The sequence below is a fragment of the Gopherus flavomarginatus genome, chromosome 22, assembly GCF_025201925.1.
Source record: "Gopherus flavomarginatus isolate rGopFla2 chromosome 22, rGopFla2.mat.asm, whole genome shotgun sequence".
Lineage (NCBI taxonomy): Eukaryota > Metazoa > Chordata > Testudines > Testudinidae > Gopherus > Gopherus flavomarginatus.
Window position 1 is genome coordinate 3,272,886 of NC_066638.1, and position 244,546 is coordinate 3,517,431.

Below are 244,546 nucleotides of genomic sequence, written 5' to 3' on the forward strand. Positions count from 1 at the left end.
TGCCCTGACCATTTTGGCCATCTAAGGAAAAGGCAGGAGAAATGGAACATTCTCACCTGTGAGGTGGGGGCAAGGCACAGAATGCTGAAGGCCCAGATCCCATGGGAGTTAGGTGCCCAAATACCTATGAGGATCTGGGCCTTAGAGGAACATGCCCGGGGTGTCACAGGGAGCCTGCAGGAGCTGGGAAGTGAGCCCAGCTTTTCAGAGTTCCCTCCCAGTCCAGTGCTGAAACTGTAAAATCCTCCTTCACCCCATTCTTTGCTCCTCTCCGGGGGCTGGATCCCTCGCTCCCTACGGATTCTCCCCTCACTCGTTTGGGGGAATTTAGCCTGAGGAAAAGATTTTTAAAGCCTGAGTGAGTGGGGGCCTGTGGATGAGACCCCTGGGATTTGCTGGTGTTGCTAGAATTTCACCTTTTTGCAATTTCTTGGGAAACAAGTAGCAATAAAATGCTTTAGAAAACCTGAAAGCTACGTCCCTTTCAGCCTACCAAGGCAGATGCCTTGGGAAAACCAAATGGTCGGGCAGCTTCTCAGGCCAGTGACAGGCACTGTTCGAAGGCAGAGGGATGTAAGAATATCCTGGGCAGGAGGGATAGCTCAGTGGTTTGATCACTGGTCTGCTAAACCCAGGGTTGTGAGCTCAGTCCTTGAGGGGGCCACTTAGAGATCTGGGGCAAAATCAGTATTTGGTCCTGCTAGGGAAAGCAGGGGGCTGGACTTGATGACCTTTCAAGGTCCCTTTCAGTTGTAGGAGATAGGATATCTCCATTTATAAACATTTCAAAGGGCCAGATATTCTCATTTGTTTGTGGAAGATGTTTCCTCTCTGAGCTGGGTACCAGGCAGCCTTGGTTTGGGTCCAATGGCCACGTTCTCATTTGGTGTAAACTGGCATCACTCCACTGATGTTTCCAGGGGCTATGCAGATTTACACCAGCTGAGAGTCCAGCCCCGCAGGGCCTGTTGCTGTGGGATACAGAGAGGCATGTCGGAGGGGAGAATCTGCTGATGGAAGGGAGGAAGAGTGGCTGCGAGGAGAGGGCGCAATGGTTTTAACCTCCTGGCATGTCCCTGAGCGCATCATGCTGCTGTACTGAGCAGGAGATTAAACGAGCATTCACCTTGTTCAGCCCTCTGCCCCACTCAGGGAAGCTCCTTGGGGAGGCACTGTCTATGTGGCTCTAGGCACTTCTGCCATATAAATGGTTAAGAATCCAAGTAGACAAGGTGAGAGCACAGAAAGAGCGAGAAATGAACGGAGGGTGTGGACGGGGCAGATCAGTATTCGTGGGGGTGGGGCCGGGGAGACACCGGCAGAGGAGTATGCAAAGAGATTAGGATTTGGAAGAGGTCTATGCCTGGAGAAGCTGAGCGGGTTTGCGTGGAGATAGCTGGATGGAGGGTTACGCATGGGGAAGGAAGGATTAAGACAAGCTGAAGGCCACGTGTGGATAGCTGGATGAGTGCGTGGTGTATCTGGCAGGAGGAGAGCTCTGCGGCAACTCACCAGTGGGATATCTGGCACTGTCTTCCATTCAAATATGTTCAGCATATAGCTTCCCTGAGCTCGTTCATGGCACCGCTGCTTTGCTTGTCCTCAGGAGATGGTGTGCAGCAGCTCCATTCAACAGCAACAGGGCCCTGGATAGAGGGCTGAGACACACAGCCAGCAACACCTGTCAATAAGTTGTAACTAATTTGCCTCAAAAAAGGGATAAAAGAATGGCCAACAAAAACAAAGGACTGGGCAGCTTGGGGCGCTGAGCTGCTGAAGAGAAATGAGCCAAGCCCCAAGAAGGCAGTAGATAACTCTTCCCATAACACAAGAGCTAGGGATCACCAAATGAAATTAATAGGCAGCAGGTTTAAAACAAACAAAGGGAAGTATTTTTTCACACAACACACACCCAACCTGTGGAACTCCTTGCCAGAGGATGTCGTGAAGGCCAAGACTATAACAGGGTTCAAAAAAATACTAGATAAATTCATGAAGGATAAGTCCATCAATGGCTATTAGCCAGGATGGGCAGGGATGATGTCTCTGGCGTCTGTTTGCCAGAAGCTGGGAATGGGCTACAGGGGATGGGTCACTTGATGATTCCCTGTTCTGTTCATTCCCTCTGGGGCACCTGGCACTGGCCACTGTCGGAAGACAGGACTCTGGGCTAGATGGACCTTTGGTCTGACCCAGTCTGGCCATTCTTATGTTCTTATAATGGAGGCGATGACCTGCTCTGCCTGAGCAGAGCAGCCATCTCTGAGAAGACTGAACATCTGTTCTGGGCTGGGATCCAAACAATGCTCTCAGCCTGAGGAAAGCCAGCGCATGGCTGCGCAGCCTGCAGGTACCGACCTTTCCTCATGGCTCCAGCATGTTTGGAAAGCTCCTGAGCAAAGCAACACATGGAGTTGGCTTCTTCCCACCTGTTGCCTCTTTAGAGCCAGCACCATGGAGTCGGGAAGAGCCAGGGGCCTGTGCTTCAGTTTGTGAGAGGGGATCCTGCCATAGCTACAGAAAGAGGAAAAGTTGTTTCCCTTCCCCTGTCTCAGGGGCTCAGCCCCGCGGGGAGAACAGCACAGGGTGGTTGTGAGTTGCTCCCCCAGGCAGGCTCTGGGGTGACCCAGTTCAGTCCGCCTTGTTTGAGAGGCTAGTGCAGGGCCTGGGAGGAGGAAGAATTTTGGGTTTCACCAGAAATAATCTGTGTAGACCCAGCTGCCTGGAGCTTTCCTAGCATTATTGACATCCGGGACCATCTCCCAGTGCGCTTCGAGCTTTCTAGGCCAGAGAACACCCTGCCCCCAATGCCTTCCAAGAATGAGGAATCCACAGCCCCTGGCCTGTGGATCTAGGGCCAGAGGCTGAGGATTAAACCATTGGGGTTCTTTGGAAGATGACCGCTGCTACCTCATCCAGCAGGAAGCATGAAACCTGACCTGGGAGATCAGAGCTGAGCCAGCAGTGAGAAGACTGGCCTAATAAGAGGGACTGATCTCTGGATTGGACTGTTGCTTTCTTCCTCCTTCCTGTAGTTTAGGGCCCAGGTGTCACTAAGTGGAGAGAGTCCTTGATGTATTTAACGCTTTGCTCTGATAAATACCGAGGGCTGGGAAGGGGAGGGGTGTTATATCACAGGCTGCCTGGGATGCCCTCCCACGCCGAGCAGCCTTAGCAAAAATTGATGTTGACTTGTTTTAGGGTGAATATTTTTGAACCTAGGCCCTGATCCCACAAGCTGGTCTCTGCTGAGAGACTTTCACACCTACAGAGTCTCGCTGGAGTCAGTGGGGTGCAGCCTGTAGAACTGCAGCCTGGATCTGTTTGTCTCTAGTTCTGTCCCTGTGTTTGCATATAACCCTACCAGCGATCAGCTACAGAGACAGCGGCTGGCTAAGCTCCTTAACGATTTCAATATGTGGCGCAAGCAATACAAGTCAATCACATCTTACATCTCCATAGTGCCTGTCTGCCTGAACAATCCCACAGCTATAATTCGCTACATACAGCGCCACTGAAATTCAGCCACTTCTGGGGCAGAGAGCAGCAATCAAACATTGTGCAAAGTGACATATGCCATGTGGGCTGTCACAGTACGTGGAATCATAGCCCTAGGAGGTGTTTAAGGAAAACCGCTATTGTCACAAACAGCCTTTCACATAGCTTAAGTTCCAGCTTTCTCTTTTGTTTACCACCGACTATACCCTGAAGTATACAAGGCTATCTAGAGGATGAACAATAAATTGCAGTTCTCTTCTATTCTGTCAGGTTCTTATACCCACATCCATCACAGTGGAGTCTGTGCATCTTCCAGAAGTGCGTTAAATGATGTAATTTGCCTCTAATCATGTACCATTACAGATGGGAGGGAAATTTTGATCAAGGGTTCTGGGGTAAATGCCTCCACTCTTCCAAAACCAAATGGTGTGATAGCTTAAATCTCCATGCAGGGCAGTGACGTTTTAAAGGTCTTAATCTAAACAACTTCCATGCAGTCAAATGTGCGGAGCTCCCTTTACCCACCTTGGAAGGATGAAGGGCCAACCTGACTCTTTTACAAGTCACTGCAGGTTAAATCCTGACATCTCTACTCCAGTCAAACTCCTGTTGAGGTCCATGGAAGCATTTCTTGACTATAGAAGCATTGCTTTGAATGTGGCTTTATGTTAAGGGACAATGGCGGTCCTCCTTGGGAGGAATTGAAATATGATCAACCCAGGAAGCTGCTATCTCCCATGGGGCTGCTCTTGGGGAAGCTGAGTGAAATGTCTGTCCCTAGAGGGACTAATAGGGTGAGTTACTCTCTGATGTGTACCCTCCTATGGTGACCACAGATGCGATTCTCTAACTGAAGCTTTTCTTCAATCTAGGAGCCAGGCAGGGGAGCTACAGCAGATGAGAAGCAGAGGTGAGCCTAACCTGTGGGTCTGAAATTCCCCATTGCTTGGGGGTGTCTGGACATGTTCTTACAGTTTGGCCCATTATACAGTTAGGAGGCTGGGGAAAGTTCAGACCCAGAGCTCAGTTTGGGGGTGCTCAGTGGCTTTGGTTTGATGCTGGCTTTTTGTGGCACCTTAAGGAGGTTTTGTTTCCAGGTTCCTTGTCGTTTAGTATTCTTGGAATTGGGGGGGGCTATTCCCTGAGGAAGGAAGCCCTATATTTCCCAGCGACAACCCCCATCCCTGGACTTCAAGTGCTAGTACTCGGAGCCATCACCTCCCCGCCAAGCCAGGCTTGGAACTGGACTGAGCGAGGCAAAATATTTCCTGGAGTCCTGGGAACATCAGGCACCCCACCCCCTGCCCGCCATGGCCCTGAGTCCAGTTCTACCACCCTGGAATCCCACTTGAATTCCTACACCCCTCCCTAGCCAATCTGGCTTCTTGGTTACACTTTTGCCACTTTAGTGCTGAAAAGGGGTGCAGTTTGCTCAGCTGAATATGGGGATAATTGGTGCTGAAATTGTTTGTAGCTTTGAGGAGAGACTCTTCCCTGCACATCTAGGGTTGGTGTAGGGGGTGTGTGTGGTTTTTTGTTTTATAAAGATATTTCTTTCTCTGTCTGTGAAACGGAGAAACAATCCAGAGCTGGAACCCACTCAAAAAAAAAAAAAAAAAAAAAAAAGAGTAACCAGCCAACCCAGTCCTGAGCTGTGTTAGCCCATCAAAGAGTCTGTGAAAAACCTTTCCTCCCTCCCCTGTGCACTCAGTTGCAGTGCTGCCCACCACAGCCCTGTCCTCTCTCTCTCTCTCTCTCTCCCCCTCTGCGAAGGTACCATCAGCGACTGCTGCACTTCCCATGGACTAGACTATTCTAACAGCAATAAAAGTTAGTTTATTCAGAGAACCTCCCCCCAATAAACCCCCAAACCAAACTCCCCTCTGCAAGCCTGAGGAGACTGTTTCAGCTAACAAGGTAAGGACTTTATTTCTCTTTCTTGACATATTCTCCCATTCCCCCTTTTTCTTATCATTCACCTAGATACCTATCACATGTTGCATTAAGCTCAGCCTAGAGAAAATCTCTTTAATTTCTCAGTCACGAGACCCTCTAATTCTGATTAGTTTTTCCCCAAGCAAAGAGGAATATTCTCTCTTTCCAGGAGAACTTTAGTCTGTGTGCTTTTCTTTATTTCTTCGGTCCCTTTTATCATCCCTTTATTTTCCCCCGGACCCATTTTCAATTCTGTTCCTTTTAAATAAATTGTGTCAAAAGAGTATGTGATGTTCAAACAGTGTTAATGAGAAACCAGACCCAGGATGGGGCAGAGATGGCTCCAAGGTCCAAACCCTACTTTCCTGTCTCGAATGTTTGTAAGAAAAATGTATGAAGTTCTGTGGCCTGGGTACCCTGATCCCTAGCAAATGGACTTTTAGTTCAATTCCATGATCTGCCCGGGAGCCTGTTCTCTTCCAATTCTAGATATCTGTACTCCTACTTATCTTCAGTGCCGGTCAGAATTGGGGTATGTCACCTCAGCTAACGTCACATACGTCCTGAGCTGGGAAGTAGAAGGTTCTTATTTTATTGTTTTTAAGGACGTTTCTGCTCATTGAGCTCTCATCCGCCAGTTCCTAAACTTTGAACATTCTTAATAAGCCAAGAGAATCACCCCTGTATGTTTGCCCCAGGCTGACCTACTTGGAGATATTTCCTCATCTACGGGCAGCTTTGCCATAAGGAACACTTTTAATAAATCATAAGGCCAGCAAATTCCTGGGATTTTTATTGCATCTATAAAAATCCAATTCTGATCCATCAGCAAGGGACACTGGGAAACTATTCTTTTCCACTACCATGTCCCATGCATCCTGGGATGCTAAAATGAGAGCAATGTCTGCATTGGTACGTTTTACCTTCTCGGGCTGTGGTGTAACTCTGTGTAGTATAAGAGAATTCTCTCTCTCAGATGCTGCGTCTATCCTGCACATCAAATAATTTTGTTGTAGGGGCAATGATAGGCCAACATCTCCTTTAACTGAGGCTAACTAGCTATTGTGGAAGCTGAACATTAAAGACTATTTGGGAATCTAACTGTCCAGGGTTTCTGCCATTTTGCTACATTGTAGGACAAGTAACACCCCCCCTTTCCCCATTTTTGGCATGCCCAAAGCTAGAAGAGTAAAAACCTCCATGTAGTTAAGTCAGCGAGGACATAGCAATTTGGTTTAATTGTGGGCTAGGTTTTTCATCCAATTTCTCTCAATCTATTGCTGTCAGGCATAAGAAGAAAAAAAACTGCTAGAAAATTGGTTCAATTCTATAATAAAGAATCATCAGTTTTCATTTATTCAGCACAGCTTCCAAGATTAATTTCACTGAAACGTTTATCGTTGTTTTATTTTTCTTTCCTTGTCCACCTGGGTCAGAAAAACCCAGATCCCTATTTGTAGAACAGAACTCCATCAGCGAGTAGCTTCTTTTGATTCACCTGTTCCAATCTGCATCAATGTTTGCCCAAGAATCAGGGTTAGTGGGCTTAGCTGTAACTTTAGAAGCCACATTCATGTTTGAATCCGAGAGCTGTCAGGATCTCATCATGTTTTTGGAAAATGTGTGATGCTCTCACTGTGGAATTCACTTACAATTATTAGTAGGTGGAGGAAGGAACCCAGCTGTGGGTCATAATAGCCCTGACTGGAAATTAACGTCTGATCTCCTCCATGTAAGTGTAACAGCTGAGTTACCCTTTTAAAAAAAGAGAAAAATTGACTGTCTAGATGTATTTGTTTCCTGTTGCCTTTGTTTTAGGCTACAGAAAGCCAGATTGCAGTAAGCAGAGTGGAGAATTCAGCTTTTCTTTGTACTGAGTTGCACTGAAGTTCTTTGCAGTGATTCATATATTCCATTCATATGAAATACAGTATTGCTAAGGGTGAATGGGAACTGTGTGTTGTTTTGTTTAAAGCCATAAGCCCTAGAAGTGTCAAGTTATTCACACCTGGGTGAAATCTAGGATTTTTCTGTCTGTGGCTTTTGGCAGCGGCTCAGCATAGCTCTTCATGGCAGGTTTTTCTGTTTGCCCTTTTGATATCCTTTCATACTGTTGCAGGCAGACGGCCACAGCAGCTGTTTCTCTCTGACTTCCAAGTGTTTCTTGGTCTTTTGTCACTCTCTTGACCTGCCACCCTGAGGAACGTCATGCACAGCATTGTGTTGGGAGACCCCAGAACCACATGCAATCTGAATTCAGGGGCTTGGAGTGAGTGCCTGTTCTCTATTCCTATTGTGAATTTTACCTGTGGGTTTCCCCAAGTGCAGGACTGGCTGCCTTCTGTCTGCATTGTGCTCCATAAGATACTAGAGAGACAAGGTGGGGGAGGTAATATCTTTTATTGGACTAGCTCAGGGGTTGGCAACCTTTCAGAAGTGCTGTGCCGAGTCTGCATTTATTCACTCTAATTTAAGGCTTTGCGTGCCAGTCATACATTTTAACACTTTTAGAAGGTCTCTTTCTATAAATCTATAATATATAACTATATATACTATAATATATAACTTTACATATTGCTGTATGTAAAGTAAATAAGGTTTTTAAAATGTTTAAGAAGCTTCATTTAAAATTAAATTAAAATGCAGAGCCCCCCGGACCGATGGCCAAGACCCGGGCAGTGTGAGTGCCACTGAAAATCAGCTCACGTGCCGCCTTCAGCACATGTTCCATAGGTTGCCTACCCCTGGACTAGCTTCTGCTGGTGAGAGAGACAAGAGTCTCTGGGTAAGATGCAGCATTTGAAAAGCAGCCACTAGCAGCAGCAGTGTTTCAATAGTTTTGTGGCTTGGTTAAATGTTACCTCCAATGTTTCACTACTCATGAAAGAGTAACCAAGGCTACCAGCACTTCAACCAAATATACAACCAGACTTTTCTCATTGAGAACAGAGCATTGTCCTATTTGCACTTCACCATGTGGGGCATATGTGTGTGAGCCTACCCAGTGAAGAATGGACAATGGTTAGACTACAAAGAAAGTTTGTTGACTTACAGGAGTCAGAGGAACAACTTGGAGATCCAATCAAAGTGAGATGGGTCTCCAAGGCATCCTCCTAGTTAGATGCAGTCAAGATAGTTAAACAGGACTCTCATCCCTCTCACTCTACATGGAAAGGTTCACGCTTAGGACCCATGAATGAGGTTTCCTCCTGAGCCCACCCCGCATTACCTGGTGTAGGAACATACCTTAGAGTAAATTCTTTCTGCAGAAATACAGTGGCAATGAGCACAACACATGAGAACATAAACTCCAGTGGCATCAACTGAGTGACTCTGAAGATGACTTTGGTCCAGTGCATCTTTTTGGAAAGACCAATAGGTTACTTTAAAAGATTTGGGGCTAAATTCTGCCCTCAGTTATGCCTGTAAGTCCTACTGAAGTCAGTGGGTCCCATGGGCATAAACATAAACAGATGGTAGCCCTTATAGGATTGAATTATGCGTCGTTGTTCCTTTGGTGTGACTAGGGCACAGTAACGGGGTGGAAGAGCATCTCTCTAGTGGTGAGATGAAAATTGCCCATTGGTTCCATTTAATAATTAGATTTTGGAACAGAGTAATGGGTCAGAGGATCCTGGGGCTACTGGTCCTCCAGCTCATATCAAAGACACTAAAAGACCAAAGAAGGAATCTATAGGAATTTCTACCAGATCTTTCATGGTTGGGAACAGAAGGGCAGGGCACAACTTCCAGAGCTCCCCTAAAACACTAGGATTTGCCATGCTGAAGTAGCCCATACCCTACCTCTGGCAGTGGCCAATATCTGATGCTACAAAGGAGGCTGAAAATTATTTAACATGGGACTTCACCATTTAGACCATCTGTCTGCACACGATCAATGCATTGTGCTGACCCCTGGGGGAACCTGGACAATAATTGTGCTCTGAGCAGGGCGACAGCCAGTTTATAGCACTTGAAAGCCCTCACTTCTATGGTGCCCCTGTTGGGAGGCAGCGGGGGAGACCGCATGGTCACTAGAGTTGCAGCCAGGACTTCTGGGTTCTGCTAATGACTAGGCAAGTCACTTCCCCTCTCTGCCTCCATTTCCCTATCTGTAAAATGGGCCTAATAATACGATCCATTGTAACATGATTTGAGAAACGTAGTTATGCTCAAGAGTGTGAGGAACTTGGATATCACAACAATGGGGAAGGGGGCACTTAAGTATCTTAGCTGGAGTGCACTCTAAGTGTTAAGAAACTTTGTTGTAGCATGAGTCTAGTGTGGAGCATCATCTTAGGATGAAATAAAATTGAGGAGCTCTGACCTTCAGGATAAGAGGCCTCTCCCCACCTGGTTCTGCTGGACAGCAGATTTCTGCTCTTGGGACCCTTCTTTTGCTCTGAGTTTGCCAAGACCATTGCAGAGAGGCTGCTTGCGGGACCAAGCGTGTAGGAATGCACCGATACTCCACCACACTGCTCTGTAGAGGCTTTATGGGATTTCTGCTTTGTTATAAATCCATTCCAAAGGAACTTAGGAGACAGTTTTTAGAACTCCATAAGAAGAGCTATTAGTGGGGTGGCTGGGAGTTTAAGCTGATATATAAGGGGATCATTATATGATATAAGAGAATATTTGTAGGTGCTTTTCCAGCCTGGGTTTTTTTTTTGCAGTTTATTTTCATACAGAACGTTTTCTTTGACAGGAAGAAAAATGGTGGGAGGAAAAATGTTTGTTTCAAATGCTCTCGTTATAAAGGTCTGCGTTCAAAGGCTACTAATGGACCTGTTGCCACAAAGGTTCCAATACATTACCTCCCACCATCCCTCGCAATTACATGAAAAGTGACTCTATCCGCGGCCCTGTACTGAGGGAAAAGTATCAACAGTATGTCAGGAAACATCACCTGCAAAATACATTAGCCCTGGTCGAAAGGGCGCGAAGAGCTGTTCTGTCTCCCTTTCTCACACACACGGTCTGTCTTTCTCGCTCATATTTCAGCTTGTCTACAGCTAGGAAAGCAGCAGAGTTTCCATTCTCCCATGCTGCAGAAAGTGTCTGTAACAACACAACCTCATAGTTCTGCAGGGTGGAGCCATAAAACGATACTGAATTTCACTTGTCCTGAACGCCGGCTCCCTCCCACCCCCACCTCCTTTCCTTTCTTTCGACTGCTCCAAAAATATCTACCCTGGCAGAAAGGCATAGAACGTAGAGCCTCGTCTTTCTGTATAACCCTTCCCTGGCCTTTGCCAAACTTCACTTTTGATCCTGTGCTTTACAGGTGAAGAGGGCATCCATTAATGAGCACTTGCCAGCTGAAGGGATGGCAAATTGACTGATTGGAGAGGCAGAGGGGGTTCGGTTGGTGAACCGCTTCCTGGTCCCATTTAGAGGCACAGATCTGCATGTACACCCAACACTGCCTCAAGGGGCTGGGGAACTTTGGGCCTTTTTCCCTTCTCTGCCTGTGTTTTGCTTCACTGCATTCTGCGTGGGGATGTTAGTGAGGGAACGAAAGGGAGATTGCAGAAGAAACCAACTCTTCCCCGTGGAATGTCGGAGACTTTAAAGTATCCAGTCAAAAAGGGGCTGGGAGTGCGCGCGCACACAGGTGTGTGTGTGTTTTCCATGGAATCGATACATTTTAACAAACTAATTAAAAGCAAAGAATTTTCCCACGCATGTGAATTTCCTCAATTCAGTTTGTAGCCAGAGCTGGCTTGGCCTCTTCTCTCTCTGCTTCAGGAAAAGTGCCCCCCAAAATGATACAGCCTGTAATAGTTTCCCACGTCGTGCTGGCTTTATCTTCAAGTGATTGTCCCCCTCGGGAGCAGTAAGTGCAGGGTACAGAAATGCTCCTTCCTGCCCGTGGTGCAGCACGGGGGGCTGGTCTTCGGTAAGCCCCAGCTCCTGTGTAGACACAACACTTTCAGAAGAGTTTCTGTGTGTTGAGGTGCTGAATGCTCTGGGGAATCTGTCTGTTACTTTGGTGCCTAAGTGGAAGCTGAGCTCTTGTGAAAACCCAGCCCTGGTTGTGAATGTTGCATCCTGGAAAGTCTGGATCTGAGCTCCTGGGAGAATCTAACCAGTTCAGTGCAGTGAAGGGATGTACGGTCAAGTGTCTCCCCACTGAATAATCTTTTCACATTCAGTCATGCAGAACTATTGATTTGGAGGGGACTGCATGGATTTAAACAAAGGAGAATCTGCCCGCTGAATAACGACCTTCCTTGCTTTCTTTTTTCCCCTCTTAGGGTTGAGTCTCAAATTGTTTTCCCAATGGTACTTGGCAGGTCCCGAGTATATTACTTTCCTTTCCCTTCCCTCCAGCTGGTTTTTCATCATTTTCCCAGATGCATCGCTTCTCCCCAGGGATGTCAGGTTTCTCCAGGTGATCCAAAGCATACTCTTTGAACTTGGAAGTGAGAAGATCCAATCAGACTGAGAAAAGCCCTTTATATTTGCTGGATTTCAGTAAAAACAACGAGGAGTCCGGTGGCACCTTAAAGACTAACAGATTTATTTGGGCATAAGCTTTTGTGGATAAAAAACTCACTTCTTCAGATTCATGGAGTGAAAATTGCAGATGCAGGCATTGTTATACTGACACATGGAGAAGGGAGTTACCTCACAAGTGGAGAACCAGCGTTGGCAGGGCTAATTCAATCAGGGTAGATGTAGTTCACTCCCAATAATTGATGAGGAGGTGACAATTCCAGGAGAGGCAAAGTTGCTTTTGTAGTGAGCCAGCCACTCCCAGTCCCTAATGAAGCCCAAATTAATGGTGTTAAATTTGCGAATGAATGCAGTTTCTCTTTGAAGTCTGTCTTTGAAGTTGTTTTTTTGAAGGATGGCTACTTTTAAATCTGTTATTGAATGTCCAGGAGGATTGAAGCATTCTCCTCCTGGCTTTTGTATGTTCCCATTCCTGATGTCCGATTTGTGTTCATTTATTCTTTTATGTAGCGACTGTCCGGTTTGGCCAATGTACGTGGCAGAGGGGCATTGCTGGTATACGATGGCATATATCACATTAGTAGATGTACAGGTGAATGAGTCTCTGATGGTGTGGCTGATGTGGTTGGATCCTCTGATGGTGTCACTAAAGTAGATATGGGGACAGAGTAGGCAACGAGGTTTGTTACAGGGATTGGTTCCTGGGTTAGTGTTTCTGTGGTGTGGTGTGTAGTTGCTGGTAAGTATTTGCTTCAGGTTGGGGGGTTGTGTCTGTAAGCGAGGACCTGGCTTCCCTCCCAAGGTCTGTCAGAGTGAGGGATTGTTTTCCAGGATAGGCTGTAGATCGTTGATGTGCTGGACAGGTTTTAGCTGGGGGCTGTATGTGATGGTCAGTGGTGTTCTGTTATTTTCCTTGTTGGGCCTGTCCTGTAGTAGGTGACTTCTGGGTCCCTATCTTGCTCTGTCAATCTGTTTCCTCACTTCCCCAGGTGAGTATTGTGGTTTTAAGAATGCTTGATAAAGATCTTGTAGGCGTCTGTCTCTATCTGAGGGATTGAAGCAAATTCGGTTGTATCTTAGGGCTTGGCTATAGACAATGGATCATGTGATGTGTCCTGGATGGAAGCTGGAGGTAGGTAGATAAATATAGCAGTCAATAGGTTTCCGGTATAGGGTGGTGTTGACGTGACCATCACTTATTTGCACTGGATTGCACTGGATTTCAGTGTACCAGACAAACATCTGGTCTAGGCTGGAAGCAGAGAATAGATGCTAGTTCAGGTGGACCATTGGTGCATTCCAGTTTGGTAACTCTCCACATTTCCACACATCTCTTGTGGATGGAAGGTCAAAAATGTCATCTGTGCATCACGTGACAAAGTTCCTCCTCTCCCTTGGTGGGTCCTGCGATTATTGGCAGATTTGCTCACCTCAGTGATCTTCCCCTCTGGTAGAACCCACAGTCTGGGTCAACTCCTCCTGTGTCTGATCAGGAGTTGGGAGGTTTGGGGGGAACCCGGGCCCACCCTCTACCCCAGGTTCCAGCCCAGGGCCCTGTGGATCGCAGCTGTCTATAGTGCCTCCTGTAACAGCTGCATGACAGCTACAACTCCCTGGGCTACTTCCTCATGGCTTCTTCCAAACACCTTCTTTATCCTCACCACAGGACCTTCCTCCTGGTGTCTGATAATGCTTGTACTCCTCAATCCTCCAGCAGTACACTCTCTCTCTCTCAGCTCCTTGCACCTCTTGCTCCCAGCTCCTCACATGTGACTCTCACTGACTAACTGGGAGGCTTTTAACTAGTTCCAGCCAGCCCTTGATTGGCTTCAGGTGGCCCAATCAATGTAGCTATCTCCACTGCCTTCTAGAAAGATCTTAATTGACCCCAGGTGTCTTGATTAACCTGGAGCAACTGCCATTTGGTTACCATGGTACTAGGGATTTGGTTAGCCTGGGGCTAACATACCTGTTCCTTACTACTCTACTGTAGCCATCTGGCTTTGCGCCATCACAATCAATAACCTTCTCAATAAAGCAAATTCCCAAGAACAAACCTCTGGAGAATCTGCTGGCACACTTCTGACAGGTCTTCATTCATCTTCAGCTTCCAAGTCACAGCTCAAAGTTGCCTACTAGTGCTTTCCAGCCCCTGAGAAGCTCTTCAGTGAGGTTCTGAATCTTTTCCATACTGAGACTGCTTCTGTGGTGAATCTCTTCCCATCTAGCCAGAATCTAGCTGCCTCCTAGCCCCATTTAGCAATACAGGAAAGACAGGGTGGCCTTGAACTTCAGGTTGAGAACTGAGGGACCAAAAGAAGCCTTCAAAAACGGGATCTTGAAGGATTTCCTGGCAAGAATTACCCCGTCTTGATGGGAGGCACAGTGGTGACAGTGTAAGAACCTAGAGAGGGAGGGTAAAAATTTCAAAACTGCTTAAGAGACTTAGGAACCTAATTTCCTTGAAAGTCAATGGGATGCTAGCTCCTAAGTGACTTAAGCATGTTTGAAAATTTTCCCCAGTGTCTTTGCAGCTTCATTTTAAAATTCCCCTGGCAAACGTCAAAGAATGAGCTCTCCTTGCGTCTGCACATCTCATTCCGCTGTGCATCTTGTTCTCTAGATAATTGTTACCATCAAGGAGGCTTCATCCTCCCTTTTAGGTCCCTCCTTTTCAAAACACAGGACGACAGGATTCAGATCCATGCTTCCAAGCTACTCAGTAGACATTGAATGTCCACCACAGGTTGTCCTCTGCTTCTACCTACCCAATCTCTTGTATTGTTCATTGTCCATAGCACCACAAATCAACACACAGCCTCACAAACAGCGATGCCAAGTGACCTGCTCCTTGCCCCGGAGAGTGCACACAGCCGCTGAGCACAAGATCCAGAACAATACATCTGCTCCCTCCTCTGGAGTTATTGATGAGAAGTGCTGGGGGAAGCAGGGATCAGTGGGGCCCTTGGAGAGGAAAGGAGGAACGTTCAGTACAGATCCAGCAGCTTGATAAAGGCACAAAAGGGAGAAAGGGAGCAGGGAGGTGAGACCAGGAGGAAGAGTGAAGAGGGGAAGGAAGAGAAGAGTGATGGAGGATTTGATAGCCTTCAACTACCTGAAGGGGGGTCCAAAGAGGATGGAGCTCGGCTATTCTCAGTGGTGGCAGATGACAGAACAAGGAGTAATGGTCTCAGGTTGCAGTGGGAGGAGATCTAGGTTGGATATTAGGAAAAACTTTTTCACTCAGAGGGTGGTGAAGCACTGGAATGGGTTACCTAGGGAGATGGAGGAATCTCCTTCCTTAGAGGTTTTTAAGGTCAGCTTGACAAAGCCCTGGCTGGGATGTTTTAGTTGGTGTTGGTCCTGCTCTGAGCAGGGGGTTGGACTAGATACATCCTGAGGTCCCTTCCAACCCTGATATTCTATGATTCTGAGGTCAATAAAGCAGTAAATCACAGGGAAGAAGACTAAACCCAAAGCTTTCTCACCAGAAAGAGTCTTCTCCCTGGACTGAAACCTTAGCTTTGGTACTTCCTTTGAATGCCTCTCACTCTTCAGCCCACCTGGAAACCATCTCCCTTAGCTTAAAAGTACTGTGTCTGGATGTCTCTCCCCCTTGTGGTAAGAAGCCCGTGGTTGCTTTGGCATCCATGCACCTTCCAGCTCAAGTGTTTAATAACATGTAGCACTTTACAAAGTGCTGTGTGAGTAGGGTTGACAACCCTCCAGGATTGTCCTGGAGTCCCCAGGAATTACAGATTATCTATATAAAGAGGGTGCCATTTGGTGAACCTCCAGGAATATGTCCAACCAACACTGGCAACCCTATGTGTGAGCCTTCCCTAAGTGATCTTCCTGGCACCTGTGGGAGGGGAGGAAGGCTATCGTCTATCCCCATTTTTCACCCTGCCATCACCATGCTCTGTACAATGGAGATGCACAGAAGCAAAGGCCAGTGTTTTCAAACATGGGTGTGAAGCATGTAAAAACTGTTCATAGGTGCAGAGCACACCCAGTTCCTGTTGGCTTCACTGGAGTTACCTCAGTGTAAACCCTATGTAACTGACAGCAAAATTTGGCCTTGGGAATCTCTTAAAACCCACAGAATTCTGCCCATCTACTCAAAGGCTGGTTGACCTAGAAATCCCAGATCTACCTATGCTCTATCCTTTTTCCTTGCAGATCACACTGGAAACAGCTGTGACCTTTCTCTATTGTTCTTCCAGAGGGTTTTATTTCATTGCTGCTTTCCAATTTGAGAGGGATCTAAAGTCTAAAGAAGAGGGTCTTACACAGAACTTCATCCAGATGAATGAGATGATGATGCTGGCTGTTGAGCTTAGATCTAACCTCTGTCTTTATCTGCAGACAATATGCCAGTGGGAGCACACAGAAATACAGACTTTCTTCTGAGCTGCATTAGTCAGATAAAAGCTTTTTCTTTGTCTTGGACAGAAAACCAAGACTCTGTGGCCAGGCCACCTTGTGATGCTGCAAACTTCTTGTAGCTCCCTCGCTATTGCTGCAGGAAGTGGTGTTGACAATTGTTATAACATTTTTTCCCAGATCTGGACCTTAGCGTCCAAAATATGGGTGTTAGCACGAAAACCTTCAAGCCTAGTTACCAGCTTGGACCTGATAACGCTGCCACCAGCCAGGGATTTATACAGTGCCTAGCTCACTGTGGTCTCCCCAAAACCTTCCCTGGGGGACCCCCAGACTCAGATGCCTTGAGTCTACAACAAAGGGAAATAACCCCCTCCCCTTGTTTCCTGGTTACTTTTTTCCAGGCTCCCCTCCCTGGACGACCCTAGGAGATTCCCTGCTTCCAGTCCTGGAAACACAAGTACCAAGAGAGCTAATCTCTCTTCCCCCTTACCCAGAGGGTATGCAAAGTTAGGCTTAGTAAATCTAACACAAAGAGATTTTCCCCTGACTTTTTTTTCCCACCAATTTCCTGGTGAGCTGCAGACTCAATTCCCTGGAGTTTCCACTAAAGAAAAACTTCAACAGGTCTTAAAAAGAAAGCTTTATAAAAAAAAGAAAGAAAAAGACATAATATATAGTCTCTGTATCAAGGTGGCAATATACAGGGTCAATTGCTTAAGAAAAAAAAGTGAATAAACAGCCTTATCCAAAAAGAATACAATTCAAAACACTCCAGCAAGTACACACATGTAAATACAAAAAAACAATATAAACCTATTGTCTTACTATCTTTGTACTTACAACTTGGAAACAGAAGATTAGAAAGGCAGGAGATAGAAAAATCACTCTCAGAGCCGAGAGGGCACAGACCCAAGACCAAGAACAAAGAACTCACACCCAAAACTTCCCTCCACCCAGATTTGAAAAAGTTTTGTTTCCTGATTGGTCCTCTGGTCTGGTGTTTCAGGTTACTGGTGTTACCCCTTTACAGGTAAAAGAACATTAACCGTTAGCTATCTGTTTATGACAACAATCCAATAGGTGGTGCTCATCTATCTGTCAGGACCAGTGGTGCTCAGATTGTGGATTGCCAATATAAGAAGCTGGGTGGACAATGTTGTGCTAGGAGGGTACTGTGTTATTGAGAGGTGCCATCTTTTGCATGAAACATAAACCCAAGGTCTTGACCCTTGTGGACAGGTAACAATGCATAGCACTTTGCAGAATCTCTGGGGTCCTAGCCAAATTCCAGCATGGGGGCGGGGGAGTTGTATTCTCCCTACAGTAATTCCTGCACTTCTCACTTGGAGAATGTATGCTTCTCTGCTTCCTGTTTTAAACTGCCGTGTAATGTTCCTGTGTGCCTTTGAACAATTTGTGTTTCACTCCAGAAGTGGCTGCACTTCAGTGGTGTGGAAGGGTGACCCCTATGTATAGCTGAAATCTGTAAAGTCTGCTAGGGTCATTTTAGGAGAAAGGCCATGGTGTCGTCATCACAGATGTTTTTAGCTTTTTGTCCAGATTCCATTTTAAAGGCGCACTGGAGGTGTCATAATGCGACATAGCTCAGGATCAGGACCTTCCTGGAGCGCCTATGAATCTGTTCTCTGAAATAGCTGCAATATTTAAAGCTGAGGGCAAATGCACCTGCTTTCAGGTTTTGGTACAAGTGTGAAAGCTCAGCCTAGTTTTGTTTTTAAAAAGTTACCTGAGGTTGATCAAGACTGGGACAGATTTTATGGCTTCCTATCGAAATCCTGTGGTTTTGCTGTGAAACTTGGCAGCTCTCGCTGCTTTTGATTTGAGATGTTGGCTTTGCTCCATCCCCAAACTCAGAATAAAACTCCAGAAGGGGGCAGAGTGCGTGAATCCAATGTGCATCGGAGCTTGCAACCCCCTTTGCAAAGGGCAACCGAGGAGGTTTGCATGGCTGTAATGGGAATGCCCTAGTTCTGGGCTCAAGCGATCATCCCTTTAGGGACAAGATGTGCTAATGCAGGGCGAACCGCTGAGCAAACAATTCGGGGGAGAAATTCTGCAAAAATTCCTTGGAATTCAAAAGCAGATGTAAATTCTGAGGGGTTTGCAACACTTTTGTGTTCATCTCCTGCAAACATTCCAGCCATTGGGCGTTAACAGCACCGATATACCCAGAGCAAACTCCCGCCCCCCACACTCCATGCCAGCCAGGGACACAGGAGTGAATTTTTCCCAGAAAGTCCGTTTTTAGCAGAAAAATGTACAATGAGAATTTTGATGGTACATTCCACTGTGAAATCCGTGCACTCTAGGGGAGCAATGTAAATCATCCATTCAGAGGAAAGGGACCATGCTACATTTATGATTTTTTTTTAAAATTGGTATTGCCACCTCCCAGCATTCAAAGCTCATGAGTCAGGGCCCCAAAGATCATGAGATTTTTCTTTTGAGTTCTTTGTTGCCCAGTTCCTGAGCCTTCTGGTGCAGATCTTCTCTGCAACCATGAGGGCTTAGAAACTTCTTTTGTTGTTTGTAACGAAAGCTGAGCTATTTGGGCAACTTCTTGATTCAAGGAGCTGGGAGATTAAGAAAAACACAATATCGCAAGGGTTGTTAACGTTGTTGTAGCATTTGTGGGCCCCTACTGTGATCAGCGCCCCATTGTTCTAGGCACTTTACAGGCACAGAGTAAGAGACTGCTCTGCTTCGAAGAGCTCAGTCTCAAAAGACCAGATTTATGTAACCAACCCAACCTATTGTGACTGTCCAGCTGCAAACATACAAAGCATGAAGGTTCTAAAGACCAATAGGTCTTCATGGGAAAATTCCTGAACAGTTTTGAATAACTTGGCCACTGATTTGTTGACAATTCCTGAACACACACACATGAATGAAATCCACCCCATAAACAGAGCTGTGAATTATTTCCTCAGTTCTAGCCCTGAAGCGTGAGCCATTTTGTCCTAAAATACTAGAGCTTGCACCAGAGCAGAGGAAAACTGGACAACAGGAAGTTGCTGGAGGGTTTGGGAATTTTTTTAAATTTAGTTGCTTTTTAAAGTGAAGATTAAAAGAGGAAACCAGGCAGTTTTGCATCAGCTCCTCCTGCTCTGTGGTGAAAGGCAGATTTCTTTCCTTAATGTCTCTTGAACTGGAGATGAGGAGTGGGATGGAGGGAAGGGAAAGTGGCAGCATTAGCGCCATGATCTTGCTGCCTGCTTCCGTAATCTCTTCATTCCTTCCCACCCTGCTTCACAAAACCTGCCTATGTTCAGGCCAAAGTAAATCCTGAGCCAACTGGCTGGGAAACTGCAAGCTCACGTGGCACGGCCTTCCTCGAGGAATTGGAGCCCTCAACCTCTGCATGGCCAACCCGGCTCCTTTTGTTCTTACTAGACATTGTTGCTTGGCCCTCCCTTGAGTGCTTTCTCCACGAGGAGTTCTCTTATTTGCTCTTTGAAGATCACTGCCATGTTATTGCTGAGCATAAACTAAGTGCTAGGATGAAACCCCTTGAGACCCTGCACACTGTTATAAAATGTTCATTGTCCAGCTCATCTTACGCCACGGCCTTTGATTTCCCATCCCCTCGTGCAAGTCTTACACAGAGCACAGCAGCTGCCCCGTGCCAGACCATACCACGGTAGTGCTTTTTATGAAATGTTGGGTTCATAAGAATTAATTTCATTTAAAACATTCTTTTCATTTTTCATAAAGCCCAGCAAATCCGTGGTACTTATTGCAGGAATGCACCAAGAATGCTCTTGGGCAGACAGCGTATTAGCTGCGATATATGAAATAGGTTGGTGGGGGGAGGGGGATTGGTGGCTGGTAATCTAGTACTGCCCTGTTACCAGATTTAACTACCTTAGATTCTTCCAAGAAAAGTAGAAGTCTGGTAAGGCAGATTCCTGGAGCATCTTCTCAGGTTCCTTCATACTGACGATCACAAGGTATTTCCAAAAGAGTGAATGGCTTTAACAAAGACTGGGGAGTCTTATAGAATTGCATGTGATGACAGTTAAAAGGCAGGAAATTTCTCATCTAAGATTCGGGGATTGGCATCTCTGGAGAACCCTTCAATGGCTTCACAGGTTCTTACAATCCCATAGACCTCTAGTAATGGCCCAGTTCTGAAGCCACAAAGTCAATGGGAGTTGTACTTGCACCAGCCAGTTCGGTTCTTAGTCAAGCTGTGTTCCGCTGGGACTTCTGCTTGGAGTGAAAACTCGCATGTGCAGCTGATGTAGGTTTGTTGGCCACTCACTGAAAAAGGTCCAGATCCTAGGAGACACCAAGCTGGCCATAGACCTCAGGGTTCTCAGAGCAAAATGCCAGGCCCTCAGATTCTGACCTCGCTTTCCCATGAAAACAGATAAATAAAAAACTTCGAGGTATGCAAATTCCAGTCTGCGAGTGGCCTGCAGGATCTCCCTGGACTCTCACTGCATGCTGCTTTACGCACTCAGTGCTCTCGTTGTCTTGGGGAGGAGCAGAAAGAGTGTGCCAGGAGATAGCCACGCAGAGACGATGTTTAACTGACCAGCGTCGCTACAGCAGTGCCTGTGTTGCTCGGTGGTGAGGGAGCTGGCCTGGGAGGCAGGTGAGTTGCGTTCTATTCCTGGCTCTGCTGCTGAGCCAGGGGCGGCTCTAGGAATTTTGCCACCCCAAGCACGGGAGGCAGGTTGCTTTTCGCAGGACCAGCAGACCCTCCGCCGGCAAGCCGCCGAGAGCAGCCTGCCTGCCGCCCTCGCAGCGCCGGCAGAGCAACCCCCGCGGCTTGCTGCCCCAAGCACGCGCTTGGCGTGCTGGGGCCTGGAGCCGCCCCTGTGCTGAGCACAAGTCACTTTCCTCACTGTTTTGTCCACGTAAATCACAAGCTTCAGGGAGCCGAAAATGTTTCTTACTGTGTTTACACAGTACCGAGCAAACAGGGCGTAGATCTTGGTTTGGGCACCAGGTGATCCTATAACACTTAATGGTAACTGTACTTTTGGGGATGGCACAGGAATGTCGAGACTCCATGTGGCCCATGACATAGGGACTGTGAGCCATCGTGTCCCCTTTGAGGAAACAAGCTATAGGATTCCTTTCCAACACCCTTGATTTCATTAGTTACATCTCAGTGCTTAGGCAGCTGCCATCCTCCCTTCCCTGTCCCCATCCCATGTTCTGGCAGCCAGAGGACTCTTCCCCCCCCTCCTTCTCGCAGCACCCACCGAACAGCATATGGATTACAAGTTTAATGGTCTTCGCTTTTCTATTTTTATATGAACTTGACTTTTGAGGACATGGCTCCTTACCACGTACCTTTCTGATCATGTCACACTCCCTCCCCTAGCCCCCGTGGGGGTGGGCGGGGTACTTCCTTTTTGGTGAGCAAGCTTTGGGAGCTTGGAGGAATTGGCATGTTATGCTGAGTCTCACCAAACTCAAGACAAATGCCTTACCGTGCCAGTGAGTCTCTGACTGCTTCTGGTGTCAGTAGTTTTACTTCTGACTTCAGCAGGAGCAGGACACAGCCCTGGGTTTGCAGCGTCTGCAAGGCTCTGAATGCAGCATGAAGTAACCTGTCTCTCTGTTCTGCAGCGCTCCTCTGTGCTGCTAGTGAAACAGTCTTCTCAGCTGTTGGAAGATTCTCACTGGGCCCCATCCAAATCCCACTAAAGTCAACGCAAAAACTCCCACTGACCCCGGTGAGAGTTCGATCAGGCCCCAATGTGGCATGGATGGAGTAGCAGCCTTCAGCACGGAGAGTCCAAATTCTCTTTAGTACGTAGGAGGAAGTCCAGGCTGGCATGTTCCTTTAGCAGCTGTTAACAGCCTTATGACTGCCCTGCTGGGAGCGCATCAGCTCATAAGTTAAGCAGGTTTGTCCCTGGTCAGGACTTGGCTAGGAGATGCCAAGGGAAACCCCGGTGCTGTATTTCATTTTGATTTAGTATTGAACCAATGAGGCAAGCTGGCACTGGGGAGCGCTGTGTTCCTGCTGGCTCTGTCTGATGGAGGAAAAGTAAATCCAAGGTCTGGACCACCCATGGCCGTTAGGTGAACTCAGGGCACTGTTTCCCAGGAAACTCTACCAAGGCTCATTTCCCCAGCCAAAATCCCCACTGCAGCTGTAACGGGGATACAAGATTCCTTGTGCTTCTGTCCTAACCTGCTGTGCGCTCTGAAACAGCGACTCTGTAATACCCTGGAGGTGGCTGCATTTCAGTGACGGGCAAGATGATTTCTGTGGGGGGAGGGGGCTGGCCTGGAGACCCAGACCCAGACCTTCAGTGCTAGAGATGTCACTGAGGGCAAAATTTGGCCTATCATTTGCAGAAGGATAATGGGATGAAGGGCGTTGTAGGAACTATTACCACAGAAACAACAGAGCTAAACTAGAATCTATAGAAACTATATATTACAGCTGTGTAATGGCCCCTGCTTCTCCAGGTCCCTGCCCCATGTGCTGTCACTTACATCTGTGCCAAGTCCACTTAGAGTCTTAGAACATGGAAAGGAAAAAGATGGAGTGGATGAAACGCATCTCTGTGCAAACAGCCAGCATAAGGCCAGGCACCAAGTCCGTCCCATGTGAGCCCAGCGTTTCTCCAGCAAATGCTGCCATGCCAACCATAAAGCAGGCCCTGGAATCATCTTTACCGTAACTTGAAATCTTGCTGTCAGATCTTAACTTGCATGACCCTGATGTCCTTGGAAACAGCAAAACAAATAGAAAATCTTTATTTTCCCAGCCCACCCACAGCTCATCAGAGCAGCTCAGATGCTAATAATTAAGCTGTGAGCAATCAAAAAAAAAAGTTGATCCCTTTAAATATTGCTGGAGAGTGAAAAGTAAGTGTTCCTGGAGTGTCACTTGTTTTTCGCTGGAATCTCGGTCCAGGAGGATGCTAGCTTGGGTCCCTCTAGTGGCTGAATACCAGCCAAACATCTGCATTTCTTTTTTCCTGTCAGGTTTGTTTATCAACTAGCACTGATTTTTGTAGTTAAGCAGCATCTTGTCACCAATTGCATTACATGGCAGGAGGTTGGAATGTTGCTGGTTTCTCCTTATGCAGAGAAAGTAACGTGGTGAATTCCAGTGGTCACTTCTCCCAGCGTCTCCCTTCCCCCTTTGCAACTTGGGTATGGAAAATGTTGACTCAACCCAGGGGCTGCTAGAAACCTGAATGCTTAATTCTGCTGACCTCTGAAATTTGGAGCAATATCTGTGCCAGGTTTTGCACATTTTATGATGATTTAATCTCTCTATTTACAGCTGCTCTGCAACTGTCCCAAACAATCAGTCCAGACTCAGCGCTTCCAAGCTTGTTTTTGTGATCCTGGGGGCCAACCTTCTGTGCCATTTTGGAATGGGATGTGTGGCCTTGTTTGTTAGCAGCTGAGTGCAGGATTCTTAAGAGCTCCTCAGCTGCAATCTTTGCAGGCTGGAGAATGACTGGAGGGAAATGTCTGTGAAATCCTGGAGAGGATATTTCGAAGGCACGGCCATGATACAGGTCACAGCTAGTTGTTTATTGCCAACTGCACAGCAGGTTGCAGCATCCTGCAAAGCTGAGAAGAGATGTAATAAATACCAAGTTTGTTTGGTTTTGGCTGGAAATGGCCCAACTCATTGGAAAGTGAAAACTGGTTTGAAATAGGAGCTGACTTATTCAGGTGATCTGTGACATTTCCAAGAGCTCATCTGAATTAATGATTTAAAAAAAAACAGTTAAAATTGATTCACACCACAGAGCCGTGTGACTCACCAGCACAGGCTGGCTGGAGTGACTCTTCTGTGCCCTGCATATAGTGGCTGGGATCGTGGGTGCTCTACATCTGCTTTTATCTGCTCTCCACTGCTGCAAAATTTAGGGAAGGGGAAACTTGCCATCCGCAGCTCCCTATCACCTATCACAGACATCTAGGGCCAAAGTCAGTCCTAATGGTAGTGTGGGTTCACATTGCATTCAAGTATTTGGGCCAAATGTAAGTTCCTTGTTAGGTGAACATAGTCCCTGGGGCTGGCTGTCCTGAAACTGCTGCCTTTTACACCTTCCTCTGAAGCAGCTGGTGCTGGCTGAGATGAGACATTGGACTGCGACTCTGATCCAGTCTGGCAATTCCTGCCTTCCTAGGAGCAGATCAGAAAACGAGTCGGGGGGAGGGGGGGAAGGAAGCAGCAGTGATGGTCGGTGACGAGGACTGCTTCATTTTGCCATCTTCTATCCCTGCCCTGTCCTGCCCTAGCCATGTAAGATGTTCACCCACTGACTGCCAGCGGGTACAGATTACAATACATTGACCTTAAACCTCACCTCCAGCCCAGTAACCGCTAACAAGCTGCTTACGTCGCTGTGCTCATTGATGCTGCATTTGGCCCATAGTGTGGGGGATGTGACAGGGAAATTAATACCCACCATCCCTTTGACTCACCCTAAAGATCTGATTCTGTGAGATGTTCAACAACCCACAGCTCTCCAGGGCTTCCAGGAGGCTCAACACCTGGCAAAATTATTCCCAAGAAGACCCTCCGCCAGTCAAGAGAAATTTGGGGCCCTGTACATAGTGTTTTCTGGGACCCCGCCCTCTACCATTTCACCCCAGTTACAGATATTTGTGGGGTCGCTCTGGAGCTTGGGGCCCTGGTACAATTGTCCATCCTTCTTCCTCTCATCAACCCTGGCTGTCAGTAACAATTTGCCTGGCTGTGTTACTCAGACACATACTAACTCCTGGCAGGGCTTCCTGTTTGACTTCTTGTGTCTGCACCCTAGACCTCAAGCTCCACGTCCCCTAACCCCAGTGAATGTGCCAGGGATTTATTCTGGGTAAAAACTGCTGAGCTGCTGTGCAAGCCAGACCTAAAAAATTCAATCTTCTCCACAGTGTTTTAGTTCCGCACGTTCATTTTGTTACATGATAGTAACACGGGTGCATAATGAAATCACAGAAACCCAGAGACTTTTCATCGCTGGTTGGCAGGCAGGTTGGTGCATCTGCGCCTCAGGTACAGGTTGAAAAAATAGAATCTGCTCTTAAGCTGTAAATCAGTTGATTTACAGAGCAGAACGTGGAAGATTGCTCTTCTTGTTCTGTCCAAATGGTGGCTTCTCTACTGTTTGGAAACAAAGCAAAGTAGTTGACTCCAGATTCAAACTGAATTATAGCTACAAAGCTTTATTTATATAGTGAGAGGTTTGTATGTTGTTGCTCCTCATTAAAGGGCTTGTGTTCAGGTTCCAAAAGAGATTGCATCTCTTTAGGACACAAAAAGAACTTTATTTAACGTGTTGATTTTTAAAGAGCAGCTAGTGCTGTTCTTGGCTGCTGCCCAACCACTCTTTTATGAGTTTCATGAAAGTCCTTCCCCACTCCCACCTCCCCCCTTTTTTTTTTGCTGCCGTTCTCTTAATTGAAACCAGAAAATTGACCACTCTGCCTGGCAGAGGCAGGAGAAGTGATGCAGTCCTCCTGCTGCCTGGCAGCAACCTTAAGAGCAAAGCATCATCTGCACGATTCGTGTCCGTGGTCCGAGTCCTCCATAGTGGAACTGGCTGCTAGGCTGTGAACTGGAGAGAGATCAGGAAATAATGTTGACTGCAGGACATGAGAGGTCTGCTGATCTAGGGCTGTGCTACTCTGGGGTGGTGTTTGCTATGCAGCTGCCCCCCTTGACCATGGTTTGCCCCTCCAAAACATTTTATAAATGCTCCCCTTTTCTCTCCTCGCAACTTTGCAGGATGAGGTATAATCACAGATAATGTTCTATATGCTGACACAACTTTGCTCCTCTGCCCCTTGAATTTGTCTGAAATAACGCCCCTGGGTGGAGCCAATGTGCGGAGAGCCAGCCTTGCTCCTCACGCTGCTTTGTGGTGATACCGTCGTATATAAGGATGGCACCATGACACTGATAACCTACAAAACAAATGTGATGACATCTCTAATACGAGGTATCCACTTGTGCACATCAGCCTTGTGAATGCTGATGGCTACAAATGCAGGTGGTACTGTGCAACCCTTCATGCTGTCTTTTCAGTATTGTGCTGCATTGCACTATTTTTGCAACTGTCTTGTTGCATTGACTCACTTTTTTTCAAAGTTCTGTGCATGCATCTCATGGTTTTGTTGTCATGTGTTAGGGCAGGGAAGCACTGTGTGATGTCTGCTGTGTTGGGTTTCCTTCATGCACCATTTTACAAAATAACACCATTGGGGTGGTGTGCCATGATATTGTGTGTATAGTACTGTTAGTATTGCTTTGTATGCTGTTGACACATAATGCATGTGATGTAGTGGTCATTGTGCTGTACTGCATTATTTTAGTGCAACCTGGTACACACAGAGTTTGGTGCCACATATTGTTGCATTGCTCTTTTGGATCTGATGAAGTTAATATTGAGAGGGGTCATTATGCCATTTCAAGCACTGTTTTTTCTGTACTGCGTCATGTTGTGTTGCTGCCTAGCAGCACGTGTCATGCAGTTGTGTGGTTACAGTGCAAGATTGTATGAGGCGAGGGCAATATTGTGTTACAGCCAGATGTAGCTGCTCTAGACTCTTCTTGTACAACAGCCCTTCACACCCTGTCATGGTGGTCAAGTAATGGAAACATGCAATACCAAAATACCTTTGAGGATCTGGGGTTTACCTTCCCTATCCAACATCCTACCCCGCTTTCCAGCCCCTTCAGATCCAGTTTCACAACCCTCCTGTTTCTAGCTGAGTTGCTGAAGAAAAAGAACTGGAGGCAGATGTGAATTTGGTAATAAGGCCTGATCCTGGAGATGCTGAGCACCCTCTGCACCTGCTGACCTAACCTTGTGCGAGGCTTTGTGATAAGGCCTGTGACTGGTACCCAGGAGATCAGGGTTCACTTCTGTTGGCTGATTGATTGTGTATCAACTATATTATTTCTCAAGAATTCCCAATTAACACTCTGAAATTTGGTAGGTCCTTGTCCCAAGATCAGGCCCAGGATTCTCAGGATCACTGTTCATTTGGGAGCCCCAATGAGCAGAGCAGTGATGACAATGCTCATGCTCCAGGAAGACCTTTTATAATTACAAAACCTTTAGTATTACTATGGCTAGTCTCTAAACCAGTAGGGGGAAGTAAGACAGTCCTATAATAACGGCCCACACCATTCCATGTGTATACTTGCTCTATCCCTGGGGAGGATTTGAGGCACAGATCCTACTCGGACTCCGGCATGCCAGTGGAGAACTCAATGGCTCGACTCAAGGCCTTGATGTCCATCACACGTATGCATGAATGACTCGTCACTCCTTTACCGTATCTTAGATACCTCACCCTCATAATATTAGGGTGTCCTTATCCTATAGGTTAGTATATTGACTAGTTTAATCTTATTAGCATATATGTCAATTAGTCTTCACAGCTACCTGTGGTTAGGCATCTGCTGCTGTTTTCTTCCAGAAATACTCTAAACTGGTACAAACTGTCTTCTTAAGCAGTTATTTGTTAGCAGTTTTATTCTTAATTTCAGCACTTGTGATTATTACAAAACCAAGTCTTGGGTCAGTTTATGACTTCAGGTCACTGTTCCTTTACTCACCTATGTTAACTCTGTGACGTAACTTACTGCTACTCAGGCTGCTAGGCCTTGCATCTTAACATAAGCTTGGTGGCTGCACTGTCACTTGAACTCCCCGGTCCCCACCTGTCAAGTGGGGTTAAAAGTCCTTCCCTTCATGGGAAGAGTGTCACTAATTTATGTTCTCCGCTGCAGTATCTGCACACCTGCCCGTGAGGTATCGAGAGGGGGCAGTCTCTTAGAGGGCATTCAGCCCCAGCCGAGGATCAGGCCCAGAGAGCGGGTGCAGGGAGAAAGTGATGGGAGCGAGACACTGAGTTACAGGACTGGGGACAATGAGCCAGTCAGGTGACTTGTCCGGTGGAATATCATTAGCTCAGCTCTTACCCTAGCTCAGCTCCTTGCTGGATGTTCCCCTGGGTTCTGCAGCTTTCATGTCCCTCTTGATCCATCCTGCTTCTGCTGCAGTTTGCTGGCTTCCCAGTGCTGTAGCAGCTGAAGCTGGGATGGCCTCTGGGAGCATGTTACCCATGTCCTATCGCATCAGCAGCGAGTCGAGGGGCCTGTCCCCACTGTTCCAAACCCCTTTATCCTGCCTCTGATCCACCTCCAACCACTCCGAGTTGTTCTCTGTGGGCAGAAAGGAACTCCTCCTTCCCCCCAACTCTGCAGTTAGAGATGCCAGTTTCTGCTTACAAGGTCTTACAGGAGCCATGAGGATGGGCCTTTCCTTCTCACAGCATCTTACACTCCTATAAATACTTTTATTAGGTGTATGCGTGTGTGGAAAATTGACTGCAGAGGCCTCACGCCCCACTGTGCACAGTGTCCCGAGTAACTGAAAGAGATCCCAGCCTTGTAAACCCATCTCACCACCAGACTGGTGGAAAACAGGATGGAGGGAGGAGGTGGTGCAGGCTTTGCCAGGAGGTGGTGATGGATCTATTTCCATAGAAACAGGCTGTGACCATTTTCAACAGTTGCAAAGAAACCATTCTACGTTTGCATCCTGGTTGCATGTTAAGGTTCATAACGTGGCTTGTGGGGGTGACTCCACCTTTCCATTCCATTCAGTTTTTCTCCTTTCAGCTACTTCACCCCTCCCACCAGTTCACTCTGCTTGCCCAGATCTGCTGAGTGACTTGAGAAGCCAGGCCCGGTGAGAAGGTAGGCCTCTCTGAAAGTGTGAATCAAAGTTCTGCTCAACTGGGGAGCAGCCCAGCTGGGAAGCTTTTAATTCCTCTCTCTTAAGCCTTTTCTCCTTGTCCCAGCCTATGAGCAGACAGAAGTGAAGTATCTAAATTGGCAGCTTTAGGCTGTGCCTGATATTTTTGCCTCTTATAATTTCAATTCCACTTGATTACGTTTGGAAGACCCTGCCTCTGCTCAGGTGGCCAAAACCTGAGGGCCAGATCTTGAGCTGGAAGTCAGTAGGAATCAAAGTGGAATGAAGAACACAGGAACGAGCCTCTGGAAGTTAAAAACTGAAGACTCTGTAGGTCCCAGCCAATTAATTCCCCTGCCAGGCAGGATTACTCCCTACCTTACATTTACCAGGGGTTCCCAAAGAGAGACTCTCTGTCTCATAAATCTTTCCCTTACACCTGGCGTGTCTCCTCCAGGCCTGTTTGAAAGTGGTGATGACTCAGAGGAGGATTATAGGGTTTAAGACGTATCAAGAAAACATCTTTCATTCTGAGACGAGGATGCGCGTGTGGTGCTCTTGGCTGCACTTGCATAGATCCCACTTGGAAGTCAGGCCAGCAGCTGCTCTTCCACTAGCCACACAAGATTTGTTTTTGCTGTGGAGGTCCCATTCATTACAAAGTGAAAGGGACTGAAACTGGGTTTAAAGGAGCGTGGAGAAAATTGGCAAAAACAGGATGCCCATGAATACTGCCACGGCTGCTCCTGACAGGCCTGTGGTGTAGCTGACGTGCAAGGCACTAGGGCACAAGTAGAGAGAGGAGTGAACGTTGTCAGTATGTGTGCGTGTATCCAGATCTGTTTGTTTCCCAGTGGGTGGTGCTGCTCCATTAGGGTATTTCTACACAGACTTGTAAACCCAAGTTTACAATTGCTGGACTCGGGTCTCTCAGCCATGCTCACCCATCCATGCTTCACTATGCAAACTTTCTGACTTGGGTCTGCAGCTTGAGTTGCATCCACACTGACGGGGTTTGGACCCGAGTTGTAGAGGGACTCAGGCTCTGGAGTGGGACCCACTCCCCAAGAAGTGTCCTAGGATCCAGGTCTTGAGAGCTTGCTGACCTGAGTCAGACTGATTTGTGCGTGGAGAGAAGGTGGACTGGGGCTCAAACTGGAGTTGGAGACCAGGCTCCAGGCACAGTGTAGACATACCCCAAGTATCTGCCTTGAGCTCAGAGCCTCCTTTGCTTTCCTAGTGTCCATTCAGTCCCTGCTCATCGCCCCAGGCAGGCAGCCTGGGGGGGTCTTTCATTGACATGAACCACTCACTGCAAAGCATCAGGTTGAACCTGCTCGATGCATCCAAGGGTGTTCATCCTCCACGTGACGCTGCCTGTCAGGGCACTGGCAGAGCCAAAATGGGGGAGGGCTGCAGGCACTTAGTATGCTGGGAGAATGGGGGGGGGGCAGTGCCAAGGCGAGTAGGGGCCAGTGGGCAGTGCCGGGAATGGGAGGGATGAGACAGCAGGAAATGCTGGGGTGGGGAGGATGAGGATATTATTGTAGGGGGTGAAGAAGCAGAAATAAGATGCTTCTTTCTAACGCCTCTGCCATGTGCTGTGGTCCCAGTAGCTTCCTGGGGAAGGTACCTGCCCTGCTCTGAGTTCTGCCACCACATGCCCCAGCCAACATTTCAGAGCTGCTCTTCTGTTTGTCCCTGTCCTTGGCCGGAAGCTAAAGAGTAGCAAGGAACTCTGCTCTGGCACAGCAGTGGCTTTCGACTCTGTGATCCCCTTGTCGATGAACCTGTGTCGAAGGCCGGCTTGAGGGCCCTGCTGACTTCAGCCCGCAAAGCCCTGGAGAAGATCTGGCTGTCAAAGTACTTACATGGCCTCTGCCACCATCATCTGAGGGTCCATCTACACTTCAGACAAGGGATGGACTTCCCAGCTGAGGGAGACATTCCCATGCTAGCTTGAGCAAAAAATGGTGGCTTCTTACATCAGTGACTATACGTGACCGTCTATATGCAAGGTCAGACCAATGCAAGAACTGCAGACAGTTACACGCGGCTCAGACAGGATTGTCCGTGACCATTGTGAGCTGCTACATCCTTCCTTGCACTCTTCACGTTTTTTACATTTGGTGGCGTTATGCCTTGTTTCAAAGCGGTTAATGGCGACGTGAAATATCTGCTGCCACCTTGCTCTGGTGTGTCGTGGCTGCTGGGGCCAGCCTGAAATGCTTTCAGGCATGACTTCAGTGCGTCTTTATATCGTGTGTACTGGCCACTATGAAAAAGGTGCCTGGCTTTAGCAGACCATAAAATATGGCCTCAGCTGTTCTCAAGGACTCTTACAACCGAGATGCCCAGACCAACATAACTGAGCTTTTATGAGCATGCTTTGAATGCCAGGCATCAGACAGTGCTTAACATTTTTGACTTTGGGAATCTCATCCCACCATTTGACTCTGCAAAGGGAGCAATAACTGCCTGCGGAATTGATCAAGTTTCCTAACGTGGCGGTGATACTTTGTCTTGTCTCCTAGCCGGACAAAAGCACTGGGAGCACCCCAGCCATTTCACGTAGTGCTGCTTTTGACACCCCTTTCCTTCCCAAGGAAGTGTGCCGGCATTCCAAACAAAGAGCTGGCCTCGACTACGCTATCACTCGAGGCATTGTGTGGCAGCTGCTCCCTAGAAAGCAAAGTTTCTCCATGGATTTGAGTGGCGTGGTGTTGATCTTAACCGGGTAGACGTGCACATTCCCTGGCACAGATGGGTACACCCCTATCTGAGACACGGGGCCCATGCTCGGGGCAGCTCACTCCTCCCACCACTGAGACTACACGCTAGCTCAGGGAAAGCTTGTATGGGCACATCTCCTGGAGTTGGGATTCGCACTCCCAGCTCGAGGTTGGAGACGTGCCCGGAGTCTCACCATCCTCCGTTTATCCTCTCAGCCCCTGCATTGCAAGGAACTCAGGAACAGGTGGTGACTTGCCAAAGGTTTGTGGCAGAGCTGGTCATTGAGCCGACATCCTCGGGGTCAGTCCAGCACCTTGACCACAAAGCCACCATCCTCAGCCCCAAGCCCAGATACAGCGAACAGTGTGAGGCTACAGCTCAGCTAGCGAGGGCCCCATCCAAACATCAATTGGGAGAGGAAGGAAGCAATGATGCCTTACCCTGCTCAGGTCCCAGAAAGTTAAAAGGATTTGATTTGTTGTAAACTTTTTTCCCCACCCCTGCCCCCATCTCTTCCTTTACTTATCCAGGCATTTTCCAGACAATGAAATCGCCCTCTTGTCAGACTTTCTCCTGCTAATCTGAAACCAGCAGTAACTAGCACAGGGACAAAATGGATTTTAAAAAGTTTGAAGAAAATGACTATTTTAGACAGCTGCTGAAGTAGTAATAGCCAAAAACTTTTGGCTGCAGTGCTAAGTTCCAGGCATTTAGTGCTCACTTAGCCCCTGTACCTTCCAGCTCTCTGGAAGCTTTGGGTAATACATTTTACTGGGTAGATCAAGCATTTGAAAATGAAATAGCAGCAGCTTTTTGCAAAGCCCCAGTCGAAACACGGACAGCTGGTCTTGGCTGATGGTTGCAAAAGGCTTCGTTTAGGAAGGAGATAGTCGGGGTAGCCATAATCCTGTATCATTCCCTAATTGCAACTCCGGATGGAAAAGGGGCTTTCTGAAATACTTTTATAACTCCGTAATTTATTCCCAATTTAAAACCAGCCAAAGAGCTTGTTTTACGGAGAGAGACATGCAGAAGCACCACTTCTGAGTCCTGCTGCATTTTACTTGCATCCTGCTGCCATGTCCGCATGTCAGATTTTCTCAAATCGGCCAGCTCAGTGCTTTAGGAGCGTGGTAATGCCCAGAGAGTTGTGGGTTCTGGGTGTAGGTGCATTTCTTGGCCATTCTTTCCATGCTGCTGGAGTGTGGCTGCGCTGCAGTGGGGAGGCCTAGCTGCAGCGCAGGGAGATGTACCTGAGCTAGGGAGAGCAGAGCTACCTCACGTACCAATAACAGTGACGCTGTGGTCACTGGACAGGCTAACCCGACCTGCCCAGAACCCTGGGTACATACTCAAGCAACCTGGGAGGTGACCCCATTTATTCTGCTAGGAACTAGTTTCCAAATATCTGACTTGGTGTCTAGAAGGGGGCGAATCTGAAGCCAGTGGAAGCTTCCCATTGGCTGCAGGGGGCAGCTGGGGGGCAGGTCCTGTGTAACAAAGCTTCCAAACATGGGGGCCTCCAGCACGCTAAAGAAATGGGCTAACTCCCAGAAGCGCCCGATGTCCCATTGCTCCCACTGCCTGTCCACGGGAGCTGTCGGGTCCACAGCAGCAGCCTGGGCAAACAGGCCAGATCTTTGCCTGCCTCCACAGGGCTGGGCTGTGGCCAGATGAGTGCAGATATCACATAGGCTCCTTGGCGCCTTGCGTGCTCAAGCGTAGCTACCCTGTCTGACCGCGTTGGCCTTAGCACCCACGTGGGGAACCTCCGAGTGTAGTTAGTTGTTATCCATGAGCATCTAAGGCTCCTCCTCCCCAGCCATGTCCCCCTCCTGCCTGAACAGGCCATTGTTTGTGGGCTGGACCTGGCTCTGAGTCTCAGCAGACAGGAAGGTGTTTCTCAACCCAGGAGTATTTAGATTTCAAAAGACAAGATTTTGTTAGAGTCCATTGTGTGCCCTGGAAACAAAGAATGAGCTTTTGTCAGCATCCCGGCCCTTCCACCCCCCTGGGGCCTTTACTTGAGCTCTGAGGAGTTACCGATCTGAGCCTGATCCCGCGCCCAGTGATCTGTGGCAGCAGGATTCGTCCCATAACAAATGTTCATGTGTGACCACTAACACGGGGGCTATAGTCACGTATGTGCACTGGGGGGGTTCAGCTGCGTCCGTGAGAATGCCATGTCCAGATGCAATTTGCATTGGTGCTTTGCCCGTGCTGACTGTGCTGTGGTATGGCAAAGGGCTTTGCACTGGGAGTACAATCTCAGTACAGCATAGAAGCTCTTCTTGCCTCCACACTTTCCTGGCATCCCATCTCTGGGCCCATGTTTTAGAAATGTGGTTCCTCGCTTGAGCATGGGTGGAGGTTTTAGAACCCCCTTCCAGCTGCTGCTGGGCTGGGCACAGACCTGCTCCAAGCGGTGCCTCTGCCCTGCTGCCTGGAGGGCTCTGAGCAAATGGCCCTGGTGCTCTGCTGGGCAGCGATATGTTCTGAGCAGCTTGGGCTGCCCATTGGCTGCTCCACACAGGCCGCATATTCAGCCAGACTGATGCCAAAACATTTAATAGGCTAAGCAGCAAGATAGCTGGCAGCTGCGCTTGTTTGGTTTGGCTGGGTAACGGTGCTCTCGGAGGGGCAGGGCAGGGAGAACACGGGAGGCTGTCTGCACAGCGCTGACTCATAGCCAGGTGATTGCACTGCTGTCCTTTTCCTTTGCTACTCCTCTCACTGCACCGGGGGTGGCTTTCTCCAGGGCACGCTGGTTCTCTTGGCCTTTCTCAGGCTGGGCTGTGCACCAGGAAGTCAGCAGCAGGCCTGGCCCCCCTCCCAGGGAAGGTAGTCACTGTCTGCACTGCAAGGGGGAGATCCTAAACCATAAGCACTGTGGGCCTGGTGCAATGGGGCCCCCTATTCCTGCCTGGGCTCTCTAGTGCTTACCATGGCGTGAATAAATAACAATGCAGGGACCCTGTGACTAGTGAAACAAGGGGCTTCACACACACCTGTAGGGCCCTGAAGCAAAGCCAGCAGGGCCATGCTTTGCAGTGCTGCATGGCCGTGCTCGGGAATGTGTACGAAGGTAGCTCAGCACTAGCTGGCACCAGAACAGTGAGAAGCCTGTGTCATGAGGCCTATTTTGCACAGCCAGTGGTAAGGATGGGCAGCCTCACTTGGCAGAGCTGGGGAGGGAGGCCTGCTCACAGCCCCTGCCATGATCCTGGTTTGCTTTCAATTAGTGTGTGTGGTGAGGGGGAGGGGAACAGGCATGGGGGTGGAAGGGGACAGCAGCCTCTGTGTGTATCCCCACTTGCCTAACCTCATGGGAGGTTCTTGTGCCGGGGGTTGAGGAGAGTATTCTGCGGGGGCAGGGAGTATGGAAGGAGCAGTGTTGCCAACCTTGGTGATTTTTGGGGCTAATTTGTGCACAGAATTGGTGAAAACTGGAGGTTTGAGGTGGACCGCCCTGGGGAGCAGCCTGCTTTCTCTCTCTCTGGTTTTGGTCACCGTGTGTGATTGTTGTGGAGTCTAAGACTAGAAGTATTGTTATGCTGCACCCTTCCCGCAAGAGTATTTGCTGGGTTTGATCTAACTTCTCTGGGTGTATGCTGTGAACATAACAAGAAACTGTAATAGCAGGTAAATCAAGGGGTCTGACCCAGTGGATCAGCACAGCCCCATTGACTCTGGTCCAGCCATTTTATTTTAAACCAACAGGCTGTAAATAACTACCACATGGATCATCCTCTCCACTCAGCAATCTGCTGCTGTGCAAGTAGAGCCAGCTCCTGAACGTAACAGCATCCTTCAGTTTGTTCCAGACGTGGTGCTGACCCAGCAGCCACGTGTGCTTTGTCTAATAGGGATACCCTGGCTCACGCCACCATTTACCAGACCAAGGTATCATGTGAAGCCCTGGCCAGTCTTCGGTCTGCGGCGGGGTGAGAGAGCAGGGCTGAGTGTGCTGTTTGCTTGTTAAATTGAATTTACTGAGGGAGATCGGGGGGTGTTGGGGGCCTCCAGACAAGCAGACTTTGTGAGCAGGCGGCACAGCAGTTCCCTTTTGTGGTTTGGGGTTTTTTTTGGATGATACAATCTGTTATTCCAAGAACTACCCAGCAAACGGACCTGGTTAAATGAATCCCTGATGGTTACTGGGGCTGGAGCTCACTGTGCCTTTGAGCTCTTGTTGGAGCCCATCACCTCTATCCCCAGATGAACATTGTAATTGAACTCGGGGGGTAGGGGGGAGCAGCACTGGCTCCTCTCAACAACCCCTCCCACTGCAGGGGCAACTGGCTGGTGTCTGCACAGACGGGGCATCGTCTGGGTTTAGTCTGAGTTGGGAAAGGCCGTGTAATGGGGAGAAAGGGCAGGGTTTGGTTAGTTCTCAGGCACACCTCTGTCCTGGGCAAGATGCTGACAATAACCCAATGGTTGCAGCAAAAACTGGAACAAGGAGAATCCTCCCAGCGTATTTCGCCAGGAACAAGGAGAGGGAGAGCCCTTTCCTGCAGCTGCAGGTCCGCTCTGGAGATTGGCCCGGCCCTGGAACAACTCCCCTGAACTTTGCAGGCTCTGAGGCTGTGGTCACTATGAGCTGGACCCAAACCCCGGTCTGAACTGCAGGGCGTTGGGAGGCCTGGGTCTCAGCCCACTGCAGAGCTGAGCTCCAGTCAACATGCTGAAGAAGGAAGTGGCAGATTATGCTGTCCTCTCACTCTGCTCCCATAGTCCAGCCCGCAGTCTTCTGTGTATTTGTCCTCCCAACCCCCAGTGAAGCAGGGAAGTGCTGTTAATTACAATACTGCAGCTGATTCCTTTGTAAAGCGTTCTGAGATCTAATGGCAAGCGCGCTAGGCTTGCTGTCATCCCCCTTTATAGATGAGGAGGCACAAAGTCCGGGTGGCCCTAGGTAGAGAAGAACTAGGTGGAGGTATCACTCTTCATCCCTCTTTGCAAAGTAGGTCAGTATGATCATCTCTGCTTTACAGATGGGGAAACTGAGGCATGGAGAAGAGAAATGACTTGCCCAAGGTCACCCAGCAGGTCTGTGAATAGAAACCAGGTCTCCTGAATCCCTGTCCTGGACACTGGACCCTACTGCCTCATTAGTGGGTCAGTGGCTACATCTACACAACAGTCTAGAGGCATGATTCCCCTGCTCATGGACACCTGCTCGGTTTCCTAGAGCTAGCATGAGTATAAAATAGCCATGCAGCCACGGTAGCCTGGGTAGCAGCAGCTGAGATACAACTGAGCCAGGCTGAGTACACACCAGGTGTGTGTGTGAGAGAGTGAGAGACATATACTCTAAAGCAACTATAGCTTATTCTGTCTGTATCGTGTTTGTAATGTCCCTCTTCTCCCAGGCAGGGCGCTGCTGATATAACTTGGCTGCCTCGTGCCTGGTTGCCATATCTGAACATGTTGGCTTTGTTGCTGGAGCGCTATTGTGCTCTGGGTGGGACACTGCCAAAATCACGCTTCTGCCCCCAAAGAGCTTCCCATCCTAACAGAGTTCAGACAAGAAAAGTCCCCCCGACCTGCTTTGCAGCGGGCTCAGGGGCTGCGCTGCTTTCCCCGGGACTGCTGAAATCAGCCAAAAGACTCCCATCAACGACATGTGGGCTGGGGCAGGCATCCTTGGAGCGCTGCTGCTGGTCCTGCTCTGGGTGGATGCTTTTTGGGCGTTCTGTTCCTTCCTGAGCATTATGAGATAGTGGCCCTGTTTTTCCCACAATGCACCAGTAACAGCACCGCATGGGTGCACAAACAGCTGCTCTTTTTTATGCATGGACACAGCTTGGTCATGGTGCTTGCAGCTGGCTCACAGAACCTGTTTGCAAACTCATGGCTGTCTCTGTTGCATAGACAGGCCTTAGCTGGGTTTGAACCAGGGCTCTAGGGTTTACTGGCACCCCTTAGACCTGCTTGGCATTACCACCCACCTTGCAGGGATGCTGCCTACTCTGCTTTTATTCGCTCACTTGGGGTTTTTCCTGCCTGTCATCGCTGGGCAAGAGCCAGTGAGTTTAAAAATAAAAGCTAGCGGCTGTGCTGGGAGGTTGAGAGAAGCATCGGACATCTCTCTGGGTGGTGCTAAATGTTCCAGAAATAGCCTCGTCTCCCAGCCAAAGCTTATATCGCCAAAATGTTCATAGAAGCGGCCTCAGTGCTGGGTGTGGAAGGAGGGGTTGCCCTACTGTTTCAAATCCCTCCCCCATTGCTGCTACCCAGCATGTGCATCCAATGCTGGGGAGTACGGAGCAAAGGCATTGGTGTGTGCACCTGACGAGCCCTGGGGGCCTCCTCAGAAAGAGCTATGTGTATGGTGCTGCCACCAGGGAGGTGTAGGAGTAGAGACAAGGGGGCCTTGAAACTTCTTCTCCTTTTCCAAGAGCTGGAGAAGAGACTGAGAGTTGCTTGAGGCACTGGATGAGTTGGGGGTGTCTAAGGGTACCTGCTTCCAAGGAACAATAGCGGGACTTTGGGAGCAGTTCCACTGCCATGGAACCAGAAGACACTCATGCACCAGGAACCCATCCCAAGAGCTGGCCAGCCAGAAGACGGTTTATGCCAAGATCCCACCACATGCAGCAATAACCCATCCAGCTCGGACGATGGCTAGCTCTGGGAAGCCATCCTCTGTGTTGGCTCTGAAAAGGGACTAGCTACCTCGAGGACACATTCTCAACCGACGGGAGAAAGGAACGCTGTGGGGAATGACGCCTATAGGAGAAAGGAGAGGTAGACATTGGGGCCGGGGCCAAGATTTTTCAAAGGCACTTGTCGAAGTAGCTGCCCAGGTTCCTCTGAGTTTCAGTAAGAGCTCTGTGCTCTGCTCTTTGAAATCCTTCAGCCTCCCAGAGCAGAGTATCCCACCCCAGCTGCAATGCACGTTGAGGGGCCGAAAACAAAGCCAGCTCGGGCACTCCAGAAAAAAAATTAACATTGGATTCCTGCCTAGAGGGGGGCAGAGAGCGTCTAATCTCCTGTGTGTGTGAATGAAATCCAGTCCAACTCCTGGCACCGCTGCCAAGGCACTGTCTGCTGAAAGCAAAGGCCCTATCCAGAGAGCAGAGCTTGGAGGAAAGAATCCCATTTTATATCTTTATAAACCACCTCCCCATACTCCCAGAGCTCACTGGCAGGACATCTTATTTTCACCACAGCTCTGGCCCAGCTCATTAAAGGGAGATGGGCTAGTACCATTGCTCAATGTTCAGCTTCTTTTCAGCCAAGCAGCTGCCAGGAAGCTACGGGTTCAATCCCCAGTAGAGCCATTAGCTTTCCTCACCGGCTCACAATCTCCAGACTGAGGCCAAGAAACAAAAGTGGGGTGGAGTCAATGATTCATCCTGGTTGCTAAAGAAAGAGTCTGTACCAAGGGGGCTCGGGGATTGGGGGCTGAAGAGAAGTGACCTCAGAAGAATGTGTGAGAATTTTTAAAATATCCCCCTCCCTCCCCTTATGAAAAAAAGATGGTTCCAAACTAGTTTGTTACTGTAAGGAGCATCCAGGATCTAGGGGCTTTGCATCCAGATTGTGATGGTCAATGTTGTGTTGGGCTGACAGCAGTGGAGAGCGTGTCACAAAGGTACCATTGGGCTGGGGAACTCATTGCCACCAAATGTCACCAAGGGCGGGACTCCGAGCCAAGGTTAGGACCTTTTGGTGGTGAACACAGCTCCCGTTCATTATAGCAAAACGGTTAGTAAATAATAACTTCTAGAAGGCAGCTAAATCCTCAAGTTTCAGGGCACAAGCCATCGGCTACCGAACTGGGGTCAGGAAGAAACTTCCCCCAGGGGCAGGTTCTCCCAAAACTGCAGGTTTCTTGCACCTTGCTCTGAAGCATCTGGCACTGCCCTCTGTTGGAGACTGGGCTAGATGGATCCAGCTCTGATCCAATAGCGAATTCCTACGTAATCCTCTTTTTACACTGTTGGCTACAGCACAAGCAGTGGACATAGGCCTCTGAGCTCCTTGTGTGAGATGGCAGCCACTCTCCCACCAGACTTAGGTTCCTGGCTCAAATCCCACCTAGAGGTGAAGGAATCTCTAGCAAAAACCCCACATCTCTTCAATGTTCAATGGCCAAGCCCCTGCCTCCTTCAGCACCCTGCAACTGAGGGCTTGGAAAGAGCGAGGGGTACAGGGTTTGGAGGGGTTTGGCCTGAGCCATCTGGCCAAAGCCCAAGGATCCTGCAGTTCTGCTGCCTGGCTGGGAACAGGGTAGAGGCTTGCTTTGAGCTGCAGGCCTGGGCCCCTCTGCAGCTGACAGCCATGGGAGAGATGGCCTAAGGACAGCTAGGAAGGGCTAGAATGCATCAGAAATTGCTTCTGTGACGAAGCCAGCTCACTGGATGGGTGAGCACAATGATGGCTTCCCAGCGCGCTCTCCTGTAGGACCCCTCGCCCTGCGCCAAAGTCTTTTCTATGAAGCAGGGGAGAAATCACAACAGGCACTTGGCCCTGTCTCCTGCCATCATCTGCAGGGCAAAGAGCCTGGACATGGGTATAGATTGTCAATGAGCAGAGCCAGGCTGGGGGCATCCCCAGGGGACACTGGCCTTGAAAAACTGGCATTGGGAATGGAAAGGCTCAGACGGGGGAGGGGCCGGTTGAATGTCATACCAACAAGAGAAGCTCGATTATAAGAGAGACAGTGTCGGAGCCAAGAGCAGCGAGTGCAGGGGGATAAGTCATTCCACAGTCTCCCTGTATTCAGACCCTTCAGTTTAAGGGCTTGACAAATTTGCTCTAATAACCAGGCTCATAAATTATGGGAACGTGTGATGCTGCACTTCGTGCTATTTTGCAGAAAAGAGCTTCATGCTGAGAAACGGGCGCCTCTCGTGTTTCCTTAGCAGGAGGGGCGGCAAAGGGCAGAATGGGAGGAAAGAGATCAGTTCTAAGCATACACAGAGCCCAGTGCTATGTGCTGAGAGGCCTGGAAGGTCGGGGTTGGGGTGGTGGAGGTAGCAGCTTGGTCACGAGCTTGCAGGCCTGAGCCCCTGGTGTCGCACAAACTAGGTCTCTCCTCTAACCTGACCCCATCCTCCAGTCCCGCTCACACTGCAATGCTCGAACAGTTTGTTATGGACTTGGAAATCCAGGGGGAGCATCGTCCAAGCTGCTCAGTGAATGCCAGCAGTGATGAGTTAATGTGGCCTCGCACCTGCCAGCAGATGCCCTGGTTCTCAGGTGATTAGACCCCACCCATGAAATTCTCCTTAGACCTGAAATCCGACCTGCTCCATCTCCACCTGGGAGCATTTTGTGTCGGTGTGGGGGAGATTTGCAGGAGTCAGTTGTGTTCTTGCCATTTGCTGTGTTTTTTGTTCTTTGGAACAGATTCAAAACCAGTTATCAAAAGAGGAAAGGGAGTGAGACAGGTCAGAAATTTAAGCCTATTGCTGGATCTAAGGAAAGGCCTGAGTCTGGTTGGGGTTGAGGGGTATCACCAGAGCTGTGGCTGTGAGGAGCCCAGCGTTGGATTAGCCCAGGGGTAGGCAACCTATGGCACGTGTGCCAAAGGCGACACATGAACTGATTTTCAGTGGCGCTCACGCTGCCCAGGTCCTGGCCACCGGTTTGGGGGGCTCTGCATTTTAATTTAATTTTAAAGGAAGCTTCTTAAACATTTTAAAAACCTTATTTACTTTACATACAACAACAGTTTAGTTATATATTATAAACTTATCAAAAGAGACCTTCTAAAAAGGTTAAAATGTATTACCGGCACGCGAAACCTTGAATCAGAGTGAATAAATGAAGAGTTGGCGCAGCACTTCTGAAAGGTTGCTGATCCCTGGATTAGCCAGTGGGCTGCAGGTCAGGATTGAGGGGCGTTGACAGAACTGTATTCGGGGAGTATTAACGCCTGCTCTGCATGAACTTTCACATCAGTGAACTTGTTGACTATCTATGAATATTGTAGTGAACACCAAGGCCACAGGAGCAGTAGATGGGAATTCACTGTTTTAATGGAGCAGCTGTGGAGGGACACGGTTATGAGGAGGTATTCACCCAAATCTTGTAACACTCCCCTCTGCTCTGCTGTCCATGTCACTACTGGCTGATGGATATTCTTTTGCTATGGGACTGTGCAGTGCCGAGCATGACGGAGCCCTGATCTTGGCCTCAGAGGATCCATATTGCTGCATTCGAGCCAGGCGTCTTGCGGAGAGGATGGCGTGAGAGGCTGCAGGAGACTGAGGATGCCACCTCTGCTGACCAACTATAAATGTGGGAGTTGGATCCTGGACCTCTTCCCTCCTTCCCCGCCAATCTGCCAGACTTTTGTGCTGTCTCTAGCTTCCCAGCTTGGATGCCACTTGAAATATGTTAATAGGACACTTTTTTTTTTTGGCTCAATAACTGCCTGGGCTCATCTGACTTTGTTTTTAATCAGGCCAAAACAAACTCAGCCAAATTTCATTGAGGGTTGGTATTTTCCTGTGCCCTGGCCTTCCAGATCATAGCATTTCATCTGCTTGCTGTAAAGGAGGTGGGAAAAGCTTGTGGTCTGCAAAGAGATCCCTCCACAACAGTCTCGGGGGCTCAAAGGATGATGTGGTTAATGTGCTTGCCACACAAGGGCTTTTAATGCAGAGCAGTCTCCCTCCCTTGCTTTAATTGCTCATCCTTTCTGATCCACCAGAGGGGATGGTCCAATGGGTTAGTCTTCAGGTTTGGAAGGCCAAGACCTGCTGGATCTATTCTTGACATGCCAGGTCCAGCCCTCTTGGTGAGTTCCCTGAAATTTGCAGGACTCTATCATTCATTTGTGTTACAATACTGGGATCAGGGCTCTGCTGTGCAAAACCTTGTACACACACACAAGAGACAGTCCCTACCCCAGAGAGCTCAGTCTAAATCGGAACTATTATCCCCATCGTACAGAAGGGGAGATGGATGTCCACACAAGGAGGGCGAGCTGGGAATAGATCATTGATTTTTCTCCATTCCAGTTCAGTGCCTTAAACACAAGATCACTTGCTTCAAAGCAGGGTCCTGTCTGCCTTGTACACACACTACAGGTGACTTTGAAAATCTGGCCCTTTCTTTTATGCCAGTGCCTGCAATTAAGGGTGGGAACAATCGTTGAAATGTCTGACTCTCTGATCTGCAAGCATAAGAAACCTTTGTAGCTGCAAAGCAGATAGGCATTCAAATGTTTATTTGCTGACATAGAATCGAACTTGGACAATGAAAGGGCATTATGGAAAGTTTGGCTAAAGAGAACCTGTAAGAAGGGGGGGGGATTTTCCCCACTATTAATCATAGAATATCAGGGTTGGAAGGGACCTTGGGAGGTCATCTAGTCCAACCCGCTGCTCAAAGCAGGACAAATCCCCAGACAGATTTTTGCCGCAGATCCCTAAATGGACCCCTCAAGGATTGAACTCATAGCCTTGGGTTTACCAAGCCAATGCTCAAACCACTGAGCTTCGTTGGTCACAGTTTTCATTTTCCTCTGATGTCATGTGTACAAGTTGTCCGCTGTGTTCTACCTCAGAGGTGGCTGCACTTCAGTGATACCATATATATATATATATATATATATATATATATATATATATATATATAAAAGTTAGTTTATTGAGGATTAAAAGCAGTACATTAACAAACCATCCTTCCTTGTCACATTAATTCCTAAAACTGCACTCGACAATACTTCTTTTGTAGTATCTTTTTAATGTATAGTCCTCTAGAAAAATAAGATGAATTGATTGAATTTTTTCCCTCATCCCTCACTGCCACATATTAAGCCTCATAAATTTCAGTCAAAGACGACAATGCAGCCTCTGCAGCCATAGCAGTGTGGTTTCAACCAAGTGAGGCAAGAGCCAGTGGCTCCGAATATTTGCTATTTCCTAGAACACAGAAGAGTGAGATTGTGTCTGTCTGTCTCCCTGGCTGATTCTGCTTTCAATTACACTGGCGTAAATTAGGAATAACAGTGGGGTCCCCCTGGTGAAAAACTAGCATGAGTAGGATCCGGATACTTGTGTGTGTCTGCGGCTCCTTACATAAGTCCTGAAGTGCCTGTGGAGCAGCTTTCCCAATAACAAATAAATCATTTTCATACTTCCCAGTGAATTATTGCTTCCTCCCACCTGCGTGATTTTTCTCAAGTTTTAAAGATATTTTGGTTTTGCAACTTTGCCAGTTCCCATCAGCTCTTGAAATATATTTGTTTGTTGAGTTTTCTGGGCTGCTCAAAAGAGGTTATATCGTTCTGCCATTCTGCTCCCTGGCCAGCATTCCAGTAGGTTGCATAATTCCATACTCTATGATAGATGCACGAGCCTTTTGCTCCCTGGGCAGAGATTCCAAACAGCTCGAGCCTGTCATAAGTCAATGCAGGCGCCTTGTGCCTGACGACTTCTGAGCCCTGAGAAGAGACTGCTTTACAGCCAGTAGTGGATGAAAGCGCTGAACCCACTCTGGTCCTGGTCCTGGGTCAGGATCTGAGCCAGATGGGTGCGGAATGTCTCCACCAAGGCAATCCCTCTGAAGTCAGTGGGGATTGAGAGAGCAGAACGCCTGGCCACATCAGGCCCTGCAGCCCCTTGCAGTCAATGGAAAGGCTCCTCTTGCTGCATTTTGGCTCGGGCCACCAGGGTGTTGAGCGCTGGCTGATGCCGCAAAGGCCAGTGCAGAGGTTTGGTTCCAAGTTTGCAGTGAATTGCAGGCTCTGCTTGATGTGGGGCAAGGTGCAGCGTGGTTCATCTGCCCTCTGGTCCTGATCTAGCAGCCTCTTGCCCTGTTTATCCAGCCTGTGTCCTTTGCCCCTGAGCATTTGTTTCAGACAACTCTGTTTTAGAAATGATCTTGGCCTTTTGTTTCATTAACCCTGACTCCAAGGGCTTAAGAAATGGGCTTCGTTGTTTGCAAGTTGAATAAATTAAATAATTGACTGCTCTTCTCTGGCTGAAGTGGGGGATCCCACCCACACACCCTTCAAACGGAGGAAGCTATTTCCCCTTCACAAGCCCCACCCCTGGTGTATGACTGAGGAAAAGATTTTCTATAGCTCTTCAGCTTATGGCATCAGGCTGGGAGTCAGGAGATCTCCATTCAAATTTCAGCTCTGCCACTGACTCCCTGTGTGACCTTGGGCAACTCACCTCCCCTTGCTGTGCCTCCACCCCACAACCGCAATGCAAAGAGGGATTTGTGAGGGTGTGAGTGTGCCTGCGTAGACAGGATTGTGAACCCTGCAGTGCTGAACTTTGTATTACAGTCACGAGAGTCCCCTAGCTGAGATCAGGGCATCTCTGCTCCAAGGAGCTTACCAGCGTAACTAAACACAAGGAGATGAAATGACTTAGCCGGGTCATGCAGCTTTCTGGGGCAGAGTGAAGGGATAACCTGGGTCTCCTGGGTCCTAGCCACCAGCCCGCCTGGCCAGAGGGGGGAAGCATGATTGATTTCTGGACTATTTGTGAGTTCTCACAGAAGGGAGCGCTTCTCCCTCCTTGCACCTGGCCCAGCCTCTAGAAAAACGCTGTCTATCTGGAAAACGGGGGCGGAATAGTTTTCCAGCTTGAAGCCAAAACTAAAATGCTTTGTAATAAATGTAATAAAAATCTATTTGTCTTCAGCTCAGTAGTTCCCAGACAACAGCAGCTCAGACAGTCAAGGTGGCAGAATCTTCTGGCCCTTGCTAACAGGAGCTGCTTGAAGACTTCCTAGTCCCTCTGGGCATATTAACCCCGCGGCCTCCCCATCTGCATGCTTCAGGTTTCATACAGCAGGCAGGTTGTCATCACTGCAAATGGTTCTGGCTTCACTGCCCCAAGGACAGCTCACCTCTCCCCTAGCCCGGTACCGGGGAACCACTCCACGTTCTTCACGCTAATTTCATTTTGAGAAATCAATTTTGTTTGGTGAAAATGTCTGTTTCTGTTTGTTTTTTTTAAATTCTGGCTTGTAGGGTGGGTGGGTGCAGGTTTGCATCTCTGGTTTTGTGCATCTGTGTCTTTAAACTGAACCAGGAAAAAGCAGAGTGGGGAAAAGAGCCAAAGGGAAAACAAAAAGGGTCAACAGTGAAAATTTGGTAAAAGTTGTTTTTAAAATTACAAATAAACCAAAAAAAAGTTGCTTTTTGGAATGTGCAGGGAAAAAATGAAACATTTTACAAAACACATTCTCCAGGGGCTCAGCTCACTGCCTTGGAGAGCAGGAGATTGCCCCATGACCAGTGTGGTGTCCAAGCAGCCTTTTGTTTCCTAGATTAACTTTCCTATTACTTTATTATCAAAGAATGACTAGTGGAGATGCCCAGCTGGCCCTTCCCAGCCAATGCCAGATTGTTCGGCATCTTGATCTATCTTGTTTTTAAGATTCCTCTTTTGAAATGATCTAAGCCTCTGTCATTTGTCCAATGTTCCTTCGTTCTGGTAGGATATCAGGTGGGGGCGCCACTCGGAGAAGTGAGGAAAGACTCCCCCCCCGGTTCCGCACTAGTAGATAATGTTGCAAGCTGCAGTGATGGCTACGTTGTAACAAGCCATGGGTGCATGCTGGCCCGACATCCCACTGACCAGTTAACTTCCCATGTGGACTCGTCCCTAGAGGGAGACAAACTCCACAGTCTCTCCTAGTGGGCACAGCCTGTGATGATGCTGACCTACTTGTAACATGCTCAGCAGCGTGTGCTCCCCATCCCTTGTCTGGATGCAGCCTGTCTTGTAACAAATACACCCATCTGTACGCGTGTCCATCTGTCCTCCCCCAAAAGGTGCCCAACAGTGTGACCGTGTTCTTGTTCTGCACAAAATGGCAGAGCTCGAAATCCACTCCCTTGAGTGCCATTATTGCACTCTAGTGGCTGCAGCCTAAAGAGGCCATCAGATGCATCATACACCTTGTGGGCCAACTTGTAATCTGATGGCATCAGATAAAACTCAGAGCAGTCACAGAATTTCAGCCCCTTCTTTCAGGGCTTGCTCAAACCAAGATCCAATGTGAGTTAACCAGAGAAGCTAGGTCCTGCTGCCTGTCCCTTTCTCCCTGACCCACCTGCTCCCGGCAGGTCTTTCTCCCAGTGAGCTGCTTTTGGCCTATAAGGACCAGACAACCTGCAGGATCTCACCTGAGCCCTGGCCTCAAACCCAGCACCAGGAAGCAGCTAAATTAGTCACAGGTGGGACTCAGTCCAGCTCCCTTAAAGGACCCTCCTACCCTGACATAAACTCTTTTAAGTTCAGCCATAGGGCCTGTGGGTGTGGGTCAGAGAACACTGGGCTGTATTCCCGCTTCCTCCCATGCACTCCATATGGCCGCAGCATGTGACACGCAGACAAGCGGGGAACCCTGTGCAGCCGCTGTACTATAACCTTTGGCAATGACTGTGGTGTTGCCAGCAGATGGATGATCCTGGATAGGGGATGAGCAGTGGGAGGCGGGAGCCGACTGCAAATATCTGAGGGAGGCTTTGCAAACCTTTTCCAAGGGCCAACAGTGTCCCTGCAATGTCTCCCCTCCCCACCTTAGATGTTTGTTCCTCTTTTTGCAGATTCATGTACTACGCTAAGGCCTGCTGGGTGTCTCCACCCTCCCCCCCCCCCGCCTCTCTGCAATGGCTGCCCCACCAGCTCGCAACGGCAGGGTCAGCGAGGGGTGAATGAGGCACGCCGGGCTGGTGCCAAGCCAGGTGGCTTTTCAGCTCTGCCTTTAAAGCGCAGAAGCAAGTTTTGAGTTAAAGTTCATCCACATAAAACTATCCCCAAATGGGACCTCTGAAAACCCTTAATTCCTTTGGATTGTTACTAATTGTTGAGGGTGGGAGCAGGGAATGCAGTTGGCAAGGGAGCCAAGTGAGACTTTAATTGCCTCTCTTGTGCCTTGCCAGAGACTCAGTAGGAAAGAATGAGTTTGGGGGCTGAGTGAAACGCAGGCTCCCTGTGTTGGGGATAGCATGCAAAGATTGCCTCTTGTGACACATGCTGAGGACAAAAGAGATCTCTCTTGGTGGCTGAAATGGGTCAGGCAAGGCAGGTACCTAACTCAAAACATCTGGCTTTGAACAGGGCTCCTAGCTATCTGGTCCTTGCTGGGAGTTGGAGGGAGATTCTTCAGGCTGTGTCATTCCAGTAGATGCATCGGTGGGGATATTAGAAAAGACTAGGATGACCAGATGTCCGGATTTTACAGGGACAGTCCTGATTTTTCAGTCTTTTTCTTATATAGGCTTCTATTACCCCCCACCCTCTGTCCCGATTTTTCACACTTGCTGTCTGGTCACCCTAGAAAAGACAGTGCATGGGTATCATGTCAAAAAATCCTCGCAGGTAGATGCCTGGCTCTGTTCCTAGCTTTGGTCCATCTACACGTTCAGGTGCAACTCCCAGTCCCCCTGGCTTCTCTGGAGTTCCACTGGGGTTAAATTGACCTGAAGAATGCAAACAGGAAGATGACGTTAATGGCTGATGGAAAGAGCTGCAGAGAGGAAGCCATTTGTAGTGCACACGAGGTTGCATTGCTCCTATAAACTTTTAGGAACTCTGCAATGTATCTACCTCTAGCTTACACACAAGATGTCGCTCTTCACCGCTAGTCGGAGAGAGTGAGAGCACCCCTGTAATCCGCAGTGAGAGAATGGATCAAGGGACAAAGCACCTCATCCACCGCTGGCATTAGTAAGTGCAGGGAAGACTGATCCCTGGCTGGAGGCATCCCTGTGAACTTGGCAGGTGGATCAGATGGGCCAGGCTTTGACTTCCAGCTTATGGAGTGGAGCCATGCCTGAGCAGTGCATGGTAGTGACCTCCCTTTTCTTTCTCTCTCCTTGGACTGAAGGCAAAATGGCTGCATAAAACCAGATGCTCCCAAATCTATTCCCATTCCAGCCATTGCCGTCACTGGAGGAGTATCCTAGCTCTCCGACTCTCCGTGCACGTGCAAGACGCGGTTTCTAGTCTTTCACGAGAACTACACGGGTATGTCTACACTGCACAATAAAAATCCTGTGGCATGCAAGACTCGGAGCCTGGGTCAATTGACTGGGGATTCTGGGGCTCGGGCTGCAGGGCTAAAACTAGCAGTGTAGCTGCATGGGCGGGAACCCGGGTTTGGAGACCACCCCCTTTTGTGAAGTCTCAGAGTCCAGGCTCCAGCCGGAGCCCGAATGTCTACACTAGAATTGTATAGTCCCGCAAGCCCGAGCCACATGTTTTAGTGCAGTGTAGATGTACAACTCCTGTTTGGGGACAATGCTGGTTTTTAGTCTGGTTCTTTGATATGGTGAATAGAGTTGCAGAAAGAAGTCCAGGCCTAGGCCTGTGGTGGGGATGATGTTGTGCTGCTTCCAAGCTTTACTGCCGCTGGGTTATTTAGATTTCTGGGCTCGGTGCAGCAGGCAAGGAGCTGGGAGGCTTTGGGATCTGCTCTTTGTCTGAACTGAAGCCCAGTGCGTTGGCAACTCTGATCTGCCATTGGTTCCTGGGAAAAGCCTGGTTTGAGCCAGGCCTCATTTCCCCAGTGTGGCAGGCTGACTCTCTGCCTGTGGCATCATTCCCTGCAAAATCATCTGTCTCCGGCTAACTCAGTGCGATGGCTGGGAGCAGAGGCTGCACTCAGACTCTGAGCAGGAAGGGCCGGCGTCAGAGATGACAGAACTGCTGGCCTTGGCATAAAGACCCCGTTTCCATTTACCAAAAAACAATGTGTATCTATCCCTGGCAGGCGTCTCTTGCCATGTAGGTGGCTACTCCTGAAGTCTGTGGTCACGGCTACGCTGCTTGTGTTGGCTTAGCCCTGGCAGGGAGACAGTGTAATTTCAGACCCAGATAGGACAGATTTGAAAGGGTCCATGTGCCTTATAGGTAAGTCAAATGAGGGTGACCTAGCGAGTGTGGGCCGAAGTATCTTGCTAGCCGAAGGCACCCCAGGCTGGACTCATCTCTGGAATAATTGGTGACAGCAGTGGGGTTACACCAAGGGTGAACTTGGCCTACTCTGCTTGCTTTGCGCCAGTGCAGTGTCGATCCTGTACCAAAGAGCTACTGTACTGTAGAGACTTATGGTGGGCATCACCCAATGGGGCTGTTAGTCTTAACAGATCCTTCTCTTAACGTGCTGGGGAGGCAGTGGCTTTGAAGAAATGCCGGGGGGCTGTTAGTTTGGCGATGCATCTTCTGTTGGGGCAGAGCCACAGCAAGCGCCAGCTGGAGAGATTCTCTTTGCTGTGTCTTGCTAACTAGCCAAGCAGGGGAGCAGAGTTGCTTGCTGGGAGCCCAGCACAGGTTTTAGGCCTGACATTTCTGAACACTAGGATTGTCTGAGCGCCAGTTGTGACCACCTCCGTCCCAAGGCAGGTGTATGTGGCACAGACAAGCTCCACTAAGAAAATACCCTGGCTCCGCATCACTGATTCCTCCTCCAATGAGAAGCCAACACGTGAGGTTACAAATGCTGCTTAGCAGAGGGGAACAATAGTAAGGACAATCCAACAAAACAAGAAGAAACCAGTCTCAGCCTTGTCAATGAAGAGCTGGCCCTGGGCTCTGACATCCCCAGAAAACCATGCAGCTTCTGAAGATCTCTGGGCCTGTAAGGATCCAGCGCACTTCAAAAGCCACATTCCTTTCATCCCCACAAGCTACACAAGTTCCAGGTTTGTTTTTCCCCCTGGCATGGTTGGAGGCATATGAAACCATTTCTATTTTGCTGCTGTGCAGACTTCTCTGGCAGAAGCCCCAACAGGCAGCACATGAGCAGCCATGTAATGTGGTCTCTCAGGGCACAAAGCACCGATCCACTCAGTAAGGAATTCTTACCGTGCCTCTCATGGAGGCTAGGTTTCCGTGGGATAGGATCTCGACGGGGGGAAGAAAAGCAACCACGAGATGTTATGGTTTTGGTTCAGCTCTTGCATTTCAGTGCTGTGATCCAGCCAGTCAAGGGAAAAGCGAGGGCTTTGGGAAACTGGAACCCTTTAAGAAAGATTAAACTAGATATTTGATTGCAGGGGAAAATAGGAGCATGATAATAAGATTGCGGCTTTGAATAGCTGGAGATTAGCATTACTGGGAGGGGGGTTAAGCTGTTTGCTTATGACAAATGCCCAAGATACATGTGTTGTGGGAGGGGGAGTGTTTGCACTGTATGTGACATCAGCCATGCACAGAGCAACTCGTGTCATGGCAGAGCTGGGACTCACAGCTCACTGGGCAGACCAAGAGCCCAGGTCTGCAGCCCTTAACCACACCCAGAAATACTTAACTTGCACAAGTTCTGTGCAGAATCAGTCTCTAAGCTAGAGCATTGGCCAAGAGGAGGAGGAGCCTAGGGCTAAGGAGGAAGAGGGACCGTGTGCTTAAGACACTTGACTGGGACTCTGGAGACTGGTACCCAGCTCCTGGCTCGACCAGAGACTCCTTGTGTGACCCTGAGCAACTCATGTAATCTCCTTCTCCCTCACTTCCCCACCTGTAAGGGCTCTTGTCCTGTGCATAACGGGTCCATTTGTCCCCAGGGGCCCCACGCAGCCTGCAGGTCCCTGCATTGACCCAAACAGTCTGGCTGTGCTGGATGTCCATTGTCAGGCTGAGGCCAGCCTCAGGCCACGTTGTGTAGCTCCATGCGCTGCTCCACAGGATGCTCTTTTGGCTGGTTCCGCTGCTGCTGTTTCTTCCACCTTTCATTGGGCCCGATTCTGCTCCCGTTGACATCTCCCATTGAGCTTGCTGGAAGCGGGACCCAGATTGCCATAGCTGCGCTTTCCATGAGGAAGTTGGATGATACCTACAGCTACCACCTGAGCTCTTGATTCCCCCACCACCGGACAGCCCTTGTGGGCTGCGATGCTGGACAGGCTCCTCGCGGGAGCCTAGGAAATGAGCAGGGCATGCATCAGGGGTGAGTCATCAGCACAGGAAATGAATGCAGATGACATTCTGGTAAAAACAAACATGCCTCCTTTGGGTTTAGACAGAAAGTTTTGTTTTATCTGGGAAGGTGATGGCTTATAACTGAGGGTTTTTCTGTGAGCAGATTTATTAGCAGCTTTACTCCTACCACGTGGCATTGGGCAGGGATCGTGCATAGGGATAACCTGCATTCCCAGCTTTCATTGCTTGGCGAGGCTTTCTTTTCCTCTAGAAACAGAGAGAGAGAGAGGATGAGCCTGATTCTCCACTCTCTCACCCCAGCACAAATCAGGAGTCACTCCACTGAGGTCCATGGAACTATGCTGGTGGAAACAGGAGATTCAGGCCCAAATACTTGGCAATGTAGTAACTAATTATATACCATGTGTTGACCTGAGCCTGCTGTCTTACGGCAAAGCCTGGTGCTAACCTTGGCTGTATTTTGGGTAGCATTACAGGGAAACCATGATCTGCAGCATTAGGGGATTTTACTCTGCACTGAGTCAATTGGTGCCCTGCTGGCTCCAAATGAGTTATTGCAAGCAAAATACCATGCAGGTATACAACCTCCCTTTGCCTGCCTATCAAACAGGGTAACGACCACCACTGTCAATGGCTTTGAGCTCCATGGACAGAAATTAGAGCTAGGTGGTGTTAGTAATTACTATCCTATAAAGAATAATTGAGATTTCATTGATTGTATCTTGATAGATCTTTCTGCTCAGCTGGTCTTCACATGGTAATTTCAATCACACTTTGAATTCAGTGTTTCGTGTGGGTTAAGCATGTTTCCCCACTGCTCCTACCTTTATCATTGAGAAACCTGCCAGATATCAACCCAAATTCCTGCTCCCTGCATCCTGGCTTGGGGGAAAAGGTCTCCTGTGTGAAGCTAACATCAAAAACTGGTAAAGAGAGAGGAACATTTTTATGGAACCCAGTTGTTCCGCTTTCTGTTGAAAGCGTTTTCTTTGCTGCTGGTACTGCTATGCTCTTGTCCTGGGCACTAGGACAGCAGCAAGCCAAGGAGCTTTGATAGGGAATACTGTTTTTATTAATCGTTTAGTTTTATGGGCTCCTCTGAGCCTAAACTCAGAAATCCCATGGAGGATCCTGTGGGAAATAGGCTGGGAGACTGGAAATCTGTTGGAATTTAGGATCGCTGCTCTTTTAATAACTCACCTGTGAATGGGAATTGCCCCAGTGTCATCTCCTGTCTAAATAGTTTGAAGTTTCTCAGTGTCTCTATGCAAATAATACCAAGGCGACAAACAGGCTTGGCAGCTTTCTCTTGGTTCACTTTCTGTCTTAACGTGCTTAAAGAATTCTGTTACTACCAAAGGACAGTGTCCCACAAGGGCGTGGAAATGAATGGACAATTGCAGTGGGACCTGACCTGGTCCACAAGCTCTTGCTGATACATACATGCATTGGCTTAGCATGGTATTTGTTTTCCAAGCTGTACCGTTGATCCTTGTTCTCTTGCAATGACTGTAGGTCTGGTAGGCTGAGAAGCAGATCTAGAGTGAATCCTGTCTTTTGGCATACTCCTGGAATGGCCTTACCATTATGGACTGCTGCAGCTTGATTGGCTTGTAGACCTTTCAGCCTGTGGAGGCCCAAATATGGGGGGCACAAGGAGAGAGAGAGAGACCCTAGAAAAAGGGGGACACACATTATTCACACCAAAATTTTAAATGCTGTGGGATTCCTTCCTTTAATGTAAATAACTCTCTCTAACCTCAGCGTTATGATTCTTTATTACTGATCTAAATAGCTTTCAGCAGTGAAACCGTGAAAGGACACCAGATTTGAATGGACCATAGCTAATCTTGAGCCTAAAATGGATAATCTCACTTGAAATCAGGGACATTGAAGTGGTGGGGCAGTTCAGATGCTGGTGCTATAGGGCTTGGTGATCCAGTGGTGAGGGCTGCAAACTGGGAAGAAGGAGAGGTGGATTATAGTACCAGTTCTGCCACTGGTTCTCTGGGCAAATCACCCCACCCCTCGGTCCAGTTTTGTGGGACATTGGGGCCCGGTTTGCTAAAAAGGCTAATAAACCTTCAGTTACACCACACTGCAAATACTGTCTGATCTGGGTGACCTACAGTCTGTGCTGAAATGCTCATTGCTCAGTGCTGAGAGAGGTGACAGCTTTGTTAAAGGGCTTTTGGAATCTGTAATATAACCAAGGAAAGACTGACACTGCTGTGTTTGCTTTATCACAGCTAAAGGTCCGTCAGAGGTTCCATTGCAAACCCTGTCTTTGCAGAGGTCTAAACTCATCTGTAAAATAAACAAACTGATGTTTGGAACTTGACTAAATAGGTGTCTCCTCTGCCTTGCTAGAGAATGCAGATGCTTAATTAAAATCTGCACAAATTCTTCTGAGCTGCCCTAAAGCTGAGAGTGAAGGATGGGGAGGGAGAGGGAGCTTAAAAGTTGTTCATGTCAAGAAATGCCCTTTTTTTGGCCATCTTTAACATTCAAAGCCAACATCACTGTTGCTCCTTTGTAAAGTGGTTGTGTAACGTCAGAAGTTTTCCAAGCTGTGCAGCCCATCCAAGTGGTGGGTTATGATGGTTTCCAGTGAGTCATGCTAACCTGGCCAAGTTCCGACGTACTGCACTGTGCGAAGTGCCTAGCGTGCCCACTGTAAAACTGACACCAAGCTGCTGGGGTAAATCTGACTGGGGCTGAACCAAGCTATAGATGCAATACACAGATTCTTTCTATGCTCCTCTCGTCTGTGGCTAAGGTGTGCGTGCGAAACTGTGTGCAATGTACGCACTTTGATTTGGAGAGAAGTAAGAAAAAACATAATTAAAAGTGGCTTAAAAAAACATAACCTGAAAGCAGGCATGGGCCCAGCTTTCTAGTGGTAGCCACTACACCGAATACACTGGATCTATCCCCTTCCTCCTAGAGATGGGGTCTGTGCAGAAGTGCCATACTGAGAAGGAAGATCAAGTGGTGACCCTGACAGTCTAGGTAATCAACAAGGTATCTTGGTACTGGGCCTTTAAGAACTGTCAGCCAACTGTTAATCAAAACTTGGTGTTGGCTAGAGCCAGTTCTAGAGGCTCTCTAGCAGCCAAGCGCAGAGCGGATCAGCGACCCGTGCTGTGAAAGCGAAAGCTGAATGAGTGACATGGCGCAGCAAGCAGGGGCTATGGCAAACCAGCAAAGGAAAGCCTGCCTGGCAGGCGGAGGGTGAACGAAGTTTGGAGGCCTCAGGTGGGGCTGAGGATGGGATGTGGAAAATCAGCTGGGATCCCAGTCCCCACTGGAAGGGAAAATTCATCAAGAAAAGTGCAATACAGAGACCTTGCGATGCATTTTTTTTAAAGGGTTAATTGACAAAACCCACAAAAGTCACATGCTTTAAATCCCCAGGGAAAGGCTGGGCTGTCAGTCAGTCTTACAGGGCAAAGGGAGGGCAGGAGAAGGCGAGAGGCTCAGCTCCATGAAGGGGCCAAGCACCCGTCTCGGGTCAGGTTCCACTGCTGTCACTCACTGCTTGCACTTTCTTACCCCGGTGCCATCTTGCTGCCGTCAGCCCTGGCACCAGAAGCTGGGCATGTTTCCCTTTGTCACCTCCCCCTACTTCTCTCTTGAGCCTTCCTTCTGATCAGCGGTGTTTAAACTGAGCAGTGCTTTTTCTGGGGGATGGGGGAAGGGTTGTCTGGTGCAGCCCTTGATCTCTCTGTACCACACAGTCTCTGTAACACTGGTTAGGTGGACTCCGAGAGAACTGCTGGCGCTAGCTCCTTGGCTGGGCCAAGCTTTGGGAGCCTTGAACCTGTCTGAAATGGCTGGAAGCTGCTAAGATTGTGGGGTGGAAAAAGAGATGGGCGGGGGCATTTCTGGGCACATCTACTAGAAGCAACAGAGCGTATTGAGAAACAGGCTGTCTGGGTTTGTCCTGGATCCTTACTTGGGCCAGGCACCCGGTCCAGCCAGTGAGAGTTGGACTGAGTAAAGGCTTCACCATCGTGGCCCAGTTGCCACCCAATCATGACCCTTCCTTATAGAATCATAGAACTGGAAGTGACCTCGAGAGGTCTTCTAATCCCATCCCCTGCACTCAAGGCAGGACTAAGCATTATCTAGACCATCCCTGACAGGTGTTTGTCCAACCTGCTCTTAAAAATCTCCGGTGATGGAGATTCCACAACCTCCCTAGGCAATTTGTTCCAGTGCTTAACCACCCAGACAGTTAGGAAGTTTTTCCTAATGTCCCTAAACTGCCCTTGCTGCAATTTAAGCCCATTGCTTCTTGTCCTATCCTCAGAGGTTAAGAAGAACAATTTTCTCCCTCCTCCTTGTAACCACCTTTTATGTACTTGAAAACTGTTGTCGTGTCCCCTCTGAGTCTTCTCTTCTCCAGACTAAACAAATCCAGTTTTTTTCAGTCTTTCCTCACAGGTCATGTTTTCTAAACCTTTAATCATTTTTGTTGCTCTTCTCTGGACTTTCTCCAGTTTGTTCACATCATCCATTTTTCCATGCCTTACGGCTGGGTCCAAGGGTTGCAAGGCAGAATAGGGTTCTAGATCCATGGAGCCCTCTCCACTCGGTAGGTTCAGAGTTTGTAAACCATCAACAGTTGCTAATTAGCCCTTGTGCATTTCCAGTTAAAAACTGCACCTGTCTCTGCTTTCCTTCATCTGGGCTCTGGAGCTTTATCTACCAAGTCCACCCCCAAAGAGTGTCCCAGCATGATACTTCCCACTGGTAGTCAGTCTGTGCTGCCATATGGTGCCCCCACAGCTGCTGAGAGGTGCTGCATGCATAGCTGGATGAAATCACCTCTCTGCACCCTCAAGGTTTTACTGTGCTGTTCACATCCCCCTCTCAAGATGGCAGCAGATCTCTGGCATCCTCCAGCTCTTTCCATGTGGTTCTACAAGGCCACCTTCCAGGTGCATCCGGGAGCACATAAAGGTCCCAGCTCCACCTTGCTGCAAGCAGATTCTGTACTGAATTTGAAGGCACCTTCCCAATCTGCCACACTTACTTACTTTTCCATAAATCCGTGTGCAGTTCTAACGGGGGACAGGGGACCCTAGAAAAGATGCCATTGCAGTCCTCAGCACTGCAAAGGTTGGGTGCCCATTTGCAAGCAACTCGTCTTGGTCTCGCTGCTCTCTCAGATGCTGAGGTCAGCATAGTCAAATGTGGACGAGGAGTGCATGGGTCCCAACTTGAAATGCCTTCCCGGAGCCTGATTTTCAGAGAACAGTAAGCACCTGCAGCTCCCTCTGACTTCCCCTGGGATGGCTGGTGCTCAGCATGTCTGGGAAATCTGGCGCAGTGGATCTGTAGTTGAGCATCCAGATATTGAGGCATCTGGGATCTGTGGCCACTGGTGAAAACGTTGACTTGAATGTGCTGCCATTTTGAAACAAGATTAGCACTGTAGCCTCGGGGCCAACGTTCGTGTTTGGGAGTTAATATCTAGCTCATGAGAGCCGGTTATCTGGGGGATGAAGCGCACCTTCTGCACAAACAGAGGGCTATGAGCTCTCTGAATGTGTAAATCCACTGCAACTTGTCCATGAAATGAGAGCCTGTAATGTACACAGTAGGAAGACAAGAGGTTCTGCCTGCATGATGCACAGAGCAGATTACTGCACACGTGATTAGTAAATGTCACATAGGAGGGGAAGGATTATTGAATGTAGGACATGGGGAGAAAAGAATTATTGAACATATGACCTCCCCAAAAAGTTACACATTCACACATTGCAATTTTATAAAGTGAGCCTTTTACTGATTCTAGAACTGGCTTTCCATGTACTGCTTTCCTTTAACAAGGCATCTGAAGGGACTACAGCTCTGTGATAGTGTGTCAGAAGGATGCATTGGTGTTTCAAAGCCTTGGAGCTGCAAAGATTGCAGCAAACTCAACTGGAAATATTTATCCCATGTCTCCCAACCTTCACCATCTATACTGACCATTTTCAGGGAGCTATGAATCTGATATCCATCTGAACAGGAAGCTGGAAGCTGTTGGTCTGTCGAGAATTGAGGATAGAGTTCAAACTGAGTTGGTGGTATCTACGGTTATGTAGCAGCTATGGGTCTGATTCTGATCTCTCTGACAAAGGTGTAATTCAGAAGGAGCTTCATTGAAGTCACAGAGGTATGAACCTGATAAAGGAGAAAAGCATCAAATGTGGTGCCATAAATCTGTAGCAACTGCATTGAAATTAATCTGCATTTACACGGGTGTTGTGGAGAGCAGAATCTGGACCAAACTCAGTGCAACTCTTGTGATAAACATGAATTTCCCTTGGTGGGTGAACTTGACCATGTTGTTTGAGTACATGACAGCAGTAGAACAGAACCTGCTGGTTGCATTCATTCATTCTGCACCTTTTGTTGCAGAGACTTTAGCGATAGATCTGTTTTGTACTGAAGCTCTGGGGTACATTTTAATATACCTGGTAGCATGGTCGTTACCAGAGACCACATATCCTAGATGAACACCTTGCTGATCTATAGCCCTAGCAATCTCTCGGGGGGGCTCTGAGCCATGCCCGGTATGCTCAGGATGCCAAGATTTCTAACAGTCCCCCACCCCACCCACGATCACTGAGTATCTAGTTCTGTTCTTTGTGTGTGACTGGCCACTTGGCCTGGTATGAAATCAGGAGTCACTTCGTGGAACCGAATGGATTCAGACTGGGGTAAGGGAGAGAGACAGCTAAAATGCAGCTGTTAACTCAGGGCCTGACCCATGCTGAGTCATGTACTTGACTAGTCCTTCAGCACCCTCCTCCTTGGCAATGCCCCTCCTCACAGGTGTACGTTACCTGGCCCAGGTATTTAGCAAAAGGCCATGTGCTGCCGCAGCCCAGCAGCACAGTCCATGCTCTTGAGCTTCCACTGAACTGAGTGGGAGCTGAGGGAGCTCAGCACCAGTTCCTCGTGGGACTGGGCCCTGGCTGCTTTTGTATGGCGAGCCTTTCCCGCCGCTCTGCTGATGGCCAGTTCCACACCCAGCTAAACGAGTGGTCCTGGAGGCCATCAAAGCTGGACCCTATTGAACCGTGGAAGGTAGCGAGTTCCACCCATGTTGAACCTCCAGTTCTAGATGACGATGGGCCTGGAAAGGACTGTCCTGGGAAGTCATTGTCATTCATACGAACCCCAAAGAAGATGAGGAAGGCTCAGCTGCCACAGGTTCCCTGTATAACTTTTGACAGATCACTTAATCTCGCTGTGCTTCAGTTGCCCTTTGTAAAATAGTGGCTATAACACTTTGACCCTTCCCCGGGGTGTTGCAAAGACCAATTTTTTAATGGTTGCCAGGTGCTCATTGCTAGGGTGATCAGAGAGACGTAAGTAACTAGATAGATGTACACCAGACAGCACCATTGTCCGAATGGCTAATTTTTGTGCAAAGCCCCTTCCTCCAGGGCCTATCTCATCACATCTTGCCTGCCCAGGAACGCCACACCTAATTGGCAGGTAACTTTATCCTTTCTTGCCTTTCCCTTCCCTCCCCTCCCGCCCCCCACTCTCCTTTCTTCCTTCTGAGCAAGAAATTCAGTCAAGTCCTCAGTGCAGAAATTTATTTTAATGTAAACCTAGCTCTAAGGCAGCTTTTTCTCATTTTTAAACTATTTCATATCAATCCTTGGCCTGACATTTGTTTTCTTTGAATTTGGTTGGGAAAAAACGGTCTACATTTCTACGGCTATCGTCTCTGGAATCTTGGCAGGCGTTGCGCCATATCTTTGAAGACACTGCAAATGCAAAACAGAAGGCAAATCTTAGAGAAACATAACAAGATTTTTTCCCCCTTGCTAACCCCAGAAATGGGAGCAGCAGACTTTTGTCCTGGGAAGGGCAGAAAACCAAGGAACTGATTGGCGACAGTCAGTCAGGTTCAGAGGTCAGGAATGGAGTAACAGGAAGCCGCAGGAAAAGTTCTAACAGCCCGTTCCTGAAGGCCACAGTACTTTACAGAGTCTGCTCCTGAAACCTGATTACGTAGTACAGATTTAAAGTTTCCTCTGGGGGAACAGGCTGCAAGTTACTTCTCCCATTTCATGTATTCTGCTGACTTTCATCAGGTGCCTACTGATGAAGAGCCCTCTGGCTAGTGTTTGCGAGGTAGCCAGCTTCTCCTGCCAACAGCTGGAATGAGGCATCTGCTGGGCGGGGGGCGGGGAGGGGAATGTATGGGTTTCAGATGCCAAGCCCACTGTACCACAACAAATTTCATATGGAATTTATTTTCCTAACTATTGTATCTTTCCAGAGCATGAGACGGAGCTCATGCATATATTTATGTGCTTAGCACTGGCGATCTTTGAAAGAGAGAGTGATTTAGACTTAAAGAATAAGAATTTTAAAAAAAAGCTCCTCCAGCTTTGAAACATTTTCTTTGTTTGCATTAGGCACATTGTTATGGCACTGTGCACATAACTGTCAAATAAGATTACCTAGGCAAGGAATGCTTGTTTCCCCTATAACTTAGTCTGGGTGTCTGGGAGCAATTAGAATGTCTGAGATGTAAAGAATCTAAGTGGGGGGAAAATCCACTCAGGAGGCGGTGGTGGGTTTGTGTGTGCATGTAAGGAAATGCAGAGAGTTGCCATCCTAGAAGAGGCGTGTTGTATTGATTTGCAATTGAATTCTGATCAGGCCATAACTTTTTTTTATGTTGTGTGATTCCTTGTGACGTGTGGCTGGATGGAGGTGGAATGGGGATGATGCTGACCTTACTTGGGGAGATCCGTTAATCAGTGTGCAGAGCGTTTTTAAAGGCAGGGCCATCCCATTAACAGTGTCTCATGCCAAGTCCTATAACACACTTTGACAGGCTTGATCTCAGAGGATGGGTGCTCAGCACTGCCTGAAAACCAGGCCCTGTTATGTCTCAGGCTAGGCACCCAAATCACTGGAAACTAGCTCCCAGAAGGGCTTAAATCTCCTCTCAGAACCAGCTCCTTGGGACCCCACAGAAACACTGGAAAGGCACCTTCTCTCCTCTAGCCCAGCAGCCTGTTGAATAGATGGTCAGTCGTGCATATGTAACCGTCTTTCTGAAAGAATCAGATAAAATGTAGTGTGAATTCCACGAGGCATTCCCTTAACCAGAGGAGATTCCCTGGCCTGTGTGATGCAACAGGCCAAACGAGATCTTCACAATGGTGCCTTCTGGCTTTGACATCAGTGAAACATCTTCCCAAGGCTGGCAGCACTCTGAACCTCCTGAGCAACGTCCTTAGGGGAGAGTCGCCACCTCTGTGATGCAAAAAACCCAGAATATCTCAGATGTCCCTGAGCCATAAACTGGACCCTGGCAGTGTGTACTGAACACCTTTCCAGACTTCCTGGGACAGCTACTTCAAGAAAGGACAATCCTGGGAAAACCTGGCCAGGTGGCAACCCTACCTTGAGGCAACCAGTCATCAAAAGCTGGCTAATACATGGCAGGGGAAAGACATAGAGTTTTATGATCAGGGCACTGGTGATGGATAGAATATTTTACCTTAAAAACAATCATTCCAGCTTGTGTTTTGCTCCTGGATTCAATACAATCTCTCTTAGCCTAGTGTGACGGTAGGACACGATAGATTAGTGGCTCTTAACCTTTTCTATTCTGGGACACCCCCTATGAGCTTGTTAGGTCTATGGGAAGAGCAAGGGTGGTCGTGATGACCCTCCGACACCTGTGAGTGACCCCTTGGGGACGGAATAACCAGGTTGAGAACTTCTGAGAGAGAGATTTGCCCACAGGCTTTGTGTGTGTGAATTAGGCCACTCAACAAGCAAGTGGAAACAAGTGTGTTATTTACTTTGGATGCTGGGACTTCGTAACAAACTGGACCAAGTTTGATGGAGGACATTGATACCTATCCTGTAAATTCACTGTAAGTTAAACACACCCTGTACAATAAAGTGTTGTGGGTGTGGGTGTGTTTGCGTGCACATACCATATCTAATATATTAAACTATACAAACTGGCCCAAATCCTGCACTCAGTCATGCAAGTGTCACTCCAGAGTGACTCTCTTTGAAGCCAGTGATCTTACTCCAGGTCTGCATACAAGTAAATTAGAACAGGATTTGGCCCAGTTACTGCAAAATTATTTCTAACTGCAGTAAAAATATCACAGTAATCACATGGTTGTGTAGTCAGAGGAATAAACATGTGCAGTTCTAGGCCACTTCTGTTAGGGAGCAGCAGATAATCTCAAAGGGTTCTCTGCTAATAACCTGCATGACCAATGTCATGGCTCATTTGCCCCACCCAGGGCGCTGTCTTTTGTGTTTGAGACCCATGCTAGCTGCCGGGCAGCCTTGTATGGAGCCTGGCCAACATATAACAAATGCTGAGCCCCACAATACCTGCCTCATCTGTTACTTCAGCTATCCATCTATTTCCACCCTAGCCAGCAGAAATTCCTGGTTTCTGTATTGCTAAATTGAACGGGCCAAATTCTGCTCCACCTTACACCCTATGTAATCCCATTGAGGCAATGCCCAATGCCAGATTGCCCACATGAGGCCTAGACACTACTTAAGTCTTCTGTACCACTGAAGTCCTGCTTCACCCTTGTGCTGGCCATCACTGAGGTGAATTTCATACCATTGGAGTCTGCAGCAAGAGTTCCGTTGATTTCAGCAGGGCGTGGATTTCTCCCATAATCTCTCCTCCAAGGAATTAATAGTGTACAGGCTTGATTCTGTTACCTTTACTCACACTGAGTAATACTTGTGCATGTGAGTAGTCCGAGTGAGATGGACAATCCTGTATAGACCCATTAGCCCAGCTGTAAGACCAAGCTCAAAAATCATAACTTTTTTTTTTAAGTAAAGATCCGTTTCTTTAGTGGATTATTGTTGAAAGTCTTCATAGAAGAAATATATTTGAAAGGAGAGATTTAAATCAGAAGAGGGTGGTCGTTTGCACATGAGACAGTTCCAGGCCCATGCTGCTCAGCTTAAATTACTCGGGAGTTCAGTCTGAAACTCGTAACTTTATCCAAATAGCTGAAAAATGATTTATGGACTCCCTGGGAATTTACATATCTACAAGCAGATTAACAGCCAATGTGTCTGGAACGCCATGAGTGGAGTTATAAAGTGATTTGCACAGTGGAGGAGAGATCAGTCTGGAAGACCCAGCCAGGCTTGTTACAGACGTTTGACTTGAAGGCAGCGCCTAAAGAAAGCCCAAAAGAACAGGAAACTGTCAGTTAAAAGGAAGGACATGCCAGTAAGGCTCTCTTGACAGCTGTAAAATTAACTGTCCCAATTACTTTCAATCACCTGGCAGTGAAATTATTTAAACTGAGCAGGGGTGGGGCAATGGAATCAAAAGACACACCAAAAGCAGAAAGACAGGATTTTCAACCTATGACATTAAAATAAAATGACCAGCAGAATAAACACTGAAAAAAAGTTTCCCATCCCAGGCAGCCATCTTCACTGTCAAGGGATTGGGAAGCTAAGATTATGTACCTTTGCTTATTTCTACATGAGAATAAGTTCTTGCCGCAGTTCTCAAATTTGCCATCTCTTGTGTCCGGATGAGCAACAGAGAAACCCAAATGACAAGCAAGCCAGTATGGTACACAGCCTGGAAAAATAGCTAAACATAAGATACAGCGAATTTTAAATGTGGTACTCCAAAAATAATGCAAAGTCGTGGAGAAAAAGCTGCTGATAAATGTTGCTCCAAATTTCCTGGAGATGCAAGAGGCAGCTTCTGGTAACGTTCTGTGCTGGAAGCATCTGAAGGAGGAGTTTCCAAAGCTAACGACAACTGTAAAGATCTGGAAGAGCCTGGTTTTGAAACTGTGCACTAACAACTCCAATACTAATAAAGCAGGTGAAGGCTTTGTGGCACATAACTGACAACTCCCCACAATCACCTGAGGCTGTCGGTGTACAGAAAGTTTTCCATCCTTTGGATTAATGTGGAGAACACAGATGGGTTACAGATGGCATTACTGACTTTGCATTATTAATCAGAACCACCATGAAAAATCTTGCAAACATTGAAGGGAGAACTCTGTGGTTTGTGCCCAGATAATAAAATTACTTGATAGTGATGGATGTGTGTTAAATCTTGTGACAGACAAGATACTGGAGTAACTCATCTGCAGAGCTCTTGCTCAGCAACCACTGGCTATTTAAAATATATGATCCATCAAGAAATGAAAGTTACCCTTTGGATTTCACGGCCTTTTCCAATTCATTCGGTTTTGGCTTCATAGGACGCAAGCGCTCAGGAGCCATAACAAACCAGCTGATTGGTCAGTCTGAATCACTTGATAAAGGAAGTCTTGGAAATGTGGTGCTCACATCTGTTTTGCACTTGTATTGTTCAGTGGATCTACTTTACCATTTCCCCACCCCAGAGGTATGATTAGCAATCAAATTATTACATGCAATTGAATTGTTGCATCCCGTTTAAATCACTGGAATTGCTTTACTGACTATGGATGAATCTCAAAAGAATGAAAGAAATGCCAAAGCTGCAAAAGATGGTGAATATTCTCCTTTCTATAAGTCCCATCAGAGAGCCAATATTTATCCTTAACTTATGTCAGCCCCTTCTTCCAGATAAGTTGCTCAGATACTACAGTAATGAATGCGGTAGAAATATTAGTCCTGGGATTTGTTCCTCATAACATATGGCCATACTTGAAGACAACTAAAAGAATAACTAGTGAAGAAAATTACCAAAACAGTGACCATCCAGAGAATACCGCAGCAAGTTGCACATTAAAACTGACAATTATGGTTTTACTGATCTCGTCAATAGCATTTTTCACCATGACATTTATCCTCCCTCCAGCAATGTGTGTGTATCATGCAGCAGAATTTTAACTAAGGATTTTTTAATGTCTTAGACAAAAAATGGAACTGTTTGCAGAGTCGATAGTTATTGTTTTGGTTCATTTTAGTTGTGATAGGGAATGGGGGGGAGAGGGAATCTGTTTCTGGGGATCTGGTATACTAAAGACCAGAACCCCATGTGATCCAATGGACCATGAGTGGCAAGGCACTAAACTAGCAATTAGTAAACTGACCTGCTGTGTGACCTCCGCCTAGTCCCTTATCCTTACTCTGGCTCTGTTTCCCCTCCCACCATTTGATTAGATCATAAGTTTTCCAGGGTAGGGTACGTCGCTCCCTGGGGGTACCTAGCACCTGGTAAAACGGGGCTGTGCTCTTGGCTGGGGCTAGCTAGGTACTGCTGTAATACAGATAATACCAATGGGGGACGCTCAGGGATCCAAATGCATCCCTAGGGTAACTTGAGTGAAGTTATTGGAGTTTACACCAGGAGAGAGTTGCACTACAGGGCTTCTCAAGTATTGTGCTTGGTGGCCCATGCAGATTTGGAATTTATTGCAGGAGAGGAGCTGGGGTTCCTTCAGTTCTGTCATGTTGGGACCCCTAAGGTAAGCCCTCTGGAGAAGAGGTCCTTAGTCTGGAACTTGGAAAGTTTTCAAGTGGCTGGGTGTTCTGCAGAGTCTTTGCACCGAATGTTGTTCCAGATCAGCCTTCTTTAGGTGTTTCTATCTGGCAGCTTGTTGTCGTTGGCTTGGAGGTCTATGCAGCATTCCTGGTGTGATTTGAGAGAGTGAGCAAAGCCAATTCCAAGTGGTTTCGACTTCATGGCAGTTTTGCTCCAGCTAGCATGAGGTTGGAAATCAGCTACACATAAGTTTGAGGCCAACTTTCTGAGTTGGTTGTTTATTTTTAAGGCGAGGAATCGCAGTATTCACGGAATGGCTAAACCCCATTTCACGTAGTGCTGGGGTCATGGGCTGCTCACTGGGCTGATCCACGGAAGAGGGGGTGAGTCAGGCAGAGCTTGTGGCAGGGACCCCTGCAAGAGTGGGTTCTGCCTGCGTAGGAGCCCTGAGTGCAAGTTACAGATCGTTCTAATTCTGACACACATTTTCTCTTCCTGAGTGGTGCTGACTCTTCAGGCTATTTCTAGCTCCAAGTTAAGCAGCTTCCTTGTGGGCCAAGGTCCTGCCAAGCCCAGTCTGGGTTTGTTCCCTTTCTTAGAAGCCGCGAATGTCCTGACTGCACGGCCCAAGAATTATGTTTTAAAGAACGTATCCTTAACACCTGCTCCAAAAACATTGCCCTGTCCCAGAAACGCAGCCAGTGCACCCCAATGAGCCCAGCCAATGCAATTCTGTTTATAAAATATACTGTATCAAAGACCAGAGAAGCCTCTTCAGGGAAAAGGGAAGAATGCCAAGCCGTCTTGCCCAGCCGCTGTTGCTGGGACCTGTGGCTTTGGAATAGGCTCAGGAAAACACTACAGTTTACCTGCCCTTCACCTTGGTATTACAGCCCTGAATCCACCCACATTTCATATCTGACCACCACTGCTTACTGTAGAGCCCTGCCTTTCAGCTGGGCCTCCCTGCGTGTTCTGAGATGAACGGAGACCTCGAGCGGTTCCTAAACTGAGAGCAAACTACCACACTTGTGGCTCTCTCAGCCTTTTCGTGTCAAGGGGCTAGGCACAAGAGAAAGTCCTGCCTTTACCCAGAGAGCAGGACACATTTCCTTTATTCAGCCTGCTCCACTCTGAGTGAAGGGGATGTTAATTCTCCATGGACTGGTCACCCTTTCCTTGCTCTGCTCTGACAGTCTTTAAGGGTGGACCCATGTGTGTTCTTCTGGTAACATCTAGGAGCCCCTTTGTGCTAGTCACATAGACTGAAAGAGACAGCGCCTACCCTGGAGATATTGCAAAGACAAGAGGTGGGAGGAAGGAAATGTTACCACCTGCATTTTACAGATAGAACTGAGGCTGGAGCAATTCCCCACCATCACACGGGAAGTCAGTGGCAGAAGTAGAAGTTGTACCGGTGCCTTTAGCCAAAAGTTCATCCTTCCTGTGTCGTCCTAGTGGGTGTTGTGATGGGGACACCTCTCTTCGTGAGGAGCAGGTCTGTAGGTAGGTCTACCCTGCAGTCAGAGGTGTGACCTGAGCTAGCCTGGACCTCGTGCCAGTCAGAATAGCCACAAAGCTGTGGCAGCAGAGTAGCTGCTCACATACGTATCCGGGTTTGTCCAGCCCATGCTGCCAGGGCTTCGCTGCTACTGTTATTCGAACTAGCTAGATCCAAGCTAGCTCAGGTCTGCCTGGGCATGCTGCGGTATAGACATGTCACACCTGCCCATGTCACGCTGGCACTGTTGATGTGAGCTTCATTGGAGCCAATGACTCCAAGGTGAAATGTTTCATATCCTGATCCCTGTGCTGGGTACAACTTTTCCAGATGCCCCCTAGCACATTCTCCTTCCTTGTTTACCTTTGTGCTGCAGCAGGGTGGAGGGGATAACAGGAGTGCATGCCATGGGAAAGTGATCGCTGGAGCAGCTTTAATATTGTGGGGCTTGCTGAAGTGCAAAAAAGTTAAATCTTTCTCAGATTTATGTGCAGGTGCAATCTCATCTGATAACACCAGGTGAAAGGGATTTCATGAGGCAACAGCCTAAGTCCCAGCTCACGCTCTGGGAAAGAGAAGGCTTTTGTCTACATTCTTTTTATTTTATTCCAACTTCGCACTTTTCAGCACTCCCGGGGAGGGCCAGAGACTGGCCCTGAGAGTTTGTAGTCAGTTACGAATGCTTGCTGCAATGTCTCCAAAGTAATCTTTTTTTCTCCACTCGTCTGGTGAGTAGGATGTTGCTCTGGATGTCAGGAGATCCGCGCTTTAATCTCCACTCTGCTGTGAGAGTTTGGGCAAATCAAGACACCTCTGTTTCTCCTCCTTTCTGTTTAGATGGTAAGATCTTACGCTCTCATTTCAATCTTACTATCTGATTGCACCCATGGAGCACAACAGGGCTCAATTCTTGGCTGGTGCCCTCCAGGTCCTGGTCATGGAGCTGTGAGCCAGGAATTCCTGACTCTGCCACTGATTTGCTATATGCCCTTGGGCCAGTCACTTTGTCCTCAACCCCATCTGACTTTATACTGGTGGAGCTCAGTCACAGCACTGGTGCTGGTGAGATCAGAGCAAGGGGCATCACCTGTTCTTGGCTCCCTTTCCTCATCCATACAGTGGGAATCACAGCACTTGCCTTCTGTTATAATTTCTATGGAGCCATAGGTATGCACGGTGCATTATAGGCAAGTGAAAGAAATGCGTCCCTGTCCCAGGGAGCTTTACAGTCTAAGGCCCCCATCCCTTGGCTTTATGTTAAGTGCATGCATGAGTGTTTACAGGATCAGGTCCCAATTCACAGACAAAGCATGGAGGACAATGATCCAGCTAGCCCATGTGGAGGATACAGCGAAAGGGATAATACTTAGCTCTTATGGAAACCAGGAGGACATGATGAAAGATCTTGTGAAATCCGCCTGTGGAGAGTGGGCCAACACAAAGCCTAGGCACCGTGTAAGTCTCCAGAATAGGGTGTAGGTGGGGTTGGAGAGGCACCTTGACCTAAGGCTGTCCTGTCTGCACACAGGTGACTCTCACTCCTAGTGCATCCACTTCTTGTTAGTTCCTTTTCTCAGTTGGTTTTCTCATCACAGAGTGTTTCAGATCGGTATTGGAAGCCTGGCCAAAAGGAGTGTCTAGACAAAGGATTTGAAGGAGAGGGAGGCTGCAGGGCAGACTGGGTCAGCAAGGCACTGGCATAGGGGAGAACTGGAGAAAAGTCTACCTCATATGGGCTTTGTGAGAATGAATGAAATGTTTTGTTAAAGGGGTTGAATATGTAGGTCACTGTGTATGTGTATGTGTGTGTGCATCTACACATACACATTATGTATGTAGGAATGTCAGATGTAAACACTAAATATTATCAGAATTCCAGTCTGCAATCGTGTCCTTTCCAAAATATTAAAGTGGGGATGGTACATGTGCACACAGTGGCCAGAGAAAGTGTAACCAGTCCTCACCGGCCTCATGTCAGGAAGCACAGGTTGATGCAGTGACAGACACCCTTTGGAGAAAAGAGACCTTGACGTGGGTTTGCGTCCTGCATTCTGTCTCAGCCCAACAGCCAGGCTGTGTGTGTGCTTGTGGCTTCCCCCTGCAGCTCCCATGGAGCAGGTGAGGTTACTCCTCTCTGCGGTTCCCGCTAGAAGGAATGAAGCTGGTTATTTGAAATAACTCTTTTAAAACAATTGGTCCAAAGTGACAGGATCCAAATGGCAATGCAGTTTCCCGGCTCCAGCACATCAGTGACTGCCAGGCCCAGCTGCTGGCAGCCTCTGTCTCAGTCAAATGGTGAGACACGGAGCCGGCCAAGGCAGATGCATTGAATTGTTGTGGTTAGCAAATAGATTGACTCTCAGCAGGCCTCCTCTACACCACTATCAATAGCTGATTCTGCAGTACCGACTCCAGTGCACAGGGCGGGGGGGAACAGGCTGGCCTAGGGGAACTTTTAAGCAGTCAGGTGGTCACAGTAGAGGGAAAAGCTGATTGCAGGGAGCAACCCGAGTCCTTGCATCTCAGCCTTGCAGTGTGGTTGGGGTTTTGAACCAATGCAGACAACTCCTCTCTGCGCGTTGTGCATCACTGCTCCACTGTGTGTTTTGAGGTCACGCCACCCAGTGGAACCGCACAGCCGTGCGTCACTCTCGCCAATGGGATGTCGCACATCCGTGTGTCCTTGGACCCACAACTATGTGCACCATTACAGCTCATGCTCCGCCATGAATCTCCCTGAATCTCTCACTGGGGATTGCAACATATTCTTATGGTGATGTGTGTCACATGTGTCCTGTGTACTCTGGGCATTGTCACACACCCATGAAAGACTCTGCATTAGGGCTGGCTGAAAATTTTCCATCAAACCTGTTTTTTAATGGAAACTTGGGTTTTCAACAAAACATTTTTTGTAAAACGTGTCTGTTTTCTGTGGAAAATTTTGATATTTAGTCAAAAAAACCTAAACCCCAAAACTTGTTTTTTGTAACCTGAAAACAGAAATATTTCTATTCCCTATGGTACCGAGGTGCCTCATGGGAGTTGCAGGCAGAGGGGCTTATGCTCCCATTTTCCTCCATAGGTCAAGCTTTCTGACTGGACTACATCTCTCATGAGGCAACAGGCCAGTGACTCCTAATAGGCTTTCCCCTTTGGCCACTGAGAAGGGAGAAAGCGATGCTTCATGGGAGAAGTTGCTGGCCTGGGAGCCCAGCACTCCTGTTCTTTTTTTCTCTGTACCTCTGCTTAGGTCTAGCTCTTCCCGCTCTCTCCTCCACACCCCCCCAAGCTACATGCTAGCGTCTCATGTCTTTAGAGCCCCTGTTTTACTGAGGCAAACTTTTTGGTGCAGATTTTCACCAAGACTGTGGCATGTGCTTTGTGGGAATTTTGTTTTCCAGCCCTGTGTGTAAAGAAATTGACAAAAAAAAGGAACCAGTCTCTATTGCTTGCTCATGCCTGGCTGGGGGAAATCTTAACTTATGGTGACCAGATGTCCCGATTTTATAGGGATAGTCCCGATTTTTGAGTCTTATATAGGCTCCTGTTACCCCCACTCCACCCACCCCCTCTCCTGATTTTTCATATTTGTTGTCTCATCGCCCTATCTTAACTCCATGTCTGTGGCATCTCCAGACGTATTTGTTCTGTCGGAATTGGATGATTAGCTTTCACAGTCACTAAGTTATAAGGATGACACAGGCATTGTGTGTAATGGATTTTGCCAGCAGCACAGATAAATTTTAGGGTTAAAATCACTACTAGAATTTAAATGTTCTCCATCAAATTATACAAACCCTCCCTGCCAAAATCCCCCAGGACATGCCTATTACAGATTTCAGAATTCCTATGCAAGAATACATAGGAGCCAGATTTTCAAAGAACTTGGCATGTTGAATGTGGAGCTTCTTGGAATATCCACCCATCAGTGTTACAATGGGACGTGCTGGTCACTTCACTTCATTTAGGTGCCTACGGCTATGTCAACACTGCGAGCGAAGCAGTGATTGGAGCACTGGGAGGCATACTCCTTTAATCTAGCAAGCACGGGTAACAATAGAAGTGAAGATACAGAAGCATAAGCTTTGGGCAACAGCCAGAATACGTACCCAGCTAGATTAAAGCTAGCATAGGGACACTTGTCCGGGCTACAGTCGCACCTTCGCTTGCAGTGTTGAAATACCCTTAATGTTATGATGAAGTGGGTTCCATCCCACGAAAGCTTATGTCCAAATAAATGTGTTAGTCTCTAAAGTGCCACAAGGACTCCTCATTGTTTTTGCAAAAACCAATGCCTTGCAAGCTATGCAGGCAAGGTCCCTTCAGACTTTGCTGGGATACAGGGAAGATGCTGATCTCTTCCATGCCAGAGACTTGCCAAGTGCGGTGCAACTTACTGTCTAGCCTGGCTTGGGATCCCTACCTTGGCTCAGACAGATGGGTGCAAACTTAGGAGTGAGGCTGTGTCCTGAAGAGACAATTTGCATGGAGAGGGAGGTGGTAGCATGCTCGAGGATACCCCAAAATAAATAAAATGGATTAAATCCTGCCTTCTTGCCCTCCCCCAGGGAGGACTGCCTGTCTAACCCGGTTCACATTATAATTAACTAGTGATCTCAAACCCAGACTGTGCCCAAAGCTCATATCCACTTGTCTGCAGATTCTCCGACACGTGAGCACCTCTCTGTAGGTTTTGGGAGAGTTCTCTGCAAAATTTCCATTGCATTAAAAATATAAATTCTTTCCAGGCTCTGTGATGCAAAACCAGCTGTTTCAACCACACAACCTATATAAACACCATGAGCTTCAGCACTAATGCTCATATGTTCCTTGGACCAAACAGTTTTGTCTCACTAAGCATCTCTGGGTGAGAAGCGCCTGCTGGGAATGATTTGGCTGGTGGAGTTTGCACGCTTCACCTGAGTGTTTATAGCAATTCTAAGCACCATGAATCAGAATGACTATATCATTAGAGAGCGTATGTAGTCAGCAGAGGTCTGTTGGCTATTAGATAATGGCTCAGGAGACCTGGGTTCAGTCCTTGGCTCTGCCACAGGCTTCCTGAAATACCTTGGGTAAATCCCTTAATCTCTTTGTCTTTCGCTTGTAAAATGTACATAATGCTTCCTTTGTCTTTTTCTATTTCGATTGTAAATTCCTCAGGGCAGGGACGAGTAATGTGTTTATACAGCATACCTGGGCCTCTGGATCTGGGCCTCTGAACAGTGCTGTATCACAGATTAATGGTAAGCAGGGTCTTATCAATTCCGCAAGACCTGTCAAGGTGTTTATAACTCCACTGGGCTCAAAAGTCCAAACAGCGTCCAGACAAACATCCAGCTTGCTTTAGACAAAAAAAAAGAGAGAAATTTAAAACCAAAACCAAAAAAGTCACTCTCCAGCACTAGCCTCCTTGTGGATGGCTCGATGAGACCCAGACCCAGCAACTTTAGACACGTGATATTTCAGGATAAATGACTTTTTCCAAAAAGTGGAGGAAATTGTTCACATCCCAAACTCCCTTTTGTCTCTGTTAGCCTGTGGGATTACCTTGAAACCCAAACCATTCTTTGGAAAGGAGGTGTGTGCGTGGGGGAGGGAGGGGCACAGGGATCATCTAGTCTGACCCCCTGTATGGTACAGGCTAGAGACCTTCCCACAATAATTCCTAGCACAGAGCTTTTAGAAAAACAGCTAATGATCAGCGATGGAAAATCCACCGTGACCCTGGTGAGTTGTTCCAATGGGTAATTTCTCTCTCGCTGTTAAAGTGTGCCTTATTTCCAGTCTGTTTGTCTAGCAGGAAGGAATTTTAAAAAGAGTTGAGGAGGGAGGGTCTTGCCAGGGATCTAATGGAATTGCAACCTGAAGTGATCTGTGCCTGAACAGGCTTATTCTTGTTGTTTGTTTGTACTGCGGTAACACCGAGGAGCCCCAGTCATGGGCCAGGCCCCCATTGTGCCAGGCGCTGTACAAAGACAGAACAAAAGGACAGTCTCTGCCCCAAACGGCTTGCAATCCGAACCGTAATATGGCCCTGTGTGGGCACAGGAATCCAGCCATGCACAGCTCATTGCAGCGTTGGGGCGCTCGCCCTGACATCACAGCTGTGCCTCTGTCACTATCGTGGGTTCTGCTGGAGGCTTCCCCAGGGACACTGGGCAAAGCAGAGTGGTAGCAAGTGGTAGCAAAGCAAGGCAGCAAGTGGTAGTGGAACCGGCTGCGGTAGTGGAACCTGCTGTAGCCAACCACACCTCCCGCTGTTCCATTCAGCTAGAAAACGAGTCCAGGCTGAGACGCTGCTTCTTTCCTCCTCCTGACTGTTGGCACTCCAGCCCTCACTCTCCAGGGGCATCTCCCAGGAACTCACCTCTCAGCAGCTCCGACATCTCTGGCTCCTGGAGAAGTTCAGCTTTCCCAGTCACTCATAGCTTGCACTACTTTTGTTTCTGTCTTGGCACACTACACAAGCCAAGGTGCCCAGACATCATGGTGATGGGCACAGCTTAGGAGCCTGTCTAGATCAGGAGGTGCACGGGGCCCTTTCTAATGCAGGAGGCGCTGTCTGGGGATGTTCCCTTCCCCTCGCCTAGGGCAGGCATTTGAAACTATCAAAACCGCTCGTGTGACATCTGGAGCAGAGAATGAGGGGCTGTGAGGTCTGTCGGGGTGGCTGACCCAGGACCAGCAGTGACCAGGAACAGAAGGATGGGCTTGTGAGGACAGCACCGGAGAGAGAGGTTTTGGTCTGGATCCAGCTGCCTGAGCTAGGGCAAGTGAATTCCCCTCCTTGTGCCTCAGTGTCTCCGTAACAGTGACCTACCTAGGGATGGCGCGTTAGCGTGTGGAGACCCTTGATGGAGGGCACCATGGGATGGCGCAGGGTCACTGTGAGAAGCCTGTATGCCCCTTTTCACCCTAAAGCCCTTTACAAACAATTGGGGCAGTGGCACCAATGGGCATCGTCCTCAAGCAAAGCAGCCCGTTGGGAGTCACGCAGCAGTGAGCCAGAAGGGTGGGCCCAGGATGCTGGGGCAGCCCCTTGTGCAGGCGAAGGGAGCCGTGATGTAGAGTTTTAGCACCCAGGTGGGGCAGATTGGATCTCGGGGCCAGCTCCCCCACATAGCTCCATAGACCTCAATGGGGATCCGTCCCTTGGTCTTTAAAGGACTGCATTGCATGGTGCTTGGTTTGTCTGCCTTGGAGCTCGAAGGACCAGGGGGCTGAGGTGATTGCTGTGAGGATCCCATGAGTCTCAACCATTTCAAAACGAACGTTTAAGCCCCTCATCCATCCCTTTTGGCAAGATCCTCTTCTCCACCCATGATGGGGGTCTTGTCAATCGGGACCACATGGCTGTTGCTTTTTCCATCCTTTTGGGTTTTTAATTAAAGGCATCTCTCTGCTCTTCTCAAAGCAAAAGGCGGAGAGGGGGCCTGCTAATCCAAACATTGTATGGAGCAAACGTAGCCGTTGCTTTTCATGCCAGAGCTCGGCAAGAGCTGGAGATGCATAATCGCTGACAGAGAAGTGTCCATCCTGGTGGGGGGGCAGGGAGAAGGAGGGGAAAAAGAGGACTGGGAGGAGGAGGGGGAGGGGGCAAAGAGTCCCCACAAAAATTTCTTCATAACAGGAAACGTCTCATAAAATACCTGTGGTTTGGCACATATAATTCGCTTGGTCAAAATATGCACCTGGCAAGCTACCCTACTATTAATGCTGCGCTCAGTCTGGTATTTCAGTGGAGCTCGAGGCGGGGGCGAGGGAAGGAGAAAGGGTTGTGACGCTCCAAAGCAAAAACACTGGCAGCTCCAGGGGGGGTGGGGGGGAATAGAAGTTTGACAAACCGTGTCTCAGAATGTTTGAGATGTTTTCATCTCGTCAATCAGCAACAGGCAGTTTCTCGCCCTGCTGAAGGGGGGCGCTGTGCTCTGGATCGGGGACGAACTGAGTTATTTCTCTTTTGAACTTCTGAATGTTGTGGGGGGAGAGGAAGGATCTGCCGCTGTCCCAGAGTGTGTTAAAATTTGCAACCTCTTCCCTCATTGGCCCTGCTTTCCCTTGCATCACCGTGCTCAGACCCGGCTGCTGTTAACAGCCATGGCCAGGAAGCGGGGAAGACCACTCCCTTCCAGTTGTGGTAAGACCCATCTGAGGTGTCTCTAGGAGAGGCAGGGCTGAAATGGCCCAAGGAAAACCCTCCTTGACACGCTCGGCTAGGAACACAGGGACGGAATAGCCTAGGATCTTGCCTCCAGCTGTGGCAAATGTTGGATGTGCCAGAGGAAAAGCCCTGGGTACACAGCAGCCCTGTGGGGAGTGTCCTGGATTGGCATTTAAGCGGTATGGGGGGACGCTAGTTAACAGGCCATCACTAACTCCAGTTGAAATAAGGCAACAGACTCTGGGGGCTAGGACACGTGTGCTAAGAGTAACAAGAGCAGCCTGTCTCCATGCACAATTTGATCCCTGGCAGCGCCAAAGGGTTGATGTGCAAAAGTTGTGGTGGGTTTTTTTTGCAAAATGGGCACCCAGTGCAAAGGACCCCGCTGGGGAATCCCAAGCTCAGTCCAGCCAAGCCAGGAGATGGGAAGGGTTTAGCCGTCCTTAGACTGACTTGCACACAGCTATGCTCTGGATTTCGTTCACTTGGGGAAATGTAATTTATGCCTCCATCCATGCACCCCAGTGCATGTTACACCTGCTCCGCCTCACTTCTGAATGGGGCCTTCAGTTGTTATTAGCCTGGGCAGGATCTGAACCCATGATCTGAAGGTAAGAGGCTCCATCTCCCATGCCCAACATCCTCTGCCCCCAAGCCAGCCAGTCCCACTCCCAACTCCCCCAGGCAGCTCTTCATTTGGCCTTCCACAGACACCTCCTGCTCAAACCCTATGGAAATGCTGATCCGATGCCCTGTGGGAGAAAGCAGGAAACCGGTACCCTGGGCACTTGCCTGGTGCTTATCTGTATCGTAGCCAGCCCTAGGAATGTGCCACTGAAAATGGGAACTGGCACTGAGACTTATCTGCAGAACAGTAACTTGGTCAAGTAGGCCGGTTGCTCTAATGGCATATTCTTCAGGAGCGGGCGCTGTTATCGCTTTGTCAGCGCCTGGCCTCTCTCGGCTGCTCAAATGGAGCTGGCTTGTCTGAGCCACTGCTAATTATTGTAATTTGTCACCCACGTAAAGCAGGCCTCCCAAGGTCAGTGGGTAACGTACGGTGAGTGGTGGCCAGGAGCCAAGATTTGAGAACGAGAGAACTCCGAGGAGTGAGGGAAAACATGGCCTCTTGCGTCAGACTTAATGGGCTGTGACAGCCTGAGCTCCAGCTTCTCTCTCAGGAAGCCCAGGATCGCCTGTTTCCTGCCACAATGCCTCTTGTGCGGGTATTTGACAAGGGGTGTGATCTCAGAGCAGGCCAAGGCCTGCAGCTGAGGGATGAGGCCCTTCAACAGAGGAGAAGTTGGTGGGAGGGAAGTAGGGTGACCAAATGTCCCAATTTTATAGGGACAGACCCAATATTCTGGACTTTGTCATATATAGGCGACTATTACCTCCCACCTCCGTCCTGATTTTTCACACTTGCTATCTGGTTACCCTAGCAGGGAGGGGCCCTGCAGGCCAGGAGAACAGCACACTGATGGAGCAGGAGGGAATGGGGGTGCTGCAGCTAAGATCTATGGGGCATGGAACTGTGGGAACCCAGGAGCAGAGGGCGAGGCTAGGAGCGGGGGCTGTGCTGCAGGTCAGAAGTGAGGGGCATCTTCAAGTTCTTGAGCAGATTTCACAGCGCGTAGCCCTGTGTCTATCTCCCACATGAACCCTGAATTCATTTACAGAGCAAGAAAGGAAAAGGTGTCTTAAATGGCGCCCGAGGCACTGGGAGACACAGCATCCTTGCACGGCTGGTACGGTTCTCTACTCACCTGGGACTAGTTTACCCTGGTATCTGTTCTCTCATGAACCACTAAATGGAGCTTTTGAAGTCAGCTGAGTGAACTTGGCTGGGGGGTCCCCTATGCCAATGTGAAGGAAGGTTCTGGCTGCAGGGAGTTGTCCAGGTTTGAGGAGCTAAAGGTTTTTCTAAAGCCCAACATGCAGATACACTTACAAATCAATCTCCCTCATGCGCGGCAGTCTCCTGCTGGGGGAGTTGTGAGTACACGCCTACCCTCACAGCCCCATTGGGCAGGAGCAGCTGCAAAAGCGCCGACACCACTTCGCACAGCCACAGAGCATTGCAGAATTCAGCGACGTGCGGCTCGGTGGCTTTTCTTCAGAGTTCAGTTCTCTGCTGTTGTTTGAGGTGAGCGGAAGCCCTCTCCCTTGTGGACCCTGGGAGGCATCTTCAGACAGGGCTGGACAGGGGCAAAGGGTCTGAGGCTGCTGGGTGAGGGTCACACAAGCCCAGTGTGAGCTGCTGGAGTGGACAGGGTAGTTCAGCAAGTCTTAAAGCTCAAGGTGTGTGAGAAACCAGTGTGTGCATGTGTGATGGGGTGGTGGGGACAGACTTTACCTAGGTTACAACCCAAACAGGGGAAGCCTTCTCCAAGGCCTGCCTTATGTCAAGATCCTCTCTCAGGCTCCAGTCCAAGGCCCAGCCAGCTGTGTGCACTTACATCCAGGATTTTGCCAGCAAGAAAGCCAGGCCGGGGAAACTGTCTGCAAGGTCTCGTGCTGTTGGGTAGTGGCATCGTCTGCGTGGATGCAGAAGTCTCCCAAGATGAGTCTTGTGGACTTTCTCACTGTGTCAGTCAAGGACTTGCTCACCTCCTCTGCCACGGCCTGCCCACCTCAGTCAGCTGGATGCATGTGCTTTCACAGGATTTTGGACCATCACAATCATCTCCCCCACCATTGAGTACTATAATTTGTGGCTAAGAAAGCCAGCCTGCATCAGGGGAGATGGAGACCTCGGTGCGGTGCTGTAGGCCACTTGGCCATCCTGACTTACGACAGACTCTACTCCGTGCCCCCATGTCACCCCTCTCCTCCCCAGGGCAGCCTTCTCTCATGGTGCAGCTGGGACGGGAAAAGAATGACTGTTCTGCCTCCAGATTTGTCTTCTCTGGGGTCTGGCGTATAAAGTAGCCAGGGGGATAAGGAGAGCTGGCTCTGTGCTTCCATTAGTCATGTTTCCATGACGCACACCAGGTCAGGTGACACATGAATCATGGCAAAGGCTTTATTGACCCATGGTTTACATATGGTCCTGGTTGGTTTTAGCCTTATTTAGAGTGATTGTACTGGGACCCAGGTCGTCCTCTTCTCAGGGCTGGCTTTCCTCTCTCTTCCTTCCTGCTATAGCTTGCGTGGCAGTGGGCTGCGAGTGGGCGGTGGTCCTGAATGGTGGTGAGTTGTCTATAACCGCTCAATCTGTGCCCTGCCCTGCCTCACTACCTCAGCCTGCACCTCCCTGCAAGGTCTGAGTGAGAACTTAACTCCCAGTTGGCTGGAACCCCAGGCACGGCCCTTGTGCCCTGCCATGCTCACCACAAGCATGGGCCTGCAGCTGGTCAGTCACATCCTTAATCTGTCAGCGGGAGAGAAGGGCCAGTGAGCTGCGATACCCTGAGCCCGCGACAGGTCACTGGGAGTGCCTGCTGCTGCTAGGCCAGACAAAAGAATGTTGAAAAACACCGGCGATGGGCGCTTATGCTGCATCTATGCAAATAATTCCAAGTCACAGATCATGGACACGGGGATCACAGGTCTCACTGCAGCTTGTGTGGGTTGGAGAGTGGCAGGGTATGCACATGGGATACTTGCCAAGTCTAACTTCAAGATTACAAATCTCATTAGTTTATAGGATGGTGGCCAGAGTGTTAAAATCCCAGTGGGGGTGAGTGAGATGGAAGGAGGATTCATGGATGGAGTCTCTTCACATTGTATAGGGGAGAGCCTTTAGTCAATCAAGGGTTCCTGGTTTAACATGCGGTTTCAGCAAAATCTTATCATGCTGGTTTTAAGAGGTGCTCAATTAAAATGTTTCAGCAGGCTGGGATTTGCTGGAGCTAATAAAAGATCTGTACACCAAGTTACTTCCACCAGACAGTCACCGTACTCCGCATACAGGCTGATTGTCATTAAGGGAGCTTGTTTCATGAACTAACAGCATAGCTGTGGTGCTTGGAAGCCAGCCCATCACGGGTAATTGCAGAGATAAGCAAAGAAAGCAAGCTGCTGAATGGAGAGGCTGTTAAAAGGCAAGAAACAGGGTGGTCTAGATCGGAAACCCCTCGCTCTGTGGATACTGGCTGCCCTACCAAACACGCTATCAAGCCCCATGTTGCTGCTGTTCTCAGAAGGACCATGTCCAGAAATGACACTATGCTGAGAGCGGCGCAATATTCAGCAATTGAGTTTCATGTTCGTATTATCCCTGTTTGACAAACTGAGAATGTTCTTAATGTTTTCTCTGAATACTGTGTCAGTGCCTCAGTGTCCCCTATGCAGTTCTTAATATCTAGGTGGTGGGATAAGGGCATGTGATTTCTGCAGAGGAAGGAGCCAGTGCCCCTAAATGCCTGGCACTCTGTCTCCTAGCAACTGATGGCCTGGACCCCTTCTCTGCAAAGGTGCCAGCTGAAGGTGTTGGAGACAAAGAGATCAGGTGACCTCTTGGCCCGGGAAAGGGGCTGAGCGGAGGAGGAGGGGGTGGAGGGGGTTGTTAGTCTGGAGCTGCTGGGGATGAGGAGTGAAGTGCAGATGTGGGGGTCTGGCTCACTGCCCCCCCGAATGGACCCGGCTGAGGGGTCCGGTTCGCTGCATCTACGAGCTCTGTTTTAGACCCTGTTCCTGTCATCGAATAAATCTCTGTTTTACTGGCTGGCTGAGAGTCATATCTGACTGCAAAGTGGGGATGCAGGACCCTGTGGCTTCCCCAGGACCCCGCCGCGGCGGGCTCACTGTGGGAAGCGCACGGAGGGGCAGAGGATGCTGAATGCTCCAAGGAGAGACCCAGGAGGTGAAGCCGTGTGAGCTTCTTGCCCTGAACAAGTCTGCTCCAAGGGAGAGGAGGCTCCCCAAAGTCCTGACTGGCTCGGTGGGGAGCAGTTCCAGAGCATCGCCAGGGGACTCCGTGACACCCTGGAAGATGGGGGAGGGTGGAGGGGACAGATCCTCAGCTGCTGTAAATCAGCATCGCTCCTTAGGATCCAACTGGTATATCCAGCCCCCAGAGTGCCTTCCGTGATGCTGTAACTGAAGTTTCATTGACAGACAAGGGAGCCGAAGGGGAGTGGTGTGATTCCGTTCAGATTTCCAGTGCAGTACCAAGTTGCTACCTAATGATAAGGGGTCAGGAAGCCCTAAATCAACATTAACCTTCCCTTCCCCTGTGTTTTTCTTGTGTAGTCACTGGCAGGACACTGTGGTTAACCCCCTGGCTGGGAAAAGCACAAACACACACAGTCCCTGGAGAGTCCAGCTATACCAAAGAACCAGAGCTCCTGGGCGTAATTCGTACGCTGCAGACATGTGCTTCAGTGCACATGCTGGAGTACTAGTACGACAGCACCTGGAGGTGCCACAGAAGCACAATGCCCCTTGTGCTGGGTGGTGGAGAGGCGCTTCCTGCCCTGAAGGCTTTTCAGTCTAAAGAGACAGGACAGACAAAGGGGGGAGCGCTATCCCCACTTTCCAGCTGGGCAAACAGTGTTCCTGTGGCAGAATAAGGAAAGGAAAACTGATCTGCTGAGTCCTAGAACTGGGCCTTAACCAAACGCCCATCCCTTCTCCCCCCCTTCTCTCACACGGCTTCTTGCACCTGGGTCAACATCCCTCTTCTTAGCAAGCACGTTTCACCAGAGGACCTCAGACAAAGGAGTCAGTAAAATTAGCCCTATTCAGAGGGAGGAAACTGAGGTACAGAATGGGGAAGTGACTTTGCCCAGGTGGTACCTAGCAAGTCAGTCTGAGAGTTGAGACTAGAACTCAGGAGTCCTGACTCCATGTCCCCTGTGCTAATCAATCCCCGACACACCCTGCAGCTTTCTACACAGCACAATCTCAGTGATCTGAGCCCCAGTTAACTAACAGTGTTAGTTATCCACAACTGGGATGTTTTACCCTGAGGCTTTCCCAGGCAGAGTCTGTAAGTCCTGCAGGCGGAGAGCCTGTGGAGCTGTTTCTCACATAAAGGGCGTCTCAAACCAGCTGCACAGAGGTCAGACAGAAATTTAAACAGAGATTTTTCAGATCTTTGAAAATTAGTGGAGATTAGGGCTTGCCAGTGCTGGAGAGATCCTGCAGAGGAGCAGACAGGTGGCCAGCAGCAGGTGAACAGAGTGGGGAAAGGGGCAATTCAAGGAACAGGAGCTGTGAGTTCAGCAGGAGCAAAACCAGAATTCTGTAACTATACTCAAGTTATGAGCCACGGAGGCCCAGTGTGTCTTTATGCTTCATTCGCTTGAGCGAGTTTAGCTGGTGACCAGCTCTGACATTAGCTCCCCTGGGCCCATTTGATCAGTCGCTGTCGGTTACAGGGGCTTTCACGGTTCAGGCTACAGTTTGCATGCACACAGAGAAACAGGTGAATCAATTTGATGCTAATGCTGCCACCAATCAACAGGGGTGTTCCCTGAAGAGATGATGGGCGACAGCAGCCAAAACTGGGACATCCCAGTGTGGGGTCAATGGAGGGAGTAGGGGGACCAGGCCGAGTTTGGTATCCAGGTTGCTGCAGTGATCCCCGGGGTGACAAAGACTCTGATCCACCCTTTGGGTGTCTGGTGTAGCAAAGAGATTGGCTTGCTAGGCAGTAACCAGCTATGGTAGAGCAACTAACTGTAGCAGCAGGCAGATGTTCAAACATGCAGCATATGGGGGGCTGGGAGAGGCTGTGCTCAATATTCCCCAATCCTGCCTCCTCGTGCTGGCTGACTTGAGGAATTAAGGTGGAGAAACAGAGCAGGAAGGGCCAATAAAATATATTAGTTCCTCAGTCGAGTGAGCAATAAAGCCCAACTCCAGTGGCAGCCGTCCTCACATGCTCAAGGTGCAGGGGCTGGTTGAGGATCTGGCTGGACGTGGACAACCATGTGTCACAGCAGTTCTAGCAAACCTTCCAGCTTAAAGGAAAAGGCTGCTAGGCATGGGGCTTCGAAATGGTGCAGCTGAGGAGCAGGCCCCGCCCTGATCTGGAGATGTTTTCTCTGCGTGCACACAGGCTGGCTCTGCTGCTTGGCACATGGGGAGCTGTGTGCACTGCCAGAGTATGGGGCTGGGCATGGGCAGGTTATAAGTAAATGAAGAACTTCCAGAAGGGAAGCTGTCCTGGACAAACATGCCCGAGTGGCTCAGCACAGGACCCTCGGGGTGTCTGAGCTCTCTGCACCCCCTGGGATTCATAGGAAGGAAGGAAAGGTGGATTCAGACCCCTAGATCTGAACACACCCTTTAAGTTAAGCAATAGATTCTCCCACTGGTTGGGCAAGGAGGGCCTGGGGAATCTGGATGAGCTCCAGAGCAAAACGAGTTTGAGATACTTTGAAGTAGTCAAAAGCTGAATCTAAACCTCTGATAGCAAAATCCCAAGTGTGTGTGTGCGAGAGAGAGAGAGTGGTACTGCATAATAGAGATAGTCATCAGTAATTATTTTCTGTGAAAAACTTCAAATGAAAAGAAGTTTTTTAGTTTTTGAATATTTAATAGAAATATTCTGTTTTTCAATAGGAAAACCCATATCCAAACCCACAAAATGTTTGGTGTGAGGTAGGGGAAATCAGACCCTTCCCTCCCTCCCTTTATGCCCTTCCCTCATTCTCACCATCCACCCCTGCCAGTGGCAATATGGAAGAAGAGAGGAAAGGGACAAAGGAAGGGGACAGACAGACAAGTCTGCTTTCAAAAACAAAATAAAATGGTTTGTGGTTTCCGAGGTAAAACAGAAATTTTCTTGCAAAACCTTTCATTTAAGTGCTTCAAATACGATTTTTTTTCGCCTTGTTCCTGGTGCAGTTACGTGTCACTACTGCTCTCTGCTGGCTGGAGTGTGGAGCCTGCTGCAGTACGAGTTCTCAGCCTAGCGTTCCCCTCTTAGGACAGAAGCTCAGAGAGGTTATGAGCTCTAATACTACAGCGCGCACAGAGATTTTCCTCTGGCTCAGGTATTTGGAGGCCTGTGTTTTCAGAGCAGAACGTGCAGCGTTCTAACGCACTGTGCAGCTTAGCTGTTGACTGATGCTGTTTGTGTCATAGGTGAGTTGATGTCTGATACAATGCTTCATATTTGTTGCCATCACATCTTGGGGCTGGGTCCCCACCCCAAACCCTGTGTGTCTCCGGTACCAAGGTTTGCTGTAGTAACTAAAACATCAGTCTGTTTTGCTGATGCTTTAACTGACAGCTCACAATGAGTCTGCAGAGGGAATTAATTAGACTGTTCAAGATCCCAAATCGCTCACATAAATTATGTACCAGTGAAAGTGTACAAACAGACACTGCCAAAAATCAAGCCTGCCCAGGACCCAGGTTCTGTGTTTCTCCTACTACAGCTGAGGCCAACTGTTAGCTATGAAAGCCAGGAATGGAATCCAGCTGCCTTTTCTTTTTCATGTCCTTGATCGAACCTGGAGAATCTGAATTCCAGTCTTGGCTGGTAAGAGCCTCCAGTGATGTATTTTCAGGAATAGACTCTTAATTTTACACCTGTGATCAATTGTGGGCACTAGTGACCGAATTCACAGGCTATGGATTCTCATGCGATGGTGAAAATTGAGACTAACCCACTGAAGTTGCTAGAATTACATTTACTGCAAAACTGGTATCAGTGTGGGGAGAGTAAGGGTCCTTGGGCCAAATTTTCTGAAGAGCTCAACATGTCGGGTGTCAAGCACTCATTCAGATGTAGCCACAAATGCTAGGTGCTGAGTTACAAAGCCAGCCCTTATTTCTGTCCCTAAATGAGAGCTGAGCTCTGTTTAACTATCTGGCCCTGACTGTGGGTGCTGTGTGCCAGAAAATCGGGCCCTGAGTCCTTTGGAAATTTGGCCCTGCATGCTTAACTACTGGATTGTGGGTCAAAAAAATCTGTGGTGCAAGTGGTATAATGTGGATCTTTGCTGTCTGAATCACGGGGGCAGACAAGTATTTAATCAAAGGCCATGCTGAGGCCATTTGGATATAGACCCCTCTTTTGTTCACCTAATTTACACAGGAATTACTCAGGGACTACTTATTCTATGGCTTATAACAGAGCAGTAATTCCATGTTCCTACATGGTCTGATTCAGAATCAAACTTCGTCAGACTTTGACAATTAGAAGCCCCACTGTCATTAGGGTCACCCTTTTACCAGTCTCTGAGGAATTGCCGTGTCCTGGGTCTGAGTGGCCATACCTACATAATCCAGTAGGCGGAATGTTCTTCGAAGGAATACCAGAGGAAGTCCTAGTGGTAAGCCACATGTTGTAGTGTGCAGCCAATAATTGCCATGTAACCCGTGCTCTGGTTTAGATGGCAGGAATAACTACGTTTGCTTCCTAATCATGTGGTGCTTACCACGAAATTAGATAGTCAGCAGCTACCCCTAGAGCAGAGGGTTGAGATGATGGTTCTGAGTGGTGGTGTATGTTTTCTTTCTTGACAAGTGCCTGGCGTTGGCAGACACAGCCAGTGCTGCAGGGATGTGAGCAGCTTGGTCCTAGAGCAAAGAGAAACACCCAGGCTTGCAATGGCGTTTCTTCTCCAGCTGATCCCCCTGGCCCAGGGAGGCAGGCTGGGAGGTTGCTGTGCGGGAAAGCGCTGCACTTCCCAGACACCCAGAGCCCCAGGACAGGAGTGTGGTTTTCAACTGGTGCAACTTCCATGGTTTCCCTGGAGCCTGTCCTGATACTCTGCCTGGTGCAACCCTGGAAGTTGGCCTGTCTCTTGGAAGAGATGTGTTTCCCCTGCCCCCACCCATCCCCTCACTCCATCTTTTTCTATTTGCTGGAATTTCTCTAGGTATTTATATGGCTTACTCCCCATCCCTGTCGTGTCTGAGTCCCGGATGATCTGTGCCCTTGTGCCCCAGTTCACAACTTTTCCCCTTTGGTTAAACTTTCCTGGAGAAGGAATATTTTAGACTCGCGACCGATCCCCCCCAAAACAACCAGTCCCTGGGTTGTCACGGGATAGAACCAGAATCTCTGGAGTTAAGAGCGTGAGCCTTGACAGCTTGAGTAAGAGATTAAGCCTGGTAGCAGGGAGCTGCAAAAGTCTCTTGTCTGTGGACTTGTAACACACCCTGTACAGAAAGTCACTAATCCATCTGCACTGCTCTCCAGCCTGCCTCTAGACTCTCCTGAGCTGGATGAAGGAGCTTCATTTTCCTTGGTAACCAGAGCTGGCAGTGCAAGAGCAGTCAGTTTCCCACCGCTGCCTCTGCTGGAAGAGCAAAGGTTTCTCTGTCTAGCCGCTACGCTCTTGTTAACTAGCAGTGTGCAAGCTACAAAGACGTGCAAAGTTCCACGTGCAAAACTTCCTCCTATGTGTGCGGAAGCACTGGGAAGTTAAACTGGTGCCTGTGTTTGGGGTTATATCAGGACTGTTGTTTAACCACAAAACTTTGGCGGGTGCATGCTTCATAGAGCAGGCAGGAGGAGTCATTGCCTCTGAATCAGAAGCAGCAGGATCTTTACCAGTTGCTCGGAACACATTTGTATATGTGAGTCCTGCCCTTTGTGTCAGATGTCCTGCATCTCTGCTGCCATCCGGTTAACTGAGTCTATCTCCTGTAAGCGAATGCAGGGTACACGGCTCAGATACTGCAGTAGACAGGTTAAGAGGGCAAGAAACACAGATATTAATTGTAATAGAAATCTTAGCAACAATCTGTATTTTTTTCCAATGTGGCTTTAGCTCTTAGATCTCCTTGATTTGCCTGTTTGGTACCAGGGTCTGTAATAGGCAAATGATCTCATGCCAAGAAACGGAGCCCATAGGTACAGAGGCTCAGTTTCATGGGACTAACTTAACATTCCAAAGCTCCAGGGGTGGCAGGCAGCTGAGTGCATACAGGGTGGGGGGTTTTTCTTTCTTCAAGGGAAATGGTTTCTTGTTCCTTCTGATTAAGCGCAGGGAAGATTTTGGATCCCGTGCGGCACAGACAGCAGCTTTTGTCGGCATCGGGTGTTGTGCATTTAAAACTCTGCCAGTGCCAAAAATCTCCCAGAATATCACACTGCTATGAGAGGGGAGCTAACAATCAAGATCTCTGGCTACTTCAGTCTGACTTGTAAAAACGAACCGTTCTCTCTTTTTCTTTGCTTTCTCATGTGTAACACACACCAAAGCTGCAGTCTTTTATCTCCTCCTGGAGCGTATCCAGCTGAGCATTAGGCTTGGAATATCTCTGTTTTATCTTTAAAAATGACCAGGAGAATGGAGTGGTTTGATTGGACAAGGAAGTCTCCAAAAATCATGCCGGTTTCTAGCCCACACACATTGCTCAGGCCTTCTTTTTGGCCTGGTTACCTAGTCAAGTATCAATCCACCGCCTTAAACTGACACGCTCAAGCCGTCTTTGGAATGTGTGTGGGAACGTGCCGGGCCCATCTCTTTTACCTCCAGCTGCCTCTATCATTCCAGAGATGGGTCCAGCCAGCAGGGATGAGCCTGCAGCCAAGCTGCAGAGCTCAGGCTGAGTCCCGACTCCTCCTGAAAGTCCAAGGGTGTTCGGACTGGGGCGGAGAATAGTGAGGGAATTGGCTTGGGGGATGCACCCTTATGTGCTTCACTACAGTCCCGTGCTTGTGTCTCACCATATTGGAGATAAATGTGATGTCACACACTCCAGCCAGCAACCTCACTAAACAGATTAGGCAGGAGGCAATTTATTTACACCTAAATCTTGCTTTGAGTTTCAGGTCCAAATGGCCTCTTAAAAAATTCAAAGCAACATTTGGTTTGAATAGTTTGTTCCAGATTTACTCTCCCACGCAGCTCTGATGTATCCACCCAGGGCCGCTCAGTGGGAGAAACAGGTCAAGTCAGAGCCCTCCAGCCCTGAGTTTTCCCACTCTTTGGTAGTGGGGTTGGGTTCCGCTCTGCCGTTGAGCTGGGGGAAGCTAGGAAGTCCAGATCTGCAACTGAACTGCATCAAATGTCAGGGCAGGGGGTTTGGTCGCTGAACTTCCCTAATCGTAACCTGAGTCTGGATGAAGCTTCACTAAGAGTCTCAGTTTTGCAGGCTCCAGATTTGATCCAAGTGGCATTTTTTGGAAAGTTTTCTGGAGGGCAGCAGCTGACACAGAGAGAGAGAGAATCCAGGGGAGACTTTAAACAAGAAATCACAGAAAGCCATCCGAGCAAGGCAGTGCTCTGCTGTGAGCATGCACAGGTGCTGAGTGCTCCAAGGAGCACGTCTCCAACACCTCCAGGTCCTGACTACAGCCTGTGGTGAGAGTGATGGGTTACCTCACTTGCTACTCAGCTTCATTTCTTCTGCCCTCAATAAGTACAACCACTGCCGCCTCCCCCCTCCCCAACTTTTTAATATCCTGTTTGTGAGCTTGATCCTGCAAAGTACTGAATGCTCTGGCCTGGACCCAGCAAAGCACGTGCTTAAATGGTAAATGCTGACACACTGACTTCAAAGGCTGGTTAGCACGTGCCAGAGTGCTTTGCTGAATCAGGGCCAGAGGGCTTGGCACGGTGCAGGGTCGAGGCCAATGTCCCCCTCCATCTGGCTACAGGTGCCCCATATTCTCCTATCCTCACCCCAGCACATGCTGTCCGTGGCTGCAGCATCACTCCTCTTGGGGTGGGGGGTACACAGCTTTTGTTATGGTTGATTCTCATTCCTGGCAGCCGTTGTTCTCGAGAAACGACCATGTGAGTGCCCAGGCAGTTCAGTTACCATGTGTCATGCTGCAGCATCGCGGGAGGCTCAAACGTTCAATTCTCAAGCCACAATTCTTGCCCCAGATAATGCAGGAGGGAGGCCGGGGGTCAGAGGATGCAGCTGGTGCAGGACAGCGCCTGAGGTTTGCTACCCTTCACTCTCTTCTGATATTGTTTTTTCAATTATTGGTGTTAGTCGCTAATATTTTAACACTTCTGGATGGAATTTTCAAAAGCACCCAGGTGCAAAGTCCTGGGACCTGACTACAAGTGTTGGAGTCTGAAAACTAACTGCCTCTCTCGGGGTCTGGCTGAGCTGGGTCGGATCTGTTGCTCTTCTCCTGCCCTTGGGGGTCAAGGTGGTGGCAGCTCCAGACTGAGTGTTCTGATGAGTTGCAGAGCCGTTCTCTGCAGCTGTCGTAACCTTAGTCCCAGATTTGGACCTTAGCGTCCAAAATATGGGGGTTAGCATGAAACCCTCCAAGCTTAGTTACCAGCTTGGACCTGGTACCTGCTGCCACCACCCAAAAAATTAGAGTGTTTTGGGGCACTCTGGTCCCCCTGAAAAACCTTCCCTGGGGACCCCAAGACCCAAATCCCTTGAGTCTCACAACCAAGGGAAATAATCCTTTTTCCCTTCCCCCCTCCAGGTGCTCCTGGAGAGATACACAGACACAAGCTCTGTGAATCCAAACAGAGTGACTCCCCCTCTCCGTTCCCAGTCCTGGAAACCAAAAGCACTTTCCTATTCCCCCAGAGGGAATGCAAAATCAGGCTAGCAAATCCAACACACAGATCTCCCCGATTTCTTCCTCCCACCAATTCCCTGGTGAGTACAGACTCAATTTCCCTGAAATTTCCCAGTAAAGAAAACTTCAACAGGTCTTAAAAGAAAGCTTTATATAAAAAAGAAAGGAAAAATACATACAAATGGTCTCTCTGTATTAAGGTGATAAAATACAGGGTTGATTGCTTAAAAGAATATTGAATAAACAGCCTTATTCAAAAAGAATACAAATCAAAGCACTCCAGCACTTATATTCATGCAAATACCAAAGAAAAGAAACCATATAACTTACTATCTGATCTCTTTGTCCTTACACTTAGAAACAGAAGACTAGAAAGTAGAAACTACTTCTCCAAAGCTCAGAGAAAGCAGGCAGACAGACAAAGACTCAGACACAAAATTCCCTCCACCCAAAGTTGAAAAAATCCGGTTTCCTGATTGGTCCTCTGGTCAGGTGCTTCAGGTGAAAGAGACATTAACCCTTAGCTATCTGTTTATGACAGCAGCACATGCTCAATCCAGTGGGGGGACAGTGGCTGGCAAGAGTGGGTCGTGCCCACCCCATGGGCAGAATGCAGCTGTGGCGGCACTGATGAAGGGTCGGGGTCAGGTCAGATCAGGTCCGAAAAAAACTCAACCCTCTTGTGCTTGGGTCCAGGTTGGGCTTCAAAAATTACGCCCGAGCAGACTTCTACCTAGGGGACTTAGGAACACAAGCCCCATTGAAAGTCAATGGGGGACTGGGTACCTAAATTGCTTAGGTGCTTTTGCAAGCCCTACTGTTGGTAAGGCCAGAATGTGATCAGGGGAACTGATGCTGGAGTTAACAGCTGGATAACACAGAGCTGATGCACAGGCAGCTCCTGTAATTCTGTTGGGGTGTTGACTCTGCTCTGTTCTATAGAGATTATCGTACTGCTCTCAGCCATAGTACTGGGTAGCCCGTTTTGCAAAAGGGCCAGATACCACCCCTTTTGTTTGCACCGGGCCTGGGGCGGGGCATCCGAGTTCTCTGCTTTTGATAGGGTAGAGAGTTGCAAAGAAAGTTGGGTTGTGGGAGGAGGTTGATCCTTGGTTGGGGGATTGGTGCTTTGCCTCCTGTCATGGAATGAAGTTTCATTCATGACTCTAAATAATAGTCTGAAAAGGACATGGCTTATTGTCATCAAACAAAAGGTCTGTCTGCTCCCCTGTCCAAACCTGTTAGGGGAGGGCAGGGGAGCCAGCTGCAGCTGAAAGACGCACTTGCCCTTCCCACTCCCATCTTGGGCTCCTCTCCAGCCCTTTGCTGATCTCTGTTTCAGGGCTGGGGTAGCCTGGCTTCTCCTAAAACAACTGAGCACTGTTAACCCACTCACACCCGGTCGCTGGATGTGACTCCAGAGCTGCTCCCCTAGGAGATGTTGCAGCCAGTCCAAAAGCCCAGACAAGGATTCTGTTTGATTTTCAGTTAATTTTTATGCCTGATCCTGATTTGCTCGCTAAGCATCTGTTTAATCCTAGCCCAGCAGTGGGGTGCAGGGGGCATTATGGCTATGGGACCCCCCACCCTCACATTTTGCACACCTCTTGGCCAGGTTCTTCCTGGCATAAATCCCCAGCTCTGGATGGAATCTTACCTCCCTCCAGATTGGGCAGCCCATCTGCAGTCTGTATCCTGATCCAAGGGTCCTGGCTCTGTCCAGTGGTAAAGGCTATTTGGATCCTTTGGACTAGGAAACCCTTAACATGCTACCTCAAATGCTGGGGATGCTGCAGCCAGCTTGCCGAGTCCTACCTAAGCACAGGCAGATAGCTCCACGCCCCTCCTGGAATGAAGTTTTACTGATTTTGTTTAAACAAGTTTTGCATTTGACTGACCGTAAAGCACAAGCACAGAGCCCCCGTGGATCAAATGTATTGACTTAAAAAATAATTAGGATTGAAGTGAGTGGGAGCCCGGCCTGCCTGCCAGCCCTGCGATTGCTATTTAAATAACAGGGCTCCTGAATCAACAGCAGCTTTTTGAACAAGCCCAGGGTTGTGCCAAGGGAGAGGAAGGGGATGTGATTGTGTAGTTCCGAACTAGGGCCATGCCCGGGACTTTGACATGTCTCTGAAGCAAAAGGGAGAAGGAGCAGAGATGACAAGATTTCAGACTGAAAAAGCCCAAGCACCACATGCCGTGAGCTTTGTGGCTGAATGAGCCGAGACGCAGACTGTTACGAGAGAGAGATGGTAACAACTGACTGCAAATCCCCCGACTCTTGCTCCTCCTTGGAGAACAAGGTGAATTTCTTGCTTCTCTCTTTACGTGTGAGATTTATTAATTTATTCATTTTCACTTTTATTTGATGCCAGGAGTATCTAATGTGCCTGCTTATGGAGTGGCAGGGGAATAGGCACTTGCATATTTAATAACCTGGTCTGAATAGGTGCCAAGGGTCTCTAAATGTTACTGCCGCCATAGAACAAATTAATAGAAGGTCAGATTCTGTGCTCCTTAATGGAGCAAAACACTCACTGTTCTGCTCTATGGAGGACAGAAGGATGCAGCCCCTAGGACCAGAGCCTCAGCTGGCATAAATTGGTGTAGCTCCACCAAAGCCCCTTGGTATTACTCCCATTACCCTGGGGCTCCTAACACTGTGGCAGGGACTGTTAGAGGAGGGATATGTGGTGAGAACTATATAGAATAGCAGCACTGGCGGTGGAGTTTAGTATCTACTCTCCTACCCAACCAGGTCACGTGTCAGATGTGATGCACAGCGGCTTCCCTGGAGACATGCTCCCACCTCTGTTCCCTCCGGCACGGCTGGAATTTGGCACCTCATCCTTCTCTTCACTGCCTGCCTGGCCCGAGCCAGCACAGATACTTCCTTTTAGCAGAGTTTAAAGAGAAGTGGATGGAGCTGAAGGGAAAGGATAATGGTAGTGATACCAGGGCACCTAGTGGGATGGTGGGAGAATCTTCCAAGCGTCCTCTCTCATGGACGTAAACAATGATTTCTCCAGGAATTTCTCATGATCATGCCCCAAAATGCCTCTAAATGTGCTGACCCTGCAGGAACTGGAGGGATAGATGTCATGATGCCATAACTTTTATATTAGACCCAATGACCTATAGAGCGTTGTTCACTAGTTAATGTTAGCAAAGGGCTTTCAGAAATGAAAATGGTACATGATTGCTAATTAAGTTTAACTATTTTGTCAGGCAGGAGATTTCAGGCAACTCTTTAGATGTGCTTTGCTTGTTTTCTCCACCAACAGTATGTAAAATCCAGTTCCATTCCAGCTATTTCATTATTATGTGTATTAAAATAACATCTCAGGGGATACTGGCAAAGATCAGGGCCCTGCTGTGGTGGGAGCTGTACATATGCATAGTAAGAGACAGTCCCCGCCTCAAAGAATTCTTACTTCAAACAGCTGAGACAAAGGGTGGGAGAAAGGAAGTACTGTTTTACCGAGGGTAAACTGAGGCATATGGCTTATGTGACTTAACCAAGGTCACACACAGGATCTGTGGCAGAGTGAAGAATTTAAACCCCTATCTCTTGATTCCTAGTGCCTTAGCCACAAGACCATGCTTATGGATAGGGGCCTACCAAATTCACGGCCATAAAAAATGCATCACAGACTGTGGAATCTGGTTGTCTCATGAAATCTGGTCTTGTGTGCTTTTACCCTATCCTATACAGAATTCATGGGGCAGCTCTAAAGGCAGCACCCCACCAGCAGCAGCGCAGAAGTAAGGGTGGCAGTACCATACCATGAGCTGGGCGGCCAGGGTGTGGCAGCTGCTGACTGAGGACCCAGCTCTGCAGGGAGCAATGCAGAAAGGTGGCAATACCATATCATGCAGTACGTACTTCAGCGCTGCTGGTGTGGCAGCTCTGCCTTCAGAGCTGGGTTCCCGGCCAGCAGCCACCGATCTCCACCTGCCCAGCTCTGAAGGCAGCACCACCACCTGGGCAAAGACCTGGCTAATTACTCAGGTATGTAACAAGCATTCGTGACCTTCAGCCCATTCATCCTCTGCAAGAATTCTCTCCTTACCAGCTTTCTGGATTCTGTTTTCCATGCAATGTCAGGACTGTGCACTCTTTGTAATGTGCAGCTTTCAAAGGGACCCTGGGAAACAGGGAGTCCCCAAGATGCCACCCGATTGTACCAGCTGTTTGCACATGTGCAGCTGAGCTCATAAACTCGTCTCTTTCAACCCACTAATGTGTTACCCCCACTTCCTCTGCCTTCGTTTTGCTTATGCAGCAGCTGGGAGCATGCTTCCCCACACAGGTAGACAGACACGTGCTCACTCACACTAGCTTACTAAAAATAGCAGTGTGGCTGCAGCAGCGCGGGCGCTGGCTCAGGATAGCCACCCGCGTGCAGTCCCACCTGACCCCCTGGATCCGTGCTTGGCTGGTTGACCCCCACCCCCACCCCCACCGTGGCCACATGGCTATTTCCAGCACGCTAGATTAAGAAGAGCTTGCGTAGCCCTGACACCTTCCCATCTGCAGTGTGGACACCCCAGGAGGCAGAACTGGTCTTTTCACTTCTACAGGCCCCTGTGTCGACCCTGTTCTTCCCACCATTTCTCCATACAAACACCAAGTAGTTGGGAGACTTCCCTAGAAAGCAGCCTCACACTGGGATAGCCGGGGCAGTGGGGGAAGGGAAGGGAGACCCGGATTGTGGGTGGGGAGCCCCCACAGCTGGAATAGTGAGGGTACTGCGAGTCAGGACAGAGCTTCACTGGCAGAGCTGTGTGCAGGAAGCACCCCTCTCTCCCTGTTCCACCCCGCCCCCAATAATCCAGCCTAGAGTAGGTTGTGTGATGTTTAAACAATTGTTTAGATTCTCTCTGCTAGAAGAGAGTCAAATCACTTGAGAAATGTCTAGGGTGGAAGCTGGAAACTCAGCTCTACTTACAAGACACAGTGAGGTGAGTCACATTTAGAGATTGAAACCTCAGTGCCCTTGTCTGCTTTGAATTGGAGCCCTGGAGCCTGTGCACCAAAGGCTGGCAGGGGGATCTGTTTCTGTGACCGTGCCCAGTGCCAGGATCACAGCAGATATTGCCATGCAGCAAGAGGCCCGTTTTTGCAGGAGACGGATATTTCCCAACATGGAGGAGCTAGAAGTTCACAGACGTTCCTGAGAGCTATGGGCCCAGTTTGCACAGCTTGGAATGTCAGCTCTGTTTGGAGGGTGGGCAAATCCAGCCACTGGTGTCACCCTCCATGTGTGAAATGCACTCGCTGTTTGATACTTTGAGGCAGGTGGGAGCTGAGATGGTAGCTCCCTGTGACATTGATCCTGAGTTCCAGAAACGAGTGAGGTCTCAGAAGTCCTGCTGTTGGGGGGGGGGGGGGAAACCTGCCAGAAAGATTGAGGCAGGGTTAATTTGTGCCAGGGCTTGCCAGGGCTGAGCCCTCGCACTCTGTGCCTGGCAGTTCATAGCCCCAGCACTTCTGGGCTTGCTGCATCAGTGTTGAAAGTGAAAGAGGTGCTGGGACTCAAGTAAGAAACAAATTACAAGTTAAGCACTCGTCTCAGACCTTGTCTATATACCAGGGCTTCAGCCGTCCGTGACCAGCAAAGGGAGTGAACCCCAAACGCAGAAAAGGAAACTGCAGTTCACGTTGGTTTCAAGCAGGGGCAAGGTCCACTGATACAATCTGCAGCTTTCCTGGGGTTCTACACCATTGCAGTCACTCCTGCCTAAATATTGTCCATTCGTTGTTTGCATGGAAAGGCCATGACTGAGATCAGGGACTCATTGTGCTAGGGGCTGGACCGACACACAATGAGAGACAGGCCCTGCCGTGAAAAACTTACAAACTAAAAACAAGGCCGACAAAGAGTGGAAGGGGAACTGAGGCACAGGGAGGTAAAGTGACTTGCCCAAGCCCTCTCAGTAAGTCAGTGGAAGAATCAGGAACAAAACTCAGCTCTGAGCACTCCCAGTCCGGGGCCACGCTGTCATTAGTGATGCTGTCAAGCTCCCGTGTTGGAATTCATTTGCCAGCTAGACGACCTGCTGCCAAGTCGATCTACATGACAGCTTCGGGCAGCAAATGATACACTAGTGAATCTCCGGCGATGCCCTGTAACTCCTCGGGCAGATTAGCTGAGCCAGGGGCCTGCTGGCTGGTAGTTTTAATGCTGTGCTATGGTACTACTGTCCGGTCTCCTTTATCCATCATAAACTAGCAAAAAACCCAACAACTCCAGAAGCTCTTCCCGCTCGCCCCCTTTGCAGGTCACTTTTAAGTCTTTTTCTCTTCCTTTTCCATGTCTGGCCTTGCTGCTTCTCTTACCGTACATCACTAATATACTGAGTAACACTTGCTATTCTGTAGCCCCCCAGCACCCTCCCTTTGACGTAGGTGGGTGCCACAGATGAGATTGTCCCTAAGAATTAATTAAGTTAAAATGATTGAGATACACATCTATCTGGCTACCTTGAATTACAAACGGTCGAGGCCAGAGCTGGCCCTCCACATAACACAGGTTGATTTGCTCTAGCACCCAGAATACAGGGAAATCACAGCTGAGCCAAAACAGATTTTTTGACTCTTTTTTTTCTCCTCCCACCTCCCCTTCGCTCTGGGTTTAATAAATGGTCGCGTGCAGTTTTGCAAACCAAACCGGATGAAAATTGTGCCAATGGCTAACACACGGGCTTAGCTGCATTTCTGCAAACAAAGCAGGGGTGGCAGGAAGGCTCCCTCTCTCAAAGCGTTTGTGTCTTGCTGCATAGGAATGAAAGGGGAATAGATGCCAGGAGCTGTGAAAAGCTTGGGAAAGCTGGCACCTTCCACTCGGTCCCAACTGTCAGGTGCTGAGTCTACCCTCATTTCCATTGAACTCGAGGGGAACTGGTCCCAGAGCTCTGCTGACTGCCTTTCCCTGTAACACAGCTGCTCTGCTCCGTGAAATGGTGATTTAACATCAACCTCTGTTCTAGTTTCTGGTGTTTTCTTTCTTGGCAGTGGCTAGAGTCTGGTGGAAGGAGGGAGGGTCCACTTTGCAATGCCTCCTTGGGATGGAGAATGGAAATGGGTGGTGTGCGGCTGTTTCGCCCTATTACACCAGGCGCTGGGGGTGCTGAAGTAGCAAGTTGTGCCAGTCCCGTCACTGGGAGTTCTGTGGAACCGAATGAAGCTGAACTGAAACCATCTGAACAGGGTGTTCAATATCTCAGAGACAAGCAATATGGCCTAACCTGGAGGGGAGGGTCCTGGCATTGGACTCAGGAGACCTGGACTCTATTACCAGCTCTGACCTCCTCTGTTTTGTCTTGTTAGATGGGAAAATCTTTAGGGCAGGAACTCTCTCTCGGTTTGTGCAGCACCTAGCACTGTGGAGCTTCTGTCAGCATCCAGGCACCCAAACGAGCACAGCTGGCCTGCAGTCGGCTGCCTGATTGGTTGGAAGAGTCACAGACTGGCTCATAAGCCCAGCAGCAATCGCTGAGTCCTGGGCTTGCTTGTTCCCAGCCCAGCTCCTGCTTTAGACTTGGCCCTACCCCTGCCATGCCTCCAGGGCTGCCCAGATGATTCAGGGGGCCTGGGGCAAAGCAATTTTGGGGGCCCCTTCCATAAAAAAAAGTTGCAATACTATAGAATACTATATTCTCATGGGGGCCGCTGTGTGGTCCAGGGCCTGGGGCAAATTGCCCCACTCCCCCCCACTCCGGCAGCCCTGCATGCCTCAGCCTCACTCCAGGTAGCCCGGTCCTGATCCTGTGCTCTGAGTTCAGGACTGGTGCCTGGCCTCTGACTCCGGCTGAGTCCTGACTACCAGTCAAGACCACCTACATCTTGGTCACTGACAGCCTTGACCTTGGCTGGGCATCTCGGTTGCAATAACACAGTGCAATAACACAGTGGGGATTATAAAGCTGTATTCTTTACATCCTTGGTGCCTGCAGTCACACGCCCTCAGCAAGATGCAAACACACATGCGCACAGAAAGACAACTCTGGAGAACTCATAGGAGCCAGCGCTGACTCGCAAAAGTGGATCCAAAACTGATGCTTCCCAATAGATATCAAATCCTCCCCAGGGTCTGATTCTCCTTTTGCCTACATGGGTGCAAATCTGAAGCAAGTCCCATGGTGGTAAATGGGTGTGAAAGAAGCAGGAGCCCCACTCCACGATCAGTAAGATAACCCCCTCAGCATGCCTAGTTCTGGTTTTTATCCATAAACTGATTCAGGTGCTGCTCAAGAAAGGGACAGGGGGAAAGTAGAAGCAGCTTAACTTGCCCATGGTCACTTCTTGCCCCATGTGAGACCAGACTGAGATCTGCGACCAGATGTGCAGTCACTGGATCAGTGGCCATAGGGCTAACTAAGAGCCTCTAGAGATGGCCCCTTGCAAAGCCCACTCTAGCAGCATGAGCCCTGGGGGTAAAAGGCCCTGGGAAGAACAAAGGGGCATTTAAAATGCCTCCCTAGGATGGATAATAGAAATGTGCTGGGGCAGCCTTTATGCCCTATTACACAGGGTGGTGAGTCTTTTGAAGTAGCTGCCAGAACCTGGTGGTCACAAAGTTCTGACCTTCATCTCTCAGCAGGGAGGATGGGATGCTGAAGGGCAGCCACCTCTGGGGAGAAACACAGCAGCAAACAGTTTCACGGCACACGCTAACACTGCCATCGGCACCCTTCTATACTACAGGGAATCGCTGGATTGCGTGAAGGCCGATGTAGCAAACCTCAGGCACAGGATAGAGAATTAGAGAACGGATCCCATGTAGTTTACAATCTCTCCACCATCTGCTGAGCTGCCCATCAATTTCCCATCTTTGTTACTTAACTTTCAGTCCCAACAGGTTGCGACATGACCACTTGTGCTTTCAGCCTGACGCCAAAGGCAGGATTTCAAGGTCTAAGTGACTGGGAGGGAAGCCTCACATGTCTCCCAGTGTGGGTTAGCCACCTCTGGTTACAAAGGGAGAGCTTGTCTGCTCCCAGACTGACTAACAGTCTGGAACATCACTTTAGCAGGTCCCAAAGCCGCTTCCTTTGAAAGTGTAGAAAATGGCTTCAAACCAGCCATGGCCCCCAGGACTGATCAGAGCTTCCCGGTTGAAAGAGAGGAGGGAACCAGCACTGTTAAAAACTGTTTTATCATAACAGTAGCAAGGGAAAGGTAGCCATGGGGGGGGGGTTCTGTCTGTGTCATTCAAAGCCCCCCTGCTTGACTGACTCTGAATCGACCCCTCAGAAAGAGAAGGAATATGGCAGCTTATGCGGTTATCGCTTTAAAATGCAGCACACGCTGTTCGGGATAATGGTGCATAACATGCTGATTGTTTATTCATGGAGTTGTTACCATGAAAAGCTGTTGACCCACAGTCACCATTATGCGGGCACCGCGCTGGCCACTCATTCATCTGCATGGAAACCATGGCATACAAAGACGTGTATCTGTTCCGGCAAAGCAAGCCAGCACAATGGGTTGGAGGAGGGAAGCTGAAAGTCCGATGGGGCTGGGCAGTAGGGGGGGGGGGTGTCATTAAACGGCTTTACTTCTGGAATGCTCTGCTGAACAGGGTACTTAGCCCTGGCACCGCATTTCACAGCAACAGCGTCTTTCACTCTCCTGAAAGATTGTATTTGACTTGTTATGGGCCCATTAACAAACTCACTGCTAAATAGCCTTCGGGGTCCCGATGAGGTCACCTACATTCTCTTTCCGTACACACACACTCCGTTATGCCTGCTTCTACCTGCCCATGCGAAAGGCAAGTGCTCCAGTTTGTGAGGAGCAAGCTATGCACTCTGGGAGAAGAGCCCTGTGGGTTGCCCCAGGTCCTATAGAAATTTGGGGAGAGGCTGTAGAAAGCCACAAATATAAACCGAAGTTTTGTGTATTGTCTGGTTTTTAAAGCATCCTGGAGGCTCTATAGCAGGGGTGGAATTCTCTGAAATTCTGTAGAAGGGTCCCCAAAACACAAAAGCCCTATAGAAAAGTGTTCACCTATTAAACTCTATAGGGCTCTTGCATCAAGGGACATGGAGGGTTCAGACCTTGGAGCCTGCTTTGTGAAGAAGCCGTCTCCTCTTGGCACAGAACTCGGTACCCAGTGCCACCTGGCTGTTCCCTGGGCATCCTTGTACCAAAGCACTAATTAGCTTCCCAGGACAAGTCTCAGGTTCTTTCACTCTGAGGGCCTGGAAAGCTTAATGCAATTATTTATCTAGTTGATAAAGGAGGAGGAGTCAGGGAAGGGATGGACTGGATTATTTGTACGGAGGACACCAGAGCATTGAAAAGACCACTCTGGGCGAGCAGGCGCCAATTCTTTGTTGGCAGAGGGGACTTGAGTGAGGATGGGAAACCCTGCAGTGGTGGAGGGGCCTTTCTCCAGAGAGGAGTGCATGCTTTGATCCTTTCTAGTGTCTCCTTTGCAGTCCGGAGGGCAGGCGGGAGAAGAGAGACCTTTTCTATTCCACCTTGGCTAGCATAGGGTAAGTAATCCTGCCTGGCACTTGCAGAGCCAGCCCTGCTCTGCTCCATGCACAGTCATTCCCATGGCACGCACACCTCCCAGGCAAAGTCACCCGGGCTCGTCCTCCACTGCCTCCCCTGCTGTTGAACTCGGCTAGAAAAGCCACTCATGACTCCGGCAGCTGTTTCTGCTTTTGAGTCTAATGGGAACTTTATGGACTGGGATTTCTTGTGATTTATTTATTTATTCTCCCACCAATGGTAAACAGCAGCACAGATGAGATCCAGTACTTGCCATTCACACAGCACTACCCGAGCATTCGGCTGTGGGCGGTGTGCCAAGACCTGGAGTCTAACCAAAGAGATGCTGAGGTTCGCTGAATCATTGCACCCTGCTGGGGCCATGGCGTGGTCCTCGGGGGTCTGGAACAGAGAATGAGCATGATTAGGAAGGATTCCTGTTGGGTTTTTCCACCTCCTAGGTATGGTCACCTTGAGAGAGCATTAGAATCGAGAGGGATCACTGCAAGAAAGAGCAATGAGCTGGAAGAACCTGTAGTTTGTCTCAAGGCTGGTGAATCCCTTATTCACCCTGGTGAGCAGTTCTTTACGCTGGGCAAGGAGCTGCTCGGGAGGGTTTGCAATCCGGCCCTTTGATGTTTTATTTCGAGTTATAACCAAAAAGGGGATCCTGGCCAGAAGGCACCTTTGGAGTTGTTTTTTTCAACTATGACCTGTATCTAAAAAAAATGAACCAAACCCAGAGCGTGCACCCAAGTAGCAAATGTCCCACTAGACAGAACAATTGACTCAGCCAAGACAGTGTGTATACAGCAGCAGAAATGGGGAAATAATACTGAGCTGTCATCAGAAGAGCTCAAAGTGCTTCACGGAGATCAGCATCACTATCCCCATTTTACAGATGGGGAAATTGAGGCACAGAGTGGGGCAGTGACTTGCCCAGTGTTACCCAGCAGGCCAGTGGCAGAGCCAGGAACAGAATCCAGGTTTCTTGTGTCCCCATCCAATGTTCTAGCCACTGGGCTATACTGCCAGGCATGGCTTTCCAAGGAGGAGAAAATCCCCATGCATGAGCTGCACCTGCTTCTGTTCCCACTCCGGACAGATGTGAAGCTCAAGTTGGATTCAGCAGCAAAACCTTGCGTGAAGGCACCGCTTTGGGGTGAAAGGCTTTTTTAAGATGAAATCTAAGTTCAGGCAACCTCCCTCCCTTCCCCAGCCCCAACCAGAATCCTTCCAAACTGCTAAAACCAAGCACTTTGTCCCGGAGCAGAGCATGCCAGTGTTCAGAGAAAACATGCAAGTGGGTCGACGTCACTGCTTGGCAAAGGACAATAAAAGTATTCAGTGTGCGATGAAGTCCTGCTACAGCGAGTAGGGGGGAAAGGCTGGACTCAAGAGACAGCAGCTCCGGGATACCGTCGGTGAGTGAAAGACAAACTCAGCTTCTCAATATTTCTCATTCCAACACGGGGCAAGAGAGGAAAGTCTTGCACCTTCTTTTCCAACAAAAGCTCCATTCCAGGCAGGTTTTTCCCTCCGTCCCCCATCTAGTATTCTGGAAAATTGACTCAGCTATAAGCTTAGGCTCTTTTAAAGCTCAGTGAGTGAGCGTGTATTTAACCCCTATTATGGGTAGCAGGCTAAGGGCAGGATTGTGCAAAAACTTTGAATGGCTTGTATTGTGTCGTGATGCACTGTCCTTCTGGCTACATTGGTGGCTGAACCGGGGGGGAGGAATGTTTGCTTTTATTGGTAGGAAACCAGTGGCAAAAAAATATTGTCGAGCAATGGAATTTCAATGGAGCAGTTAAGGTGGCTCTGAGATCTCGAGCAACTTATGTGAGAGGCTTCCTAGAATAAATAACAGGACGTGCTGTCTAACCTTTCATTGAGTCTCCCAAATGTGCAGCAGGCTGAGAATTCAGGGGGTTGTCGAAAGTTAGACGGAGTATGATTTCTTAATTCACAGTCGGTAGTGGTTTTAATTTTGAAAGGAGGATAAAAATCAGCATATAAGAGGCACCTGGTAGCATCGAGAGGGAAAGAAGCTAGCTGCCTTTTTCCAAATAAAAGCTTTACTTTCCTGCACTGCCAGAGCTTTCATTGTCTGTCACTCCCTGCCTTAACTGTTACCTCTTCTGGGTTTCTTCTCCCATATAAATATGGGTTGGGTGTCCAGCTATTAATGAGAAATGTGGCTTGACCATGTATGATATTTTCCCCCTGTTGTGCCAAGGCCAGGTAGGATCGACAGTAAAACTTTGCTTCTCTTTACTGTCTTGTTTTTCATTGTGTGCGGATGAAATGCATTATCTCCATTTTAAACAAATCCATCAGCGCAGTCAAATTCGCCCCGCCTGAATAGGTTGTGGCAGAGACTCCTGACAAGTTCAGTTCCATTCGGCATCCTGTGTTATTTATCCCTGCCTGGGGATCTGTGTTGTTTTTCTTCAAGGTCTGGGCTGTGATACTTTACAACTCTTGGACAAGGAAGCTTGTGTTACAACCTTGTAAATTCATATTGGCTTCAATCTCCTGCTCTCTTAAATCTCCACTTACAGGATCATTGTCCCTGGCACTGGGGGCTACCTAGGAAGCCAGGAACTTTGACCTTCGTTATTTTTCTAAGTCTTAGTTCTCAGCAACCTTCCTCACTCATAGCTGGCATTTTAGCTCATTGCTTTGTTATACAGCTGGGAATCTGTGAAATTCTGACCAGCCAACAAGTTTCCAGTTTTATACTTTTCACAGACTATTTATTGGGACAGAGGCAATTTGGGATGGGGAGGGGAGGGAAGGGGCGGAAAAGAGATGGGAGCTAATTTATTTTAGCCAGAAATAATTAGCGAGTGAGAACTTGCTTGGCCTAATTCAAAACCAAAAAAAACAGCAGTTTCTGGATAGAACTCGGAACTGTTGGATTTCAGGTCGGAGGGGTGAAACGTCAGTGTTTTGGGTTTCTAGTCCCCTGGTGGTTCCAGAAAGCAGGGCCAGAACGACTTGCAAACAGGGATCTTTGTTTCCACTACCCTTTAGTTAGAAATACACACGGGTGCAAGTTGTGGTGAGGAGTGAATTTCCTTTGACATAGGGGGAAGGGGGCAGGATTGTTTTACAAAACTCAACCTTCTTTTGCAAAACCTGACACTCAATAAACAATTCTAGGGGTTTTGTCCCAAACATCAGGGGGCTCTCACAGGCCCAGATCAAATCTCTCTCCAGTGGGCAAAGGTTCAGAGGAGGCTGAGAGTTGTGCATCCAGCTAATACCAGTTAAATTTAGGCATAGAACTGCTTCAAAAATCCCAGACTCAGACAGCAATGCAACAAGGGGCTAGTGGCTATAATGCAAATACAGACTTGGGTCTGTAGGGTCCCACAGAAGGGACTGATGCCTATGCCTCGGCCCAGATTCTGTAGTGCTTACTCACATGAGTAAGGGTTGCAAGATAAGGCCCATAAAGAGTCTTATTTTCTCCTATCTGGACCTAATAAAAAGTTCCTACTCCCTGTGCCTTTCCTTGGGCAAAAAGAACGGGGAGAATGGGTCCAGGCAGGTGTCCACCAGGGCTCTATTTGGCCACATGAACTCGAAGGGGCTATAAAATGCAGCAGGGGCATTTGTCATGTGTGAGCAATGGCTTGTTTCTCACACCCCATTTAAGCAGATTTATTTTAGACCCAGGACGTGATCTGCAGTTGCCAAGGTTCATGGTCTGAGAAGCGGTTTGTGGCGCTTTCTCCCTCCCTGAGGTTTTATAAACATCAGTGGGTCTAAGTGTGGGTGTCTTAGGGGCTAGGCATTTAGCCAACCTGACATCCGATCGCGAGCCAGCTACATTTGTAAAAGTAGCTTTGATGCACATACTCTGCTGGCACTGCTTCCCCGGAAAGACATGGCCCAGAAAGCCGGCCCTTGCCCGGCACAGCCTGGTGCACGCAGAAGTGGAAACTGACCTGTAATGGTATTGCTCAGAGCCAACTTATAGTATGTTTCCTGCTGCGTTGTGCTGTGTCTGAAAGCGAAGGGGGAAAGGAAACCCACCCTTCCTCCTACTCAGGATTGCTGATTCCTAGCATGTGGGGGAATGTGGCCTATAGGTAGGAGACCGGAAGTCTGGTGCAGTGGTTTGGGGGCTAGCTGAAGACCTGAGTTCATGTCCCAGCTCTGCTACAGACTTTGAGTGACCTTGAACTATTCACTTAGACCAGGGGCAGGCAAACTCTTTGGCCTGAGGGCCGCATCAGGTTTTGGAAATTGTATGGAGGGCCGGTTAGGGCAGGGGGTCGTGGCCCAGCCCCTACCCCCTATCCACTTGCCACTCCCCTGAGACTCCTGCCCCATCCAACACCTCCCCCCCATTCCCTGACTGCCCCTGGAACCCCTGCCCCTAACTGCCCCCCGCTACCCCATACAACCCCCCCCAATTCCTGACTGCCCCCCTGGGACCTCTGCCCCCATTCAAACCCCCTGTTCCTTGCCCTCTGACGCCCTGACCCCCAGCCACACCCCCACCCCCTGACCACCATCTCAAACTCCCCTGCCCCCTTACCGCACTGCCTGGAGCACTGGTGGCTAGCAGCGCTACAGCTGCGCCGCCTGGCTGGAACCGGGCCACTCCGCCACCACCGTGCAGCACAGAGACCGGGTCAGGCCGGCTCTGCAGCTGCACTGCCCCAGGCGCTCGCAGCCCCGCTGCCCAGAGCACTAGGACAGGCCCGGCTGGAGCTGGGCCACTCCGCCACCACCGCGCAGCACAGAGACCGGGTCAGGCTGGCTCTGCAGCTGCACTGTCCCAGGCGCTCGCAGCCCCCCTGCCCAGAGCACTAGGACAGGCCTGGCTGGAGCTGGGCCACTCTGCCACCACCGCGCAGCACAGAGACCGGGTCAGGCTGGCTCTGCAGCTGCGCTGTCCCAGGCGCTCGCAGCCCCGCCGCCCAGAGCATTGCGCCGGTGGCGGAGCGAGCTGAGGCTGCGGGGGAAGGGGAACATCAGGGAAGGGGCTGAGGGTAACCTCCTGGGCCAGGAGCTCAGGGGCCGGGCAGGAGGCTCCCACAGGCCGGATGTGGCCGCGGGCCGTAGTTTGCCCATCTCTGACTTAGACTCTTACGCCTCAGTTCCTCATCTGCAATATGGGGCTGATAGCACTGCGCTTCCCCCAGGGGCATGTTGCGAGTGGGATCTTTGACATGCCCTCAGAGGAACATGGCTGTTTGTGTCCCAGATCCAACTAGTACGGTGTATGATATTGCTTCCATTCGCCAACCATTCCCAGGGGCTGTTGCCCGCTCCAGGGGGCAGAGTAAAGGTTGTGTTTGCGGGTGACTCGTAACATAATTTGTTTTCAGGGGGGTTGAGTGTAGCTGAACTCAACATTTGAGGCAGCACTAGCCAACCTTAGCTCTGCATTCACAACGTTTTGGGGCAGTTAAGAGGAGCTAGAATAGAAAGGTTGCACCATCACTGGTTTACATGTTACCAGAAATCCAAGGAGACGTCCCCTTCGCCAGAATAGATGCTGAGAAATGCTCTGTTTTTATTCCAAAAGGGGCCTCTATCTAAACTTAAGCTAGGGCTGTACATTACATCTCCTGGCCTGCTCGGCGTGTGTTTTCCATCCCTTGCACCCACTGCCGTGAATTAACGTAACTGCAAATCCAAACTGAGGGCCAAACAGGACCTGCCTGTACTAGGCTAGCGTCCGAATCGCCATGCATTGCACCCAGGCTGGGATGGACTCGCCCCTGGAGCCGGCAATGCGGTTCCTGTGTCTTACAGCCCATGCTGTCTTGCGAGTGCAGATTAGGTCACATCTTACAGAACGGTTTAAAGAGGCAGACCCTTCTTCCTGTTTGTTTAAACAAGCCTCTGTCATGGGCAGAGAAGGCCTTCTTGATTTGATTACTTCTCTGTCTTCGGGGTTTAGAAGAGGAACGCTTGTTTTTATGAAACATTATTTTACAGGAATTTGTTTAAAAGGGGGGAAAATCCCATTTTAAGGGATTGCAGCTGTAAAAATACAGTTTCTGCTCTATAAAAGAAAAAGAGAACAAAGCCCTGAGTCAGCTAATTATTTGTTATCCTTACCTGGCACAACCCATGCACCTCTGCCTCTAGCCTCGTCCATGTCTTTCCTCTTTCCCCTCCCTCTCCATTTGTCTTTTATTTTCACAGTCCGCTTTATTCACACGCATTTCTTTGGGGTTTTGTTTGTTGGAACACTCTTGAGTTTGTGACCAGCCGCTCTAAAATCTGGGGCCAGGGATTATTTTTCAGGCCTTGTAAATTGCAGGGAGACACAGGAGCCACATTTTCACTAAAGTCCAGGGCTACATTTAAGAGCTTAGCTCCTATTTAGGCACCAAGAAAGAGCCAGATTTTCCTATCGCCCCGTGTTCTGAGCTCTTCTGACAATCCAGCCACTTATTTTGATGCCTAAATAGAAGCTGGGCCCATCTGGAAATTCCAGACGTAGCTTAATTTTCTTCTTCCCTTGAGCATCGCTATCAATTGCAGGGCTTCCCTTTCCCTCCTCCGTCTCCAAGGCTATGTCCTCATTATAGCTTACAGCTGTGATTTTGTGACCAGTGAGAGGCACAGCCATTTGGTTCCTTATAAGTAACACCATTCAGTTTGCCTCCACACTGCAGCTTTTCTGCAGTCACAGCTGCATTTGTGCATCTGCCTGTGTAAATGCAACTGTGCTCAGAGCTCGCCGCTGCACCAATGAGCATTATGGACGTGAAACTTGGTTCCGCTGCACTGGAGCGAATCGGGGTTTATAGCAGTTCCCTCGGCCTGCACTAAGGTCAGTATCAGGGCAGCTACATCATGGCTGGGATCCCTGCTGTGGGTAAAGCCACCTGACCAGCGCACAGCGACCTTTTCCAAGCACCGTGGTTGTCGTTTTGTGTGATTGGGGATCATGGAGATGACGCATTAATAGCACCGGCTAGAACAAGGCATGTTGTGGACAAGTGCTGTGCAAACTTCTCCACCCACAGCTCTGCCCATGAACCTCAATGTTTGATCTGCAGTCCTAGCCCTGGCCAGCGCTGCCTTTGAGCCCAGCTTGCAGTCTGCCCATTATTCCAGTTGTGGGATCCCCACACCCAGCTCTACCAATGCCCTTCAAGCCTGACTTGCAGCCCGCTGCTGTAGTCCACCGTAGCGCTCTCCAAGCTGTCCGTAATGTGCATTGGTGCAGCGGTGAGTTCTGAGCACAGTTGCATTTACACAGGCAGATGTGCCCAGGCCACAGAACATAGATCTCAACCTGGACTCTCCTGTTCAGGCGGTTTGGGAGTTGGGATTTTAGTTTGTCCCATTTGAGTGACATGCTGGCTGCTAAATTTGGAACTTGGTTCAAATTCCAACCCTCCTGCCCTTCTGAATGGTTAGGGGACATTCACCTCAGGGACCTATTATTAATGTCAGCCCAGATCCCCAGAGCTGCAGTAACCCCCAGAAACCCCAATGCGCTTTGATTCATGTGCAATGCAGAGCATAGACGGGCAGAAGCAATCAGGCAAGGGCATGGTCCCTGAAGCTGCATACACACTGAATTAAAATTGCTCTGTAACCACTTTGGCTGTGTCCTTACAGCAGAGTAGCAGAGTGGCTAAGCGAGACAATTAGACCAAAGCCACCTGATCTCTGACTGCATGCAGAACTTCAAGGGTTAATTGCTACACTCTTCTGATTAGTTGTAAATTGAGCCTAGTGTACCTGGTGCAGTGGTTTATGAGCAGCCGCTGGAGCCTAATTAGTGGTGGCCTTGCTGACTGCTGGGAATAACAGCAGCTGGTTAGCTCACTGTTAAGTGGTGTTACCTGGCTGCTTTTCCTCTGGCATGTGTCCCCAGTCGGGATCCTTGTGAATGCAAGTGGAACCCACTGCACTGGGCCATAACACAGAGAAAGGGCTGCTGGACTTTGATAATGTGCATGTTAAACCTCACTTTTGGATAGTTTCACCTACACTGACACTGGTGAAATTGCACCAGTGCACGCCTCTCGTGCAGACACTTTGCCGCGTGATTTGTGCTGTTGCACCACTAGAGTGCACATGGCTGTAATCCTGCTGAGGACAAGGCCTGAGTTTCTAGGATGTACCAGGACATTTTCCAAAAGTAGTGGCTGACCCCTGGAGTCCATGTGGGAGCAGAGCTCACATCAGCGGGAGATGCCCATGTGACATGGGGTTAGTATTAATGGGCAGTAGCAACCTGGCGTTCTGATCCTATGAGGTGAAACAGGCATTTTTCCAGCAGCAGGAGCTGGATTCAATTCATTAGGCGAACAGCAGCATTTCCTAGCATTTCCGGGGAGAACCTGGTACAGTTACAGCATAACTCTACCCTGTCTGCAGCCCATACCGGGTGTCCTAAGGGCAGCAAACTAGCCCCTTCTGGCTGTTCTGTATCATGGCAGCACTTGTGTCTCACTCAGGGTCTTTACAGAGCCTAGGAGAACGAGACCCTGGGTGCCTCTGTGCGCTGCTATAACGCACACAGTCATGATGTTGCCCTTAATAACCCAGCTCCACTTAATACCTGCAGATGGAAGCCATCATCCATAAGAGCAGCCGGCTGGGTCAGACCAAAGGTCCTTCTAGCCCAATAACCTGTCTTCTGACAGGGGCCAGTTCCAGATGCTTCAGAAGGAATGACCAGAACAGGGCAATTTTGAGTGATCCATCCCCTGTCATCCACTCCCAGATTCCGGCCATCAGAGGATCAGGGACACCCAGAGCCTGAGGTTGCGTCCCTGACCATCCTGGCTAATAGCCATTGATGGACCCATCCTCCCGCTCCATGAATTAATCTAATTCTTTTTTTAACCCAGGTAGACTTCTGGCCTTCACAACATCCCCTGGCAATGAGTGCGTTTTGTGAAGTACTTGTTTGTTTTGGTTTTGTTTGCTTGAAACTTTCCTATTAATTGTATTGGGTGACCTCTGGTTCTGGGGTAAATAACACTTCACTCTCCCTCCCGCCCCACTCATGATTTTATAGACCTTTTTCACCCCCTTACTAGCCAGTTCTTGTTCAGTTGATTTGTGCAGGGTTAATGTGGCACTAGGTGTACAATCATTATCATTTGCACATAGCACTCCAAGGCCATCTCTGTTACTAGCTGAAGGCAATAAGGGCCAGTGAGTATTTCTGCATGTTCTTGACGTGTGCATCTCAAGGGCTGGGGTGACACGGGTGATGCATGTATAACATGATGCCCTATAAGGGTCAACAGTAGCAGGGATTGGATCTGGGACCTTTGCATCTAAAACCAGCTATTGCCTGAGCTAAAAGCCAGGAGCAGACTCATAAATCTCAATATAGCCCAGCCCCTTGAGGGAGACGGGAGAGCACCACACTATGTAAGTGTGGGTTACACAGGCACCTATATGAGCAGGCACACCTGGAGTGGCAGGTGTGCAATGGAGGATTCGCATGTATAAAAACGAATACATGCTCTGCACAATCTAGCTTGAAAAGCATCTCGTATGTACATCGCTGCAGGGGCAAGGGGTATGAATCATACAGGGTATTTAATGGTGACCCAGTTTCATTAAAGGAAACTAGAACGAATGCAGTATGTGAAACGCTGCAGCAGCTCATTGGTGCAGCACATTATGCAGCTCACTGATCAGCTTCCATCACGCAGAGGGAGCCAGGGGAAATGCCTCGTAACAGCGTTGCCATATAGAGAACAGCTCTCCCTGTCCCCCTTCCTGGGATGATCACTGGAACACTACCTGTGGCATCGGTATGTTGTGACCTTTGGTTGAGTGAGGCAGCTTCCAGCAGCGAGGAGCCTGGGACTGGAGGGGAACGTGTTATGGCCCAGGCAGTTGGTGACAGAATGCCATAAATAAAATAACCCGGCAGCTGCCACTACCTACTTCCCCCTCGTTGTCCTCCTGAGTCGAAACACATGTGGGTTATTTATCAGTTTCACAAATGAATGCCTGGGAGTAGAGGCTGATGTCAGGCCGTGGGGCGCGGGGAGAGGAAGCTCGTGGCTGCCCAGCAATGTGGGTTTGGATGACATCTGACTTATTCACTTTTCCAGTAGCAGGAACCAAGCCCTCTGTTCTGATGGAGGGTGGAGGTGTGGGGCGGGATGGAACTAAAAAATCAGGAGAGGGGGCTAATAGATCTTTGTATAAATCACTGCAATTAATGTAATGTTGCCCTTTGAAAAAACCGCTCTCCCTCCATTCCTTAAAACACCCCTACATTGACCCTGTCACGACGTTTAGCCATTAGGTCAGACCGGCGTTAAAATGCCTTTGTCTGACAGCAGGTGCCCTAGAAGCACTAACTACTGTGAGCAGAGCTCTCGGCTGGCGTAGACCGAGTTCAGCAATGCTGAGAAACTGGCCCTGTATCGTTGTCATCGTCACTCCGAGCCGTTAACTTTTATATTGCAGTCGCACCTAGAAGCCAGGCAGGACGGAGACCCCACTCCACTGGAAGCTGCTCAAATCTGTCTGAACGGAAGCTCCTGCCACCCAGAATCTCTCTCTGCTTCTTATTTGTCCACTAGTGCCGATAAGTTGTTAGTTTTTTGTAAGTAGTTGGCTGGAGGCTGTTCATGCTTGTTTTCTGCACAGCTGATTCAGGCCTTCAGCCAGCTGAGCCTGGGCAATTGACCAACCGACTGTATTGTGATGCACAAAGAACTGGGCAGCCAATGAGCAGCCATGTTGGCTCATGGTGCTTCATTTAGAAAACACACCAGCTTGACGGACAGTAACGGTGTGTCTGGACAGAGCTGTCAGGTTCACTAGTCTCTGAGGACAGGTTTATTCACACTGGAGAGCAAATGGCTGCCAGCATGCTAGCTTACCCATCCAGTGCACTCGGTGCCCTTGGCAATGGGTTAAAATACAGTGAAGGATGTCAAGTATCAGAGGGGTAGCCGTGTTAGTCTGGATCTGTAAAAGCAGCAAAGAATCCTGTGGCACCTTATAGACTAACAGACGTTTTGGAGCATGAGCTTTCGTGAGTGAATACCCTCTTCCTCAGATACCCACTTCCTCAGTGAAGGATGAACGAATTAAAAAGTTTTAAGGCATTGGACTCTACATCTCAGAGCTACACAGACAGTAACCTGCTGTGCAGTCATTCTTACGTAATGTTCACATTGCAGTTATGGCTAAAGTCCCCCTCCAAGATTGGGCCCCGATGTGCTAGGTGCTGCTCACACATACAGGAAGGGTTGGCCTACAGGCAGAGTTACACGGTTTGACTAATGGTGCAATTTGAATCCAATGTAGTGCAAAAGGCTGCGTGGACACTCTTATTTCAGTTTAAACCAGGTCCATTTGGTTTCCTGTTATTGAATTGGGAATCAGTTTAACCTCACCTGAAACAACCCACTCTTAAACTGAACTAACTGTGTCTATATGGGGGCTTGTACCTGTTTGACTAACTTGGTTTAAAACTGATTTAAGATTAAACAGGTGCAAATTTCTCATGCAGATGAAGACCAAGTCAGCAAGGTTTGTCGCAGAGCTGGGAATAGAACCCAGGAGTCCTGGTGCCCAGGGTCTTGCCCTAAATACTAGGCTCACTGCCTAATAACCTACAGCAACGTTTCAGTCAGCCGCTGCTAGAAAACATCCCCTTTCTCATCAGGATGAGCTCTGCAGCATTGTACACCAAACAGGGGTGAGATTATACCCAGTAAATGGCAGAAGCATCCCCATTTCAGCTACTGTCTTTCAGATCTCAGAACTAGTCAGTAATCTCAGCCCTGTCAATCATGCCTGTAATAGACTCATAACCACAACTTCAGGGTGTGTTTCGGCCCCACTGTGGCAGCCAGAGCTCTTAGGGTGGAAATTTTGCCCACAGGGAAGATGGGACAAGTCTGGAAGGCTCACGTCTTTCCCTTTCAAGCCCACTTACCCCTCCTACTTAAAAGAATAAAAACGTATGGCAGGAGGGTTTACAGGATCTATTTAAAATGCATCTGTTTCCAATACTCAGTGCAAAAACCAAACCAAACCAAAACGTCCCCAAGAAAGGAATCTCGGAGCAGCGAGCTTGTTTTCAGACACGGCTGTCATCGGAAACATGCAACGTCCTTCAAGCCTCTGAACTGACAGCCATTCACCACAATCCAACCAAAGAGATTTATTTTCAAGCAGCTGTTTTGTTTTGCTTTTGATGCAGGTTTGGCAGAGTCCACAGTCTGCTTTATCCTCCTGGCTTCTGCAAGGGGGTCTCCTGAAAGAGAGGAACTAAACTCCCTTCCCCCCTGAAGTGGCGCTAATGATGCTCTCTGCCTTGTGTTCAAGAGCTCTCACACTGCAGGAACGTGAAACACATGGTCCTGGCAAACTCACTTGTACCCATTTGCCTTTGGCACTGAACCTCTCCCCACGATGCCTCCCCAATGCAGCAGCAAGTGAAAGGCCAGGCAGCTATAAAGGTCTTTTTTGGAAAACATTTGAGTTGGAGCTTTCCCAGGGTGTTTTAATGTACAGAGGGGAACGGGGGTTAGCCCAGAGAGGAAATTGAGATTTAAAAGGTCCAGACACTGGCTTGCAGGCACCAGGCTGCCCCTTGGCATCAACCAATAGGTTAGATTCTGACTAAGCAAGATCATGAGGTGATAGTGAGCAGTTCATAGAGGTGTGTAAATCTGCACACTGGGAAAGGTGAATCCTAGGGAATGACAAGCTGCCATAGCATGGTGCACGCTGCCAGCAGGTTATGTTTGCACATGGCGCCTGTGTTAACTCTGGAGGAGCTCTGCAGTGATCATGGGAAGTACAGGAGGTGGAGCTGTGCATGTCTAAAAATGGACATCTGCCCCTTGCTCAGCAAAGGGCTGACTGTGCTGGTCAGCAATAAAGGAATTGGTGTAGCTGTGATGTCTGCGTGGCCAAGGGAGAGAACTGCAGAGAGCATGGACAATCCTCATCAGAAACCAGCCCTTGCTATGCAAATATCAAGCAGTTGCTATTAAGTGTGTTACGGTAGCATCTGCAACCCCCTGTCAAGATCAAGGCCCCATTGTGCTAGGTGCAGTACAGACGTATGGCGAGACAGTCCCTGCCCTGAAGTTCTTACAATCTTAAACTAACCAAGCAAAGGTAATGCCCATTTTACAGCTGGGGATCTGAAGCATAGAGAGCTTAAGTGACTTGTCCAGAGTCACCCAGAACGTCAGTGACGTAGCTGGGAATAGACTCCATGTTTTCATAGTCCCACTCCCGTGTGCTACCCCCAGGCCGTGCTGCCTCCTGTGGTCTCTTGTTGCATTGTTGCCATGAGATGGTGGCATCAAAGGGACACGGTTCCTGGTTCACCCCAGTGTGGGGATAACTGCCAGGGAGTCATCAGGCTGGGAAATAGCCTATGAACATGCTGCTCCTTCCTCTGTGAAACTCAGTGATGGCAGCTCCCTCTGTGTGCCATCCCACCCCGGATTGGATTTCACCCAGGCTGCAGAGCCTGTGCCAAGAAGAGAGGATCTCTGACTGGAGAGCGTGCTGGGAAAGGTTTACTTCCCCACGAAGCTGGGGGCTATTCACCCGCCCAACAGAGAACCCCTCCTGGGGATCGTCCTGAGCCCCTCATGGTTGAGAAGTGTGGGCGCGTTCCCCATTGTGACCCTGCCTGCCCAGCGAAGTGGGAGAGGATCGTGGCCAGGCTGAGCAGGGGGGTGATGTACAGTTTGTCGGCTTTGGATGCTTAGCAGCTTACGTGGGGCAGATTCCCAGCTCCAAAAGCCAGGCCGAGCCTGGGCGCTCCGGAAAAGAGCAGAGCATATGGGAGCGTTGGAGCCTGACCCAGAAAGCTCATTCTTCTTGCCTGTTTTGTACGTGCAATAACGAGAGCTGTCAGCTTCAGAGTGTGTCTCGACTGCTCGGTCTCTTAGCTTCCAGGCTGGGGGTGACGTGTGCACCCGCCCATTCCGCTAGCTGCTCTGTGCAGACCTGCATTGGGTGCCAGTCTAGGAAGCTGGTGGTAGAGATCTGTGTTTATCTTAAGATAAAGCTGCAGGTCTGAGCCTTCTGCATTTTTAATTCCCTGTTCTGTTTGGTACTGACCCACTGAAATGCAATAATCATCGTAGCAGCTTCAGGCAGAGCCTTGTGTTTGTCTCTGGCATGGGTGCTTTTACTTTGGGTTTGTGCCTGGGGTTCAGCTCAAGGACTGGGGGGAAAAATGCACACGACACCGGCCAAACTCCAGAACTCCTTGCAGCTGGGAGCTCATTACTGTGTCTATGTTCTGGTTTAAGCAAAAGATTTGGAGCTTTGGGAAGAATGTGTAGTCTAAAGCCAGCAAGGATGAGGTGCGTGGGGAGATGAGAAGCAGCCTCTGCTCCCCAAGGTGATACGCAGGGGTCCAGAAAGAGGCTGTGATGCTTGCCATCTAGCTTGCTTGTGCCCTGTGGGAGTGGGCAAAGGGCTGCAGGAGGCTGGAGAAGAGGCTCCGAGGCTCCAAGACTTGACTCACACCAGCTTCATGCTGATACAACTCCACTCAGCTTGGTGGAGTGACTCTTCAGTAGGGTTTGTTACATGTGTTACGGTAACCCCGCAAGGAGCATGGGGCTAGGCACTGTACAGGCGCACTGGGAGAGACCGTCCTGCCCTGGAGCATTCACCCTCTAAATAGACAGGCAGTGGGAGGGGGAATGGGCAGCAATGTCAATAGAGCCCAGGTTTCCTGTCTGCCTGGCCTGTGCCCCATCCGCCCAATCACACAGCCTCCCCTAAACTTAGTCCTGAATCCAGCCCCGGTGTCATGAACAGCAAAACCAAAGGGATTTCCAACCTCTTCCCAAAGCCCATAGGGAGCAGCTAGACTCAGCTGGCCCCAAGGAAACATGCCTGCTCTGTTCTCTAGCACCTAAGTCATCACCTGTATGGTCACTCCTAGAGAGTCATGAAGATAGAAATGGAATTAGAGCAGCTAGTGCGAGGTCCCATCCAAGCCACCTCCCAGAGGCCATAGCAGGAATCTTTCCTTCGACGTATTTTCTAGTGGCTGCTTCTGCCTAGTTTTAAACATCCCAACTACTGGACTTCAGCCCCTTCCCTTGAGAGATTCCTCCACTGTCTTGGAGATCATGCATGTAAGAAGTTCTCCAGATGTTTGACCTATTTTTGATTTCATCCTGTCACTCTTAGTGGCATCTCATTTGACTGGGTTAAATATTCCCTCTCCCTCCCACCCTGGTGTGTATGCCTGCTAATTATATGTAAATGAGTTACCATGGTTCCAGCCCACTTAGCTACACATGTGTAGCTCTTTCAGTCTCTCTTCTTGGATCCTCTTGCCATTTTTGTTGCCCTTCTCTGAGCTCTCTATAGTTTGTCAACATCTTTCTAGTAAGAAAGGTGCCCCAAACTGAATGCAAGGACCCAGATTCCCCTGCATAGCTACATTGGCCTGAATGGAATTATGCTAATTTACACCATGTGAGGATCTGGCCCCGTATTTCAGGTGTGGTCACTACAGTACTGTAGACAGAGAGTGGCCCCGTGATGTGACACTCACACCCGCAACCTAAGATCTCTTCTGCTGCTAAGTTGTTTTGCAAGCTCACGAACAATTTGCTGTCCACAATTATGCCTGGTTTTTGGTGCTTTTTCATTGACTGCACTGGGTCTGGAGTTCATCCAAGCAAGGGGGAATATTATTGTGGTGTTAACACTGGATTTGCAGGATGTTTTTTCTTTTGCAGCTATATCAGCTGGTTCTGGCAATAGTTATGACATCACGAAGTGACAATTATGAGATCACACGGGAAAAAAAAGCAGATAATCAAAATGCATCATCCTTGAATCACATCATTTCTAGCTCACAAGGGGCTTTGCATAGGAAAGGAAAGGTCGTTATTGGAGTTGGTCAATAATTGCACAAATTTCAGCCAAAAATTGTGAAAATTTCTTGCAAAAAAATTTAGCGTTTTTTGTTTTTGTTTGTTTGTTTTTTAACCATCTTCTAGAGTGTTTGTCCAGTTTCAATAGTTTTCCTGGTTTTACAGATGGGGAAACTGAGGCATGGAAAGAGGAAATGACTCACCTACAGTCTGTCAAAGAGATTCCCAGACCTTTTACCCTGGTCACTGTTCCTCACTTCTTCCCTTCATTGAACAACTCCGTGAGAGAGAACCTATTTTCACATCAGTCTCATTGGTAATAAAAAAGGAGGGGGTGAAAGATGCTGAAAATCTATGATCTGCAAGCAGAGGTTTTCCTCATAGAATGTTTCCCATGGGACACCAGCGGTGCTTTGAGGATCGGCCAGCTTCTGAGCTTTCCTTTGAAGCTTCTAACCTCAGGGTTAGAGGCCACAAAATAATTTTCTCCTTTTGAGCTCAGCCGTGGAGCTTTCCAGGAAATCTCTTTCCAGTGTTGTTTAATAGTTTCCTAGATTACAGCCTCGTGACATAGGTCACCTTGGTCATGCTGCCTCTGTTTGCACTTCGGCACTTCCATAGGAGCTCAAGAGACTGGAAATAACCCTGGAGATCTGCCTTTCTCCCTAGTTCTCCACTTAGCAGGGATCTAAATGTCCCTTCTAGTTTTCCCTTTCATGGCTCTTTCCATGGATGGGTTGAGGGTGGAGACGCCTATCTCACGTTCTCTGGAAACCTTCTGTTAAGCATGTAGGATGTTTGTTACTGGCCTGCAAATGGAAGTCTGATTTCCCAGATCTAGTCTCTGACATTCATGGCTTATCTTTGGCCTGGTCTACACTACAGAGTTAGGTTGATGCAGGGCAGCTTACATCGACCTAACCATGGAAGTGTCTACACTAAAATTTTGCTCCTGCCAACATAACTTGCCTGCTACGCTGACTTAATAACTCCACCTCCACGAGAGGCATAGAGGCAATGTCGAAGCAGTTACTTCGACCTGATGTCAGTTGCTTACATCGACTGTTGCTACCTTTCAGATGCCATCCCACAATGCCCCGCACTGACAGTACAGCCGACACAAGGAGCAAAGGGTAGACATGCACAAGCGATGTAATTACCGCAGCATCTGTATGCCGACGTAAGTTAGGTTGTCTTCATTTTGTAGCGTAGACCCGGCCTCCGTTTTTCATTTGCTTTCCCGGGAGGAAATCTTTGCTCACTTCCACAAAGCAAGTTCAGACAGTCCCAGTGCTCAAATGATGTGTGCATTCTGTCTGCCTCTCCGTTTCTCTTTTAACCAAGGACACTGATTGGGCCTTAAGGAAGAGACTCTGTGAAACTGCCTGGGTCTAAGTACACTGATGCTAGGGAGACGCCTCAGCAAGGGTGTGCCTGCCAGGCTCTGAGCTGCTCAGATCTACCCACAGTTCTGGGGGCCATAGTCCTGGGCCAGTCTTAAAAAACTGGAATTGCAAAGTTTGGGCACAGGTTCCCATGGGGACTTGGGTCCAGTGATGTTTTTCAGGTCCGATAAGTGGCCTAGCCTCTGAGCTTAGCTCTTTCTGCCACCTGGGAACAATACTGTCTGCATCGCTAGGATTTTTCATAGGAAGATCCCCAAGATTAAACCTCACAGCCCCCCAGTGAAGTAGGTCACCCTCACTGGCCCAGGGGAAACAGGCACAAAGAAGGGAAGTGACTTACCCCAAGTCACTCAGTAACTTAGTAGCAGGATCAAAAATAAAACCCAGGTCTCCTGCCTGCAAAGTTTGTCCATTAAGCACTAGACCCCGCTAGCTACTAACAAAGCAGTGCATCCGACAGAGGCATTAACCCCCTGAAGAATGAGCCAGGCCTCCAATTTTCACCTTGCTCATTGTCTGTGGTGCAAGGAAGAGCAAATCCTCTCCCTCGTGGTCCCCAGTAAGTTGAACCACCTGCTGCACTTGTGAGCTCCACAGCTCCAGAAAGTCTCACTCGGGTCTCGTCCTCGTTTTGCGAGGAGCCATTTCCTCCCCTTGGGACTGGAGAAGGCTGTGTGGAAACACGGAAGCCTGAAGATGGCAGCCAGAGCAAACCCTTTACCTCAGCACGTCGGCACGCCAGGCTCAGCTCACCACCTAGCTGCCAGCCATGTGGAATCGCAGGAGCACTGTTCTCCAGGTCGAGCTAATAAAACGAGACTTCACAAACACTCTTTGGGGCAGCAGAAAAGTGCTGCAAGGCTCAGGGTCTTCATTAAAGACCTTTGATGGCTTTGCCTAGAGTTTGCAGTATCAGAAACTGCCCCGTCCTGGGTTTCGTCCTTTTCTTTTCTCTTTTTTCTTTCTTTCACTTCTGTTGTATTTTGGTTTTGTTTTTCTGCTGCTGTTTCAGTGGCAATGATTCAGGAAATGCCGATCAAATCCAGCTGAGGAGCTGCTCTGCTGTTTTTTTCTTAGAAACAGAAAGGCCAAGCACTTAATTCTTATTAATAGCAACCACGGTTCAGTTATTACGAGGATCAGCTCTTTGGCGCTGTGTATTATTTAAGCTTCTGAAAATAAATGTTCGTTCGTGCAAATCAATCTGTTTGCAGCCTTCTGTTTTGGGCTGGCCTGGCACGGGAAGTGTTGCTAGAGGAAAGATGTATTCATGGAGGGTATTTATTTTATATAAACAGGCACTCAAGTTGGAGTCTGGTGGTCCAGAGCATCGTAACCCTTTTTACAATCCAAGGTTCTCATAAGTATTTGACCAAACAAACTCCTGTTGTTTAAAAAGCACTGCAGCGGAAAGCAACAAACACTAGCAGACCTCGGAGTGGGAATTTGTTTCTGACATTTAATTTTTCGGGCTGTTGGCCGCCAAAAGCTACAGGCATTTGTGAACCCACTGTCCAGCCTGAGAGCAAACAGAGCTCTGTGCCTCTAAGGTTTCAATCACAGGGTGAGGCCCGGACTTGGAACCTGAAATCTTTTCGAGAGCCAAATCCTAAGCACACACGTTTTTTGTTAGAGGAAATCCTGTTCAGTAGAGAGAGGTGACAACAACTCTCAGCTCAGAGGGATTTTTTTTTTTTAAACACGGATATAATTTACCTGAGATGAACATTCTGTTGGGTAACTTTTGAAACTATATCTTAGGTACCTTAGTAGTATTGTTTTAGTTACATTACCACAGCAGCCAGATGTCCCAGCCAAGCTCAAGGCCCCATTGTCCAAGGCGCTGAGCATTACAGGGTTTATCTACAGTGAGGAGTTATTCTGCAACCACAATAACTATCCCTGATTAACTCCATGTGTGGATGCTCGTGTTCCACTTTGGAAGTGGGTTACGCTAATTCAGAATATGGCACTTTTATTCTGGAAGAAGACCATCCACCCCTGGAGGTAACTAGGAATAGTTAGTCCATTTTAAATCCACACTTTATCTTAATCCAGATTAATTTTCATGTGTGCACATGCCCTAAGCAAAAGTCACAAAGGGTTTAGAATTAGTATACCCATTTGACGGGCTGCAGAACTGAGGCCCAGTATAACTGACGGATTTATTCAAGGTCACAAAGTGACTCTGTGCCAGACCCAGGAATTTAATCTAGATCATCTGAGACCCAGTCTGGTGTGTTCCCCACAAGAACAGCCTTTCTCTCTATACTCACTATCTTTCCCAGTTAAATCTGTATTACTGCATTTTTAACAGGCATTTTCCAGAATATCCCAGTCTTTTGCTAGATGGAGTCAATTGTTTTGTAACTTAACCCACAGATGGTAATGGCTCCTTCACCATCAGATGTGTAGTCAGCTATTGGTATTGTAGGATCTGATACACGGCGTCTCTGCTCTGGTACCCTGGCTCCAATCTGGCCCAGGTCCCTTCAGTTGTGACTCTCGAAGAGCAGTTTGAAGACCCGCATGTGAAATTACTTTGGCTCTCAGTCCAGTTCTGACTGGCACAAGGGAGATGCAATGGAGGGGAGAGGGTGCTGCAATGTGCTGTCACGTGACAACAGTCATTTTAAGGACCTGCTCAGCCTTAAAATCTTCCCATGGATACATAGATAAAGCTGCCTTAGCCTGCGTGGCATCACTTCAGCTTCCTGACGCAGCTTATCAGGAACGCTTGGGATGCTGCAAATGCCAAGCTCATGTCCTCTGAGCCTTCACTGCCCTGCACCTTGGGCCCTTATCTGCACCGGTGCAACGTGGGTGCACATTGCTAGCAGAGCAGAAGCCACCCATTCTGCACTGATGTAAGTCACTGCACACAGTGTAGGTCCATCCCCAAGTCTGCACAGGTGAGTAGTGTCTTCTGTTCAGACTCTTCTAGCACACCCATCCCCACAGACCATGAGGGCTGGAAGGGTTTCTATCCTGGCAAACTACGTATCCATGGGAAGATTTTAAGGCTGGGAACCTTCACACCTACCTACTCCAAACGGAGCACTTGCTACAACAGCCCGAGTCCCTTTTATTCACGGCCTTTAAGGGACTCTAGGCTTCCATGTCTCCCTAACCATGTTCCGTTTTCTCCACAGGAAGACTAGCCGTGAAGCCAGGATGCTCTCCGAAGCTGTCTCATTGCTGTTGCTTGTGGCTGGCATCCGCTCGGTGTCCGGAGGAGGCGCTGGAGGTGGAGGATATGCTCAAGTGAAATACATGCAGCCCATGGTGAAAGGGCCCCTGGGCCCCCCATTCCGGGAAGGCAAAGGGCAATATCTCGGTAAGGGGCACTTTTCTGCACAAGGTGCTCGGCCTTGTTTAAAGGGAGCCTGGGGTGGAAGGTTTGATTTGGGGATGTGACGAACGGCAGAAATGATAACACTGTCCTGGCAGCCTGTAAGATCTGGAGACCTGCAGCTGCTCAAATGGGGTAAAAATTCACCCCTTGTGTAATGCTCCCAGTTATTGCTCATAACATAAGTTTTTAAAGTTTTTTGTTGATCCATGAAGGCCTTCAGATGGAAGTGCAACATGTCAGTAATTTAGCATTTTATAGCATCTGTTACACCCATGGATGTGTCAGTGGGACTCTCACCATGCCCCTCTCTGCATAAACACATGCAGGCCAAAGGATGGGGCCCAGTTCAGCAAAGCACTTAAGCATGCACTTAAGTTCCAATTGAAGTCAATGAGACTTAAGCACGTGCTTAAAGTTAAGCATGTGCTTAGATGCTTTGCTGACTTGGGCCATAAACAGCCACGGTTCTGATAGCTGGACTAAGGCAGCTGCTGTCTAGTCGAAGCCAGGAGAGAGTTTCTCATGTGATTCATGCCTACCAGCATCTGATGGAACATACCTGGAAACGGAAACGGGTCTGACCCAGGCTGGGGGTCTCCCTGCAACGAGGCATTTTTGCTGGCAGGATGACAGCTAGTTTGACTCCCCAGCTGCCTTCTGACATAAATGGCTATTCGATACAGCATTGTTGTAGCCCTGAGCGTAACCCTGTTCCCAGGAGGCGACATGAGAGCATCAGCCAGTGCTGATGACGTCACTGCTGCCATGACATCACTCAAAGGAGGATCGGCTTTGTAGGGGGCTTTCTTCACAGAATGAATCAAAACCAGGGAGCCCCTCTGGAAGGCGGAGTGGGCAGCACCTCCTGGGGGGCTGAGTGGTGGGGGCCAGGAAGGACTTACTAGCTTTGTGCATTTCAGTTCAGTCTGTCTCGTGCGCAGGGCTGGAGTTGGTCAGGAGCAGGGACCAGACAAGACTCCTCGGGGACGATGGTTTGTTACTTTGTTGCATTACCAAAATAAGGCAAATGCCGCCCTCAGACCATCAGCCTCGTGCCTACTCATTTGTCATCTGTTCTATCTGGTCCGTGGGCTCAGGAGCCACGGCAGAGCCTTGCCCTCTGCTAATCTCTGGGCCTGGGCTCAAAATCTAGCCAAGCCACTCCACTGTCAGAGCAATTGCATTTGGAGATCACGGTTATGTGATTCTGCATGATCAGAGTTGTACTGACCTGGCAGAATGGAGCCTGGTGGTAGGAATGGGCTTAGTGGCCTTTTGGCATGAAAGGAGCATAGAGACTTCAGAGTAACATAGGTGACATGGGCACACCGCCAGCCTGGGGAAACCAAGGTGCCTGGCAAATAACATGGACTAAAGGGGTGCAAGGGGTGGATTAAGGTAACCTGTGGGACAAATCCATCTGTGGGGTCCCCATTAATATGGAGAACCCCTGCCTAGGTTTCAGCCTCCTCACTCAATATAAACCAGATCTCCACCCAACCAGACCAGTCCAGTCCACCCTGGACAAACTGGTGCTTCAGTCACAGTCTAATCAACCCCTGGCCCTGCCCATCTAAAATGTTAAGCCCAGATCCCTAGGATCTTCTGTTAATAGTCTTCTGATGCTTTGCTTCCTGAGTCATTACCCCTTACACAGCCATCACTTCCCCCTGAATAGTAGTATTTATTTATCTGACGGTAGTGCCTGAGACCAACCGGGATCAGGGCCCCCCTGTGCAAGGTGCTGTATGAACACAGAGTAATGGACAGTCCCTGCCCCGAACACCCTTCAGTCGTGCTGCACTCCCCATCCCCACCGAGCTAGCAGAGCCACCTGAAATGCCAGCTCCTGACTCGCTGTTTGCCTGCAGGGTGCCACTGCCTAGGGGGCTGCTGCAGGCATGGGCAGTCGCAGCATTGTTGGTGGGGCAGACAAGGGTACCAGGGTGGGGACAGGGTGCAAAGCTCTGCTAGGAGAGAAGCCTTTCATAGATGTTATGGCCAGGAGGGACTTTGCTGCTCATCCAGTCTGAGCTCCTGTATAACACAAGGCAGATGCCCTCTGCTGGGACTCCTGCCTCCAGTCCGGCCCATCTCTCAGGGTGGAGCCTGGGCAGCCTCTTTAGAGAGACAGCCTGTCTTGATTTAAAGACTCCAAGTGACGTCGACGTGGAGAGCTGCAGGTTCTTTTTGTGATGGGTTCCACAGCACTTGGCCTCCACTTTGCATCTAAGTACCGTGAAGCACTTTCCTGGGGCTCAGTCCATCGAAGACAATCCCAGCTAGTTCTGGGATCCCTCACCCCTTCCCTTTCTGTCCCTATTTCCACATCTACCCACATACTGACCTTCTGCCCCCATAACCAGCGTGCGTCCTCCAACAGCAAGTTCCGTGGCTTGCGGCCAGGCATCCCACTGGCTGCTGGAGCCTGGGGAATCTCCCCCAGGAGCAGGGCTGCATGGGACCCATTTTTCACCATGATTATCACATGTCAGAACAGAGCATTTCCACAGGAACAGAAGAGCTGCCAGAATGGACCAGGCTCCATGGTCTATCTAGCCCACTATCATGTCTCCAAGTGTGGTCAGCACCTGCTACTTCAGAGAGACGTGCAAGAAACCAGAACCCTGCAGATATGGGTTATCTTGCCCCCAGGGGATGTTTCCTCCTGGCCTCCATTGATTAGAATTTGGCTTATGCCCAAAGAAGGTGAGTTTAGCTCCTTTTCCCAGCTTTTTCCTGGCTTCTGGGCCATTTACACAGAGCTAGCAGTGCCTGCAGTGCAAACCACGTCCCCCAGTATGGAGTAGGTCCCCCAGACTTGTCATCCACCCACTCCATGTCCTAGTCCACCTTTCCATCATCCCCCTCTTTTCGCATATGGTCGTTTACGTGAAGATGTTCCTGTTCTTTGAAGCCTCTCGGTGCCCATAAAATGAATCCAAATCTCTAGCAGATGCTGCAGCCGATTCCCTGGAGAGGGGTTTGTGATGGATACAGAACATCTTCACACACAGCTCACACTCGCCTCTTGCTTCTCTCACCTGCTCTGCTCATGTGAGGCTGGGAAGTTGCAGATAGCTGAACTGGGGAAGGTTTCTCCAGCTAGGGAAGTTACCTGTTTCTGTGTGTGTGTCCCCCACCTGACCTTCACATGAACCTTTCTGAATTCCCTCTCCCCACAGCTTGTGGGTGCCTGTAGCTGTCTGCAGCCCCTTTCCCAGCTGTGCTCTCTTTCAAGTGTGGTTCTTGAGAAGGAAGAAGCCAGGAGACACGCCAAGATAAACAAAGATACACAGATGGCCTTTGGCGGAGCAGGGGCAGCTGGTATCCCAGCATGGGTTATGCAGTACCACAGCCCAGTGCATAAACCCTCTTCTGCCCGTATTCCTGTGGGAGTCAATTTGCATATGTGGAGGCTACATGGGGAAATAGTAAATGGGTTTGCTGGGAGGGGGAGGAGGGGCAGGAATGGGGAGAGGGAGCCATACCACAGCGTCCGAGAGGCAAGGTAGGACTGCGATTCAGACATGAGATCAAGGCCCAGCTCTGACACTGTCCTGCTGGGTGCCTGGGATAAGCTACTTTGCCTCTTTTCCCCCTTTCTTGCTTTCCCTAAAGGAACTTGTCCTTTAAATACCTAGAGGGTCACGTGACCACAGCTCTACTCTCAATTGGCCTGCCCGTGTTCGTTAGGACGAAGATGTGACCATCCCTAGCACACAGCAGTTTATATGTTTACTGAAGCAGTGCGCCACGTGGATGGTGCTGAGCTTTCCTTCTCCTTTGGATCCCTTCCCACGCTGGACGTCTCAGGGGCTTTGGAGATTGAATCTGACACCTGCCTGGGCCAGTGTGGCCGTGAGGCGGCCCAGCGACACCATGGCCAGGCTCTGATCTTGGGAGCTGGTTCAGACCCAGAGTAACCCTGAGACAATCTGGATTTATAGCAGAGAACCTGAGATCAGAATCCCTTCCCCCACCCCACCCCAAGCTATGCATCCCCGGGACGCAATCTTATGCTCCACGTTTCCAGCCAGGTTTCCAATCCTTCGCCTATTTTAGTTTCCCCAGCTGCGTTTCACACCAGCCAGGAGGGAAGAAGCCTGCGGGTGCTAGCCCTGACAGATCCAGCTAACCAACGGGAGAAAGCATTCTCCTCTCCTCAAAGAGCAGAAGGCTAGAAGCCCCACACACATTAAATCCATCTCTGTGAAGCGACATGTGCCGATCAGTGGGGCAGGGATGCCGACGGAGCTGAGCTCATTGCTTTGTGTGATCAGCCGTTGGGCAAACCACCCGCCAACCGGCCACGCATTCCCCTCCTCTTGCTCACCTCCATTTCTACCCACCTTCCCTTCTGCTAGATCCGAAACGCAGGTGCATGGAATTCTTAACCTGGAAGGACAAGGGGACAGAAGCCTGTCAGTGTGTTTTGTGTGTGTTAATTAAATGTCCTTAAAGGGATGGTTTTGCCCAGATGTTTGTGTCTATAAACAGTGATTGTTTTTAGTAAAAGGTGGTTTTTCTACACTCTGCCAAACAAGGGCCAATGCATTACTTGGCTTCCTGAGCCACTGATGTAGTAAACTTTGCTGCAAAGCTGTCTTCTACCACTTGAGCCAAAAGAGTAACTCCATTAGCTGGCAGCAGTAGTAGGGCTGTTGTCCTCTTGTGGACCAGCCAGCAAGAGGGATATGCCACAGTTTGCCAGTGTAAAAAAAAAATGAAGAGCCCTTGTGGCACCTTAGAGACTAACAAATTTATTTGGGCTTAAGCTTTCGTGGGCTAGAACCCACTTTATCAGATGTGTTTCCCTTACGCTGCGCATCAGGTCTCATGGGAAAAATCCCCACTTTTCACTACCTCTGCCATTTCTCAAAGCTGGACTAAGCTGTAATGTGTCAGCAGGGGGGAGCATGTGTGTAAACATTCACAAGCTTAATTACATCAAGCTGTCTGTCATCATATGACGGGAATAATGATACTGTCTCCATTGTAAAGTGCTGTGAGATTTACTGATGAAAAGTGCTAAGTATTATTATTATTATTACTGATTAAGAGCTCCAGATTTGGCCCATTGTGAGATCATTCAATGAAAGGTACTAGAGAAGTGGGAATTAATTGTTACTGATTATTATTTTCCCAGCCCAGTTGCTGCAGTAGGTTAAAATTACAGCCCTTGAAAAATGCAGCTGCTTGTTACAAACAGCCAGCCAGTGAGGGAAATTTCAGATGATTTAGTGACAGTGACATGGGTGACCAAGAATTGCTTCTACCACCCTGAATTCACTGCTGATGAAATTCCGCAGCAGCACCAATCCCAGGTAGAGTAGGGATTTCCAGGCTGCCTGTCCCAGTTAAACAGCTGACATTCTCCGGCAGCGCAGCAGCTGGAGACGAAGGGGCAAGGAAGCCTTGTTGAGCTCACATAATGACCTCCCTTGGCCAAGAGAGACTTCGCCGGTAGTGCTGTGTAACCCGACTGGCAGAGAGCACAGGGAGCCGAGGAGAATGCCCAACAGGCTGGCGGTGCACTCTGGGCTGGGTCTCCTTGGAATTAGGTTGTGGGAATGCGGCATGTGAATATTCTCCATCTTAATTACCTCAGTCTGTCTGTCATGTTAGGTTCTTCTCTGGCCTCCTTTTCCACAGAATCTGAGCACCTCGCCAGCTTTCCTGGGTTTATCCTCACCACCCCTCACCAGGAGGCAGGGCAGGGCTCTTATTGCCATGGTACAGATGGGGAACTGAGGCACAAAGAGATTAAGTGGCTTTCCCAAGGTCAGAGAGTCAGTCTGTGGCAGAGCTGGGCATTGGCCTCACCTCTCCCCAGTCCCAGACTAACCATCCTCTCTCTAAAGGGAGGAAGTTTCTGGTAAATCCCTCACCTGGGCACACCAGCCACTAGAGGAGATCACAGGTGACTAACCAGCACTTGAGTGGCAGGAATCCTTGGGCCAGATGCTCAGGTGGTGTATATTGTCTCCATTGACTTCAGTGCTGATTTACACCACCTGAGGATCTACCCCAGTTTGTATTACCGCATTGTGGCAACCCCGTGCCCTTCATTGCGAAGTTCCTGAGGAACGACGCTGGGATCTCTCCTTGCACAGGTGCCGTGGCCTGGAGGCTGCCGTTGTGCGTTTTAGCAATAACCTTGGTTTGGCTCAGACTCCTGGAGCATCATGGCTCCTCTGGGGGTAGGAGGGGACAGCCTGAGATGCTGCCTTATAATGCATGGATGATGGGGAAACACAGCGCTGCAGTAAGGAGCCGTGCCCTGTGGAGCATTGCAAATCCAGGCCCCAATCCTGCAGTGCACCCGCGGGAGATCTGATCCACAGTGTCTAGGTTAGGTCCAGGCAGCCTTCAAACCTTGCTCCTAACATTCCCACGCTAACCATAGACTCTTGCACCAGGGAGGTGTCAGTCGTCAGAGCACCTCCCGTGAAATGCCTTGTTGGGTCGGGAGGAACAGGCTCCGCACTGAGGCTCCAAGAGCAGCCAAATAATTGCTCCCCTGTTCTCTTCCTAACCCCAGACGCTGTGGTTTCAATCAGCCTGTTCCCAGGGCCCTGCCATGAGAGTGGAGCTGCTGGTTCTCTACACACAACGCTGCTGGGGCCATGCAGTGTGAGCTAGCGTGCTGCCCTGGAGCCAATCCTCGCTGTGCGCATTGGGATCCCCACCCAGCTCCTTGCCCAACCCTTCAGCGATGCATAGGACTGAGGAGCCATTGGGTGGCAAAACTGCAGCATCCAACACACATGGGAGAGGGGGTGGTTTCCTGCAAGCAGAGGCAAAGGCCATCGCCTTTGACGGTTGTTATTTGGATCCCCCGCTCCCGAAACAAACTGTCCCTCCCAGCTCCACTGGCTCCTCAATTCCAGTATAACCAGGGAGCCCCTCTGGAGGACAGTCGTGGGGGGCAGTTTATTGGAGGAACTGAGGTGCCAGTGGAGCAGTGGGGGCAGACTGTATAACAAGCCTTCCCAAGTCCAGGCAGCAGCAGGTCAGTCCAGAGTCATGTCGGGCAGCAACTGCTCAGGAAGAACCAGGACACCAAAAGCCTTTCCTTGCAGCTAATGGCAGCAGACTTTCCTTTCCCTTGCAGGGCTGCAGGCCAAACCAAGCTGTGGTCTGTTTGCTGGCACTGCCACGTGGCCCTGGGATCGAAGAGTCCAGCTGAGCCCTTTGCACCTCGTCCCTCCTGGTTGGGCAGCAAGTGGGCAGAGAGCTGGGCCTTCTCCTGAGGACAGGAGAGGCAAAGCTGCAACAGCTCCCCCGCCTGCCACTGCATGGCATTCAAACGGGTTTGATTCGTGCTCGTTAATTAGTATTGTGGTAGCAGCTGCATGGTGCTGGGCACTGTACAGACACGTAACAGAGACGGTCCCCGTCCCAAGAGCCTCTCGAATGAGACACAACAGCCGGAAGCAGCGAACAGATGGGGGAGCACAAGGAAAGAATGAGTCTATGCTGGTCCCTGCACCCCAGCCATGTTCGCTGACCCGACTGAGCCAAAGCCGCGCATGGAGCAGACAAAGTGACAAAGAAAGGGCCGTTTACACACAGTCATTTTTCTAACCTGATCTGGATTTGGAGCAGCTGCTCTTCATGGCAAGTTGTTGGGTTTTTCATGATAGTTGCCTTGACCTGGGGCTGGATTGGCTTCTCTAGAAGGCCCTGGCTGGAGCAGACTCTGCTGATCAGCGCACACCGGGGGACTGCCTCTGTTCTCATTTGCAGCCGTATAAATCTGCAGTGACATCAGTGAAGTGACTCCAGATCTGACACCCGTGTAACTGGTCGCGGAGTCCTGACCCATGTGCTGGAAATTAACATGCGGTGGAGAGTGCCCGGGAAACTGAAGCACGCCGCAGGCTTTGGCGGGGCCGGACTGCTGGACACTGCAGACATGCTTATGATCAGCTGGGCAGCCCTGAGTACAAATGATGATGCAATCCATCATTGGTGCAGGGCCCTTGCCAGGAGCTCTTTATCTGCACAGTCTCGGCAGCGGATCACAGAAGTACCTGAGCTCATAAATACGGCCGCAGACAACACAGTGCTGCGGCCCAGTGCTGAAACATTAGCTACCTGATGAAAACTGGATTGCAGGCTCATTCCAGCTAGGGAAAACCTCTGGAGCCTGCTCCACTCAGCTAGCTCAGGGCTGGACTCTCCAGCCTGCCGGGAGTGTTGGCTCCAGGAGGAATAACTTCTTGAGGGGTTTGCAGGCAGCTGCAGAAGGCCAGCTTGCTAGTGCCTGATTTACGAGGAATCTGAATGGCTAATCAAGAGCTAAGGTCAGCACATGCGGCAGGGGAAAAAACACACCAAAAGCTGGAGTTGAAGTGAGTTAAGCTCTCCGCCCCTCTAGCTGCTGGGAGTCTGTTCTCTGAATCCCAGCCAGAGACAGAAACTCTACAGGCAGCCCCACCAAAAAGGAACGTTTTAGCTGCCAATGGGACTGGAGTCAAATATCTCTTTGCTGGGTTTTTTTTCCTATGTACTCTAGCCACATACAAGACAGAGTTGTCATTGGTAGTAGTACCTACAGTGCTAAGTGCTGCATGAATGTGGGTGGGGAAACTGAGGCACAGAGGAACTGACTTGCCCAAGGTCACACATTAAGCCAGTGGCAGAGTAAGGGATAGACCCTACATCTCCTGCATCCCAGGCCAAGGTGCTATCCACTGAATGACACTGCTGCTCTGAGGGATCAAGTGACAGACAGTCCTCTGAGCTCACCTAACTGGCCATCCTAACGTGAGCTTTGTAAGAGCGAGAGAGCAGATTATGGCAAGCAAGAACTGCAGTGAAGGCCCAGAAGAGGCCAGAGGCTGCGTCAGTCCTCGTGGCTGTTGAGAGGTGTGACTCTGTCAAGGAGAGAGGTATTTGGCTTGCAGGGTCACTGTGATGAAGGCAGATGCCCCGGTGATGGGCACGTTCCCCTACATCTGTCTGTCTTACCCAACAGCGTAAGTAACACATACAGGATTTGCTGGTGCTTTGGTAAATCCTGCTTTATATAACACCCACAAAGAGAAAAAAATACTCCTTTAGCTCCTGGCTGAGGGTTATTTATAGACCCTACTGCCCCTAATCCCGCCAATACTCCACTTATTGAATAAAACCAAGATGACAATCTAGTGGTCAGAGCTTGGCACTGGGAGTCAGGATGCCTGGATCCTGTTCCCATTCCTGACACTGACCCTGCGTGTGGCTGAGGATGAGTCACTCGAGGGCACCATGCCTCGATTTCCCCAGTTGTTAAAAGGGGGGACAGTAACACCGTGGTACCTCACAGGGAGAGGGTTCTGGGCTTTCAGTAACCCAGTGCTTAGAGATCATAGCCTGCCTGGGCGGGGGGGACAGTACATGGGACATGTGAGAACAAGACAAGGGCGCAGTGTGCGAGGGACCAGAAAATGAGGCCGTGAGAGACTCCACAAACTGGCGAGCTCTTCAGGCAGGGACTGTCTTTCTGTTCTGTTTGCACAGCGACCTGGCTCAGCAGAGTCCCGGGTCAGGGCTGGGGCTGCCGGCTGCTAGGGAAACCCAAAGACCAAGTAATAAGGCGATGAAATACCTCCTAGCCCCGAAACATAACGACAGGAGGAGTGAAAGAAGGGACCGGGCTGCCATCACCATTAGTCTTTGGTGGACGCAGCGAAAGCTGCATCTGAGTTTGCCAGACTGCACAAGCCTGGCCTCTGCCTCGCCTTCTCTGATGTCACCGGACTCCAGGGTCCGAGGAGGCCATTTTGCTCTGCTTGGCATTGCAGACTGCATGGCCCTATTATCCGCAGAGTGTTGTAGTGGCAGCAGTAGCCTTGAGGTGAGGCTGGAGAGGGGGGTTGCTAGACCCAGAGGTCCCAGGCAAGCCAAGGAGCAGGAGATCTCATGACCCCTGCCTCCCTGGTACATGCACTCTTCCTGCCCTGCTGCCTGTAGCTTTACAAAACTCTCACTAAAGCTGTTTTCAAAGTGGCCCAAGCTTTGTATGTGGCTATTTCCACCCAGGAGGGGGCAGGAAATGGGCATAATGAAGCATCATTTTTTTCAGCCAGGCCACATTTGAGAATATTTATTAAAAACTCAGGGGTTGCTCTGATAAATCCCCAACACCAGAAATGGGAGCTGGCTATGGGGGGTAGGGGGAGTATTGGACAGCTGGGGGAAGAGCTCACACAGCTGAGAGAGGTCAGGAATTTGCATAGTTGGGAAGGGGCAGGGGAAAGTTACCTACCCCATCACACAACACAAGAACCAGGGGTCACCCAATGAAATTAACAGGCTGCAGGTTTAAAACAAACAAAAGGAAGTATTTCTTCACACAACGCACAGCCAACCTGTGGAACTCCTTGCCTGGGGATGTTGTGGAGGCAAAAAGTCTAACTGGGTTCAAAGAAGAATTAGCCATTGATGGACCTATCCTCTATGAATTTAGCTATTAGCCAAGGTGGTCAGGGATGTAACTGTATGCTGTGGGTGTCCCTAAATCTCTGACAGACAGATGCTGGGACTGGACAGCAGAGGCTGGATCACTTGGTAATTGCCCTGTTCTGTTCATTCCCTCTGAAGCATCTGGCATTGGCCACTGGCCGAGACAGGACACTGGGCTAGCTGGACCATTGGTCTGACCCAGTATGGCCGTTCTTATGAAAGGGGAGGAGTTTGCATTTCTGGGCAGGGTCAGGGTAGGACACAGCACAGCCCTGGACCAATGAAGTCCCTCTTTTTGTGACACCAGCGTACAAAGGAGAGGAGCCTCCGTCCTTTTCTGTCCTTGGGAAAGCTGCCGGGCACGGACCTTTCCCACTGGGATCTGATGGCCATGCTAACTGCTGGTGGAAGGAGCCGGAAGGGGGCGGCTAGTCCCCATCGTCTCCTCTCGCCCCCCCACCTTTTATCCCTGGTGGGTGCCGGCAGGATTTGAGGCTTACGCATGGCAGCGGCTTTCCTGCTGGAAACTGACTGTCAGAGCTGCAGCATCAAGCATGTGCCAGTGCAGCCTCCTGGTTCAAAGGCTGCCGAGTCAGCCAGGTGTGCTCCAACCCCACACGCTGAACTGGTAGCTTGTCCCTGGGTCTGCAGCGCCTGCCCACAGGGCTCGTGCTCGGCTTGAGGCTTTGGGACATGGCAAAATGCACCTGTGGTTTTACCCTGTCGTGCCTGGGGGATGCTGCCGCCGCTTTGCTTTGACGGAAGAGTTGTATTAGTAGGTGCATTACGGGCGTGCCCAGTTCAGCTGCGTCTCCACTCAGCAAGAAACAGTCCCTGCATTGAGGAGCTTCCAGTCACAGCAGGGAAGGGACCAGCCACAAGTGGGGCCAGAACCCAGGTTGCCTGATTCTTACTCCGGTGTCTGCTCCACTAGAGCACACGTGCCCAGCTGGAAGCTAGTCCCTGCCGGCAGGTTCAGACAGCAGGCTCCAAACCAGGGCTCAAAAGGGAGGCTGCTGCCCCTGCCCTCCCAGCTCCAGCACGAGCCGGCACCTACGCCGGGAGCCACACATGCTGACTGGCCTTGGCACTTCAAGCCTCCAATCAGTGGCTCAGAGCGGGCCTGAAATGACCCCACCTGTGGGTGCCACCTGCCCGCTGGTGATGCCTGCCAGGGGACCACCATTTCCTCTGCTTAGATCGTGAGCTCTCCAAGGCAGGCACTTCTCTGCCCACGAGTCCCTAAGGCACCCAGCCCAATGGGGCCGCGAGTGTGGGTAGAACGTGGTGACTCTTCCAGAATAATTAGTGATTGCCAGCTGGGATGTGGCTATGCGCTCGCTTGTCCTCTCCCCCCCCAGCTTTCTTCCCTGAACCCAGGGTTAGTCATGCTGCTAGACAGGCCCTCTGGCTCCTCAGTAGATCTGAGCGGCTGACGGAGGTTTGGGTTCTCTCGCAGCTCCAAACAAAAGGGGAAAAAATGGGGTTGGGTCAAACGAAAGGGTTTAGTTCATTTCCAGCATTTTACAATTTTTATTTTTTTTTAACCAAAAGCAAACTGACTTTTTTTCCAGTTTCACGCGTCACTTTTCCCTCGGGTATCAGAGGGGGAGCCGGGTTAGTCTGGAGCTGTAAAAAGCGACAGTCCTGGGGCACCTTATAGACTAACAGATGTATTGGAGCATGAGCTTTCGTGGGTGACGAAGTGAGTATTCACCCACATCCGACGAAGTGGGTATTCACCCACAAAAGCTTATGCGCCAATACGTCTGTTAGTCTATGAGGTGCCCCAGGACTCTTTGTCACTTTTCCCCTCGGGAGCCACCCAAAGGGTGTGGCAGGGGACCACGCCACTCAGAGCTCCATCTCTGGCACCAGTCAGTGAGAGCTGGCTGGGTCCGGCACCGCGCTGCTGGCCGCTTCGGACTGTCCGCGTCGCCTCGCCCTGCAGTTGCACTGCTGCCTGGGAGGCTGCGTGGGGCGGGGAGGATGGTTTGGGATAAAGAAGGAATCAGGATTCCTGAGTCCTGGCTCTGGCTGTGCCATGGGCGAGTCACTGCCCCACTCAGCGCCCAGTTCCCCCGGTCCGCAGCAAGGCGATGCTGTGGCAGGGCCTGGAAAGCTCTCCCCCCACCCCCCGGTTAAAGCGCCTGATGCGTAGCCAGGGGAGGATCCCGCTCAGCTCCAGACGGTCCCTGTATGCAATTGGCCCTGAAGAGCTTTCAGGAGAGAGGGGCTAACAATGCACCCCCCAGGATGGGTTTCAGGGCTAAGCAAAGGCCTGAGTGGCCTGGGCGACTGAGCTATTGCAGGCAGGATTCCTAGCTTGCTGGTGCCACCTAGTGAAAATGTCAGGAATTACCGTTCTAAAAAGCCAAGTTGCTTTTCTAAATTGCAAAGGGGGTAAAAACCAAACATTTTGCTCCCTGAATGTTAGTTAATACCCCGAGGGGAGGGGAGGCCTCTTTCCTGGGGTGATGGTGTAAGTGAAAGGCTGGATCCCCAAGGATGAGGCTCGACTGTAGACCCCCTGCCCCCCAAAATCTAGCTGAATGGATAATTTGAGTCTCCATGGTGATTCCAGCGCCTTCCCCCTGGCATAGGAAATTTGATTCTGTTCAGGTCATTCAGCTTCCTCCTAGTTTGAGTCGTCCCAAGGAGCACATTACGATGCAAGCCCAATGAGCCATAGCATCGGAGGAGGTAGTTCTCACAACTAGAGCCCAATCCTCAAAGGTATTTGGGCACCTAAATCCCTGTGAGGATCTGGGCCAGTCTGTCTAGCCCCAGATATAGCTCTAGCTCAGTTTTTATAACCTGCTTAGCACTGTGCCCTCCTGCATTGGTAGCAGATTTGCAAACACCACTCTCCAGAGATGCTGTGTTGTCTCCGAGACCGTATGTTGTTCTGAGCCGGGTGGGTGGCACTAAAAACTGCTAAAATGTTAACTATTGGTGCAATTTAAAAAAAAAATGTTTTAAACCAGCAAAGGGAACTTTAAAAACACAGCTATGCATAAGGACAGATTGCGGTGGTCTCTTTGTTGCTGTGCAGGGTTTACTAACGGAGCGCCAGCCTGGACTTTGCCTTCTGCTCCAAACCTTTCCCATTATTATAGGACAAAAGTGAGCAACAGCCATGGGTATTAAATACACACAAGGGCCCTGTATTAATGGCTTCAGAGCCCACTACAGCCTGCTAAGGCGGCTAGCTGTGCATTTGAAGGTTACCTAGAGTGCAGGAGAAAAGACAATTTCCCTTGGCTCTTGTATTGTAGCGGAACAGGGTAACACCTATTTAAATAGTTTGTGACCCTTCTCGCGGTGCTCCCTGGGGGCTGTGGTTTAGAAGCCATCAGCCAGAGCAGCAGGCTGTATTATTCACCTAGCGCTTGCATGTTTGTGTAGCGCTCAGAAGCAGGGTTATCTGGAACCCAACTATCCCCACGGGGTTTCTTCGTATCATTTCTGTTGTGCAAATGACAAAATACCAATCAGACCTATTGTTCTCATTTTGGTCTGGCTCTTCCCCCTTCAGTTCTCCAGCAGCTGCAGGGTCCCTAAATGCCCAGACTCTCTCTGGTGCTCTTGCACCAGTGGGATTTAATGGGAACTGAGCAGTTTTAAAACCAAACTGCTTAACCCCCAAAAGCCTCCTTATCCTTTCATGTCAGTAAAATGCTGACCCAAGCTTGACTAGCAGAGTATCAGCTTCCTTTTTATTTTCTTTGGGGCTCATGTTTACCGTAGAAATCTGTGCCTCAAGCCCGCTGGTGTCTGGAATTGCTGCTGAGCTCAGTGAGTCCTGCACCAAGCAACACACTGCGCTTGGGAAAGAGCCATCCTCCCAGGAGTGACTGGGGACCAGATTTACACGCTAGCTGCTGCCAGTGACTTCTCCACCTCTGCTGTGTCTGGGCCTCATGTTACAACAGACAAATGTTGCTCCCTGCCCCTCAGAGCCAAAAATACAAGGAGCCCTTGCCACCTGTTGGCAGTGGGTGACAAACCATGCGCAGGCCCAGTGGTTAGAGCAGGCAGCTGGCTGCCTTGGTTTCAGTCCAGGCTCTGACTCCAGCTCACCTTGTGATCCTGGGCACGTGTGCCTCTTTGGGCACTTCAATCACTTGAAGGGCTGCTTAGGCATCACTTTGTCCCAATTCGGCCCAGCTGTAACAGAGCCACGTGAGAGGAGCCTGTTCGTGTCCTAGGCCTGGATTTAAAGGCAGCTTTGCGTGAAAGAGCCAAAACTCTGACTGAACTTGGTCTCTATGCAGAGGTGGAAGCACAGGAGTGTAAGGGCTTTGGGGCAGGGCACTATTGCTTCACTTGGCGTGTGTGTGCATGTGCAGCGCCTCGCACTGAGGAGCAGAGATCCCTGACTGTACATGGAATAAAGCATTAGTTAAGCCAGAGCCTGTTGCTGGCTCACCATGGCTGATTACACACCGCAGCCTTCTGCCTTGCTTATGTGTGTATATATCAGACTAAGCCAGGAGCGCCTGTTTCCCATCCTGGTGGGGAAAGGGGATGTGTCCTTGATCCCCCATAGGTAGCACTGCCTTCTCAGAGCACCCCCACATCTTCCCTAGCTCCTCACTGAGTCAGAGAGCCAATGAGCCCCTTCGTTCAGCTACTGACCAGGGTCCTGCCTTTGTCTGCTGGGAGTGGTCAGTCCTCACCCCTCCCACACAGCGACCAAACAGTTGCTACCATCTGGCAATTGTTCAGTGGCCTTTCTATGAAATGAGTTTGTAGGTTCTCCGCCCAGGTCCAAGGGCAAGTGTCTAAACCACAGAAACAATCCCTATAATTTTTTCCCCATCTGAGGCTGGGTAAGGAGCCCAAGGTGTGGGAATGGGCCACAGAGACTGAGTTTCCCCATTTCCCTTAAAGGTGGCTCCTCCAGAGTCATATTAACAGCAGGACAGTTGGGGAGAACACACAGGCTCCTGCTGCATGGAGCAAGACCTACCCTGTGGTCTTCAGAAGCTGCTAATCCCAGAACTTTCACCTATTTTATGTTTACAGAAATGTTTACAGAAAATACAGTGCACACCTTGTAGAGTGGTTGCTCATATGAAGTCAAGAGGCCTCCAGTTAACATCTCAGCAGCTCCCTCATGTCCTGATAAATGTGAAACTTCCCTTGCCAAGACGATTATTTTTATAATATGTTCCCTTCCAACTTTAATCCCATTAAGCTCCATCCGTTCGTTCTTCCCCTCCTAAGTCTGTAAGGACCCTCATGGTGCTCTGTTGCTCCCTGTGATCTGCTGAGCTCCGGCCTCTGGAAGAAAATGAAAAGCCTGGAGAGAACTTCAAGGCCAGCAGAAATGAAAGGAAACCAGGCAGAAGTTTATCCAGCCATAGGCAAAAAAATCCTGGGCAAGTAAGGAAATCTCCACAATAAGCTGCCGAGAAGAGTCTCCACAGGCCACATGAGCAAGAGAAAGTCTTAGAACCACTACATGTTCAAGAACAAAGTCCTAATGTATGACACATGGGAGAGCTCATTAAGGATTTTGAAGACGAGGTTATCTGAACGTAAGAAACCTGTTTGATATGTTTTGGAATCTTCTCTGGATTGATCTGCATTTTCCAGGTCACTCAACACCGAACGTTTGGATGGGGGCTACTGATTTAGAATGTAATGCTGCCAACCTCTCTGGTAGCCACTGGGATTTGTTGCGTGGTGTCCTATGCCCTGTTCATATTCCCTGGCAACCCCAGCTGAAGCTGAAAGTGTCTTTGTTGTAAACTGCCCTAAGGTGGGGGCTGGTAGGCCAAGGGAAAGGCACTGCTTCCTAGGGTGAACTCTTTGGGCTGCCCCCACAGCATGAGGAAGGGTTGAGTAATTCCATGGCATGAAGACAGAGAAGAGTGAGTGCAGAGAGAACATAGGGATGGTGTGTTCAAGGTGGGAAGACTGTTGCTGCCTTGTACAAGGTCTCCAGAAATTACCACCATTGTTTGGCCATAGGAGTTAACTGTATTTCCACTGGAGAGGAAAGGCAGTGAGCATTAACGGTGGTTTTTTTTCCCACACCTTATCAGGTGCTGACCACAGCTAAAGATGGGATGGTGGACTAGATAACCATTAGCCCATGCTACCATGTACATAATTAGCCTGTGAAACTCACTGTCACGTGGCATTACTGAGGCCAACAGCTCAGCAACATTCAAAAAAAAAAAAAGGATTAGCCATTGTTATGAATATCAGATCCCCCCACAGGTATAGTAACTAGGATGACAATTCATCAGGGATGTGTCAGCTCTCCTAGTTCAGGGCATAGGCCAAACCCTGTCTGCTTGAGGTCAGGAAGAAACTCCTTTTCATTGGCACATTATTCCATCACAGGCCATTATTAAATTTCTTGCATCTTCCTCTGAAGCAGCTGACGCTGGCCACTGTCAGAGACCAAGCTAGATGGACCATTGAGCTGAAAATTCCTTTGTTCTGGAATTAGGTTGAAACCTTCCCTCTGGATCTGAGGCAAGACCTTCTGTACAGGCTCTGTCAATTGTTTTCCTTCTCAGACTCCCAGGTGGCTGTTTCCATTAGCATTCATGGTAGTTTTGCTCATATACAGAGGGGAGCATATAACCCCTTGCTATTTCTGTGAAATGCAGCCTCTCCGAGACATGCGTCTGTGGTAAGACACAGTCTCCTGAAATTGGATACCGTTGGGGCTCTAATGTCCCAATTTCTCTGTGCTAACGTCCCCGGTTTGGTTTTCCTGTCTGCTTTCTTGGCTGCCTACAAGCTGGCAACTCACATCTGGCTTTTTCTTTTGGTGAGGTTTTTTTTTTTCCTGTCCCCTCCTTCATGGGCTAAGCTGTATCTCCATGTTTTGATTCCATGCGAAATGACCTAGAAAACTAATTCTTACAAACCATAGCATCCAGCACAAGAAGAAAAGGAAAAAAACACATATTGAAATAATTTTCCCGGGAAGATATTTTCCAGAAATCTGCTTAAGCACACGGTTTAAATCTTTCTTTCTTTTTTCTCGGCTGCAGAAATCCAGTGGCGATGTCTTGATAGACAAGTATTTCCTTAATCAAGATAACCATGTGACCTCTATTAGAGCAGAGGATGTGGGCAAGTCTTTGATATGCAGATAAGCTCAGTAAAGCCTAAGCTCTGACTATGTTTCCATTAACGAAAGAAAAATAACCACATTGCCAGACTTGGTTGAAATGCCCAGTGCTAATTGTTGTGCTTAAAGGAAAAGCCCCCTTTGATACTTAGCTGGGGCCTTGTCTGCTGCCTTTATTATTTTTACCGCCTGTGCCTTAAATCTCATGTAATCTTTCCCCATTGACTGAGCAAAATCTCCCAGTGTTGGCAGATCCAGCCAGCCCCACGGTTTCCTTGCTTTTATGTCCTCACTCAGCACACTGACTCCTCAGTCTCCAGGGGATGGACCTGGCTCTGTTCTCAACACAGAGTCTGTTTCTCTCCAGCACTCACTTCTCTTTTACCCTCCCTCTCCTGGAACTTTTCAACCTCCTTTGCCCAGAGCATTGAACCAGGCAACCCCAGACCCTCCCTTGGCTTTTACCATTCACAACTCCTCCGAACGCCAGGAGCGACAGCTAGACCTGTGCATCCAGCATCTGGCATTCAGAGCATCTGTCTGCCCATGGGTTAGTGGGCTCTAGCAAGGCAGTGGGAGTAGCTTGAAGCTTTTTTCTCAGATGGTGGGTGGGTGGAATGCAGCTTCCTCCTCTCCCTACGGTGACTTGTGGGGCTGCAGGCCTTAGAGAATCCATGATCAGCTCTCTTGCGGAGAATGAAAACTCTCCTCTTGCGGAGTATGAAAAGCAATCAGAAGACAGCATCTTTCTTTCATTTTCTGTTTGTTCCATGTCTGTCCTCAGTGCAATGTGATTCCGTAGTCCCATCCAGCAGCTTCCAACCACCAAACACAGTTTGCATGCTCCTCCTTCCTCCCCACAGCACCCTACTGGGGTTGTAGCCCATGTACAGGTCCATAAACTAGGAGCAAACAGTTGGGTGGTTTATATGACTGGCCGTGGGAGAACTTTGTGCAAGGCCGTACTCTGCAAATGCAAGTCACTGGTTTGAACCTGGCTGATAGCAGGAGCCATGACCCAAAGCCAACTTTGGCTGAGGGACAGTGTGGTGCAGAGGACAACGCACTGGACAGGGCCGGAAGTCATTGGTTCTTTTTTTTTTCCCGGGTCTGCTGTGTGACTTTCAGCAAGTTAGTTCTCCATTCCCACCCTTTGTCCATCTAGATTGCAAGCTCTTCACGCTAGCATTGTCTTCTGCTGTGTGTACGAACAATGCCCTGATCTCAGTTGGAGCCACTAGATCGGGGGTAGGTAACCTATGGCACGCGTGCCGAAGGTGACACGCGAGCTGATTTTCAGTGGCACTCACACTGCCTGGGTCCTGGGTGTCACCATACCAACTCTAATGAGACTAATTGATTAAGGTGGACCTCATTAGAGTTGGTACGGCAACACCTGTTTTTTCATGTTCTCTGTGTATATATATCTTCCTACTGTATTTTCCACTGCATGCATCCCATGAAGTGGGCTTTAGCCCACAAAAGTTTATGCTCAAATAAATTTGTTAGTCTCTAAGGTGCCACAAGCACTCCTGTTCTTTTTGCTGATACAGACTAACAAAGCTATCACTCTGAAACTTGTTTTTAGAAACGTATATAAGTAGCTATCAAGTATCTCTTCTATTAAACCTATCTCGGACAAGAGCCAGTCAAAATTTTCACCCACTTCTCAAGTGGGAAGTGAAGCCATGGCTGGGCTCCTCTGCTCCTACACCAACAGCACCGAGCTGTGGTGAGCAGCAAGTATGACACACTGTGGAGCGCCTACACTTCCATCTCCTTTTCTGATGCATTTTCCTTTTTCTTTCTTTCTTTCTTTCCTATGGCCCTTTGCAAAACCGCTATAATTCTCTAAATGGCACGTACTCCCAGCTGTGCTGAATCAGTTCAGGATGCTATTGCTTTTGCATTTCCTTCGCAGCAATTGACTTTGTCTACATTCTCAGTGTGTTTAAAGTTTCCTCTCCAATGCTACACTCCATAGGCAAGCAGGACTGCGCCAATGAACACAGACACATCTTACGTGAATGCACAAATGACAAACCAAGAAAATATCCTAAAGCTCTGTAGTCAGCCTAGTAAGAGAAAACCATTATAGAACTAGAGAAGTCCAAGATTTTAAGGGTGGCTCAGTCACTCAGTGGATTGGTGATAAGGTACTGTTAATCTTGGCTGTGCCTTTCATCGCCAACACACTCTTTTGAGTCCAGCCCAGAGCCGTAGTGACTGAAAGCCATTACCAGCTGATGGCTCTTTTGTAGCCAGTATGAATGACTGGAGGGGCCAGGGGGGTGGGGGGAGTCCTCAGGTCCTAGGGAACATGTAAAAACAGCTCCCGAAATATCACCCTCACAGCTGATGCTAATTGGCATGCTTGGCCATACTGGTAATGGAGAAACTAAGGGTTAGCAGGGACCCTGGAGGCTAGCCAATGCGCTTGTCTCTAGTGATAGTGCTGCAACAACAGGCCTTACCCTCATCGGGGTGGGGCAGTGTGTGAAGCCTCCACTGTCACTGCTTGGCTCGATGAATGTCTAGAGGAAGGTCAGGCTTGTGAATAAGGCGCTGGGACTAAAAAGATGTGGAGTCAGTCCCCACCTTTGCCAAGCCCTCCTGTATGACCAAGCCACTTTGGTCCCGATCCTCAGAGATATTTAGGCACCTAATGCCCATTGATTTCAATGGCCTTACGAATCTGAATACGTTTAAGGCACTAGGCCTTAAGTTCTTTGTGCCTCAGTTATTCATTTGTTGATGGGCTTAATTATACTCCTTCCTTTATGACTATTTTATATGTTTAGATTGTAAGCTGGTTTTGAGCATGGCCTCGCTTACCAGCTGTTTGGATGGTGTTAAGCACAGTGAAGGGCCCAGTTTTGGTTGGGGTTCTAGGTGTTACAGTGAGGGTGGCCTAGTCTTGTTTGATGTTCTAGGTGCTACTATAATATCAACAGAAATAATAACTCTAAGTCATAGGGTTTTTTTTTTTCCAACCCAAACACTGATTTTGCATCATCTGTGAATTTGGTGAACATCTTAGCTTGTTACTATTTGCAAATGAAGATGCCAGAATGACAACACCAGATGAAGCATCAGTGGAAGCACAGGGGGCCTCTGAAACTATCAAAAATTTCCAAGAGTTAGCCCACACTCCAAAGAATATCATAGTATCTATTAGCCTTGCCACCCCACTGATAACTAGACAGCAGGGCATCCGTGAAGCCACTATCTTTAGTCTCAGTAAAAGCTACAGGTTCGCTCTTTTCCTTTTGCCTTTACCTTGAGCACAGCGAGTCTGAATTGTTCATCTCTATTCAGTTTTTTTTCCCCCATAGTTGGTTTAGCAAATTGGTCTGACTCCCCATTTAAGGTTCAAGTACCCGGTGAGATGTGTTTTAGCTGCTTCTAGCCATGTCATTCAGCCATGAATTATAAAGTGTCTGAACAGGCCTCTTTTCATCTGGTGCTAACGTACATTGCTACAACCTACCATTAAAGCAAAAGGAGCCTCTGGGTGTGTATAGTTAATGATACCCCATCCCCAGGCTTTCGGCACGCCTTTCATCTCAAAGTGCTTCCCAAATGTTAATGTCCAACGTCAGCGGGAGGGTTTATAGCAATATCTCAAGACGGTACAGCTCAGAGCCTCAAAAGGTATTTAGGAACCTAAATCCTATTGAAATCACTTGGCGTTAGCCTCCTAAATCCTTCTGAGGCTCTGGGCTGTGCCTTCTTCACTAACACCCAGCACTAGCCACAATGGCTTCTCCTCTCATGACACTGAGGTGCTGCTTCTCCTGGTAGTAGGTGAGCACTAGGCCTTTCCTCACTTACCCAGTAAGGGTTTGGTGTCTCTTGCTCTTAACAGACATGCCACCGCTCCTGCCGATGGATCTCAAAGGGGAGCCAGGCCCCCCAGGAAAACCAGGCCCAAGAGGACCTCCAGGCCCCCCAGGCTATCCAGGAAAACCAGGCACTGGGAAACCCGGACTTCACGGCCAGCCAGGCCCTGCTGGCCCCCCTGGATTTTCTGGTGTTGGCAAACCAGGTATCCCAGGGCTCCCAGGAAAGGCAGGTATGAAAGGGATGCCCGGCCTCAAAGGTGAACCCGGCATAAGAGGTGAGCAAGGCCAGAGGGGATTTCCTGGCCCGCCAGGATTGCCTGGGCCAGCAGGCATCTCAGTCAATGGGAAACCAGGCATGCAGGGCACTCCAGGCCTACCAGGATTTCGGGGTGAGCCTGGGCCAAAAGGGGAGCCAGGGCCTCGGGGGGAGCGTGGCTTAAAGGGTGAAAATGGCATTGGGAAGCCAGGGTTTCCGGGTCCCCGAGGAAATGGAGGACCCCCCGGCCCTGCTGGGCCTCCAGGGCCAAACGGCATTGGGAAACCAGGGTTTGATGGCTTACCAGGTGCTCCAGGGGGGAAAGGTGAGACAGGCCCATCGGGAGCCCCTGGGATCAATGGGGAACCTGGGCCAATGGGTCCACGGGGTCCACCAGGGATTAATGGAATAGGCATCCCGGGCATCGGGGGAGTTCCAGGTATGCAAGGCCCCATGGGGCCAAAGGGAGAACCTGGTATCCGTGGCCTTCCTGGTTTACCTGGGCCTGCAGGCTATGGGAAACCAGGTTTGCCAGGCTTAAAAGGAGATCGTGGGCAACCTGGGATCCCAGGAGCCATTGGCGACAAAGGGGAACCAGGCATAGATGGGGAAGCAGGTGAGCAGGGTCCGCAGGGTGTCATTGGACCCCCCGGGGTGCCTGGCTCCATGGGTTTGCCAGGCAAATACGGGCTGCCAGGCCTCAAAGGTGAGGTTGGGCTGCCTGGGCCCCCAGGAATACCAGGGATGCGTGGAGACCAAGGGCCAAACGGCTTTGCAGGGAAACCAGGGGTACCTGGAGAGAGAGGTTTGCCTGGGTCACAGGGACCACCGGGCCCCACGGGGCCAAAAGGAGAACCAGGGTTCACAGGGGTTCCTGGGGTGCCAGGGTTAACAGGTAGCCTAGGACCAAAGGGAGATGCAGGATTTCCAGGCCAGCCAGGCCTGAGGGGCCCATCTGGTATTCCAGGCCTCCAAGGCCCTTCTGGTCCCATGGGGCCACAAGGCTTACCAGGGCTGAAAGGGGAACCTGGCCTCCCAGGCCCTCGAGGGGAGGGGATGGTAGGGGAGCCTGGCATTACAGGACCCATTGGCCCACCTGGAATACCAGGGACACGTGGATTAAATGGACCCCCAGGACCTCCAGGGCCGCCTGGTCCCCCCGGGGCACCAGGGGTGTTCGACGAGACAGGCATCGCTGGGCTGCACTTGCCGGATGGAGGCGTGGAAGGAGCGGTGTTAGGGAACGGTAAGCCTGGGAAACCCCAGTATGGCAAAGGGGAGCTCTCTGCCCGGATAGCACCTGCTTTCACTGCCATCCTGACCTCCCCGTTCCCAGCCTCTGGCATGCCAGTCAAATTCGACAGGACTTTGTACAACGGGCACAACGCCTACAATCCAGCTACTGGGATATTCACCTGCCCCATCTCCGGCATCTATTATTTTGCCTACCACGTGCACGTCAAAGGAACTAACGTCTGGGTGGCGCTTTATAAGAACAATGTGCCCGCCACATACACCTACGACGAGTACAAAAAAGGCTACCTGGATCAAGCCTCAGGCAGCGCAGTGCTCGAACTCAAAGAGAATGACCAAGTCTGGGTCCAAATGCCCTCGGACCAAGCCAATGGGCTGTACTCCACAGAATACATCCACTCCTCCTTCTCCGGCTTCCTGCTTTGCCCCACATAACAGCTGTTGGGTGTTTCCCCTTTTTACCCACTTTAGCCATAAACTATCTTGTTTTTTTAATAATTTTTTTAAAAAAATAAAAGAAATACAAAAAAGAAAAATCACTGGGAAGAACGTGCAAGTCATTGGCGCAGGACCTCACTTCACACTGTTCACTCAAGGAGTCAAGCGGATAAGGGGAAAGGAGCCTTTGTTGTTTCGGGGGGGCAAGTGGGAGAGGTGTCTTTGGAATAAATTTTACCTTTGTGACTGCACATCAAACACAGAAACTAGCTCAGGCTGGCTAGGATCTAGCTATGCAACTACATTGTGCTTTAGGTCAGAGAAGAAAAGCTGAAGAATCTGGACCCTTCTTGGTTTATAATCAAGTGCCCTTGTGTTCTCGCTGTTGAGTACTAGTTAAATAAATAAAGCCATTTTGCATATTTGTTAGCCAATCCAGGGATTTTAAGCAATCTCAAATCTCTAGAGCAGTGGAGATTCCTGGTGGTTTGACTATCACCTTCCCAATCAATCAGTTCCCCACATTTCAATCTTAATGACGCTTGAATCAGTCTCTCGGATTCGATCAGAGTGGGTGGATTTAGTCATCAAAAGGGGAACACTTTGCGGAAGCACCTTTTTATAAGTAAATATTTAAGAAAAAATCTTTAGGAACAAAGAAGATCATTAGTAGCACCTGGCAATAGGATAGGTGCCGAATATACTCCAAAGCCATTTGGGGAATTTGGGACCCCCTGTGATGAACAATGTTCCTTGACCTTGTATTAATTCCTGCATTAGCAAGTCAAAGGGCCAGTCCTATCACATATATTTCTGTAGCTCTCAGACTTGTTTGGGCTTATGAACATTTTATCATCTGACAATCCAAGAATGGCACTGCAAGCATGGCTTACATTGCTACTAGCTGATTTCATGGAAGGTTTAGCTCTGCTTTCTTTAAGGTGCCATTTATGGACAACTTACTTTTAATGTCTACCTTTCAGGATGTGTACACTTTTTTTTCCTTCCCCTTGGGGAACTTATTAAAAAAAAAAAGCATTCATTCTAACTTTCCATGCATTCATTTTGCAACGGTGCTATTATCTACTCAACAATGTTATTTACAAGCATAGTGCAATACGTATCTCTGAAAGCTGCACCGGTCTGCGTGCAGGTTTCTGTGACTTAGGAAAAAAAAAAATCATTTCATGTTTGTCCTGTTGTTACCAATTTGCCTCAATACTGCTTGAAATGTCATTGAGCCGAATATGGGTTACAAGGTTTATTACAGCTTTTGGTGTGCCTAGCTATTGACCACGTGGCTGCTCTGGCCTTTGCAAACTGAAACAATTGAAGCCTGTTGCTTTGCAGCTTGTGGTAAGGTAAAATGGCTACTGACCATTGCATTTAAAAGTTACTAAAGAGATTCTTCTCACCCTGGGTAGATAGTTAAGCCACATATAATATACTGAATTCCTTTCTACAAGGACATGTGCCTAAGAAATAGCTGAAATTCATTCAGTCAATAGGCCAGCGTTTATTATTCTCAAATGTCCATGATGCCAGTAATATAGCCGAAGGAGAGAGAGAGAAAGAATGTGACTTAATATTATTCTCCAAATTTATTGTAGATAAAACTATTTAAACAGATTTTTTTTTAAACTACACTGTGTTTGTGTCTCTCGCCATCCAGAGCTTCTATTTACACAAACACGCCCATCCCTGAACTACAAAATAAGAAACAAAAAGAAGGAAGCTAAAGAAAAAAATTCCATAGACTAACATCTCAGACAGAATCTTTCTGGAATTGGGTCTCCCCTCCCCTTTGTTTTAGTTTTTATTCAGATTTACAAGAGCAGGTTGTGAAGCGCTGGAACTTTTAACAAAGACAAATACGGCCTGATATTTTGAATTCTGTCAGATGTTTTTAATTCCTGAAGGCAGAAGAATGTCAGAGCCCTTCACGGCCCAGATTCTTTTGGTAATCGGTTCTTTGATTTCCCATTCGAAATAGGAACCATAAAGTAAAGACCTAAAAGTTGAAGAGAAGCTCAATTCCTCTCTTCATATCCATACTTGAAAGGACAGTGCCGGCGTGGGGCTTCTGTCTTCTTAGTTTAAATGTATTTTCCTGCAGAGAACCACAATGAACTCAAGTTGATAATACAGCAGACCCCTTCAGTTCAGAGCAAAGAGGTCTCACTCCTTGTACCATGTAACACTGCCAGAGGCAGAGATGGTAACTTACATATGCTACCTGCAGTAGGGTAAGGAACTTCCGCACAGTTGAAAATTCACTCAAGGGCGGAAGTTTAAGCCTTTTACTCAACAAAGCAACTTATTTATACTGTGTTCTAACCTACGTTCAGTCCTGGTTTGGTTTTGTTATTAATTCAATCCTCTGGTTCTGGCTGGCAAAAACAGTGACAGAAATGCACATTATAACCAAATGCAAATGTTAACTCATTCAGTTCTGTAGAAAATATTTTGCAATTTCACTTTTCCTTCATGTGCAGAGCAGAAATCATAATCACCCTTCTGCAGCTCTATAACCTGTTACATTTACACAGTAATTGAATGACAAGGATATTACACACACAGGGAGGCTAGGAAACGATGCACAGGGTGAAGGAGGGAAGGTGTTCAGAATGCCAGATATTGTCAGGAAGATTTCTTTTGAAGTATGTAATATTGCCAGCAGGAAAGTTTATTTTCTGTCATGGCTGTGAGCACTTGGGATGTTGGTATCAGTCACACACATACAAAAAATGGTTGGGATGAATGAAGTTTGTCAATTTTTAACTATGAAAACTACATTACAGTGTGCATTTTTTATATACAAATTCTTACTTTTTTTTAAAGTTTGCCTCTAGTATCTTCTTTTCTAACCTAGTATATAGAGGATTTTAGTTTTGTAAAAATACCTATTACATCCAGTCTGTCATAGTAAAATTGGTTGAAAATGCCTTCTCTTTGATTGTGATCGGAAACTGGCCTCTTCAGAACTAAAACTACAGTACTTCATTGTATTGACACAACATCAATAAAAGTTCTTGTATAAAAGATCATCTCAGCTGTGCCTTTGTCCTATTATGATTTATTTGTATTGCAGGAGCACCTACACATAGTAAGAGACAACCCCTGCTCCAGGAGCTTCCAGTCTGAACAGGCAAAGGAAAGATTAATAGCCCCATTGTTCTGGGGACGAGGCATGGGAATAGTCCATGGCTCACTCAAGGAGTCTATGTCAGAGCTCACATTTGACCCCACACCTTCTGTAGCAGCAGCCAGCACCCAAACCACAAGACGAAGCTTCTGTATTCAAAGTACCACTTCTGAAATACCCTTGTATAAGTCTGGTCATAATCAAAGGTCTCAGCTCATCCTGCCTGCCCTATGAGCTCCCCTTTGTAATATGCACAGCCGTAGATACGGAAGTCCTCCCTTCTCTTCATGCAACAGGAACACATCCTGGTCACTGGCAGTGAAACAGGTTTCCCTGCAACATCCCACCAGTGTGCACCCAGAGGAAGGGGTACTTAAACCTTCATAGCCCATTCAGTCCATCATTTATCTGCTAAGACTGCCATTGAGTGGAGGGATTGGTGGCAAAAGTGAGGGTTGATTTTGGTAACGTAAGTAACTGTCCCCCAGGAACTGGAATGAGATCGCACAACTCAGACTTGACTTGAGAGAATGGTAATAGGAGATGGCATCTATCCTGCTCCCTGATCAACATAGGAAAAACTTATCCCACATTGCCTCACTGCCACAGTCCAGAAGTTCCTTAAAGGAAGATGGTGAAATTTGGGGCCTTCCAAATATTGCAACATTTTTTCCTCTTCTACCTGGCAATTGTTACATTGAGGAATTTCAGGCACAGGAGTGCATGCTGGAGTTTCCTCGCCTGGAAAAATGGGGTTTTGCTAGAAATGAAAAATGAACCCAAAGCCAGGAGCTCACTCGTCACTCCCGAGCTCCTTCTCAAGGAGAGGGCAGCACACGTGCCTTTTAAAATGGGGAAGGAGACAGGAATTTTAAGTAACAATGCAGAGTTCCTATTCAAGCTTCTCAAAACTATGGAGAATACCAGACTCTGCTAGCTGGTTATGACCACCCTTGCCAGCATAACAAATTCCAATATTTATACGGACTATGCTACCCATTTACCTTCTTCCCCGTAAAAAGAATGAGCTCAGTTCTTTGGGCTTTACGCATCTTTGATTCCATCAGTTTGTTTTCTTTGGGGGTGTGGGGAAGGTTATTTTGTTTTAAGCAATAACATTTTGAAAGCTAGTCAATTAAAAAAATCACTAAAAGTAGTTTTAGATTCCACCCTGCCTCTGAGTCCCCTGACTGCTATTTTCTTGTGCTTTTATAATCACATTCCCTTATTTTAAAAACTCTCTCTCTCCACAGACAAAAGGGACTGGCTTACTATGCAGGAGAAATGTTGAAACTGACTATTACATGAAGTGCTGCCAGAGGCACTAAGGAAACAAAGAAGGAAAAAATATTTATTAAGTGATCTCTTTCAGGTCTCCTAATTGGGAATGTTAACTATAGCCAGTGAAACATTTCCAGGCAGAAATGTAAATTGTAAGTTGACATGTCCCTTTAAACCTTGTTACATTTAGGGGTGTAAGACAAATCGTCGTCTTGGTGCATCTTATTAATACTCCCAGAACACTTTTGGTGCACTAGACAGACTAACCTGAACTGATTCTAGCAGCAAGGCTCCAGCAGTTGACTCCTTTCCACCCATTGCTTCTTATTGCAAGTATTTTCTACAAGCAAAACTCTGGAGCAAAAACTCTAGCACTGCAATACTTCGGGGCATGCAATTGCCACTCACTGCACGGTATAACTGACTCACTGAACTCCTCCTATTGTTAGCAGGCGTTACCCACTTTTACCATGACACACTCACCATTCACTGCTTGTAAACAAAAGCAGCCATCGTGAGAACAGTTTTTACAGCAGATTTCAAAATTAAACTTACTGCAAATGTAGCAGGAGGCCCAGCTCCTCACAAGACGCCATTAATTGACCTGGAAATGTTTTCATCCTGCTTTCCGGAGAAACATTATTAAGAAACCATAGCAAAGCAGTTGCACACTGAGTCTTGAAAGAAGAGATGTGGGGCAGGGGGGAGGAGGGAGAAGAATAGCCTAAAACTCTTCCTAGGATTCCCCTTGTAATTTAGCCTCACAAGGGGCTGGCTGCCCCTATATATGGAAATATATAGGCAGGGGGTAAAACTCTAAATAGAATTACATACAATAAAGCCCAAAGGTGGCATTTAAAGTGCAGTTGTGGTCTAGTAAAAGTACTGTAAAATTATCACATTAGTGCACTTCGGACTAGTTTTGTACCCTCCCTCACCAGTGCTGCTTAGTAAAGGCCAAAATCAGTCATGAAGGGAGATAGGAGCAGGGATAATGTCAGAACTGTTTTAACTGCCGAGGCAAGATCTGGGAAAACACAATCAGGATCATTCCCAAATCCCACCCTGTGATGGCGTCAGCACAAACACCTTTGCACTTAACACAGGGTAAAGGCTAAATGCCCTTGGCCCTGGAATAAATAGCGGTGCTAAAATTCAAAGCTGTCTGCAATATTATAACAAAGAAACCCAAGGAGAGGGCACAGATCTTTCGGCTCCTGCCAACAAACTCAATAGTCTCCTGCAGTTTTCCAGCTTCACAGGTGGAGCCAGGCTTGGCAAATTACAACTACAGGTGACACCCACAGGGCACTTTCCAGCCAAGTTGACTGCTGCTTGCAGGAGGTGACTGCGGAGAAAATTTGATACTGGGGAAGCCTCAAAAGCTCCAATAAGAATGTGGGAAGGTGCTGGGGAAGTAATGGAGCCAGATTTATAAATGGTGCCTCAACAGAACAGGAAAACCATGTCCCTTACTCAGCCCATCAACCATAGCTCCAGTGACGTTACTGACTCATCATCACAGGCATTACACAAGTCTGAGTGCAGTTTCTTTGCTGGGAGCCTGTCTGGTCACTGGTGTTTGGACATATGGGAAATGCTGCCAGCGGACTAGCATCTGCTCTGGCTGAGCTTTTTACCAGTAGCTGAATTGTGCTCTGCATGAACGTCAAAGGACACAGGAAAAAAAGCAGGCTCTGGTTGGCAGAGCTGTGAAAGAGGACACAGAAGATGACCAAGGCCTTCTGCAGCTGAGCTGTCATTTTCACTGCAACACTTCAAGACACTGCCACTGATTCACAAGTTTTCCACACAGGAAACTCCCATCCCTACACACCACCACTGCAGAACAGGCTCCAGTCCAATTAGTCTGTGCAAATATGCATACAGATTTTCCCTACTGGGTTCCAAGTTCAGCTACAGTTGAATGGCCAGGAATTTCTACCCCGGCTAGGAAAGGCTCCATAGGAGAAGCACGTATAAAGAACATCTCTTTGTCCAAGTCGTCCAAACTTTAGTTTGCTACCTAAAGAGGCTGAGGTCAAATAAGTCTCCAGGCTAATGACTGATTTATGCAACACAACTCCTTTGCTTTGATAATTAGCCACCGTTCCTGTATTTTCCTTCAGTGAGCCTAAGTGACTGGATTACTTTTAAGAAAAACACATTCCAATCCTATCTTAGGAAAAGCCAGACTTTATAAAAGCTAACCGGTGCAAGCTCCACAACTTCCTTCCATTCAAAAGAAAAACAAGATCAGTTTAAACAGAAAATTAGTTTTTAAATGTCTTCCTTGAAAATTCTGAAGTCTCTTGCAGAATCTCTAAGTATATAAGATATGATGTTTTACTTCTCAGATCTGCAGCAGAGTCTGTAAATACAGTGGGCCCATAATTCCACATATTTATAGGACAAAGTCATGTGTATACTCGGAAAATCCATTAAAGCTTCATGCAATAGATTGGTACTCTAGGGAAGTAAAGTACAGGAAAGGTGAGGAATAACCCAATTACAACCAGATTGTTCACACGTACACAACAACTTTCTGCTGACATCAGTAGGAAATAAGCCCCCTATTAGTAATGTGTTCCCTTCCCAGGTTTAGTAAAATCTTTGTAACATTTGGATTTATACCCATTTCCATACGGTAGCTGCCTGCAAACAGGATGTTTTTTATTTCTTTGTTTTCTGTAATTACTACAGACATTTCAAAATACATTATTTACACAATTCAGCTTGCATACAGACTCATTATTTCCCCTCTGCCTGCTTGACTGGGCACGTTTTTAAACATTCCACTGCAGAACACTGTTTTCTAATACATCTTCTACCATTTGCACGGTCTCCTAGTACATGAGCCCTTTCTTAACAGATGTGACTTCTCAACTGAAACCGCTCTTCTGTCCACTTTTAGACAATCCCAACCAGGTGCAAAGGTTGAAAGCAATTAGAGTTGCCTCCTGTTCCCGCTGACGTCAATCAGATTTTTGTCACTGACTTCAACGGGACTAAGATTTGGACCTAAGGTAACACTAGGTTTTACTACATCTCTTCCCACTGGTTTACTAGTAACCTTGCCACATGCACTGGACACCAGGTGTGCAGAATGGGGTGCAAGGATAGCACAGCACAGATTAGGTGCTGGGAGGAGAGAGAGTAACCAGAGCAACAGCAGCATTCTGGAAGGTCGCAGTCTGGTGCATAAGGGAATGGAAAGTCTAAGGAGTTAGGCACAGGTGTAACGCAGAGAGTAAAGATGACAAAAGAATTGCATTATGGGTACGGTGCAACCCAAGTGCTTCCTGAAGGTTAGGCTGTGAACATGTGAATGGAAGTCTGTGGAATCTGGAAACAGATGACAGGAAGCTGGTTCCTGGATTTAGACCCCACTTGACGCTTGGACAAGTCATATGACAGAACGAGACACTGACAGGAGGCCTTGGTAAGAAGCAGAAATCTCATTAGAAACCAGACACTGCCTCTGTGCTTCGGTGGGACAACAAATTCCATCGTCCAAAGCTCTGTGCAAGCACCCTCCAGATCAATTGTAACAGAAAAACAAGGTCCAAGTCTCACTTCTACCATGCGACACATGACAGCAAGTGCCATTCTGGAGTTGGACAGGTTACAGATCATTAAAGACAAGGTGGACCCATTTGCTATGGATCTGATCAGTGAGGCAGAGGTAGACGCTTTAACCTTGGCACAAGACACCACCTCTGTGGCTCAAAGTCGTTGGCAGTAGAGGTCGTGCAAGCTATTTGCCAACATCTCTGTCTCTTGAAAAGCTTCGCAGCTCTGCTCCCAGTACAGGGGTACCTGCTCCTCCCCATAATAAGCTCCTGCAATGGCTCCAGCCATGGTAGCTATGGTATCTGTGTCTCCACCCAGCGAGATACAGTAGATGATGACTCTCTGCAGGTTGTTGTAGTGATCGGGAATATCTGGGTCAGATTTCATGGAACGCAAGAAGGAGTAAATCGCAGTGGGGACAGACTCCAGAGCAGCAATGCCATTTCCTGTTAATGAAACCAACCACATTCCGTGACAAAGCAGGACTGTTACATCTCTAACCTTCCACAACAGAATCCTGTCCCTTTAGTTCATGAGCTCATCTTATTGCCAATTTCAAACTCTAATATGGCTGGTTCAAGCCAGGTGAAGTGTGAGTAGATGCTATGCAAGTTTCTTTCCATCCCATGCTCTCCGCTTGTCATTTTCCCGATCAGCACCCCACTACCATTCCAGTCAGGGAACACGCCCCCAACTATGCCCATGCACACTCCTAACCTGTAACATCACTGGATTGCCCAGTGTCCAGAAGGAAGATCTGACTGATGGACTGTCATTAAGATGAGATCTTGGAAAATTCGGCATTATTATTCTCTTGGAAAGATAGGCTGCCCTTGGGGAGGGAGTCACTGCAGAGTGGGTCACACACTTACTCTTTCCACAGGGCTGAACATGCAGTTTTTGCAACACATCCAACCCCTGCTGGTCTGGCGAGCAAGAGGCAGAAGTCCAGGAAAGCACTAACCATAGGCTCTCTAAGCTGGCCCTGCCCCATGGCTTTTCCTGAATCCCTGTAGGAAGAAAGGTGCTTACCTAACTCAAGCAATACATCTGACTTTGGAACGGTGCTAAGCTCCAAAAATTCCTTCATCTTCTTAAGACGTCTTGAAAATGGTAATTCTTCAAAACCCATCCTGGAGACAAGAGACAGGAATGTAACAAATGATTTGCTCCGGTGACTTCTCCCTTCCTGCTACCAGAGAGCAACCTGCATGTTTTGATCTAATACAACCCAGCCTATGAAGAGGTGTCCAAACAGAGGGCTCCCAGGGATGCAGACTCTCCAAAAAAAGAAATGTTAGTGGCTATGTATATGTGGCCATAGGAGTGAATCTTCCCAAATTTCCAAGTGTTTGAACCACGGCCATGTCTATCAAGACCTACTGTACACATGCGAAGAACGAGCAAGAAACTCAAAGCAAACCTGTTCTGAGTGCACACCAAACTGGAATGAATGAAGGCTTCAGAGGAGGAGAGAAAAGAACCCATCTTACCAGTCTGCAGCAAGTCAACTCTCTTGGAAAGGCCAGATATGGGAGAGGATGAACTGAAGTCTCACAAATTGCTTACAGGACAGGGAAGAGAAGCTAGACCTAACAGCATGCAGCCAGCAGAGCAATATCTCAACTGGTTAGACAGCTTTTATGAATCACGACCACACTCCTCCACTCCATAAAGGGACTGGTTTAGACTGAGGGGGAGAGGCAGAGGGAAATGGAACCTGGAGGAATTTCTCACTCCTCACTCCGAGGACATTCACACCATGACAGATTGGGAGATGTGCTCATGGCAGCTGAGTATGTGGCAAGAAGCAGGCCGCTTCTAGAGAGAGACAAAGAGTCTGTATTTTCCAACATATGAGTACCCCAGTCACAGGAAAAGCCATGCAGCTAAAATCAAAACACAGCCTAATGACATGAAGGAAAATCTCACACTTCCCATGGACAGAATAGCATCGAGAGACAGGACAGAATGCCATCTGAGGCATTAGGCAGACAGCAGTACAGAGTCAAGAGAATGACACTGCTGTGAACTAGACCAAATTCCATAGGGAGGACACAGTGCAACTCTCTGAGCTCTACTTACGCTCGTGCATCAGCCAAAGATTTATCATCTGCCTCTACATCCTCCATGTGGCCGATCAGTTGCTCCAGGAAGCTTTCCCAACTGAGCTCTCCCTGCAAGGCAAGGTGCACTGCCAGAGCCTGCAGGATGGCTCCGTTATAGCCAAGTGAGTTGGCATGGGTCAACTCAGCACTGAGCTTCGCAAACTGTGGATTAAAAAAAAAAATCATTAGGAAACCAGAGTGAAAGAGAATCACCAAACCCCATCCTACCAGCAGAGATCTGGGAGTCCCAGTGCCTGAACAACCTCCCTGTAATGCACCTTCTTCACATCCTGAACATCAGGGTAAGTCAGCGAAACGCCTGCTACCCTCATAGCACCACCGTTCCCGTAGGAGCCTTTCCCATTAAACTGCACTCGGGCTGGCTCAAACACATCACTGCACTTGGGGCTCAGAAGTTTCTTGAACACTTTGACGACGGCCATCCCATAGCCCCGATCTGGCTCCTTCTTGTGCTCCTCAGCAAATCTGCCAAAGGTAAAACAGCAGCAATTACATAGGAATTAGAAAAACCACACTGGAAAGGGACAGTTTCAACTTATATTTGCTCTGCTACTAAAATCTTTTTTTGAAAGAGGTTTTTATAAAGCCTTATTACTCTTTGCATCAGAGTAACATCCAGAGACCTCAGCAAGCATCCTGGCCCCACTGCGCTAGGTGCTGTACAGTTATGTGCTGTAGAAAGAGGAAAAATCCCTGCCCCAAAGACCTGGGTGGATGAGGATAACAGAGGTTGGATCATGTGGTTGTACTGACTATATCTATTTGTGGAAATCACTGGTTTCAGCTCTTGACTTTTTGATGTTTTAAGATATACTTTAAAAAATAATTGGAAACATTTTTCCTAGTCGCAGGCAGGCAGAAATATTGTTTGTTCAAGTCCAGTGGAGACAGTTTTTAAAAAATTAAACCTTTGCCTCTCACCATTTGAAACCCAAATGCTTCAGCACCAAGTATCTGAATGGGAAATGGACTATAAAACAAACTGACTTCAAAGATTTTCATTGCCCAAAGCTCAGGGAAGCGTAAAAAAGGAAACGGCATACCAAGCAATAAGTAAACTAGAAAGGGAATAATTCTGAAAAACTGAAGTGCTTTTAATAACAAAACTATACAAACTTGTTTGCTTACAACACAAATGTTACATTGACAGTGTCCCCTCTGTTTAGTTTCAACATCAGATCTGAGATGCCACTCAAGTCAATGAGAATCTAGAACAGCACAAACCCTGCAGGCACAGGCCAAATTGCAGCATTGGGGCCACTGCTCTTTTTAGTCTCTCCACACAAATAGGCAGCCACTTCAGACTGAATTCCTCTCCACTTTCCTGGACTGAACAGGAACAGCTCAAAGTGGGTGCTTAGCTTTCACTCACTATCACCTGCAAATGCAACACAGATCTCCCTGTTGTGCTGACTGCAACTCCTTACCTCCTGGCCATATCAACTTCATCAAATTCTCTCTTGGCTAGCAGAGACCGCACCACACACCTGGCCATGGCTGTGTCATCTGTGTAGCAGAGCATTTCTGAAAGAGAAGGCAAAAATACCAGATGATCATTGCTCCACTAGAATCCCAATCCCATTTCTCTACTGCCAGGGGAATTCTCTGTGAATCTGGAGTGTAAAAGACTTGGCTGTATTTCCAGACACTCAGCTCTCTTAGCAGGCCTTGGGAGAGATTAACAATTGTCACTGACTGCAGAGGAGCAACTTCATGAACTACAGCAGTGGAGAAACATGCCTTCACTAGTAATACATTAGGCAGCAGTAGGGTGACCAGATGTCCCGATTTTATAGGGACAGTCCCGATTTTTGGGTCTTTTTCTTATATAGGCTCCTATTACCCCCCACCCCCTGTCCCGATTTTCCACATTTGCTGTCTGGTCACCCTAAGTGGCGGTGTCAGTAAGAGAAACAAGACCAGTGACCTGGGATTAATATGAAAGAAACACAGTCAACGTAGAATCTAATTATTTCAAAAGAATGAATTCAAAGTGGTTCCAGGTACCGGCCCTGCACCTGAGGCCCCCGGCCGGCACCAACTGGGGGCAGTTTTCAAGTGACAGGTTCTTTTTGCAAAAAAGAAAAAAATTATCTCCCCTACACGCCTGCTGCATGAAAGCCATTAACCTGGAGCAGTTTGGGCTGCGTGCTTCACACTCCTGGGGTAGAACAGAGTGTGCGGGGGAGGGGGCGTTGGACCCCCAGGGGAGAACACAAGGGGTGTGGGGGGGGAACTGGTGCCCGGGTGGAGGGCAGGGTGCAAGGGGGGGGGGATTCAGGGACCCCGGGGGGGATGTGACAGGGCGAGCTGAGGGGAATTCAAATGCCTGGGGGGCAGGACAGGCTCCTGGGGGGGGGGGGAGGAGACAGGATACGCAGGGCAGGACAGGCTCTGGGGGGGGGAAGGGAGACAGGATACTGCGGGGCGGGGGAGGGGAGACGGGATATGCGGGGGGGGGGGATTCAGGCGCCCAGGGGGACAGGATACGCTCCCGGCGGGGCGCGATTCAGGATACACGGGGCAGGACAGGCTGGGGAGGGGGGGGGGCGGGAGGGGAGACAGGATACACAGGGGAAATTCAGGCTCCCGGGGGGAGCAGGGAACGCGGGGGGGAGGATTCAGGCTGCCGGGGGGGAGCAGGGAACGCGGGGGGGAGGATTCAGGCTCCCGGGGGGGGAGCAGGGAACGCGGGGGGGAGGATTCAGGCTCCCGGGGGGGAGCAGGGAGCGCGGGGGGGAGGATTCAGGCTCCCGGGGGGAGGGGCGGGCAGGGAGCGCGGGGGGGGATTCAGGCTCCCGGGGGGAGCAGGGAGCGCGGGGGGGGAGGATTCAGGCTCCCGGGGGGAGGGGCGGGCAGGGAGCGCGGGGGGGGATTCAGGCTCCCGGGGGGAGCAGGGAACGCGGGGGGGAGGATTCAGGCTCCCGGGGGGGAGCAGGGAGCGCGGGGGGGGGATTCAGGCTCCCGGGGAGGGCACGGAGCGCGGGGGGGGATTCAGGCTCCCGGGGGGAGCAGGGAGCGCGGGGAGGGAGATTCAGGCTCCCGGGGGGAGCAGGGAGCGCGGGGGGGGGGGATTCAGGCTCCCGGGGGGAGCAGGGAGCGCGGGGGGGGGGGGTTCAGGCTCCCGGGGGAAGCAGGGAGCGCGGGGGGGGGGTTCAGGCTCCCGGGGGAAGCAGGGAGCGCGGGGGGGGGGGATTCAGGCTCCCGGGGGGGGAGCAGGGAACGCGGGGGGGGAATTCAGGCTCCCGGGGGGAGGGGCGGGCAGGAAGCGCGGGGGGGGGTTCAGGCTCCCGGGGCGGGCAGGGAGCGCGGGGGGGGGTTCAGGCTCCCGGGGGGGAGCAGGGAGCGCGGGGGGGGGGTTCAGGCTCCCGGGGGGGAGCAGGGAGCGCGGGGGGGGGTTCAGGCTCCCGGGGGGGAGCAGGGAGCGCGGGGGGGGGTTCAGGCTCCCGGGGGGGAGCAGGGAACGCGGGGGGGAGCAGGGAACGCGGGGGCAGGACAGGCTCCCAAGGGGGAGCACGGAGCGCGGGGGGGGGGATTCAGGCTGCCGGGGGGCGCAGGGAGCGCGGGGGGGGGATTCAGGCTGCCGGGGGGGAGCACGGAGCGCGGGGGGGATTCAGGCTCCCGGGGGGAGCAGGCAGCGCGAGCCCCCCCCCACCTTTGCCATCCGCCCCCTCGCCGCTGCCCCCGGCCGGCTCCAGGCCGCGGAGGTGGCGCAGCAGCTCGGGCAGCGGCACCAGGTCCCTGCCCTCGAAGGCAGCGCCCAGGCAGTCCCCGAGCAGCGCCCCGGCCAGGCAGCCCCGGAACCGGCCCCGGGCCGGCGGGAGCCGCGCAGAGACCCGGCCCAGCGACCCGCCCGCCAGCGCCGCCGCCATCTTCCTCCGGCCGCGGGCGGGGGGCGGGGCTAGGACCTGGGAGACCTGGGGGCGGGGCCAAGGGGCGGGGCTATGGGGAGGGGACTGGCACCCTGGGGGAGGGCGGGGCTAGGATCTGGGGAATGAGGCGGGGCCCAAGGGGGCGGGGCTCCTGCCTGGGGGCGGGGACTGGCAGCCTGGGGGCGGGGACTGGCAGGTGGAGGCCCAGGGGAGGGGCAGAGGCAGAGGCCGAGGCTGGGGACTGGGCATGGGGGTGCAGGGGGAGGAGGTGTCACAGCAGCACCTAACTTCCTGCCCCTCCTTTTCCTCCATACTTGGAAATTGTCCCAGCGTCACTTTCCAGTACTGTCCCTGTACTGTCACACCAGGGATTTGTACAGCCCCCTCAGGGGGGCTAGAAAGCTCAGGGTACACAGGACTTGTTAAAAAATGCTCAAGAGGCTAGAGCAAAAGACAAGAGTCACTATGAAAAACCCCAGGCTGGTAGACATGCCAGGAACCTGCCCAAGTTGACAGGAGCGAAGATGTTGGTTTTCCCCTAACTTCCAGTCCTGCAAACTCACTGTGGCATCTGGAAATGCAGGTGGGTTCCTTTCTATAGGGCCCACTGCTGTAGCACCTGCGCGGGCATACCCCATAAACACATTTAATACTGGCGCTAAAGAGTGAGCCAGGCAGGCCAAATGCTGATCCCACTTTCACAAGAACAACAAGGACAGATTGCAAGATCTCTAGTGCAGCAACTGTGTCTTCTTGGATGTGTAGACAGGACCTAGCACATAGGGAGTGAGCCCTACTGGGACACAAACAACTGAGGGCCCACAGTGACTATGCAACTAGCTCTTAGTTAAGAAGTCTGTTGCCACAAAAGCCAGAGTGGACTCCAGCTCCCTCATTTGTACCAGTGTTGGCTCTGCAGGGCAAAGAACCCAAAACATTATTTTAAACATTAAAGCGGGTGGATCTGAATCTGTCAGCACAGTAAGAAGATCTGGAGAGGTACCACGGTTACTCCGTTCCTTTTCAGAGCACCGTCCCGCACTTTAAAGACTTAAAACACTAGAGAGCTCACGTGGATTCAATCATTGTAAAATGCTTCCAACGCTGTCAGATGACAAGTGCTCTTGGGGACAGACTTTATTGTTTATAATGCTCCTTGGAGTGCAAGAAGCTGCACAAATCATGCAAGGGGGCAGACAGTTATAAAACAATTTAAGAGGCAGGAGAACAACACTGATCTAACACAACACAGATGTCAGCTTTCCCCGGTACGGAACTGAGTCTCTAGGAGTTTTATCTTCAGCGTGGCTCCATTCCCCAGTCCTGTTCCCAGTGGATTAAGCCAGCTCCAGCTGCCTGCTCTTCAGGGGTGAGAGGGTACGGTTAGTGGTTCGGTTGAAAGTGTCAACCTCTGGCACAAATTTCTCAGCGGGGACTGTGAGTTTTCTCCTGCTGTCCATGCTCTTGTTGTCCAGCATCAGGGAGTTCGCTTTGTAGCCCATATCAGTTTGGACGCGGTACAGGTGTTTATATAGAGCATCTAGGGCATCCCTGGGAAAAGCAGAAGTTAGGGAGTCAGGGGTGCATCTGCACCACTGAACTTGCCTCCTGGCATTGAGGACAAATAATCAGCTTTCTGCTCTCTCACCACAACAAAAATCAGCACAACCTTTGCCTTTGCCTTCAAGCTAACGCACACCAGAGCTACAGGGGAAGTTCCTGGCACGTTGTACTTTATTGCTCAGCTCTCTTTAATAGCAAGCCCACATGCTGCTGCTGGAATGCAGCTCGCAAGAAACATGACGATGGGAATCTAACACAAACCCAAGGCAGCATTTCTATTTCTATTTCCTCCCACCCTTCAATAATTTTGTAAGTGTAGTCACTCCACCCCACACCAGCTCTGCCAGTCCTGACCTGCAGCTCCCTGTGCTGCCCGCTCCGGAGCACCCCCTAATGAGGCACCCTGTTTCTGACCTCATAGACTTGTAGACTTTAAGGTCAGAAGGGACCATTACGATCATCTAAGTCTGACCTCCTGCACTGCAGTGCCCCCTGCTGTCCACTCCGGAGCTCCCCACATAGCTCCAATGAGGCACCCTGTTTCTGACCTGCAGCACCCCCTGCTAAGAACGTTACAAAGCCTTCTGGTGCTTGTTAACATCATCATTCTTTCTTGGATGGGTAACTTCCAAACCACGTAGGAACATACTGTGACTGCGCAAGCTTCTGCTTCAGGGCGGCGATGGTGCCTTCCAGCTGATGGACCTCATCAGTCAACCCATACTGCACCTACAAGTCAGGAACAGGCCATAGGGGTTAGCAGAGCCAGTACTGGTTTTTGCTAGTTGCTATGGTTCCCCCAAGTTCCCCTTCCCTTAGCCCAGCTCCCTACTCTGTTTCTATGCTTTAACTCACACTGTGTGGTGGATTCCTTTTTATTCATCTTTCAGTCTTCATTCAGTCCACACCTAAACATGTCTGATCATTTCGGAGCCATAGCAGCTCTATCCAAGGTTCCACCCTCACAACCTCAAATCCCGCATGGACGATGGGCATGCCAGGTTAGTATCCACCCCACCCCCAGCTTACAGGCTAATCTGTACCTGATCCCGACACAGCTCCATGTTGGGGCGGTAAGTCCGGGTCTCCAGGCGAGTGTGCGCGAGTTTCAGATCCCACATTTTCTTCCTGAGATCTTCCTCGAGGCGTCGGATGTCCTCTTCCATCTCAGCAATTTCCTCCAAGGTCTGAGGATTCACAGACACAGGACAAGAGACTGTTACCATCTTGCACGTACAGCTGTCCAGTTTAGTAAGGGTGCACTCAAAGACTGGCTTGTGGGTACGCCGGAAATTCCCATGAGATTTAGATAGGGAACCAGCTGTGCTCAAGAAGTCTCCAGCCTTTCTGGGGTTTTACAGGCTGGAAATGGTTTTTAAACAAGGACTAAAGGACTTCTGCTCAAATAGGTTTAAACACAGCTTGCTCAGTTTGTGTGGACCAGGCATCATTGCTTAAAAATCCAGTTTCCACCACAATCAGGCAAGGCATGCTGTGGCTGTTCCAGGGCTGCCATGAGATGGATTAATAGGGTGAGATATAAGGTCCCAAACTGGCTTATCAGCCTGCAGATGTCACTGAGCATCAATTGTGTTGTAGACCAAGAGCCACTGGGCTGGATTCAAAGCAGTTTGCAGCTCGTCCCTCTGTGATCCCTGTAATTCCATTTCTCTGCCTTAATCGGAAAAAGCGGAATTTTCCTTTGTATTTGAATAGCAAGGATAAAACCCAAGGAGAGGGATAAGCAGCTGAGACTTGTCTGCGGTGTCATACTAGCTGCTTATCGACAATATGGCCCTGTTGACCTGAGCCTTGCACAGAAGCCTTGAGTTTGCACAGCTGATGCCTTGCACATCCACACACAACAGCTGCCTGAAGTGTTTTATAAGTGCTGGTTGTACCAGGCAATCACAACACCTGAGACAAGGGCTTTAGCTTGGGTCCTGCTGACCCCATGTGGGCTACAATTTCTCCACGGGATGAACAGGTGGCCATGTGTGTTGCAGCCATAGTAGATCAGCTAGTCATGCTGACAGACAGAAAGACAGACAGACAGACACACACACACACAAAGCGCAGTCTCTCTCATTTGAAGTTATCCAAAAGCTGCTCCTGGTAACAATGCTGGGCACTGTGGGATAGATGCCATAGCAGTCCCACATTGCACTGGGAAAGCTGTGGCAGGTAGGTACGTGCCTGGGAGTGGATGTACCAAGAGGTTTCCGTCAGAAACGCCTCTTGCACTGGGGTGTGCTGAACCGCAGCAAGGAAGCATTTCATGCTGTCAGTGTTACTTGCAAGAGATACGCTCTGAAGATAGAATCTCACTCAAGGGTGCTTGACAGCAAGGAAACAAGCCAGAAATTTACGTTCTTCTCCTGCCATTTCAGCTCGTCATAGGCTTTTTCAAACTCTCGGATCCTCTTCCGCAAGGCAAACTCCGTGGCCACCCGCTGAGCTTCCAGCTCGTTGTTTGTCTAGCGGGAAAACAGGTTAAACGTTGTGCATGTGCCTCTAGGAGGTGTCTCCCCTGCACTGTTAAAGCAATTACCCTGCTCCCTCCACAACACTCAGCCCTCACTTTCAGGGCCCTGCATGCAGGGCCGGTGCAAGGATGTTTTGCGTCCTAGGTGAAACTTCCACCTTGCACCCTCTCCTGTTCCCAAGCCCCCGCCCTGAGGTGCCCCCCTGTGGCAGCTCCCCATCCCCCACCCTCCGCCCTGAGGCACCCCCGCCCCAGCTCACCCCTGCTCCATGCACAAGCATGAGCACCCCAAGCACGCCGTGGCTGCTTCACTTCTCCTGCCTACCAGGCTTGCGGCACCTAAGCTAGTTGGCGCCGCAAGCCTGAGAGGCGGGAGAAGTGAAGCAGCCACGGCGTGCTCGGGCAGGAGGCAGGGCAGGGATGAGCTGAGGCGGGAGTTCCCCTGCGTGCCACCGCCCCGCTACTTGCTGCAGGCAGCCCTCCCCGCTCTCCCTGCCCCAGCTCCTTCCGCCTAAATGCCGGCGGCGACTGGGGCGGCCAAAGATCCGGCCGCCGCGGTCGCTGCCGAAGAAAATGGTGCCCCCCAAATCCTAGCACCCTAAGCGACCGCCTAGGTCGCCTAAATGGTAGCACCAGCCCTGCCTGCATGACCTCACCTTTCGCCTGCCCACTCCCGTGCTTCTCTACAGTCTCCCTGTGCCCTTCATCATCCCAACACTCATTATTATTTGTCTGGTCAAAACATTCAGCAGCCAACTGCGCTAGGGACTGTACAGACACAGAACCAACAGACAGTCCCAGTTGCCCCCAAAGAAAATATAAAGAGAAGAGACAGATGCACAGACAAGTGGACAGAGGAGTATAAGGAAACAATAACTCAGTTACTGGGCCCTTCTCCATAGCCCCCCCTATGCCTGGAACCACCTCCTGGCACATCCCCCAACGTTTCAACAGACCTCCTCCTCCTCTTCCAAAACCACTTCGCCCCATATCCTTCCTACACCACTCTCCATGCCAGATTGTTCTGAGTCTGAGTTCTGCTCTTTGGGGCAAGGCAGACGCCTTGTGAGATCAGTAGAGAGCTGCGAAACTCTCATGATGCCAAGGAATAATCTAGTGAGGCACGTTTGCCTTTTTTAAAATCACTATTCAGGAACCAGCAGTCATCTGACAGCCAAAGGAAACTTCCCTTCCCACGAACCAGCAGCACCCCATACCCCAAAAGGCACAGCATAACCCTCGCCTATTTCTAAGCTGCAAAGCAGGCTGCATTCATCCAGCCATCCCCACTGGGGAACACACGACTTATCACCTGGCTTAACATCTATTAACTGCACCGATGGCTTCTGCATCGGTGATGGGTAATTTATTTACCTGAGCAATGGTGAGTGCTATTGCTTCCCGCAGCTCTGTGGAGGCTTTCATTTCCGCCTCTGCTCGGTCTTTGTTGTACTGGCTGTACTGGTCCCACTGCTGAGGCGTTGTTGATCTAGAATGCCAAGTGTGCCCAACAGGACAGGCTGTTTAAACTCATGCCTTGGGCAATAAGCTGAGTGACTGCAAGAGAGCTTGGAAGAAACCTCTCCATGCCAAGGTGGAAAAGCTTTCTACAATTGCAGAGTCAGATTTCAAGGCCAGATGGAACCGCTGTGATCATCCTCTGACCTGCTGCACAACACAGACCATGGGGATTCCTGCATTGAGCCCAACATCTTTTGAGATATCCAAACATTGATTGAAAGGCTCTAAAAGATGGAGAATTTACCCCATCCCTTGGGTATTCTGATCATTACCCTCACTGTGAAACCAGCATGGTCTAGTGGTTACAACAGGGGACAGGAGGCAGGTCTCCTGGGTTCTCACCACAAGTCTGTCATTGACTTGCTGGGACACTTTGGGTGATTCTCTTCCCCCTCTGTGCCTCAGTTTCCCCTTCTCTAAAATGGGGATGTTATTAAGTCACATCACAAGGATGTTGTGAGGCTTGCGTGTACCCACAAAGAGCTTTGAAACATTCAGGTGGAGGGAGGGTCCTTGGGAAGGACCTGTGGTTACTGGTAACGACAATCACTGGGAATATGGAGAAAGGGAGGGATTGCTTCTCTGAGTACCATATCTGATATCACTCATTGCTAGCAGCAGAGCCAGTAAGACAGCCCTGAATCCAGCTCTTGGTGTTTTAAACTCTAGGCCAGGCTGTCTGCTAATTGAGCCAGTTATTTCCACGAGGCACCAGAAACTCAAGAGTCCCAAGTCTTTCCAGCATCAGTATGAAGGTTAAAACAGCCTGGGTTTGGCCACAAGGGGGCTGGTTTGTCCCTTACCCAGTTGGGACCCGGGTTGGATTGACCTTGAACGAGATGTTGGGAGAGTTGACGTTGAGGGAGGAACAGACCCGGTCTATCTCCAGTGCTTCCATTTTCCCCCGGTGATCAAAGTTGAGCTGCTGGCGTGCTTCCTGCAAGAGGCTGCCAAAGAAGGAGTAGGATAAGCTGCATTTGTCACTGTCAGCAGGCTGAAAAAGGTGTTAGATTTTCACTATCTGTTCCACTATCTCCTTGGCAGACCGAGCAAATACTGTAAACCTGGCTCAGATATGGGCTGCCAGACAGACACAGCTCCTCGTCCATCCGAGGTTACAGAGACAGTGAGTCAGAGACCAGCCATCCAACTGGCCTAAAATCGGTTCACTTTTTCAAAGCTTTCTTGGGAACCATCGGGGCTAGAGACTTGATTGGGCTTTTTTTTAAATAAATAAATGGTGAGATTCTATAGCACCAGGCTGGCTCTGTGGGAACCTCCACGGGGACCACCCTTACTCCGTGGTGCTCCTTGAACCAACTGCCCACGTGTGACTGAAGTTCAGTGACTTGCAAGGCGGTGACCCAGAAGGGCATAGCACCCAGCAGGCTGGGCACTGCAGGGTAAGGTTTTGAAAGAGGCTTGTGCTTTGGGGCATGAGATGCCTTCAAGAGGGCTGGATTTTCAGGAAGTGCTAAGCCCCCTCCTTTGAGAATCAGGTACCTGCCAAGTGTCTCAAGTTGGGACCCCAAAACACTAGGCAAAAGCTCAGGCCCAGCCTTTAGCTGCCACACTCGTTCCCTCCCCTTCCCTTGTTTCGTAAGTGCCATGATTCCAGCAGCACTTCCAACATTCGTTCTTAACAGGCCCATTCTGGCAAGGGACGCTATTGGGCATCGCCGTGAGACGCTGACACAACATGTAACACAGAGCATGCTCTCTGCTCAGATGCTGGCCAGTCCAGAGGCAGGGGTGTGCCCTGCTAGCCCAAAGCCCCATACAGAGAAATATGATTTGGAGTCATCAGCGTGGGGTGAACCTCCCCGAGCTCGGCTGCTCGACTCACCAGAGCTGCTCGAAGGCCTCGCTCACTTTCTGCTGCAGATCTCTCTTGGCTCCATCAATCACCTCCACCTCCTTGTGCAGCTCGTCCTCCACAGGGTCCTTCACCACATCAATGACTCGGCGGCTCTCCCGAAGCGTCAAGCACTCAATCGCCACGTCCAAAGGCAAGTTCTTGGCCTGCAGTGCACGTTCCACTGCCTCCTTCATCTGGTGGGGAGTAGGCAGCTCGGGTTAGGGATGTGGTCCCTCCTTTGGGGAATGCTTGCGCCTCTTCCCGTCATCATGGCCTCTTCCTAGCCACCTCTGGAAGCAGCTTTTAAACCTTGTAGCGAGTGACTCACTGCTGCAGTCTACTGGGTGTAATGTGCTCCAGCTGCCTGCCTCTGTCTATAGGGCCTGCAGTTCAGAGGCTAAGCACAATGCAGCTAGCAGCTATGGTCATACTCAACTATCTCACAGGGTTTTTGCAGCGAAAGGATCAGAGAGGCTTCTCCCCATTGGAGACCACAAAGTCCAATGGGACCAGAAATGCTTTCAGATTTGCAGTTAACCACAGCCCTGGCATTATGCCTTTCATTAAGGACCTCTGAGCACTTTGCAAATAGTCTGGCCCGCCTCTATGGGAGCTCGATCCCCATTTCACAAATGGGAAAACATAGCACAAGAGAGTGCGGCTTGCCTGTGATCCCGCAGCAGGTCACTGGCAATGCACAGGAGAAACACACAAAATAGATTTTGCCTTTATTAAAACTGTGCTCAATACAGAGACACAAACTCCTGATTCTAACAGTAAAAAAGATGCAAACTTTAAATCTAATTTAAAAGAGGTGTCAAATAAAGACAACTTTAATTATTCTTGCCTAAAATTGTTGAGCTCCTAAATAAATATTTTTAAAAACCCACTTAGTATTCCCTATGTTTCTTTTTATTTTAGTGTTTAATGTATTGGTATGTTTCCCCCCGAGATCTTTAGAAAAAGAGGACAGACTATATGAAACACAGCACTATGCATTGCCTCAATTCAGATGGGAACGGAAGCTACTGAGTTTGTTTTCCTGAAAGCAATTTAAGGCCCTGATCCTGCACTGAGCTCAGAGCACTGGTGCTAAGCCCCACAAAGGAGTTGGTCCATTCACAGCTCATTGCAGAATCAGGGCCTTAGTTGTTTAAAGTCACATGTATTAAGAGCATATGTTGAGTTTAAGCCATCTGTCTTCCCAACGTACTTTGGCTAAGGCATCCATTTCAGCGTCTATGTCTGTGAGGCATTTGTCCAAGGTCTCCTTCCATCTGTTCACACTGTCGATACGTTCAGCGAGTCGTGTTCTGTTGTCATGCTCATCCCATTGTGTCTGAAATTAGAAGAGACACCGTTTCCATTTTGATTTTTGTAGCTGAAATTGAGAAGACTGAGGGTGCATTTCACCATGCTGACAAGGGTCTGCTTATTCATTGCCCTGCAATTTTTACCAGTGCAAAGTCCTACCATTTGTTTTGGTAGCACAGTATATGACACCTAATGCACTAATGTAAATAACTACACAAGATACAGGCCACAAGAGCATCAAACCCAGAGTCCCCATTATAATATTTGCACACCTACAAATCAGTGCGTATGTATGATTTCACCGCCTGTAAGCTGTTGTTTATTAATTGTGCCGAGGACTTCTCTGGAAGCAAGACTATGCTGGTCTTCCAGAAGCAATAATTCCAATGGGGGATACAAGATAGATTTATCCACGGAGTTCCTAGGGTGCGGCAAAAGCTCACACAAAGACCTTGAAGCATTAGACGAAGGTAAATAGCACATCAGGGGACATTGCAAATCTATTTTAGAATAGAAGATCAACCGTCATTTGCAATTATAACCCACATGTTTATGATGCAGCCTCTCTTTTGTGTTTTTATACAAGTCCAAAGATAGAGATAGGGCCAGTGGGGAGGACACAAGCATACAGAAAGCAGCGGGCAACTTCGAAGAGCCCAGGGTGTGGCCGTTATTAGACATGCACAGTAGCTGCTTCTGAAGCTGTGCAGAGCAAGGGTTTCCGCTGATGGCAAGCAATCTTGCAGGTTCCACATATTCTCACAGCTCAGCTAATCGGAGCTCAGAGGGAAAAGGTTACAAATACGGGAGCTGGTGATAGATGTGTGGACTCCGCAGCTGATCAGTGCAGGACGAATCGAATTGTAGAACTGGAAGCGACCTCATGAGGTCATCTAGGCCAGTCCCCTCCACTCAAGGCAGGACTAAGCATTATCTAGACCATCCCTGACAGGTGTTTGTCCAACCTGCTCTTAAAAATCTCCAGTGACAGAGATTCCACAACCTCCCTAGGCAATTTATTCCAGTGCTTAACCACCCTGACAGTTAGGAAGTTTTTCCTATTGTCCAACATAAACAAAGAGATGTATCTGTTGTGAAGGCTGCATCCCAGTAACTATACCACTTGGGATACAGGCTGCAGAGTCTCAATCCAGCTGGAAACTGAGGAGACAGCTGAGTATTGGCTTGGGAACTGTAATTGCTGCTGAGTCCACAGAGCTGTCTCCAGCTCCCCTATAAAAGGGCACAGGGTCTGTCAAACCTCACGCTGAAATATATGGAACAGCAGCAAAATGGAGAAATCTGTACAAAGAATCCCTACAGGTTTACTGGAGAATAGCATTTGTCTAAAAGTTGTTCCTAACTTATTCCACACACGCTATTTACAATGAGGGGGTTTGTGTATTAAATGTTTGTTTTGTTTACTAAGAAATTGTCTCTCTTTGCAGCTGACTGGGAACTGTTAACACCTGCATTCCGGGCTATGTATATTATAGCTCTGAGGTTTACTGCAGTGTTAATACCTTTAAGGGGGTTGGGGGGCGGGGACTGTGACTTGTGCTTCAGCAGAGAGGAGCTGAAGAGCAGGAAAAGGAGAGTGTAGCACTTACATTATCTCATCACCCCTCTTGCCTTTTACACATTTACTGCTCTCTATAAATAACCCCCAGTGTCAGTTACTTTGCCTTATCTGATTGTGCCTTAAATTCCGGCTGTGAGCTTCCACCCTGAAACCGGTGTGCCAATCGTTGTCAATTAGTTTGGTGGTTTTCATTATGTAGGTTCCTGCCCAACTGGGAAGGGGACTAGGCTATAACATGGATCTCTGGCCTAGCAATAGGATTCTTACATATGGTGCCAGTGGGTCTCCAGTCCAAATGCCTTGGAAGGACCAGCAGCAAAGCGCAGATTCACAGAGTAAGGCCTGAAGGTCCCATTGTGATCATTTAGTCTGATCTCCTGCCTCACGCAAGCCGAAGAACTTCCCCCAACAACTTCTGCATCAAGCCTATAACTTCTGTTTGATCCATAGTAGACCTTGAAAGACACCCAGACTTACAGAGTCAGATTCCAAGACCAGAAGGGACCACTGTGCTCACGCAGTTTGACATCCTGTACAATATAGGCCAGAGGAAGTCCCCAAAATAATTTCTTTTGAACTATCAGCCACATCTTTTTAAAAAATCCACTCAACTGAAAAATTGCCAGTGATGGAGAATTAACCACAGCCCTTGGTTAATCTTTCTAGTGGTTAATTACTCACTGTTCCAGTCTGGATTTGTGTAGCTTCAACTTCCAGCTGTTGGATCCTTCCAGTCTGAAGAGTCCATTGACAAATATTTGTTGCCCAGGAACAAATTTAAAGACTGAAAGTGATGGAGAATCCACCAGCTCCCTAGGTAAGTTGTTCCAGTCGTTAGTGAAGGAGCTCAGACTAAATGATTGGGATGGTCCCTTTTGGCTTTAAAAACAGAATAAATGAGCTAGGAGATATGAGTAGTTAAATCACAGCAAATAACTTAGGCCATGTCTACACTAGCGAGCCGACAGCAGCACAGCTGCACTCGCGTAGCCGCTCTGTCTCGACAGGAGAGAACTCGTCTGTCGACATCATAAAACCATCTCCATGAGCAGCAGTAGCTGCTCTCCTGCCAACATAGCGGTGTGCACACAACCACTTATACTGGCAAAATTTAGGTCACTCGGGGAGTGTTTTTTTCACATTCCTGAGCGAAATATTTTGCCAACATAAGCGCTAGTGTAGATGTGGCCTTAGTCAACAAAGCGAGACTGGGATTTTCTCAGATTCGTTCATTCAAAGTTTGACAATTTCACACAAGTTTTGTTCACACTGCGTCTTGCTATTCAGATTCCAAAACCTAAGCTCTGTTGTTCAGCTGTGATTGGTCACAGGTCAGATGGCACGATTTCTATCCCATGACTTGATGAAGTAGCTGTTCTGATCAGATTTCCGATATGAATGTGCACAGAAGTGAAATTTAAAAACTTTCCAGGATATTCAATCCAGTTTTGCTGGTAAAACTTGATCTGACAATATGTTTGCAGAAGGTGAACATAGAATGGGTGAGAGTATGACCAAATCAAATTAGTTTATAAGTTACAACTAATTTTATTGGAAGATTATTTTCACCCCCAGCATTCACCTGGCTTTGCTAATTTCACACTAAATAATCACTTCCAAACAACCCTCCATCACTACTGGCATAGGTCCACCTCAGCAATCTGAAGGTTGAAAAAGGGACAAACTTCCCCATTCCAACCCCATTCAGCCAGCCAGATCTTTAACACCCCCTCCAACCTCCCCCCCCAAAAAAAATCCCCAAACCTGTTTTTACAAACAAAAAGGGGAGTGAAACAGCTGGGAAGCCCACCTGGTTGTTAGTTTCATTACGGAGAGTCCTGGCTTCCTGCCTGATCTGATGGGAAGCAGAACGCTGACGCTCAGCGTTCGCAGAGATGAGGTTAGCGTTGGTATGCCAGTCTGGGACTGAAAATCTCTGTCCTGGCTTCACACTCAGCGTGGCCATATCACCAAGGTCAGCGGCTGGCTACAGCAGAGATATGGAGAAACAAGCAATAGCCTGGCTGCCCTGGCCGCTGCAGCCATCCGAATGCCCCTACAGGTTGGAAAGCACAGAAAAGGACAGGACAAGCTTCCTGACCACAACCATCCCCTCTTGACAATGTGCCTTCTTGGGACTACCTGGTAATAAGCCAGTCCGTCCTTGGCCTCCTTGGCTCATCAGGCAACTTCCCACAGAGGCTGATCTTGGGACACAGTCAGCCCCAGCAGTGACCTTCCCTGTGATATTTAACATGCCCTGGCAGGTGACCAGATGCATCTGTGCTTCTCCCTCAGAAGGTGATTTAATAAAGTCTGTTCCACTCACGCTTCACCTGCACGGCCAGGAGACCTGAGCCTGCACCTACTTTGCAGAAGCAGAGCAGGACTGTAGTCACCCTCTTCAATACAGAGGTACAGCCCTGCAAAGGCGACAGCTCTTCGCACATGATGTTCAGCCTGGATGGGAGCAGTGCCTGTCTGCAGAGACTCTAGGTCTCAAAGAACAGAGGGCACCCACTCCAGATGCAAATGGAGCATTACATGCTGGGGACTAATCTCTGAAGCAGTAACTCAAAGATTATGGGGACACGTTCTTACTGAGGGCTGGCTTTGGCTCTGCACTCTGCCACTGATCACAAGCAGCTTGTTCATCTAATGCCAGTGGGGCTTCTTGCGCAAGTATGAAAAGCAAGATTTGTAATAAAACCACATTGGGTGTGGGGGATTTGTGCTATTCCTTGAGCAGGGAGGGAAGAGGCCACATAAAAGCCTCAGAGCTGCAGGACAGGTTGGAGGGGGTCAAATTATATGGAGCCAATTATAGTGAAAACCCCAGAGAAAGGCAGGAGGAAGGAGGCAGCTTCACACTGTCTGGGCTGAGAGGTTAGTGCTACAGTCAAGGAACACAGAAGGGAGGCTGGTCTCTCTCTCTCACTCATCACACACACAGCTTGTTAACCAAGCACAAACCTGTACAGCAGAAGTACAAGGCCTGAGAAGTCTCAGACACACTGCACAAAGCCCAGCTCCTGAATTCCCCCACCCACCCCCGCAGCAAGGCCATGGCACCTGGCTCCTCACACGGAATCAAGTCAGAGCAACTTACCACCTTCCTTCCTTGACTCTGGAGTTTCTGCCTCCCACTGCTGAGTGGTTGGTTGTGTATGGTGGTGTTTTTTTTGTTTTTTTTTGTATTAGTGGTTGCTAAGCATGCTCTGGAGGGTTGCCAGGCAACCATCCTCACCAGGAGCCAATCAGAGGCTTTTTTCCTTTGTTTACAGGGAATGAGAGCCATAGCAACAAGGGGATGTAAGGAGAGAAGGGCCTGTGCTTCAGGCCCAACTGTTTGGGATCTGGGATTGCAGGAGAAAGTGGGAGGTGGGATCTGGTGCAACTCAGTGGTTCTGGGTGGGGTTAGTGAGAGGATAGGAAGGAGTCCGGGGAAGGGGGCATCATCTGAGAAAGTAGAGAAATCAGACTCAGGAGCACCAGGGAAGGCTCATTTACAGAAAAGCCTTAGGAAATACCACAGACACTATTGGTTGTGGGGAAGAACGGAGATTACTCAGTTTGGACCGCAGTTCCTGGGTACTGATTTTAAATCCTAACGAGACATGTAATAAAAAGATCCCATATTTTCAACATTTACCAGGCAAACATTTTGTGAAATCTGGATACAAGAAACCTCTATCTAGACCTTTAACCACATTTGAGGAGTTGACCCAGGAGCAAGCTGGAACAAAATTTAATTTCTGAGATATATACAATTTTGATTGAAAAAATGTTAAGAAAACCACCCAGACAAAAAGCTGGGAGAGTGATCTGGACAAAAACTGATCTGGATGAGTGGATCTCTGTATCAGAAAGGGGATATACATTTTCAAGTTGTCTAGCTCAAAACAAAACTATATATTACTGTATAGGTGGCATTTGACTCCAGTTAATATTCATCCTATTTTTGCTACTAAAGAGGTGCTATGCTGGAGGGGTTGCAAGGAAAGGGGAACATACTTACACACGTGGCAGTTGTGTCCAGGAATTGAATGCTTTGGAGAGGAAGCTATTAAAGAACATTCATCTGATGACAAAATGCCAGCTTCCGAGCAATCCCCTGACCTGTTCACTTAATGTTCCAGTGAAGGATTTACATTTTAAAACAGAATGACATGTTAAGTTCTTTATTTTTTTTATTGTATTGCACATTATTGGAAAAATGTGACTTCTCCTATGGAACTGCGGTCTAGTAAAATATGGACAGTCCTTCTAACGGAAAAACTTTCACACCAAGAACATACACAAGAGAAGTGCCAAATGAGGCTTGGTATTTAGAAATGTGGTCACTTTTTTTAGCATACTCAAAAGCATGATGGCTCCCCAGCCAACAAGCCAGAATCTTTAGCCTAGTTCTTTGAATATTCACCTGATCTTGAATAAGTAATGTACGATATGGAGTAATGTAGTACGTTAACATTTGATCGTAACTTTGCCTTACTTTTGAAAACTGTCCCTACACTGTACTTGGGTGTGGTTGTAGCCGACACTGTGGCTGCCTATACTGAAGTCTTAGGTGTAGACTAGGCCTTCGTCTCTTCCCTCTGTATACATAAATCTGCTGGGTTCTGAGCATCAGTGAATGGTGGAGCAACCAGGTTCTTTGGGGCAGGGACCATCTTTTTGTTCTGTATTTGTACAGCCCCTGGCACAATAAGGTCCTGCTCCATTACTGAGGTTCCTAGATGTAACAGCAATACAAATGAATAACTTCTCTCCTCAAGCCCTCCTGCAGCAGGAATGTTTTCATGGTGTCGCTGGAGAGCTATGAGGAAGGCCATTACTGCATGATCTGCCTAAGTCACTGCACTTCAGAAAGCTGTTGTGTAGCTGGGGTAAGGTGAAAAGGAAAAGCAGCACCTAGTTCATCTTTCTGTGTTTAGCCTATCCTTAGTGCTGATAGCACCTTCCCCTCCCCTTGCTCCAATCACCTTCCTTCCCTGAATCTCTGCACTCAGGGTTCCCTCTTTTTCCATACAAAGTTCAGTTTTCCCCTCCCCTTCAAAGCTCTTCCCAGCTCTGCTCCTGCCCACCTCTTCCCTCACAAATGTCTAAACCTCCCTCCCACTCTAGATGCTCTCATTTCTCTTCTCACTTCACTCCTTTTGCCTGCCCCCACTTCAGACACTGTGTCACCTTCCCAAACATTTCTAGAAAGACCTGATCCTAAAAGGTACCAGTGATAACACTAACACAGCCACTTCATGCCTTTAGGTTCTACACAGAAGGGATTTTGTATAGCGTGTGTGGATAGGCTAGAAATCAGGATCAGGGATCCATTGTGCCAGGTTCTGTACAAAAGACATGGTCTTTGTAGCAAGGAGCTCCTTGCAAGAAAAGACGAGTTAATCTGATTTGAAAAAAGTGACAGCACCGAAAAACTGAAGACTTATTTCAATTCCTTATTGATTACAATTCTGAGTACTCTTAAAACTGACAACATTTATTTATTCAATACTAGGATTCCTTCCAACCATCTGCCCCTACTTCTAATACCCCTTCTCCCCCCCCACAAATGATACTGGTTAGGTAAAATCTGCTTTCTAATTCTGTAATTCATTGTCTACATACTTCCTACATACTGTTGGAAGATTTGACAAAATAAATTGAGTTATGGACACAACAACAGTGAAGTTTGGAGCAAAGCTTTTTTTTTTATTGCAGTTATTAGTGAAAGTTACACTTCAAACTGAAGCAAAGCGACACTAAAACCAATAAAAAATTTTTAAAAAGGTAAAAACAAACACAACATAGAGTCCTTCCAGTATAGAGAATGGCAGAAAGAGAGGAGTGGAATCTGTCACAGAAAACTTTGGTGACAGTTTTGGCTCAGAAAGAGTTCCATGACTGAATTTCACAATGCAAGTATTGTGAGCGACAGAAGGTTAAATAAAAATAAAAAACTTGTCCTTTTAATCTCAACCACAGACATAATACATTTCTGCAAAAGACAATGATTTAACCGAAGGTACAACATTCACCACTGATAATCTGCACACAAGCATTTTACTTTCAGAATCTTGCTTGCTTTCTGTTCACCTCTTATTCTGAGCCTTCAGCTGACACCATAATACATAACTGGCTGTTCAGCATGTGCATAAACAGTGCCAAAAAACTCTGATATCACCATACCCCCATAACATTTTATTAGTTTGTGGAGAAATTACTTAAATTGCCAATTTATGCACATTTCAATTTTATATCAACTTAAGGATGTCTTATAATTCCAGCTATTTTTTACTGAATAGCACTACATAAAAAGTCAAAGGAGTCTGAAAGTAAAATCACGTTCTCTCTGACAAAGGTTTGGCAGTCATGTTTAGTATTCCCTCAAGATATCATCTGGTCCTATGTCCATTCAGATTCAGACCTGCACTGCAACCTCCATTTTCACAGACATTTTGGAAAAAAACTAAAATAATGCAAGTATTAAAATAAGGTTAAATAGTACATTACATGCATTTCAAAACAAAATTTAGTCTTCAAATGATTACGGTAGGTTTACAATATACCCAACTTGATTTCATTTTTTTAAAGCCAAAAGAAAGATCTAATGACTTTATGTATATTCTATACCATTCTAGAGAGATTACAGGTGGCTAGCAGAGGGAAGTAATAGTGGGACAGAAGTTATGTCATGATATTTTACTGTGCTGCAAAAAAAAAAGCGAAAGTTGTGATAGGTAGAAAATTTTGGCAAGAACAGTTTGGAAAGAGGAGAGGGGGAGGGGACACTGCTTCTGGTTAGCATTACATTTCAAACCATACTAACACATATCAACTCCCTCCCACCCCAGACAGTTGCAGCCCACATCCGCAATACAAATAGGCACACACGGTCAAGATGGTTAAAAAGTAAAAATAAAAAACCTTTTACCAATGCATTTGTCATCCGTCTACAATCTATTTTGTGCAATGTTTCAAATCACAATTCTGTTTTTTTCTTGAGATAAACCCTCTTTTCTTTTAAAAATAGGCATTGTCTTCGTGGTTAGAACACATTCTATTTCTTGCATAAAGCAATGGTAGCACCAAAACAGAAGGGAGCAGTTAAAAGCAAATCAGAAAGAGGAAGAGTGTGTATGACACATAAATGTACAAGAGAATTCCAAACCACTGGAAAGGTCTGTTAAAAAACAACCACCCTTTATTCCAAAAAGGAATTCCAAGTAGCACAAATATTCTCTTTATTTAAGTATACAGTATTATAGACATGTAACATTTATATACACACACCACTGCTTCCAGTAGCCTTATACCTAAACATGTAATATTTGATTAGTAATAATCTTCAAGGTGCACGCTATGCCACAATTTGCCATTCTCTGAAGACATGTTAATAGCCATATTGGCCCATAACTGATCTCTACACATGGAGCTGGGGGGCAAGGGAGAGGAGAGACTGATTCCCAGCTCAAGTAGGCATAATCATGCTCACGGTCATTGAGCTAGCATGTGAAAAATAGCACACAGGGTCAAGCAGGTTTGTACTCTGGCAGCTAGCTCATGCTGCTACTCATACTATCAATGCTACACTACTATTTTTAGTGCACTAGCTCAATGAGAGTTAGCACAAACATGTCACCTCAAACTGAGAATCACACCCCCCCAGCTCCAAGTATAGACATAGCCAATGACTACATATTACAGTGAAACCTTTGAAGTAATGCCTGATAGACAATGCTCATAGCTATGCCAACCACTCCCATAGCCCTGTGGTACTGAGCAGTCACCACTTTCTCACACAGAATGCCAATGCTATTTATCCATGAGCAGTCCATGCTGGAAAGCCTAACCGTTCACACCAAGGGAAATAAGAATCTCCCTGTCAAATGAATCTACACCCTGTGAGCCCAAAACTCATTTTTTCACCTGACATGTGAAACAAGAGAGCCAAATTATTGTAAGTCAGTACAGCTAATCATATGGGAGAACCCTGCTCAGTGAATGCCAGCAACAGAAGATTGGTTTTTATCAGTACAGTTCCTGTACCCAGAGGCTATACATTTAAAATGGTTACCGTCTGCAGAACTGAGCTGAAATGTAATATTTTAAGGAGCAGCACTTATCTTCAGGTAAACATTTAACAAAGCCAGAGTCAACGCTGCAAAGCTTCACTTGGAGAAATGAGTACACTTTCCTCATTAAAACAAACTGTGTCCAAAACACAGTAAAGCCTACAACCAAGGTGGAAAGGGTTATATTAGGGTCCACAACACAGAACAGTCCAATGAAGCCAACATTCGGCCAAATTACCTGACATCAAAAGGCTAAACTGTCTTCCTTCTAATAGCCTTCCTATCACTTAATGAAATCTTTCAATGTCACTTTACTTGCCTGGCACAGCAGCCCTAATCTTTCCATGTTTTTAATTTACCAAGTGACAACAGAATTTCAAAAACCTTTTTCAAATCTGGCACTATCCACCTCTCCAATGGAAAACTGACTGGCTGATATGCCAAAATGAACAGAACCTTGTACAACCTGTATTTTCTATTGTAAAGAACTGGATGTTTGAACAGATTATTTATTTATTTTTTAAAGAGACTTCCACAGTTGGGGAAATGTAGGCAAAAAGCATGTTTACTGGCCAATAATTCTATATTTTAATTGCTATACTTGCAAATCTGTGTTTACATAGACTTTTCCCTCTTACCGACCACCTTGCAACAAAAAACAAACCTTTTGTCAGAAAAATGCCAGCTACAAAGTCAGTATTATAGACCAGTACTGCTGCCTTTCCCAGTGGGTAACTCCCAACACAGATAAGAAGTGTGCGCAAAGACCACAACTCGGGTCCATGGCATGACCCCTAGAGCAGGCAGATGGGAGAAACGTTAAACAAAATACAGGACTGATAAATGGAGATGAAAATTTACAAAAGATGCCTCAATTTACGTGTATTAATAATTTAGTACTTCTATAGCATTACTTATCTTCAAAACATGTATACTTAGTCCTCACAAAACAGTGTGAGCTATTATCCACATTTTACAGATGGTGAAACCGAGGCAGAGTGACAAACCCAGAGACACAGAGGGAGTTCATGTCACAGCAAGAATTTGAATTCTGGAGTGCCATGCCACCATCTCAAAATTGTTTCAATATGGTCCATCTGAAACTTTCCCTCTGCATTCTGAAAATCTACCTTCACAGCAGCTTCAACTCTAAAAACCAGCATCCAGAACTCAATGGTGAAACAGGTACAGGTAAGTGCTTTTGCACAGCATGTAATATACACAGATCTGCTCTATATTAGTACCTTGGTATAGCAGTGAAGGTACTTTTCTTCTCATGTCACTTTGCTAAAACCTTTCACACCCAAGACATTACAAAATTCTTTATATAGACCACCTCAACTTCCGCTGCTGGCAAAATAATTTTTGCAGAGATAACAGTGACATCAAATTTTCACCAAAAGGATTCCACTTAAATCAGGCCAGTTCATTGCTTTCCTACATTCATTATACCACATTCTTAAATGTCCCTCACAGTTGCCAGGAAAAAAAACAGCCGGACTCCAAAAAAAAAATCACGCTAATGCGTGAATGGTGCAGATGCACTGTAAGTAGTAAAGACACCACTGGATGGCAATTTTTAAGTAAAGGCAGGTGAGGCTATTCTGAATAGGCACAGAAAGGGAGACTACCATCTAGGTTAAATTTTGTAGAAGAAACTGCTAATCTACTACTGAATAATGCATATTAGATATCATTACTCCTTAAAAACTAGTTCAGAAAGGTACCTGAAAGGGTAACAAACGCTATACATTCATGCGCAATCCCATTCAGAGTGCACATTCCTTAACAAAAAAAGGGACATGAACATTTAAAAATATTAGCATTGTAACAGTGGGCTATGGAAAATGAAAGAAGGATCTCAGTTTTAAGTTAAGCGCATGAAAATCTTAACCATAGCATATCAATTATTTGGGAATGCTGCAAGTGTAAATTGTCCTCCAGCTTCTGTTCTTGATCAGAAAAAGGCAAAATGCCTGCTGGGTTCTCAATATCAGCTCAAATAATTCCTGCAAGACAAAACGTTTCAAGTGTGCTCAAATCACCTTTTGAGATTCCTATCAATTCCCTCAAGAACCAGAGCAGAATGCAGCTTACCCTACTAACTTCTGTTTAAACCCTTCCTGGGTTTCTCTATTAGCAGCTGCTTCACCACAAACCATCACTCATTGCCTTAACACTCACTAGTCCAATAACTAAACCCTTGTTTTCAAAAGGGTAACAAGATTGTTGCAGATAGAAATGGATATCCCATGTGGGCATAGTATGGTGAGAGTTTGTTTTAAGGAAAAGGGAAGGTATGTTAAAAGTTGAACATGAGCAATACCAGTTAGACTCATAGACTTATTTGCAATGCCACGGAAGATGAACACTGCCACTGCTTTGTCTCTGGATGCTGCTGAAGACTGTGGCCAACAACCTACAACAGTAATTCAATTTTATGGTTTTACCCATGAAATCTTTTGGCTGTTTGGTTTCAAATAGCACCAATGTACTGGATTTTAACTAAGTATTTAAAGTAGCAGCATTTAGGTAAAAGCAAAATAAAAATGTTGTTCTTTATAATTTTACATTCAAATGTACAGCGCCTAAGGGCATTGCTTCTCTGCATGCTTATGTGGTAGCGGGAACACAGGCACATTTTTTTTTCCCCCTCCTGTGGTTGTTTTTAAAGGGCCAAATGCAAGAGGCTTTTCCTTTTGGTGAACTAAACATGAAAATACAGGTTCACAAGGTTCTGAGCTGCACGTTGTTCTTGCAGAAACCTTAGCTTTCCATTGCTTACGCTGTTTTAAATATAAACACTAATTTCCCCCTTGCATTGCTTTTGACAGCTCTCTGTTGTTGGTTTGATGCAACTGTCATCACTGCCATCTGTTCTCTACTTCAGTAATACAGGAAAGAAAAGTGACAGATTATTTTTCCTACTGAAAATATTTCATGAGAGGGTCTGCACCATCTGCCATTTTTCAGTTTAAACTTAAATTGGATGTTTTAAAACATCACACACCTGCCGCTGAGTAATACAGATCTACTGTAATTACATACATATGCCACAGTACATCTTAATCCAGGTAAGACTGATTAATAAGGGCTTGTGCTCAATAAAAACAATATCACCAAATTTAAATTATTAAGTCTCTTTAGACTTCGTAAATATGGCTACAAAAGTATGGAAAGCAAAGACGACAAGAACTGAAATCTTATTGGATTTCAACAACTTCTGGATTGGTTAAAAGTCATATGAAATTGGCTATGAGCAATGGAAAAAAAGATGCAGGGTCTACCTCTGCATGAAAAAAAAAACGGAACAGGAATTTTTGGTCCTTTTCAATCAGTAAAATAAAGGTATGGCTGTTACTAACGAGACAAAAGTAAGGTAGTGTTGGTCCTGAATTTAGGTTTTGTGGAATAAACTTTAATAAAACCTAAACAAGAAATGCTTTCAGGAATTTAAGATTTAAAGGAGAAAAGAGTTTAGGTTGAATCACTGCAGAGGAAAGTTTAAATGCCAGTATTGCTCTGACTATAAAGTTACTATAAACTAATTAATTTCTTTGTCTAAGTTGAATCAGAAGCAAAAGACAGCAAAAACAGAGAAAAATAAATTAGATCTTTAAAATTCATTTTTATAACCCACATTAAGTAATAAGTATTTTTAATTACGGATTAACCTGACAGTGCTTTTTTCCCCTAAAGACCTAAAAGTTCAAGCAAGTATCACTATCCCCCCTTTACAATTTGAATAGCCTAATTACTTGAATTTAAGTGAGCAATTCCAAATTAATATGTGAAATAAAGGTGCTGACACTGCTTAATCATACTAGAAATATTGGTAGACTTACTGAACAAACCAATTCCAGCAAATCTGTCACTTAGTAGAAATGGGAGTCTCATGTTAATGTTTCTGACTCTTGAAAACATCTTGCTTAATATCAAGAGACCATTATTTTCAGATGATCTAGAAATATGTTTTACATGTTATTAAAGACCAGTACTGGATTTACAGTAAAACTGAACACAGAAAAGGGCATGTCAGAATTCTAAATCAAATCCAGCTACCGACGTAGTCTATTTTATGTCCTGATCACTTCATTTCATTCAGTTTCTCCTCAATCATTAGTAAAGTTATGATTTCACAAAGAAAAAGACACCTAGAAACAACTCCCTCCTTAAAAAGAAAAAAAAAGTGTTATAAAGCAACATTTAGGCCAAACATAAAACTACAAGCTGCACACAAATAACCAATAAATATAAGGAAACACCACAATAAAGGACAAACCTCATCTTTAAAAAAAATATTTTAACTACTATTAAGGCATTACAAAAATGAAAGTTGTGTGTATATTTTTGCAGGCATGTGCAAGCACATTACAGTGAAATCAAGGCCGAACTTTGCTATTATTATTACTTTATGCAGCATTACAAGGTTACTGAGGTGCAGTGTTTATTAGTCTAGTCGACAACTCTTCCTGTCTGGAGGAATGCTCACCAAAGTCAGCAGGGGCTCCACAACATCTTTTAGCCCAGTGAAAACAGGGCACCAACAATCATCCAAACATGTTTACCACTTAGATAATCAAAAGTCCCTATTAAGTCATCAGAAATTCACTTAGCATGTAAACATTACTCTCTTAAAATACAGGTTGTGTGAAGTCTGCTCACAGTAGGATATACTATCTCATTATAAGCCCCCAGAGAATTTTACTTCATCTCTGTGAACCTGCTTCATCTCCAAAAATGAGGACATGTCCTTTGATCATCTATGATCCCATTTAAATATTATTAACTACACCACTGCCTGAAGTGTCCTGTGCTATTTCTCCCCCTTTTCTCCACCCCACCCCATGTATCCTCCTAAAATAGGAAGTGGCTAGTTACATTAAATAAAGTCCAAACTACTTCAAGCCTACAAGCTGAATTTGGTGATCGTTCCTCAATACCTTTCCCTCCTTCTGAATACACCCTCCCTTGGTTATTCTTGGTCCTGACTCAGAAACTGCTGCTTGAAGTTACATAAAATGATACCAAACACTTGGCATTTTCAATAATTTTTCTCAAATTTTCAGCCATGTACAATTTGAACATAAAAATCTACAGCACCATCTTCTGAAAAGGCACTTTCTGAGGACTGTCTAGCTTTAAAAAAAAAAAAAAAAAATTGCTCCAAGTTTTAACAGTGGAACTTCTTTGCTTTAACAGCACTCTACAATAAACTACCCATGTTAGGATGAGGGGATCTCAGACAGAATTCTAACAGTCAGGGGCACATGGCTGGAAAGGTGATTGGTATGGGTCTCTCCACCAACTCCCTAGTTTCTGTAACAGTGATGCTTTTGTTGGTTTGCTTCTTTGCAAACATTCACCTACCCTCCACCCCCACTGCTTCCCATGGGTGCCTTTGGCTGCTCAGGCCACAAACTAATTTTAAACCTCAGTGTTTTTGTGATTGTATTCTTGGGACTCTGCTAGATAGGTAAAACATAGGGCCCTGTACACATCAGATTCACACCTGACAACTATTGTAAAGTTACGAAGATTTTCTACTAGTAGAAAACACTTGAGATTAGCGCTACTTTAACCTTAATAATCTTTTTCATTTTTACAAAAATAATATATCTGAGTGAATTGGCTAAGTGAAGTTTTTATAATTAAAAGATGTGCCAAAACACAAATGGTATCCCATACACAATGTCAGATTCAAGTACTATCTTTGGGTAGGAAAGTAAGCAAGGAAGATTTGTCCCTTTGACATCTACACGGATTTTCTATCTGATAAAATTAACTGGCCAGTGGCAGCCACGTTTACTCCACAACACGGCAACTGCCTGAGCATTTGTCTGGCATGAAAAGAAACTTCAAGATGACCATTTGGAAATGAAAAGTTATGGTTTCAATTTATATAATCAGAGCTGCTTTGATTCCTCTGTTACGAAAAGTGCTTTGAGAAAGGTTATATCCCATCAGTTCACAAAACTGAGAACATATCAAAGGCGGACAAGTCTCAAGGTTTGAGTAAAATGTAAATCCAGAAAGGCCTCATACTTTTGAAACTGAAGAAATTGGAGCTTGGCAATTTCACACTATTGTGCACTCGAGCCCGAGTAGAAAACAAACAAGCAACTAGGATGTGCACAGAGCATGATTATTCATCTAATGTCCTGTGCCTAAACATTGATCGGACAAGTATCTGCACAAAAAGAAGAAATGGAAACAATTTAGGACCAATGGCATCTTGAAAGAATTTGACTGACAGCCTTCAGGAATCCATTTCAACTTGAAAGCTGTTACAAGGGCTAAACTACCTTCTAAAAGCATCCCAAAATGAATCCTAGGGAGATAACCTTTGCATAATTTCAACTAAATGGTCTAACATTTGACAACCATCTATCTAACAATCCTGAGTAAAATGGCCACAGTGGAAGTGCCCCACAAATCAAAGCTGCTCTGTTTGAGAGGAGTTGTCAGTCGTGTTGTTAGCAGATGCTGCAAGAGTTTAACGATTCAAACTACTAAAAATTCTCAACCTCTTTCCAACGTTGGATCCACTAATCACTAGATCACATATTTAAAGTAATTGCCATTATCAAAAACCCTTCTGCTAAGCTTCAGAGAAGCACTGCTATTTCTAGGACAGTGGTTCCTAAACATTGGTACATGTACCAATATTGTTATTTCAGGTGTGTGTGGCTAGTATCCTTGGTTGCCCACCCCAGATTTTGTGCTGGGTGCCCAAGCATATGCCTCCATTATTTGGGAGGTTAGTGGCACTTGTCAGTACAAGGTAAGGTCTTAGTCTGGTAAACTGGTACAGTGTCTGAGAAGATTGGGAACCACTGTTTTAGACAGATGTATGCACAAATGAGGCCAATGTTTCCGCAAAATGGAACTGTCAGCCTTTGCCCACATCCCTGTTTGGGCTATATACAGAGTGCTCCTGGAAAGATAAAGGGATAATGTGTGGTGCACTCGAGATTTCTCTAAAAAGCACATAAAACTTGAGAAAACTTTTCTCTAAAGGAGAGCAGGTACAAAAATAAAAAAATCCATATACTCCTGTGAAAATATACAGGAAACTGCCACCACAGATGAGGTACCATTTATCCCCCCACCCCCTAAACTGCAAACATCAAAATATATATAAGTCTTTAGACAAAGGAAGAATCTCTGGCTATTTAATCTCAATTAAAATGACAGCACCCTTTGTTACACTTGATATTTCACACTGTTAATTTTCTTCTGAAAAATGAGATACCGCATCTAACTCTAAGCCTTGGTTCCTGCTCATCTCCTCATTTCCTAGTGCAGTAATTGTCCGTCTCCATTTAAATAAATATAGCAGCTACAGTATCATAAACGTGTGGCCCTCACAACGCCAGTAACTTGATATTGTAATACAAATATACGTATCGGCACTTCTGTAGACATTTGCAAAACTAAGAATATAGAGATTAAAACTCCCAACTTCTCTTCACATGAAAACCAGTTACACTGGCCTGCTGAGCAAACATTTTTGAAGCCATTTCCCCAATGGATTTTCTTATATTTTAAGTTTTTGGTGGAAGTAGCAAGCAAAGAAAGTAAAACTTTCAAATCAGACTGGAAACTGTATAGTGTCTTAAAAAGAAGAGTTAAAGGCAATATTTCTTTTTTAAAAAGGGGCTTTTCATCAAAATGCCAGTTCACAAAAAGTCCTTGTAAAGCAGGTTTTTCTAAAAAAGCCCCTTCAATTTTAAAAAAATCAATCTAATGTAAAAAGCCTAACCTGGGCCTTTTATAAAGGGTCTACTAGCTAGAGCTCTTCTAAGAGGAAACTGACAAGTTACAGAATAAAAGATGGAGAGATTTGTTTGGAAACCATCTTGCTCCAATCGTTTCATTATATTGACCTCCCTGCAGCAGGTTTATTCAAAGGAGCTGAAAGATCAGTGCATGAAGCAGCCAGAGAACACTGGGACACTTCAGTGAGGAATCTGTAGTCCCACTGATGAATGAATAGAATCCCACTAACAATGAGGGAGACTCCTAAGAGCTGGTTGGCTACATAGAGATCTGTTATAATCGTCCCCTTTTCTCCTGAGCCACTAGGTACACTGCCTTACCTGCATGACTATTTCCAGTGCAATTTTAACTCTGCAAAAAATTAGTTTCTTTGCATTATGTTTCTTGATACTGGGAGAAAAATACATATGTAGATACACCAACTATTTAGTAAAGCGCTTTGAGACAGTGTTGTGAACAGCACTACATACATTTCAATACAATGTACAAATGCACAAAATACAGTACTTAGTTTTCTGGCAGAAATGGGGGGAAATGCAAGCCTGTTGAAGCAAAATGGGCTCAGATTTTAGGCTCAAAATACAGTAAATTGGCAAATATAGTGGATTACATGAGAATGACAAGAGACAAATGAGATACTTAAACCAACCCATTGGTTTTCGTGTGAAGAGCAGGTGGAGTTCAGAAGGGCTGGGATAACAGCAATGCCCATATAAACAATCTGCAGTATATATATATGCATATATACTATGAACCAGTGCAAATAAAACAGTCAAAAATGCAGTTCACGAGGTTACAAAGTGCAAAACTCCCCGATGCCCGGATGTACTGAATAAATGCTCATCTCTATCATCTTTAAAATACTTGTTTTAACTTTAAAGTGGAATGAAAAAAAGTCCCATTAATGTTTTGTTTCACATTTCAGTGATTTAACTTGTTAAAATTATCCCAGCCCTCTTAATTTATCTGTAAAGTGAAATGAAGCCACCGACACCTTAATTTTAAAAGGAAAGCCACTTATAATGAAATAAGCAAAAATGCTTAAGAACTTCATTAACTTCTTAAGACATTTTTATGATTAATGTCAGCTACGTTAGGGACAGCATCTGAAAACTTGGATCTTCAATGAAAAGTCTTCAGTCTCTTAACCCCAAAATGTACACAATTCCTTTGTTAAATCAAAATACTGCATTGATTGCCAATATTAAAGCTTGCAGAATCCTAGAAGCATAGGTTTTGCTGTTCTTAGCTGGTTTGATTTAGAAAAGGACCATGGTTGACTCCTGATGACTATAAAACTTTCCTTTTGAAATTAAGGCTTTTACTTTGTCCTTTGAAAATTGTGGAGGTGTCCATTCTCCCACACTTAGTGGTACAAACACCGCTTTAATACGGACACATTTTTCCTTTAGAACGGCTTATTGCACTAAAAGATAGCAAAAACAAGTTGTCAGTTTGTTTGTTTTTTAAAATAAACATGGTTACATTTCTAAAAATACAAATTGATGTTGCCCATATGTTCTGTAATAATTAAATTAAAGCATTATTATTCTAATAAATATAAGAAAAAGAAGCTAAACTTCAAAAACACACATATATATATGAAATCACATTAAGGTGTGAGAGGCAGCAAGTAAACTAGCAAATAAAGACCTCAACTCTAAAGTTTCGTTTCTGGTGTTTACTACGTATAACCAGGAACATCTGATCTTGCACGAAGCTCAAAATATATTTACGACTTGCCAGATAGAGAATTAGTTGAAACTTCTGGATAAGGTAAAACAGCAGCTTTAGTAAACTCACCAGAGAGCAAGAGGAGTGTGGATCACTACTGCTGCACTACCAGCTTTCTCAAAGGGAACTACTGGAGTTGAGGACTCCAAACCGTGAAGAAAGACACAAAGGCAGCAGTTGGCTAAATTATGTTTAGATTAATGGACTAATGTGTGCAAAACCCTTCCCCTAATTTTTTCTAATTAGTTCTGTACACTGAAATGTACTTGGATATGTTCCCATTCAAATGCTGATGGCAATATTGAGAGAAAGCCTCCTCAATGCATTGGGGTAAAGAGAAAAAGGCTATTTTTTTGCACACTTCCCCCCTCAACAATCATTGTGATTGTTCCATAGGTTGTGTTTTTTTTTAAACTACATCATTAACTTTTTTTTGCAAAGATAGTTGTGCTGCCGAGCAACTTGAGGTAAAGGCATAAAAGGGTTAGGCTACAAGAAACAAAAAAAAGTAACTGATGACGACGGCACTTCCTACAGAAGATCGCCCCAAAAAAGCAGTTGGCTGGTTTCATATTGCATAATAGTGCTGTGTTCCTCAACGAAGTAAACAATCCTTCATGTGTCAATTTAAGGATTAGCCCCTTGCCCCTGCACAGTGTCGGCTTCAGCGTGATCGGAGGAGCACCTCATAAACTGACCCTACCGGAAACATACATTGTATGTGGCTTAATTTTTCAGTTCTTCCTTTCAGTGAGTATGCTCCGATTTTATTGATTTATTTAAGCGAAGTACATGGTGCGTAAGGTGTCTTGGTGAATCTGTACAGCCTTAGCAAGGGCCTGTGGGTCTCTCCCATTGCTTTGTCCTGAAACATGGCTTCCTTCAGCACTGCAAGACAAAGTGAGAAATATTAAAACTAGCAGAAACTCTTTCAACTTGAATTGCCATCGTTTACCAGCACTGCATTATTTCAACACTCAAGAAGGCAATGTGACAATTTTTTTGAGCAGAGTATGGTGAGAACTCCTGGGTTCTACTCAGCTTTCTCAGCAACTTCATGGCTTTTGGCAAGTCCCTTCACCTCTGTAGCTCAGATAGCCCATCCATAAAATAGGTATACTACTTCTTACCCTGCCTGGTGCTTTTGAGGCTTAATATTTGTAAAACACTTTGAAACCTTAAAATGAAAGGAATTAGACAAGTGCAAAGCATTATTACCACTCGCCTCATTCATAGCAGTATTTCTGGTTTCAGGATTAGAACTTTAATGCACATGAGTGTTTTGGCCCATCTCCATGCAACAATATTAAACAAACAAAAACCTTTTTTTTTTTAACTCAAAACTTTAAATTCTTTATATAATAGAAAGCGAACACCACACTATATGCTTATGTATAGTGGTAGTAGTTAGGAAATGTGTTTGAAGACCAGTCCTACAGGTGATACATTAAGCTAATGCTGAGTGTGCATCATCTACAGCAGTGGTTCCCAAACTGTGGGTTGTGACCCCAAGTGGGGTCACTCCACCATCAGCAGATGGGGTTGTGGCAATCCTGAGCATGCGGAGGATGCCATTTTGCAAAATGGCGTCTTTTGCACAACATGACCTCACATGCATTGTACATGCGATGTCATGCTGCATGGAGGATGCTATTTTGCTCTACAAAAACAGCACCCCCATCCATGCAGTATGATCTCACGCCATGTGTGTGCAAGGTCACATTGTGTAGAGAACGCTATTTTGTAAATCAAAAAGGCATCCTCCATGCAGCATGACCTTGCACAAATGGTGTGTGTGAGGCCACGCTGCATGGAGGATGCTTTTTTTAATCAACATCCTCCAGGCTGTCTGGGATTGCAGGAAGCAGTACATATAAAAATGAGGTCATGCAGCAAAAATGTTTGTGAACTGCTGATATAGTCAGATAGTCTAAAGCCTGACAATATGGAAAGGGTTTTGGGCTGAGGGCTGAAAGGGGATACAAATCTAAGCACCCGTGTTTTCATTTACCTGTCATGTTCTTTGTCCACAAGATGGTATCGTGCTCTGAATGCTACCAGGTGAGCATAATACGCTGGTGCAGGTATAGAAACAGATCGTGTGCAACGCACATATGTGTGGCAGAGCTGGTAAGTCAGCAGCTGAAGTTCATCTGCAGTAAAACAGTTATCATCCCACAAAACATGATAGTGTGAGGGACGGCTGGTACCCTATGGAGAAGGGAATATCAGTTCACTTGTCTGGCTTTCTCATATGTATCAAGTCAGACTTTAAGGCCAGGAGGAAATATTATGATTATCCCGTCTAACCTCCTGCATAATACAAGCCAGAGAATTTCACTTAGCAATTCCTACATCTAGCTTATAACTTCTGGTTGAACAACAGTATCTCTTAAATACTTCAAGTGACAGAATGCATACCACATTAGGTAAACTGTTCCAATTGTTAGTTACTACCACTTAAAAATGTGCACCTTATTTCTAGTTTGAATTTATCGAGCTTCAGCTCTGAGCCATTTGATCTTATTATGTCGCTACCACTACCAGAAATCTCCTCCTCATGTAGGAACAGTACTTATAAACCATGATTAACTCACCCTCCTACTTCCTTCCGGTAAACTAAATCCATCAGGCAGGGTCTGATTAAATTCATCGTAGGGTACTTAAGGTACTAACAGAAGTAATCTTGGAAACCATTAGCAATTATTTTTGAGAACTCAGGGAGGATGGGTGAAATCCCGGAGGGTGGGAGAAGGGCAAACATAGTACCTATCTTTGTTTAGAGCGATCAGTAATTCAAACCAAAAAAACCCAGAATATACTTGCTGCAGTCCACCAAAATTCCCTGCAGTTTGGTCAAAATTGCATAAAGAACAGAACTTAAAACTCTGAAGAGTAACTTTTTCTATTCTTCTGAACTCAATATTTAGATGCAATTTTCCTCATTAAGTTGGATTGCCATTGCACTGCCGGCAATACCACCAAACTGCTAGATTCAATTTCATTATCCTATAATTTACTATCAGTCTAGGCTTAAGTCAACTAATTTTCAAGGCTGCTTTCAATCCTCAAATTGAATCAAGTTCTCAAACGTAAACAATGTTCATTTCATTACAACTAAACAGATGTTTAACATAGTGTTCTAGTTTCCTAACTAATATGAGGAGGGTTCATTACTTCTCTTCAAATAAACCAACCTCACGTCAGGACAGATTATGAAAATAAAAGGTACCCTAACAGCTCAGTTAAGTAAGTCATTGGTAGTGCTGGTTCCAGAGACAGGTTTCACAGCTCTTAAGGAAACAGAACGAGAAGACGTTTGTCTAACACACAGTTTTTGGGGTGGGGGGGGCAGGTGGGGCATATTTTCAAAAAAGGGAAAGAATACTTGCTGTAGCCATATGTATTAGTTTATAAAGGAAGATATCTTACCTGTATTCCAGCATGGCTACAGAGGTAAAAATCAAACTCGTATGGGTGTGTAATATCTGTATCTACAGTTGTTCCAGCTGGAATGTTGCCACTTCTTCCAACCTACAGAGGGGTTTTGATGAAAGCACTATTAGCTAGTCATTTTTAAAGAAAATAAAGCAATAAAGAATTACGATGTACTTATGCCATTCAGCCGTAACTTTAAAACACAACATTCTATTTAGAGTATACAGCATTCAGTGAATAGAGCCCTGAACTTAACCCCTCCCCTATAGAATATGCAAATATAATAATCTGTGATGTTTGCTTTGGACAAAGCACTCCCTTTTTCACTCTAAAGTTAAGCATGCTGCATCCACAGCACTTTCAGCTCCACCTGCCTTCAGAAGGGGGAAGTAGCTAAAGATTTAACTATGTATATTTTGGTTTGTGTACCCACCCAATCTGCATTACATCACTCAGAAAACATGTAAACTTGACTGAAATAAAGTCCTTTCTGGTTTCACATTCTCTTGTATTTAACATTTTTGTAGAGCCTGTATGAGAGGAGCGATAGCTCAGTGGTTTGAGCGCTGGCCTGCTAAACCCAGGGTTGTGAGCTCAATCCTTGAGGGGGCCATTTAGGGATCTGGGGCAAAAATCTATCAGTGGATTAGTCCTGCTTTGAGCAGGGGGTTGGACTAGATGACCTCCTGAGGTCCCTTCCAACCCCTGATATTCTATGATTCTATGAAATAGTATTTCTAGACATTTAATTTCTTCTAAATGTCATTAACATCTGTAATTCTACAAGAACTTCCCACGGTCAGCAGCTGAAGTTTTACAACTGAATTTAGAATAAAATAAAATAAGATCTTCAAAGACAAAATAAGTTGGGGATCAATTTTTTGCACCTGTCAATCTTGAGCATCTCCTTTGAACGTGAGGAATACATCAAGTGGATTTTGTACATTTATACAAAAACACTAGCACAATCTTTTCTTTATTAGCCTTTTCACATACATAACTACACTGGAATGGGCTAAGGATTACCCTTTCAGTTCTGTCCGCACAGAACAATCGTGTGTGGTGTCGTTTCTGTACTACGATGTAGGTTATTCCTGGCTGGTAATCTTTCTCCAGACTGATGCAGGCCTCTCTAATTGCCAGCAGCTCATAATACAACACCTAAGGTACAGAAACAATAGATTAATTTACTCTTACACTGTACTCTGCACATTGTGTCTAGTAAACAGCACTCTGTACTTAACACTTGTTTCATGTCCGTTATGCAATATTAGTTAATTTGTAGGAAGTCTATACTCATCTATGGCTCTAAATGATCAGCTTCTCAACCAGGAAACACAGTTTTCAACCATTTGATATAATACATCATTACTTTCCTCAGCCCATGATCTGAAGAACTCCAAGCAGTTTCCACCTAATGAGATTTCCTAGTTGGGATTTCACACTTCCATAAGAAGTGTAGCCAATACATTGTGGTGCTACATCTTAACTCAGATGCAAATGTGAAAAATGGAACTAACATTTCTCAATTCAAATCTTGCCACAGTAAAAAATTCAAGTGTAACGAACCTGTCGAAACTGTCCTTCAGAAACCCCATCCCTGTAGAAGATGATACGTGTGGGCTTGAATCGCGTTGACTTGTAGAACTGGATGAGAAGTTCTCTTACCATAGAGGCCAAATCTTGGATAATCTCCTGCCGAGGCCTTTGAACTCTCACTGTGGCACAATACCTGCTTGGATGAGCATCCATACTACCTACAACCTATATTTGTGGAAATGAGAATGTAAAAGATCCATGTGAATTGATACAAAGTATTTTACCAGGGAAAAGGGAAGAGGTTTTAAATTTAAAGGTTTGTTTTAAGAAGAGAATAGAGAATAATCAGATCATTTAAGCAAATGGCACAGAAGTTATTGTAAGATGTGGGTTTAGAAATCTTAAATCTCTTACAGGAGAGTGTTTGAAACTTGTCTTTTACCAGCCCTCCACAAAAAGCCCTATTTTATATTTGCCTTGGAATTATTTTTCCTCTTTCATTGGCAGTGCAATATTTCCTCTTCCACCCCCACTATAGTAATTCAAGCAAAAACTCCTCCTGGTTCATTGCCTCTTCATTAGGAAATCTGAACAGTCCCCCTTCCATTCTGGGAAATATAGCAGATAATGTAGCAAAGAGCAGCATGAGTACCCAAGTGTCTAAAGATCTCATATTACAGCCCGCTTGTCCTTCCCAGGCTGAAAAGAAGAAAATTATTCAAGAACTTCCTGCAAACACCAGTCTCTTAAAGTCATCTTTGTTTAAATATAAACACAGCAGCATTTTGTTAGTTTAACTATTAGAGGTGCATGGTTTCTTTCGGAATTTAGAGCACTTACATTCAGTTATGTTCTCTCAAAGAACTATTATTTAATAGCATCACTGATGTAACATCATCTTCACTAAGTATATTAGAACACTACAAAGCATTAATCAGAAATTTTAAGCAGTACTTTTGTTTTCAAGAAGCTGTCTGATTTCTGTATGCGGAGAACTGGAATATGCAGGGGAAAATGAAAGCCACATCAAAAGTCAATGAATTAATTTATGATGTTTCAGTTCTGTCACAAATGTAGCTGCATTTTCTATTCTCTCCTTTTCATAACATATGAAAAACAATTAAGCCAATTTCATAGGACTTACAGCAGCAATGGATGGCTTCTTTCCATCCCCAGCAGGTGGGTGAGTGACATCTGCTCCCAAGAAGATCACTGGTTGTTGGAACACAGAAGGTCTTTTTAAAAAAAAAAAAAAGTGACAAGTCAACCTAGCACCAGCCATTCACTTACAATTACACTTCTCAATCCTGAATTTTGTTTCTTAATTTGAGTATGGGTAGGGAAGGAGAAGAAATTTCTACCAGAAATTCAGAAGACTATGTTTAGCCAACGCAATCAGTGTCTGGCATATTGTTGTGAACTTTTCCTAAATTCTCTTAATAGTCATTCCAAAATACATCACTGTTTACTGCTAATACAATGCTATTACAGAAATTAGTTTAAAAACCATGACCCAGCATTAAAAATAATTCCCTACAAAGACATATCATGATTGTTATCAATCATGCTGATTAGGGTAGTACCTAGAGGCCAATCAAGAATGGAGCTCCATTGTGCTAGGCACTGTACAATGTACACTGTACAATGGCAAAAATGTAGCTAGAGTACACACACTGTTCTGGGTGATGTGGCATGAGTAGCAAGGAGGTATGTTAAAGCTTGCAATCCATTCTCATGGTCTAGAGAATGGACTTTGTGCTTCATGTGTCACTTCAGCTACCGATACCTGGGCACAGAGCTTTCAGAAACAGTTTCCAGAGAGAACTTCCAAGAGGTTATTCTGGGCCACCACATTACCTTCTGCATACTCCACTTTTTCCAAGAATAAATCAGTTCTAGTAACACTTGGAGCTAAGGTGGCCAAATGCCCAGTCTCCAGGGTGGATACAAAGGTCGCTGCTCTCAATGGACTGTTTGTTCTAAGACAGTGGAAATGCATATAGATTAGACTAGTAGTACAATGACCCTGGCCAGTGAGCCATTATCAGGGGAAGCTTCTAACCAGTGAGATCTATTAGAACAAAGGCCTCAAGAGTAAGGTAGTAGAAGCCTTGTCACTTGAAACATTTAAAAGGGACTGGGACAAAGCATTTGAATACAGCATACAGAACCACCATACACTAGCAAGAGGATGATCTAGAGGACTTATGCAGCAGCAGAGGTGAAAGACCCAGAGTACATGCTCTACCACCGTTAACAGCACACAGGACAGCAGAATTTGTCAGCTGGCTGAGCACTGTGATCTTCTCTGAAGAATGCTGTGGTATCCTACACTTCTACCCAGACAGCCTCTATAGATGGAATCTTAACTTAATACTTCCATTCAAAGACAATACCTCTAGAACGCCAGGATCTCCTCTCATTCATTTCTCTTCAAGTACTGGGTAGTGGCCCAACATCTCAAATGGGGATTTGATTTACAACCTTCTGATTCAGAGACTAAACAGCCATTTTGACAACTACTGGGGAGAGCTTCAATATGACCCAAGTCTCCACTTACCAGATCAGGTAGGAAGTGTCCTGGAGGTCACTGCTGAACCAGGATGTGCTGTGAGATGCAATGTTGCAATGCCAAGGGCAGCATCTTTGGTTTCACAAATAACATACCATTCTGCACTTAACCCCCTTTCCAGTTTTGGATGTTAAATATCAAACTGAAAATAGACACAAGAATAAATCTCAAAGTAGCCCCCATTAGAGATTCTTACCGTTGATGAGGTACAAGAATGTTGTTGATTCCTCCTAATTTAACATTAATCTTTAGGCACAGGTTTGAGAGAGTCTGAGGAGATGTTTTTATGACATTCTTGACTTGAACGCACTGCGTGGCCATCCCCAACAGCGTATCTCCCACACGTTTCACCTCCGCTAAGAAGCAAGCATTAATTTAATTTTTTTTAAAACTATTACGATTTTTAAGCCTATTTGAAATTCAGACAGAGAACAGAACACAGCCAAAGCCACTATTAGTCAAATTTACATTCTAACCTATCAACTTCCAATTCAAATGCATGCTTTGACCTGTCTCCCAATTCATTTTAGGCTTGATAAAGCATCTGGTTTTGGATGACTAAAGGACAGTCATCTAGAATTTAGCGTCTTACAAGCTGCGGAGCAAGTACACCAGATAGCACACTTGAGCCAAAACATATACCCTCCCCTTATGTTACTCTCTTACCATACACAGGTGTTTTCCCTGGCAGGATGACAATGATGAGCTGGAGTCCTGAATAGGTATTTTTAAGGTGTCGGAACATTGGCTCCACGCTGTCCGCACCCTGTGCATATTTGCAAAAACATGGCTGGCCTTGGATTGGCATTCCTGCATCCTTAGAAATCTTGCGTAGCTGGTCTGTGAAACCCCTAGTGAAAAAGAATGGAGTTTACTGAACTTCAACAACAGCATCCACTGCACTCTGATTATAAGGATGGTAACAGTCTTAAAATGCCATTATGAAAGGTTAGAGAGGGCAGACTTTATAGGGCTTTAGGACAAACGCACTAAGTACCATGCCCCATTGTAGCAACACCACTGAAGGAGAAACACTTAATACACAGTATCAATGTGCAATTTCAGCTGCAAAGATGGCAGATTTCCAAGCTCCAATACAGAAGTGAAGAAGTAGTTTTGCGTTCCAAATCAAAATGCCTACCTCAGCCTGAACACTAGGCTAGAACAGGCACTGAATATGTAGCAACTGCCATCTTAGAATTTTGAAGCTGATGGGTTCACTGAAAGAATGGTACAATGCCTGAACTAAGACATGCCTTACTTCAGTATTTCTTCTCTGCATTGTCTCTGCGTTGCAAAGCAAGCTATGGCCCACATTTTGATCTCAACACCAGTGTGAAACTGTTTCCCTCGCATATCCCATACGCCATGGCTTGGGGTTGCCACTGTTCGATTCTATGGAGATAGAACAAATATGCTGATATTCAACGGATTGAAACAGTGAGAGAAAAAAAGCACCATTTTCTATTTTAGGAAAACACCCCTCGCAATCGCAAGGCTTGTGGCTCAAATTCTGAGCTGCTGCAATGCTACAAGGGAACTGAGCTGTCCCAGCGTTTTCAGTTTTACATGGAGAATCATCTGTGGTTCATTGTACAGCAAGATGCCAAAAAAAGGGAAAAACAACAAAATTCTCACCCGTCCTCCATACTGCAACATTGGAGCTGGAAGCACGCGCCCTGTCACATGGGCCATCTCATCTCGAACTTTAAACTGAAACTCTTGAACAAATGGATCTGCATCATAATTTGCACTTCTTACCTGGGGAAAGGAAAAATTTCCATGTTAGAAAAACTCTTCAATTTTTAATCGCATCTACAAATAAGACAACCAATAACAGAGCTGCATAAGTGTTCTGGTAAGTGTCCTCCTTTTCAGTAACAGCAAAAACTAAGGATCGTACTGAATCGTCCACCCTCATTTACCAGCCATTGATTAACCAAAACTCTCATTCAAACTACTTGCCCCAGGACATGAGATCTTACTCATTCCCTTAAGTTACCCAAACACCAATTTATTCAATTTTTGCTGCTTCAAATATTTTGCATAAAAAGTGTATTGTATTAAAGAGTATCTAGCATGCATGACAATGCTGCTTCAAAACAAATTTTAGGTATATCTAGTTATCTTGCTAAAGTACAGAAGTACCAATTAATCATAAAATTAATCTCTATTCTGTATATTGCTTGCAGGTATAACACGGAATTTTAATATTTGAAAAAGCTACCTAAAATTCAATTTTACTATTATATTACTACGTCAGTGTGAAAATGGCCACTTGATGTTTAGTCACTCCACAATATGCATATTCATGGCATTCAAAGTAAATTTTTTGCTGCCCTCAGTGTGAAGGACAAACTAGGTTATGAAAACCCAGCTGTTTTCAGTTCTCTCTGAATATTAGCACTCAAGAGAGGATCATGAATTAGCCTTTTCAGCATCTTTCAGAAGAGCCTTATTCCTACTGAACACAAATTCTCAATTGTCAGCTCAAAAGCACCTTTTTCAAATAAAAGTTATCCTTTAATTTTTTGTAACGTTATTCAAATAAAACGAGATATTTCCAACAGTTCCAAGTCAGGAAAATGTTAACGAGTTTTAGAAAGCCTGGTTCTGTCAGACAAAAAGAGGGAAAAAACAGGACTGTCAAGTGGTGCTATTTTAACATATATTGAGGACAAATATTGCCCATTGGTTAGAGTGCTTGCCTGGGACATGGGAAACAGTTTCAACTTCCTGCAGAACCTTAGGCAAGTTACTCAGTCTCCGTACATTAGCTCCCTCCATCTGTAAAATAGGGATAGAATAGTACTTCTCTACCTCACAGCAGTGTCCAGAGTATATCAAAAGATTAAAGAGTGTGAGGTATTCAGATAATATGGGAATGGGAGGGGGCAGATAAGCACTGGAGACAGGTAGGTAATTTACATACATTAACTGTGAGAACATCCCTGTAAGGCAGTTAAGAACTCTGTTCATCTTTCAGATTGTTGATAATGTCAAAAATGAAGGTCTCATTCCAGCAAAACACTAGCACATGCTTAACTGTAAGAATCTGAAGTTCCATTGACTCCAATGGGAGACCTCAGCTGCGTAATGTTAAGCACATGCTTCAGTGCTTTGCTGAACCAGGTACAAAGTAGCCAGCTTAGAACACAGGAGTCCTGGGCTCAGATAAGCCCTCTAATTCTTTAATTAGAGATCTCTAATTAAATAACTTTTGTTAATAAAATCAAGGAGGGTTCCAAATGCTAGAAGAGATGTACCAAACAGGTTCTGGTGGCGACATGGTATGTGGAGATTATGGACCAGGGAGGTTGGCCTGAATGCTTGACCTAGATATTCTATTTAATGGGAGGGATCAGAGGAGTCATGGGAGCAAGAGCCTTTAGGACATTTATCTGAGAATAAAGTAAAAGGCTTTAGTAGCAAAGGACAGAGATAGGGTCAGGTACAGAGAAATGGAATTGTCTTCTCAAGTGCAATGCAGTTTAGTGAAGATAAACATGCTCATCCTCTGATACAGAAGTTAAGAACTAACCAATCTGCTAATTTCCTCTTGTCTATCTGGGGCAGATCTTGCTGTTGCTTTTATCATAGTTGATGTCTGATTGTCTGTTAGCTTCTTGATACATCGCTGGCCTGCCACAATGTTACATACCTTCAAAAAAACAAAAACAAATTGGTAGATACAATTGCGGTCTTTACAGATGCAGCACTCCTAATATTACACAGGGAATTATGCAGTGACTACATGCAAATCTTCTATACACATGTAGCTGATACTTATATCTATTTTTCAAAGTGACTTGATTGGTATCCATACTAATGAAAGGAAAAGATTGTCTGGTTTAAAGTTTACCTCTATCTGTAGTAAAACCAAAGCAGTAACAATAAAAGAATGATAACACATATACAAATATGCTAAACTGCTTACATTGCACGAGAAATAAATTAACACTCTGCAAAAAGATGCTACTGGACTAAAACATCAATTTATCAGAATCATTACTTCTAGAGGCAGGTAGGTATGTTTCTGCTCCTGTCCCACTTGTAGACAAGGAAGATGAGGATATTTCAGCTGGAGGTTATACTTCTCTCTGAAGTACTGTGCTACTGTTCTCTCAACTGTCTGGCCATTTTCTAACTGTAAAGGGAAGCTGGAAAGACAACACAAGAATTTTAGTCAAAATAGAGTTGAAAGTTTAACTACTAGAATTCTCCAAAGTGATTTTAATAAACTCTCAGTCCATCCCTCCAAGTATCTGATGTTAGGGCAAGCTGCTACACATTCTCCACTTTGACAAATGTCTGCTTACGTTTGATGACTGGCAGGTCTCCTTGTTACATTACAAACACGGTATTTCCGTCTCATTGTTCCACAGTGAGTCACTTCAACCTTCAGACCTGTATGAAAGCAACAAGAAAAAACAATGTCATGCAACATATACATGTTAAGTGTTTGCATAAGTTTCTAATAAGAGTACACACATAACAGTCAAGAACTCTGAGTGTTAAATAGATACAATGATCTTATGGCACCGTGTTAGAAACTCATGTTCTGCATTTAAGGCATTTGATTTCTGACTTTCATTTAAGAGGTAGTTTTTTAAAATATTTCTAAGAGTGGAGAATCATGAGTTTCTTTTAAAAATAAATCCTAGGTATAAAAACATGCAATTCAAAGCAATTTATAATTCCAGTTGAAGCTGTTACACTAATTTTAAGATAAGCGAGACTAGCCTGATGGAGACTGAAGTCTGGATTCAAAATATAGTTTTCTGTTCAGATTCTCAAAGGGCAGCAATGCCCTTTTTGCCCATGGTGATCAATTCCAGTGCACCCTAGGACTGAAGAACCAGATCTGTACCAAGGGGATAAGTAAGGTAGTTTAAAAATTACTTTCCTAGGTGATTTCTCCCACTTATTTCCATTAGCTTTAATCAGTATTTTAACTAACTTGCTTTATTTTCATTGCAATGCCAATATTTCTAAATTCTAGAGATTTGTCATTAGTTTTTTGTACAATCTTGAGTAGCTGAAGTTAAGATCTAGTCCATGCCTTTAATCATGAGAAGAACCCTGACTCTATATACTTTCCTCCTCCTTTTGCACCATAGCTACAGGAGTTGATTGCATGTTATTCCATGGTATCCAACTGGTAAATTCACAGAAATCCCATTGGAATTCTAGTAAGTATATGGTAATCCAAGTTAACTCTACTCTATTAATTCCTCATAACAATATGAAGTTGATATTTACATAAAAATGATACCGAGATGGCAGTGTCATAGGATAGGCACTCTCTCTGCCTTCAGGGACAAGAGAAATGGATGAAGCAGCAATATGGTCCAATAGACAAGCTACTGGACTAGGATTCAAGAGACCCGGGTTCTATTCACAGAAGTCTACTCTGACATTGGAGAAGTCTCTTCATCTCTCAGACTGTTTCCCCTCTGACCTTCTGTTGACTATTTAAACTGAAAGCTCTTCAGGGCAGGGACCGTTGTGCTACATATATGCACAGTGCTTAGCACAATAGTGCTCTGATCTTAGTTGGGGCCCTTAAGTACTACTATAATACAAATAAATATTAACAACCAAGGTTAATTTACCTTGCAGTGTTTTCTTACAGTGGCTATTTCTATTACAATGACTGAGATGTGTTGGTGAAGTAGAGTGACAGCTGCTCACTGTACAGTTAGACATGCTGCATTCTGACTGATTTAAAAACAGAAAGATTTGTGTTTGAGCCAGTTACAAAATAATTTATCCATTAAAGGTACGGTTTTTAAAAGAATTTCTTGATTTTACAAACACAGGGGTCTGACTGGCTGTACTTTACCTTTTTAAACTGATTGGTTCTTAAATGGCATGTACTCTTGCAGCAAGTGACAGAAAAAAATTTCAGGAAAGACTTTGTTCAAACCCTCCTAACAATGTCTTACCCCTGCTGCAAATTACTCTATACACTGGATGCAAAGAAGCATGAAAGCAGACACCAAAGTAGTGTGTGTAATGCAACTACCCAAACTTCCACAACTAAATCAATTCTTCAAGATGGAATCTGTCCCCCTGCCTAAGGTTGGCAAATACCACTAAGCTATCCCTGTTATATCACAACTGATATAAAGTCATATTAATAAAATATTGGCAGACAATCAATGACTCCAGCTTTAAAAACCAATATATTTGCTTTGCCTCAGCATTTAAATAGCAGCAGGAGTGTGTACACTACTGACATTATCTCCTAAACAAGAGTCAGCCATCCAGGAATGCGATTGCTTTGGTACATTCATTATAATAAGCAGTCTTACTATTTGACCTTTAAAATATCAGAGTTTATCTAGTATTTCATCTTTGTTGGGCTTTGCAGACAGTTTAAAGAGCCATGCAGCTCATGTATTAATTTTAAATCTAAAGATAGTAAATATTGCAATTATTTTGGACACACTCACTTTTGATCCAGGTTATATTAATTCTGAGATTTTCAGTTAATGTGTCTGTCATAGCTAACCTCCTGAGCACATTAGATACAATCTGTTCCATGCCGATTAGAGATAACTTTCTACTCACCCTTTATCTCTTTGGTGAATTTTACCCGATGAGAATCAGTCAGAGGTCTCGGTTGTTCATCAATGTTATGAATGTCGAGAACTTCACACATGAACTGAATTACAGGTTGTGCTTTGTAGAAGGCAGTGGCAGAAACTAGGGAGAGAGGAAAAAAACGAAAGAGGAAGCAAACCTCCATCTTGGGAAGCCAAAGAAACAAACAAATCATCTGATTTTTAGTTCAAAGTGAGCGCCAAGTGTATGTTTTGCAGCGCTCACGTTTTCTTCAAAACATATTAGAAAGTTCTGTGACAGCTCAGTATTGAGCAATCAAAATACTACAGTCTGCAACCATACATCACCATGCTGAATTCTAGCTAAGTTTTTTAGAAGACTATCTTGAGTCTCATCAGGATTTGAAAATATGTCCCATATACACAGGGCGCTTGAGTAAGTGGTGGTAGTTCAGATTATGACATCCTTCCTTCAGATACAGTTTGGTCCCAAAACCAAAAGATGGTGTGTAATGACACCCGTCTGCTAAAGATGCTGTCTTCTTTGGATAAAATGTAAAAGCAAAGTTATGACCAATCAATGGCTCATTAAAGATCCAAAAGCACTTTGAGAGTTAGTGTTGTGACCCAGTCATGTTGCAGTTAGGAAAAATGGATTATGTTCTTAAAGGCTCTTTAGACTGTAAAAGTTTTTCCTACATTCCTTGACCTAACTTGTGGTATTCAGCTTGTGTATATAACAAGAGGTACTTTTCAAGCACATGAAGCAATAGGAAAATGAGTCTTTCTATCTGATACAAGGCTTAGAAGATGAGACCTCATGTCAGTCTAGGCAATTACATCATTACTGAAGTCTCTCCCCACCAAGCAAAGACTCCTAAACTGTATTTAAACCAAGTAAATGTTTCTCTCCCTCTAGTCAGTGGTCCCCAACCTTTTTTGTCTGGCAGGCGCCAGACGAAGGACTGTGGCAGTGGTCAAGCATCCACCGAAATGCCGCCGAATTTCGGCGGCATTTCGGTGGATGCTCAACTGCCAGCCAGAACACGGATGCATTTAGATGCCATGGCACCCACGGGCACCACGTTGGGGACCCCTGCTCTAGGTTTTTATCTAATATAGCATCCAAATAGCCAGAAGCAGCAGCTAGCAGATATCTTGGTTATGGGATGGTGGAATTTCAGAAATGGAGGTCCTTCCTTGCCCTACTTTTCCTCATTCTCCATCACCCTTGGAGTTAATGAACTCTGATGCCACAGGCACTTGTGTTTATCCTCAGTTTGACATCCTTAGTTTATCCTTACTTTGGTTGCAAAGGATTTCAACAGGTTGCTGGCACAAACAAGTCCATTAGAATTGCCAGAAAGGTTGGGAACTGCTTCCGTGAAGAGGCACTCTCACTAAGGAAATGCAACCCAGTGTCACAAGACATACCACGTATAGTATGAATACAGACCCTAAGAGTTTGCAGAGAATCAAGGCCAAGTGTGCAGAAGCCAAAGGGTTAATGTACTCTCCACATGTATTGCTTTTTTAAAGAGAAGCAGATTAGAAATGCAAATGAATGGTTTTAATTATCAAAAAAGACAACATCAAGCCTGAAAGAGCTTTTAACAGGTGATTAAAATTCTGCATTAAGAGATTATGTGCAATCTTTCTGAAAAAAGAGTATCTGTATACGCATTTCCACTTTCTCAAGTATTTTTCCAATATAAGTTTTAGTTCTGGTGAAAGGTCTTCAACTGACAATACCTGGAGGTGGAAATCCTATACTTATCCCTCAAATTGGTAAAGTGCCAATGAGTGCACTGCACGTGCAGCAGCTACAAATGCTTCTCCCATGCTGCCCAACCAGTATGCCTGATTTCTGACCTGACAAGACCACCTCTAGATATGTGACAGTAGTTTGGTTTCTACAAGCCATTCAGTCCTTGACTACTCTGGTAAGACAGCCTATAAGATTACCAGTTACGGTGACTTGTGACGGACACCCATGCTATCCTAGCTAAGGGCTTGTCGACATTGGCACTTCACAGCGCTGCAACTTTCTGGCTCGGGATGAAGGTGGGTTTTTTAGCACTTTAGCATTGCTAGTGTAGACTAGCTCTTAGATAACCTGAAATGGCTTATATACAAACAAAAGTCTGTCCAGAGACTTTTCATGCAAAGTTGGTTCAGTACTACAAAGGAACAGAAGACAAAGGAACAATGTCCTAATGCTACACTCTGTTCTCTACTAACCCTGAAGAGGCAAGGCAAGCTGCTTTTAGAAGTAGACACAACTAAAACTAAAAATGCTACCCACAGATCAGCAAGCCAAAGGACAAATCTTGTTCTAGCTGCCAACAGTGACATTATGTAGCAGAAATTATCAATCGTGTTCACTGTGGTAGTACCTAAGGGCCAACAAAGAATAGGGCCTCATAGTACTAGGCACTGTACGAAAGTTGAATAGTAGATGGTCCCTGCCCCATATAGACTACCAGTGGTCCCCAACCTTTTTCATCTGGTGGGCGCCAGATGACAAGCCACGGAGGACCGTGGCAGCAGATGAGCATCCGCCAAAATTCTGCCAACAAGCGGCAACGTCAATAGGCGTCGCCGCCAAAATGCCACCGACAAGCAGCGTTATCCAGAGACATCGTCACCGATATACAGCTAAAAATCGGCAGCATTTCAGTGGCAAAGCCTCTGGATGACGCTGCTTGTCGGCAGCATTTTGGCAGATGTTCGTCCGCCGGCCAGTATGTGGGCGCACACAGACGCCCCGGTGGGCACCATGGCGCTCACCAGCACCACATTGGGGACCCTTGGACTAGACACAGGGTGGGGGAAGAGGTAAAATACATAAGCAGAGTGAACTATGTGATAGTAGCAAATGTTGTTAGTTTCAAGATTTTCCTTTTCTTTCTTTTTTTTGGGGGGGAGGGTGGCTTAGTTTGGAACTATTCACATGTCCGTTACTTTCTTCATATGTTCACTACTGTCATCTAGCTCAAACTGCCAAATGCAAAAGAAATTCAAAATCCCCTTACTAGTCTACAGTTAAAAGGCTATGGACAAACTTGCCAATAAAATTTTGTGGTTTCTGGATGTGCTTATTTCTCCTCTGAGGCAGTCTAGAAAGTTATTTTTCACTTACATTTTAAATAATGCCTTCATGTTTCTCTGACTAAATATGTTATATATTTTGGTGGTGTATTTTTTCCACATTACACTTGCCTTATTCAGTGCATGGAAAATTTCACCCCAAATGGTTGAAGTTTGGCAAAGTTATAAACAACTGAAAACAGGGACTTATACTGGGAAGAATCAGGCAATCTTAACTTTAGGTGGTGCTATTAGATCAGTCCATACCTTCATTCAATTGAGGCCAAAAATAAAAAGGCAGAGCAACACACTAAAGTCTTTAAATAGCAAAAAAAATTAGACTATGAAATAATTAACAGTTTATGAAGTTCCCAGGTCCCTTATACTAAAACATCAAAATTCCCCATACAAATAATAAAAATTCTTCAGATATGCGTCACTCCAGTAAGCCACCAACTTTGCATGACGCACTCTAGCAGACACCTACAGATGTCGATTACTGAATGAACACAAATAGCTTACGCCTCCAACAACTGGGGATCTGTGGTTCATCTCCATGGTAACAAAATTTGTGAAACTGATAGGAACAGATATTTTGTAGAGCACCTTGTATGAGGTAAGTGATCAAAACAAACTCCAATAATTTGATTGTAGATTTAATCTTTAGTCTCAAACCAAATTAGCAAAGTCATTTCCCCATAATCTGCAGTTAAACAAAACGATTTCTATTCAGGAATTTCACTTTAATGTAATAATCTGTTGCACATCCACTGTAAATCTTCTGTAGAATTGAATAACTTCTACCAAGAAGATAAAAACAACAAACCTTCTGGTTAACAAGACCTTACTCCGCAGTGATGGGGAAAGCTTAATTTATAAAAAGCAACAAAAAGCAAAACTCAGTGTCAGTGGGGATTATGACTATTTTCTTTACAGCAAAAAACGAAACACAAGCTAGTCTCTCCTCAATATGCAGCATACATACTGTTGAGAATTTACAGTACTTGTAATAGCGTAAAACTCAAAATAATTTTAATGTAACTGCTTTTCAACTAATAGCCATATCAGAGTTAACAGCTTTAAATGGTACAGTTTTGGTTGGGTACACTGGATTTACAAAGAACTACCCCCTCTTTTTACTTCTGCAGCTACTGCCAGACATGAGAAAAGAAAAAGGATCAATTTTTCATTGCTCGTTTTCCAAGAAGTTCAGTATGTAGGAGCATAGATTTTGGTATTTCTACTATGAAACCTCAGAATTCTTCTTCTCATTGCAGACACTGCAAATAGCTTGACTTAAACAGTACTTGGCTTGGTATTAAAGAATATCAGCTGCTCCTATATATCAACAACTGTAGGAGAGGATTATGATGTACTTTAGACACAAAGCACTGAGTCACCGCATTTCTCTTTTGAAATACTGGCATTTTCGGTAATGTCTTAGTTACTAAATAACTAGAAATTAAGATCTAAGCTAATGTGAACAATGTAATTACTTTGCTTGGACCAGTGGTTTTCAACCTGTGGTCTGTGGACCCCCGGGGGTTTTCAAACTATGTCTAAGATTTCCAAAGGGGCTCGCCGTTCCATTTGAAATTTTGTAGGGGTCCTCAAATGAAATAAGGTTGAAAACCACCATCTTGGACCAATCATTACATGACCTTTACAGTCAGAAATATCCTTGTGTTACAAGTGGGCCATTTAACTGAAAAACCTGGGTATGATTTGCTGATTGGTACAATATTTTTGATCCTGCACTCTTTACAAAATGCAAAACTCTGAATTAAATGGAAATTACAGAAATGGATTGTTTGTCTTGTTTACTTTTACTGTCCATGAGAAAATAATTGTGCAGTAAGCACGGCTAGATATGAAAGTTGTCACATGTTCCCTAAACCTGCAGAAATAAGGTGTATCAATGTATCCTCAGCTGCAACAACTATGTATTTCATTTCTGTCTGTGACGCACATGAGTAGTACATAATGGTTACAAAAGTATGAAATAGGGGACAACTTGCTCCAATGTCATAATACGTTGAAAAAATATATAAAACTCAAAGGCGTTCCACAAGGATGTGACTTTTGTCAACTTGTTTCTTGGTGTCTGCCCCCTTTTGCTATTTTCTGCTCTAAATTGCACATCTAGTAGCTTTCAAGTCTACCTTGCCTCAGGGTCTCTTCGATTTAAACATTGCTCCCTTGCTACCCTAAATATGGTATCTGCCTGCTCATTTATTGTACCCTTTGCTAATGGGAAGGAAAATAACACTATTTATCAAAGTGACCTGGCCTCCAACCTAATGGAACACTTGTGGCATTCCTGACTGCCCAAAAAATGGTACCAACTTCAGTCTCAGCTCATAACTCCAACAACCCACATTTGACTGTAACAGAGTATCTTTCTCTTTCCCTGCTTCTCCGATTTTTAATTTGTGTTTGCATAGTTGGGAAAATTAATTTAACTTAGTTGCAATCTTTTGATATAGCCTATTTGACATGATCATGATCATATTAATATTGCCATGATGAAAGCAGTATCATAATTAAAGTGTAAGAAATAAAGCTGCTGTTTTAAATTACTGCAGCATTTAGCTAACGGAGTCAAAGGTTTACATTACGTGTGGCTATTAAGAAGTGAAAAACTCAAAACTATTTGAAAACTAACAGCACTAGTCTTGGAGTACAGAGTACTACCTAAGACAAACAGCTAAACAATCTCAGTCCAGCTCCTATTACAGTTTTGTCTCCCGCACTCATGAATCTTTCCCTATTGGTCAACAATTTCATAGTTCCAATGGAATGTAGCTGTCATGAGAGGCAAGAGTCCCAGAAGGCTTTAAATATCAGGAGACAGACCCTGAACTGTACTATCTAGTGGGGATCCACAGTACAGAGGACTGGGCAATGCATACAGAGAAATCAGTTGCTTAGTAGATGGGCTGCTGAATTTTATACTATTTAGAGCATTTTCAGGCCTGTAGCTTCATCCCTATATAAAATAAGTTACAACAGTCAAACCTGGAATTCAGAATGTGTGGGGAATATTATCAAGACAAGTCTTCAGCGTGGAAGAAAACACTAATATTTGTATGAGATGCTGATCAATGGCCACAAGAGGCTGGCAGAATATTTCAAGCAGATTAAGCAGCACAAGCCATTTTCAGCCAGATCCCTTCAAAAAGAAAGAGCACGTTCCATTAAAATGCCTTAAATTCATGAGCCTGAGATGAATGCTTAAATTCTTGTAGCCTGTAGTGTAGAATATTCTGTCTGACAAGTACAACAACTGTTCTCAGAAGCCTTCTGTTACGTCTTTAGTCTGTGCTGCAGAACTGCCAAACTCAACTAGTTCAATAGAAACAAACAACTGTGATCTCTTCATCTAACTAGACAGAATACATCAAATCTGACAGCAACTATTGAATCATGTATTTGTACTGAAGTTTGTAAGGTAACACACTAAGTGTTTTGTCTAGGTACTGACAATTCATTTCCACAAACTCATTGCCCTTGTACCAGTGATAGTCCCCCTTACCTAGAGGAAATATGTCATATATCTTAACAAACACATTTTTTGTTTCTTGATTAGGACAACTATCTTTTGGCCAAGTGTTTACACTTCAATGGCAGATCCAGATATACAAATACTAGGAATTCTAAATCACCTTTGCAAGAAAAGCCAAAAGACTGAATTAAGCCCACTGCAAAGGAACTAAGCCTGGTAGTAATTTTTTATATTTATAATTATAAACACACAACTATAAAGGAACTCTTATAGTCAAGTCACAATATTGAAAATATAGTCTTCAATCAGGTAAATAATTTGTACTCTATGTAATGATTTTACAATAAAAGGCTGCAGAATCTTCAAACTGAGCCATTTACTTTTAGAAATAGCTTTTCAGGTCACAGCCAAATCTAGTTATATATCTTGTAGTAACTCTAAATTTAAATAAAGCAACTAAATAGGCAAAAGTTTAATTTTTGTATTTTTCTAGAGTATATGCAAGAATAGTTGAAATTAGCTATTTACTTTAAGCTTAATTTCTTAATTTATAGCCGAGAGAGAAAAGTTAAATTCTGGAGCTGATAGTTTCCCACAATTAAATTCTTTTGTTCCGCAAGTTTTGAAAACTATTCCCACAAACAAAATGTACTATTCTATAGCGAAACTCAGATCCACACAAGTCAACTAGTTGAACAGCACAGGCATTTTTATTCTTAAAAGGTAACCTTTTCCATTCCATACCCATATTATACACAAATACGTTACTTACCATCAATATTAAGCATCATTTTCCACATGGCAGGCCGAACAGACTGATGGAATCCAAACCATACTTCCCTGCCCCCTCCCAAAGGGTGATCATAGCCCTCTGGAGCTGAGAAAAAGGAGCGGCCCACAGGGGTATACCTATATAAAGAAGAAAAAAAAAGTAGACATCTGTATATGCTACTGCCTTCCATAAGACTATTTTAAAAGCCTTATATAACAAGGATTATTATTTCACTTCATACATTATTGTATGGATATTGATGTATATCAGTACTAAAAAGTCACATTTTGCAAAATATAGCTATGATTTTGAATTATTATTCTGTATGTTTCTGTTTCTAAGATGGTAATTTTAGCCAAAGCAAGCACTACAATTTTTGAAAGTGACATCTATTTATGATATTTCGAGCAAATTAAAAACTAAATGTTAAATATCTGAAGGATGATTTAATTTCAGTAAAGCACGATCTTGACAGCAGCACAAATGCAGACTAGCAGGGTGCTTCTACAAAATAGTATCTGGTGTATATTGGCTCCAGTCTTTTCAGATACCCTTCTGCATTAGCACGAAAGTGAGTATGTTTTACAAAACCTATGTGTTTTTAGTCCAGCTCTCTGTTCACTTTCTATTGCCCAAAGTTTAGTGTAAGCAAAGAACTTGGAAAGTTACATCAGCATTTAAGATGAATAATAGTTGTGCAACAACCTCCCAGAATACAACCGTTTGGGGTGGATGACATTAGCATAAAGGCCATGTCATAAACAGATAAGTAAGAGTTAATAGATCAGAAGTACTTCATATCTCTTTTGCCTGGAAAGGGTTAACAAGATCAGTGAGCCTGGCTGTCACCTGACCAGAGGACCAATCAGGGGACAGGATACTTTCAAATCTTGAGGAAGGGAAGGCTTTGTGTGTGCTGTTAGCGTTTGGTTGTTGTTCACTTTGGGGGCTCAGAGGGACCAGACATGCAACCAGGTTTCTCTCCAATCTCTTTGATACAGTCTCTTATATGTCCAGAATAGTGAGTACTAGATAGATAAGGCAAGTTAGGCTTATGTTTGTTTTCTTTATTTGCAAATGTGTATTTGGCTGGCAGGAGTTCAAATGTGTATCTGGCTGAAAGGATTTTAATTTGTACTTGTATACTTAGGCTGGGAGGGTATTCCCAGTGTCTATAGCCAAAAGACCCTGTAACATATTCCATCTTAAATTTACAAAGATAATTGTTACTGTTTTTTCTTTCTTTAATTAAAAGCTTTTCTTGTTTAAGAACTTGACTGTTTTTTTATTCTGGTGAGACCCCAGGGGACTGGGTCTGGATCCACCAGGGAATTGGTGGGGAGAAAGGAGGGAAGGGGGAGAGAAAGGTTAATTTCTCTCTGTGTTAGGATTACTTTCTCTCTCAGGGACAGTCTGGGAGGGGGAGAGAGAAGGAGGGGGGAAGGTGAATTTTCCTCTCTGTTTTAAGATTCAAGGAGTTTGAATCACAGTGATCTTCCAGGGAAACCCAGGGAGGGGAAGTCTGGGAGAGGCAACGGTGAGGGAAAGGGTTTACTTTCCTTGTGTTAAGATCCAGAGGGACAGGGTCTTGGGGGTCCCCGGGCAAGGTTTTAGGGGGGACCGGAGTGTACCAGGCACTGGAATTCCTGGTTGGTGGCAGCGCTACAAGTACTAAGCTGGTAATTCAGCTTAGAGGAATTCATGCTGGTACCCCATCTTTTGGACGCCAAGGTTCAGAGTGGGGGTTTATACCATGACAGGCCATTAGCTTTCACGATTCTTTAGAATTTGGGACAGCTGAAGAATATTAGTTCCATAAAGCCACAAGATCATTTTGGCAAATTACAGATACATTTCACCAATGTATTTCATTTCACCCTGTATAGGAGAAAACTGCCCTTGTGCCTCAAACCAGTACTCAAACTTTAAAAGATAAAAGTAACCTCCAGTACACTGATGAATAAAGCAAAATGTATATCAAAATTACACTGGCCTCTTTTGAAATTCCAGAATTCTGAGATGAGGAAAACAGATACTGGTTAAAAAAAAATAAAAAACACACCCCCCCCCCCACCCCCAATCTCAACTGTTTATCCAAAACATGAAGTTGCAGCTTTGTGAAATGTCAATGAATTAAAAAGGCACATGCTGTCAGGCAAGGCACATCACAAGTTATGTGGAGCCACTGCTAAGCTGGAGTATACAGAAGATGCAGTGCTACAGTATATTGTAACCCTTATTACTTTGTTTCAGATTTCTTAAACTTGACAAAGATCCAGAACAAGTCCTTAACAGTTTTTTAGGGGAAGATACTATCTTGAATAATCCACTGTGAAAAGTCTTTAATATTACCTGTTCTGGATCTGACCTTCCTGCACAAATATTCACACTCAGATAATATTAGCTTCAATTGACTCAGACCAGGAATCTCCCCAGGCCAATCAGTAAGATATTTTGTGGGTAGAGAATGGCTTAATAGATTTCCTCCTGCTATGTTTGTGCAGAAATATGAATGGACTTCACCCCAAAAGTTTAAAAAAAGCTAACGGGAGAGAGGGAACAAAGATGAGAGAACCTACTTCATGGAGGGTAGGTGTCGTAGCACCACATCGACAGCATGAACAGGGTTAGTGCTGATTGGTTTGTCTAGTTCCAGAGGCTCAGGCAAGGTTCTTCCTGTCAAAACTTCATGCAGCAAGTGCCAGCTCACCCGAGAAACAAACTTTATTGACACCTTGAAGGGACGATCTTTTCCACCTTCTCCTGGTAATGTTACATCCAAATCTACCTGTTGAAGGGAATGGGGGAGCAGAAGACAAGAGTTATTTAAAAGACCAATGAGATACAAACAGAGGTCTTGACTACAAATGGTGCTGTTTTCTCTTTCAGACTGTTAGTCTATGTTTGTACTACCTATCCACAATCTGATGTCAAAACTAGGGAGAAGGAACACTTTTGCTTTTAGTTGGCAGGTATGGGAAAGTAGAAGGGGAGATCTGAGACAAGGAGGAAGAATCATATAAAGTGGATGGAAGGAAGTTTAAAGTGATGACACTTTGCAGCAGCTCTTGGATTTAGCCTATAAAATAACTAACAGCAGAGATCAAGATCCTGTTAACACTTAAGATTTTGAGCTATGTAAGCAACTACTCAAAAAAAACGATTCTCTCAGTCTGCCAGCATAGCTATCACATTCTGCAGCATTATTTCCCTGCACTGCAGAAGGGAGGGGAAAAAGAGAAATGTTTTTATTTTAAACTTCTATGCTACTGCAGCTATAAACATACTGTACACTACCCTTGTTGCTCTTTGCCCCTGGCAGCCTATATCACTATTTCTGAACATGGTTTGTGATCATGTCTGGTGAAACACACTGATTAAACAGATTAAAAAATGATTACAAGCCAAGGTTTTGGATTGGGCTGAGAGAGGATAAACCCAGGAAACTGGATGCAACAAGCTGCATACGTCACCTTAATTATGTGATCCATATGTTCATGTATTAGCAGCCTAGCCACAAAGTGCGAACTCATTATCTTGAGAAAATTTTAACTTGAAAGCCTATTTGTGACTGTTTAATAATACTGCTACTAATAATTTTTTAAAATTTATTAAAGCTAATGTTAAAAAAATTATATAATACATAGGTTGGGAAAAGAGTGTGTGTACATCTGGGTATATTGGCGGGGAAGAGGAGCAGGAGGGGTGGAGCGGGGGCAGGAAGAGATGGCATAGGGGTGGGTCTTGGAGGACGTGGGGGTGGGGCCTGAGGTTGAACAGGGGGCTTGAGGGCCCAAGAAATATTTTAAATCCAAATGGGGGTCCTTGGGTTGCTAAAGTTTGAGAACCACTATACTATATAGTATATGTTGTAAAACTGAGTATTTAGTATGAGATCTCAGTATAGAAAAATATTGAATACTATTAAATATTTACTGAGAAGAAGGTAAAGACTTATTTTCTGTATATTATGGGGTTTATGGATCATCAAGGTGTACATTAGGGAGGTTCTTATTGCATTTCAGATACACTAGGGTATTTTCAATATTTCTGAAGCTAACATTTTTAGAAAGATATTCTTGCTTTTCTGACAAGCTGTGTGTAACAACGGAAAAGTATCCACTATGTCTTACCCCAGTGGTTGCTACAGGGAGTGGATTGGCAGTATAAAGGCTTCTCTTCCCATCATAAACTGGTCTACGGTCCCCAAATATTGTCACTTTAAAATGCTGCACCATGGAATCCACCACCTCCCTAAAAGGAGGCACAGTTGTAAGACAACAGAAATATCTACAATTAAATAGTTATGAAAGATTGTATCACTGCGAACAACTGCCTTCATATCTTTCACACACTTTCTTCAAGCAGTTTTCAGTACGCTAAATTAGAGAAAATTAACTGATCCGCACCTGATATTCCATAAAGCAGTTCAAGAAATTCAGACAAAATACCGAATAATATGCAATACCACCAGCACTATAGTTGCTTACGAATCATTTATTTGTACTGCCATAGTACCCCAAAGCCTCAAACAGGACTGATGCCTCACTGTGCTACAGACACATCGGAAGCAGCTTACCTCCAAGCACACAAACTGGAACTATGGAAAATGTACACGCTTAACCTTACAACTGGTGGTTATGCTCACTCATGGAAACAATACAATTTTGACTGTTTTAGTTCATCCAAAAATGTTTTAATCTATACATCAATCTGCAAAAAGGAGTTGGTTACTGTCTTGTCCAGGCTGCTTCAGTATTAAAAATACCCAAGAATGTTGGCCTTCTTAAAATTCTTAAATGTTTTTAAATCCCTACATTTTAATCCCACCCAAAGCCAAGATTACAAGTAATAAAAATTGAGTAGGGTTATGGTTTATTCTGACTTTAATAGCAGTTAAGATCAATAAATAAAAAATACAATAACCTAATACATCCACTGAATACGATAAGAAAGCCGCCACCATGGAATTTCCACATTCTTTTAATCCTTCACACAAATTGTAATAGATTCAGGTAGGTACATAAGGAGTCCAGGGACTTCCCTATTTTGCAATCCATCTGACTAGAGCTGGCATCAAATGTTACCAAAAAAACAAAAACAACAAAAAACTAAAACCAACTTATCTTCTCAATGGCTTTGCAGCTCCTCCTTACTCTGCTAAGAATCAGGATTTTTGTTAGTTATAGCATACTAAGTGTTCCCATTCTTCAGTTACAATAGACAGTGGGAGAAAATACTTAATTTACATTTTTGGTTCCCAAACAGAAAAGTTTACTTATATGACCCTTCCTGAATGCATAATGTTAATCCGAAGTATTTCCATAAATGACCGCAACACTTTGCTTCCCTTTTTAAGCAAAAATTATTAACAGCTGTTAAATTTCCCAAAACAACACTTTTTCCAAGGCCAAGAAATAAAATTAAAATGTTTATATATATTTTTTACACATACACACAGGTGGTGACATTTTTAAAAAGACAGCAAGTTTAATGTAACCTATTATAAACAAATCTACTAAGCACATATAGGATTTCAACAAACATACCAGATTTCATGCTGCCATTTGCAGCAGGAATCACAGTCACTGTTAGTATTTAATTTGATCATGCAATTTAAATATAAAACTTCTTGAGTCTTTCAAATATGATTATAGTCTACTTTGACTACAAAAGGTATCTTAATACTCAGAGTTGCTGCTTGTACGTACTGGAGTCACATATGCTCACTTTATTGACAAAATCAGTGCATTAGTCATACAGAACGTAATAAAGAGCCAATACAGCTAAAGGAAAGTGAGATGTTTTTTCTACGGACCCACACTCCAGCAGAATTTTTAACTAGATTTCAAATGGAGAAACTTCATGCAGGTGTACAGAGATGGACCTCTAACTGCACCTTAATTACACTTTTAATGCATTAGTTAAGCCAAGTTATGGCTAATGGATTAACTTGATTTTCAGACAACAAGGAGGGTTTGAAGGCCCCGCCAATAACATCTATTTATTTGCAGATAGATGGAAATCATATATAAAAAAAGAAACCCATTCAACACCCACTTAAAAATAATATTTCAGAGTACAACAGCATTTCAAGGAAACATTTAAATGATGTGACCACATAAAAATATTTTAGGGACATGAGCTTTACAGAGCTCCTGTAAAGTAAGAGCTTAATAAAAATTAAACTGGTATTTTATTATTTAAGCCATAAGAAAACATGGGCTGGATGCAAGTGTATATCAACCAATACAGGTTTGTGGAGCTGAACTCAATACACGGCATTACTATTTCTCTACTTGTGTTTGCAACTTTTACTACGGTGACTCTTAAAATTATGCCCTTCTTGTTAGCCAAGCAGTCTCCTTGCCTTCAAATCACTCCTCAAAACATTTTACAAACACGCTAAAATTTACCACTGCTCAATCCATACATAGTGACCGAGACCTTCATAAAATGCTAGAGGTACTCAGAAAATTGCCTGGAACAGGGGGAATGTATTTTAATATGTAAAGCAGCAAACACTTATATTCGTATTTAAAAGTTTATAAAATGTTGACTAACCAGTTGTAGCTTAGTTTTAGTGATAATTCAGAAATCATGAGTGGCAAACATCTGAACTATTCCAACTTCACCAAGAATAGAGTCTATAAATATCAGATATCAAAAATATAAACACATAAAAAACTAGTCCATAGTATCAACTATTCATGATCCTCCCACAAACTCTGATTTACTATTAAACACAAAAAACAGCATTAAAAGAGCATTAAGGTTGCAAACTCAAACATTAGGAAATGCCAGAATTAAGATTGTCTTTGCAACCTTAATTCAGCCCCCTTGTGCACACGAATGACAGTCTTTAATAACATGATCCTATACTATATTTTCCACAGGGCCCTTTACCCAACAGGATCCACTCTCCCTCCTCCAATTCTCAGTTTCTCCTCCCACCCCAAATTCCAGTCTCATCAGACACTATCCCAATCTACTTCTCTCTCTCACCCCCATTCAGCTTTTGTTCCCTCTGCAATCTAATCTAATGGCTTCCTCCTCCATACTGCCTGGGTGCCAGCAGTGGGAGAATCAGTGGAAGCAGAGAGGAGAGTGTTACAGTTCTATACTCTCAGTTCTGGTGCCTGGCCCAAAGCTGCTGGGAGTAGCCATTACAGGTGAAGTTCTTCTGAGCCCCCACAGCCATGTGGGGATGGTAGGTGGAGTCTTGTCAACACTAGAAGCTATGAGAGGCTTGAGTATGCTCAGTGAGGATAACCTTTGAAGATTTTAGCTGTCTCTACTGAGAATGTGCGAACAGTGATTTTCAAAGGCCAAATTTGAGTGGATTTTTACGAAGACAGTAAAAGGTACATTCCTGACACAAAAGCTATCCCCCTGGCAAATTTCAAATCCCTGCCCCAAAGCTAGAGCATTTCAAAGAAAAGGCCCCTACATTGTTTTTAGCATAAGGCAACTGAATAAAATATTTTGGCCAAAATTTTCCAAAAATTTACTCAAGGGAGGCACACAGTATGAAAGATTTCACCCTGAATTTGCCAAAGCTTAGTAAAGTTACAAGCAACTGAAAACAAGGTCTTATTATCGGAAGTGTCTATCAGTTATATCTATCGTCAAAGACATATGTTAAACAGCCAAATCAAATATTCTGACAAACTCTCTCTATCATAGCCTGAGACTACTTTAAAAACTCATAGCACCTAAGTATAGTACATAACCAATAAAAGATTAATTTAAGTTCTCACAAACCCTTACCTACAGCATTGCAAACATACTTTAATAAATGAGACCACACTAAAAAAGTAAATGGGAATATGAAAGGTGGTGGGCTCCTGGTTGTTGGAAGTGCTCTACTTTGATATTACTCCCCAATCATTTATTTCAAGTCATGTGTGGTACTCAGACTTCTGTAGAATTTCCCACCTTTTAAGTGAGATCATTAACTAGACACCACACTGTTAGCTTTTGCACTCTTTGACATGGTTCTCTCAAGAGACTTCAGCACTTACACTGCGGCAAGTGAAAGAAAAGCTTCCCAACAGTTAGTGTTTTGTTGGGTACTTTCCTCCAGATCAGTGCAATAAATAATAAGGAACTCTGTTAGTTTGAATTGCAGAAGCCCTTGTTTACAGCTTTTAGCAAAGTGGCAGTTACTGGTGTCCAGACCTACCACCTCACAAAGCACTAACAGAATCCTATGAAGCCATCTGAAATCAACCTAAGACAAAGTCAGCCCAAAGTAGTTAATATTTCTCCTCCACCTTGAAGATTAGCATTCTATCACACTGTTCATTTGATGAAGCTATATGCCAATAACCAGTAAATCACAAGAGTAAACTTACACATCAAACCAACTGCCAAGTGTTGGTGCTTCCATTATAAACCCGATCGGTGATATACTATCTATCTTTAAGTATCAGAGGGGTAGCCGTGTTAGTCTGGATATGTAAAAGCAGCAAAGAGTTCTGTGGCACCTTATACAATAACAGATGTATTGACAGACAAATCTATCTTTAGTATTTATAGGGTGCCATAACTGCAGCACTTAACCATCAGCTGAAAAATACTGGAGAGACAAGGTGGGCAAGATAATATAGTCTACTGGACCAACTTCTGTTGGTGAAAAAGCTTCCATGCTCCGCAGAGCGCTCCTAAGAGCTCTATGGAGCTCAAAAGCTTATCTCTTTCACCAACAGAAGTTGGTCCAATAGACTATATTATCTCACTCAACTTGTCACACTCAGATCCTGGGACCAATATGGCTACAATAACACTGCAAAGCTGAAAAATATTCATCTGAAACATACTGACAATTAGGATTATCAGAACCTCAGATCAAAAGCAGGAAGAAGGGTAGAATTGCAGAATCAACAAGTTATCTACAGTAGATACATGAAAAACAACATTGAATCTCAAGGAAGTCATGAGGGAAGAGGATTTTTTCTTTTCTTTTTTTTAAATTATGTAGGTCAGGGCTGCAGAAATTGGTCTTTTACTTCATTATTATGGAAACCACCCTTCCTGCCAACTGGCAAAATGCACTGCATGAGACTCTTACGCAGTCTCACTCTCTTTCCATCAAAACTATTCAATTCAGAGGAAGCAGATAGAAAATATGAAGTTATGCATCTTCCTTACAAATTATTATAAAATGATTCATCTTTTCTATTGCACATTTTGGACCAATCTAATTCCTTCTGAACTGTAGAGATGCATTTTGCTCTAAAACTCATGATATTAAGGACAAGATACAAATTAATTATTGCTTACAACAAATTACATTGAAAGTACTTCCAGGCTACAAGAGTCAAGCACTCAACTTGGATGTGTTAGGCTGTACACGAAGCCTTGGTTCTGGCACTGAACTACTGCCTGCTTTCCTCTGCAGCCTTGACAAATTTAACTTTTTTTTTTTAAATGTTTCCTACTTTACAGAAGTGAAAAAATTCTATCAAGTGGACCCATATTGACCATTATATAGGTCATCAGCAGATTTGAAACCTTTAGATACACAGCAAAGATCTCTACCACTTAAGATAATGAAATAACTAATAGCAGTAGTAGGCTTTTATTTCCTGTGTGGACCAGCCACTAGAGGGAGGGTGAGACATTTTGTTAGTGGGTTTCATAATTTGCTTGACAGAGTATGAACAGATGCTCAGAAATCCTGGATTCAATTCCAGGCTCTAAAGGAGAGTGGTTAGATCCTTCTATACCAATATCCCCTAGCATGTTATCCTGCAGCTTGTCCCGGCCTCTCACCGGTTTTTATCCCCCCGAATTCCAGCCAGGCTATTTCCTCCTTTTTTCACACTGCCTGAGTTCTAGCAAGGGGAACACTGAGCACAGGAGACAGTCTCCTGCTTTCAGTTACAATGCCTGGCACCACAGCAGCCCCCAGCACCTAGGAGAATAATTGCAGAGGAAGTCCTGTTCAGCTTCTGCAATCCTCACCTACTCTATGTTCAATGCATATGGACTCTTCAGATAACTTAGATGCTAGAGATTCTAACAAACCTCAGAGCATATTCAAGTGTCAGTTTCTGGGAGACCTGTAACAGCCTAATTTGGGTATATTTTTACATGCACAGCAAAAGCCAACTCTTCTGAGCCCAGAGTGCCCTCCTTGTCAAATGTCAAGTACCTTCTTCAAAGAGTATGTAGGTGTCAGTATCTCAAAAAGTAAGAATTTAACATACAGATTTTTTTTTTTGGCCAGATCTCATTTTAGAAAGAACTGAAAATTAAAAAAAATATATATATTCAGCTTGGGGCAGACATTTGGCATGGAAAATTTCAGCCCTAGAGTTTGGCAAGTTATAAGCAACTGAAGATGAGTCTTATAAATGGAAAGTTAGACTCAACTATAGACATTGCTGCCAGCTTCACCTATAACACATACAACCTGCACAAAGCACACAAATGAGTTTTCGGAAGGATGCAGGATAATATTAAACTGTATGCTTGACATGCAGATTACATGGAATAATTTACCACATTCCTTGTTTCAAATTTGACTCTATAAAGTCTGATATTAAGTCAGCAGTGACCAAGCAACAAGACTCATCTTTATAGACTGCAACTACAGAATGAGATAAGAGTTTTATATTTATAATTCAATATTTTAGGATAGTCTTCTTACAGAAGATGAACAAACTCAGTTTGTGATGTACACCAAATGTATGTGACAAGAGTCAGTACAGTTTGACCTTTCTGAATCAAGTCAAAACCTAACTATATCCAGTTTATGGGTCTTTTAGTTTCTACATAAAGAAAAAGTGAGCTATGGCTGATTCAAGACCATGTTGAACATTAGTTACAGTTTGAGAGAAAGAGGAAAGACCTGAGAGACACCAGGGAAAAATCATAGAATCGTAGGACTGAAAGACCATAACGCAAGAACATAAAAATGGCCATATTGGGACAGACCAAAGATCCATCTAGCACATATCCTGTCTTCTGACAGTGGCTAATACTAGGTGCTTCAGAGGCAGAACAGAACAGGTAATCATCAAGTGATCCATCCCATCGCACATTCCCAGCTTCTGGCAAATGGAAGCTTGCTTGTGATCCATTATGATCCCTTTCCTTCCAAAGCAGTCATTTCCCATTTTGTATGTGTGCAACTGACTGTTTCTTCCTAAGTGGAGCACTTTGCATTTGTCCTTATTGAATTTCATCTTATTTACTTCAAACCATTTCTCTAGTTTGTCCAGATGATTTTGAATTTTAATCCTATCCTCCAAAGCATCTGCAATCCTTTCAAGCTTGGTATTGTTCACCAACTTTATAAGCCTACGCTCTATGCCATTATCTAAATCACTGAAGAAGATATTGAACAGAACCGGACCCAGAACTGATCCTTGAGGGACCCCACGTGATATGCCTTTCCAGCTTGACTGTGAACAACTGATAACTACTCTCCAGGAACGGTTTTCCAACCTATTCAGTATCCACCTCATAGTAGCTCCATCTAGGTCAGTGTTACTCAAATGCAACCACCAGGTGATTCTTGTGCAACTGTAGCCACCTGACCAGTGATTGGGAAAGAGGGCAAAGCAGTGGCCCCTCTCCGAGGACCACCAGCAGGGGTTGGGCCCTGCCCCACTCTACAGCCACAAACACCAGAGAAGCGGGCAGCCAGTGTGAGTTCCCACCTTCCCAGGGGCCCCAGACCTCACAGCATTGGGGCCCAAGCCCCAAGCTCACCACTACCATCTCCCCATTGCCCTGGTTCCCACTGCCTCCTCCGGCCCTGGGCATGGGCCACACGGTGGTGGGCTCCATCCCAGCGGCAAGGGTTTGGGCTCTGGCGAGGGGATCCAGCCCCAGACCCCAGCCATGTGGTGGTGCGTTCCAGCAGCACAGTCTGTGCCCTGACCACACGCTCCAGCTGCTAGTCTTCAGGCTCCAGCTATGTGGTGGCGGGTGCTGGCCACAGGCTCAAACTCCCACCCCCCCAGGCACTCCCTGCCTCCCTCAGGTCCCCATCCCTCCATCCCCCTAGACACCCGCTGCCTCCTCTGGCCCCCTCATCCCCTCTGGACCCCGGCTGCCTTCCTACCCTCCCTCTCCATCCAGGACTTAACTCTGTCCCCCGCCTTGCCAGGGCTGAGTTAGTCTGGTTATGTGAAAAGTAATATTTGTACGTTCGTTAATATCACTTTTCACTGCCTCCCAGCTAGCTAGTCTGCTCCTATGAAAACTGATATTAACAAACAGATATATCACTTGTCACAGAAACAGACTAGACAGCAAGTCTTAAAAAAAATAATCAAAAAAGCAAGAGAAACAACAAAAAAAACAAGAACATGCAAAGCACCTTGTTTGTTCCTATTTTGTTTAGGTCCAATAAAGAATAGAGACAACTTTATGTTATTTTTATTATTGAGTCTGCAATATCCCACATAAATACATTACAATGATTTGGACATGTATATGTGCATATTTGTTTTTCCTAAAGTAATTAAGTATTTTAGGAAAAATTGTTAGAGCAGCCACCAGCAAAAGTTGGTGACTGCACTCTGAGGCCAACAAAAAAATCTGTTGTGGGAACCCCTGATCTAGGCTGTGGTTCCCTAGTTTGTTTATGACAAGGTCATGTGAGACAGTATCAAAAGCCTTACTAAAGTCAAGATATACCACATCTACTGCTTCTCCCTTCCCCACCCCATCCGCAAGGTTCGTTTGGCAGGATTTGTTCTTGACAAATCCATGTTGACTGACACTTATCTTCTAAATGTCTGCAAATTGATTACTTAATTATTTGCTCCATTATCTTTCTGGGTATTGAAGTTAAGCGGATTGGTCTGTAGTTCAGACTGAATTCTACATAACTCGGCTACACTAAATTGGGTGAATAAGAACAGCAATTTAGACACACACAAAAAGCTGGATTTGCACCATTGCTCATTCCATTGAAAGAGATGGCATCATAGCATTATATTTTACTGTGAATCTCTAATGCTGCATTTAAAATAAATTAGGCTTAAGACATGCATGTAGGATCAAATCTTTCATCCTTTACTCCTGGTTAATTTCACACTGAGAAATAAGTGTGAGAAAGCTGGCCTATTTCATTTAATTCTCAATGATTTCTGGAAAAAAATTACTATTTGCCTTTGATATTATTAGCCAGTACAATATATTCCAACTACTTTATTTACTTTGATTCTGCAAGATGCCATCCCATCCCAATACCACTGGGAAAACATATTACAAATAACTCAAACAGACATTTGGGAAAAAATTCCTATTCGTTAAACTTCAGGGAGTATACAGTGGAAGATATCTTGATTAGAAGTCACTGACATCTCTTAAAATAAGCTACTGCAAAATAACTTTATAGCTTTTAATTACTTCACTAGGATCTTATGTTGCTTAAAGATTTCAATATAATTTAGATTAAATTACAACTTCTGTGACCGACTTACCTGTTCACCCTGCGAGGACACTTATCTGGTTTAATATCCACCTCATAGAGGTAGACATCAATCTTTGGGATTTCAACTTGGAAGCAGTTGGCCAGCAATTTAATAGGTTTGCCCATGGTGCCATAGCCGGGACGTCTGGGCACCATAAGAAGGGGCTGTGCCCCGATGGGTCCTGGAAAGGAAACAATACAGTTTAGAAGCTGAACAAAATGGTTAAGCTATATGGTGAAGTTACTACTTGGTGCTACTGTAGCACAGTTAAAATGCATATGCTCTTTACATTTGTATATATACACTGGGCAGAACAACAGAGGAGGTGATGCAATAATATCTGAAGAGTAAATAGTATTCTCAGGACTGTAAACATATCATAGAATGTTAGGGTTGGAAGGGACCTCAGGAGGTATCTAGTCCAACTCCCTGATGCAAGCAGGACCAATCCCCAACTAAATCTATATCATCTCATACTTAGTGGAGAAGAGGTAAAGCAATTGTAAGAGAATAAAAAGATAAGAAATATAATGCAAGAGAAGGCCAAAGTTTAACAAGAGTCAGCACTACAAGACCCAGACCAGTGAAAAATGGGCCATACAATTATCCCATCAGGTTCCTAGATGAAGCCAAAGGGTTTCAAGCAGCAGCACAGGTCTACCCTCAAGTAACATGCAACATGACATAGCACTCAAAAGCTCTTATTCTATTTAAGTCATCAGCTCTCAAACTAGTGATAGCAAGCAGACCTACCTCTCCTCTAACCTTCCCACGAAGAAAATGAAGTGGGGAACTTTAACTTCTATGACTGCTGTGACCAAGAGTGGGAATTTCTTAGCAAACCACCAAAAGTGTGCATTTTCTTTTGACCATTCATTATTGTGGAAAGTCCATTTTAGCCACCATTAAAACAGAAAGTTTTAAAAGCTTGTTTACAGACCATCCTAACGGTAATGGACGGAGGTGCAACAGAAATCACAGGATGGTCTATGCAGGCCAAGGCTTATGTACTTTGTTTACACAGTAAAATATGCAGGCAGCAATGATATGGTGGGCATGATCCTGGCAGAGATTATCCATTTTCAGCCAGCAGAACTGAATGAGTAACAGTAAAAGCACCAGCTGCAAGATAGTTGCATTTGCCAAAACTCAGCGACCTAGAAGAGAGGTGGACCTGAAGAGTTTCAAGCAATGTCAGTGTGCTTCGTTACTAAACAAACAAATTAAGTTACTTAAGCAGCTGTAGGTATTATTTTATAAAACCAACAAAATGTGAAATAGGAGAAGAAAGGTGCTTTCTAAATCTGTATAAATGTATGCCTCTGGCTAATTTATTTAGCATTCTAAGTTAGTACTTCTTCAGGTTCGCAAAGTATCTTATCTGCCCATCTTTCAGACTAAGATCCTCAGCATAGGAACTGGGCTACATATGCCTTACCCAGAACCAAGCACACAGCTAATATTAAGAACGGACAATCCCCAAATATTATGACTGGAAATCTTTGCTTGTAGATTATTCTTTCCCGTCAAGAAAGACTATAAGCCCAATCTTATTTTGAGTTGCTCTGGAGTTTTTAAAATTACTCATCATACAAATGTCATGATTTGCAGCATTCAATTAAGTCAGCTAAAACCTCTCCCCTCGACTCCTACTCGGTGACGCAGATTGTACAGTTCCTGCCCACTTGCTTTTCTTACAAGAGTTTAAATGTCAAGTGCTGGGAAAAACTGTCTTATTTGCCATTTGATTAATCTCATATAATCTTCCAGAAATGGTCATTTCCTTTTACTTTGAGAGGAATTGTGTGCTGGGGAACAGAGGAGAACAAGAGTTACAAAGCAAAGTTTGTATTATAAAGGTACTTTGTTCTACACACAAAGATGGATCTAAGACCAAAGCCAACAAAATCAGAAATCTCAGCACAAGACTGAAAGTAAAAGCAAGAAACATCAAGCACCATATTAAATGTTCACATACACTATGCTTTGGCAACTACTGCTCCCAAAGCAGAGGTTGGTTGGTTTACAGTGTTTGACTCCAATCCAATAACTAGGCCCTACCAAATTCACGGTCATGAAAAAAGCATCACAGGCCGTGAAATCTGGTCTTGTGTGCTTTTACCCTATACTATACAGATTTCACAGGGTAGACCAGGTTTCTCAAATTGAGGGCCATGACCTAAAGAGAGAATTGCGGGGGGAGGGGAGGTGTCACGAAGTTATTTTAGGGGAGCTGCAGTATTGCCGCCCTTGCTTCTGCACTGCCTTAAGAGCTGGGCAGCTGGAGAGCAGCCAGACACCCGCTCTGAAGGCAACAGCGCAGAATTAAGGGAAGTAATACCATACCATGCGGTACTTACTTCTGTGCTGCTGCTGGCAGCAGCTCTGCCTTCAGAGCTGAGCTCCTGGCCAGCAGTCACCACTTTCCAGTTGCCCAGCTCTGAAGGCAGCACTGCAGAAGTAAGGTTAGCAGTACCACAACTTTCCCTACAATAAGCTTGCAACCCCCCCCTCCCAGCACAACTCCTTTTTGGGTCAGGTTCCCTACAATTACAACACTGTGAAATTTCAGATTTAAAGAGCTGAAATCATGAAATTTATGGTTTTTTAAATCCTATGACCGTGAAATTGACCAAAATGGACCATGAATTTGGTAAGGCCCTACCAATAAGAAAGAGCAGCTCTGGAATTAACTGTTCCCGATTCATTTTAGCAACACAGACATAAATAAGAGCAAAAGATACCTATTAGAAAACATCCAGGTCACATTATTCTATAAAAAAATCTTCCATACAAATGACCCAATATCTTATTAAAATATGGTTACAAAGAGCATGCTTTCCATAGTTTATGGAAGGTTCTGATACATATGAAATACTACTGCAGTTGGTAGAATCAGAGCATAGTATCTTCTTAGCCTTCTTAATTATTAGCCAATCTTCAGAGATTAAAATTAAATGTAAATTGCAAGAGCATTTATCAAAACTCAGTTAGTGCACCTCAAACGGCCAACCGGAAGATGCAATTTCTTAACTATAGTCAAGCACTGAGAAAGAGGATAAGGAAGCAGAAAGAGCAAGAAAATATGGTGTGGTGGGTTTTCTTGCAACCACACTCTCTGGAAAGTGTTTTGTTAAACCAAATATTTATGCCAAGGACTCCTTCTCCTGCTGCCACCAAGCAATACATTATAAGACTTATACCTTAATCTATGTGGCCAAGGCTGAAGGAAATGATGGTACCCTATACATTTACTTCTTTTGTTCAGATTAGCAAAATCCTAATGCTCAGCTGCAGGAGACAACAAAAAAACAAATTAATAAGATTCAGTTACTCTTCATTAGACAAGCTGCTGGCCTGCACTTTAAAATCCAGAGTGCTTTAAATGGCACATCCAATCCAGAGCCGACTATAAAAATAGGTTTCCAACCTCAGCTCCCCTACAAAAGAGTATGGAGCAGTAGAAGAAACAAATACTGCTACTTTGCCAAATTCCTTCCCTAGATCCATTCATTCAGTTGCATCCCATATTGCACTTCAGGAAAATTGTGCATGCCTACTATGCATTCTTCCTGAACAGCAGTACAGAATATACGTGACATTCTTTCGAATTGACACAAACTGAGGAATTAAGAATCAGGACAGATAACGGACTATAAACACAGGTCTGCACAATTACAAACTTAATTTAGTGTAACTTAATTTTAAACAATTGTAGCTAAATTCCAATTGTGTTTACCTTCTTTTTGTGTTTGAGACGTAGGTTGTCATCAGACAAGTCAGTTTAAAAATATAACCTCCTATGTGTATGCTGTCAGTTAACCCCACCTACCACTGTCCCAATAAATTTGCATACGCTTAGAATAGTTTGCTTTTAAAAATATTTGGACACTTGTTTGTGTATTATAAAAATCTGTGTCACTGACTTCTAACTTGTGATTCAAATCCCAGTAAAACAACAAGTGAATGAAGTGTTTGGACGACAGCTAACACTCCTATATCACATCAATGAGTCACTTACCCTCATGCCTTAGGATTTTGTAAGGCCAGTGGAAATAAATAAGAGAACCAAAAATATTAGAGTACAAGAGTTACGTACTGCTACTACTATGAAGTAGGAGTATGATTTGAAGGGCTAGTTAATGTTAACTCTCCATCACCAAAAATCGTAAACAAGGCAGTTGAGGTTTTTTTAAACCTCTTTCTAAAAATATTTCAGCACTGCCACAAGTACAAAGCAGAATTCACTCAGGGTTATCATAATGAGAAAAAAACAAAGAAACTACACAAGGGCAAAACAATCAGCTGTTAAAAATCTTGTAAAAGAAATGAAAGGAAAACAGACTTTGGTGTGTAAGCACTATTCCATTTTTCAGACACTGAAAAAATGCCTTATGCAATGTTTATATATTACATAACATGTACTTGAAAATCCCATTAAAAACTTAAGCCAAATGTGGCTAGCCTGTAGGAGGGAGGCGGGGGCGCAGAGCTTGACAGGGGACAATATTCAGAAAAATATCAGAGGGACAGACATTGAGAATCAATTGGTTCAAAGGAGAGGTTTGAAGTGTGAGGAACTGACTGGGCCCTGCTGAACAGCTGGGGTCAAGAGGGGGGTCTGTGTGGTCTCTCACCTGCTGGCTCCCATGGGTACCAGACACCCTCCCCCTGCCCCCCACCTCATTTCTTAGAAAAAGGGGGTGTACATGGGACAGGATTCTCCAAAGAGGGGCTCAGGAAAAAAAAAAGTTTGGGCACCGATGGAAAGCCCTACAAATCTTACACTTTTCGGCCTGGTGAGACTCCCCAATATCAAAACTACTACAGTACACTGACTATATAACTACAAGAACTAGAACAACTATCTAAAACCGGTAAGCAAAGCTAGGGAGTGGAGGACAGCTATGCCGCACTCCACAGTTCCAATGACCATCATGGGTGGTAAGAAGGAACTGAGGGGGCGCTGGGTCGGCCGGGGCTATATATCCAGAGCCATGAAGGCGCCATTTCAGGGGCTACACAGCCAACCCACCACGTGTTGCTAGGGAAAATTCTCCAACAATCGTGCACTCGGCGCGCGCGCACCTATTTGGAATCTATATGAGCAAACACTCGAAGAATAGGGAATAGTAAAACTTAAGGTTATGAACAAAAGTTATGACTGTGACAGAATACAGGGAGGAGTCCTGTCTGCCCATCCCCCCATACACACACACACACAGAATGACTTCCAAGGAAGAAAATGAAACTATAAACACAAAAAAAATTAAGACCAGCAATATGAGACCTTGTTGCTTCTGAGCACATAGCCAGTAAAAGGCAATGGTTGAGGAAATATAAATTAATTCTTTATGTTCCTGTTAATTTAAATGTTTTGTTAAACAATAAATCACTTTAAAATAAAGTTTTATTTTCCCCTACTTGAATGTCTCAAAGTATATTACAAATATTAACAAATTAAGGCTCACAACACCCTAGCACACTAAATGACGACTGACATACTCATTAAGAATTTTGGAATAATTCATTTTTTCTTAAAAACTACTAAATAGTCATGGCAAGTAACAAAAATCTTGGCTAATAATCTTTCAAAACAAATATGAAATCAGTTCTTGGCAAGTGTGAAAAGTCCAAGACCTACTGTGAATCACTACTGCCACATTTAGAAATAAGTAGATAATACATCTTGAGTCCACACTCCACCTGATAGGGATGTACACTGGTAATTCCCAGTAGTGTTTATGGGACTTGCCTGTGTAAATCCAATACATAGTGAAAGGAAAATATGCTAATTTGTATTTGTCCAAGTTTGGTAAGTATTTAAGTGACGTCACTCATTTCCAAGAGATACAGATAAAACTAGTCTTCAGAAGTTTGGAGTCACAAAACAAAATATGTCAAGAATGAATTACATTTGATAATTCTAAATATTAATACTTTTTAAAATTATTATTTTGTTACAGGACAATACTTATACCAAAATTAAATCCTTCTGATTTTAAAGAGTTAAAAAGCTGGGCTAATGAATTAAAGATATGGCTTTTGATTTGGATAATAAAATCTAATTCCAACCAACTACAACTGAACTGGCATTTGTGGCTATACTAACACTACTCTAACCAAACTTGGAAACTATGGACACTTCTTGTTGAGGGTAAGAAATTTCAGTTCTTATAGAACCTGATCCAAAGCCCACTGAAGTCAATGGAATGACTCCCATTGGCTTCGAGGAGCTTGGGGATAAGGCTTGTATCCCCACAGATACTCTTCTAAAGATTTACCAAGGAAAATCACAAACATGATCGTGTAACAAACTATGTTTCCCCCATCAGGCAGCTGCTTTTCGTTGAAATATAATTAAAAACTGCACCAAACTCTTCTGCTATGCTTCTGAGCAACAAACTGAAATCTATCAGGTAACCAAATGAAGAAATAGCTGGAGTAAAATCATGGGTGAAAATGGTACAGAAACAGCAGCCTAAAGGCATTTACTGAAAATACTTCTAGGGAAGACTGAAGAGTTAGCATATAGGACTGAAATAACTACAGGCCAAATCTTATTTGATTAAATTTGTACACTTCCAAGAGGCAAGATATTGGTTCCTATTAGGAGTTTTCTTACCTGAGTATGCACAGAGGGAGTGTAACAGCTGACTTTCAGCAAAAGATTATCTATTTGCTACACATTTCAAAATTATAAAATGAGAATAAAAAAATGTACAGCAAAAAAACAATGAAGAGTTTTATTTTTTTTTTAGTCTGCCTGTAAAGCACAGCCTTAAATCCCTGACTAGATATTCAAACAGTTTTAAAGAGAAGAGACAGGGTTTTTAACAGGTAAAATATTATTCAACTGCAGCTCAATAATACAAGGCAGATTTGTCTAGCAGATACTCCCCTCAGACTGGGGCTTGTTCCATGCACACTGGAGAGAACTCTCCAAAGGAAAAAAAGATTCCCTTTCACAGGGCCCCTGGCCTCTGCTTGGGCTCAGAGACCCAGTCTGTAGAACTCAAAGAAAATCCTATCACTACTGAAAAACATGACTTCATTCTAGGTTACAGAAAATTTAAAATAAAATGTGAAAGTGATACAAGGAATCCAGTTTTAGAAGTTATTTTCAGCTTTCTAATTCCTTACCAACATTAGAAATCTTAAGCAATAAAACAAATTGTATCTTGCCTCCTTCTCTGAAAGCCACCCTTCAGGATCAAGTATCAGAGAGCCGTGTTCGTCTGGATCTGTAAAATGCGACAAAGAGTCCTGTGGCACCTTATAGACTAACAGAAGTATTGGAGCATAAGCTTTCGTGGGTGAATACCCACTTCGTCAGACGCATTCACCCACGAAAGCTTATGCTCCAATACTTCTGTTAGTCTATAAGGTGACACAGGACTCTGTCACCCTTCGGGATGACATTAGACTATTTCTGAAGTAGCACAATCCATATTTCCTGAACATTCCTCAAAGTAAAGTTTGCTTTAAAAAGTATCCAGATAAAGCAGTGCTGGTTAAAGTTCTGGTCAGATAAACATATTTATGCTATTTTCATTGGTGCTGGATAGGATTCTACAAGCTAGAGTAAACGCTGCAGTGCACAAGTTTGTGTTATCAGCTACATTTATGGAGATCTCTTTCAAATTCTCTATAGTATTTACAACAGAATAGTTACTTGTAAAAACTATGTTTTTAAAATAAAAAGTATTAGAAATGCTTAAAGACAAGTAGTTTACCTTTACTTGATAAAGTTTTGTACTACACTATGAGGAAATACTAGTCGCTATGACAAGCCCATACATAACAACACAGCTAATTTGTTCTTGAAGTGTTTCCACCCACTAACTGTAAGACAGTAAACTGAAGTAATCTTATTCTAGTTTTGTGAACTAGATCACATTTTGCATTTAACAGAAATTTTCACTAACAGCTTGCATATATTTTAACTACCCACTAATTTGAAGAAAAATATTAGTTCTTGATTTATTCACTTGCATTTACCAAGTCTCAAATTCACTGTTTTCAAAACTGACAAATCAGTTCAAGTTAACTTTGATAATAATCTCAGGGATTCAAACTGAATTGCACTTTTCCCACTTAATCACTATGAATCAAATATACATACGTAGCTTGCAATTGTCCCTTATTGCTACTAAACTTAATTTGTTCCACTTTAGTGACTAAAGGTCCTGTATCTACAAGGGTGATCTAGACACTTAGATAATTTCTTAATGTAGTACCATGGTGACAATGTAACTGACTATCAGAGAGCCTGTCACTAGCTGAGAAAAAATTCAAATAAAGAGACTTAAAAGTTAAACTGAACATTATGCCAAAAAATCCATTTGATAAACTGGGTCTGAACTCAAACCTTCAAAAATGTCATTGGAGTCTTATTTTTAAAAAGGATATTAAATCTCTGGATTTACTCATACTTCGCAACAGGCTTTGCACATGAATGAAATAAATGAAGCAGCAAATACATAACTAGCTCCTCCTGGTTTCAGAAAAATGCTTCACAGCACACAGAGTAAAAGCTAAAGCACTACCACTCAACTATTTCTCAAAAACAAAATTGAGTAAGCCAATATGAAACCTTTCCTTTCCTGAAGTAAAAGGTGAATTCTTTGCATTATTATTAAGCCATATGATTTATTCCAGCTGAATGTGGAAACAGTCCCAGAGAAAATAGACTACTGAAACATTCCTGACGACCTAACAATTCATCACTGTGTTCTGGAATTTTGCACTTCACAGTTCAAGATAAATCTTAGATCTACTACCTGAATACTCAGACCATCCAACGACATACACAAAAACACTGAAAGCTGTCCAAATAGCATTAACACAGATCAGTCAGTTAGGTAAAATTAAAAGAATTAATTAATAAAGCTGAAGGCCTTTTTATTTTTTACACAAGATTCAAGCACAATTTTTTTCAACTAGGACTAAATCTTTCTAGACAAATTAGGTTATGCCTTTTTAATTGGCAGTCTGCTGCAGAAAATCAAGCATTTGATCTATGATCATAGATATATGGAACCCTATTGGATTTTGCCATGTTAGCAAATTGCAAAGTTTTCTCAAAGGTGATCAAATTATATTGCTATTTTAAAAATAATTTTAACTTCTAATCTATCCATCACAGAACGTGCAATAAACTGTGCATTGAATTTCAATTTGATTGTAACACTAGGCTATATTATATCATCATCAATTCCTTAAGCTATAACTTTCAATGTTACTGCATTATTAGAACAACTTGATACTTTAAATTCAAATCAGATTTTTTTAAAATAAATTGTGAGCATAGTTCACAGAAAACTGTTGCATTCACCACTATATGTGAAACACTTGGAATTAACCATCTATTGGTGACCATGCAGGTGATCCTTAGGTGATAAATGTTTCCCCACAGACTAAAGCTATGTCTTCACTGCAAAAAAAGGTCTGTTGATACTGAGATAGCAAACTCATAAAATCCGGGGAACAAGGGGGGGCCTCTGTAGTTTTTAAGCTGGATGTAGCTACTCAAGATAACCCCAGATGGGGGTATAGGATTGACCTTGAGTAACTACATCCAAGTAAAAACTACCTGTGTGCGGTCTCCACTACGATTTGATATCAATATGGCTACCCTGAAGAAGACAGCCATAGTTTAGTCTAGCTCCCAGATAACATTATCCAGAGAACAGTAAATGGCAGTTCTTTAAATTGTAGTCACACAGAGTTTAAGAAGTGATTAGCAAAAACAGAACCAACCAAATGAATAGTGTTCTCTGAAGGATCTTAAGACATCATCTTAAATTCACTCAGAAGCTAATGCTGGTGGTGAATTTCTCTCTCACTGCAAATATATTACATCAGTTCTTGGCTATCTGCACTGATTGCCTCCAGGTTTTCAGGTAAAGTTTAAGATACTAGTTTTGACCTATAAAGCATTACATGGCCATGGACTTTCTTACTGGAGATACCACATCTCTCCCCCTGCCACACTGCTAGAACTTCATTGTGTAAGAGAAAAATATTGGCAGAAGCCCCTCAACTTTGGAACTCAATCTTTCCACTCTCCTTGGCAAGAAACAGGTAGAGTTTGCAGATCTTCCACACAGGCTGCAAAGCTGATCTTTATACTAGGGCTTTTGGGAATCAGGGTGCCGTCTAAGGAGGTGAACTGAGAAGGGGTGAAGTAATTCTTGCAGCTGTGTTATTCATTAGCATGAATATATCATGCTAGATTTGTCAGTTTTTTTGTGTTTTTAAACAAAATATTGAAGGCACCCAGAGTCTTAAGTCCTTGTTCTTATAAATCCAAATAATAAATAAAAATAAGTAATTGGGATTAACTCCAGAGATAACCTACTTGCCACCTACCCCACTACTAAAGTGAAGAGGTTTTAATCAAGATTAAATATGGCCTTTTGTTTTTGTAAAAATCATATCACTTCTGATTCAGACAGTTCCAGTTTCAACACTCCAACAGATGAAAGCTCCATTGTAACTCACACAGTAACGAAGCGCCCTTGAATAAAGTTTAACTTTATAAGACAGTTTTGTTCCTCCTCTCCCCAAGATATAGCTTGTTTCTTATTGTGGTCCTAACAAGCTACTGGTCATTAATACAGGAACTGTGAGGAAGAGAAAAATTAAATTATTATGTAATTTAAATGACATTTTCAACCTGCTATACAAAATTTTCTGAAACAGTAAGATTTTAGAAACCTATTTTTACTGTTTAATTAAAATATCAATGTCTAATAATTAATGTTCTTCCACCACAGTAGGTCCAAACAATTTTTGACCCATTTAATCAAATTAAGTTCAAAACTTTTTTTTTAAGTCAGCAAAACACTATTTTTGAAATGATGAAAAACGTTGAGAGCCTCCGATTTATTTTCTGAGCCCCTCGGCTAATAAAACTCCATGGCCCACCTGTGCCACAATAACTGGCTTTCTGCATATAAAAGCCAGGGCCAGCATTAGGGGGTAGCACAGGGGCGCTCATGAACCTACACTGCTCAGGCTTCAGCCCCATGTGGCTGTGCTCAGAGACCTGGACTTCAGCTTTCTGCCCTGGGTCCCATCAAGTCTAATGCTGGCCCTGCTTGGAGGCCCCCCTGAAACCTGCTCAAGGCCCCCTAGGGGGCCTCGGACCCTTGGATGAGAACCACTGACATAACTGATTAGCTGACTGACTCATTTACACGCGAGTCCCTAAAATCAGCCCCATGGCAACAGCATTTTAACATATTTAACTTAGAAGTTCACAAGTCCATCACCATCTTCACCCAGAAATGTGTTAAACTTAACATTAATCAATCTATTACTTACAAGCAACTGCTTGGTGCCACATGTTTCAGCTTTTCTAATCTGGATCTATTATTCCCATTTCCCAGTTCACTTGGTTCTTCTAACACTTCTATGCCAATACATCTATCTCAAATTTCTCATCTAATTTAGTTATTTTAAAACTGTGATGTTCTAGTTACATATGAGCATTTACCTTAATGCTGCACTTTGCTACAAGCAAATATACTGTAGCCTTGTAACCGATAACGTGATAGAACTGAAAAACAGAAGCTAAACAAGGTTTACATTAACATTTTATTTAAAAGTTTGTATTGACCTTAAGATACATGAATAAATCAACTTCCAAGACATTTACATAGTACAACCTCTCTTGAAAACAACATGAGGTGAAACAAGACAAATTATTTTGGACATTGGTACAGTTTAAGGCGTTGATATTCAAACTCTTGTACAAAGTGGGTATTTTTTATTTCCTCTTTTACCAAAACCAGATTTTATTATGAAGAAATGGAAACTATGTCATAAGAACATATAAGAGGCCATTCTGGGTCACATCAATGGTCCATCTAGCCCAGTAATCTATCTTCCGACAGTGGCCAGTATCAGGTTATTCAGAGGGAATGAACAGAAGATCTATCCCCTTTCGTCCATGCCCAGCTTCTGAGAAACAGAGGCTAGGGACACTCGTGAGGTGTTGCATCCCTTTGCCATCCTGGCTAACAGCCACGGATGGACCCATTCTCCATATCCTCATGATATAATGTACTCAACATGAAAGTTACAGTTGTCAGCAAAACTGGCTAGGAGTTTTTTAAAAATATGCTCAGATTGTTGAAATTCAGGCTTAATAATATGCCACCAGATCAATACAATCCACGGCCTCCTAAAATGGCTCTGGCTCAGTCATATCCCTTACTAAACAGGGCAACAATTAATATCATCCAGACTAATTTTTCCAGGACCAAATCCAGCATGAATTTAACTCCTTGCATCAGTCACAAATGTAAGCATCTGTACAGCAAAAGAGATGAAGATGTTTCTTTACACAGGAGAGTTCAAACCCATTTTCATGTTTACCAGTTGTGGGTGTCTTTTAGAAGTAAAAGAATTACAATCTTAAATTCCTGAAGCACTATTTGTTATCCAGCTACCTGATATGCACTGAAAAAGTACAGCTAAGACAAAACTTTCCTCCTGGTTTTCCCTGTGAGTGTTCATGAAGGGAACCACTTGGAGGTAATATCTTTTAATACATTGAAACCTAAATTTCCATTGTCAAGAGAGTTTCAGACAGCATTGAGTGTCACATCCTACATCTAATATATGGAGATATACCTCTCTCATAGAACTGGAAGGGACCTTGAAAGGTCACTGAGTCCAGCCCCCTGCCTTCACTAGCAGGACCAAGTACTGATTTTTTTGCCCCAGATCCCTAAGTGGCCCCCTCAAGGATTGAACTCACAAACCTGGGTTTAGCAGGCCAATGCTCAAACCACTGAGCTATCCCTCCCTTCTCTATATACTACTAAATCACAAAAGCTAGCTTTCAAGATAAGTGGGGTAGCAAAGACTTTTGATCAGACTGCTAATTTAACCCAAATCCACCCTACAGTAATGGATAATATTTTCACTCTGGACTCATGCTCACAAATGCTACAAAATGACTGGAGAAGCGTATCGGCTGCCTCTGGAAGTGGTGTGAGGAATGCCAGGAGCTGGGAGTCCTGGTGCCACAGATGAAGAACACAGATCACACAATCATTACTCTAAGAGCCAAAACCACGTGGAGAGGACACTGATGGATGCCATTCGCTGACAGTATGTGGAAAACCTGAAGCGGAAACCGGACCGGGGCAAGGCGCTCAAGGTGACTTGCAAGTGTGATGCCAGCGACAACTTCCGCCTGGTGGGAGCTTCACCAGATTTGCAGACCGTTCATCTACAGGATCCGGCTCAACTGCATTCCGCTGAATGGAGCCGTCCGCCATGGGAATAAGGACAAGTGATGCAAGAAGAGCAGCAATGCCAAGACCCTACTCCAAGTCCTGTGTAACTGCAAGCCCCATTCCAGAGGCTGGCAGCTGCAACACATCATCCAAGACTGCCTGATCAGAGCCATCCCGTAACCCGCATGGAAGGTTGCCGTGAACTCCACCATCCCCAGGACTGACAGACGACTGCAACAGGACAGTGTCATCATCAAGACTGGAAGAAGGTCATCATGGTGGACGTCACAGTGTCCCTTGAGAACAGGACCCCGGCCTTCCGCCATGCCCGAGCTTGAAAGCTGGAGAAATATGCCCCTCCGATACCTTGAGAGCTAAAGGTTACCAGGTTCAGACACATGCTGATCACTGGAGCCCTGGCCAATGGGCCCCAGTAATGAGCAAGTGTTGAGGGAATGCGGAACAGCTCGGCTGATGTTCCTCAATCATCTCATGGCATCCTACATCATGAGTTGCCACATCTACATAGAACACATCACCGGACATCGGCAATACCAGGAGGAATGAGCTGGAGTGCCAATGAGAAGCGCAGTAAGAAAAGTAACTGAAATACTTCCCTGATGGATTATATTTTCTAAACAGACAACCTATCCTAATTCTCAGTTACTGAGGGACAATCTTTGCTCATTTATATATTTTGCTTTCCACGACCAACTCCCTGTACAATTTTTTATTAATGTTATACCCGAATACTTGGATGCTAATATCTAAACTGTAGTCTTAAATTTATTCACCTAAATTTGGGTTACTGCTGATTATGTACCATATAACTTTTAAAAACAAATTTTGTATTTGCAGATAATTCAAGCACTATATCCAGATGTACAGGCGCTCTTTTCTCAACCTGTGTATTATATAATTTTAACATTAGCTTTAATAAACGTTTTTAAAAATTGTTCTTATCAAAAATACACATGCAATAACATGGAGGAAGCCAAAGACTATATGAAATACATGGTGCATAAATGCTGAGTAACTATACACTAGTCATAATTTGTAATAAGATCATGCAATAAAATGAAAACATTAAATACTTTTCATGGTGAGCATGGTTACACAATGAACAGAGCAGGCTACAATTAGACAAAGTTTTAAAAAAGATTCTAAAGTCCATCAGTGACACAACTGCTAATAATGTGTCTCATTTGTTTTATATAATAGATGTTAGCAAGTGCTCACTTTATCAATCACTGAGCCAAGGTAATATTTTATTGCACCAACAGAAGTTGGTAAAAGAGACAAACTTTTAAGCTACACAGATCCCTTCCTCAATGACTATCAATCTCATAGGACAGCTTCCATTTTCATGGCAACATCTCAAAGGACTCATCACATGCCAGTTTGCATAATATAGCAACCACTATTTGGTCTGGAATATTTCAGTTATGAGATACACCATTCTTTTTTACCATGTGCAGAGACCTCTGGAGAACAAAATATAACATTCTGCTATATTTCCTATGATTAAGGTTCTATCAATAGTACCTGCAATTATTTTAGTTTAGTAACTAGCCATCACTAAACTGAAATAATGCCAGACAAGGCTTGTCCTGATCAAATTCACACATATTAAGATTAATAAGCAAATAAACAGGAAATCATACAATTTCTTAACCAACATACACAACACTGTGTAAGCAAAACTTTGCAAAATTCCTCTCATCCAGAACGCCTATTAAGCTGTTTCAGTAAAATCTTTTCCCTGACCCCAAAATCATCATGATAGAGGAGAAATAAATTCTGAGCCCAGACTGGTAAATTCTACAGGACTGCTATAATAACCAGCTTCTTTTTAACTGAACAAGGTTTATCAGGCAGTGCTGGTAAAAAGCAAAGGCTACAGATATCCCATAAGAGAGATGTCTTATTCTCCCAAGAACTTCAGCAAGGGTTTGACAGGTAGGTTCATGATATTACTGACTCACACCCCTCAGTCTCAGGGGCTGCCTGAAACAACTTCTGGAAACTACACAACAATGGTGCTTGTTACCAAGGCGAAGCCACTCCCGGGGGTCAGAGCAGAGCAATTAGTTTTAGATTGACTCCTGAGCCCGTCCCCACTTGGGTCAGTATTTCAGGACGGCTTCCATGGGTCCCCAGCTCAGTGAGACACACTCCGGGTCAGCCCGGCACCCCTTTCCTCACCCCAAGCCCCGCACAGAGGCTGTGCCCCCCCCTTTCCTCACCCCAAGCCCCGCACAGAGGCTGTGTCCCCCCCCCTTTCCTCACCCCAAGCCCCGCACAGAGGCTGTGTCCCCCCCCCTTTCCTCACCCCAAGCCCCGCACAGAGGCTGTGTCCCCCCCCCTTCCTCACCCCAAGCCCCGCACAGAGGCTGTGTCCCCCCCCCTTTCCTCACCCCAAGCCCCGCACAGAGGCTGTGCCCCCCCCCTTTCCTCACCCCAAGCCCCGCACAGAGGCTGTGTCCCCCCCCCTTTCCTCACCCCAAGCCCCGCACAGAGGCTGTGTCCCCCCCCCTTTCCTCACCCCAAGCCCCGCACAGAGGCTGTGCCCCCCCCTTTCCTCACCCCAAGCCCCGCACAGAGGCTGTGCCCCCCCTTCCCTCAGCCCAAGCCCCGCACAGAGGCTGTGCCCCCCCCTTTCCTCACCCCAAGCCCCGCACAGAGGCTGTGCCCCCCCTTTCCTCACCCCAGGCCCCGCACAGAGGCTGTGCCCCCCCCTTTCCTCACCCCAGGCCCCGCACAGAGGCTGTGCCCCCCCCTTTCCTCACCCCAGGCCCCGCACCTAGCCCACCCCTCAGATCTGTGTCCCTGCCTTCGAGTCACGCCAGCGCGCACTGAGCCCAGCCCAGCCCCCAGAGACACCCCCACAGCGCTTAGCCGCTGGACTGGCCTCCTCCGCCCCAGCCGCAGCGGGGCCCTTAAGGTCCCACGGCCCTTGGAAGTGCCGCTGCCCCCACCAGCCGGGCTCGGAGCTCGGCTCCCCGCCCGGGCAGCCCTCCTGCCTCAGGTGCCCCCAGCGCGGCGCCCCCGCCCTCACCTGCGCTGCCGATTTCCATTCATGGAGCTGGGGGCGGCCGTTCTCAGGCTGCGGGGTCAGGATCCTGCCTCTCCCCACAGGGCCGGGCGCTGCCCCCTCTCTCCCCGCGGCGCCGGGTCCGGCCGGCCGGCCCGGGGAGCGGGGCTGGGCGGGAGGCCTCCCTCCCCTCAGCCGGTGCCGGCCGATCTCAGGCGGCGCGAGCTCAGGAGCGGAAGTTGCGTGGCCGCCAGCAGCCCCGGCTCGCGCTCCCTCGCGCTCGCGCTCGCTGTGTCTGTCTCTGCCCTACCGCGCGCCGGAAGCTCCACCCACCCCCGCCCGCGCGCCGGTCGCGCTCACTTCCGGCGAACCGCTTCCGGCTCCGCCCCCGGCCGTTAATCCGTGACGCAAAGAAAGGGCGTTCCCGGAAGTGGTAAAAGCAAAGGGCGAGGCGGGTGAGGTGACGCAAAGAGAGGCGGGGACTTGGCGTGGCCTGGCGTGACGGGGCCGGCACTTCCGGCGGCGGGCGGTGCCCCGGACGCCTGGGTTCGGCGGGTAGTGTCCCCGGCTCTGGCCAGTCGGACGCCTGGGTTCCGTTCCTGGCCCGGGGCGGGGCGGGGCGGGGCTCAGTCTCAGCGGTGGAGCTGCCGGGGGAGGCCGCGGCGAGTCTCCCCTAGTGTCAGAGGCAGCAGCAGCCTGACCGGGGTGGGGGGAGAGCGAGAGAGTCGCTGTCCGCGGGGTGACCAGACAGATCCGCCCGGGGGGGGCGGTAATAGGAGCCTGTGTAAGAAAAAGACCCGAGTGTCGGGCCTGTCCCTATAAGATCGGGACATCTGGTCACCCGGGGGGGGTTCTGAGCTGTTTGCTCTGGGGCTTCCTGAGTCATTTCCGCTCCGCTGGTTTTGTACCGCTTCGTTCCCGCTTCCATGCAGGGGTCTTCACCAGGCTTTTTACCACCCAGGCGAAAAAACCTGCTTCGCCTGATGGTCCCGACGTGCCTGTACCCGCTCTGCGCTCTTGCTTGCTCTCGATGGCTAGTGTGACAATTTGGGGGTTGGGTTCTGTCTGTACCACTTCTGAATTTTGGATAATTGTATCAAAAGTGTTAGGAAATGACTTCCATAGCAAGCCTGTATGTGTGTGGATGTCCCGTGAGTTAGCAGAGTTGTCATGTCTCTGGCAGGCCAGGGACAATGGTGAAGGATCAGCGCTCAGTAATTGCTGCAAATAAAGTGCTTGCCGACGATAGATTTGCTCAGTGTGGGAGAAGACACTTCCTCCATCTGTGTGAAGGAAAGTTGGGGTTTGGGGAGTAAAGGAAAATTACTAAAAGGTAGAACAAAAGCAGCAGCAGATGCCAGATGGAGTCTGTAAAGGGTCTGAGAGAAGGGAGGTGGGAGAGCTGCCCAGGGGAATGAGCTGTTTTGCCCAGATTAAGATGAGAGAGGCAGTTTGTGGGGTGCAGAGAATCTTACCTGCCTACAGAACACAGATGATCTCCCAAGGGAATGGGAAGCTACTGAGGAATGTTATGTTTAAGCTGTCCAGTTGTTTTGTATGACCCATACTCTCCTGTGCTTTACATGATAAAATATAAAGTAGATTGAACAAAGTGTATGTGGACTGATTGACAACTATTGCATGCCCCTGAGAGAGTTAAACTTCACACCTGTTGAATGAAGTTTTGGCAGAGGAGTTGTGTGTAAATACACAGGAGTGTGAAGGTCAGGTTGGGCCTAGAGAGTCTAGGTAGCTGGGTGCCAGATCTGCACCGCGTGTGTGTGTCTAGGGCCCCTGAGATTGGAATAGTGGCTGGACTCCATTCAGACTCCAGGAGCTTGAAACAGCCTGGGGAACCATAGCACATAGGCTTTGTCTGCACTGGCAACTGGACAATAAAGCTTTTGTCTTTCAGATGTGTTGAAAAAATCACACACGCCTCAAAAGAAAAGTTATGCCAACAGTAAGCAAAACACAGGAGCATCGACAAAGCAAATGCAGCTTGTTGGGGTGGAAGCTCTCTCCTGCCGACAAACAGTGGCGGCACGGCTGTAGCAACACAACTGTGTCGCTAAAAGCTGTGTGCTGTAGACATGGCCTTAGATTCTCTCTCCTCGCAGCAGCCTTAGTGGGAAGAGGTGCTTGCTAGGATCTGTTGACTGCTAGTACTAGTGCAGTTGCACCACAGCTTGTAAACAGAACATGATGACTCAAAACCAGAAAGGAGAGAGTTTAAATAGAAAACAACAAGGGGGGTGGGGGGAAGCGATGTGGAGCTAAATTAACTGGTTAAGGCAAGTGAGACAGTACTAACCCACAAGAGACAACTTTTAGGCTCAGTAAATTTATTCTGCCCCCTTATTTTATTGTACAGTACTTCCACTGACGGTCCTGTTTAAACGAAGTGAAGGAATTTTAAAAACACCTTCACCTTTTATTTCCTTTTGCATTTGTCTCAGCTTAATCTATGAAAATTAAAAGTCAGTTTCACTTTTGCTTGGGTTCCCTTTCAGGTTTTCAGTACTGTACACTTTGAGATGCAGTGCTTCTGTATTTTTAAAATAGCTGTCTTGTCTCTTAAGCTGTGGACACATTTATATTGGTCTGTATTTTTACCACATTTAAATTTTGGCATAAAGTGAACTATGTGCCTTTAAATCATTGGCAAAAACAAGAGGAAGTAACCTGAATTTTTCCAGAATATACATAAAATGCGTCAGCATCTGAAGGTGTCTGTCTTTAAAGGGTGGATGAAGTGATGCCTATGTGCAGTTTATAGTCCAGATTATTAATGTTGGAAGCTGGCGGGATGAAATGACTAAGAGACATGTTATTCCCTTGGTAGATGTGTAGAGTGTTCCTACAATAAATCCTCAGGAGTAACATTTTTTTTCCTCTTTTCTTTTAAAAACAAACCAATCCACAGTGGGAAATGGATACACGCTTCTCAACATTTGCATGGCTGTAGCTCCCCCCAACAACCAGCATGAATTACTTGTAAGGATCCTACTTCAATGGTGGGAAAATAAGGCTTATGGAATAAAACTCTTGGAAAAGAAAGTAGGAGTAGAAGAGGGTTCAGCTGAGACTCTCATATAGGGTGCATGCTGCAGAAAAAAAGTCCCCAGCCATTTTTGTTTCCTCTCATCTGCACTTGTTGCCATCTCTTCCTGCTTTAATTAACAATGTCCAATGCTTGCTGCCAGCCCCAGCTGATGCTCATGCAGTGTTTGACTCTAGCTGACCAGTTTCTTCAGTAATTTAGGACAGGATGATTTCCTCCCAAGAGCTGGGAAAAGCAACATAGCAAGTTTCTGAAAATGTCTTTATATGCACAGAAGCCAACTGCTGTTCTTGGAATTAAAGCTGGTGCTTACTGCACTGCCAATGCTGTGGGGGTTGGGGGGGAGGAATACACTTTCTGCCATGCTAAAGACATTGAAAACTATAGCCAGGGCAATGTATATTAAGCAGCAGGCTGACAGTGACATTAATACCTGCTTTTACATTGATGACTTGTAGATAAGCTGTTAGGAATAAAGAACTGGATCACATACCAAAAAAAAAAAAAAAAACCATGGATAAAGGCCTTGTGGCTTTGAATAGGGTGAGAGGAGGAGGTGAAACCTCTATCATCATGAAAGTAGGCCCCCATAAATGACACCAGTAATGGGGGGAAATCCCAAATGTCTGAACGAAACCCTCCCTCTACTTAAAAACATGCCAAAACATTTTCTGACACAGGCAGCCCCGTATCAGAGCAGGACATAATGTTCCTGGAGCAGGGTAAACCACAGCTGCTTGTGGTTTATGATAAACTTCCAGCCCAAGGCAGATTAAAGTGGGATTCTAACAAAATGCTATTCTGTCTCACAACTGAAAAGCAGTGGTGAATTCCATCCTCTTATTGACCTCAATGTTAAGGTTTTCATCTGCACCCAAAAGTCAATGCATAAGTAACCTTGTTTAACACTTAAATAGAAGTGCTGCTTTGCAATAGTTGAAGCCAACTTCTCTGTTATCCCAGCTCCCCATTGCTATATCACTGCTCCAAGGGCTCCAGTGCCAGAGATTTACAGCAGTGGAGGCACGTGGCACACACCTGTACACACAAAATGTTTGCGTTGGAGCTCAAAGAGTTGCCAAAGCTGCTACAATTGTAATTGGGTAAGCAAGGCTCACACCCACTGCATGCTGCACCAAATTGCTCTGCACTTCTGCAGCGACAGCACAGATAGCACTGACATTTTAGTTGTGCCTGGCAAAAACCCACAAATACCCTCAGTATTCCTCCACTGCCCTCCCTGCTTAAGGCTCTGCACTCAAATCCGTATGCTAACTCACTTCTGAAACTAAGCATTTGCATTATATATTTATATATATAATGGGTGAAATCTGAGTGCTTATGGCAGAAGAGTGGACGAGGAACTACTGGGAAAGCAGATGTACCCAGTGAAACTGCAGTGGTGCAGGGAGCGTTCTGTGTGAATGCAGTGGACTTGGTACAGCTCAAACAGGATGGCTAGTCACAATACAATTCTCTAGTGTAGACAAGGCTAAGATACCAAGCACCTCTGCCAGCCCATTGGGTTTTTGCTACCACAGATACCCAATGGGGAACATACCTACAGCTAAGGGCCTTTGAACAAGCTTGCCGAGGGCATCAGTTGTATAAATGAAGGAGTAACAGTCATTGTGGAATGCAGGAAGCAGAGACAAAGCAACAAGCTGAGGAACAGGAAAGATTTTGTGGAGGCATAATGCCAGTGCTGGAAGAGATGCCACGCCTAAGAGGAACTGAGTCAGAGGGAAGAGCAGGGGCAGTCAAGTTCAGGGAGCGAGAGAGACGCTGACTCCTCCCCAACAGTAGACAGAGAACCACTCCACGCAGTAGTGCAGTTTAGAGAATGATCTTTGTTTCCTGGACCCTAGTCTATAACATGGGTCTGTTATACTCCTGCCACCTGGCCATCAGTAGCCACAGCTTCCAGGGGCTGCTACTACTACAATGATTACAAGATGTCCCCTAAAACTGAATATTTGGACTATGCCATAAGCTTACACTGGCTCCTTCATCCATTTTAAGCAAATCCCTGAACTGTGCTACAAGCTTGGCCTAGACCAAAGAACTCGAGTGATGAAGATGGTCTTTAGATATTCACAACACAACCTTAACACTGACCTTTGGGTTATCTTCATATTGTTCCACTTGTGCAAGACTCCTGAGAGGCTGGGGAATCAGTTTGACAAGGATAAAGGTTAGTCCCTTTTAATATTGAACCTGCAAGATTTTCCAAAGCCTGCCAAGACTTCAGGCTCACCATAAGCCTAAAAAAAGACAATGTACCAAGGCATTGAAGAAGCATTCTCCACTAAGATCAACAACTTGAAGTGGAGAACTAGTTTGCAATCCCACAATCCACTAGTGCAGTCAGCCACTCACTTGAAACAGAACTCAACAGCTGCATTGGAAAAGCCGCCACTACTGTATCTAGACTGAGCAAGAGGGTCTGGCAAAACAACTGACAGAACACACAAAGATCTGTGCGTATCATGCATGTGTTATCAGCACACTTTTGTATGGGAGCGAGGCATGGACCTTATATTCTCATCAGAAAGAGGTTCAAGAGCTTTCATGTGCGGTGCCTTTGTCGAAACTTTGGAATCTCCTGGAGGAACAGTGTCACCAACACTGAGGTACTCAAATGGGCCAGCAAACCCAGCATGCAAACACTCCTCTAACAGAGACACCTCTGCTGGCTCGGGCATGTGTATTGAATGAATGATGGGTGCATCCCAAAGGACATCCTCTGTGGCGAACTGACATCTGGAGAAAGACCCAAAGGATGCGTGCAAGCGAGACCTCAAAGAAAGGGATGAGAGTGTGAATAACGGGGAAGATCACACTGAAGACCGCAGCTTTTATTGAACAGTGTGTGCTCTAGAGTAGGTGCAGGGACTCCCTCGCACCTACAGAAGCAAAGCAGATGAAACAAGATGTACTGCTAAACATGCTTTAGATTTTCCACAGACCTTCACTGCTGCCTTACACAGTGGGAGTTGCATCATTAGCAGCATTTATCCTCTGCTTGGAAAGCTATTCACTGTAGGAAAACTGCTGTGCAATATTAATGAGGTAAGTCTCGTTATAGGTTCGACCAGCTCTGCACCTCTCAGCTGCTTTTTGGACACAAGGTCACATTTCCGAATTTTAATTTAGGGGGTGCCCATTTCAAACAGGGCTTTTCAGTTGAGCACTGCTCAGCCTGGCAAGTCTGGGTGAGTGGAGCTCCTAGGGAAGATGGTTACAGCACGGGAGAATGTCTCAAACACTAGGAGTGGAGCTTCAGAGCGTAGCTCTCAGAGAACACAAGTTACAGGATCTAGACTTTGCTCATGGTACTAAGAGTGTCAGCTGCCCCCACTGGCGCTGGTTGGATCAAGTTTGCGCTTCACACCCGTTAATCCAAGAATTACATGGTAAAATGAGTCAAACTGGAAACTAAAAGCAAACATTCTCTTTCCCTAACTGACGTCCTGAGAGGAGCCTGTTCTCCCCTCAGTTTAAGAGTAACTCTTATCACTAACAAGCCCGCTGGGTACATTCAGTTGAGGAAGAACAGAGCTTACCACCTGCACACATTTTAAAGTCATGCAAGCGCTTGAGTTTCTGCAGTTTACATGAATACTGTCACCACAACCAGGGGTGTTTCTGTAAGGAGACCATTTGTTAACACAAGGTTGCAGCTTTTTTCTAAAAGTTAATTTCCATCCACCTGACAAAGGACACAAGCTGAAGCTGAATTTTATTCTTTATCCACTTCAGCGTAAGAGGTGGCTTTTTTTCTGAAGTAGGCACAATTCTGAACACAGAGTTTAGAGATTTTAATAGTTAGGATCATCCTGACCAAAATACATTTTGTTCCTTTATGAAAGGGAAAGTACTAATGACCAAAAAAACTGTTTACATTTAATAACGGTATTTTACAAATTCCCTTTATAATAAGTAACAATTAAACACTTCTCTTGAGCTTGAGGATTCCATTAATACCTTATATAGTTCCACATTCCAATATATTTAATTCGGCTGACCATCGGCATCTCACTCAATAAACGCTTCCTAAGAGCAGTGTGTATCAGCACTAAGGTGGCCTACCGGCATCTTCACTATCAACCCATAATTCAGAAGCTCCCAACCCCTGAAAATTCACTCCACACTAAACCTTGGAATATCCCAAGTTTCAGACAATGTCCCCCTGCCCCTTCTCTGGGTCAGCAGTTCAAGGTCATGGTGCGTTTCCGGAACCTGATTTATTTAATATATAGCCCAGGCCTTTAATTTCACTGCTGGTTAGTTCAGAAGACAAACCAGGGTTTTAAGGATTAAGAATAGCAGATGCTAACTACCACTTGGAAACTGGCACGCGTCCGGTCCATTTTTTCAGTACTTTAGACCCATTCATCTAAACGGGACCCACTCCTGCAAACCTTACTGTCATGAATAGTCCCTTTGAAATTGCAGGACAAACCCCTACTTTGGATTATGGTTTAGTAAAATAGATACAGCACAAGGAAGTAGCAGGACAAAGATTTGTAAGAGTACTGCAGAGGCATCCACTCAAAAATACACGGTAAAGCAACTGTTCCCTATGCTGTGGCTTGACAGTTAGCAAGTAATTGCTTGTGTGGTTATTAGCAACCAATCAACTCCTTAGTTTAGAAAGGGCCTTATGTTATTCAATAAATCACAATTACAGTTCACCCACTACATTCAGTTTTAAAAGTGATGTCAATACATAGAGAGAGGGCAAACCACCACTAGCACCAAGTACCTCATTAAGAGAGAAACTACCTACTTTCACAGACCCCAGGCACTAAGGTGCATTGCTCTTGGCTGCTGAGGGGATTAAGTAGTTCATAAAGAATCCTGAAGATGGAAAGTGCTAAATATTGTGAGGTATCAGAGAGGTAGTTGTGTTAGCCTGGATCTGTAAAAAGCGACAAAGAGCCCTGTGGCACCTTATAGACTAACAGACGTATTGGAGCATGAGCTTTTGTGGATGAATACTCACTTTGTCAGACAGGTATTATAAAATGGCACAAATCTAGAGAATGAGATTACACATAGAAACGCAAATGAAGCCTGAAATCAGTTGTTTATGCATCTTGAAGCCAGTGATGTGGGATAAGAAATCTAGTATATGGAATGCAGTGCAGCTAATCTCTGTCTTAGCTGCATACTTAAATTGGAGGTCTCCCCTCTACCAAAACCTTGTTTGCCCAGGGAAGATCTATGACCTTGTTCTATCTGGCTGGATGAGGTTTCACGGTACACTTTACCAACTGTACTGTTCTGGAACTTACAAGAAATAAAAAAATATCCTGTGGGAAGATGTAAATTACACAAATGGAAGGGAACTCCTGAGCCAAGGACCAAATATATTCAAACTAATATTTAAATATTATGGCTTTCCCAAGTTGGGTTTTGTAATTAAAGTCATAACAAAAATCCACAGAACATGTATTTGCCTGTATATTACCTGTCTGGAAACCATTAACATCAAGTGATATTGGGATCACAAGCAAAATAATTCTGGAACAAGTTACCTTTCCAGTGACGTACACTGCTAGGAGTTCAAGTCTAACTGGACTCAGCATTGCCACAGAGAGGGGACACTTATTAATAAACTTGGATTAGTTACCACAGTACAGGAAATTTTAAGAGAACTATTTGCATTTTTTTCCTCTCATGAAATTAAAAC

General features: G+C 46.4%; 4 protein-coding genes across 6 annotated transcripts; 1 reads left to right on the forward strand and 3 right to left on the reverse strand.

The window, feature by feature from the left end:
- Window positions 1–5,249: 5,249 nt before the first annotated feature.
- COL8A2 (collagen type VIII alpha 2 chain) lies at window positions 5,250–144,358 on the forward strand. 2 transcript variants are annotated; one of them, XM_050932554.1, is made up of 3 exons: window positions 5,250–5,415; window positions 119,107–119,291; window positions 140,735–144,358. In XM_050932554.1, exons 2-3 carry the CDS (start codon window positions 119,129–119,131, stop codon window positions 142,654–142,656), a joined length of 2,085 nt encoding a protein of 694 aa, XP_050788511.1. In that variant the 5' UTR covers window positions 5,250–5,415; window positions 119,107–119,128; the 3' UTR covers window positions 142,657–144,358. The 2 variants fall into 2 exon arrangements, with proteins under 2 accessions (XP_050788511.1, XP_050788512.1); XM_050932555.1 differs by lacking the exon at window positions 5,250–5,415 and adding an exon at window positions 99,942–100,115.
- A 4,907-nt stretch (window positions 144,359–149,265) lies between these two features.
- Window positions 149,266–156,676, reverse strand: ADPRS (ADP-ribosylserine hydrolase). The gene is made up of 6 exons (XM_050932558.1): window positions 156,443–156,676; window positions 154,215–154,311; window positions 153,045–153,252; window positions 152,744–152,928; window positions 151,691–151,791; window positions 149,266–151,104 (listed from the first exon to the last, which is right to left on the reverse strand). The coding sequence occupies exons 1-6, from the start codon at window positions 156,657–156,659 to the stop codon at window positions 150,812–150,814; spliced, it is 1,101 nt and encodes a 366-aa protein (XP_050788515.1). The 5' UTR covers window positions 156,660–156,676; the 3' UTR covers window positions 149,266–150,811.
- Window positions 156,677–157,794: 1,118 nt separating this feature from the next.
- Window positions 157,795–170,152, reverse strand: TEKT2 (tektin 2). Its single transcript, XM_050932556.1, has 10 exons — window positions 170,092–170,152; window positions 168,793–168,969; window positions 165,300–165,425; window positions 164,075–164,280; window positions 163,032–163,175; window positions 162,082–162,196; window positions 160,592–160,699; window positions 159,266–159,409; window positions 158,872–158,951; window positions 157,795–158,210 (listed from the first exon to the last, which is right to left on the reverse strand). The coding sequence occupies exons 2-10, from the start codon at window positions 168,946–168,948 to the stop codon at window positions 157,997–157,999; spliced, it is 1,293 nt and encodes a 430-aa protein (XP_050788513.1). The 5' UTR covers window positions 168,949–168,969; window positions 170,092–170,152; the 3' UTR covers window positions 157,795–157,996.
- Window positions 170,153–182,272: 12,120 nt separating this feature from the next.
- AGO3 (argonaute RISC catalytic component 3) lies at window positions 182,273–235,931 on the reverse strand. Of its 2 annotated transcripts, XM_050932545.1 has the most exons (20): window positions 235,809–235,931; window positions 219,504–219,675; window positions 210,189–210,309; window positions 208,635–208,843; window positions 206,056–206,192; window positions 198,696–198,830; window positions 197,735–197,836; window positions 196,439–196,526; window positions 196,132–196,279; window positions 195,661–195,780; window positions 193,758–193,880; window positions 193,381–193,514; window positions 192,786–192,970; window positions 192,316–192,475; window positions 190,692–190,782; window positions 189,578–189,772; window positions 189,035–189,169; window positions 188,003–188,104; window positions 186,582–186,781; window positions 182,273–185,458 (listed from the first exon to the last, which is right to left on the reverse strand). In XM_050932545.1, exons 1-20 carry the CDS (start codon window positions 235,825–235,827, stop codon window positions 185,350–185,352), a joined length of 2,685 nt encoding a protein of 894 aa, XP_050788502.1. In that variant the 5' UTR covers window positions 235,828–235,931; the 3' UTR covers window positions 182,273–185,349. The 2 variants fall into 2 exon arrangements, with proteins under 2 accessions (XP_050788502.1, XP_050788503.1); XM_050932546.1 differs by lacking the exon at window positions 197,735–197,836 and having other exon boundaries at window positions 235,809–235,930.
- Between the last annotated feature and the right edge of the window lie 8,615 nt (window positions 235,932–244,546).

Excerpts from the sequence above, each read along its gene's own strand:
- COL8A2 (XM_050932554.1), top strand. The coding sequence starts at position 119,129 with ATGCTCTCCGAAGCTGTCTCATTGCTGTTGCTTGTGGCTGGCATCCGC. Across the intron at positions 119,292-140,734 it reads AGGCAAAGGGCAATATCTCG|ACATGCCACCGCTCCTGCCG; the intron begins GTAAGGGGCACT and ends TGCTCTTAACAG.
- ADPRS (XM_050932558.1), bottom strand. The coding sequence starts at position 156,659 with ATGGCGGCGGCGCTGGCGGGCGGGTCGCTGGGCCGGGTCTCTGCGCGG. Across the intron at positions 153,253-154,214 it reads GAAGTTGATATGGCCAGGAG|ATTTGCTGAGGAGCACAAGA; the intron begins GTAAGGAGTTGC and ends TACCTTTGGCAG. Across the intron at positions 152,929-153,044 it reads ATGTTCAGGATGTGAAGAAG|TTTGCGAAGCTCAGTGCTGA; the intron begins GTGCATTACAGG and ends TTTAATCCACAG.
- TEKT2 (XM_050932556.1), bottom strand. The coding sequence starts at position 168,948 with ATGGCCACGCTGAGTGTGAAGCCAGGACAGAGATTTTCAGTCCCAGAC. Across the intron at positions 165,426-168,792 it reads GTAATGAAACTAACAACCAG|ACACAATGGGATGAGCATGA; the intron begins GTGGGCTTCCCA and ends TTCTAATTTCAG. Across the intron at positions 158,952-159,265 it reads TGGAGCTGTGTCGGGATCAG|GTGCAGTATGGGTTGACTGA; the intron begins GTACAGATTAGC and ends CCTGACTTGTAG.
- AGO3 (XM_050932545.1), bottom strand. Across the intron at positions 196,280-196,438 it reads AGACCTGCCAGTCATCAAAC|CTTCCCTTTACAGTTAGAAA; the intron begins GTAAGCAGACAT and ends TTGTCTTTCCAG. Across the intron at positions 190,783-192,315 it reads ATTCTTGTACCTCATCAACG|ACCTTCTGTGTTCCAACAAC; the intron begins GTAAGAATCTCT and ends TTTTTTAAAAAG.